Genomic DNA, 264404 nt, shown 5'->3' with positions numbered 1-264404 from the left:
TTTGGACATGGACATGGGGATCCATGTTCAAGAGAGTTAGCTATCTTCATTTGCTAATTTGCAGGCACTGTGATATCACTCATGTTAACGTTATGCCATTATACAGTGTAGTAATTCCCATGTATACTTGATGGTAAAGCAATACCACTAGAGCTTAGCAGTGTTTAACTCTTCTTTTTTTTTTTTTTTTTTTAGTGTTTAACTCTTGATTCATCATTTTGCTAGCTGAGTAACTTCACAAAAGTTGCTTCACTTCTAAGTGACTCAGAGAGTAGGGAAGGGGTTGTGAGGAATAAATGAAATAACCAAGTAACAGCCTTTAATGACATAGTCATGGCACATGACTGAATCAATACTGGTTATTACAAATGATGACGATAGTGCAGAAATGTTGACTCACTAGATTGTATACCTGAAACTAATATAACACGGTACGTTAGCTCTACCGGAATTAAAAATGAAAAAAGAATGATGATACAGCAATAATGATGTATTTTTCATTTACTTCTTCATTTATACAACAAACACTTGCCAAGCTCCTACTAGGTGTCAGAGCCCCTTCCAGGCCGCAACTTACAGAGGTATTAGACAAAGGCCTCACAGAGCTTCCATTTTAGTAAGAGAAATAAATAATAAGCACACAAATTAGTAAATACTACAGTGTCAGTTACTAATAAATGCAATAAAAATACGAAGCTAGACAAAAAATAAAGAGTTTGTGGTGGGCTTAGAGATGCAGGGATCACTCCAGAGCATGGCCAAGGAGCATCTCTTGGGGAAGAAGAATGGAGCAGAGACCTGGATAAGTCGAGGGTCTGAGTCATGGGAAGATCTGAGGAGTGTTTTGGGAAGAGGTCACAGAGCAAAAACCTGCATGGGAATATACTTGGCTTGTTAAAGAAATGGGAAGAATCCAGTGTGGCTACAGTGGAGTGAAGTGGGCTGGGAGTACAAGGAAATCAAGTCAGAGACTGTGGCATGGACCAAACCAGATCATAGGGAGCCAAAGAATCCACAGTGAGAAGCATGAGTTTTATTTACTCTGACTGTGATAGTAAAACAGTGTAGGGTCACAGTGACGCAGATGACAAATTGGAGTTACATTTTTGAAAGGATACTCTGCATGCCCATGGAGGGCACAAGAGTATCTCTGCAAATCGCTTCCTAGGGACAGCCCTGAGTATCACATAATCCCCAAAATCAGTGAGCAAACTAAACTTTAATAGTAAACATGGGTTACTCACTCATTCTCATAGCTATACTGTCATTCAGACAGTAAGAGTAAGGATCTGTAATATTTGCAAAGCGAGTCTACAGAGATGGTTTCTAATAGAAACATAAAGCTGCAGGTGTATCATCAGAGTATCTTTCATGTTTAGTTCTTTTTACTTTGCTGTTTTCCAGTCTGTAATTTTTCTGCCTTTTTGGAGTACCATTTCTCTCATCCAGATGCTCTAGGTTGATCTTATGCAACAAGACTGTCTGGTTTGCTAGAAGCAAAATTGCACACTTCAAAATTAATTTTTTGATACATTCCGTTTTACAGTATATCCCCCTATTCAGGCACCTCTGATGGCTCCTCACTGACTATAAATTGGAGTTCAGTCTTCAATGGAATGTTCCATACCTCCTCTTCCCTGGACCAGGCAGACCTCTCCATCGTGTCTTAGATAACTATTTTCTAACACACCTGCCAAAATACAACTCTACTCCACAGTTTCCCAAACACAATGCACACAGTTTTACTGCCACATCATTGTTTGCATGTTTTATTTGTCTCAGTGTTATACCTCTCTCATGGCCAAAATGAAGTCCCACCTCTTACTGTTGGAGCTTTCCTAACAACTGGTTATTTCTGCATCGGAACTTCTACAGTTGTTACCCTTAGCATATGATCTGTTGGATGGTTCCTGATCTTCTGAAGGACACATTTATCTCTATGGGCCATCTGTGATCTTCTTGAAGGTCAGGATCACGTTTTACACATCTTGTATGTCAGGCCTTCTGTGTGTATCACTTAACTTTCCCATCAAACTCATTATTTTTCAGTCATGCTAATTTCACACTTCTTCCCACCATCAGCACACCTATTTTTTTAAATTTTCCTTTTGTAGAATGTGTGCATCTCAGCCCAGAAACCTAAATGTATAAGAAATTAATTTTCCTTTATTGTTATTAAACCTTGACTTAATTTCTACTTTAAGCTCTCATTTGCCAATAGGGGAACAGACACCGTCGATTCTGGTTTTTTGCTTCCTTTGCCTGATGCTCAGTCTAAATTGCATTGGTGTGTACGTGTCTGTGTGGTGGGGGCTGCTCAGGTACATTCAGTCACTTGTCCAGTCAGATATTACTAAGGATTCCATGACCCCGTTTCGCCCCCACTCAACCATCCATGCGTGTTAATGATGAGAAGTTTCTCTCTGCCATGCCAATGTCCATCTCTGGCCTGCAGATGTCTCTATATCAGGCTTAGAAACATGGTCATCTCGCTCATGCTATTTAGGGCTCCACCTGCCAAGACAAACACCCATTATTCTAACCAAAGTCTTTGCTCTTGAAGTAGGAAGTCCATCTCCTTTCTTCAGGACCCACCAATGCCTATATTCTCATCTCTTTCACATCATTACCTAGGTCAAGGAAAGTCTCTCAAGGAAGATCAGTAGAATAGATACCTGAGTGAGTTGTAGCACTGAGCCACAGAAAGACCTGAGCAGTGGTGTGTTCTGGGTAGAAGCCATAGTAAGAGCAAAGGGTCTAGACGGGAACATACTCTTGCTCTCTCAGTGAAGAAAACCTCTGTGGTTTGAAGGAACCCAAATCTTATTGTTTTTCAAATATTTTCAAATATTTTGAGTTACCTTTAAGTATTTATAATCAAATCCAGGAAAACACTAGTGCATTGCTTTCTAATTCTACCTTGAAACATCTCTGTCACAAATCAACAAGACTAGAATTAGCTTTTATTTTGATTAGGATGGTTATAGATAAATTGCCAGGATAAAATAATGATCATGGACATAAATTGTTATGTTACCACAGTTATTTTAATAAGTAGCACCAACCTTTCTTCTCTTCCACTTAATCCATCAATTTGGGAGACAATTTAGACTTTTTTTTTCCTTACCCATCAATATTGGTCTTGTGTGCTTAAAACCAATACCAAAGATAGATCCGTAGTCTAAAATTTGGTCCAATGTTTTTTTAATTTTTTTTTTAAATTTATTTGAGAGAGAGAGAGAGAGAGCATGAGACGGGAGAAGAAGACTCCCCACGGAGCTGTGAGCCTGATGTGGGACTTAATCCGGGGACTCCCAGATCATGACCTGAAGGCAGTCGCTTAACCAACTGAGCCACCCAGGTGCCCCAATTTGGTCTAATATTAACACTAAGTCTCAGAACATTCTGCTTGAGAGAAATACATGAAAAAACTAATCCAAAAATTCAAAGTAGATAAGATAAACTATAAACAAAGAAGAGATAGTGTGATCTAGATATTCATATGAGGAGACATCAATTCCATTGTATGGTCTCTTGTCTTCCCTAAGGCTGACACAACTGTCTACATATTCTAGAAATTCTGTAGGCATTTGTTGTTGATGATGATAATGCCCTTTGTGTCCATTTGAAGATCAATTTTTAATTTTCTGTTTTTTCTTAAAGAAGGAATCTTATATTGTTTATATTAAAAAGTATACTGTCTTGCAAAAAGCCCACTGCATCTTAGAATAATGTAGATTGAGTGCTGAGCACAGGCACAGAATCTACAGTTGAGACCTTGACTATAGACATCATATACCTGTGAATTCCTTTTTTTTTTTAAGTTTTTTTTTGTTTTTTAAGTTTTTTTTTTTAAATAATTTATTTATTTATTTGACAGGCAGAGATCACAAGGAGGCAGAGAGGCAGGCAGAGAGAGAGAGAGCGAGAGGGAAGCAGGCTCCCTGCTGAGCAGAGAACCTGATGCAGGACTCGATCCCAGGACCCCGAGATCATGACCTGAGCCGAAAGCAGCGGCTTAGCCCACTGAGCCACCCAGGTGCCCTACCTGTGCATTTCTTAAAGAGAGACAGAGAGAGAGCATAATAAGGTGGGGAGCAGAGGGAAAGAGAGAGAGAAATTAGGAGTATACTACAGCCACCATTTTTCAGGGACCCCCTCACCTTTTCTCTTCTTCCACAATCATATATTAATGTATACAAACATGGTATTAGGTAACCACCCAAAAGGATCCAAAGTAAGATTATATAACTGCATCAGACCTTGTGTTCACCTTAGGAAGTTCATTATCTGATTTATGAAATAACCCAAAGATGTGAGGAGAGGAAGAACTGGTGCAAAGTGCCGAGGAAGCACCAGGAAAGAAGTGACTAGCTCTGCCTGAGGGGGAGGAAAAGCTTTGGTAAGGAAGCCACATTTGCCCTGGATATTGTGGAACAAGTGGGGACTTTCCAAGTGAGAAGAGAAGGGAATGCTTCCCAGAAAAAGAAAACAGCCTGTCTATCTCAGGGAAGTGAACGTTGCTGCTATAAAATATAACTGAGGCTGGACCTTGAGGTGCGTGGGTGTGGACAAGAGCGATGAAAGGCAAAGCTGGTAAAGCTGGTTGAAGGCTGCGAGGATCACCAAGGAGCCTGTCAGCCGGGACCGAGAAAGGGAGCGAGCAGAATATAATCCTGTAAAAGAGAAGCTTCTTTGGGAGCTGCTGGGGGAGTTAGGCACTCTGGGAGATGAGCTTGAGAAGTGTCTCTCTGACGGTCTTGTGGAGATGGAGCAGAGGAATAGAGAGGACTAGCAGACGTACTAGTCGAGGCGGGAGAGGGACGCACCTAACGTCAAGAACTTCCTAGGAACCTCTGTTCTTGCAGGACATGTTGGAAAAGCCCTCACTGTTTCGAGAACAAGAATTGAACTCTGACTTCTGTTCTGCCCACGGCATCAAGCAACTCAGGGATCTCATTTCCCATATGTCATTCTCTCCCGATACTCACAAACATTAGAGATATTTATTGACTATCCCTTTGTTACTGGCTTTTATGGAATTATGCTTTATTCTCCACAGCATTTTCCTCATATTTGGAATTATTGTTTCATATGTGTACTTATTTGACCACCATCTGATGTTCCTGACTAGACTCTAAACTCTGAAAAATCAGAAACTGTGACGGTCTTTTGTCATCCCTGTCTGTGGAGGCAAGCAGAGGGCCTGGCATATAGTAGAGGCTCAATAATTGTGGAAGGAATACTGACTGAAATCTTGAGAAACAGTTGAAGTGACATTGTTCGGCTTGGGAAACTGTTTAGTTTTCCTTGTTTCTCAAAATGTCAAATAACATATTCAGCCTGTGATTTAATTACTGTTTGATCAAGTTTTCTTCTTCGGAGCTCACATTTCCCTCCAACACTGTATGTGAGCACTAGCTCTGTACATTAAATTCCAGATCTGAAACACACTTGCAATGAGAAGTAAATTTGATGAAATTAATTGATTCTCTGGTCTTAAAATTCCCAAATAAAATAAATACCATTGGCTAAGCTTGACTTTGATTATTAGTAATTCTTTTCCTTTTTTAAATTTTGTTTTCTCCCATAACTAAAGAGGGCTTTTTTTTAACCTAAGGCAAGCAATTTTTCAATCATGACTTTAAATTTGATGAGGTTCCATTAAGAAACTCCATGCATGTCCTACATCTAACACATTTATACACATAAAGAGACAGTCAAAGCTCTTCATTAAAGGCATAAAGATTAAGGCAAAAGATTACACAACAAAACCACCCACATTCAGTTTTGCAAGGCTAACAGTCAGCTTGAATCATCACCCTACAGCAACCTGCATTCCGTTCCAACTCGTGGCTTCAGCTTAACATTCAAGACCCAAGAAAGTAAAATATTAGTATTGGTGACCAAAAAGGCAGGTGTGTTTCTCTTTCCTTGGTTACTCGTAGCCCTGGAGGCACCAATTGTTTCTTGTTTTTGATTTAGTGAGCACAGCTCTTGGGAGGTAATTAAAGAACTAGCACAAATCTTAAGATCACCAAAGAAAAACATGCAGTCCTATTCCAAGCAATAGAATTACTGGCTTAAGAATCTCAGAAACTAGTGTTTAAGTCAGCCTTACCCATCCCCCCCCAGCTCCCATTAACAGTGTCTCCCACATTATTCATCCCATCCTTTACCAGACTCTTCTCTCAAATATCAATTTTTTCTCTTCTACCTTTACTCATGTTGTTACCTTAGTAAGGTCCCTCTCTCTCCTGGTAATCCAACTCATTCTTCTCTTGCTTCTTCAAATGTGACCCTCATGGTCTCCATCATCATCCAGCAAACTGCCTTATTCCTTTGTCTTCTTTGCTACAGTACATGGCTTATATACTGTTAGCTAGTCTTTCTACCCTCACACATTCCACTCATCTGTTTCTTATTTTCCTGCTATTAAGATGGGAAGCCCCTTTAGGTCAGAAACTGTGGAATTCATATGCATGGACCTATCTAGAGCCCAGTTTATGCCCTTAGTAGTATAGACAGGTGATACTAAATGCTGAGTGAATAAATTCCAAAAAGGATTTCAGTATCTTTACATTAATACATAAAGGCACAATAAGAGAACTAAATTAAAAATATGAGAAATATTTATTCATAAGAGTTAAGGATAAAATACAGGGCAAGGTCAATATGGTTATTATACTTGAGCATTAAATTGAATGTGAGCTTCCTGGTGACAAACTGGAAAAGGAAAACTAACGTTTACATCTCTCACGTGACTTGCTTAGGAGTTGGGGGAAGCTGGAAATAGCCCAGACCTCACAAAGATTGAAAGTGAGCCTCAAGTTATCACAATCCCTTACAGAATTGAGATGATCTACCTGTCATCTCTCTATGAGCTAAAAGAAAATAAATACCAATCAGGAGAAAAAAAAATATACAGAGATGCAATATTTTTAATACACAATGTCAAAAAATCAATTCAAAATTACTAGTTAGGCTAGCAATATGATAAAATAATAAGAAGAGGGGAAAAAGCACTATAAAAAATTTACCAACAGGTGAATCACATTAAAAAACAAAAAGTATTTTCCAAAACTAACAAGAGAAGTTATCCACACATTCAAAAAGCTCTTTGTTTCTTAGTCAGGATAAGTATAAAACACAAACATCCTCAGACACATCAGAGGAAAACTACTAAAAAACAAACAAACAAAAATCAAAAAGAAAATTTTAAGAGCATTCAGAAAAATAGACACATTTCTTTCAAAGAAGGGAAAAACAGATAAGGTTGCTCTGCAAAGGAAATGATGAAAACCAAAAGACAAGAGAATAAGATTCTAAAAGTACTAAAAACAAATCTTGCAATCTAAAATTTTATACCAAACAAAAATATCTTGCAAAAGTACATTGAAAATAGAGAAAATTTCAAATAAATATTACAAAAATTCTTTGGCAGCATACATGTACTAAAAGATATACTAACAGGTGTCCTTCGGGCAGAAGGAAACAATCCTGAACTGAAATGCAAAAAGGAAATTATTCCAGACAGAAATGTAAATAGAAGAGAATAATGAAATGAATACCAATAATATGAAACAATACTGGTGATATAAGGCAGGGTTTAAAATATATCAAAATATTTGACAATAATATTAAAAAATGCTAAATAGGAAAAACAGAATTTAAGTGTCTTCAATTTCTTGCATTTTCTAGAAATGGATAAAACACAAATTTTGAGTAGGCACTAATAATTCAAAAGTTTATGTTGTAATTCCTAGGTTAAACAGTAAAAAAAGAGAAAAATAATGTACAACTCATAAGTCAATAGATGGGAAAATGGAATGATAACTTTAAAAAAGATTAATCAAAAAGAAGACAACTAAAGAGAAAAAAAAGAACAGATGGGGCAAACAAAAAACAAATAGCAAGATGGTAGATTTAAACTTAAAAATATCAGTGATAAATTGTCTGTAAACAAACTACATATTTCAGATCTGATAAAAATAAAAATGCACATTCAGTTTATGAGTCACACCTTAAACATAAATATGTAGAGAGGTTAAAAAATAAAAGAATGGAAAAAAATATAGTATGCAAATATTAGCCAAAATTTACCTACTCCTTTTCTATTACTATCAGATAAAGCAGACTTTAAGGAAACAAGCATTGTTAGAAATAATAAGAAATAATTTTTGTAACAATTATACATCTGTCTATACCCAATAGCAGTAAGACTATAAACTACAAATTATTGTCAATGTGAAAGATTTAAAACATTCCTTCAATAATTGGTAGAATAAGTAGACAAAGTCAGTACAAATGGAGAAATTTTGAACCATATTATTAACAAACTTTATTTAATATTTCAAAGTATTAATATAGCATATGTTCACTAGAAGAATAGACTACAAAAAAATTGCTGACTTTCTCACATAACTCATGTACTAAATGAATAAATCATGATGTAAATTATAAAATAATTTAATGGTATACAAAAATATGGCATATTAAAATTTATAGTATGCAGCTAAAACTGGCATAAAAGGACATTTGGCTTTACAAGCATATACTAGAAAAGATTTAAGTTTTCATTTTAGGATGCCAGGAAAATAACAGTAAAAGGGGTTTTCCCAGGAATGCAAGATTGGTTGAAGATTAGGTATTTAGTCAATCTAATTCATATTATACACAGAATAAATGAGAAAAAATTATCATTTAAACAGATGCAGAGATAATATTCGACAAATCCCACACGTATTCATGATAAAAACTGTCCTCATATTAGCAATAGAAGACAATTTCCTTAATTTGATGAAGGACATCCAAGGCAAATAGGAGGTAACTTTATGGTAAAAGAGAAACTGACAAAACTATACTGGTTATAAAAGATTTGAAGGGGTGCCTGTGTGCCTCAGTGGGTTAAAGCTTCTGTCTTTGGCTCAGGTCATGATCCTAGGGTCCTGGGATCAAGCCCCACATCTAGCTCTCTGATCAGCCCGGAGCCTGCTTCCACCTCTCTCTCTCTCTCTCTCTGCCTGCCTCTCTGTCTACTTGTGATCTCTGTCAAATAAATAAATAAAATCTTAAAAAAAAAAAAAAAAAGATTTGAAGAAAACTGTGGTGTTTTTGTTTTGTTTTGTTTTTAAGGCCAACTGAGTACTTTACTCACTCCGATGGGAATACAAGCTAGTATAGTCATTCGGGAAATTAGCAGAGCAAAATGTTCAAGGAAATTTAAAATGATCATACACTTTGACCAAGAATGTTCACATCCTAGAATCTACTACCAAATCTTATCATAGATGTAGGTAAATATTTATGTGTAAGAAAGTTCACTGAATAATTTGTTTTTATTCATAGAACCATATATTGAACCTGAACTTTAAAACTGTGGTAATTCAAGGTCCTTAACTTTCTCTTTAGAGAACACAATTTACCTCCAAAATTATTTAGGGGCTCAATTATTCCTCCTCCTCCCACGAAGAGAAAGAAAAGGTATACAACAATTCTTTTACCTGTATAAACTGACAAAGAAAGTTCCCAGTGAGTGACAAGACTGGTCGAGGGAGGCTCACAGCTCATCGGCGGATGGAAAACTACAACAAAAATATCTATACTTGTCAAAGAGTTTCAAAGAAGACCATCTTCTGTGAAAGCAGAAGTAACTTAGAGTAACTTGGTCGTTTTTGTCCATTCAGCTCAGTAAAGCATTGATGTGACAAGTGCCACCCAGAAGCTCAGCTCCATATTTTACCAGTTGGGTTTTCTCTGTTAACATTAGGGTCCTTTTCTTTCTACATGCTCTTGTGATCCCTTTGTCCCTCTTCTTTAGATTCTAGGCACTATGGTGGCTTACATTTTAACTAATGCTTTTCTCTCCACCATCTTAGGTTGCTTATAGATAGGCATTAACTAAAATAACTCTGTAATTTCATAATATCAAGCAATATATCACACACACACTAATTTTATAGCACTGCTCATTGCTCAATGTGAGGTGTAGGCTCAAAGAACCTAGAGAAGATCATCCTGGGTATGAGGATTTTTCTTGAGATCTTACTCTAAAATAGTAGCAACAACAAATTCTAGCAATCAAAATAGTCATTAAAGAGAGATTGGTCGAATTGCAGTATTATTATATAATAGAATATTTTTCATCCAACAGTTAAGAAAAGACTGGAGGAAATTTTCACTATTATGTATAGTAGGTGCTCAAAAATGTTTGTCAATTTTTATTTCATGTAGCTTATAATAATAATATCATATATACAGTTTATACGCTGTTTTTTCTCATTAATCATCTTGAGGATATCTGTAAACATTCTTTGAAAACATGACTGTTAAATGACTACATGATATTTCATTATATGTTAGTAAACAAATTAAGACTAACTAGAATAAAATATATCATGGTGGTTTCAAGATAAAAAATAGCTAACATTTTTCCAGATTCTACCATACTGATAAATATTTTTAAAAGAATTTTCTCCCAAGATTTACCCATCCATCTCTATAGAAAAAAAGAAAGGAAGAATAAAAAGGAGGAGGAGGAGGGGGAGGAGAGGAAGAAGAAAGGAGGGGGGAGGAAGCATAGAAGCGGGGAAGGAGCAGAGGAAGGAAGGCAGGCGGGCAGGCAGGTAGTCGGCCAGAAAGAAAGAAATCCACTGAGAAGCAAATTTCTAATTCTTCAAGGCCACCAAGGAAGACTCCATAGTGTCTACTATAAAATAATCATATTTGCACAAAAATAATTGTATAGAATTAATTAGCTTACAACACCCTTTTCTACGGAGTGTAACATTTGATATTTACAATAAGCTTGTTACGTTGGTGTGGCAGAAATTAATCCCATTTTAAAAATGAAATTACTGAAATCAGACTAATGATAAGTTAAATGACTCGCCTAAAATCATATGGATAATTAATGGTGAAAACATGACTCAATTCCTCTGATAATAAATTCAATGTTCTTTTAACTGTATCTTGTGATCTTCCATGGTAATGTTCTGTAATAAATAAAAAACATCAAATTGTTTTGCATAAGAAACATAGAGTATTTCTTGACTATATATAACCAGTACTTGTATATCAGTATGAAAATTTATTTTGGTTTTCTACAGTTCTGGTTTTTACCACATTTGTCTGTCTGATCGTCAGACATATTGAAACTCTAGGGGGAATATTTCTAATGCCTCAACTGTCAGATTTCGAGGAGTGTTCTAGGTTCTTGCTTTACAATAAGCTAAGAAAGCCTTAACAGATTGCTAAAACTTATTCTAAATCCCAGTGCAAGGAGTCAGTAGATTGCCATTGGGACAGTGGGCAACTCTGTTTGAAAATTATACTGTGCAATGTTTCTTTAGCTTCATTGAATATATGAATCACTGTAAAGAACCTTAAAATGAAGATTCAAATGTACCATCTCTGATTGACCATATCATATTCTCTTGGGTTTGGGTTTAGAATTTACATTTCTTTTAAAGATTTTATTTATTTATTTGAAAGCGAGTGAAACTGAGAGAGATAAAAGAGGGAGAGGGAGAAGCAGACTCACTGCTGAGCAGGAAGCCCGATGCCGGTCTTGATCCCGAGACCCTGAGATCATGACTTGAGCCGAAAGCAGCCATTTTACCAACAGAGCTACCTGCGCACCCCTAAAATCTACATTTTAATTAGAGCTTCTGATGGATTTAATACAGGTCATCATTAGAAACAATTCTCTGCTATATTTCTTTTTTGAATTTGGAAAATTTGACCAAACAGTAAAAAGGCTTCAGAGTTTGAGTATTCTCCCACAAAGAATAACTTTTACAAAATCGAGTCCTTTGAAGCATGAACACCGTTAACTCTTGTCCATCATTCTCCCCAAGGAGAGCATTATCTATTACATAGAAAAAGGTGTCAACTTAGAATGAGGACGTCGGCTGCTGATGAGCTGTGTGACCTTGAAACCTTTGGTAAAGCAAAGGGAATAATCTACCTGGACCAGTGCATGTAATAGTTACAGCAATGAGATTGGATAATAGACGTGAGAAAGCTTTGAAAACCAATTCTTTCAATGAAAGTGTATTCATTAAATTAGTTCTCAAACTTGACTTCATATTAGAACCTGAGGAATCTTTCAGTTCCTGTTGCCCAGGCATTAGTAATATTTTAAAACTCCACAGTTGATCTCAAAGTGCAGCCAAGGTAAAGAAGAGTGGATTAGACAAATCTTTGCATTTTTACATTCTTGAGTGGTTCAAATTCATTAAAAATTACCAAGCATTGATAAATTCCTGCTGTCAGATCAATTCATCAGATTCTTGGGATCAACTCCTCTCTCACCACAAATCAGCAATGTTTTATGATGGACATGAGCACAGCTGCCAAACAGGCCATTTTCTTATTGTCCTTCATCATCATTTTAGGTACTGGCTGAAGTTGGATTAAGGAAATTGGCAACCATGTCAGTAGAGTCTCAGGAAAACAACCGCCATACTGTATATTGCCACAGGGGAAAAGATCAACCCTTCATTTCTGGGAATGCTTAGTCACAAACCACATGTCATCAGACTTACCAACCACTCAATTCCATTTCCCTTTAGGTGAGACTGAGTCACTTTTCTAGAACGATGACAGCAGTAGAAGATGGCGGAAAGAAGAAATGTGTTACCAACACGGGGATAAGGATAGCTTATCTCACTTAATTTATTCAACGCTCATGCCTCTAGGTACAATTAGTTCAGAAAACCATTAAATTATTCAGGCACCAGCCTAGATAAGGTCCTTTACCTCATAAAAGATTCATTTAAGTTTAAGGGAGGCAATGGTTTGTTTCTGATAGAGATCAACACATGATCCCCAAACCTATCTGAAATTAAGAAGTGCCATGTGACTAAGGGAGCATGTCAAACCAGAATGACCTGGCAGAATTTATCACTCTCAGCCTTCTGATCACTTCAAAGAATTAGGACCTGCAACATTGCTCCAAGTTTCTCCATATTTACCTGCACCTGAGCCTCAAATTTACAATCCATTCCCTTCACTGTTCTGGCAACTTGGAAACATCCCCAAGCCCCAAAACCCCAAAACACCACCACTACCACCATCACCCCCACCACCATTAACTCTCATTGCAACATCACAAAATAGCTGCTCTCTTTTACAGAGTCTTCTCTTAAAATTTAATTCCAGCTGGGAATGCAAAGAACTACAGTTGAATGCAGTCTTAATCTGGCTATATAGTTGTTAGAAGTTTACATATCGTTTCTGAGCCTCATTTTCCTCATCTGTGAAATGGAGCTAGGAATTCTGATTCAATGAGGTGTTGGGAGCCTTCAATGTCAGGATAACATGAACGGAGCCACTTTCTACACTATAAACCCATTACAAATGAGATGATTATTATCATTATCGAGACACCCAGTGAGATGCCCAAAGACTTTCTCTCTTCATTTGGAATATTATCCTAACATCCTGTCTCCTAAAGGGGTCCCAGTGTATCAGGATCTGAAAAAGGATGCTTTCTGTGTTTGAAACTCTATGGTCCCTTTTGTGCAAGGTGAAGGCAGGATGACATAGAATAAGAATATTGGATAATTTCAGAAGATCTGTGGTTTACACTTTGTTGTTATTAGTAATTTAAGGTTTCTGACTTCCTGTTTTCTCACCTGTGAAATTGGGGAATAAGAGATCTACCCGAAAGACTTGTTTTAGGACTTACATGGGGAAATATACATGAAAGTGTTTATAAGTCATATTTTTAAACTATGTGAACATCGGATGATGATGGATGATAACGGTTCTTAAACATTCTGATCTGGTCTACAATGTCCAGACAATTTCTGAGATAATCATTTCAACTATTTGGGGTTGGGTGTTTATAATATTGGATTTTTAGGATCCAGAGATGGGGTGGTGTAGAGTCAAAGTGAATGATCCTTGAACAGTCCCAAACCCACCTTTACATATTCACATTCATGCCACTTACTTCACCACGAGTCTGGCTTGCTACTTCCTCCCCTGCCTCTAAGACACACCCAACATTCTCCAACATCTCTGCTAATCCCTTCTTCTCTGACATGACTTCGTCTCGCTCCCTGAAAGTAATTTTTAACACAGCTTTTGTCTTTAACCCTTTTTTTCTTCTCTTTCCACACTTCTTCTTCTTCTTTTTTTTTTTTAATTAGAGGTGCTTACTTAGTTTCATAGCTTTGACTAACATGCATTTTTCAGGAATGTATCAGCCAACCCTGGTGTTTACACAGGTAACTTCTAAATCTCCATCCTTAGTATTTTAATTTCTCTTCTTTTCTACTTTCATGGTTGAAACTCCATGGTAGACAACACAAATTCCCAAAAGCACTAAAACTAACACATAAATGGAAACATGAAACAACCTGTAGGATGCCTAACCTGAATCATCTCCCACAATGACTTTTTTTCACCTCCTGCTCTTCTTGTTAGTGGTCCCACAACTTTCCAGGTTGTAAATGCATTTTTAATTTAAGTGGTTGCAAAATTTTGACAACGTCTCCTCCCTGCTATTTCTCAGACACATTCTCTCTTCTGCATCCCCCTTGAAAAAAAAATTTAATTCATATCATCACTCCTTCTGCCCCAGATTACTGTATAGGTGCAGTTAGATCTCCATGATTTCAGAATCTTTTTTTTCTTATTCATCCTGCTCAGATGCTGTCAGACCACTGTTCTCAGCCAACTGCGGATGGAAGTATGATGATTCGATTTGCTGATATATTCCTGAAAATTTTTGCATCTGTGTTCATAACTGTTAACTACCTTTCGATACATAGATTTGAAACTGGAATTATTTCAAGTAGTGTGCAACTCAGTGTGGATGCATTTATCTAGCCTACAAACAACTCAGGAACATTAACTCTCATTTTCGTTTTTGTGTTATCCAGAATACAGCAAAGTGTGTGACAGATAGTCATACATTAATAAGTGTTCATGCAGTCCACTGACCAACTGAATGATTAATTGCATGATAACTAAATGTATTTAGCCCTCATGTACATTATGCCTGGAACTGGGTTGACTAGTGGGAACTGAAGGTAAATAACCCCGACTCTGTCCAAATGGGCATCGCTGGATATTAAATGAATCACAATAACTTAGAATTGTTATAAATACAGTAAGTACCCTAATTTCAGAGTATTGATAAATGTAAAAATGGGTCAATCTGCAAAATCCTTGTTTGAAAGCTAATTCTCTATAATGAAAAACCAGTTTTCCAGTAGATAATCAGGGTTTTCAAAGAGCATCATTTAAAAGTGAAATGTTTACCTAGCCCACAAATAAAAGGGTTAAAAAGGGCAGCTTGTGGGGATTTTTGTGAGTGTGAGTGTGGGACTTTTCTTTACTTCCGTAATCAGTCATTTTAATTTAGTTCTTTCCCCATGTCCCCATTTCACCACCAACATTGATCTAAACTCCATAGTAAACAATGACACGGATACTCAGAGTATGAGCAGAGGTCTGGTAAGAGGTGTTTGCGGTAACAAAGGGATGACAAATGTCTATTGTGGGTTTTACTATTCAAGGGCCACAAAGAGCCTTGTCACAGGAATCTGAAGCATAGAGGCAGATAGAAAGTAGTTATTTAAGAATTAAAAAGGTATTGGGTGGGGTTAGTTGTTTATAAAGATATTCCTTCATTCAGGATGTCATTCACTGAAAAAATGTTTACCAACTTCTTAGTATGTGCTGGCCTCTATGCTAAGCACATCAGAGATGAGTAAACCATGGTTTGTATGCCTTCAAGGAACACACAGTCCATGGGAGAAGGTAGGTATGCACATAGATAACTAGCAGCGTCTAGCATAACATGGGTGCTCTTCTTTTTTTTTTTTTTTAAGATTTTATTTATTTATTTGACAGAGAGAGAGATCACACGTAGGCAGAGAGGCAGGCAGAGAGAGAGGGGGAAACAGGCTCCCCACTGAGCAGAGAGCCTGATGTGGGCCTCGATCCCTGGGATCATGACCTGAGCCGAAGGCAGAGACTTTAACCCACTGAGCCACCCAGACGCCCCAACATGCTCTTGTAATTACTTACTTATTGACCAGCCATCTCTTGCCTATCGATACGGTTCTAGGTACTTGAGATATAGCGCTGAACCAAGAAAAGACAAAAGTGCCTGACCCCAGATTACTTTTATTCTAATAGGGTAAGAATTTAAAGGTTCTGAGAGAGAGAGAAATTCTAATACAGATAAAATGAGAAATGCAAGTAAAATGATACTAGCATCCCAGGAATGAGAGCGCTGTTACATGGGATTGGGGAGGGTCAAGGAAGGTGAGCCATAAGTTACAGTCCCAATTTATGTTGTTCTTTCGTTTCTTCTTTTTTTGGAGATTCAAAAGAAATGCAATTCAAGCAGAAAAGAACAGGTGAGTCATAGTCTTCAGTGAAGCAGGCGGGTGTGTGTGTACTGGATCATTAAGCTTTTATTGTGGCTGGATCGGTTGAGTATGTGGCTGGTAATATGGAGACACAAAGTTGGAGAGTTACAAGAGAGCCTAAGGACTTCAAGTGCATGATAGTGTAGCTTGGATTTTGTCTTAAAGGCAGAAGAAAACTAGCAGAGATTTTAAAACAGAAGAATGATGTTATTAGGGTGGTGTTTTCAGAACGATGGATATGGTAGTGTCACTGAGGACAAGAAGAAGGGATTCAAAGCCAAGACATCTTTCTGTTAATTTAAAATAGCAAATAAATGTGCATCTGGACCTATTTTAGTCTAAGAACTGAAGCTGACATTTGTCTCCATGGGCTATGCATCAAAGTCTGTGATCTTAGAGAAAGCACCAAGATATTAGAGAAGAATATTCTGGAAAGGCTTCACTGCCTCCTTTCACATTTATAAAGTTCCTGAGGAAGTTCTGCTTTCTCTAGGGAATAAATAACATTCAGGAGGAGGATTTCAAAGTCCTCACCACCTGCTGAGTCATGGGTGGCAATGGGTCCAAGCTCAAACAGTGTGTGAACCTGATGGCTTTACCTCGAAGCTCATATCTGCCTCTGTGAAAAGGGAAGACATTTTGGCTTCCCAAGTATCTCACTCCTTTTCATTTAAGAAGTTATTCCTGCCCCTTATTTTTTATCTCTTCGAGCTGAAATGATAAAATGGGGATAAAATGGGGAATGAATAGAAGATACCACGGCTTTGCTTGTCATACTTATTGTCAGGAGAGGGAGAAACTGAGGAGGAAACAATACAGACAAGGTAGTAACAGGCATTTAACTGTCTCCCAAGGGTGCCAAACAGGAAAGTTGACACCTTCATACATACCCAAGGCCAGGGTAAGTTGGGAAATAAGAAAAAACAAAATCAAAGCAAAAGATAAGACACAAGGAATGACAACATTAAAAAACACAAAAACACCCAGGTGGCTGTTAAGTTGTTCCCAGCCAGCTTAGTGTAAAAATGTATCAAGTAACTGAATTGACAGATGGAGGGGAAGAATCACCAGAAGCCTGCTTAGACTAGGTCTCTGGCACAGCATTGCAGGGAGAATATCCTGGAGCCTTGTGTGAAAGAGCTTGGCTTTTTCTTTTTTTTTCCTTTCTTTCTTTTTTTTTTTCTTTTTCTTTTTTTCTCTTTTTTAGGGTTCCTGATATTGCTCAACTCCCTTCCCCCGCCCTTCCTCTCTATTCACTGGACTACTTTGGGAGTACCAAACTTCCTGTGGGTTTTAGGTATGGAGAAACTTCCAAGACAACTTTATAGAATGATGTGGCTGTGGAGAGCTACAGAATAATTGGGAAATGATACTAATTTTCAAAAGCTGGATTATTTACTCTGCCTTAGTTGTTCCTATTTACTTAGGCACATTTGTTGCTCTGGCATGCTTTTCCCTGTGTGGTGAACTTCTGGTCATTCCTGAAGACCCAGTTGGGATTTAGGTCCCAGGTGAAGCTTTCATTTTCCTTCTCAGCCTAAAGCTACTCTTGATTTTGTAATTCCAAGGCTTTTGTATATATTTTCATTTCTAAACATTATAAGGCATTTAATATTTAATATCTGTCTTTCCCTCTAACTAGACCTGAGGGTTAGAGCTATCTGATTTAACTTTGTTTTCCCCATAGCAAATAACATAGCCCTTGATCCCATTAGGGTCTGACAAATAAAATAAACAAATGCGTAAATGAATTGATTGATCTCTTGCCTTCTCTTCCTGTCACTATACCTGTAACTAGTACTTTCTAGAGTACTTTGAGGACCTGCCCCTCCCATGCACCATCTTTGGGGCTCATCCCGTGGGAATTTGCCTGGCGTTTGCCATATAGGTCTTCTCTCTTTTTTTGGCTGGCAAGTGATCAGACCTGGGTGTTGGAAGTCAGGTTTACCACTGAGTCACAGTGCCTCTGGGCACTGTGGTTCTACTCCGTGTGAAAGGTCTTTCTGCAGCATTCTTGCAAGGTGAGCTTTCTAATTAGCTTTCCCTTATAAGGTGCCAGAGGGGACGATTGGTCAGCATTGGGGCCCACAGATGGGGAAACAGTGGCCAACAGACTTTGCCTAAGGCTCTTGGGTGGGCTGGAGGCTCACGGTTAACATGCGGTGAGAATGGAATGACTCAGTGTTCTATTTCCCACCCTGGGTGTCCTCACCCATCAGCTCTCTTCACTCCGCCAGGCCTAAACCTCAAGAACATGGAACAGAATGACATGAATCTATGACTGAGCTACTGACTACATTCTGCTTTGATACGAGGACACACAGGTTACGTGACTGTCTTTAAAGGGCTAGAAGAGTAGAGTGACTCCCTTAGATTTTTTGCTTGGGATTCTCCCCAGGCAAAGCATACCTGGAGGCCTAAGAATTTACAGAATCTTAGAGAAATGGAGTAATAACTGAATAGCACTAACACTCTCACACATTATGCCTTTTGACTATTAAAAAGACTTATATTCCACTGTATACAGCCTTATGAAATACAAAGTTTAAATGATACTACTTTAGGTTAAAATTAATATGATTAATTTTTAATTAATTAAATAATTTAATTTAATTTAATTTAATTAATAAAAGTAATTAAAATTACTTTTGTGTTAAAAATGGGAAAACATTAAAAGAAAAAAAAAGTTTACTTATAATCTTACCATTTAAAAATAACTACTGTTGGTTTTAAGGATTTCTACTCTATGTATTTTCAGCATAGTTCTGCATAGCATAAGGAAAGGATAATCATAATCCTTGACTAATGGGCTACAGGGGTTAAGACTATAAGGTGCCTAGAAGAGTGGTTTAAGAATGGAAGGATTAAGTAGTCTGATCATTTACAATGTGTTACTGGCTCCATCTTAAAATTTCTATTGATCCTCAGTTTTTCTCACCAAAGAAGGCAGGAGAACTCAAAGCCAATGTCAGCGCTATCTCAAAGCCATGAGATGAAAGCTGATCTTTAAATTCCAAGTATTAGTGTGATGGAAAATTCATGTACATTTAATGGGTAAAGACACCAGCTAAATTAACCTTTAACTTTAAAACATGCTTCCAGGATTCCTATGAAGTAAAGGGACTATTTAATGAATTATTTGCTTGATCCATATCCCTTTCCATTTGGCCCCAAATTTCACAGACTAAGAAGGGAAAGGCCAGGCTGGGAAGTGGGGAAGTAGCTCCAAAGACAGTGAACCGAGTGGATTGGCTATCATTTTGATCCAAAAATAGTCAATGAATGGATCATGACATCAACCAGTCGCGCACTAATAGTTAGCTGTAGCATAAAAGTTAGTTTTCTGCTTTCACGTCTCATGATTTGAACACCCATCTTCTGTGGGACTCACGTCCTCACCTCTGATGCTCAGACATTGTGACAAGGAACAAGGGAACTCCACCTGGAATAGGCAGAGTGTGAAGGAGCTGAGATGATGTCCACTCGTGGTCAGAGGGATGAATGGCCTCCACCTTCAGTACACTCACCTCCGGACTGGGAAAGTGGCTGAGATAAGTGGGTTCTCATCTTTTCATCTCTGGTTTGTGATCTCTTGAGATTTTTTTTTTTTTAATTACTATGTATTTATTTTGGTTAGAAGTTTCCTTCTATTTAGGAGGAACCTCTATTAGGTTGGGAGATGGGGGGCAGGCAGAGGAACCAGAGTAGGGCCTGGAAGAAAAAGGCCCAAGCCAACAGCACTGGCTTAGTCCTGGGCTCTGGGCTCAGGGAGAGAGAGAACTTTCCTATATCTACTACTTGGTGTAGAACCAAGTTTAAGGTGAAAACCAACAGGCTCGCAGGGCAGAAGTTCCATCCAGGAATAAACACGGGACATGAGCTGGGCCATTCTTCATAGTGTGTCATATTGTGGATTGGCAACAAATGACAGAAGACACCTCTGGTCTGTAATTTATACACATACCTGAACACTGTTGTTTAAACGGAACTCTGTGGAGGGACAGTGACAGAGATGATGGGAGTGACTCTAATTACTCCTAGCTTATGGGGTGTGTTCTCTCCGCCCCTTGACAGGCATCGTCTCCTCTACAACCCTGTAAGATCAGTCTCGTGTATTCACTTGTGTGGATGAGAAAGATGATGTTCACACTGAATGTGAACCAGTCGCCCAAGATCACCCAGCTCCTTTGTAACTGGGCCAGAAAATGGGGATTTCCCAGCCTGTGAACGGTCTTTCATTACTTGCTTTCCTGGTTCTAGGTGAGAGTCTTGCATTTGGTCCATTGTCTCTGCTACAGCCCCTCAGCAGAGAATGCAGGGTGCAAAGCCTGGGGTTTCTGGAGACTTCTGCACCTCAAGGGTCAGGGCTGCCGAGACCTCAGGAACAGATCCAGCTTCACCAGGTGGCAGAGCTGGGGGTGTAGTGCAGCACAGGCTGCAGCCCAAAGGAGAGCATGCGCCCTCTTCAATGGCAAATTATTTCCCGAGGTGTCCTTGAAGCAGAGGGGAGGTGGGGGGAGGTGAGGGAAGAAGGGCTGGGGGAGAGGGGCAGCAGGGCGGGGCCTGGGTGGGATGCAGGAGGCCTACAGCTATTTCCTGTCTATGTCAGGGCAGATCAGAGCTCACTTACCTGTCTTCAGCCCCAAACAAGTACTTGTGTTATTATTATTAGAAAAGAGATTACCTTTCAACAAAAGTGGCACCAATATCCCACCACCCTGAGTAAAAGCAGGATGAAGATGAAACGATTTTTCTCTCCCTTCTGTCCCACGAAGCCGACCCCCCCTCCCCCCCCGGAAATGGCCCTCTCCCAGCAGCACTCCAGGAAGGCAGTGGAGCTGAGACCAGGACTGGCTTCCCCATGGGGGGTGAGGAGGGGAACAAACATGACAGTTAGTTACATCAGCCCGATTAGTGACGGCACTCACCTTGGGACCTGCCTGCCTACCTCTGTCTGGAAAAGGGCCCCTGGGCCTTGGTGGGGAAGCTGGTGAATTGGGAGGTAAATGTCAGCAGTGACCTCCCCTCACAGCCCTCTAGCCTTGGAGATAAGAGAGCGAATTGGAATCGGACCAATCTGTTCCAGCACAGTCTGAGAAGCGGCCTGCCCATCCTAAAGGTTTTTAGATCATTCCATTGGGCAGGAACTACAGTCTTCCCTCAGCACCTGGTGAGGGATCAGAGGTGGTGCCTTATCAGATTCTGCCTTGGGTAATGAGGTTGTGTTTGCCCTATCTCCATGGAACAAGGACGAAGGACAGGGCCCTGTCTGTGGAGGTCGGAGGTGGGCCAGGGAACGGGCAGCTGTTTTCCTTGGCTCCACACTCTCACTTTCCACCCTCACAGGGAATCAGAAGTCTGGGCTCCAGGACAAAATCTAATGGCTCACTGAACACTTACCTTGAGTGAGCTGCTTTAATTCTCTGAGCTTCGGTTTTGTATTTGTTAAAAAATGTGATTCTGCAAACTTTAGTGATGGAGAACACCCCGTGCTTGGCAGGGCGGTGGGGGAAGGGGGGCGTGGTTACAAAGGGCAGCCTGTGGAGGGTACTCGGTCCGGTGGCAGCCACGGGGCCTGCTGCCATTGTCAAGACCCACAGAACTGTACCCCGAAAAGGGTGTGTACATTTACAACATAAATCACAAGAGAGTGATGAAAATAACTTTTCCCAAGTCAGTCACAAGGATAAAGATGATAAACATTTTGAGAGTACCTGGCACAGTGAAGGGCTCGTGTATGTCCCAAATATATAACATGTTTCTTTTTTTTTTCTTCTTTTCTTTCAGAAGTTTTTTTCCTCTTCTATAAAATGGGCATCAACATATTACTTCTTACAAACCGAACAAGTCTTCACTTCTTCACAAGCATGGTGAAATGATAATATGAGACTATGAATACAAATTCCTTATCAGGGCTCAAGAGGTAGCCGTTCAATCATTCAGGCATTTGTTCATTCCCATTTTTAAGTGCCTTTGCTGTGTTAGGTCCAGTTGGAAGCCCCACTGGATCAGCATAATGTGAGCCAGTTCCAGTCCTAACGCAGGTCCCAGTCCAGGAAGAGAGTTAGACATGAAAGCAGTATAGTGAATGCTACGTAGGTGAAGTCCCAGTGGCTTTGGAACATTTCTAAGGGCATATTCGGTAGCCCCTTACATAAATATGTTCTGAAATGAGGTTTGGAAGATAAGAAGGAGATGGCCCAAGAAGCAGCTGGGAAGAGGAATGGTACTGTAGGTTGAGGAAACTACATGTAGAAAGATCTGGAAGTGAAGAAGACCAAGGCTCATTCCAGAACAGAACATCTTACAGGCTCGTTGGGGTGGGGATGGATCGTTTTGAAGATTCAAGCCTTGGCCCTGGTCTGGACTACGTAACTATTGAGAAGTCTTCTAGTCCCATGAGTATATATTTCCATGACCACCCTTGGCTCCCTCTTGGCACCCACTTGGAGGCAACTGGAGCCTTAATCTTCTTTTCTCTTTAAGTATCTGGGGATAGTTAAGTGAGTATGACCTTGTAGATTCCTTGCATTGGCTTTTGTATATCACCCGGCCTCAGCCTGAGGTTTTCACCACCAGGTGGGAGGTAGCAGGAGTGATGGAAGGGATTCAAATCCTCTAAGGCTGCTAGATGATGTCAACCCAATTACCAGAGACAGCACTATCTGCCTGGTGATGGCCCTCAGGGATTTGCACCTGGGGGATCTGGGTGGAATTCTTTGATGTGACACTTGGCTGGCAGAAGTTCGGTTCCTCCCTGGCTCTTCTTTCCTCTCCTGGAAAGGAAGCAGCATCAGCAGTGGGACGAAGGCCCCATGACCTTAATAGAGTTGCAGCAATTCCAAGGAAATCCTGCAGATGTGGGTATTTTGCTGGATTCATGCTTAAAGGTGAGGACTCCTATTCTACCCTGATGTACCACGGTAGATAGACTAGCTACTAAAAGCTTCTGGGCTATTTATAAATGGCCCTTTCCCCAGCCTGGCCCCACAACCACCCCAAACCCTGCCACCCTAAGCACCTCAATCCCTTTTCTAGAACCTCTGGAATAGCCTCATAATACAGCAGCTGACGGGGTAAATCCTGCCATGAAGGACATCGCTCAGATCTTGCCCCAGCACTTTCTTTGCTCTGATGGTTAAAGGACAATTGTCAATATCACTTCTCTAAAAGACAGAGGACAGGGGCGCCTGGGTGGCTCAGTCTGTTAAGCATCTGCCTTTGCCTCAGGTCATGATGCTGGGGTCCTGGGATCGGATCCCCACTAATCGGGGAGTCTGATTCTCCCTCTGTCCCTCGTCCTACTCATGCTCACTCTCTCTCTCACTCTCCAATAACTAAATTTTTAAAAAATAAGTAAAAATAAAAGAGGACAACTGGTCAACTGACTTCCCTAGGCAAATCATTTCTTCTTTCTGGATTTCTATTAGTCTATAAAAATAAAAATTATTATCATTTTATTAGGGATGTGGGGTTTTTAGACTTGTTGATTTCACCTTTAACATGTAAATTTACGAAGAAATTCAGGATCCTATATCTGTGGTCTCGCTGGTTCCAGAACATGTTCCAGGGGAAGGCACTGATAGTCTGCACCTGATATTTGTAGGAACTTCTCAGAATCATAGATTCACAGCCCTTCAAGCTGGGAGCACCCTGGAGTCCACCCAGCAGGCTATTTGGAATGTTCTAGGGAGACCACGGAGGCAAATGAGTGGGGTGAGCAGACGGGGCTCCAAAGTCCAGACTCCTGCTTCAACCCAAGCAGCCTGATTTTTCCTAATTTATGCAGTAGTACTTGTCCAAAGATTTTCTTTAAAAATGTTTCTATGTCTAGGGAACAAATCCTAAAATCCTTAAATCGTGCCTTGGCAAGCTGTTTTCGCTATTGTTTTGACAAGATTATTTAACGTCTTGGAGCATCAATTTCCTTAGCTGTAAAATGGAACGAATGGTACTAAAAAAGCATTTAAAAGGTTTGGCGGCATGACAAAGCATTCTGTCATGAACTAGGGGTTTGTTATTTATTAGCTGGATCTAAATCCAATCCGTGTTTACTTCCTTGAGGTGGGATCTGAGTTCCCAGAGCTGCTCTGAGAAGACTCAGATGGATGGTAAATGTCCACATACGTAGGCACACACACACACACACACACACACACACACACACACACACACACAGGTACAACTTCAGGAACTGCCAAGAGCGCTTTTTAAATGTAAATTATATTTGCAACACTTGCTATTGCTGTGTTACCAAACAAGATGACAACAGCAAAAACTTATTCAACCGCAGCTGCAGAGGGCGATCACACCGATAAGCGCCACAACACAGGGGATTTGGTTACTGCAGAATAACTGGCTGGCATTCCCGGGCTCAGGTTTGTAGCCACACAGTAGCCATACAGGAGAAGCTGAATAACCGGTCCGGTGCCTCACACGCAGGGTGTGGTGGCTGCAGCACCCGAAGAGTCTGCTTTAAATGGACTCACCCAGCCCTTGCTCCCTCCTTCTATGTACCCTCTGCAAGACGGGGCTGCCTTGTTTCTCCCACCTGAGATAGCACGGTAATAGGTAAAAAGTGTGCGCATCTTAATTTCAATTACTTCCCATTTCTAAAGGGCTGATGCATTTCCAAAGGGAACAGCCTAGAACCTCCTAGAATCTCCCTCTATTAAACCCTCTGTTCTCATATGACTAATTCGAGAATCCACCCACTCTGGGAGCCATTTGGTGGGTGTGAAGAAAGATTTGCAAACAGCGTTCTAATCACAAATTGTATCAGTGCAGATCTTTGTAATCTGATGGGGATTGGCCCGCTCTTGGTGTCATTTTCCAGCCTCCTAAGACAATTTATCCCTGGGCTGAGGTTCAATGCTAGCGCTGTAATGAACTGTCTGTGTAAGCTCGGCTCAAGCATCTGCCCTCTTTGCATTTCCTCACGTACAGACTCCTCATGTCTCTTGTATGTATTGTATTTTTTTTTCCCCAGTTTTAACTTGCACAATGCTTCTTTGTCTGTTAATGTTTTCTGGCTTTCAAACCCAGTTTAAGAACTTCATAACTTTAATAACTTTAGATTCTGCTTCTTCCCTAACATTGACTGGTGGGCTTGGAGAATACCACTGCCTGTACCGTCCTTAAAGAACACTGAATCCAATGCCTTTACGCCATGGTTGGAGAAAATAAGAGCTGGAGGGCGAAAGAACCCAAATCCAGAGCAGCTAACCTAAAACTCGGATGCTGTGTCAGGTGTCCTGCCTACTATGTGCCTTCACTCCTTCACTTAATCATGTATGCTTGCCTTCAATAAGTATTTCTTGAGTTCTGCTCTGTACCATGTACAATTTTTAAAGTCTGGAAATAACAGTAATGCATAAAATTCCTGCCCTAGAAACTACATTTGGAGTGGAGGGAGACATGTAGACAAAATAATCTACGTGAACTGTAAAGAGGTGGTCAGTGTTGCGAAATACTATAGCAGAGAGGGGATGTCAACTGCAAGAGTTCAAGCATAAGGAGAGGTCCCAGAAGACCTCCCGAAGAAGGGGAGCTTTCCTCTGATTGCTGGATGACGGTGGGGGGTGGGGTGAGCTGTGTGAACAGCTGAGGGGAGAAAGATACAGGTGTAAACAGCAGTGCCTACAAAGTGCGTGCAAAGGCCCTGAGCCAAGAATATGCTGGGCATGTTCTAGGAGCAGTAAGGACTGTTTTCCAGTGGAAAACAGTAGAAAGCCAGGTGGAAAACCAGTGAAAGGTTTTGAGCAGAGGAGTGACATGGGCCGGCTTATGATTTGAAAGGATGACTGGCTTTTGTGTTGAGTGCACTGACCTGGGGCAGTGCATTCAACACAACTGAACAGTGCACTGAACAGTGGAAGCAGGGAGAGAAGTTAGGAGCCTGCTGCATTCATTCAGGGAGAGACAAAGGTTACTTGGACCTGCGTGGAGAAAGAGGAGGTGGCACTAAGACAGCTAATGTGGAAAAGCAGGGAAGATGGACTTGAAGTCAGTAATTAGGAAATCGAGAAATGTCCTGGAAGAGAACAAAAGCTGGAGCCCAACTACGCAGCAGGAAGACTGGACTTAGCTTAGTGCCATAGCAGGTCAGAGGAGGGTTCCTGGAGGAAGAAACATCCAAGACTAGAATGGACATGGGCTGTAGGGTGACCAGCTGTCCAGGTTTGCCCGGGGCCATCCTGGTTTTAACACTCTTAACTCTTCCCCCTCACCCCTTGGGACCTGGGACAGTTGGCTGCACTGCCTGCCTCAGTGAGCTAGTGGAGCCTGGAGAGCCGGAAGCCTGAGAGCTGAGCGTGCTCCAGACAGAGAGAACAGAGGGCAAACACCCGAAAGCCAAGAGAGAACAGAGTGTGGGGTGGATCACCGGGAGGAGAGGCTGTAGACAGGGGCCCCGATGCGTCTGGTTCTGTAAGCCTTGAAAATAAAACAGTCACAGAATTTGTTTTGATGTCAGCAGAGGGTTTTGTTTTTTGTTTGTTTGTTTTAAGATTTTATTTATTTATTTATTTGAGATTGAGAGAGAGAGAGAGAGAGCGCACGAGCTGAGCGGGGAGAGGCAGAAAAGAACAAGCAGGCTCTCTGCTGAGTGGGGAGCCTGACATGGGGCTCAATCCCAGGACCCTGAGCCGAAGGCAGAGGCTTAACTCCCGGAGCCACCCAGGTGCCCCAGCAGAAGGGTTTTAAACAAGGAGTGGTAACACTAATGATTCGGGAGTTCTCTCTCTCTCATTTTCTTACTTGTAAAAGAGCTATAAAAAGACCCATATCATTTATAAGTTTTTAATCCCAAGTGAAGAGTAAGAAATCCACAACCAGAGTAGGAAATAAATTTGTATTCCGGCCAAGTGTTCAACAGCAACCAGGAGTCCTCATGGCCCATCAGGACACCTTCTCTATGGGACCAGATTATCCCCCCCACCCTTTTCTCTGTTTGCTTTGATAACATTGTTTTTCCTAGGCTCAAAAATCTCAGACTCATGATTTTAATCTTCTTCTTGGTGGCTCTGTGAGCCACCAAGTCCTTATTTCTTTTTCTTCAACATGTCTCTCCTTAATCTTTTCCTCTTTTGGTCTCACGGCTGCCAGTTGGATTCAGGCTGTCCTCACGTTGTGTCTGGGCGATAATGGACTAAGGAGTGTGCATGTGTGTGTCACAGAGGACAGCGGGTGTGGGTGTGGTGGAGGGTAATGAGATTAGGCTTCTCTGGGTGCGGGCAATGAGGAAATGTGTAGTCTATAGGGAATTTATTTATTAATTTAAAGATTTTGTTTATTTATTTGAGAGAGAGCACAAGCAGGGGGAGTGGCAGTGGGAGAGAGTGAGTGTACAAGTGGAGGAGGGGGTACAGGGAGAGGGAGAAGCAGGCTCCCCTCTAAGCAGGGAGTCCTACTCTGGTAGATCAGGGGAGCCTGAGACAAAGGCAGACACTTAACTGAATGGGCCACCCAGGTGCCCCATCTATAGGGAATTTAAAAACCAGTCGTTTTAAAAGTCAGTCGGCTTTGTTTCATTCCTACGTGCCAAGAATTAATGACAAACATAAAATCTCCTCCCCACTGGCATAGAGCACTCCCATCTGCTCTCCACCCCTGGCCTTAATTTCTGTAACATTTTCTTCATTGGTCTCCCTGATTCCTGTCCCTATCCTTCCAATCCCTTGTAGGCAGCTGCAGCACCGACACCCATCGTTAGCTTCCCCAAACCTCAGACCCTCCCTGAGGTTTACAGGATCAGCTCCAACACCACAGTCCAGCCTAGCTCTTGGTCAGGCCCTTGGTAACCTGAAGCCCGCCTGACAGCTGAAACTGATACTGTCACTCTGCGTCCCAAGCTCTCTTCGCTGTGACAGCCTGTGTTGTAAGAGCCTCGGTTTCCTGCTTGCGTGAGCTGGGACGAGACTGAGTTCTGGATTCCAGCACTACCAGACACTGCTGGTGTGAACTTAAGCAAGTCCCTTTCCCTCTGAAGGTCTCGATGTTCTTATTTATCAAATTAGGACCATCATAGGAGTAAAGCCGACGTCACAGGATAGCGGTAAGGGCCAAATGAGGTCCTGGTTGTGCGACCAGCCACCCATGGGAGGCAGGAGGCTCACGCAAAGCAAGAGAGGTCAGACCCGTTGGAGCGGTGGCCGCCAGGAATCGTGTCCATGGCCACAGCCGTGGAGGCCTCTTTGCTTTCACAGTCCATTTTAAGTTCCCGCCTTGCCTTTTCGCCATTCCATATTCTACTCAGCTTTTAAAGGAACAGCTCCAGACCAACTTCATCAAAAATTCCTCCTTTGCTGTTTAAACCTGCCCCAATCTTGCTCTCTCCAAAGACCACCCGGACGGACATACCTCCTCTGCTGACACAGTTCCCCTGCGGGTCCTCGCATAGCAAGCCTCCTCCCAGCCGGCCCAAGTGCCACCTCTTCTGTTTAGCAACCCTCTCAATGCTGAACACACATTCTGTGTTAAATCGAGACTTATCAGAATGAATGAATGAATGAATGAATGAATGAATCTCTTTTTTTTTACCCCTTACTGCAAAGTATGCTGATAGTGCCATCTGCTGCTAAGCTCTGATTCTGTGTTTTCTGCACCCTGAAAAGAAAGTGAGGAACGCTCAGGAAAAGGAACAGGAAAAAAAAAAAATGTGCCTTCTAAAATGCTGGCTCAGAAAAGCCACTGAAATGTCCCAGTGCGGGAGGTGAGCAGGTCAGAAGGGCCCAGTGACGTGGCTGCAGGAAGGCCAGGATCTCCCTCCAGATTGGTGACAGGCAACTAAATTGGAATTAAAACACCTTTTCAAATTTGTAGAACAAGTTTCCCTTCTCCTGTGCCCCGGCCCCAGCACGAAGGGTGTGGTTTATGGCCAGATATCATTTTTAAATCTAACACTATGAAAATTAACTTTGAAGATTCCAAGATGTTTCAGGGGAGAAGGCATTAAAAGAAAAAAAAAAAAATCATGAGAGCTGAAAAAGCATTGCTGGAGAAATCATAGTCCTATCCGTTTTTCTTCTTTTTACACATTTTCATGTAGTAAAAATAACAATTGCCTTTTAATGATTCCCTGCTAGATGTTTGACATTTTCCTTCCTCTGGCTCAATTAAATCTTCAGATAACTCAACAGATAAGTATTACTTGCTCTTTTACAAAGACATTGAATATGAGGGGATAAGAAATGTGTCTGTAAGCAGAGAGCTGGGAAAAGGCTGCAGATATTCCCTGTCTGGGGTGCACAAAACCTGCCCTCTTCCTTGCTGCTCTACCCTAACTCTGTGATGGTGACCTGGACCAGGGGTCAGAGGACCTGGATTTAAGTCCAGATTCTACTAGTAACTTTTGTAGAAAGATGGGTCAATAAATTTTTTCCCTGGGCCTTCGTGTCCCCAACTCTAAATTCTGTAAGGGGTGTAGGACCAGATGCTCTCCAGACTCCTTCTGGCATGGGAGTCCGCTGTTTGCAGTGGTCTTGATTTGCTGAATTATAAAAACAGAACTTTACTGTGTCTGTGATTTTCCCTTGAGCTTCCAACACTGGCATCATCTTTCTAGTCTAAACAGCTCTGGACAGGTTAGTGAGGACTTCAGATAAACAATAACCAAAAGCACCCTATGCTGAGCTTTGAAGGCCACTCTATCTCTTTTCATTTAATTTCTAAATCATTCTGCATGTAAATTATGCACCCCCCCAACATTCAAAGCATGATGTATACTCTATGCTGATTCTGAAGGCTGTGTGGTTTGAAGATTTCCGTATGCCAGTTTGTCACCTTTGACATCTTTGACAACTGGCCTTTAGTTGTAAGTGCCTTGGTAGGCACTGTCCCCCAGGTTGATGGGCGCACCTCGACAGAGCAGAGTCCCCAGAGACAGAACCTCCACATGGTGCCGAGCTTTTGAAGTGGATCACTGGTGCTTCAAAGCCAAGTTCATGGTACAGAGAACAACATCTGATGTACTTTCATTACCCTTAGAGACAAAAATCATTACACAGATGCCAAATGGCTGAGAAAAAAATCTGTACCCTGTGCTCAGCCCTGCGGCCTGGAAGTTCAGAGGAGGCTCAAAGTGCTCCCCGGGAGGAGACCGGAGCGTGTTTGAACAGACCCATAATCTTACCTGGCACACTCAGAGTCCCAGAAGCAACCACCTTGCTGAAGACAGTAGTCTCCTTCTAGATTTCCACTGGGGTGTGCAGAGGGGTGAGTCCTGAGGTCACATAAGTCCGTATGGATTCCTCCTGCCTTCTAACGATTCCTAAAAACAAATGGTCAGAACTGCAGTGTCCTGACAGAGTCCAAACACTTAGTTTCCACTCAGGAAACTGACAGCTACTGTGACTTTGACCTAAGGCAAAGTATTCATCCTCTCCGGGCGTCTTCTTCCCTGTATGTGAATCACGACCTTGTCTACTGGGGGGCGGCAAAACACTTAGTGACCACCGTGCCATAAACAATGAAGGGAAATGGATTCCTGTTTCAGGAATCTTGACACTCCCCGGTCAAGAGAGGGCCAACAATGCCTTCATGACTGTTCTTCACTTGTATTAAGTAGCTAAAAGCAGGACACATTTCAAATTATGACTACTCAGAACTAAATTTGCTAGAAAACGTTGTGATAACTTTATCTTGGATACCGAGAGAAGAAAAAGCTTAACAGGTCTTACTTGCTTACCAATATTCACCTCAAAGAAGTGTAATTCTAACTCCTATTATCTTGTGAGAATAAAGGTCTTGACACTCTGAACTCGAAATCAAGTAGAAATACTGGTGTCTGTTCAGCAAATGTGTGAAACGCTGGAACATCACGAGAGCCCAGGATTCTACTCCAGTGACCAGAAGCCTTGAAGTTGGCTTCTAAGTCTCGGGGCTCTATCATTTATTCTAAATCTAAGCAGTGTAATTGCTTAAGACCTTCAAAGGCATTTAAAAATTTGAACAAACCAAAAACGGGTACAGGGACCAAACAGAGTAAGTGTGATTGTACACATGACATGACGTCCTATTCAGCCCTTTGGCTTGAAATGAGGCAAATGGACCCCATTAACTCCTGCTGGAGATGTTTACTTCCAAGGATTCCTAAAGCCTCTGAAACCCTATTCCCTGCACAACCTTAGAAGAGATGTCGTCCCTGAAAGTATTGCCTAGATTTCTGGTTTTACTAAAAGCTTGACTGATTTTACCAAATGATTTAGGCTTTTCAGACAATGCACCCAACTATCCTCAGGTGGGCTGGGAAACACTCATTATTCCCATTTCTGAGATGAAAGGTGAAGACTTTGAGAGAGTCGGCTGCCTCCACGGCAGGTGAGATAGGAATTTTCTCAGACTCGCCGGCAACGGATTAGGCCACTGGAAGAAGCCCCTGAAGGATGGCTTTCACGTCTGCTTCCCCTGACACTCGCGGCTCCTCTGCTTTTTAGTAAGAATCATGGTACTCGGCAGCTTCACCCCACCCACTTAAATATACCTCCTCCTGAGGAAATAAAATAAAACTTCCTTTTAAACTGGTATTTATTTGCATTTTCACAGCATTCATTAAAGTGCTTTCCCAGGGCGATCCGCAGTAAAAATCCCACCCCCCTTCCGGAACACCAGCTTTTATATGAACTCTCTCTTGGACAGCTTAACGTTTCAGAACCCTGGAAATCACCCAGGTCAAATGCCATGCTTTTTCAGTGGAGGACACTGTGGTGGAATGAGAGGTCACATGGTTCGTTTCTGCTTATCGGTTGCAAACCCAGGACTCGAGACCCCGCTGAAGGTCACCTTTTCTGTGACGCTTTCCCTCTTTGCAACCACTCCCTTCTCTCTCCCTTCCCGTGGCTTTTTTTTTTTTTTTTTTGGTCCCTGATTCTATTATAACCCTTTATCACAGCACTCACCTCATTTTGTATTGTTTCATTTGTTTATATGCATTTCTTTTTTTTTTTTTTTAAGAGTTAGCATTTTTATTTATTTTATTATTATGTTAGTCCCCACACAGGACATCATTAGTTTTTGATGTCGTGTTCCACGATTCCTTGTCTGCGTATAACACAAACAATCTTATTTCCTTTTCTACTTTGCTTTGAATTCTTCAAACAGGAGGATGGAACCTTGGTCATTTTCGAGTACCTCCTTAAACTCACTGCCGCGTAGCCACTCAAAAACCGTCTGATTAACGAATTCATGAGTGACCGGAGCTTCACCAGAACGCTCTGCTGTGACCATTCATTTTCCCTGTTTACAAAATGAAGATTGCTCTGATGTGTCTCTCAAGATAATTGTGCAGTTACGTATGATTGCCAAGTGCTTCGAGACCATAAAAAAGCTTTATAAATGCCAACCATGATTACAACCCTTTGAAACAATGGGATGTATGATTTACAAGTGGAAAAAGATGAGCCATGGCAGGTAATGCCTCTACCCTGGTTCTCATTTCTATCCCCGCCCACCATCAGGTCGTAATTCGGAGGCAGACACAGCAACGTGGGAGAAGAAGGGAGGGTTGAACTACAAGCTGGTTCAGGTTTCCAAGGCCTTTGCCATCACATTGCCATCAAGAGGGGAGAGCAACTAAATCTGTCAAGAGGGGCCAATGACAAGAGCTCCCAGATGGACGGATGACACCCAGGTCACTGCTGAAGTGGAGACAGCATGAAGAACGTAGGCGGGTGGCCCCTCCGAAACAGATGACTAAGGAGGGCCCATAGAGTGGAAAGGCTCTCAAACTCTGCTCTTGTCACCTTATGTTCCCCCTCCTCTCAGGTACATCCTATCAAGTGGCTAGAAGAGGTGTGTTGTATATTGAATGAAAGGACCATTCAGATTTTCCTCCTAGCAATGTGTGGCAGGAAAAGAGAGGGCAGGAACATCTTGTGTGGTTATTTTTCTTGGGAGCCCTTAACCACATTTTTGAAGGCAGAGGTGACTCGCCATGCCAATCTTTTACACGGTGGATGCCATCCACTGCAGAGCAAGCCAAGATGGATGATCAGATTGTTCCAGACTTGACGTTGTTTGGTCTCACAGGTCAGCAGGAGGTACAGAGAACGTGGTGATTTTCCAGGGGTGGAAGGTAAGGGCGAAGGTCTGACCCCATGAGTCTGCATCTCCAGCTCAGCAGTGAGCTCAAAGAGTGGTTGACATTACATGTCTCAATGTGTCTGAAGAAATCAACCAGGTCCCAAACAAAATAGCCTCTTGTCTCATGTTGAAAACATCAAATTACCTGGGAGTAGGGGATTTGCGGGTGGGCTGTGGGACTAGGTGGGGAGGTCACTTCACATCGTGGGCTTCTTGGCAGGAGGAAGAGGGATCGTAACCAAGGACCTGAATCTAACTTGTGGTTTAGAGTTTTTGCCAAATGGCTCCCGTACCCCTGGGGAGTTCTGGATGTGGGAACAGTTAAAGTCTTCTCCACTTCTCAGCCATACCACCGTCAGTCACCTCAGAATGTTTCATTACTTGGCATAAGGAATTGGTGAGGTGGCCCCCATTACCTCCTTCCTTGACGTCAGTGAGGGAGTTGTTCCCTGTGGCTGTCTCATGTGAAATATTTCAGCATTTGTACTTCAATTAAAACTCACAGGTATATATTATTAAATGGTAGTGACTCATTCCATGGCTTCTCCTCAACTGAATAAGTGCCAAAAAATGCTTTGTGCCCAGTAATGACGGAGACTGCATTAAAACTAAAATTTCTTGTCAAATAAACTATAATCAGGGCTCTGAAGAAATTACCCCACATATCCAAGAATATCACTCTGTCCCGCGTCGGTGTTTCCTCAAGAAGAAATTTATGCTCAAGATTCTCTCTGCTTTGAAGGAAGAGGAAAAAGACACCTAACTAGAACCCTCTTTCCTTCTGTGAGCTTCATGAAGGCAGAGTCTGGCACATGGGATTTTTTCCAAAGTGGGGCTGATCTCATTGAATTACACAACCCGTATTCAATACATCTCTGAGGAGAGAAGGGGAAATACGCCTTCACATATCACTCAGCAGGAAGAAGACAGAGGAGCAAAAGTTCAGATTTTATAAAAAAATTGTACTTTTCTCTTCACATTAATGTATTATTTTATATTTAATATGCTTGGAAGCATGGCCAAGGGAACAAACATCTCTGGTACTTTTTTCCTCCCTCCTGTTCAAAGGGCTATATTCCGATCTCACACAAAAACATTCCAAGCTGAGTGACCACAGGCCGCAACTTCCTTTCACTGCTGTCCATGTCCTCATCTGGAAAGCGGGCCTCAGGATCTGTACCCAGAACACCTCCCGAGTTCTAGTGCGTGAGCAAGCTCTGGCTTACAAGCACCCAGAGCAGTAAGAGGACAAAAATAAAAGCTTTGTGAAACTGCAGGCTTTTCACCCAATGGTCATCTGACAAGTGGAAGTCCCCCAAGTGGTTTAGCTGAAGAGGACTGGCCTTGAGGTCCTAGAAAGTGGGCCTTTAGGCCCGGGTGGTCTCCAGCACAGACAGTGCTGCCGAGTGAATGAGAAAAAGCCCCCTCTTCTGCACAGACCCACCTCTCCAGGTCCAGAGGCTGGGTAACAAGCACCTTCTCCAGCCAAATCAAAAAGGCACCCCTTCCTCTAGTGGCCACACCCTGGGCCAGACATTCTCACATAAACTTGACTTGGTAACCCTGGCTCAGATCGGCTTCAAGTCCTCCGATGACACTCCCTAACTCTCTGAACACAATTATGTCTGGTTGGATGGGGAGCTGATTGAAAAGTGCAGAGGGGCACCTGGGTGGCTCAGTTAGTTAAAGCCTCTGCCTTCGACTCAGGTCATGATCCCGGGGTCCTAGGATGGAGCTCCGCATTGGGCTCTCTGCTCAGCAGGGAGTCTGTTTCCCTCTGTCTCTGTCTCTCTCTCTCTGCCTGCCTCTCTGCCTACTTGTGATCGCTATCTGATAAATAAATAAAAATCTTAAAAAAAAAAAAGTGCAGTGGCACCTGGGTGGCTCAGTGGGTTAAAGCCTCTGCCTTTGCTCAGGTCATGATCTCAGGGTCCAGGGATCAAGCCCCATGTCAGGCTCTCTGCTCGGCAGGGAGCCTGTTTCCCCTCTCTCTCTGCCTGCTTGTAATCACTCTCTCTCCTCTGTCAAATAAATAAATAAAGTCTTTAAAAAAAGTGGATACACCACGTCCCAGGTGTACAACACCACGGGCGGCCTGAAAAACAGGAATCACCGCCCTGGGCAGTCAGCCCATGGCACGAGAGGAGACCCATAACACAGCTCTGGAGGCCGGCCTCCACTTTCTGTGGGGCAGAATCCCCACCTTAGTGCCGGAGTCCCAGCCTCTCCTGGAGCTCCCACGGCACCCAGGAAGCGGGAACGACAAGGAGCCAAAGACTGTTTTCTTTGTTGATGCCTCGTTGCCAGAAAACAGAAATTAGATCTTGCCCAGATTCTCCTATCAGCAGATCTGTGTGCCAGCAAACACTTCTCCGTGAGACGGCAAACAGAGATCCGCCTTCCCAAAGCTCGGGGAGTTTTAGCCCTAAAATTGGGTTTAAAGTTTTCAAATCACATAGACGCAGGAGGAACCTCTTCCCAAATCTCAAAATGTTTGCTCAAGTAAATTTGGTGGTATTGGTGCCTATTTCTAAAATCGGCTTTGTTTGTGTTTTTCATTGGCTCGGTGTTGTATTTAAAGCAAGAGGCTGAAGGGCTTGGGAAATAATTATAAGCTGGTATGTCATTTTCAGAAAAGGAAACTGAAACCCAGAAAGGAAAAGACAGTAGCTCCAGGTCACACAGCAGGGCATACTGGACCCAGCTGGGATTATAACCTAATGTTCCTTCCCTTCTCCCAACCGAAGGTTGAGTGGAAAACAGATGGCACATAACTCACTATGACTCAATTTTTCAGTCTCAAAGGATGAATGTGCTTAACCATCGACCAAGGTCATAAAAGGCAACCAATAAATGTGATTTTCCAGTGAACGTTTACATCTGATGGTTTTCTAAAGAACTACGACCTGTGCCAGTGCCCCTCCCAGAGGCAAGTAATCTCTGCCACCGGTTAGTAGCCTTCCCAAGACTGGAACCACCCCAGTCACCCTGAATAATGTCTTTGCAGGGTTTCCTTAGCGTTCTGGCCAGGAACCAGATGTTCTCTGGAGGAACACCTCTGTTAACCATTTCTGTGCCTTCAAAAGTTGTTTCCACTTTCCTTGTGGCCCTGAAACATCAGCAAAACGAGTCATAGCCAGGTGTTGTCCCTGGGCTGTCCCCAAAGCCACAAAACCATTACCTAAAGACACACCAAACATTTGGGAGAAGAAAACTAAATGCCAGGTGTTAGGATCAGCCTCCCTGTATTAAACAATCAGACACAAGCATGAGTCTGGGAACTGGAGAGCAGCCGAGACAAGGGACACCAAAATACATGCAGTTGAAGATGGGAATCAGTCTGAAATCCACTTGTCTTACAAAATGTCCCTTCTCACCAATGGGCCCCACACTCAGGCAACATGTCAATGGTGTCCCAATTCAGGCGGGATTGAAGATTTTCTTCCAAAGGTACAAGGGTGAGGAGTCATTCTACTTCAACCCTCCGAACAACCTTTTCTAAAGACACAAGTCTTAAGGCAGTCCTTCCTGGAGCACTGGGGAGGAGGAATCGAAGCTTCCAGTGTAAGTCTGCTCTCCGGGGAAAATACCAGGGCCAGTGACTCCACCAGGGCCCTGGTGATACTGGGCCTCTCCATCACCTACAGCACTCTTCCAAGAGGATCAGGGACACGGAGGCAGCACAAACCCCGCTGGGTGCTCCTTGGACTCCAGCTTGTGGCCTCCATACTGGAAGAGGGTGTTGCTGAAGGGCACGGGGTCCGAAAGCCTTCTGAGTCCAGTCACACGCTAACCTTAGAACTGGAGCACGCAGGACAGGTGTAGTGTTGCCAAGAACAGACTTATTCTTTCTGCCAGAGCTTTCGGATCTGCAGCAAAGGACGTGCCCGTGTGCGTGCGTCAGTGTGTGTGCGGAGGGCATGGGGACAGAAGACCCCATGAGAGATGGAGACGGACAGCCTGAGTGAGGCAAAGCGGGCGTCCGCAGGCACAGCAGGGGGATCTGGTGACTCGGATTGACCTGTTAATTTATATCACGGCTCTGTACAAAAATAAAGGGGTTCTCATAAGATTAACAATTTAAATAAATATCTGATAGAACTTTTCTTTCCCTCGTTTTTATAGCTCATCCCTGGGGTTGCTATTCAGTCCCTGCTTTCCTTGTTGTTCCTGATCCAGGATGGCGATCACTTCATCGGCCTGTATCCGCTCCTGCAAAACAGGTAACCAACACACTTCTGTTACAGGAACCATAGTCACTCCCAGCGGCAGGTGCTTCCCAAACACTTCCAGGCATCTTTGTGTGCAGAGATGGGAGCTAGGTACGGTTCAGGACCCTCATCTCCGTCCCCGCAGTGGTGCCTTCTCCTGACTTCCTTTTGTCTTAAGCAGTAACTTTTCCAAGATTTCTCTCTTGCCCGGAAGTCTTATGTAGTCAACCGACTAGTACCCTTTCTACACTGTGGTTCCACAGGCATCTCTGACTCAGGGCTCCAATCCAGCGTTCCAGCCAGAGTCAGTGTTTTCTCCCCCACACACCTATGCCCGTCCTGTTCACCAATTCTCTCTCTCAGTCAAGACCACCTCTGCTCACCCCTTTGCCCTCCAAGCCCAGCCATGACTCCTTGGACCAGATAAATCACCATGTCCTGTCTGTTCTCCCTTCTGTTTCCACCCCCTTTACAGTGCCCGCTATGGCTGCCTGAGTTTAGGGCAGGATTTCTCCACCTTGGCACTCCTGACATTTCCGGCCAGAGAATTCTTTGCTGTTGGGTGTGGTCCCAAACCTAGCAGAATGTTTAGCAACAGCCTTGACCTCTGCCCATTACAGGGACCTGGTAGCGCCGCCCTCCAAGTCTTGACAACCAAAAACGTCTCTAGCCCTTGCTGAATGCGCCCTAGGAGGCAAAATCAGTCCCACTAGAGAATGGCAGATTTGGGCTGTCACCACCCCTAAGCCCAACTGCTGCAGCTTCCAGATCGTACCCCCATTTAACACCCGGCTCGCACGTGCTTCTGAGGGGCCCCTAGCATTTCGGTCCCAACCACGCTACCGTCTGGTTCATGCTTTCAACCCTTGTACGGGTTCCTGTTGTTTGAGGTTCCAGGCTTCCGATATCACGCATTCTTCAGAGTCTACAATGCTAACTACTCTTTGAGAATTGATACCTTTAAAACAACCTACAACCAGCAGGGAAATCTGCCAGCTTTGCTGACTCCTTCATAGGCTTTCCTTGCTCAGGGATTCCATCTGAGAGGAGGTGCCCAACTCCGGACTCCCGAAGTTTGTTGAACATTCGAATTACCTGGGGAGTTTTTAAAGCTCTCCATGCCTGGGTCACACTCTCTATCAATTTAGCCAGAATGTTTGCGGATGGAGACAGATGTCAGTAGTCTGTAAAACTGCCCTGCTGATCACAATGTGGAGCCTGGGAATCCCATACGCTCATTTTTCCAGTAGTTGATGAGGTTCTGGTCATTCTCTCCTGTGACCACTAGATGCCGCTACTGCCCCGATTCTGGAGAAGTTTCCGAACCCTCTGAATTGGGAAGGAGCCAAGAGAATTTACTTTGTGTTAAGTTTATTCAATGGAAAATATCTTGGAAGAGAGTGTTGGGATACTGAGCAATGAAACGGACTCCATGTTTGCTGAATTGAACACTAGAGAGAGAAAAGAATGTGGTGATGTTCCAAGAGTTTGTCGTCTTCCCCATCTGCTCATTTGCCTATTCCCTGGTGCAGGAGCACAGTTGGGGGAGGGAGGTGCTGGTGTTTCCGAGTGGACAAGCACAAGGAAAGAAAGGAATCACAGTTGAGGAAGACTGTTCAGTGCCTCTTGAAGTTCTCAGAACTGAGTGTTCTGCCTGCCACCAGCCCCTCCAGTAAGGACCAGGACACTTGTCCCTTTGGGCACCTGGCTCTCATCTCCCCAGCAGGGAGTGAGCCTCTACAAGTCAGTCTTCCTTGATGCTCCTTACAAAATGTGCACTGCTGTCTTAGATCTACTTCCTTGCAGACCTCTCCAAGCCCCTCATGGTCAGGGACAGTGCTTGGTCACCATGGTACCCCCATGGCCTACTGAGCAGGGTTGCCCAGGCAAAGAGATCTTCCATAAACATCTGTGAAGTACGTAAAAGAATGCTTACAGAGTGTGACCTAAAATCTGTGTGAGTTAGATCGCATGGCAAAATGCATGAGACACAGGAATGAATTTTAAACAGTTTCTGACTAAATTGGATCCAATTTAGGTATCCAAAGAGAAAACTGGATCAAATGCTGTTTTAAAGACTAGATTTTCATAACTCATCAGTACCCGGGGCTGAAGGAGACAAAGACACCAGTTTAGCCCCTGCCGTGAGGTTTCAGTTTCAGTGTCAGTATCCCATGCCAAGCTGTTGCTGAGGCTTTGACTGGAGGGACGAGGAACTTGTTAATTCCAGGGCAGACAACTCCACCAAAGGGTAGCAACAATTTTTAAGTCATTTCTATGTTGAGCCGACATTTTCCTTCCACCCATTGGTCTTAACTCCTCCCTCTAAAGCCTCACAGAAAGAGACCATAAGCTCTGGTGGGGGGCATCCAGAAGGATGGGGTCCAGGTTAAGTGTCTACTTCCAGTATAATAAAAACTATATGTTAAATGCAATGTTTAAATTAACAATAGTAAATAAAAACAAACTTTTCAGGTTGACTCACCATCTCCTACATGTGTCTCATAAATTATTCAGTGCTCTTTTTATTTTTTATTTATTTTTGTAAAATATTTTATTATTTATTTATTTATTTATTTGATAGAGAGGGAGAGAGTCAGCACAAGCAGGGGGAGTGGCAGGCAAAGGGAGAGGGAGAAGCAGCCTCCTCACAAAGCAAGGAGCCCAATGTGGGACTCGATCACAGGATCCTGGGATCATGACCGGAGCAGAAGGCAGACACTTAACCGACTGAGCCACCCAGGAGCCCCTCAGTGCTCGTCTTAATGGTTTGTTGAGAAAATAGGTAAGTCTTCCTGGTGCCCAGCAGAAAGTGGTTCTTCTCTCTTGATGCCACAGTTTGGTAATAAGCTCAAGACTAACTAAGGACTGCCATCACTATTTCCTCAAACGTTTTCTTGTTAGAACCTCCCTGATCAAGAAATTACCTTCCCAGCCCCTCTTCTTTCTCTTAGACTCACACTACAACAACAGCTGTGTAATTGCTTCATCATAAAAAAATCTGTTCTTGCTTAGAAAACACAACCAGTTGTGGAAACCAGAAAGAAAGGACTCTATAATAGTTTGATTGATTTTATGATCTCTAAGATTCCTGAAGGGTTATGGAACAATTAATGGACTTTTCAGATAAATCAGTTCACAAAGCAGGTCTTTGGGACATCTGCTTGGCCTTCGGGGGGTGGGGGTTAGACACTCACCAATTCTCTGTAAAGTGGATCCAAGGTAAACCACAGAGCCACGGCACACCTCTGGCCCTTGGTGACTGCCTTCACTCCATGTGGGTTCTCTCCTCCGGAAGAGAAGCTGACCATACGGCCACACTTTGGTTTGATAGAGGCCTGAGGAAGAAGGTGAAAATGAGACTCTCCTTTCCATATCAGGAGCATCTCTACAACCCCTTTCTCCATCCTTCTATGGGATTATTTAGGTCAAGTTTTGAATCAAAGAATAATGGAATCCTGGGGCTGGAGTAGACATCGGTTGGTTCACTTTCCTCACCCGTGAAACCAAGGTATGCTCGGAATAAGGTGTGATTCAGACATTAAAGTGTTCAGGTAAAATGGCTGGCACAGTCAAGGGCACAAAGTCACTGCCCCACACAGGCAACCCTATGGCTGACAAACTCCATGGAGACAAAGGCTCCTTTTTATTTTATTTCTCGGCCTTTAGCTCTAGCTAATGGCCATATGCCAGAATCTGGCATATGGCAGCTGCCCATTTAATATCTGTGGAATGACAAAAACAAGTCAAGGAGTGCACAAGAATGCTGGTACCTTTTATTACTGATCTAGGTAGTGGCTCATGGGTGCACATTTTTCATGCCTCAGTTGTACGTGTCTGGTTTGTGAGCCTTTCATAACACGAAGATTTTTAAAAGTCAAGTCTAATGCCATATGATACTTTAGTTTCCACTATAGTATTCCTGTCCACTGGTCTCAGTGAATTCACTCTCCTCCTTGGAGGGACCTATTCCATGGCCTCCAGGCTCTGCAGTGATGAACACAGTCCTTCCAAGCTTGTGCTCAGGTGAAACTGCTCAGTAATGTTCAGGGGAAGAGGGCAGAGAGAGAAGAGGAGTGAGGGCAGTGACGGTGTCCGATCAAGTGAGCGGGTTCTTCAAACTGAGTGAACTGAGCAACAGAATATAAGGCGCCTGGCATCTGTATTTTAAGAAGTGTCTGATGTCATCCAAAATCTAAGAGAACTTATCAAACTCAAACCCAAAGAACAAAGAATCCAATCAAGAAATGGGCAGAACACATGAACAGACATTTCTGCAAAGAAGACATCCAGAGGGGCAACAGATACATAAAAAAGTGCTCCACATCACTCGGCATCAGGGAAATACAAATCAAAACCACACTGAGTTACCTCACACCAGTCAGAACAGCTAAAATTAACAAGTCAGGAAATGACAGATGTTGGCGAAGATGCAGAGAAAGGGGAACCCTCCTACACTGTTGGTGGGAATGCAAGCTGGTACAGTCACTCTGGAAAACAGCATGGAGGTTCCTCAACTATGACCCAGCAACTACACTACTAGGTACTTACCCCAAAGATGCAAATGTAGTGATCTGAAGGGGCATGTGCACCTGAATGTTTATAGTAGAAAAATGTCCGCAATAGCCAAACTATGGGAAGAGCCCAGATGTCCATCAAGAGATGAACGGATAAAGAAGATGTGGTGTGTGTATATATATATACACACACACATATACACAATGGAATATTATGCAGCCATCAACAATGAAATCCTGCCATTTGCAATGACATGGATGGAACTAGAGGGTAGAGGGACAATTATATAATCTCACTGATTTGAGAATTTTGGGAAATAAGATAGAAAATCATAGGCGAAGGGAGGGAAAAATGAAACAAGATAAAACTGGAGAAGGAGACAAACCATAAGAGACTCTTGGTCTCAGGAAACAAACTGAGGGTTGCTGGAGGGGAGGAAGCTGGAGGAATGGTATGGCTGGGTGATGGACACTGGAGAAAGTATGTGCTATGGAGAGTGCTGTGAACTGTGTAAGACTGATGAATCACAGACCTGTATCTCTGAAGCAAATAATACATTATAAGTTAATTTAAAAAAAATTTTTTTATATGATAGACAGAGATCACAAGTAGGCAGAGAGGCAGGCAGAGAAAGAGGAAGGGAAGCCGGCTCCCTGCTGAGCAGAGAGCCGGATGTGGGGCTCGATCCCAGGGACCTGGGATCATGACCTGAGTCGAAGGCAGAGGCTTCAACCCACTGAGACACCCAGGCGCCCCTATAAGTTAATTTTTAAAAAGGCTTAAAAAAAAAAAAAGCATTGAATGTCAGTAGAATTCAGTTTTCTGAGAAACACAGAAATAGTACTCATTCCATAGCAGAGCTTAGAAAAGTAGAGTAAAAGAAAAAAAAAAAAATCCTACCATTTGATGACATGGGCCCATTTTAAGGAGTTATTTTCTGCATTGACTTGGATTGATACCTGCCCATTAGAAGAACTTTTGGTTTCCTTCACCATAAAAGGGGATGGCTATGTGTTTTCACTGCTGGCTTCAAAGAGAAATATTTAGAAATTTCCTGAGGTCCTTGGATGCTATCTAACATAGGTACCCCTAGACTGTAAGATACACATGGGAGGTCAGAGGGAGGTGGAGAAGGCAAGAAGTCTGAAACCTGTGTGTGTGTGTGTGTGTGTGTGTGTGTGTGTGTGAGAGAGAGAGAGAGAGAGAGAGAGAGAGAGAGAGATGAGCAGAGAAAAGCAGTCAGCTTCCGGTTACTCTTCTATTCACAATAATTGAGAAATGATTTGTCTTTGCTGAAGAGAGTTGATTTACTTATGCTGCTTTGTCAAGATGACTTTTCGGATGCAAATCTGGAGTTCACTACTTACGGGTGCCTTTGGTATCAATCTGATTTCATTTCCCTGGAGAAGGAATTTGTTTTACGTTTCCAAGTAGAAACAACAGAAATAATGATACTTGAAACACATGAAATAGGATAGGAAAGCCTTCCCACATACACAGCTTTAAGATCTAGTTTCCGGTTTTCTGGGCGGCTCATTCCTGAGTGCTGGTCTGGGCCCTCTCTACCACATGTGGGCGCCATTGCTTCTATGTGACCATCAAGGGGCAACAGTAACATTTTACAGTATTAAAGATAGGATGTGGGGACTTGATGCCTTATCTCTGATGGAACAGGAGGAATTGAAAGAAGTTTTTACACAGAAGAACTTGGGAAAGTTTAGGAGAAGAGACCATCAGCTGCTGAAGTATTTGAAATCGATTAGAGGTAAATAAGTTCACAAAAGTCTCCGTGACCGATCTTATCAAATGGAGAGGGTCACCTGTTACACATTAGCCACGGAAAGGAATAAACAAGCTTCATTTATGACGTGACTTTTACAGGAAAATATGTCCTGAAGTTTAGATGATTGTAAACATACTTTTGGAACACAGTTTATATTGAATTTAATTTTTCGTGATGCAAATAGAACTTATTAAATCTCACCTCTCCCAAATTTGCACAGAGGAAACCCAAATCCCCAAATACTTATGTTTCACAAATATGCTGGCATTGAAAATGATCTACATATCTTCCAAGTATGATAAAGGAACATTCCTTTGCTTTCCATCTAACTGATGGTTCAAAGTCAGAGAAGCCTTTGTGCTGTATTCGTCTTGAATGAATGTAAATCTTTAGCCACCATTCAGTGAATTGTGTAATTCCCAGATTTTTCCAAAGTAAAGAACTTAGAAGACTATATTCCTTGCGTAGCTCCAAGTTGGGACATTTCTCTGCTTCATTTGTCCCTTGTGTCAAAGAAAGGAAAGCTGAAAAGTAAAGCTAATCATTTCTCTTTGTCATTAGGACTGATTACCTAAGAATTTTTATTATTTACAAAATGGTCTAAAAACTCCACCATATGAATGAATCTGAAATAGAGCTAAATTGGGAAAAATGAATCTTTCAACTTGGGGCTTTTCAATCAAAACACTGTTTAAATCAATTTTTCTTTTACTTTTTTAGGGGTGGTGGGGGTGAGATTCAGTACGTTTTAAAATACTTACACCTTTCTCTTGAAAGTATAGATATGTAGAAGATCAGGATTATATGCTTTCATATCTTTAAACAGCAGAATTACAGTTAATTTGCATTCAACAATTAATGAATTATTGGTTCTCACATGGTATCCCAAGCATCACTTGCTTTCAAACATTGGGCATTTCCAAATATGGCCACTAGATGGTGTAGAAGCAAATAAATCTTTCAACCTGTGATTTTTTTTTTTTTTCCCCCCTTCTAACTGTGTGAGCTGCAAGCATTTTAAAATCTGTTATAGTGTTGGAAGAGCTCAGAAATCAAACGCTTTCTCCAAAGAGACTTTTTTTTAAATGGTAATTTTGTGTTGGGATTAGAAGCAACCCAGATCATCAATCCTGATTTAATTTTCCAGATCATGAAGCATTAAAATAACGGTTGATACTTAAGCTTTCACAACAAACCAAGAGGCATCATAACTTTTTAGATACATATTATTGCAAGAATGGTATGAAATATTTTTCTTAATTATTCCAATGTTTCTGGACAATTTTAACCAGAATCTCTACAGAGTTCTCTTTCAAAGCCAGTAGTACAGAATTTTTTATGTCATCTGCTTATATCCCAGTGGTATGCCATGAATGATAGATGCGTATTTCACTATTAAGAAAAGGACACAAAATAGGAGAGGGAAAACATAATACTCAGTTTTGCTGTGAAAATAGTATGTATAACCCCAAATCTTTAAGGTTTATCAGATACATGCTTCAACTATTTAGATTCTCTATGGTTGGGGCGCCTGGGTGGCTCAGTGGGTTAAGCCGCTGTCTTCAGCTCAGGTCATGATCTCAGGGTCCTGGGATCGAGTCCCACATCAGGCTTTCTGCTCAGCGGGGGGCCTGCTTCCCTTCCTCTCTCTCTGTGATCTCTTCCCTTCCTCTCTCCTACTGTGATCTCTCTCTGTCAAATAAATAAATAAAATCTTAAAAAAAAATAGATTCTCTATGGAGGAAAGATGTACCTCATAATCCATTTATATTTCAGTTATATCCTCAATTGGAAAAGGTGTTTTCCCTACCCTGTTGTATTCTCTTTGACTTAAAGTCTAAAGGATGCTGGCTATATGGTCTATAACTCAGTAGACTGGTTTTCCAAAGACATTGGTTTACCTAGTTGAAATTAACTGTTGATTTTTTACTTATGGAGTTGTGTTTAGAATCTCATCTTTAGTGTGTGTATGTGTGTGTGTGTGTGTGTATGTGTGTGTGTAATGTGTATAAATCAATTTTCAGGTACAGGTTTACTTACAGTCACAAGCATATATATACATACACAGTAATTTCGATAACTAGTGGTCTAGAGTGCAATGCTCAATCCAAGCATGGAGAACACCAGATTGTTCAAAAGCTATCCCACTGAATCCATTTGTCTAGTCCTAGGCATGGGTAACTTAGAAATAGGTGTTCTTGTGTTTCCGTCAGACTACCTGACAAAGAATGAGAAGACCCAAGTTCTGATTTCAAGTCTAACACTAACTGGCCATGTAATCATAAGCAAATCCTTCATGTACCTATTCTTTAAATTACCTGTCTGTAAAATGGACTGGAAGGTTTCACTGATGAATCCACCCCTAACATTTTATGATGTATACGTTTGCTGGCCAGCTGTGCACCTCTTGAATTCTCAAGCTCAGATATTTGAAGTCCAACAGTCTGAATCCTCAGAAAAATAGCAAGATTGATATGAAGAAATGCAACAAAATTTTGCCTGTATAGTTTTACTTACCGTCACAGTCTTGGCATCCATCTCAGTGAAAATGAATTCTCCTCCTTCAAAGTCATCATTCATATACAGGAGAGCACTATAAGAAAAAAGAGAAAACCATTTGTACGATTATGTGCTCACAACAGCTTCATCAGAACATACTGGAGATGTAATAAACTGACCAACCTGATTGGTCAAGTTTCCTTTGAACTGGACATTGAAATAACCAACCCTCCCAACCCTAAAGAGTAAGATCAGATATAGTTCAGGTCATACCCCTGAATATTTACTTGTTTTACTTATGCTAACATTTTAATTGTATTTCCAATTTCATGTCCCATTTCACTTTTCCCCAAGAAAACCTAACTGTATTTAATCTACTCCTTTGAACTTGCCCATGCTACTTATAATTCTCTTCTTCCCTCTTAGGCTTGTAACTCTAAAGGATGTATCCCTCCCCACCTCCGTAGCTAAAAAGCTCCAAGAGCTGTAGTCTTGCCTTGCAGCTATGGGGTGTTCAATAAATGTTTTTGTGTGGCACAGTCTATGACAGTAATTAACCACAATTAAATACATGTTGACTTCTCTTTAGACACTAGAACATCATCCAATCTTTCCTCAGAGTTTCCAGTTTCTTATTTCTAGAAGGCAGACATAGCTGAGTGATATTGTAAGACCCCTATGCGCCCTGGGGCAGCAGACCCTTGGGTTCTCAGACCGAGATATATGTCCCACAAGGGATACATTTCAGTGAAAGCCAAATGATCAAATAAGAAAACTCTACTTTTTAATATGAAAACAAAATGGGCATTTTGTGGATTAAGGTATAACAAAACGTGCTTGGATTTTTAAGGTAAAAATCTGAGATGATCAAGTCCCTTCCTGGTTGTGGCTTCAGGAAGATTATTTGAGAATCTCTGCTTCATTGAGATGAATCTGATGACAAGCCAAACAGAGGAGTTTTTTAGTTTCCATGGAGAGTTGGTAACTGTTGAGCAAAATCTTCATCAGTGAAGGTGGTGATGCTTGTACCTATAGTCCCGGAACGTGTACGCAGGAGGCTCCTTCCAGCATTCATTGGCCTCAGGATCCAACAGGCAGTTGTCAGCGTGGATGGGGTGACTGAGGTCCGTTCTTCTCTCCTGCTGACCTGCCAGAAAAGGGAACAGGTGAGATGACAGGCGAGCAGGACCCTCCACCAGCAAGCTGACAACCTGTCTTCTCCCATCACTAGTGCCCTTTGAGAATTTAAGGAGACACAAGAGAGACCCACAGAGATGAACGAACCGACTAAGCTGTCAAGAGACAGGTCCTGCTTGGGTGCGAACTTGTAAAACTGCGGACAAATCACGCCTCCCTGTTCTCCTGTGAAAGTTTCTTGATATGAAGCTACAAAATAAAAATCCCATGCATTCCATGGGTCAGACTTCATGCAGCAAAGACGAAGGAGAGGGGTGAAATGAAAATGCAAAAAGAAAAGATTGATTCAGCTGAAAGTTCACATGTCCAAGTCTCCTCCCATGACATTCTTCCTCCCCTCCCACTCAGCAGGGGGTGGAAGAGAAGATCTAGAAGAGAAATCATGACAACCACAAGTGAGGCAGTCTCTGCCTTTTTAAGAACATTTCTTTGAAAAATGCCTTCATCATCTATGCAACCGCTTAGCGCTTCAGGGTGTGATGGGGGACTGTAATTTCCAGGTTCCTGGTTCCCTGCAAAGTGAAACCTAAAACAGGACAGTCCTTCTCTGTGTGCCTTTAAGCAAGGAGGGGAAATGGCTCTGAAAGGAAAGACAGGCAAAGCGATGGCCTTCTGGAATTTGGGGGGTCAAACAAGGAGAAACAGAGGGAAGGGGGAACAAAGAGGGAACAAGCTGCTTCTGTTTGGGGAATTTACAACTTTGCTAAACCATGAGTGTAACATGTAATAGAACTTTGTTTTACATTGTTTCCATTCTCATTTCACCATGGGTAGAAGGGAAAAAGTTCAGACTCTGGAATCTTACCAGATAGGGCTGTTCGGCAGACCATGTGTGTATAGGAAAAATACAGGGTTGAGTTCAGCATGAAATAGGATTCTACAATCTTTCGAGCCTTCTCGCTGATGTCATAAAACAGACGGGCACTCTTCAGGGGGACTCGGCCTTCGTAACCAAACTGAAGACAAAGAAGAGCATGAGATTGCGCTGGGGTGACCGGAAGGCGGGGGAAAAACAGGTACTAGGTTCCAGTAAGGCAGTGTAAAGAGGATCACATTTGCACTGACCAGTGGAAATACAGCCTCATGCTCTTGGATTTGGGTTAGGAAAATGAGCCACTGAAATTCATCCTTCCTCATCACAGTGGGAACACTGAAACCTAATCTCTTCCTCTTGTCTCTTCTCAGAGAACACTCCTTTCTCCCCAACAACACTTGGTGTGGGGCAGAATCCTCATGGGGTTCAGTACATTCTTGCCATTGCCCCAGGATCTCCTTGAGGATGGGGAGGAGAGGGGCTGTATATTATTTGTCAGATATGAATTTAGGATCTACAGTGTTTGATAAGTTGATGACCCAATGAAGGGAACCAAGGAGTGATTTAAAACCATGGAGATATCAATTCATGCTTTCTCCCTTCACTTTTCCTGACAGGTCTACCGTCTCGACTCTCCTGTTTCCTGTGTCTACATGCACAGAAGGTATTTGTGGACTCTTGGGAACCCAAACCCAAGCTATGACTTTACTTTGAGTGCTTTCAGGACAGTTGCACCTTCAAACTTCTCATTGGGTGTATGGGGTGAAGTTTTCCCTCTGTATCCATCACCAACAAGCATGATTCCCTGGAAGCAAAATACAAGAAGATGCTTTCTTAATGACAGTGATGACTTCATCAGCTCTCTCTTTTTGCCCTGACTGCCAGGAAACTAAGGACCACAGTCAATGCTCAGACCCAATCTTATTTTGTACCTGGATCCTGATATCATTAATTCTTCCCATCCAAAGAGGTATCTTCACTTTCCATGTTCATCATGAAATACTAGATTTGTAGAAACACATAGGCTCTCAATGATCAATATATGGGTTAATTATTGATTAAAATGTAGAGATTTCCCAGTGACTTTATATGGTAGCAGAACACATACTGAATGGCTATTGTCCTGGGTATAAAGTCACTAACTATTCCAGATCCATGAGTTGTGTCCAGATCTGGACAAAATTCAAATCCTCCCAATGCAGGCTATGGAAATGCCCCCACCACTGATGTCCTTGTCTTCAAGAAAGTGACATTTCAGGCCTGGTTTCCTAACTCCAAGTGAGACCAGGACCCGAGAGCTCCAGGGCTCCCAGCAGGTCAGCACCATCAGGCTCCCCTCCCACACGGGTCCTCACACTGGCCACGCTGTGGAGCTCCCGGCACTGTTCCTCTGACAGGACGTTATCCAGGAGAACCCGCTGAGTCCCGTTCAACTGTTCCGAGTTATAGACAAACGTGATGTTCTCATAGAGCAGAGGGCCACCTGAAGAGACAGAACATACAGTCTTCTCTGTTACCTCTGTTCCCAAGGTGGGGGAAGCACAGAACACCCATCAGTTTTCAATGTGAAATTCATGAGAATCAGTTTGCTCATGAATACTTAAGAATGAGGTGAGCCAAGAAAGACTATGGACTCTGAAAAACAATCTGAGGGTTTTGAAGGGGCGGGGGGTGGGAGGTTGGGGGAACCAACCAACCAACCTTGGTGGGAGGTTGGGGTATTAGAGGAGGCACGGATTGCATGGAGCACTGGGTGTGGTGCAAAAAACAATGAATACTGTTACTCTGAAAAGAAATTAAAAAAAAAAGGGGTGCCTGGGTGGCTCAGTGGGTTAAGGCCTCTGCCTTCGGCTCAGGTCATGATCCCAGGGTCCTGGGATCGAGCCCCACATCAGGCTCTCTGCTCCGTGGGGAGCCTGCTTCCTCCTCTATCTCTGCCTGCCTCTCTGCCTACTTGTGATTTCTCTCTCTCTGCCAAATAAATAAAATATTTTTAAGAAAAGAAATAAAAAATTAAAAAGAAAACACTGAAGAACTATGTCAACAAAAGAAAAATTTAAGTTTGTATTTTCATATCAGTTTTTCTACCCAAAAATAATGTACACTTTTCCACATATTTAATTCTAATTCAGTGAGATTGTGAAATTTACTTATTAAATTTATGATTTACCTTTCATTGCCAAGAAAGAAAAAAAAAAGAATGCAAAGACATGTTGGAATCTTGCTATGTACACTATGGATTCAGGAAAAAGACAGATGTCTGACAACCAGATTTCTCCATAATATCACAATAATGGTGTCACATTTGTACAGTATTGTGGGTTTACTACACTATCTTTTCATTTGATTCCAGCAATGATCCTGCAAAGCAGACTAGGAATCTCACAGGATGACGTTCAGAGAACTTCTAGAATTTTCTTCGTAACTGCACACATCTGTCCCCACAACACTTGGCTCCTCACTCTGTTACAACATCACATTACTTGATCACATGTTTGTGCCCCCATACGTGACATATATACCGCAGTCTCGCTGGTATGGAGAGAAATATCTTCACTCAAAAACTCAGCTGGTAAATGCACCATCAGGACAGCCACACCCAAGCCAGCCAACTCCTTCCTAGTCTCCTTCCTGCCACCTAACTGACTCTAAATGGTCTTGTTTGTAGAATATTTTTTTCTTTTTTTCTGTTCTCTGGGCAAATCTTTGTATTACTTTCTTTGCATGTGAAGGTTTCCTATAGGCCCTGGCTCTCTCCCTAGATAGGGCCCACAACTTCATGAAATTAGCCCATGTGGGCTTTTCAGAAGGAGATGATTTGGGGTCATGCTTTAGGTGGTTAATGACCAAAATCTAGACCTGATCAGGCTCTTTCCTCACAGAGAACAGAACCGAAGGATGAAGCTTCTGTTGGCAAGGAAATCTTCAGCTGTAACGCAGTGCAAGCAGCTTGAGCTAAAAAACTGAACAGAAAAGGAAAAAAAAATGTTCTGGTCTTTATAAACTCCTAAGGGACCTGACATGTGCCTGTCAATAACCACAGTCCACCTGGGAGGGAGGCACGGGAAGGGCTCAGCTGCTCCCTTCTTCTCCCGCAATGGTCCCCAACACATGGGCCTACAGCACATCAGGTGAAGAAGGAAGAAACCAATGGAAATGGATCTCCCCTCTAGTCCTTTAAAATTAATTGGTGAAACTGGGGAACAGCATCACGTTTATCAATATTCTACTTATGATGAAAGATTCATTACAGACCACAATTAGTGGAGTATTAAGATAAAAAGACAGTGTTTCCCAGTCTTTAATAATATATGGTTATCTGTTAAAGGAAAAGTTCCCTAAGGAGAGGCAGTGCTGACACATTATTTTATCGCAATTTTGCTTCCATACTTACAATTATAAAACTGTAAGTGCTGTATCTATTTATCTTTAGAGTTTCATATAACTGTAATACCAAAAGCAATTCACAAGATTAAATAAAAGCAAGACCATAAAACTAACTAAATTCAAGTTAACAACATTAATGAAATGGTTAATGTTATTTTGCAGGAACCAAAAAGCTACATTCCATAGGAATGTTCTACTCACTGATCTGGCCCAGATTCTTTGGAGCCAGCATCCTTTATAGTATTTCTGATGTGTAATGACTCATTGCACTGCAACTTTTCTCGATTGCAATTACTATGAAGTTGTAGTGTACCATGATAAATTTGGGCCTTCGTCTGCTCCTGATACATTATTTATACGTTTGTTGGGCTTCATATTTTGTTAGTGTTCAGTCACCGAAGTATCACCAACAGGTGCCAGTGGGTTAGTAGGCTCACCCTCCGCAGTGTGAAGTCTCATGGTGGGACTGGGCTATCAGGTGGTTATTTACATGACCCGCTAGTTGCCCTTATTAATTTTTTTAGATTGTCATAAAAAAATCTATAAATACAGAATTTCTCAGATTCCAGGAATATGATCACAAGGTATAGTTTCAGTACCAATCTTCTGGATGAAGAGAAAAAAATATATATACACATACATACACAATTCAATGTTTCTCAGCCTTTGTTCTGCAGAAAGCTTTTGATGAAAAAAGGAGTTTCTTGATCAAATATGTTTGGGAAGTACTAGGTTACATAAAATTTAAGAGGACTTCTTAGAACTTTTAATATGGAAATAGGCATGAATGTCTGGATATCAAGATAGCATGAAGCAGTTCTCTCCCTTCATTGAGCACAAAAACCAACCTTCCTTCCTCCCTTCCTTCTTCTCTCCTTCCTCCTTCCTCCCTCCGCAGAGAAACTGTAAGACGGCCCCCTGATGATCACTGCCTCCTGGGATTCATGGGCTTGTGTAATCTGCTTTCCTCGAGTATGCGTGGGGACTGGAACACACTTCCAACAACAGAGTATGGCAAAGGTGATGGGGCATCCCTTCTGTGACTGTATTACACGAGACTGCAACTTCCATCCTGCTGGCAGAGTCTGCTTATTGCCTTCTCAGCTTTCATTGTAGACAGACTCATGCAGCAAGGAATGAGGAGGCCTCCTCCAGCCAGTGATCAACTGGGAACTGAGGACCACTGTCCACTAAGACTTTAGGAACCAAATTCTGTCTTCTGAGCTTAGAAGAAGATAGTTCCCCAGTCAAGCGAGATCTCAGAGATGATCAACAATTTGAGGGAAGTCTGTGCCAGACTGGGAAGCAAGGGACCTTGCCAAGCTACCCCCAAATTTCTGACCCCCCAAAACGTGGGATAGTGAATGTATATTATTGTAAGCTGCTACATTTGTGATTTATTTATTCTTTTTTTTTTTTGGCAGCAATAAAAGACCAGGAGAACATTCCTCTCCCCAACAGGACCTTTTAACATAAAACACAGGTTGTTTAGGAAAAGTTACTCTAATCTATGTAGCTGTTTAAGATCCACAGCCAAATTAAGGCAGTTTCCCAAATATTTGGAAAAGTAAACTACATATTCCATTCCCACTTAGAAAGGTAAAAGAGGTGTTCCTTCAACAAGAAAGAAAAGCGACTTGCCAGTTCACTGAAAAGCACTTCTAATATAAAAGTCAAAAACAAATGGATGACAGATCAAGGGTTGAGTGAACCGGGTTGGTTTGTATTATATCATATTTTTTCCTTTCCTCTCTTGAGAGTATATGAACTTTAAATACAATGACCTGATTTTCAAGAGATGACTTTAATCATTTCTAAGTTCTGTAGAAGTATTTGCTATTACAGTGTTGATTATTTAGTATTATAGTAATATATGCCTGGTCTATTATGTTAAGTTCTAAGTGTGGCATCTTAATAAGAATAAAGGAGTATAATTTGAAAGGGCTACAGAGACATTGCCAGTTCTTCTAGTCATGCCACATGGAACACACAAAGATCAGGAGAAGGGACAGAGTGCAAAGGAGTCTTAACTACCCACCCACTCACAGCTTCAGGCAGAATCCATGCTAGAAAACTGCCTTTCATGTAGTTACCACAATCACCACTGAGCATAGACTTTTATACAGAAACTTCCCACACATGCATTTCACAAGACACAACCAACTACCCACCCACTAGCCAAAAGGGGGGGGAAATAAATAAATAAATAAAAAGAAGAAGAAGAAGGAAAAACAAACCGTGTCATTGAAACACATACATTCACCAGCCTGCAAATGACTCGTAGCACACCAGACAGAGGAAAACATTAAAATAAAAATAAAACTGTGGTCCAATAAGTTGTGGTTCCTGGGGCCTGATTTGATGGCTTCAGCCAACTCCTAACCACAGCTCAGGGAGATTTAGCTAAACAACTTAATTCTTCTCTCATTCATAAAGTATGTGCCTGGCTTGGATTCTCCAGTTGCAATAAAGAGGGATCATCTAGGAAAATACTCCTTTGTGCTCACCGCCTGTGGCTCACATGGCAAGAAGCAGCATTTTACCATAAATATTACAGCGTTCTACAAGTCACAACAGGGATGTGCTAAGTAACCAGACCTTATGTGAGCACAGCCCTTTACGGTCTACAGAAGACTTTTCACACCGTTCCTCAGCACAAAGTTGCTGTCCTTCTTTTACAGCTGAAGATCACAGAGCCCAAAGACCTCATGTCTCTAGGTGTCCATCATACCACAGCACAACAGACTAACCAGTCCTAGAAACTGGGATGCCTGATTCCAAGTTCAATGTTATTTCTACTATACTGACGGGGATGATTATGGAGCAGGACCTTTGGAAACTGGCACTTGGATGGAGAATGGGTAAGGGATGGGTGTTTTTAGTTTGATGATATGCATATTCCATGGACTGGAGTCTGTCTGGGACATGGTCCTGGGCCACTCCTGTAATGCTTCAGAGACGTCCAGTGCGAATACTACTAATTGCTGTCAGGCAACCAAGAGTAGATGACAGTCACTTTGTGGAGGAGGAGAAAAGCTGAAATATAGTCTACTCTGTGAAGCATGCAAGCTTTCTTACCTCCCTGACATGTGCTTGGAGCCAGACTAAGATAGGAAAGTGTTTTCTGGTTGGGAACTTTGCCTCTGTCTACCACTGTTCTTAATTTAGAAACTATTTAAATCTCTAGTGACTCCACAGAAGTCTTTCCAGTGGTTTCCCAGAGAACATCCTAAGATTCAGTAGCCCATTCAACTAAGCAAACTCTACAGAAGTGATAGATTTTGGTAGCCTGGACAGTCATGGTCTCTCCACCCCTGGGAATAGTCTCCTGATCTACTTTTCATGCTAGCCTTCCTAGACAGCTGCTGTACATCAGAGTCCTGGGGAGCCAGGGGACAAAACACACACACACACACACACACACACACACACACACACACACACACAAAAAAAAAAAATCCCACACACACACAAAAAAAAACCCCCACTTTGAAGTTTGGCAACCATCCTGGAGTTTCCCAAACCTTAACAGCAAAGTGCTCGCTTCCTGGCACATACTTCCTGGGTGATTTCTCAGCTGAAAAAGCAACACGAACTCTGGCTGACCATGGAACTCTCGGGCATTTGTAGAACAGCTTAGGCTTTGTGGCTACAAACTGAGGGCCAGGTCAGATTAGATGAGTGTTTTATCCTGTTTACTGCCTCAAACTGACTTGGAAGCTGAGGAAGGAAAGGGCTGGGAAATGTGAGAGCTGTGGAGAGCCAGACGTTTTCCAACCAGCTGGAGGAATGTGCTGTCACACTATCTCGTGGGGGAAAGAAGTTCTGTACTTCTCAACGCAGGTTTTTAAAACCTGCTTATCTTGCTGTTATTTAATCAATAAAGGATGCATTTTGGATCTCTAGACCCTTTTATGTTCCACCTCCAGCTAAGTAAGGGAAAATGGGATCTAGATCTGGATTCAAAAACCTGGGTTCGAATGCCTGCTCAACCCAGTATGAACTGTGAGACACTGGACATGCCACTGTATCTCCGTGGGCCTCAGTTTCTTGCCTGGAAAGTGGGGACAGTTGTCTTGTATGAGATGCTTCCAGTATTCAAATGAACTGTGTATAAATTTGCCTGAGAAATTATAAATTATGACAATGTTTAGCTTTATCTAAAAACTACTTTGACAACACTCTACATGTGTTTCTGTGAATTTTGATCTGACATAAGTATATTACGTTCTGCTCTCTCCATGTCTGTGCCTTTGTTCCATCGTTTTATCCATTAATATGGCTCCCTCCACACCGCTGTCAATGCAACCTAAATTCTACTCACCACTCAGAGTCCTGCTCGAATATATGTACTTCAAGTACTGTAGATGAACTCAGCTGATAGTCCTGTGACCTGTCTCTTCAAGTTCCTCTGATGTGCATTATACTCTGTACTCTCTGGCACTCACTCACTAGGTGACAGAAGCCCTGCGACCTCTCCAAGCCTCAGGTACTCAACTGATCATTCTGTCCCTGCCTAGTTCACAGGACTCCTGTGGGCAACAGATAAGGGAGTGAATCTGGAAACACTTTTGTTGGAAACCAAAGGTGATGACATACAAATCTGAGACACTGTTTTCAAGTCTTGCTTTCAGAATGTCATAAAATATAGTAGCTTAGTCCTATTCCTTAGTTTCCAGAGAAAGTGGACTCTTCCTTAATTTAAATAACAACGAGCCAAGTCCTACCTCTTCCTTTCCCTCCTGTAAGCAGAAGTGCACAGATACTTACCCTCTCTTAAGTCTCGATCTATCTTGGGCGATGACTTTTTCCCCATTGATAATCCATGAACTTCTGCCCCTTCCACGTTCACTCCTGAAGGGACCCTGCCCATTAAAAACAATTGAAATGGAATTTCCCACTAATTAAGGATGTTCGAAGACAAAGGGCACCTTACTCTTCTTAGCACTCTTTTTTTTTTTTTTGACAGTTAATTGTATCCATAACTTCACCCCTCTTGAGATTAGACATTAAGTCTCAAAAGAGCAGAAAAATATTAGCACATGCATCTTTGTGATGCTTGGGGCATTGTTATTTTTGTCCTGAGCATAGAGCACACCCCAAACAATAGCCGAACTGAAATAAAGCATGACCTCGTGCAGTGGTTCTCGACTATTCCAAAAAAGAAGACACGAGTTTCAGACTTGGCAAACATACAAATCACAGCATGATATCCTTTCAATATACACAGACTGAACAAATCCAATTGTGCATGTCCACTCTTGGAGCTCTTGTAATCAGAACCTTGATTTCTGAATTTGGAAAATGAACAGGCTAGATCAGGTCAGCTCAAACATGTAACTCCAACATTCTATGATTTCTCAAACTGCTCATAACATGTAAATTGACTTTTCACTTCTATCATTTCAAAAAATGAAGTTTCTTCATTTCTGATTGAGTTAATGACACCTAGTAGTTGAGCTTGCAGTGAAACTTTTTGGGCTTCCTGCTTTCAAATACAGTAAGGGAATTCAGCATTAACAAGAAAAAAACTAAGCTCTATTTTATTAATCAAAAACAGAATCCATAGAAGGTTTCACCTTCAGAGATCACCTGATCCAACCCCTTCCTTGGAGGGAACACAGAAGACTAGAAAGGAAAACAAAGCACCGAGGTCACATGACTGTAGAAAGAGCCGAGCTGGGACCAGAAGGCTGAGCTTCTAATTCCCAGTGTAGAATTCATTTAATTATATCTTTTTGCCTATTTCATTGAGCTAAGATCCTTATAATGGGTATGACTCTAAGTATTTCTTCTCATTAAAAGTAAACGGATCGTGTTCTGAATGAAGAACTCACCGATTCTCATCCTGTCGTCCACCATATCGGATCCAATAATTCTGTTTTAAATTAAAAAAAAAAATCAATAGCTTTGTCACTAAAATATAATGCATAAAAAGAAAATATAAATTTAAAACACTCAAAAGACCTAAAACATTGGGAAACTTGCATATTGTATTAAGATACAATATTTTTTTAATTAGTAAAAAGAAAACCTAAAGGCAATGAAACGTTGGCAAAGATAAAATGATGCACAAATGGATTTTTAAAAATAGCAGGGAATTAGCTTAAGTATTTATATTTTCTATCCAAGAAGTGGATAAAATTTGATGTCAGGAAGGCAATTAAGAGATCATTCAGTCCAACTCCCTTACGTTTCATGAATAAAACAAACAAGAAAGGCCAGCTTGATTAATTATCTGTGCAGGATCATAAAGTAACTTTTTCTGAAGTTTTCTGGGAGAATGCAATTAAAAAATAATAAGTAAGGTCGGGTATAAGCATACTTATAAACGTTATTTAGAATTAGTATACTTAAAAATTTTCCTAATTTTTAAAATATGCCAATAAAAACACAAGACAGTAATGAAAAGAATGTTACAAATAGGATATATTACAAATAGTGCTTTTTTATGAATATGTGACAGGTGTATATGTAAAGAACTTATATAGTTAACTAACAGATATATGAAAAAAGGCATGTCCAGATAATTCAGGTCACAGAAAAAGTAATTAATGACAATATGTGAAAAGTTAATTTTTGTTAGCCATCAAAGGAATACAAATGAAAACAATAGTGATATATCATTTTGTATATAAGAAATATAAATGATTTTTAATGTTATTTCTCATTGCTGAGATATTCATAGTAACCTGGTACTTTATGCATTTCTAGAACCAGTGAAGGTATCAGAAAATTCCCTTAGAAAAGCAATTTTAAGAACTTTAAAAATTCTCATGTCTTCTTATGGCAGAATAATCCCATTCCTGGTAATTTATTCATAGGGCATAGTTCAATACAGAGGGAAAATGCTTCATGCATTAAACATGGTAGAAAAAAATCAGAAACAAATCAGACTTCCAGTGTCAGGAAAACAGTTAATTTATTGCACATCAGTTCTATTTACATAGCTAAAAATCATCTTAAAAGCTGTAAAAATGTAGAAATTGCTTATGACAACTTAAATAAAAATCAGAACAGAAATCTCTCTGTACTGGCAAAGTTGTATCTTCACATGAAGAATGACTACAAGTCAACATGGACAAGTGGAGAAAAGTCAGCATGACGAATAGTACAGTTGACACTGATTTTGTTCTGTATGAAGTCTTTCTAGTTTTTAAAATGTGTAGGAGAAATACAAAAGCTTGCATCCAGAATTTAAGACATAAAACAATCCTGAGGCAAATTCATCAGGTGCAAAACACTTCTCTTCCCCCCAAATATATCTGCTTTTGACTTTGGATCTCAGTGATACGGAGATCTATTAAAGTCTTTTAATGTTTATCATACACTGAGTAAACACCCACCCCTGCCTCCCTGGGTTTTGTTAATACAAGACAGGAGATAAGACTCTTCAATAAACTATATGTTGGCTAACTGAACATAATTAAAACATTTAAATTAATAAATAAATAAAATTGGCAAATGGAATTTCAAAAAAAAAAATCTTCAGTAAATCAAGCTGGGAAATAAAATCATGAATAAGAAGTCCACTGAGGGGGTGCTTGGATGGCTCAGTGGGTTAAGTCTCTGCCTCTGGCTCAGGTCATGATCTCAGGGTCCTGGGATGGAGCCCCACATAGGGCTCCCTGCTCAACAGGCAGCCTGCTTCCTCCTCTCTCTCTGCCTGCCTCTCTGCCTACTTGGGATCTCTCTCTCTCTCTCTGTGTCAAATAAATAAATAAAATCTTAAAAAAAAAAAAAAAAAGAAGAAGAAGTCAATTGAGTATTCTTTTAAAACACATTTCCTCTTCCTTTTTTGCTCTTACCGGTTCTGTGTATGAAAATCCCAGGCCCTCTGCAGCTGATTTTATTAGTTCTGATTCCATTTTATGACGCTTCACAAACATTGCCAAATCCTAGAGGAAAAAAAAAAAAAAGAATGAAAAGTTTATATTTAAGTAACAGTTAAGGAATATGATAAATGTTCAAGTGGAAATATTTTTCAATAGACAGTGACAAGTGAGCTAAAAAAGTATTCACAGCTGCACAAAAAGTCTCCTTCTCAATAGATTTTCACAAGCTGTCACGTAGGAGAAAAATAAGCTTCTGGCATTAGTACTGAAGTACAAAAGAACTGCTTTCTAGAACCTTGACTCAATGGCTAGATATCTTCCAGAGCAGTGCTACATTTTTACCAATTCTGCCCAGAGCATCTAGTAGAATGCAGTTTCTTCTCAGGACCTTGGTCTCACCTCTCTGGCCTCAATGGATGCTGGGTCACTGCTGTCATCCAGGAGACTCTCATAGTAATCTACATTGTCTAGGACGTCCTCATCATCTGGATGGAGGAGAAGATAAGCCTTGGCACACTCCAAGGCTTTCACATATTCACCAACTGAAAGACCAAGGAGTTGTAGCATTAGAGTCAGGCTAGGTCCATTGAGGGGGGTTGTAAGAAATACTTCAACATACCTGTGAGAGGTCCGCAGTAAACACGAGTAAGAGGGAGGATAAGGTGAAGCTGAATAGCATATGCAGAAATGGTCACAGACCAAAACAGATTGTCAAATATGGAGAAACAACTGATGGCTGCCAGAGGGGAGGTGCGTGAGGGAATGGGGGAAATTAAGGGGATCGGGAAGTACAAACTTCTAGTTGTAAGATAAATAAGTCACAGAGCTGAAAAGTTTAGCATAGGGAATACAGTAAGACCGTAATAACGTTGTTTGGTGACAGATGGTGACCATGCTTATCATAATGAGCCCTGAGTGATTGTCAAATAATCATGCTGTCCACCTGAAACTAATACAACACTCAGTGCTAATCATACTTCAAAAGAGAGCCACAGACAAAAGGAAGGACATGATTTCAGGTGTTTAAAATGGTACTACCTTTGGACTACTTTGGTGCTAGATGTTTTACATCAATTATTACAAGTTTCCACCTGAAGATGTTTGTTGACAACTTCCATTAGTTAATACAAATAAGCAGAGCAGAATTTTGGCAGTTAATTCTGTTTTTGTCCTGAGTTCAACCACGTGACATCTAAAACTGATTTCAGCAATCCCAATTCTATTAATTGCTTATAAGCGTGAGGAAAGATGTTCAATCTCTCTTTCTCAATTAGAGAAATAGAAATTAAAACTATACTGAGATAAAAATTTTCACCTAGTGGGATTCGGTAATAATCTAAAATTTCACAATATATTCTGTTGATGAGCAATGAAAAATGTACTATACATGGAAGAAAATTTGGCAACATCTATCAAAATTTAAAATGAATGAATGATTCGACACAGGAATCGTACTTCCAGAAACCCATCCTATAGATATTCACTTGTGGATGTGAACTAACTTACATAAAATATTACACATTTGATCCTTGATTGAAATACCAGTTACTAACAACACAATACCCATTAGTAAGGGGAAGCATGAAATAAATTACAGTACAATGGTATGTGGATGTAAAGAAAAATTAATGAGGAAGATCTCCATGTATCAATACAATTAGGTTAGACCATATAAAATTGCCAAAATTTGGCTTTTACTGACCTAAGCAAATGGTAATTTCATAGATCCAACCTACTAAAAAATACTTTTTATGATTTTATTTTTAAGTAATCTGTACACCCAACAGGGGGCTCGAACCCACAACTCCGTGATCAAGAGTAGCATGCTCTACCAACTGAGCCAGCCAGGCACCCCTGGTACTATTATTATTATTATTATTTTTTTTTTTTTTTATTATTGAGAGAGAGAATCTTAAGTAGGCTCTTCGCCCAGCACAGAACCCAATGAGCTTCATCTCAGGACCTTGAGATCATGACCTAAACTGAAATCAAGAACCAGATGCTTAACCAACTGCACCACCCAGGCGCACCCTCCTTACTTATATACATTATTAAGTGAAGAAAGCAATGTAAAAAACAGTGTAAATAATATGCCACCTTCTGTGTATAACAGGGGGAAATAAGTTAGGGTGTGTGTGCATATGTGTTTAAAAAAAAACCATAAATCGGAAACTGTGTTGTAGGGCATGTAATTGGGCTGCAGAAAAAGGAAGAGAGGGAGGCTTTTATGATATTTGGTCTTTGAACTTGCAAATATATGACCCTTTAATATTAAATTGAAAATCATGTAAAATATCAGTCTAAGAAAATTTTCAGGACATCATCACAGCATTTGCCCACTTGTGGTATCACCTGCTCTCTTTGGCCTGAGTGGCGGTGATGTGAGATAAGAGAAAAAAAGCCGTTTTATTTTTTCCGCATTGCCTCAATGGTAAAGTGGGAAATACAGAGGAAAATTCAATGTAATGATGAACGACACCCCTTCCCCAAAGGTCTTCCGGGATGATCCACGCTTTACCTCGATAGTAGGCAAACTGTAGGTAGTCATAATGAAGGGGAAGAAAGTTCTCAATTGGAGAGAGGCGGCCAGGGCGAGTGGCAAGTTCCCTCACGCATTCGTGCTGACAGACCAGCACCTGCATATAGTGATCTGGAAGACAAGAGTGAGAGGTGGGTCCCTCCCGTTCACTGGCGTGCCATACACACACACACACACACACACACACACGTATATTTGTATGTGTATCTAGATGTTATATTGGGGTGTGGCCAATATTGATCAGGAACCTGTTCTACCCAGTTACAGAATAGTCCACCACCTGAGCATTGGAAATCCTAATACTGTAGGGACTGCTAAAATATGGAGGAAAGCTCAAGAATTTAGATACACATTCTGCCTCTTTCTCTTTGTTCTCCTTTCTGTGTCCTATCCTTCCTGCTGTAAACAGCTAAGGATTCTCAAGTGTAGGGTTGTCACACTCCCTTAAGCTCTGGGCTCTCACTCGTCCACACATGGGCTGAGGAAACGAAAGTAGCTAATGTCCCAGAGAAACAAACACTTCTTACATTTTGCCCCAACTTTGATTTTTACAATGAAGATGGAGGTCTTCTCCAGCAAGGAGATTTTATTCATGCTTGCACAGAGCAGGCTCTCTTGAGACTGATGATAAAATCGTCTGACTTCATGACTTCACATTTTAATTTACCACAACTGCCTCCTCTCAACAGAAAACCTCTCAAAGGTTCTCTGTTGGGCAGTTTGGCTTGTCTCCTGATGACTTGAAGAGGGACCCCAGCACACAACAGAAAGGGCGTGTGTCTCTTCTGGTGTGTAGGCAAATGGGCCAGTTCTTGCACGACCTAACTCAACCCAACACAGAACAGCTAACATAATCCCTACAATCCACTGGTTCTTAAATGCAGCAGGAGGATGGGAAGGGAAGAATAAGCTCTGTTTACTTGTGTAGTATGTGGAAATAAACAGCTATATAAAGAGCCAACAAATAGCTGTTTTATTTTTTATGAAAATGACAAACAACCTTCAACTGTTTTCTCCTGGTTAGCTGGCCACTGGAATTCCTCTTTACCTTCTAACACACACTCCTCCTAATTCCAAATGACAAGCAAAAGGAAGAGGTGGAAAACACACCCAGTAAGAACCCAAAATCTGAAGGAAGGTAATTTTTCAACACAACATACAAAGAAAAACAAAATGAGAGTCACAAAATTATATTCTTTAGGGCTTTAACAAGCATACCTGGAAATAAATAACTACATTGAGAAGCCATTTGTGTTTTTAATGTTCTTCTAACTCTAAAATTAAAATATTCTGGTTTCCTAAATATACCCCATATTTCATTTTTTATTATTTTTTTAAAGATTTTATTTATTTATTTGTCAGAGACAGAGAGAGAACACAAGTTAAAGGGAGTAGCAGGCAGAAGGAGAAGCAGGCTCCCTGCTGAGCAAGGGGCCTGATGCAAGACTCCATCCCAGGACCCTGGGATCATGACCTGAGCCCAAGACAGACACTTAATGACTGAACCACTTATGTACCCCTACCATTCTGTATTTTTTTTTTAAAGATTTTATTTATTTATTTGACAGACAGAGAGAGATCACAGTAGGCAGAGGGGCAGGCAGAGAGAGAAAGGAGGAAGCAGGCTCTCTGCTGAGCAGAGAACCCCATGTGGGGCTGGATCCCAGGGCCCTGGGATCACGACCTGAGCCGAAGGCAGAGGCTTAACCCACTGAGCCACCCAGGTGCCCCATCCATTCTGTATTTTAAAAGCCAGTTTCACTTTTAATTTAGAACAGTTTTTTTTTTTTTTAAAGAAGATTCTATTTATTTATTTGACAGAGCACAAGCAGGAGGAGGAGCAGAGGGAGAGGGAGAAGTAGGCTCCCTACTAAGCAGGGAGATGGCCTTGGGACTAGATCCCAGGACCCTGGGATCAAGACCTGAGCTCAAGGGCAGATGCTTAACTGCCTGAGCCACCCAGGTGCCCCTTAGAACAGTTTTGAACCAGACAAGAATTCACAGAGTTAGGATAACACATAAGTTGTGTTTCTTGTCTCCTTTCTATATCAAGTGCAATTACTATGATTTAATACGTTTGAGATCCAAGACACTTCTGTGGAAATACTGTTTAAAATTCCCTTCTCATAATAAATTGAACATGTGTTGAATTCTCAAGAAGACTTGCCATATTTCTGTAATATATAATATTTGACTGAGTGTCAAGAGCTGTGACATTTTAAAAATCACTTTTCTTTACTGGAAGCGGGGATAATGGTGGTGATAGTTGTATTAAGTATTAAGTATTAAGAGCCTGAGTTAAGAGATCTCTATTCTTTTCCAGCAACCAACATGTTATGATGACCTCATGCAAACCATTACACGTTGTTCTGTGGGACTCTGTCTGTCAGTTTTCCTAAATCAGATGTAGGACCTTTGCCAAAGCTGTTCAGTGGCCATTGATGGAGGCAAGTCTGGAGGAGGTGGAGACAGGGCACACATCCTTACACAGCTACAAGGTAATAAACTCTAATAAATGAAAAGCATTCCCAAATAAAAGAGTAAGTGTAAACAAATCCTTAACAATTGAAATGTGAAACACACATAAAACTGACATTCGAATGAGCAGAGCTCACAAAAATGCAAGGAAATGACTGTGCCAGAGGCTTAGCAAAACAAAACCTGGCGGGGGGGGAATCCTCAATAATTCAGACACTGGTACTGATTTTAGATGAACTGAGTTGGTTTTGGGTAATTGACTATGAGGCAAATAGTTCATCCAACAAACTGATTTTCAGTCTACTGTTTAATCTAAATTTTGAAAGATGTTTCCCAATTGTCCCTCTCAAAGACCCTGACAATTTAGGACCTACATTTTCAAAACATACAGTATTATTAATCCTTTTAATCTGAAATGTGATTGATGGTTATGTCATTTCCTTCCTCCTTCCTTTCTCCCTCCCTTCCTTCCTTCCATCCTTTCCTTTTTTTCCCTTCCACCCATTCATTTAATGAATATTTACTAAGCATCCACTGTTTGCCAGTCAATATACTAAGGGGCTGAGGATTAAGCACTTAACAAGAGAAGACATTAGGCAAGTGATAGAGGAAAACAACACCTTTCAAAGTCTGTGAGTGGAAATGAACATGGCATTTCCAGGAAATGCCACAGGAGTGGATCAAAGAGACAGGAAGAGAGGGGATGAAATTATACACAAGGGCACAATCATGAATATCTTCATTAAAGGTCTTGGTTTTAGTCCAAAATGGAAGGCTTTGGCTAGGGATGGTGGGGAGAGGTTCTGTGAACATATTTTCCTCTTTTTTTAGACTATTCTATCTGCCTATAGAGTAAAACCTCATCAGGACACAAGGACCAGCGAGGAGGCTATCACTGTGCCTTTGTTAAAAGATACTGTGGATATGAACCAGGGTGGTAGCAAAAGGAATGGAGAGAACCAGGGAATCTCCCACGCTTTTAGGAAGTACCACCTATCAGAGTTTGGTAACAAATAGAGGAGAATAGGAATTAGGAGGAATCTAAATAAGGAATTAAGGAAAATAACTTTTGGGGACTTGGTTTGAACTGCTATGTGAGGGGTGCTTTTCATGGAGATCAAAAACATAAGCATTTGGGAAGAGAAAACTCACTTCCTTAATTTGCCTTTTTACATGTATAGGTGAAGCTGAACATCCTTTTTAAAAATACATATTTATAACTTAGAACACAATATGTACTCAACAGATATTTGTTAAACATTAATTACTGAATAGGTTATCCTTTGTACATTTTTCATTTATGTAGACCTTAAAATATGTGCCCTAGACTGAGAAAAGCCTAGATTTGACTCCTAGCTTCCCCTTAATCACATTGCTCTGAGGTATAAGTTCCTCATTTAAAAAAGGGAGAAGATGATAGATACCACTACCATCTACCTCCCAGAAGTTGTTTAGAGGATTCAAAGATACATAAATATACAAAATGTTTTGCATATTGTAACTGCTATGTAAATGTTGCTTATTAATATGACTATCCATAAATCAGAAATAGATTACTACTAATAACAATAATTTACAGGTTCTGCTTAAATATTATAGATATTAACGTTTGCCTATAAATATTTTGCAACTTTTCTACTTGTCAATTGTAAGTTGGCTGGATTTATTGTATCTTTTGTATTTAAAATCTTATGTAAAGTCTATCTTTTTCTTCATATATCTTGTCTTTTGTCATGCTAAGAACTGGTTTTCCTCTCCTCCCATTATACACAGATTCTCTTGCATTTGCTTCTTTTTTTAAAGATTTATTCATTTATTTTAAAGACAGAGAGAAAGCATGAACTCAAGTGAATGCACGGGTAGGGAGAAGGGCAGAGGGACGGAGAGAATCCTCAAGCAGATTTCCTGCTGAGACCAAGCTCTGAGCCAAAATCACAAGTCAGACGCTTTACCAGCTGAGCCACACAGCCACCCCTCTTGCATTTTCTTCTAACAGTTTTATTTTCACACCTATATTATTAACATAAATAGAATTTATTTTTGTATGTTTTTCAAATGCTTTCCACCATAAATGGTTAACTAGCTAATCTCTGTAGTAAATGTATAATTCACATTACCTACTATTTTACATGCCGCTTTGTAATATATTACATTCTCATAGATAATAAAAACCTCTTTTAAGTAACTGAAGAAAACTATACAAAAGCATTCACTACTACATTGCTTATAATAATGAAAACCTATAACTTTCCAATATTCATCAGTAAGGGGACTGGTCAAATTAATTATGTTTTCCACATATATTGGAATATTGCACAATCATTCAAAAACATAAAGTAGATCCACACGTACTACTTACATGAGAAGAAGTCCACACTATATTGTTAAGCATAAAATAAAACGAAAACAAAAATATGCTCAAAATCAGTATTCACAGTATTGTCTCATTTAAAAAAAAATAATTATTATAAATAAATACAGAAACATTTACATATGCATCTGAACAAGTTTGGGAGTACAATCACCAAAATTTAAACGAGGTAGATTTATTTATAGGAGATAGGATAGGTTACTATATCTTTCATTTTTTACAATTTTTACTTCTGTATTGATGGGGTAGATTTACAGACTGCATTTCCTATAGTCAGGAAGTAAATAAGGGGGAAAAATAACCTTTACCTGCAATGGCTTCATAGAGACCAGCTTTGTACCCTAAGTACTCGTACTCTTCAAATCTCTGAGGCCCCTCGCACAGGGCTCTGCACTCCGTATCTTCACTGTAATATTCTCTTAGAGCTTGCTCAAAGTACTTGATAGCAAGCTCAAAGTCATCAGCCTCATAATGTTTAACTCCTGCACTGTAACTCTCCTGCAAAGAAGCAGAAAAAAAAAAAAATTACACACACACACACACGCACACACACATGCACACACACACATATTTATTTTTTCCAAAGAGCACCTGTGGAGCACTTGAATAACAGGATTCAGGGTCAATCAGGATCATTTGGGCAGGGGGACGCTGGGTTTTTGGGCTATGGAAGAATAATGTAGGGTTTTACTAGGAGACAAAAAGTAACTTCCTTGGTTTCAGGGAATTATAAATAAGAATGGTGTTATTGAGCAAGGTGAATGCTGTGGCACCAGTCAATTTCATATTCTTCCTGAGCACAAACATGCAAGACACCATTTTCTCCCATCCAAGTACTAACCAGGCCCGACCCTGCTTAGCTTCCGAGATCAGACGAGATCGGGCGCGTTCAGGGTGGTATGGCCATAGACAAGACACCATTTTCTAACTCCATCTGAATATAGCTATGGGCATGCAACAACATCCAGTAGATTGGTGTAGGTGACCATGACACACCCAATTTCCAGGCCTGGCCCAATTTAGTAATAATAATAATAGTAATAATGCTTCTATTGAAAATCTCTTATACTGTTCTTCAACCATCTTGGAAGTCACATGTCAGGAGTGGTGACATCTCCAATTGAAAAAAAAAAATAAAGCCTTCCCAACTTACTGTGATTTCAAGTAAGCTTTCATTTAAGAGAAAAATTATATAGCTTTAAAATACCAGAATTTGAAAAGTACAGGTACAATAGAAAATCAATGGGCAAGGAGCTGGGAAATCAGTGTGACCTGAGTAGTTCGTACTGGCTTCAACTCCCATGTGTAAAATTAAAGGTTGAAGGTGGCGCTGAGGTTTAGAGGGGGTGACAGATGTTTATATCATGTTTTAATTTTCACTATATCATACTATTTTCTAAGGGCATTTTCACCTTCTCTCAATTTTTTCAACCCCAGTAATAACAATATTTCATCTGAGAACTCTAAAAAATAAAACCATTACTGTATTAGGAATCGAGAATCAACCTGAGACACCCATTCACAGGATTCTGCTTGGAGTCCAGTGAAAATCAGGAACACCTAGCTCTTTCTGATTAGGGCAAGGATCCCCGGCGCTCACCAGATGTGGTTTGGCTTCCAGATCTACAAGCTGGAGTGCTTCCACGCCGGCCATTGTTCTGTAATTCTCAATGTTCTGCTGCATTTCCATGTGCTCGGGGTTGGCCATGAAAAATGTGTGGGCTGCTTCCACTGCCTTTTCCAACTGGTTAAGCTATGGAGAAAAGAAGAAGACCACATGAAGGCAAATATTTCTAACCCGGCTCAGTACCAGTCCAAGGGATAATGGCTAAAGCGGCAGGGCCAGCTTCCAGTTCATATTCACTGTATGCAATCTCTATACTATAAAGTGGGAGGTTAACGAACAGGGCTCCTAAAATGATATGTGGCTGTTCAGGCTTTGATGAAAATAGCTACATGTGCTCTACTCCAAGTTCATTCTTTACCCACTGTGACCTGAGCCACCTGCTTTTATGGCAAACTGAATCTTTGCACTTCGATTTGCTTCATGGTTGGTCACAATAAAAAGCTGCCAATGCTGTGCCATCTCTAATTCATGTTTTTGACATTTTTATCTTTTACTTTCTCTTTTCTTTTTGTTCCTTTTGCCTTTAGTCCTGACAATGGGGTACAAACAAACCCATGCATTTCCAAAGGACGGGATCAGTCTACCTCCCACTCCATCAAATTTACTGGGCTTTAGACTGTGAAGAATACAGAATTATGATTTTTAAAAATATTTTATCTATTTGACAGATAGAGAGAGATCACAAGTAGGCAGAGAGAGAAGGGGAAGTAGGCCCCCTGCTGAGCAGAGAACCCGATGTGGGACTCGATCCTGGGACTCCCGAGATCATGACCTGAGCCAAAGGCAGAGGCCTTAACCCACTGAGCTACACAGGCGCCCAAGAATACAGAATTAAAAGGAGTAAACTATTCCATTGTGTAAGAAATGCTGAATACGGCACATAAAATGCTTTACCACATTTTTTTGAAATACCTGATTCCAGCCTTACAACTTTGATTCTCAACAACACAAAAGGAAGAAATTTTAGTAACCACTACACAGACAGTACAAAATCTTCTCCTAAACCACACAATACATTGTCCTCTGTGTAAGGCAGCGATGCATTCTTTAACAAAATAGAATTGAATTTACCCAATTTAAGACATTTTTCTCTATGCTTTAGACATAGAGAATGTATATAGACAGATCTGTTTGCTCCATATCAAAAAAGTGAATATTCATATTGGCAATCTTTCTCATGGTAAATTCCAAATTATGTTTGATCTATTTTGCAGTATGAAGACATGAAAACTCATTGTCATTAAGAAGTAAACATAAAATCATGGAACAGCATATCTGACTCAATTGAGTCTATTTTTGACAGTCTTGCCAGTCAGGTATTAATAAGAAATAGAAGTACTAAGTGCCCAAGTCCCCAATTATTGCCATTTTGTGTTATATAAATAATCTTAACCCTCACCATACTGCCCTATTTTAAGACCTGAAATCCTTAACTTTGTTTAATAATAGTAAAACCTTCCCTTTGAACTTGTATACCCTTAGCTACTGGCCTTCCTTCCATTAAGTTTTTGTCTTGTCAACTGTCCCTGCCATTTTTACCTTTGTCCTCAATTCTATGCTCCCAGAATGATCTTGGCTGTCAAAATCATGAATTTTGGATGTGGTTTCTTTCTTAATTTACATTTTTCAACTTCTTAGTCACTAAATATGAACTGTGTGGACATCTATAGTGTTGAGTATATAGGTATAGAAGAAAAACAATAGGTTCTAAATTAGGTATGTGTCTATACTTATCAAATAAACCTGAAAAAATCATTTAAAAATTTATGACTCAGTTATCCTTTTTTTTAAAGATTTTTATTTATTTGACAAAGATCACAAGTAGGCAGAGAGGGGTAAGCAGGCTCCCCGCTGAGCAGAGACCCAATGTGGGGCCCGATCCCAGGACCCTGAGATCATGAACTGAGCAGAGGCTTAACCCACTGAGCCACCCAGGTGCCCCTGACTCAGTTATCATTAAAGGAAAAAAATGCTTGAAAAAACCCCACACTACTATCTACTATATAGGATTTCAGAAGGTTTTAATTGTGTAATATATATAAATGTGCTTCAGAAATCACTAAAATCCTTAAAAATAAACAACAGAATACAATTTGACCCATCCATTTCAAAGATGTAAATAATGATGGTATAAGATGAGTGGATAAGAAGATGTGGTATACACACACACACACACACACACACACACACACACACACACACACAGGAATATTACTCAGCCATCAAAAGGAATGAAATCTTGACATTTGCAACAATATAGATGAAACTAGAGGGTATTGTGCTAAGTGAAATAAGTCAGTCAGAGAAAGACAAATACCGTATAATTTCACCCATGTGGAACTTAAGAAGTAAAACATAGGGAAAGGGAAGGAGAAAATAAAATAACATGAAAACTGGAGAGGAAGGCAAACCACCAGAGACACTGAACTCTAGGAAAAACTGAGGGTTGCTGGAGGGGAAATGGTTGGGGGAAATGGATAATTGGGTGAGAGCATTAAAGAAGGCACTTGACATAACGAGCCCTGGATATTATAGGCAAATGGTGAATCAGTAAATTCCACCTATGTAACTAATTTTAAAAAAGGGGGAAAAATGATGATGGTGTAATCTATGTGTCCAGGGGAATTACTAATACACTCTGATATACTCTTGTTAATTAAAGTTGACAGAACATAAATTTATTTTTTCACTTTCCTACCTTCGTCTTTTGCTTAGGCTGTTCCACCTGTCTAAGAGCCTCTGTCCCTTGGTCTTTTCTTACTGAAATCTAACATATCCCATAAAGCCAACCCTAAATCCTGCCTCTCTAAGGGATCTTTTCTCAACATGATAGCCACAGTTACATACAACCATACCACCTTATCCTTATTCCTCTATGAGCACTTGTCCTACTCTGCTGTATATTGTACCTCCCTGAGTATATTCATTTTTTCTAGTAGAGCTCTCTGAGAATAGGGACCATATGACTTCTTTTTCTTGTTTGTTTTCCACCTACTTTACATATGGATTTTGTCTATGATATGTCTGGGGAAGAAAGAGGAAAAAAGAAATTCTAACAAATAAATCTTTTACACACAAATCAAAAAGTATATTACATGTGAGTGTGCTTCATAAGCTCTACTGGCTGAAAAGGATAGTCAGTTTAATAACAACATCTCCAAAGTCACCATTCACACTGAGATCTTGCAATAACGGTTACCAACAAAGAATGTTTCATAGCTCTTGAACACTGCCAGCCAGCACTGACAAGTTAGTTCCTTTTCTTAAATTTTATCATAGTTTTTAGTTTGTTTTGTTTTGTTTTGGCACATTTGATGTTTTCCCCATTCATTTTCTTTGTTTTCCCCATTTATAACCCAGTATTGAGCATCATATCATCTTCCCCAATATAAATAATAAGATTCCATGCTTCAAGTTAAACCGTAAAACTTATTCATGAACTGGCCATGGTTTTTAAATCATTGTAAACCAGTTCAGGAAACTGGAACTGGCTGCCACTGTCTATAAAAGAAGCCATTATTTTAACTAGAATCTTGATATCTTTGTACTCTATTTAAGAAATCAGATATACACATTTGAAGCAGTAGGAAAAGTCCGGGTGAACACATGTATGCTGCATATAATGCCATATTTTGGGATGGAGATTATTATAAGGCCTTGTAAGTACTAGTTTTCAGCTAACCCACCACTTCATTGGCACACAAAAAAGCAAACTGTCCTGGAAGGCTCCTCACTGGACTTTCTTTAAGACAAAAATAAAATAGGGGTGCCCAGGTGGCTCAGTGGGTTAAGCCTCTGCCTTCAGTTCAGATCATGCTCTCAGGGTCCTGGGACCGAGCCCACATCGAGTTCTCCGCTCATCAGGAAGCTTGCTTCCCCCTCTCTCTCTGCCTGCCTCTCTGCCTACTTGTGTCTTCTCTCTCTCTGTCAAATAAATAAAATCCTTAAAAAAAAAAAAAGGACCAAAATAAGATAAACCACAGGAGAGGGTAACTCTATACACTAGAAAAATGCATTGCACAATAAAGAGCAGCTGAGAAAAGGGGAATGATTTGACAAGATGGTATCAAATTTTGAAGGGAGCCAACTGAACCACCGGCATATGAGAAATACTGGCCAGAAATGCCTTCAAGAAGCACTGGGTGATTTCATCTCAGGCTGTGAAGAACTAAGGCGAACATTTTCTCCTGCCAAACCAGAAGCAGGACTGTACGTGGCAGTCAGACTGCATGGAAAAAGAAGTGAATGCTGATTAAATCAACACCCTGCTGACATTCCCATGTTACTCTGTCCACTGGTGAGTGAATGAAATTCTTCTGACGCCCTAGTGGTTTTCCATAGCAAGGAATAAAGAAGCATTTCACAAGGACACATGGACGATTTAGAAACCTTCAGTAGCTATCCATTGACCACAAAAGAGAGTCCAGAAACTATGTACTACGACATTCAAAACCTCCAGGATTTAGCCTCAACTCACCTTCTAGCATAACTTCCTCACCTGCCATTACGCAAATTTTTTCCCAAAAAGGTTCTAAAAGATTGTCTCTCTCTCTCTCTCTCTCTCTCTCTCTTTTTTAAGAGTTTACTTATTTTTTGAAAGAGAGAGCACTGTGGGGGTAGAGGACACACAGACTCCATGCTGGGCAGGGAGCCAGATACAGGGTGGGATCCCATGACCCTGAGATCATGACCTGAGCCAAAATCAAGAGTCAGATGCTTAATCGACAGAACCACTCATGTGTCCCTAGAAGAACTTCTAGATGTTTTTATAATTTACCACATTCCTGTTCAAGAAAATACACACGGTCTCCGTGCTCCAGTCATACCCAAATTCTTCATTTCGCTCATTCACTTATTCAGCAAGTATTTATTTTGTACTGAACTGGTGCCAAACCCTGTGATAGTTGATGAGAATACCTAAAATCAAAGACCCTGCTTTCTAGATACTTAGAGCCTCATCAAAGGGGACAAGTCTAAAGTATTTAAATCATTAATGAAATTAATTTCAGACTGTGTGGAATCTATAAAGAAATAAATGAAAACCCAACACTGTAAAATCTGGCTGGGCTGGGGATGGAAGCAGGACTCAATCAGGTAAATTAGTCAAAGAAGGTCCCTCTGTGAGGGTATTTTGCAGCTGAGACCTAAATGTTGAGAAGCCAGGCATGAGCAGAATGGGAGGGAGAACATTCCAGGCAAAAGAGAGTCAAGTGAAATGACCCTTTCTTGGCGAAAGAAAGTCAAGTGGAGAAAGTCTTGACATATTTTAAAAGCAGAGCAGAGACTAAAGAGAGATCTTTGAAAAGCTAGAGACAGACCAAGAGCTCATAGGCTATGGTAGAGTTTATTCTAAGTGCAAGAGGAAAACTTTAAAGAATTTTAAACAATATCTAATACACATTTCAAGATGACAGTTCACGGGCGCCTGGGTGGCTCAGTCGGTTAACCATCCAGCTCTTGATTTCGGGTTAGATCCTGGTCCCTGGGTCCTGGGACTCGCCTGTGTCCCAGCTTGCTTGGCATTCTGTCTCTCTCTCTCTCCCTCTGGCCCGAACCCATCTTGCATGTGCTTTCTCTCTGCATAAAATAAAATCAATAAATTTTTAAAATAAATGAATAGGGTTAAGCATCTGCCTTCGGCTCAGGTCATGATCTCTGCATCCTGGGATCGAGTCCCACGTTGGGGAATACCTGCTCAGCAAGGAATCTGCTTATCCCTCTGTCTTTCCCCCACCTCTCTCACGGTCTCTCTCTGTGTCAAATAAAACATTTAAATAAATAAATAAACAAACAAATAAATAAATAAATAAATAGAATTTAAAAATGATCATTCAGACTGCTATATGGGAAACAAATCTTTGGTAATAGGCAAGAAAACATGGCAGTAACTCAGTCAGGTAAAAGACGATGCTTTTACTTTTCAAAATAAAAACAGGACAAGCATGGGTCCATACACTGACTTTCTCCCCTCTCTCTTACATTCTTTTCTCTTTCTCCCAATTTTGCCTATTCTTGCTATAGTGACGTTCCTCAATACAGACACATAATATACAAGAAAACGGTTTTAAAATCTCCAAATGTATTTTAAGGGAAATATACAAGTTCCCTGTCTTCTGAAGTAAGAGAAATAGGAAGCTCAAATATTCTGAATACGAAATGTAGGACAGCCTGTAAGACATATGCAAGAAAGGAAATTCTAAAGCACATTTAAAAATAGAAAGAACACTGCACTTCTGAGATAGAGTATTTAAGATTACTTCCTAGCTTCTGAAGTCTTTTTATACAATCAGGGTAAAACATCAAGCCCCAAATAAGTAATTCCCATTCTCTTCTCCTCGAACATCCACATTTCCAATAATGAAGGGAATTCTCACTTTGCTTTCACCAGCCTAACTTACGGAATTCATCCGACCTCATGCATTATATTTTGATGAAGTGCTGTATTTTCTGGCCTTGGCTCTTTACTTAAATTTCACAATATAACAACTTCAGGGAAATTGTAACCCCATATGAAGTTTCTTACCAACTGACAAGCATGTAGACACTAAAGACATCCTGTTTCTAGGCCACAGCTGAATTTTTAAGTTTTAGTTAGTAGCATAAACACACTAGCTGGAGGAAAATTCACTAGACTATAACATGTACATCAGGCTTCAACACTGTAAATTCATGGGCTAAAAACTAAACGTTCTTTTATGGAACAGGAAGGATTTTTGTCTTTTGGTGGTTCTTTGTTTAGTAATGGTGACACCACCCATTTTAGTAGCATTTGCTAATGTCTCCAAATTTACCTCAAATGTTTGCCAACTCAGTTACTTTTTCTTTACAAAACCACATAAATAATTTAAAAAACTGAACAACATATTAAAAGAATATCCTTAAAATAAAGATCTATTAAGTTTTTGGGACTCCTGGGTGGCTCAGTCGGTTGAGCATCTGCTGTCAGTTCAGGGTCCTGGTATCGAGGGTCATGATCTCAGGGTCCTGGTATCGAGTCCTGCATCTGGCTATTTGCTCAGTGGGGAGGCTACGACTCCTTCTGCCTGCCTCTTCTCCAGCTTGTGTGCTCTCTCCCTGACAAGTAAATAAAATAATAAAATAAAATCTTTAAAAAAATCTAGTAAGTTTTGAAACAAAATTTGAAAGCAATTTTTAAACCATTGGATTAAAATAATCCTATGAATTAAAGTGTTTCAAATATAAAGACCAGGCTGCTAATGAGAATTCAATTTTATTTTAGAAAAGTCCTACACATTTCCATATAATGTAGTCAGATTTGGAGAGAGTAAAAAAATAGCTATATAAAAAACAACTTTGCATTCTCATTTCACAGTCTCTGGAGAGTTACTTTCCCTTAATGTTATTACTAAAGCTTGTAAAAAGACCCACGCATGGAATTATTTTTATAATTCTGTTATAGAAAGCAATCACTTGTTTCTCTTGACAGATTTATAGAATTAATTTTACCAGACACTGAGGACTGCATAATATAGTGCATTGCCCTTTTCATCTTGGCTACTAAGCAGCTCAGAGCTAAATTTTATTCTCATATACAGCAACTGTGTTATGCTGAGTTTCTAGCATACCAAACTGAAGCTGGTATATTTCCCTTTTTCTTTGACTTTCTTTGTTTTTTTATTCCATTTCAAAAATCTAATGATATAAATAATTGTTTTAGCTAAGTAATTCAAAGTCCTTCTGGACACAGGAGAGTTATAATTTATTCACAAAATAAACCCCTGTAGTAAGGGACATTTCTAGTAGTTAAATTCTTTCTTACTTCTTAATGTGGAGTGTTTAGAAGTTTCTAGCTTTAAAGAATAACATATTAATTCACAAGTTAGGTGCTCATGTTAATGGAGAAAATAAACTTATCTTTGCATGTATGGAAAGTTAGTCTAAAGTGTTGTCATGGATATAAGTAAATATTTATAGCTTTCAAAATGCTATTTGTTAAGGATTAGATGGGACATGACTTTTCTAAAGAGTAACGTTTTCTCTATGGGGTAAGCTGGAAAGGAAGAATATGTATTTTTAAAGCATTTTCTTCTGCCAAAGTGCTTATACTCTTTCCTTTAATTACTTACAGTTCTGGGACAGATTAATAGACTCTTGCTTGCTCTTTCTAAAAACTGGTAAGTTTCAAGTTGATGTTTACAACTTAATTGTAAATACTAATGATGAGTAGCCACTGTCAAATGAGGTTAACCTTATGAGCTCAGTGCAACAACAGATCCTATCAGCTAAGTCTGCTAGAAGGTTCTTATCTAAATAAAAACCATCTTCTGGGGTAAGGAAAACACTAACGTGAAGAAGCAGGACTTTGAGCATACCATGTCAGATTAGAGACTACTTAAAACAAAAAGGCCTTGAAGTTTCTGAAAAAGAAGAAAACCTCAGAATATTAGCCAAAAAATACGTGTGTACTTAACTGGACAAAATCACTCAAGCCATCTGTGGACTGTATTGTCTAACTTCCTAACAAGAGGACAGCCAAGACTTGGATGCTCGCTGGTAAGGAGAGAGAACTGTCTCGGTGATGGAATGTGGGCAAGTCATCTCTGCCCCAGAGCCAATGAAACTAGCGTGTGGGACTTACTGGTATGCTACTGTTGTTTTTGGTTCTAAACATTAGGACAGGGTAAGATTGAATATCTGGGCAGGCATCTTAACCTCTACAGTATTGTCCAGAAGTCTCCCTTGAGGTGTCAGAGGATGACTAATCGTTACCGAAAAGAAGGTTCAGGCCAAGATCTCTCTGACATTTGCTTCCTGCTACTGTTTTTGGAAACACAGCTTTAACCTCTTCAGAATTTTCTTTGAAAGGACGATGTCACTCATTTCATATTCTGGTTTTGCCAACATTGCACAACTATGGCAGGGATCATCCCTTTAGCTGGTAAAGAATGTTATTATTTATAATAAATACATAAAAATATTATAAATAATATAAATTATTATTTGTCTGATTATAAAAAATAAGCACAAATCCAATGTCCCCCTTCTGTGAGCTCAGAACTGTTCTCTCCTGCGTGGCCCCCATGTTGGCGAGCATGATCTTGTTCAAGAGGTTGTTGTTCAGAATTTACCCTGCACATTGTTGTATAGTTTGAAAAGCATTTCATAGTACAACTGATCAAAGTAAGAATAATAACAGTGATCATTTATTGAGTGACTACTCATTTCCTATTTGGAAATTCTTCAAAAAGTAGGAGATGAATCCCTTACCTCACCTCGGGCCCAGTACAGGAGGACTAGATCATTATTCCCAAGGGTTCCTTATGATACAAACAGTAGGATTATGTAGAAGCCAGTGCTGGGATAGACAGAGTAGCCCTTAATGAACTTTACCATATGAAAACAAGTTTTGTTGTTCTAACAGCTCACTCATGCTTTGCTTCTTTCTGGTTTTCATTATGATAAATGGAGATGAATTTTGTCTTTCCCTAGAGAGCCATTAAAAAAAGTTTTAGCTGGCCCTCACTTCTCAGGAGCCAACAGCCAGCTCCCTAATTGCTCACTACCACAGTGAGGTCTCTGCAGTCATCAGAAGACAGAGCAGGTTCCCCCCTCCCTGGAGTGTACAAAGTTGCAATGGTTTGACTGTATTTGTCAAATATGACTGCAACATGCAACTAACTACAGACTTGGGCTTTCTGTTTTAAGCTATTCTTCAAAAATCAACATGAAATAGCTTAATAAAGATTTGGTACTGAGTTTTCTACTCTTGAGAATATGAAAGAGAGAAAGAAGGGATTTCAAAGCCTTGTGTGCCTGCAACATTGTTTTGTGAAATAAAGTAATGGGCACAAAATGCTTGTCATGGGCAAGAAGGAGCAGGAGCCCCCAGGACTGAGATCCAAAGTGTGGTTTATTTCCTGTTTCTCTCCTAAGCACCTACGTTTCCTGAGTGGATTGCAGCTGGGGGCACACAGTCAGGGAAGAGAAGTAATACATTGGGCCTTGCTTGTTAAAACAATGGGTTCTGGAACACTAAAAAGAAATTTAAAAAACAGTTTTTTTTTTTTTTTAAAGTGTTAAGAGTGCTAGGGTGACATTGGTGATAGCCTGGCAAAACTGATGATCTGGGGAGAGCTTCAGAGGTTAGTGTCCATACAGAAAAACACTGTTGTTATAATTTCCAACGTCTCCCTTCTATGTTGTGCTTTTGAAAGAAATTTAACTTTCCACCCAAACCACTCCACTGTAAGCAATATAAGAAAAGCAAACAAGCAAATCAAAGGCTTTTCCACTTGTACCTTTTTGGTATAAATATGCCACATTCCTCTTTGAAGTACAAACTCTCTCTAGCCCCAATAAGGGTGGGGAGATTTACTTCAAAATGTATTTCAAAACATTTACTTCATCTCATGTAAAGGAATGAACCATGGCTGCAAGCCAAAGGGAGTTTCACTCCAAAGACCCTTCTCAGAGGGGACTTCAAGGAGAGCCTAAGGTCCCTTCAGGTATCCAACCCATCAAGCTGACTAATGGGTGTTCCTAACCTGACAGGCCACATGGTCTTATTAAAGAGGTGGTTTTGATGATGGAGTTCTTTCTGTGTTCCCCAAGCTCCTCTGGCATCACACCTGCCCTTCTTAAAGCATTCAGCCACAGCAATAACCTTCAGGCTATATTGTAAATTCAATATCCCCGCCATATACACAAGTTAAATATAAACACAAGAATTTTCTCTGTACCTCAGCCAACAGACTGTACTGGAAAGAAGTTCCAGTCCATCTGAATATCTGAGGAGATTAAAGCTTGGAGAAAATTCACTTATTTGTTGAACTTACCAGGTGGCATCAAACCTTGGGTTACTTTTGTGGCACGTGCATTGATCTGTGAACACTAATTTCCATTAGCCACGGATAACGAGGGCTAGAAAAAAACCCTTTCAATTATTTAGTCCCATGGCCTCAGGTGGAAAAAGGATGAACACAGAAAATTAATGGTAAGGTTGTGGCTAAAACCTAAGTCTTTTATTAAAATGTTAACACATAGACATTAGGGATTTTAATCCCCGTTATTTCAAAGTTGAGGTGAATTCAGGTATATCTGGTCCACGTGACGAGTGTTTGTTGATCACCTCTGTCATAAAAAGAACTATGATAGATGTTCTGTGAGGTTATAAAATATTTACAATATGGTCCTTGATCTTTTATTAAATACATTCCAGTAGGTCAAGGAGATGTACACAAATTATTAATATCGAGAACTAAGTTTCTGCAGGATTAGAGGGCAGAGTTAGTGGGTAGCAGGCAACACAATGCTACAGAAATTGAGAGAAATTTGAACCTGAGAGGTTCAGGAAGGCCTCATTGAGAAAGTGGGACTGAGGCTGAGTCATGAAGAATGAAAAACACGTGGATGTCTCGAATACAGAATTAGGTGAGCAGGGAGAAATAGAATGAGTCAAATCTTTATAGAAGAGTCATTTGGCTAACCTGGCTCACATGCAAGGTCTAGATTACAGAGTAATGGGGGAGAAGGATAAACAGGAATATACCGTGGGACTCTACGAACACTAAACCGAAGTGTTTTCATTCTCAGATAAAGAGAAACAGATACAGCTATGTGTGTATGTGTATGAGTGCAGTCAAGAAAATCTCTCCTGCCTCATTCCAAAAAGGACTGGAGAAATACAAATTTGAGTTAGCTATGGAAAACCTCTTTCTTCAGATTTTATTTATTTATTTGTTTGTTTAGGGTAAGTGTAGGTTCACAGCAAGATTGAAAGGAAAGAAGGGAGGCTTCCTGTAACTCCCTTACCCACATGGACACAATGTCTCCCATTATTAGACCACCAGAGTGGTCAAGTACATTGACCCGTCATAACCACCCAAATTCCACAGGTTTCACTCTTGGTATTGTACACTCTGCGGACTATATAATGTATAATGACAGGGATCTATCTGTATCATACAGAGCATTTTTGTGCCCTAAAACCTCTGTTCTCCATCTACTCCTTCCTCCCGCTCCAACCCCTGATTTATTTACTTTCTCCATAGTCTTGCTTTTTCTAGAACGTCATATAGTTGCAAGCCATACAGTAGTGTGTCTTTTCAGATTGGTGTCGTTCACTTAGTATTATACATTTAAAGTTCCTCCATGTCTTTGCACGGCTTGAAAGCTCATTTCTTTTCAGCATTAAATAACAGTCCATCATCTGGATGTACCACAGTTTATCCATTCATCTACCAAGAACATCTCAGTTACTTCAAAATTTCCATAATTGTGAATAAAGAGCTGCTATGTATAGCTTTTTGTGGGTACACAAGCTTTCAGCTCCTTTGGGTAAATATCAAGGAGCAAGACTGCTAGATGGGTATAGTAATAGCAGTGTAATTTTGTAATAAACTGCCAAATTGTCTTCTGGAATGGCCTTACCATTTTGCATTCTCACCAGCAATGAATGAGTATTATTGCTCCACGTCCTTGCCACCATTGATGTTCTCAGCATTCTGGATTTGGGTCATTTTAAAGGCGTGCTGCAGTGTTGTTTTAATTTTCATTTCCCTGATCACATAGGATGTGGAGGATTCTCTTCATATACTTGTCAACCGTACCTCTTCTTTGGTGATATGTCTGTTAAGATCTTTGGCCCATTTTAAAATTGGCTTGTTTTCTTAATTTTGAATTTTAATAGTTCTTTACATATTGGATAACAACTATTTATCTTAAATGTGCTGTTTCTAAATAATTTTTTCTTCGACTGTTGACATTGTCTTTTGCAGAACAAAAGTTTTTAATTTAGTCCAGCCTTCAATTCTTTCTTCCATGGATGGTACCTTTGATATTGTATCCAAAATCTACTGTCATACTCAAGTTCATCTACAAGTTTTACAGTTTTACATTTAGGTCCATGATCAATTTTGAGTTATTTTTTGTGAAGGACATACGTTTTCTGCGTAGGCTCATTTTTTGCATGTAGATGTCCATTTGTTCCTGCATCACTTGGAGACATTATTCCTTTGAACTATCTTTGGTCCTTTGTCAAATGTCAGTGGACTATTTGTATATGGATCGATTTCTGGGCTCTTTATTCTCTTCTGTGGATCTATATGTTTATTCCTTTGCCATACTGCACTGTTTTGAATACTGTAACTTTATAGTAAGTCTTAAAGTTGGATAATGTTAGTCTTCCAATTTTGTTCTTCTCTATCAATATTGTGTTGGCTCTTCTGAGTCTTTCCCCCCTCCCTATAAACTTCAGAACAGTTTGTGGGTATCTGTGAAAGAAACTAGTATTTTGATTGGGATTATCTTGAAGCTATAGAACTGACATCTTCCCAATGGACTGCCACCAGTGGGTCTTCCTTTCCTAAGAATATGGAATCTCTACTTATTTATTTCTTTGATTTCATTCATCAGAGTTTGGTACTTCCCCTCATCTATATCTTGTAAATATTTTGTTATAATTACACCAAGGTATTTTATTTTGTGAAATGCTAATGGAAATGTTTTTGTGTTTTTAATTTCATCTTTTTTAAAGATTTTTTAAAATTTTGTGTTTTTAATTTCAAATATCACTTATTTATTGCTAGTATACAGGATAGTGATTGACTTCTGTATATTAGCTTTGTATAAAAAGAAGTACTAACTTTGTATCCTATATACTTGCTATAATCATTTACAGTTCCAAGAAATTGTTTTCAAATCTTTCTTATTTTCTACATAGATTATCATATCATCTGTGAACAGTTTGATCTCTTCCTTCCCCATCATATACCTTTTATTTCCTTGCCTTGCCTTATTGCATTTGCAAGAACTTCCAGTAAAAAGTTAAAAATAAGTAGTGAGATGGGGCATCCGTGCCTGTGTACCTGATGTCGGTGGAGAAATTTCAAATTTTTCACTATTAAGAATAATATTAGCTGTTGGTTTTGGTAGATATACTTCAGCAAATCACAGAAATTCCTCTCTCTTCCTAATTTACTGAGAATTTTTATAATGAATTGGTGTTGGATCTTATCTAATATTTTTTTTGTATCTATTATATGATCATGTGATTTTTCTTTTTTAGCCTGTTAATGTGATAGATTACATTAATTGATTTTTGATTGCTGAGCTAGTTTTTCATACCTGAAGTAAATCCCACTTGGTTAAATGACTAAGGTATATTTTATGTCCCAGCATGTGGTCTATCTTGGTGAATCTTCCATAGAGCTTGAGAAGAATGTGGTTTAAAAAACTTGGGCTTTCCGAATTTGACTATGATCATCTCTCTCTTCAATTCTGCAGGCGGTGGTTTGCCCTGTGTCCTCACCTCCTTTATGGATCCTAGAAGCGTTGTTGATTTTTCAGTCTGTTCGGCTTTTTTGCTTATTGGAGGATATAATGGCAACATTCAAGCTCCTTATATGCAGAACAAGAAACCATAGGTCTGAGATACTTCTCATTTCTCAGAAGGAAAAAGGGTATGAGAATGGGGGTATATTATCAACTCGATACCTTCTCCCTTTTGGAAAGATTAATCTGGTTATTCCAGCATAAATGGGGACTAAGGGGAGAATGAAGAGGCAAAATTCTTGGGGAACATTATAATACTCTCTCAGATAAAGCAGCAGCATGTTGATTATTGTAGTCAGCATGGGTCACTAAAATGAAATAGCATAAAATGGGTACTACAGACTATCATATTTGTTTTCTCACAGTTGTGGAGGATGGATGTCTGTGGTCAGTGTGCCAGCATGGTCAGGTTTTCGTGAGAGCTCTCTTCCTGGTTGCAGATGACTGCTTTTTTCATTGTGTACTAATATGACAGAGAGAGTGTGCAAAATCTCTTGTGTCTCTTTATATAAGGGCACTAATTCTATCATGACAGCCCCACCCTCATGGCCTCATCTAAACCTAATTACATCCCAAAGTCCCTGTCTCCAAATGACATCACATTGGTACTTAAGGGCTCAACATATTAATTTGGGGGATATAATTCGATCTATAGCATTAATCAAGAAAACATATGATTTAATAATTATCTTTAAAACTTTAAATCTTTAAAATCTTTAGAATTTTAAATCTTTAAAATTTTGAAGTCAAGCGATTAGGAATATGATAGAAATAGCAATGGAATTCACTATTTCTTAAAGGTGGTTCTGAAATTTGGTTATGGGATAGAGAAAATAATTGGTTCATTTTGAACTAGGTTACATTTGATATAATGAGAAAGCTTGCAAAAGAGTACATTGTTTTAGCAGAGAAGAACCTTGACTGAAGAGCTGATGGATTGAGTATTGGGCAGAGTCTACACCTGAGGCACACTTGAGGTCTTTGGCCCATAGAAAGTAAGACTTCCAGACTTTCCAGAGTGAGAGTATGAACAATTATTATAATTGGCTCAGAATAATCCAGAGGGACAGGAAAAATGTTTTTATGTTTGTAAGTAACCCTTGCTAGGAAGAATATTAAAGACATGCTAAAAGGAAAAAAAAAAAAGTTCTTATAGTGAATTAAGTAAGATAAAAGTTAAACATATCTATTTAGAATAAGACTTTTGAGACTTTTAATTACTTTGATAGTTAATTCCCATGAATCGGATATTGTATTCTAAATTTTTCAAACTTTTAAAAAAAGGTTTTATTTATTTATTTGACAGAGAGAGATCACAAGTTGGTAGAGAGGCGGGCAGAGAGAGAGAGAGAGAGGGAAGCAGGCTCCCTGCTGAGCAGAGAGCCTGATGCGGAGCTCAATCCAGGACCTGAGATCATGACCTGAGCCAAAGGTAGAGGCTCAAACCACTGAGCCACCCAGGCGTCCCTCAAACTTTTTTGATCAAAGAACCATCCTTCTGCTTCAGAGTGGCTCAAGACTAACCAGATCTCTGAGACTCTACTTTGTTGTGTGTATACACATACACCCACACACACGCTTTGGGTAAATTTCATTAACTTTGATGGAAGAATGGCTTTAGTTGTAAAATCATCATCTAACTGATCTCAGAATCCCAAAATGCTAAGAGAGGAATTTCCCTTAGACATAATATGGTATAAGTCTCCCTCCTCTGTTACACTTATGTAAATAAGATATCTAAAACATAGAGTGAGAAATTTTTCTTAGGGCCACATGGATCCTAGCAGAAGTGCTGGACCCTACAACCTGGTCTTCTAATTCCAAAGTCACTGATTTTTCTAGTGAACCTCATTGTGTCTAAGACTAAGTGGCCAATCCTCCTCATTCGGCAGGAAAATAAAGAGTGGATCATTTTGGAGAAGTGCATATAAAAAACTCAGAACTGGAATAAGTCATAAAGGAAAACCTTTCTCCATGCCACCCAGAATAAGGCAACTTGATGTTGCAAAGTGGCTTCTAATGAGTATAGAAGAAAACTATGAGACTGTGTTCAAATGAAGAGACTGGTTTGAATTGAAACACAGCCTAGAAAAATCATGTCAAATAGACTGTAAAATTATATTCAGTGGTTTAAAAAACTCAGGCTTTCTGAATTTGACTTTACACATACTGTGAATTTACATTGGCTTCCTTCCCTTGGAAATGTTATATTGTAGTTTAGCAGCTGGATGTTTGGTCTGTACTAAGAAAAGAGTGCCACTATAATCTTCTATAAATGTAGTCCAATGTTCCCATTTTGTCTGCAGAGGGTACTGTAAGCCTTGTATATCTAGGAATTCTGAGGCTCAGGTTACTCTGACTTTCAGTTCAACCTGATCAACATTCAATAAGCGTCCTGTTCTGAGTATTGGGGAAGGAGGAATGGTAGAGAAAAAATGGAGACAATCCTTGCTTTTTAATAACTACTCTGTGGGACAGGGTGGGAAATCAGAAAAATACCTATAATTCAGGGTTGAGTAAGGGACCATAAAAGAAGTTAAAAACAAAACAAAATAAAACAAAACAAAACAAAACACAGTATAAAGATTCCAAGTAGGAAAGAACACTTCTAAATAGGCGGTTTGGGATCTAGAAAGTCTCTATGGAGATCTTACAAATATGGCATTTGTAATGGAGCATGAAGAATGGTTGGGATTTCAACAGGGACAGGTGCCAGGGACAGCATACCAAAGTGTCATCCATGGGAAGATCAGTTTGTTGGGAGTACAAGTGTTGAGAATGGGCTTTGGAGTAGTTGAGAATACTTAAAAAAGGAGGCTGATACCAGACTCATGTGGGTTTGGAGCTTAGCACATATTGTGTCATATTTGGGGGAGAATTGAAAATTTCAGAACACTGGGATAAGCTGAATCTTTTGAAACTGCCTTCCAGAAACATCACTGTGTCACTGTAGAGGAGTAAGTCTATGTTTCTAAGTTATACTAGTAACATAGGATGGTCTGGAGTGAGAGAGATAGATTAAATCAATCCTGCTTAGACACAGGTGCCAGCACCCCCTTACTCCCTGGGTCTAATTCCCAACTGGTCTTGGATCCAGAACACTATGGAAGCAGGCCACAGACTCACATACCCAGAGTAGTTGCTTGGGCATGCCAGTAAAATGCTAAACTGCCACATAGCCCATTTCTGGAAGACCCACTTCTGTTACTCTTAAGCCTTTTATGTTTTACAGATGCCATAGTAGGTTCAGTTTTCAACCAGAAAGAGATCTCAGCCAAGTCATTAAAATGAACACAGCCTTCCATCTGGGAATTGCCACCTCTACCCTTTCTACCCAGAGGAATACGTGGTCCCATTACAAAATAATCTAAGCAGCTTTCATCCTTTTCATTTGAAAGCACTCCCGTGAGGCACTAGAGGACTTCTCACTTGCCTCTACCTGCAGACAACAAGGCCGAGAGAATCTGTTATACATCCATTCATCTTTGCCTCCTCCCTCATGTGAGCAGGTAAATGAATGAGAATGATTGTATGAACTAATAATTATTAACCATGTGCTTTCCTATTTAGGAATTGAGGCTGCTGAGACCTATAAGAATAAAAGGAAGACTTGGGGTGCCCAAAGCAGCTGCCTTCGGCTTAGGTCATGATCCCAGCATCCTGGGATCAATACCCATTTTAGGCTCCCTGTTCAGTGGGGGGTCTCCTCCCTCTCCCTGCTCTTGTACCCTCACTCACTCTCTCTCTCTCCCTCTAAAAAAATTAATTCAATCTTTAAAAAAAAGAAGATGATGAAGAAGAAAAGGGAGCCAACGGGAGGCTAAATCTTACTTTCCTCTTTCCAGCTCTCTCGGAAAAAGAAGCTAAGAGCAAATGTCTACGTCCAATGTGCATATATTCTCAAAGGGAAGAAAGTAAATGTGTATGTGTGTGTGTATCTCAAACAAACAACAGTCCTCTACCAGTTACCTTACAAAGAAAATCATAAATTACCTCAGGCCGTCATCACATACAGATTGGGCAAATATTAATATCTCAATTTTATCATGATAGAAAGGAAGCTCAGAGAAACTAAATACTAATAGTTGGTACTATTATTGATCATATAGCCAGAGACCTGAAATAAATGTCTTACATAGATTACCACATGTTATGGGCTAATGTATTCCCTAAAGTTCAGGTGCTGAAAGCCAAACCCCAACTACCTCAGGATGAGACTATATTTGGAGATAGGGCCTTTCAAGAAGTAATTAAGTTAAAATGAGACCCTCAGTGTGGGCCCTAATCTAATCTGACTAATGTCTTTATAAGAGGGAATTAGGGCATAGAGAGAGACACCAGGATCACTGGCACAGGGAGGAAAAGACCATGTGAGGACACAGTCAGGAGGCAACCATCTGCAAGCCAAGGAGGAAAAAAAATAATCCTGCAGACTCATTGATCTCGAACTTCTAGCCTCCAGAACTGTGAAAAAAATAAATGCCTGTTGTTTAAGTCACCCGATCAGCAGTATTTTTTTTTTTAATAGCAGCCTTAGCAAATGAACACAGCACATTTTAAAAATAAAAGTAAGAGTAAGGTAGAAGTCAATAACTTCATTTACAATTGAGACAATTGAAAACCATAAGTAATTGAATCTGACTCTAAACCCAAAGGTGTCTTATACCAGAACTCAGGACCTTAATCTCTCTGCTGTATTCTCTCAAGTGATTAAGTAATCAAGACAGTGCTAGCAACTTAACTAGGGCACACTAACTTTTAATTCAGGTTCGCTCCACTAAACTATCATGACATTACCTCAGTAGGCACTTTGACATTAAAACAGGATGGGAAACAAGATCAAGAAAAAAGAGTTCCAAGTGAAAATTAAAATACCCTCTTTCCTTTTTATTATTTCTTAGGATAGGATTAAACATTTCAGGTCAAATGAATCTTCTCTTCTAAGCATTCTGGAGTGGCACATCTGTTTTTATTTATGGTATTTAAACCTCCCATTTTGGTTTATTACGAAAAGGAGTTTGATCAAGACTCTCTTCCTCTAAGCATCTCTTTTCATTTTATTTCAAGTAAAAAGTTTTCATAACATGAAAAACTCCCAAAGGGAAGATACTTTCCTAGTTTTATCTTAATTAGCTGGTAAAATTCCTGAAAACCCGTAATACCAGAGAAGTCTGCCTGGGAAATGTCATCTTAATTTTGCGAAACAGAATTTCTAAGATTCCACATACAATGATCAAATCAAATTAAAAGTGACGTTTCAAACAACAGGGATGGACTAAATTATAGCACAATCGTATAGTAGGATATTATATGCCAATGGAGAATAATAAGACATGCAAAGATGTTCATAATATACTCTTGAAAGAAAAAGGCAGACTACATACCACTATGTATGGTATAAATCCATTTATGCAACAGAAATTCACAAAAAAGGTTATGTGCCAAATATTCATATTAGCTGTGTTCAAGCACAGTCAGGGGACTTACTTTAGGACTTAATAATTGTTATTTTTTATCTTGTTTTCTAATTTTTAAAAACAAACATATGGTATGTGTGTGTTTTGAAGAAACAGAAATGGAAGCAGAATGAGAAAATAAGCAGAAGTCTAGGTTTACCATGATTTTTCGAATAAAGAAATACTCCCATCAGGGAAGGGCTTAATCTTGGAAGAAGATCTGCTAAAGACACCAGTGAATTTGATTTATATAATTTAAATGAGTGAAACTCTAAAAAAGCTCTGGGGTGGGTGTGTGTGTGTGTGTGTGTGTGTGTGTGTGTACGTACACGAATGTACACTAGTGTGCAAGCACACAGTATGCATGAAAGGTCTAACATCTAAATCCAAAAAGGAAAATAGCTGTGGGGAACTTTCTGGTGAACTCCTGCTCCCCTTAAGCTCTTTACCACACTGAAGCCAGAATGATCTTTCTAAAATACAAATCTGATCTTATCCCTCTCTGATTTAAACTTTCAAAGGTTCCCCCTCTGGTATGAGGAGAAAGTTCAAATTCCTTAAATGACTCACCAATTTCTGCCTGACTGGTCCTGGTTTACCTGCCCAGACTCACTTCTCACTATTCTCTGTTACTTTCTAAATATGCCCTGGTTACTTTTTGTCTAGTTCTATCCACTCTCTTCTCTTTGAGTTTATTATATTCATTTGCTTGGGAAATTCTCCTTAAAATCTCCGCCTGATTCTTTCTTATTTATCTTTAGTAGTTTGTCTAGACATTGTTTCCTCTATTGTGTCTGCCATGAACAACCAAATCTCACATGCCAGATAGATCCTGAACTTCTCACAGTACTTCCCTCACATTATTAATATCACCCATTGAGACACCTGAGTTCTCCACTGGTTCTCTGGAGATCTGAAGACTTTTTTTTTTTTTTTTTAAATCAGCATACAGAGGATTAAGAGATTTTGCAAAAGGAAGAGAAAGGGAAGGAAGGAAGGAAAGGAGAAGGAAGGAAGGAATTTGTAGAAAAACAAAAAAGAACCATCTTCTCTTTTTTAATTTCAAGGTACAGTCACCTCACAAAAAGCTGTGTTTCTGTGGCTCTGATTGGTTACTGTACTTGTGGTGATTAACCCTCCTGGGCACATTTTAGGTTCTCAATAAGAACTTGATGAAAAGCTGTTCATGTAGTTTTTCACTCAGGGAACACTGATTGTCACTGTGGGCTAGCCACGTGTACACAATGGGCACACAGGCCATGAGTGTGTCTCTCAATATACATCAATATCATAAGAGATTATAACATTGCGAGAGCTACAACAAGTAAATAAGCAGACAAAAATCAGACAGTGAATAACGTACAAAACAGAGTGATGTGATAATACACAGAAAGAACACTTAACTCAAAATGGATGATACTTATTAGGTCACCAAGTTATTAAAATTCTGGTAGCTGGTGAAAAAAATGCAGTACTCTCCAGACAACTGTTTTTCCAAAGAGTTTGGTTAAGTTGGAACTACTAGATCATTCTCAATCCTTTCTAAAAAATGAAAATAAACTAATGATAATGTTGAGGCAAACTTTATTTGCTGTTAGCAAATTTTATTAGCCAACTTCGATTAACTGAAAGACATCTACTTAAGTAGGCATACACTTAGCCAGCTACAGAAGGATGGCCTGAATGAGAGACCAGCAGATCTGTCTTCTAGCCACGTGGAATGGGGCAAGGGTGAGACATGTTAGAAGAGAAAAATAGACAAATAAAATCTGTAAATTCCAGAGAAAACAGATTCTCCCTGTAAATATTTCCCCTTAGGATTTCTGACATCCTTTAGGGAATTGATGGTTTTAACAACCCTGGCTTTGCATGCTGCTGCGTTTTCAAATATCTTTTCCAGAACCAGAGGGTAAATGGAATGGTTCTGGCTGCCAAACGCTGATGGCTTGAAATCCTTCATGAAGAAAAAAAAAAAAAAGTCAATTAAATCATCACCTCATAATTTTTGCTTATGAAATATTGCACCGAGACCAAGAATTTGGTGTTAGGTATCAGTAAATTTGATTTGATCCCATTTTTAAAAGGCAAAAAATTATATGTTATCTTTTCTTCATATTTTTCTCCAAGAAAAAAGACTACTCTGGTAATTTACATCTCTTGGGGTGGGGGTGTTTGGTGGCAAAATATAGACAATACACAGCAGATTTATGAGAAGCATTTATTACTTAAGGTGAAGAATTAGGGAGGAATTCATGAAGAATAAGATAGTTGTGCTGGTCTTTGAAAAAGATGTGACATGGATATGCGGAGTGGGTGCTCACTAAAGGAGGGGACACTTGGTATCAACCTTGACAGATGGATAAGGGTTGACAGCTGAGGGTGGATAGAAAAATATATTCCAGGTGAAGTAACTACAACTAAAAATAGCATGCTATGCATTGGAAAAGGAGTTTCAGTTGGCTGTAGCTGAGGCTGATGACAAGAAAATGGGAAACTGGGCCAAAGGAGAGGTTTACGTTGTGAACATATTTAAATGAACATCAACTTTGACCCACAACATTTTCCATGGCTTGAGTCAAAATAAGGGGCTCACTGTCTTCTCTGTCATTTCTTGGGGGTCTTGTGGCATCTCCAAGGCCTTGGACATAGTATGGGAGTCTTCTTATCTATCTCTCTGATCTATATCACGCTTTCCAATAGACAACATCGTGCCCTCAAGTCGATGTCTTCAGAGCTGTAGAAAATTCTTTTTTTAAAAAAATAAGATTTTATTTATTTATTTGAGAGAGAGAGAGAGAGAGAGAGAGAGAGAGTGAGCAGGAGCAGGGGAAGAGAAGAGGGAGAAGCAGGCTCCCCGCTGAACAGGGAGCCAGACGTGGGACTTGATCCCAGGACCCCGGGATCATGACCTGAGCTGAAGGCAGAAACTTAACCGACTGAGCCACCCAGGCGCTCCTAACAGTTGCAAAAAACTCTTTACTAAACGTATGAGGAAGGAGCCAGTCATGTAAGGAGGAAAATGGGAGGCAAGAGCCATAGATCCTAGTTCTGGCTCTGCTGGCAACTTGCTGAGTAACCTTAAGCAAGTCAATCAGTATCCCTGAATCTGCTACTGCTAATGATCTTTAAGAGGACTTCCAGCCTGCTACGTTTACATATCTAGATTATATAAATTCTAAGAATGAGAGGTATAAATAGTATAATCAAGTTAACCCATTTTAGATACTAAATTGAACAATTTTTCAAGGATGCGTCAGTATATAACAAGCCTTACCTAGAGACCCTGTGGCTGTCCCCAACTTGCTTCACTCACTGAAGAATAATTCACTCCCATCCCAGAATCTTCCTCCCATGTCAATAAGAGATTGTGTTCTAGAAATAGCAGTGATCCAGAAGTGAACGCTTCAGTCTTTTTTGGGTATTCTTGGAATGAGCTAAGATTCAACCAGTACCTTTAGAAATCCCTTTCGGCAAGACTATGATTGCTAATTCTTGCCCAGCCTGAAACTCTGCCCCAAGGATAGGGCTAAAGATAAAAAACCCATTCAAAGTAAGCAATTAGAAAAGTCTAGATGGAGAAGTTTGTGTGTATGTATGTGTGTGGTGAGGGGAGGAGGGGTATTTGCATTCTATTTCTTTTTTTTTTTTTTTTTTTTGCATTCTATTTCTTGACCGGATATTTTCCCTTAGCGTTCAGGTGTGATAGTAGGTCTCTGTGAAATGTCCTGCTCTTTAGTTTGCTGCCCTTTCAATCCTCCACCTCAATCACTGGTCACTACATCTATGGCTCATTTATCCTGAGGGGAGAAGAAATCCACAACAGATCACGGGGGAGACTTCCTATTCTACTGCTGGCTTGGGTATATGATAAATCCTAATCTGTCTTAATTTAATTACTTCATATATACAGTAGGAATAATAATGATTAATATTTGTATTTTATTTTTAAATCTGGAATGTACTTTGCGGAAAGAATGATAAGTTTGGAAATTATAAATATAAATAAATATTTATTATATTCCACTGCTTTTTCCATTGAATCTTAGAGACGAAAATGACCTTAAGAGTTATTTTGGCCAAACCTCCACCCTCTCTTCTGGTGCTTGAATCTTCTTCAAAGTCCCATCAATGGTCATGTGACTTCTTACTGACTACCTCAGTGGCAGGAAACTCACTATCTTCCAGAGCAGCCCATCCTGGCTTTGGGCAGTTCTAGCCTTTCCAGTGCCCCTTCTTATGCTGACTAGAACGTGTCTTAGAATTTGTAGCAACTGGTTTTCAATCCACTTGTCATGACCATTCCAAATAGGTCTAAGGTAGCCCTTCCAACATAGGTACACTGAATCAATGAGTCCTTTCAGTAGAAAATGTTGTTCCTTTAAGAATAGTTTTATCATGGGCCACAGTTATCATAGATCTGAAGGCAGATAAGGCGGCAACTCTCTCTGTCTCAGGGAAATCTGCCCCATCTTCTCTCCCTGTTCCCTTGCATTTGTTCTTCAAATCCTTTCCAGCTGTCCTGTCAGTCAGGAATGGCCTCTCCATCGTCTACAGGATTTTGTTCAAGGAAGCAGTGTATCATATGGCAATGTCATTTCTTGTTCCTTCATAAATCAGAGAGCCATGACTGAAGCAGTGAAATTCTACTTAGTAGTATAAATTTAAGCCACCTCAGCTGCTCTCTCAGGAAAGAAAAAAAAAATTTACTGTTGGTTCTTTAGTTACAAAAAGCCTGGGGATCATCCCAAAAAATATTTCAAAAGGAGGCATTATTTCCAGAGGCTAAATAGCACACACATGGGATGCGAAAGTTTTGTTGACTCCGCGGAGCCAGCAGAGGCATGGTAAATGTATCTGACTCCTGACAATAACCAAAACAAGTCCCTAAGACAGCTTGTATAACGGGAAATAGATTTTAAAATAAATTATTATCCTCTGGGTTTCTCCTTAGCACCTTCGCTGCCAGCAATACACAGTTCTGTGTTTGTCGTGGAGCCACACCTCTATGCCACGATGCATCGGGCACGTGGGGTCCCAGATGCTGAGTTCTGTCGGAGCTGCGGCCCCTGTCGGTCTTGGAGCAGAAGATGAGTTTTGTTTGTGGATTCACAAGCAAACAATTGAACATTATATCTCTTGACCGTCTACTTCCTGAAAGGTTTCTCTCTTTGACTTGAATGGTCTTGTCTTTGTGATTAAAGCCAAATGACTCAGGACATTAGAATGGTGCAGATTGGCCCCAAGAGAGCAGAAAAGTGCTTTAATGCCAGAGAAAACTTGCTAGTGCTGTAGACACATGCAACCCCATGCATACACACACACACACACACACACACACGCACAAATCTAAGGATAACAGATTAGGACAAATCAGTGAAATAAAATGTGTTCAGCTTATCTTTGCCATGAGCTGGCAGGTGTGTGAAGGTACAGTGGTCAATTCTACAGATATTTATGAACTGGTCCCCTTAGTGTGAAAGCTTCTAGGAATTATATGAATTATCCTATTCAGGAATTATAAAAAACTTCATGAGGAAGTGTTCTGCTCAGCAAAGAGAATTTCTAATAAAGGGGCTGCTACTTTAAATTATGCTCTTAGACATTGTGGTCTGTCTTACTGAATCAACTATTCACAATTTCTCAGTTCAAGATCACTTGCAAACATATGCACATTTCTGCAAAGTAACAATGATAATAATAGTGGTCATCATGTACTGTACCTCTGTGCTCAGCACTTTAAATATGTTGTCTTATTTAGTCTTCTTAACATCACACCAAGGCAGGTGTTAATAATCTCATTTTGGATGGGAAAAACAAAGCTTAGGTAAGTATTTCAGGCCTTTCTAACTATCCCTTCCCACTCCTAGTTTATTTCCATATAAGCATAAGGAGGGGATGAACTCTAAGTGGTTAAGGATGTATATCTGCCTGTATCACTTGGGATTGGATTTAAATTGTTCCTTATTTTAGGGCAGAGTAAATATTTTTAACTTTCCCTCTGAAATAGACATCTGCAAACTTCTTATGTGGTCATGGGCCAGACTACTATAAAAATAGATGCATAAAGCTTCGTGCTACTGTGACTTATGTAGGAAGAAACTACGGGATTCTATACCACTCATCTGGATCCAAAACACACAGGGGAGACTTGGAATCCAGTTTGACCAAGGCCTCCCTGAAGAAAGCCAAGATAGCTGCCATTCATTTCGATTCAGTCCGGTCACTCCTTCGACCTGGCATTTAAGGAAAGGCAAGTTAGACAAACAGAGGAGAGGAAACCCCAGGGGGACTGGCCCTCCCAGTGTCTATGAACAGAGACTCCTCTCAGGCAACGGAGATGAATGTTACTCGTAACCACATCTTCCCCTGGAAGAATCTTTATGCCAAAATACAAGGTATTTCTTTCCAGTCTACAAGGACAATGTGAGGATTTCATATTCAGAATACTTGGAGAGGTGAGGCTTCGTTTCCAGAACTGAAAAATTGTCCAAAAAATTATTCATCAGTACTGGTTCAACGATTTGTTCTGCTCCTCTTACAGGAGAATGTCCTTCTATCCCCACGTCCATACATGTCAGGATGCTTACTGTCATTTCCAGTACTTGTAATCTGGCACTTTGCAACAGTACGCAGACAGATGACCTGAGTCTGTCTTCCACTTGAAGAACCTCAGCCAAGTCACTGTGCTGGCCTCTTAGTTTTAGTAACCCCAGTGATGAAACAGTATCAAGGATGCCTGCATGGCCTACCTCAGGGAGTTTCTATGAGGAACACAAGGAAAAATCTACATGATATTATTTAGAGCAGGGGAGTGCACGTGTGCGCGCGCACACGCGTGCGCACACACACACACACACACACAACTGATGTTGGTATAATGATTTCTACTGAAGCCTGCCTTCACCCCTGTAATGACAAGAACCTGTCCTATCTTCCTTGTTATCCTGAGTGTTTGGGAAGGGTAGACATTGAGTGGATGTCAACAACAATGATGAAAATGGAATTTACCACACCTTGCCCCATGGACACAATTCTGCCATGAATCCCAATCACGACCTGAGGACTTTTGATCGGAAAGGTTTGCGGTTAGTCTACTTCTGTAACAGAGTAGAAAGCTACCAAATCAGTTCCAAGTCTTTTCCATTACCTGTGGTAGCAACCTCCAGAAAGGCTATGACATTATACACCAGGCTTCTGGTAAAAACAACGGGAGTGATTTAAGGAAAACTGCATCAGGTATCTTGACAGCCCTGGACACGAAATCAGCACACAAATGTGTTATCTTAATAATGTGAAAGTCAAAGAGATTGAGGAAAAAGTAAACTCGATTAAAATATTCTTAACGGGGAGAAGACCTGGAAAACTTTCTTAATTAAATGTGCCTCCTCCTCTTTATCTTAACCCAGCCCTTTTCTAAAAGCAGCTTCCTGGATTCCTAAATATAGTATCAGCGGGAACTCCAAAGCAGCCGGGTGAGTCCTTCAAGGACTTTCCCTCATAAGCCTCTTTTTCATGGCTGAACAGGCCTGACCTAAGGTCTCATCTTAAAAGTCAGAGCCTTCCCTTTTCATGAAAGCCTGCTCTGTCTGATCGGTCTCCGATACACAGCAAAGATAAATAAGGTCACAGTTAAGTATGGGTCTCTAGTGTGAAGCCCATCCAGGGGTGGGGTGATTTTTCCTCTGCGTGGTCTGGCTGGGCAGCTACTACAGACACATGCTGATTATTTAAAGCCTGCTGAAGTGCCTGAAGCCTAGCTGGCCTTTCAGAAAAGCCTTCTAAGTACTCATTTTCCAAGGAGGAGTGGACTGAGTCAAAAATGCAAAACAAAAAGGAAGCAATGCTACAAAATCCCAGTTAAAATGCTGGAGTGAAAACTGGCTTGTTATAAAGCTGCACAGGGTTTAGGGACATCATGGAGTCCAAATCTCTCAATGTTATAAATAGTATTGAAATGAACCTTAGACCCAGAAAGGAAGGATGATTTTCCTAACGTCACTTGGGAAACCTCAGTCCTCAAGACCCTATAACCAGCAATCCCTGCTTTACACCAGGCTGGAGTCCTCCAGATGGTTAGCCTAAAATAATGCTAAACTACAGGCATCTGGAAACCCATGCTTGCACAACACCCAATATGAAACGTTTCCAAATCATCAGAAATTTGAATTAGAAAGTTAACAGAACAAAAAAACATTTGGGTGATTTCAGAGATTTCACACCATTTTTGTAAATGCTTTAATCTGGTGGAGAAATAATCAGAAAGTACAAAAGCAGCTTCTTATTCATCTTTGTAGCTCATGAAATAATAATTTGCCTCTGTCTCCTTTTATTTTTTGGCCTTTCTTAAACCTGGAAAAATGAAATTAAATTGGCTTATTTCACTTTGTTTTTAAAGACTTCCTTTTAGAATTTTTTTTGTTTTGTAATAATTAGATTTTTAATACTATTTTAATGCATAAGTCCAAAAAAACACATTTTTCTTTCCTAATTACCTTTTTTTTAAGTAGCTTTCTCTTCTCTGTAAATGTGTTGTTTCTAGATCATGTAAACTCTTTCTCATCTAGTTTTTAAAAATAAAGTCCATTCTTAAAGTTCAAATTGTGCAAATCTGTAATATTCATTCCAACAAATGCCTATCCCCTGGCTGTCCATCTGTCTGCCCATCATCCATCCACGTATCCATTCATAAATCCAACTGTCATTGATTTCCTTTCACTTCGCTGATTTACTTAAAAATGAGATTTTCTTTTTTTTAAGAGTTTGTTTATTTATTTGACAGAGAGATAGAAAGTGAACACAAGTAGGCAGAGCAGCAGGCAGAGAGAAAAGGAGAAGCAGGATCTCCGGTGAGCACAGAGCCAGCCCAACGTGGGGCTCGATCCCAGGACCCTGCAATCATAACCTGAGCCAGAGGCAGAGGCTTAAACTACAGAGCCACCCGGCATCCCTTAAAAATAAGATTCTTACAATTCTTTCCTCATAGTATTGTACCGAAATGAGAAGAACTTTGTAAACTGCATGGATCCTATAGACATTAATTGTTCTCTTATCTGGGTATGGATTTGCAATGAAATGCATGTCCGTATCAGCTGAATGAATGTTCGCTGTGTATTGGGACCCGCAAAATGAGAAAGTTTAGGTAAGAAGAAGATGTCTATATTTTTATTTCAAACAACAGTACTTTCTACAAGCCAAGCAGAGTTTCAGGTGATTTATAAGCACTTACCCATTTAATCCACGTAACAGCCTCATAAGAGAGGTACCACTACCAGCAGCTGGTAAATATATATATCCTATCTATTATATATAGAGAGAGATAGATAGATATGGTCCTATCTATTTGTAAATATACAGTCTTATCTATTTGGGGAAACCGAGGTACTGAGCACTAAAAAGAAATTGTCCAAGCTAACGGGTATGGGGATTCACAGTGCCTGGATCGATCGAATCCGACTCCCTGGGTGAGACTAATTGAAAAGCAAAGGCGGAGTGTCGGAACCCTGGGCCTCCTTTGCAGTTTCTTGGCTGAAAGCTGCCCGATTCGTACTGTGGCTCAAGGTTCTTATCTAGGGAATAGATGTTTAAAATGCAGACACCTGTAGTGGTCACGTACATGAACTCCTTTCCTTGCACGTAGTGTATGGATTAAACTCACACTAAAAACAGAGACGGAGCTTGGCGTGAGGTCTTTGGTCACTAGAGCATCTGGTCCCCAGATCTCCTTTCTCCTACTAAGGGGTCAGGAATAATCCTTTCATTCATCGTCTCAGGGTTTGCTGGCCAAACCCAACAAATGGGGTTAGAAATAACGGAACACGACTCAAACACAGGCAGTCTGGCTTGGAGGCATGTGATTTTTAAGCTATGATACTTAACTAAGTCCTTGCTACTTAGCTCTGGAGAGAGAAACTTCCAAACAGATAATACCTTAACTATGAGCCGGGATGAAATAAACATGCCTCGTGGTATTATCCTTCTGTATTCTTCTACAAGGGCAACCAAAAATAGGGTATCTCAACCTTTTTATCACAGCTAATTCCACCCCTTTGTAAAATACCATAATCCTGGGTACCTGAAAAATATTAGAATAAAATAATTCATTCTGACCTTATACCTTAACATTAGGTTATAGGGAAGGTCAGTGGTTGGCCTGTAAAAGTGCTTGTAAGTATTAGTGATATTTTCACTAAAATAAAATAGATCTCTAAATATAGTAGATACAGTTACTCTTTCGTGAATCTTAAATGTATCATAGACCATCTACTATTAATCTCATTCATCATTCCTCTCTGGATCTCACGTTGCTGCTCTCCCCCGTCCCAGTCTGATTCCCACCCACCCCCATGCTGGTCCATGTGTTTTGCACACAAGATGTCTTCTGTGCTGGGTCTGGGCATCCACCCTCCCCTCTGTCCACATTGCTCCATGAGCCCTCTGTACTCTATTCTTTGGCTTTTCATTTGAGGTGGCTTTTCTATTCCTGTCATTAAGTTCCAACTGTCTGCACACACTTCTAGAAGCGTGATTCATGATTTTCACAATTTCTATGATCTGGAAGCCAAATTTAAAGCACCATACCTAATAAGAGACAAATGATAAATGTGACCCTTATCCTCAATGGGATAATTAGCATATTTAGTAAGAGGAATTGGAAAGCCCTCGCAGCCAGGATATCCCAAAGTGAAAACAGGTAGGACTGAAACTCCCTTTGAGTCCTATTCTTACAGAATGAAAAGTCAGAGTGAAGGACTTATTATAAAGTCAGGATTTGGAAGAACAGGGAAATTCACATCTGAAGAGCTTTTCCAGTACAGCTCTGGAATCCAGAAACCCTCCATTTCTTCTCTGCAGTTGACACACTTGAAGAGGAATGTTCCTTGTTACATGTTTCCATGTTGGGATGTTCTCACAGTGGTGCACCCCTGTGAGCAACCACAGCTCAGACCAAAGGTCTTTTTGACCTAATCTTCAGAGGTATCTTGAGCTCATCTTTGTGGGGCCCTGCATAGGATTTGCTACTGAGTGAATAATACTACCAGAATTAACTGAAATTCTATGATTCTTCTAATGGAACCTTGTGTTCTATTGTGATTTCATTGTTATGTTTATTTTTGTTTCATTTTCTTTTAGTTTCCTTACAAAGTCTATTTAAAAGCCCCAACAAATCTCTGCTGATATGAGAGAAGAAAATGATGCTGTATCTGGACCTCGACTTGGGGAAGGGGGGGGCAGGATACAGGGAGATATTTCCAGGAAGCCAAGATGGAGGCAGAAAGCCTGAAATTAACCACTGACTCCCAAAGTCATTCACAGGCCTTTTTAATTTTTCAGGCTCTTGCCAAGACCTGAAGTACTGCCCTGTGTTTTTTGATTAAATATTTGATTATCTCTTAAAAGCTGGAGTGGGGAGTAGTTAATATTTATTGAATATCTATGGTAAATGTGGATATCACAGGTACCTCTTGTACATTTTCTGGTTTAATGGGGCTCCCAATATCCGAATAGAAGTTCCTAATCCCCACAGATGGGATTCAATTCTCTATTAAGTTCTTAGATCAAGGTAGACCTGTTACTTAATCTCTAACTGATAATGACAAGAAATAAAGTCTTAGATCACAGAAATACAGGGATTTTTAGAAACTGCATATTGTTGCCTGTATTTATTCTTAAGTAACCCAACTTGACAATTTTATTTGGTGAGGTCTATATATTAATATGCCAAGTTGAGGTCAGTATCTCACAACTATAATCCTCTAGAAGTGCCAGAGGGCAAAAGGAAATTGGTGACTTCCCTTTTTTCTTTTTTTATTATTAAAGTATCTGTTCTATGCCTTACATTCAATATAGTTTCTGACTCAAATTCATAATGACAAATATTAGAGAAATCCTTATCCACAGAGTTATTTAAATCTGTTCTGGAAATAAATAAACTGGAAACTGTTCAAGAAATAAATAAACTGTTCTGACCAATAAAACAAGATGCAACAAAAAAATATAGAAAAGGAGAGATAAAATTCATCATTACTTGATAATACCAAGAAAATCTGCTGAATTATTAGACTTATTAAAAGTTCAATTAAATACCTGCAAAAATAGTTAATTATATAAAGTGTGTAGCATTCCTCTATTACTTTAATAAACATTTTAAATGTATAATGGGAAAATGTCTGCAGATTACATGGACAAACTTTAAAACTGACCATTATATATGTTATAGCTACATGAAGATAACTAAAAAATTTCACTAAGAGAAAAGATCTAAATAATTAGAAGAATAAGGTTCTCTTAGAATGTTACCGAATGATTCTGTTGTTCACATGGAAAAACGGAAAAGCAGAACAGAGTACATTTTGAAAATCAAAAGTAGGGCACCTGGGTGGCTCAGTGGGTTAAGCCTCTGCCTTCAGCTCAGGTCATGATCCCAGGGTCCTGGGATCAAGCCTCACATCGGGCTCCCTAGTCAGCAGGGAGCCTGCTTCCCCCTCTCTCTCTGCCTGCCTCTCTGCTTACTTGTGATCTTTCTCTGTCAAATAAGTAAATAAAATCTTTAAAAAATAAAAAAAAAGAAAATCAAAAGTAATGAGAATGAGTTTGCTATAATAAAACCAAAGTAATTAAAATAATCAATTCATGAGGGAAAACTGGACGGGATATCAGTGGAACAAACTGGATAGCCCATAAGCAGATCTTAGAATAGAAAGGACTTCATATTAGAAAGGTGATGTAAAAATGTTCTCAGAAAGTGAGAATAGCACATGAAATCAATAAATGATGTTAGAAAGGAATCAATAAATGATGTTAGAAAAAACTGGGTTTAGAAAATACCACTTTGATCTTAGCCCAGTATTATATTACTAATAAATTATAGATGGGTTAGAGTTACATGCCCGAATTTTTTTTTCAAATTATATATTTAAAAAAACTAGAATAAAATACATGTGAATATGTCTGATATTCTCAGGCTTAGAAGTGATGGAAGACACTACAAGTAAACTACAAATCAATTAAATTCTAAATGCCTTAAAATAATCAAACTATAAAACAACTAGAATTAAATATTTTTGATTTCTAGATAAAAGAGACTTTCTCACATCTAAAACGATGAGGACATCACAAGCAAAAAGTTTGTCAATGGAAACACACATAAACTAAGAAAATAAAATCAAATTAACCCTTATATACATCGAATGACATACTTATGATGGCAAAAGTATTCTTTAACAAGTATGATTTATGTTATTGTCTTAATATATAAGGGGATTTTGTAACTTTTAAGCCATAACTAATAGATATGATCAGATAATTCACAAAGGAACAAATGCAGACTGGTACGAACATTTACAGTTTCAGCTAAAATTTGCAACACAGATTTTATTATTTATTTATTTGAAAGCAAGAGAGAGCATGAGTAGGCAGATGGGCAGAGGGAGAAGCAAACTCCCCCCTGAGCAGGGACCTGGATATGAAACTCAGTCCCAGGATCCTGGGATCATGACCTGAGCAGAAGGCTTAATGGACTAAAGCACCCAGGCACCCCAGGATAAACAAATTTTAAAATTTCAACTAGAAATAACTGACTATTACTCATTACAAACGTCAAGGTCATTAAAGACCAAGTGTTGACTGAGAAACTGTCACAGAATTGAGGAGACTGAGGGGCACAACTAAATTCAATGTGAGATCCTACGGCCGAGAAAATGACAATAGTGGAAAAACGGGTGAAACTGGGATAAGTTCTGCAAGTTTAGTTAAAAGTATGGCACTGCGGGTTAACGCCTCGGTTAACATGGGATTTAGCTTCTGTGATTTAGCTTCAAGAGGCTCAGAATAAAAATTCAATATTAAATTTTAAGTAAAATTGCAAAACGGAAAAGAGGAAGGAAGGATGAAAGGAAACAAAGAGCTCCGGCTCAGTCACAGGCCGGAAGAGTGGGACACGGACTCAGAAGTCCCCGGAAGAGAGCGGCGTAACGTTAACATTGACACGGCACGTTTGCAGCTTTGGATTTGTAAGGTCAAAACTTTAGGCTTTCTTATTTCCTCCTGGAAACACCGTCTGTAATTACATTAATTGTCACTAGATTATAGAGGGCACCTTATTACCAAGACAGACTCTTAAGTTTTGGCCTTTTTTTGCAGATGTGACTTAACTGAGCTAGCAGTATTGTGGTGTTTGCCTTTTAATAATTAAAACAACCAAAATGTAAATCTTAAAGATTAATATTAAACTTACAAAGGCTTACAAAGGAATCCATTAAAGAAAGTAAATATCTGGTTCAATTTGGTACTTTTCTCATACTACTTGACATTAAATTACCTGTTTTTCTTGTTGTTGTTGTTGTTTTTCTTTTTTTTTTTTTTTTTTTTTTAGCTTTTTTGCTATTTATGACCACAAAGAGAAAATCTTAGATGCTTTATCTCACTAGTTGCTGTGGTGTTTTTAGTGTATGTCTACTGCATTGCCTACAGCCATTCTGTCTTGTTCTGGAAGGAACATTTCAATTTTCTTCTGTACACCATGACTTTTTCAATCCATGCTATTTGGATGTGGCATTTGGCTCTAATTCTTGAAATTTCCCAAGGAAGAAAAACTATCCTTATCGAATTACCTGCACCTGGTTTTTCTGCTTTTTAATCCCCGCAGTTTAAGCAATTTACCAAAGACTGCAGAAGCCATCTAGCCTGAAATCCCATGTTTTTGATTATTTGTCCAAGCAGAAAGGAGCAGTATTCACATTCTATCACTCCAGATGAAATTCTCTACCTCTCAATGGTTTTGTTAGCTTATAATCAAACACTCAATAAACATAAATTTGCATACAGTGCTTTGGCAAAGAGGAAGCTTATATTTTCTGCTTTTGGATTTACATTCATTTTCCTGATATAGGTATTCCTACAATTTTAAGCTCATGTTCCAAAACACTTTCTAAGACAATATTCAAACTGAACACGATGTTCTATAAAGCTTTAACGTGGTCTCCTATCAAGTGACGACACAAGACTCAACAAGATGTGAAGGCATTTAAAAGTAATTGCGCGGAACTCTTTTATAAATAAAATTGTGCAAAAGGCTGATGAGAGAGGGAGGTGATATACCAAATCACATATCAATAATTATCCTCATCATCTCCATTGAAAGCCACATTTGATAATGTTGGAGAGACACTCAGAGAAAGTGAGAGTCAGACTAGCATTCTCAGGGTTGGGTACAGGCTGCAAGTGGTGTAATTTGAATAATGATTCGTCTCCCAAATTTGGACATCCGGTTTCACCATAAACACAGGAGTTCAGCTGTTTTAAGGAGATGGTACAGTTCCAGGCATAAATTTTTAAAAAAGGAAAATAATCACATATCCTCCATGTGATTCCAATCACTCCCATAACATATTTTGAAAACAGAAAGAAGCCAGATTCCAAAAACTTCACACCGTTTGATTCCATTGATAGATACTCTGGAATTGGCAAAAACTGAGGAACAAGGAGGAGATCAATGGCTGTAAAGGGCTAAGGGGAGAGAGGTGTTCACTATAGAAGGGTAGCACAAGAAAATTTTGAGGGGGTGATGGAACTGCTCTGTATCTTAATTTTGGTGCTGATTATACAACTGGTTGTATTGGTCAAAAGTAATAGAACTCTACACCACAAGGTGCATATTGACTCCAGGCAAATTAAACATAAATAAGTACATCTGAAATATTTGAAAATACCTTGCAGAATGACTATTTTTTCCATTTTTTTTAATGTTTTTAAATTTTTTTTATTGTGTTATGTTAGTCACCATACAATACATCATTTTTTTAAATTTTTATTTTTTTAAAGATTTTATTTATTTGCCAGAGATAGAGAGAGAGAGAGTACACACAAGCAGGCAGAGAGGCAGGCAGAGGCAGCAAGAGAAGCTGGCTCCCTGCCGAGCAAGGAGCCCAATGCAGGACTCCATCCCAGGACCTTGGGATCATGACCTGAGCTGAAGGCAGTGGCTTAACCAACTGAGCCACCCAGGCGTCCCATACATCATTAATTTTTGATGTAGTGTTCCATGATTCATTGTTTGTATATAACATCCAGTGCTCCTTGTAATACGTGCCCCCCTTAATACCCATCACCGGGCTCCCTTATGCCCCCACCCACCTCCCTTCTAAAACTCTCCATTTGTTTCCCAGAGTCCAAAGTCTCTCATGGCTTGTCTCCCACTTCAATTTCTCGCCCTACATTTTTCCCTTCTCCTAATGTCCTCCATGCTATTCCTTTATGTTCCACAAATAAGTGGAACCATATGGTAATTAACTTTTTAATGCGATTCTTTGGCAATTAAGAATAATTGGTAAAACAAAGGACTTGGCACCAGAAGACCAGCATTTGAGCCCTGACTCCTATAGTATTTGTTGCATGGCTTAAGAAAACATTTTAGGGATACCTGGGTGGCAAAGTCAGTTAAATGTCCAACTCTGGTTTTGGTTCAGATCATGATCTCAGGGTTGTGAGATCAAGCCCCATGCCAGGCTTCTCAGTGCTGGGTATGCTTGAGACTCTCTCTCTCCCTCTGCCCCTGCCCCACTGGCACCCTCTCTCTCTCTCTCAAATGAATAAACAAATCTTAAAAAAAAAATGTTAACTTCTCTGGGTCATTATATATTAAATAGGTATGAGGATGACTGACACTCTACTCACCCTATTATTATTTGGGAATTGAATAAATTAATGTATATAACATCCAATCATATATAACATTAAAATTATCAAATATTATATGAACATAAGGTTTATTAAAGAGACATAAAAAGTTTTAATTCTCTAAAGACTACACAATCTTAAATCCTTAAAGAACTTGTTTTCTGTTTCGAACCCTTGATTCAATATGCAGGTTATTCATTCTATGGTCGTTCCCTTCTGATCCACCAGCTGTGATCTATATATCAAAATTCTCTGTCACCTGTCAAGGTTCCCATGGGTTTCCCTTTCGTTTCTGTTATTTTACTGATACTGTTATCATACCCTTTACCTCAATTCACACTAAAAGGCAGCAGGATGGGAGTACTGAGCTATTGATAACTCAAAGTTATCCCCTTCTGAACAGAAAGCAAATGACCAAGAACCATCTGTGGAGCTTGAAGGGATTTGGGGAATTAAAGCAAATCCAGATCTCACATTGGAATGTCTTACTGGACTTTTTCCCTCAACATGTGTTGCTAATTAGCAGTGAGATCTGGAGTGGGGGCAGGTACTGAGAGGTACAATCAGAAACCGTGCCCAACTGTTCAGGAGTTTTGCTCAAGTCATACATTGGAAACTGCGGTGAAGAGTCTACGAAGCTGGCAGTTGCATGAATGGTTCCTGTGAATAACTTTACTCTATCGTGATCACCGTCTGCACTGCTCTAATTCTGAATCCGTTGGCGTCCCATTTTTCCAAGTTCAGAAAAAAGTTACTTCTGGAAGGATTGGTGGCTGCCACCACCTCCCCTCTGCCGCTCTCCAGTACTCCCTGCTAGCTTCTGTCTTTTGACTACAGGACTCTTTTTCTTCCAAATTCTTTCTCACTTTTTATTTTGTCTGATTTCTCATTTGAGAAGTTTGTTCTTCACTAATGATGCATGGGTCCCCAAACAAATGGTAAATGATGCATACGGACCAGACTCCATTTACTGGAATAAATAAAATACCAGTGAAATACCATCTGAATAAACTCCAAGGGAGTGATCCAATTATTTTGCACTTTGGAACTGTATTGAAATGATTATTCCTTAATGAGTAATAACATTTAAAGTGGTGCATCACTTTAGTCAACAAGCTGCATCTCAGAGATACAAGTATTTCATGTTTAATATAATTTATGAGATTATTCTTCTTTATCTTCATTTTAAAAATGGAAACATTGAGTTTCAGAAAGAATATCAGCATGGTTGCATGGAGACAAGATAGAGAATTGAATTCATACTCTAATGTCAAATCACATTCATTTCTGTTCTTTTTTATTTCTCCCTCAATCTCACTCTCTAAACCTACATTTGAGCTTTAGTCAAAGAAAACAAAATCAGTTCTCTCAAATTACCTTTGTAGCCTCTGACACAGGCCAGGGACACCCTCTGCTCTGCCCCAGTGCAATGATCCATCTGCCCCCACCACCTCCACCATGTAGACCAGGCAATGACTATGGATTTTTAGAGACTTGCACTGATTCACTTTAAAAAAAGGCCTCCAAAGGCATCACAAATCTATGAACTGAATAACAACCTTAGAAAAACTAAGTTGACGACACTGGCAAGACAGGAAGGGTATATCACTTGGTAATATAATACAATTTTCAACTAACAAAGAAAAGTTATCAAAGATTAGCAGTTGCAGAAGCCCAAACAATTTAAGACAACAGTAATATCCCTGTAGCCCATATCATCCATCTGACTTTCAGAAGGGAAGGAAATATTCACCCATTTTAGAGATAAAGATATTGTAGGTTACACACATGTGGGGTCACACTGTTAGAATGGAAAGAATTAAGGGCTAAAATTTGTGCCCTTCTATCCCAGTTCTAGGATCCTTCCACCAAACACTGCCTTCCCTAAAAGGGAAGCAAATTATAACTCAAAATCTGCATTAGTGAATCTTAATATTACTGGATTATTACTTTCAGAACCTACTATAAGCTTTAGATTTCTCCCACATATGATGTTCATATATACACAATTTTGCATATAATTTTGAGGGCTACACAGACCCCTGGGCTACAACAAAAAATAGGGACTCCACGGAAGAATCACTCCTCTGAGTAGAAATTACAGAAAACAATAAGATACTACTTATACTAATACTACTTATACTAAGATTTTAGCAAATGGACTTTTTTACTCTCGATTAGTCTTTATCCCTCAGTCTCCCACAGCCATGCATCCTATTTGCATAATCCTGCTTTCTTCATGTAGCTATTAATCAGCATGCTTTTAAATTATTTTAGATGGCTGATGCACATTTGAATTACAAATGCGGATTTTACCCTCAGGCATTTTCATAAGACCACGTCCTAAACAATGGAACTATGAACACTATGTCTACACTTTTTTGTATCTATCTTAGTGTCACATGTTACAGACATTCAACGTTTGTTGAACACAATTGTAGTTTTTCTTAAAAATTTACACAGTGTGTGGTCTCCTGCGTGGCTCAGTGGATTAGGCCTCTGCAGTCGGCTCAGGTCATGATCTCAGGGTCCTGGGATCCAGTCCCGCATCTGGCTCTCTGCTTGGTGGGGGGTCTGCTTCCTTCTCTCTCTCTCTCTCTGTCTGCCTCTCTGCCTACTTGTGATCTCCCTCTGTCGAATGAACAAATAAAATCTTTAAAAAAAAAAAAAAAAAGATTAACACAGTGTGTTATTCCCATAACAGTGTGAGAGCATCAATGTGTGGGTTCAAATAATAAGGTCTATAAGTGGTTACCATTTATTTTCATGATGAAGCCATATTCCAGTCTGTGATAAACTTGTACTTCTCTGCGGATCTCAAAGACCTCCAATATAAAAACATGCCTGAGAATAGCTAGCTCACACTGATGATGGAAACTATCCTTTCGGGAAATAAAAATAAAACTGAATTAAAGTTGGTGTTGATGTATGTCTAAATCCAAGAACAAATTAGAGCAAACTTCTGTTGACCAACACTCCATATTATGAATTTTTAAATTCTGTATTTTCCTAAAGAAAGTAAGAGGAAAACTAAGGGGGAGACAAGCCAGACAAGACTCTTAACTATAAGAAACAAACGGAGGGCTGCTGGAGGGGAGGTGAGTACAGGGACAGGGTAATTGAGTGATGGGCATTAAGGAGGGCATGTGATGTAATCAGCCCTGGGCATTATATGCAAATGATAAACCACTGACCTCTACCTCTGAAACGAATAATATACTATATGTTAATTAAATTGAATTTAAATTTTAAAAAATCACATTTTCCTGCTGTTTCAACGTCACCACTAAGAGGATGTGAACACCTGCCCAGGTGTCCAGGTGCACCAGTGTGATAAGACTGCCTTTGCCTCAAATTCCCCTTCTTGCCTTCCCCCCTTTGTGATATAGTGACATTACAGTACAGCAATGAAATTCTTTCCTGCTCTCTGCTTTGTACTCCACCCTGACTCACAACAAATGCACTTGCCCATGGGTCCTCTCTCTCTCCTTCTCCTCTCCCCAGCTGCTTAGTGGAGCCAGCTCCCTTGTTGTTCCCTGCTAACGGTCCCCATTTCATGTGGCGACTCGCTCTCTCTAGGACCAGCGAATTAAACACTTTGTTTCCTTGAACCTCTTCCCCATCCCCTCTCCTGGCCGCACCTGACTAACCATCGCAGGGAAGAATACAAAACACGGAGTTTCCTAAGATGCTCATCCCCTCTACTGGCAAGACCCGGAACTAACATGGAGTCCTGACTGGCCCCAGGCCTCTTGGAGGCTATGCTGTGCTGTTCTGGTAAGACACCCAGAACCTGCTGCTGAGGCCTTTCACCTCCTGAGCATCCACTCCACCCCCAAATCCTAGGCATGGCCCTGGAGTATTTCAATCACCACTGGTGTCTTTCTGGATAAAAACCCAGATATGTACAAGAAGAACTCACTCTAGAAAGGGGGAAAAGAAAGAAAAAGAGAGAGAAAGAAAAATGTGAAAGACACAAGCAGGAACAGAAGAGGGAAAAGTCATCTAAAGTAAAATCTCAATGTTTTTCAGTTTACATTCCATCTGAAATGCCAAGGATGAAATAAGGATAGTAACTGGCATTGTAGCCTAAAAAAAAAAGTTGTTCCTCTAGGATGTGTTAATCACTGAAACCAGAAATGGAAATAGCTGAATAGGCCATTTGTTTTTTCCTCAAGACAAGCCAGAAACATACCTTATAGTTTCCTTCCCAAAGTACACACAGTATTTATCATACACTGAATAGAACCATATGCCACAATAATTCACACTTTATAGACAAGACAGAGGTTAAAATTTTTGAAAAATGAACGAGGCTTACTGTGCTTCATTAAAACTTATTTTTTAAGAAGTGATGCATTATAAGGAAGGAAAATTTTATGGGACATATTATGGTTGAGTTCTCCACTAATAACAAGGCCTCTCAGATTCCGTCAAACATTATTGTCAATTATAGTTCAATGACAACTCACAGTTAGAAGAAAGCACATACTTGATTTTAGTAAGAGTGCTTTTACATATTCCCATAGTGTTTCATAATTTGCAAAATTGGATGCATCTAATTTTGATATCATAAATTTATAAGACCTAGCATATATGATCCTCACTTCGATGAGGAAGCAGGACCCACAGATACTAGATTATTAGCTAAAAGTTAAAAGCTTTACAGTGGCAAAACCATTGGATCATTCATTCAGTTTAAAAATATGTCAAGCTCACAGTATGTACTAAGAACTACAATGGGAACAAGGGATACAAAGAAGACATAGTCTTTGCCTTCCAGATGTTCATAGTCTTTGCCTTCCAGATGTTCTAAGTAATACACATAAGACTCTTATATCATGTCAGGTAGACTGCAGTAAATCCCCGCAAAGACTTCCAAAATAGCATGGAACTTATAGGAAAGTGAAAATGATATAAGAAATTATTTGAGTTTTTTCTACTCATAGGGAACTTGTCAAGGATAGAAAATAGGACTTACTCATTCTTATTCCTCTCAGAGCCTAGAACAGTCTATAAGTATTCAGCACATGTCGATTGGAAAGAGTAAATAAAGTGAAGGAATTGAGTTGGCTGCCCCCTATATTCCATTTATATGATGCAGCTAAAACTATACACTCTATACACTCTAGAAATAAGGAACAGGGATGAAAACTCACTGAGAACTATTCAGAAATGAGAACAGTGACTATAGTTGCATTACATATTTCTGAAAGGGATATTCAGCCTTTCAGTTCTTTCCACATAATGATTCAACATGTGTGTCATAATGTCCACTGGAGCTGGCACTGCAGAAATTCATCTTACACTTTATGGGTAAGGAGACCACCAGTTACAGGACAACTTCACACTAGGCATAGATTTCCGGGGAGATTTGAAAGATCTGGGATAGGACTGTTTGCAAAGCATTGCCAGAACCTTGAAATCGTTTTTACTAGGTCTATCAATGATCATGTTGCTCAAACCTGTATGCATAAAGAAGTTACTTCAGTTACTTAAGGTTCCTTAATCTAGCACCTGCAAAATAATTTTGGAAAATCAGAGTTAAGACACAATGGGGATCATGTTTTCATAAGACACGGTAAAGATTCTGATTCCACTTCTTCTATGTGTGGTGGGGGGAATGAAAGGGTTTCTCCACACCAACAAGCAATATCTGACACCAGTGAATGTCCTACAAATCAAATGCATCCCACAAGTTAAAGGCTCAATCCCACAATACTGCCCTCACTGTCCCCCATTTGAGGCATCAAGTCCAGGTTGTTACCTTTGCCTCTGACCCACTGGCTACAGACCAGAGTTTCCAAAGACCCCCTGCCTGCTCAGGTTCAATTAATTTGTTAGAGTGGCTCATAGAACTCAGAAAAAAAAAATGTACTTGTTAGATTACCAGTTTATTATCAAAGGATAGAACTCAGGAACAGCCAGATGCGTAGGCTAAGGTGTGAAGCTTCCAAACTCTCTTGCTCTGTTCCACTCTCCCCAACTTTCCCTGTGTTCATCAACCCAGAAGATCTCCAAATTCCATTCTCTGGATTTTTATGGAGGCTTTATTACAAAGGCATGACTAATTAAGTCACTGGCCACTGATGACTGACTGATTAAACCTCCAGCCCTTCTGTCTTCCCAGAAATCAGGGGGTAGGACTTGTCCCAACCCTCTAATCAAGGCTGATTATCCTGGCAACTGGCCCCTGTCATTTCATTGACATAATTCCATTTTGGTGGGAAGGGGCTTGTTACGCAAAACAAGACATCCATTTCACCTTTATGGATCTGAAGTGATTATAGGAACTGAGGACAACACACAAAATATTCTTTTTTCTTTTTTTTTTTTTTAAGATTTTATTTATGTGATGGAGAGAGATCACAAGTGGGCAGAGAGGCAGGCAGAGAGAGAGAGAGGAGGAAGCAGACTCCCTACAAGCAGAGAGCCTGATGCGGGACTCCATCCCAGAACCCTGAGATCATGACCTGAGCCAAAGGCAGAGGCTTAACCCACTGAGCCACCCAGGCGCCCCCACACAAAATATTCTAATAAAAGATGCTCCCATTGCCTTTATCAGTCAGGAAATCCCAAGGGTTTGGGGAACTTTAAGACCAAATTTTTTTTTTTTTAAAGATTTTATTTATTTATTTGACAGAGAGAGAAATCACAAGTAGGCGGAGAGTCAGGCAGAGAGAGAGAGAGAAGCAGGCTCCCGCTGAGCAAAGAGCCCGATGCGGGGCTCGATCCCAGGACACTGAGATCATGACCTGAGCCGAAGGCAGCGGCTTAATCCACTGAGCCACCCAGGCACCCCCTAAATTTTTTTTTAAAGACTTTTTATTTATTCATTTGAGAGACAGAGATCACAAGTAGGCAGAGAGGCAGGCAGAGAGAGAGAGAGAGGAGGAAACAGGCACTCTGCAGAGAGCCTGATGTGGGATTTGATCCCAGGTCCCTAGGATCATGACCTGAGCCAAAGGCAGAGGCTTTAACCCCCTGAGCCACCCAGGTGCCCCAAGACCAAATATTTAAAAAATAGACATTTCTTATAAATCATAATATCAGAAGTGGAATCTGATCTGAATGGTCATCAGTGTGTGGACTAAAAAAAAGTCTTTCCATTGCTTATGAAGAGTCCAGGCTTTCATCTTTCTGAACATAAATATGTAAAGTAGGATTTTTCTAGGACTGGTGATGGTTTTGACTTAAGTCATCCACATTGTTTCATTTTTGTCCTTATATAAAGTGACCCTGATTTAGGACAAACTGGTTTATTATCTGTGGAAAGCTACTGGTCTTGTAGATAGACTGGATACATTTCTATTACACTCTACACAAAAACTAGGCTGACCAACATGGGGTCCATCCAACAAATATTTATTGAGCATCTACTACAAAGCTAATATGTAATAGTCATCAGTTAAACTCCATATGGTGGGTTGTGTGACCTTTAGGTAAGTACTAAAATCTGTGCTCAACACAAGTTCCTCATTTCTTATTTTCATATCCTGTTTCCTTTAAGCATTTTAAGAGTATATTTTCACAAAGAGGGTGGGAGTGAAGAGCAGAAAATCTTACTGCCTAATCAGCAAAATATTTAAAATCTCAGCCCAATAAGGGGTCCTGAGAGGCTCACAGCTGGCTTCAACTTTGTGCAATTACAGAATTAAAACCAGTACTTTTGTCAGAGCCTGCTTAAAAGTTTCCATGCCTGACTTACAAATGCTGAAAGCCAGTAATAGCTATCCTGCAACCCCAAAGACCCAGGTCAACAACTCAACATCTGGCCTGGCCATTGTTTGCCCTCCATTAACATTTTAAAACTTAAATAATTTCTCCCAATTGTTTTTATATGGCTTTAGATGTCCCCAAGGACTGGGAGAGGGACAAACTGCCTTTACTGGCTGCAAGGAAAATTTTTATTTGTTAAGTGGAAAACAGTACTGTAAGCAGAACTTAAAAATTCATGATCACAGGAAGTTCAACTTTTTGATATTTCCCAACATATAAGAAAGCAATTACTTCATTTTTCTTATCTAGTTTGTAATCACGCGTGCACACATGTGTACACACACACACACACACACACACAAACACACACACACATATTCCCCAGAGGGAAATACCTTAATGATGAAATTCTGTAATTGCCTGGATGTTATTTAGCAATTAGCTGCTTTAAATACCCTAAACTGGCCCCTACTGTCTGAATGCAATGGGAGAGGAGTAGAGCGGGGGATGAAGACATTTATTTATTTTGTTGAAGATCTATCTGGAGTAGGAACTCGTGGTGTACATACTACTAACCCGAGAGAAAGGAATAGGAACCTCAGGTTCTGCACTGTGTTGCTGGCTGGGGATCACTGGCACATTTGATGCTTTGTTTTTTAACTGATCCAGTCCATAGTCTGTTGTAAATTTCCATGAAATTGAAATTGCAATGTAGACAGCAGAAAGAGCATAGTATTTGAAATCAGATGACATGGTTACAAAAATTTTTCCCCGTTCATTCTGTATGTCCTTGGTTGGGAAGCCCAGCAAATTTCATTTTCTGGTAAGATACACACACACACACATATGCATATATATATATATATACACACACACACACATATGCATATACACACACACACATACACACATATATGTATATGTATATATAAAACTACATATATATATGATATATATATATAGTTATGAACTGTAACTCTGCTGGCCATCTATCTCATAGGACTAACGTGAGATAAATCAATATATCAAAGTAGTCTACCAACTTTGAAGCTACTGTCAAAGTAAGAGAAGATTAGATCTGTGAGAGAAGATTTTAAAAATGACAAACCATAACTGACTCTTAATCTCACAAAACAAACTGAGGGTTGCTGGGGGGAGGGGGGTTGGGAGAAGGGGGGTGGGGTTATGGACATTGGGGAGGGTATGTGCTTTGGTGAGTGCTGTGAAGTGTGTAAAGCTGGCGATTCAAGACCTGTACCCCTGGGGATAAAAATATATGTTTATAAAAAATAAAAAATTTAAAAAAAATGAACATCTTCCTTCAGAACAACAGTATGGATAAAAATGCTGGATTTTCTATTTTGTACCATTTGCAGTCCCTACACTAAACCTTTTGGCCCAAATTCAAAGGAATGGTTCTTATTTTACACTGGTGCAGTTACTGTTCCCTTTTAAGGGTAAGTGGGATTCCAGCACGCCGACTGTCTTAGTAACAAGAAGCTGTGAAAATGTGTCCCCAGAGCTCCACATTCTGGAGAAAGTTGGTGAACCCCTGTGTTTGTTTTTCACTCAAGTACAATAGCACTTTGGTAGGAAGCCAGAGTAGGAAAGAAGGCTGATCCATTTTAGCACTGACGATGAAGGAAGATAGGTATGTTCATTTGAAATATAACCATTAGAGATGGTCATTTTATTTGTCTTCCTAAAATAATCTCTAGTAAGAGAGCACAGCTGGATGGATGGCCTGTGAGCGAAAGGCGGTGAGAAAGTAAGCATAAGAAAGTCCTTGGAAATATACAGAATGAAACAGAATTCCAAAAGCATTTTTATTTATTTGTTTATTTGCAAAAAAGACAAGTGAGTGGGGAGAAAGGCAGAGAGGTAGAGAAAGAGAAAGAAAAAGTGTCTCAAGTAGAATCTGCAAGCCCAAAGCGGGGCTCCCTGAGACTCTGAGCTCATGACCTGAGCTGAAATCAAGAGTTGGGTACTTAACGGACTGAGCCATCCAGGTGCCCCTCCAGAACTATTTTTATGTCATCACTATGGTAAAAGAATAAAAATGTGTGTGGGGTGTGTGTGTGTGTGTGTGTGTGTGTGTGTGTGTATGTGTGTGCATATGCATTATATGTGTGTTAAGATGCAGTATGGCATTTAGCACATTTCTATTACCGATAGTAAAATCTCATCTGAGGCTTTTTGCAGGCCTTCATGGAAATGCAGGTGGTTTTTCTCCTCTACAAAGTAAAGCAGCAAATCAAAATGAAGGAAGCAGCCTCTCTACCATCCAGAAGGCCATGTGGAACACACTGATGAATGGAGGGGATGAGGATGCTGATCTGCTATGGGCAATTCACCGTTGTGAGCATCTTCTTACTCTCCTTGAGTTAATACTGGAGTTGGTGGAAGGGAAGGGGGCAGGGGGCAGGAAACCTGCGAGAGCTTGGCACAATTTCATTATGCAGGAATTACCTATTGATATTATTAGGAAAATAGAATGCTTCTCTCAAGCCCTCATCCTGTTCTTGGTATCAAGCAGGTGCTTATATACCATGATTCCGAATGATAATGAGAATAATGTTAATTAATCAGGACAGGCTTGCACAAATTGTCAGCTAGCCATGTCTCCCTGAGGTGGGTGGAGGATACTGGAGTGGCAGGAGGCCCAGTACCTGGGCTGAAAGGTGGCCCAGAGGCCACAGAAGCCCAGACTTCTCAGGGGGACACCACAGCTCAGGGATGAATGGTGTGAGCGTAGGAAGTTTGTTCAAGGTTCTTGAGGACAGATAGCAGAATTAGAGCTAAAACTCAGGGTTAAATGTTTAGGAAAACTTTCTTTCCTCTGCTCTCACAGTCCCCTTTTAGATCTCTAGAAACTGCAGAAGAGGAAGGAGTTAAGAAAATCTAATTAGCTAGATGGCTAAGTCAGCAAGGTCACTTTGAAGGAAGAGGCAATAATTAAAAGAAACAAAACAAGCTTTGAAGCCAACAAGATCTCACCTCGTATCCCAGTTCTATCAACTATTGGGCAAAATACTAAGCCTCTATAATCCTTACTTGCTCATCTAAAGTTTAACTAAAATATAACATATGTATGTGTTCTGTTCCTAGTTTCTTGGATATTTTGCTTTGGTAAATATTCCAGAAATAACAGTGACTGGAGAAGATGTGAAGCCTTAAATCTATGGCTTTAGAAATAGTCCCATCAATTTCCTCATGTCTGTATCTCTACTGTCACAGGCCTTTCCAGACTCTCTGGGAACTCCACCAGGGTTGAGGGGCTCATGGAGGAGATCGAACTGTGTGACACTGTGAACCTATAAAATCTTCTCATTTATACTTGTTCTGACTTCCCCAGCCACTTCTAAGAAATCCCATCTCATTTCTACCTTACAGTCACTCGAGAAATCAAAGACAGTTCTCAAACCACACCACCATCCATCTGAGTTCAATTTTCCCATTCCTTACAGCAAAATGAATTTCCCCTTGGCAATCATTATGGTCTGTGTACTGTTTAGTGTACCTGCCACCGATTAATACAAAGCCAATTCAGCATCCCGTCTGACCAATGAGATGGGATACTTGGCAAGTAGTCATTAGATGACAATTTTTTTTTTATCCTGTCCAAAAGTAATCTAAAAATTTGTATAAATAACATACTTGGATTTGGACCTCCATTTGCAGCATTCCTCTCCTTTACTATTTTAGGTTTATGTTGACTAAACTAACTTCAGCTAGAGAAGACATTCCTTTTGTAATTTATGAGCATTAGCAAAGCTACTGACTGTGGGTCAAGGTCAACCACTTAAATAGTAAGCATATGTAAATAAACATGAATTGCCTGCCTTTATCCATGCCAGTGAAATTTTCCAGAAAGAAACAGAACTCAGTCACCTGAATTATTTCATAATTCAAGTAATACTGACAATGTAGGTGGTCTTACTGCATTGAGATACAGACAGAAAATTATATTCTTAGAAGAGTGACTTCATAAAAGCAAATGAGATTTGGGGAAACTTTCTCCTCTGAACTAGAACATGCACATCTGCAGAAGAGAAATCATAGATCACAAGCATTATTTTTTGATCATCATGGAAAATATGATGAGTTTTGTGTTGTTGTTGTTTTTTTTTATTTCTGTTGTGCTTGGTACCACTGTCTGGCTTGTTGTACATCTTTTTATGTCTATCAACATAGAGTTGGTGAAGTCTTATGCAGTGCATTTCCAATTCAGAAATATTCTTAGAGAGGACATAATCATTAATCCATTATCAAAAACTACCCTAATGATATCTCAACAATCCAAGGTAAGTTCATGTTCCTCCAGTTCCTCTTAGTGGAGAACAATATAGGGAATAGAGAAAATAAAGTGAAAAATTTTTCATAAAATATCTGCTAGCTCTGGTACTCAAATTTTGAAATTATTAGCTGCTCATAAAATAGTGTTACATTTGGAATACACACATAGTGGAGTAAAAAACACATCTTAATTTTTTTTTTCCCCTAGTAAATCTGCCTTAAAATCAGGTCTTTCCTACTAAAATAGGACTTTTGGAATGTTATCTGGATGAATTCCAGGGAGAAATCAAATTAGAACAACAGAAATATCTTGCTTTACTGGACTTCCCTGTTAATAGTAAACACTTTGTAAATAAGCATAAAATAAAAAAAAATATTGTTTATATTTTATTTTATTTTTAGTTAGCATTTGCACATCTGTTAAAAGATATGCAGGGTCAAACAAGTGTTTACAAAATAAAAGTAGAACAAAAGTATCAACAAAGGAATGAATAGGTGCCCAGCTCCATTCTCAAGATTTTGAAAATAATCAGTTAATATTTCTTCAGAATTAGACAGAAGTAGAATTTATTCCCCTGATACCCACGGCTTGCTCACTGCACTTCATAATCCTAACATATGACATATTAGTTTCAGCCCAACCAGATGCCAAAAGAGAGATATTTTACATAATAAGTACAGAAAAGTCAGGATGGTGGAATGATACAGAAAATTTCAGCCAAGGCACATTTTCTCGGCTCCCAATTCCCTAACAGCTGCCACACCTCTTCTTAGAACTCATCACACACAGACTATGGTTTTGACATTTGTCTCCCTTGTGGTCCCTATAAGAATTCTCAGGCATTGGTATATTAGTTTCTACTCAGGACTGGAGCACAAGACACTTCACCAAGGACACTTGATTAATTCTGTAAAATCACGTCTTTATCAACAGATCATATACATACAACTTCCAAAAATAATATCACAAGGTAGCTTCCAATAAATATATATATAATGAGAAAATTCAGTGTCAGAAGGAAAGACAAAGAAAAATATACAGGGACAAGGGAATAATTATATCTGGAAAGGAAACTGGGATTCATCCATTCCTTCTATATGTATGGTATAAAGCCTAACTAAATGTCACGTGAGGCACAAGTCACTATGATTTAGAAGAAAACAAAAAGAGAGTCTCTGTTTTCAAAAAGATGCAGAAAGAGCACAGTTATGTAGAAACGAAGAAAAGTGTGAAATCACTTAGATTATTATAGATAAAACTCATCAAAATAAAAATCAAAATTGGATAGTGAGATAGAGTAATTTGGGGAAGAGGGAACTCCTTGGGATGGCCAGGAAAGTCTCTGAGAGGAGGTACTATTTGATGTGGAACCTCCGTAACAAGGCCTGGAGAAAGAAGACTTGGAGAAAGCAGTCAAGGCAAGAGTAAAACAAGTTCTTGGACATCTTTGAGGAAGAAAAAAAAAAAAACCTTGCTGGTTTTTCTGGAACCCGGTAATATATGGTAAGCTTACATAAGCCCTAGATCAGCGAAGCCATGTAAGCCAAGGTAAGAAACTTGAATTTATTTCTAAATGATAAGAAAATTAATGCAACTGGGCTTCACAATTAGATCTGAGCCTCCTGGAAGTCAAAATCTCTCAACTTGCTTCTACTTCAACAAGGAAAAATAAGGCTGTCACTGTAAGAAAAGGCATCTGGAGGGGGGGAAAAAAATCAACTCAAATTTTCTTCTTCCCAGTATCTTGCTTTCTTGTTTACTGGATTTTATCTTTCCCTCACCCTATCCCCAAATTCCTTTATACATTCTAGTTCTAATTACAGTGGATGAAAGGGAGACAGAGAGATCATAAAAATTAAAGGCAAAGGTGTGATGGTCAGTTTCATGTGTAAACTTAGTGAGGCTACAGTCCCCAGTCCAACAGTCACCTGGATGTAGCCATGAAGGTATTCTGTAAATGTGATAAAAGTCCATAAAAGTTTAAGTAAATTATCCTAGATAATCCAACTGTGCCTGATTCAATCACTTGCAAGGCCTTAAGAAGATAATTTCTTCTAAGGAAGAATTATTTTCTAAGGAAAAATAAATTCCTTCTGTAGATAGCAGCTCCACCTCATGGCCAAGAATTCAAGTCTGCCCTTCCTGATGGTCTGTCCTAAGGATTTCAGTATTGTCAAGACAGCGCCCTAATCATGGAAGCTGCTTCTTTGCAATAAAGATCTCTTTATATGTGTATAGATAGATAGATATAAATACAGATTTTTATATCTATATCTATTCCTATATCTATATATATCTGGTTCTGTTTTTCTGGTTGAACCTGACTACACAAGAGGTCACACTTATTTTGAAGTAGTATCTTAAAGATAATCTGTGCCAACACAAAAGGTAATGAGATAATGATAAATATAACTCCTTCACTTCTGTAACCACAACATATGGATTTAATTATCTGGAAGATGGGGAAATGAAGAGTCAGATCAGGTATAATGCAGCCAAATTCCATTCTTCTGGACAAGGCAACCCACGGTAGATGAAGGTAGCAAAAGGATCAGAACTCCAGAGCCCTTTTCCATTTTAGATGACTGGGCTACTATACTTATAGATGCTATTACTGGAATAGCTTACCAAAGTCACAAGCAATGGCAAATAATTCAATATAAACATTTCAACATAATAACTGCACAGATTAGAACTCACAGAAACAGTAAGTATGAATATAAAAATTGATATAAAGGGATTTCCCTCAATAAAATTTATAATTAAATAAAAATAAACTAATCAATTTTCCAACATTAGGATGGATTAAAGAAATATTTGGTAATTGGGGCACCTGTGTGGCTCAGTGGGTTAAGCCTCTGTCTTTGGCTCAGGTCATGATTCCAGGGTCCTGGGATTGAGCACCCATCGGGCTCCCTGCTCAGCAGGGAGCTTGCTTCCTCCTCTCTCTCTGCCTGCCTCTCTCCCTACTTGTGATCTCTCTCTCTGTGTGTCAAATAAATAAAAAAAATCTTAAAAAAAAGAAATATTTGGTAATTTATATCATGAAACTATATTAAGCCACTCTAAATTAGTAATATAGAATATATTTAAGAATATTGAAAAACTTTATGATATATTGGAAGTACAAAACATAGGTTACAAATAATTGTAGGAGAGTGATACCAGTTTTGAAACATATGCTCCTAAGCATGGGAAAAAAAAAAGATTGAAAAGACACCTCATCGCTGCTATCAGTTATTATCCTTGGGCTTAAGATTATCTAATGATTTCATTTTTTTCATTTTACTTATCTCTGTCATAGTTTTCCCTCTCCCTTTGGCAATGAATGCATATTATTCCTTAAAAAAAACAAAAACTGCTCAAGTTATTTTAAGAAACAAAGAGTCAAAATATATATCTTTCATTTTAAAACAGATACACATTCTTTGAAGTTAAAAATCATTGTGGCTAAGAGTAAGTCATTATGTCATTATCATACATCCAGCCATGTCCTTGCCCATCAAAACGATCAGGCCAAACCCCTGCCTACCATACACTTCCTCATACCCATAGCATCTTCAGTCTTCCCATATTGCCACAATGTCACCAAACCAAGGTCAGTGGAGTGTCCTCATGTCAACTGCATCTACTCTTCATGTTCCCAGACTCCTTCAGCATGAATACAAATCATCCTCCTGTCTAACACAGCCACATCCCATTCATGTTCTTTGCTTATCAGTATACCATCATTCCCAAACATTCACCATCTCCACACGGTGCTTCTGCCCGAGACTTTCAAGAAGTACCCAAACTTGACCCCTTGACAGTCACTCTTAAGGATCCTCTCTGCTTCTTCTGGAACTTGAGCTACACCAGCCTACTCATCACCCTCCTAGCACGTGACAAACCTCTGTCCATATTCTAGGCTTCCTCTGCTGTAGACTTCATTCTATATTCACCCCCTTTGACACAGCAAAAAAAGAATCTACTCATTCCAAGAACTCAGTTTTCACTTACCCCATGTTCATGTAATACTTTTAGACACAGTCAGTCCACCCCACTGAGTTCGCATAGAGTTGTATTTTCCCTCTACTATGGTACTTATGATAGCCTGCTTTTTGTTCTAGAGAGATGAATACATCTTCCTCTTTAGAGCAAGATTTTGCCTTATTCATTTTTTTAATCTTGTATTTTTTCTTATAATAGAAGCACTGGACACTAGAGCACTGACAGCATCAAGAATGTGAAAAAAATATATAGACATTAGGAATAAAATGGTGGACTAGACCTTCAATCTTTACTCTTTAATATCAGCATCATGCTTTTAATCAAAAGTATTATTTCAGACTAAAGATCCAGTGACTGTACAATTCTGTCTTTTGATGGGGAGGGGATAAAAGGCAACCATGAGCAGTAGTGTCTAAACCCAGCAGTACAAAATACTCACCTCCAGGGGTGAGTTAATTAATGAATTAATTTTAAGTTTTTGGATGCAGATGCCAATCCCCCTTGAGAGCTACCAGTTCAGAATGTCTGGGACTGAGCCAGAAACCTGTGTTTTAAAAAGCTCTAGATTATCCTGAGTCATAGCACTGCTTGGGAAATCTAGGCTAAGAATACATGTTTACATTTCACTGGTTAGGGTTGTAATAATATTAAGAAAAACAAAATATAAACTAGGCCATATTATTCAAAAACAAGAGGTAATTTTTTTGGTTCTTGATCGAGATTCGCCTTATACTTCATCACGTAGAACCCATTTCATCCTTCCTAATGCATATAAGCCTTCTGATTGCCCATATTCCAGAGCAGTGGTTTCCACAGCAAGCTCCTGGAGGTGCCTCAGAGGTGAATCTAGGACTACAGACACAGTAGAGGCAGAAGTTTAACTCCACAGCTCTCTCCATTTATGGCTCTTCTCTTTTTTCTCTTTTCTTTCTCTCCCTGTCTCTTCCCTTCCTTCCTTCCTTCCTTTTTAAAAATCACAATCATTCCTCTTTCTCTCTCAAATAAAGAATTAAGTATTAAAAAAAAAAAAATGGGTGGTGGTGGTGTGTATGCCTGGCTGCCACAGTTGGTTAAGGGTCAGACTCTTGGTTTGGTTCAGATCTTGATCTCAGATGCATTCGAGTCCGGCTCCCCACTCAACGAGGAGTCTGCTTGCGTTTCTCTCTCCCTGGCCCTCTGCCCCTCCCCACCCTGCCCGCACTCTTTCTCTTTCCCTCTCTCTTTGAAATAATTAAATCTTAAAAAATCACAATCACTCAAATGATTTCATTTGAAAAATGGATTCTGTTAATTTAAGAAAAATGGCTTGAAAATAACATTAGATTTTGTTTAATTTTATTAGAGATCCTTTTTACATGGTAGATTATTGATGGACTCTGACACTAATGCCTAAGTATGTTTAAAAAAAAAAAAAAGACAGACAGAGACAGGAAAAGCTAAAATTTCAGCTTGATATCGTGTTTTTGGCCTATTTTAAAGCTATTAATTTTCATCTCTTTGGCTAACTCTATTGAGGTATTACATGTAATATTCACAGAAAATATTCACATAAATATTCTGCTGGAGCAGCTTATCAGACTTGGAGATTTACAGTGTCTAACTGGGCTATGGGGATAAGAGCTGGAAATCACTGCAATGTGTTCTGTATTCTGGAAACAATGTTTCTTCTTGATCAGCATCATATCACTCACAAGTAAAAGCAAACAAAAATTCTGTAGAGAGAGCAAAGGGATTCTCCTGGTTGCTTCATATCTACATGTCCTCCCAGTCCTAGAAGCTTCCAAAGGAATTAAAAAAGATAGCTTTGCAGGTATGTGCATATGTGAATGGACAGCATTTCAAGAGCCCAACGGCTGCCTGTCACAGATGTACTGGAATTTACTTCAGATTCTGGCTTCAAATTACAGAAGACATAAGGGCACGTCCATGACTCAGTCCTTGACCCTTGCCAAAGTAGTAGTTTCTAGAAAGAAAACTACAGGAAAAGAAGGACAGAAAGTCAGAAAAGAGAAGAGGAAAAGAAAGTGCTATGCACGTTCATAATTTCTGCTCCTAACTAAAACCTGATGGGGTGATGAGGAGCACAGGACCAGAGCTCTTAGGAAAGAGAAGCACACATACACAAGGTCTACCGAATGCTTCAACAAACACACGGTTATTTTCAGTCACATTAATTAAGTTCTGTGCCTGGTGCTTGCACAAAAATAAAACCAGATGTTTAAGAAGTGATTCAACCCTGTATTCTCTCATATCCATTCCTGCCCTCCCTCACCAATTTCAAGAAATTGGCTTTTTGCCTAAACAGCAGGGGAGGGAAGGGGAGAAGAAAAAAAAAATAGTTCTGGGGTTATGGCCTTACTTTTCTGTTGATGAGCAGTTGATGATGTGTGGTGAATATATTTGGCTTTCATGACCTCTCTGAGGGAAAGTTAAGAATTGTAGTTTTCTTGAGGCATTTGGGATCCTTGAAGGATATTTATTCATCATGCCATTAATTTATCAACCCTGATGAAAACTATGTTTCAGAATTGTCAGTTATATATAAACATGCCTTAAAATCCACGCTCTGATACATGGACACACATATACATATTAATGAACACACAAATGTGTTAGTAAGTATGAAGAAAATGGTTTCATGGAATCAAAGCCACCAGATAGACCTGCTTTAATTATATTCCTCAGTGTGTTTTCTGAAGTCTATGACATGTGGACATTCTCAGGACTTAAACAAATTTGAGACACACTGGGTTATACCAAGTTAAATAAGGTGTCTTTATCGTGGGAATTTTAGAACCTCTGATATGCTGACATACATTATGAATATTTGTGTGGGCAATATTCCGTGCCGTATCTCTCAGCTAGTTGACTCAGTCTTGTGGAATATGTCACAAGGGTAATGATCTACAGGACATGCTGTGAGAAATGCTAATCTAAATGAACCCAAAGTGTTTGTACAGTCTCTGGTTGGATTTTTCTGGGATGAAGAAAATCACTGCTTTCCAAAGAAGTCCGTTTTGTACTACAAAAGATCTAAGTCAACGCAATTTTCCTAACATTGAACCATCATCTACTTCCCTATCACTATCACCATGATTTCTGGTTGTGTACTCTGGAAGAATAAAAAAGAGTAACGTAACCTCTTTTTCCTGTGATAGTTCTTCAAGTATTTGAAGGCAACAATTACATTCCCACACAGTCTTCTGTTTTGCAGGAAAAAAACACAAAACTGCATTCTTAAATGAATCTGTCAAATTACATGTTCTAATCCTATTTGTAGGTCTTCTTTAAGAGACGGTACCCAGGAGGGTGTCTGGCTGACTCGTTCATAGATCATGTGACTCTTGATCTCTAGGTTGTAAGTTCAAGCCCCATGTTGGGTATAGAGAGTACTTTAAAATAACATATATACTTATTATTACATATATATTTATTATTACATATGTACTTACTTTAAAATAACATATATACTTACTATATAATTATAAATTATATATATTAAATATATAATATATTATAAATTATATCTATATATATGTGTGTGTGTGTATATATATATATATATATATAAATAAATTTTTTTAAAGAGAAGGTACCCAGAAATGAACACAGAAATTCTGATATGCTTCTTCAAACACGGTCCTAGATCTCATTAGTTTTTGTCTGGCAGATATGTCTTGTCATTGATTCCCCCCATTACGTTACTAAAACTTTTGAGTCTTTCTCTGAAGTTGTGTAGCTCCCTGTGGTGTATGTGTGAGTTTTCTGAAAAATGTTAGGAGAATAAATCCAGAGTTTCATTTGCCCTCCATCACAGAGATTCTTCTGTACAATTGGTTGGATCTCTCTCCTGTTATCTTACAAAGTTATCTCAGTCTTATGCAAATGTTAACACTTTAAGCTACCAGCAAGCCTACCACAGAAGTCCTTCTTCCTGTTTAGTACTGATTCATTTCTTGACTCCTTTCAAGCAGTTACAAACCCAGGAAACATCAATTAGAAACCATTTCTCTAGCTGGCCATGAATCTTAGAATCTAATGAAAAACACTGTCAAATGTCTTTTGAAATTTAGATTATTAATCAGCAGCAGTTTTGATCTGCAGACCCAAGTAGGCAATCTCATAGTTGTGGGTAACACCATTACGTTAACCCACCAACTATGGCATCAGTAATAGTACCATCACGTGATGTGAGATATGATGAATGCTGCAGGTATAGGACAAGGTTAATCAAAACTGATGGAGGTGCAATTTGGGATCTGAAGTAGGCTGCCAGTAGCTCAGGTCACTCTGAATGATAGAAGATCAAGGACTGAACCAAAGAAAACAATTACCATAGTCTCAATGATAGGCAACCAGTACACAGTAAGGTTTCTGTTTTCTTTCTCTGTAACAGAATGGGAATGGGGGGGGGGAAGGACATACCGTTTTATGGCATTAAAATAAACAATGCCAGTTCAGTCTTTGCTCAAATAATGAAAAATTTAATATAAAATAGGTTAAATAACTTGTTAGACAGACCTTCTGTAACTAGATTAAAATAAAAATAGATATTAACCCTGAACATTTAGTAGCTGCAATAATAAGATGTCAAAGAACTGATTTTGGAAAGTTACAGCTTAGTCTATTTTCCTTCAAAAAATTAAAAGAAGTAAAAGAAATCTGCCATTTGGTAAATCCAAGTGTCTAATTGTCACTGATAGGCAAAATCCCCAACAATTTAATTGGAACATAGAAAATAACAAAAATGTGCAATAGTTGTTTGTCATTTTAAGAACAAATACTACTTTCAAATCACTTTCCTTCCCAGGATTAAAATCTGCTAGGTTTCAGCCCACAGTGAATTCTTTCAGCTGGGTTAGGATCCCTCAAGAAAGGGTGTTCAAAACAGAAATGCTGAGGGAAGCATTTCAGCCAAGGGAGGCATTTCAGCTGTGGAGGAGGCTGGAAAGTATCTGAACACAGGGTTTTCCCTTCTCAGGCCTGTGAATGGCATTTCAAAGGCTTCCTCACCCATTTGTTCTATTCAGGCTCCCATAAGAGTCAGGTTTTGCAAACAAACAAAAACCAAATAAGTAAATGAAAAACTCCAGAAAACAGTTCTTGAAGAAGTACAATCTTGTTTCTCGGTAACTGATGCTCTCAAAAATAAAGTAAAAACAGAGAGGCAGAATAAAATCAGTAAGCTTAAAATAACCACCACTGGGTAATAGTTTTAGCTAATGTTTATTGAGCTCTTGCTCTGTGCTCAGCACTGCTGTTCTCCACGAGGAAAGTTAACGTATCACCTTTTTACACAAAATCCAGCTGAGGGCAGAGAAGTTATTAACTTGATGAAGAACACATGGGTGTGCGTGTGTGAGTGTTTATTTGTAATGTGGGTATATATGTGTATATGTGTGCATATGCATGCATACATAGAAGTCTTTTCACTAAGATATAATTGATGACCGATAAGCTGCACAAATTAAAGAGTACAATTTGATGAGTTTTGACAGCTGTATTCATTTATGAAAGCACACCACAGTCAAGATAGTGAGTCCATCAAGATAACGAATCCATCTCCACTAAAAGCTTCCTTGCTCCTCTTTGTAATCCCTCTCTTTCCCTTGTTCATTCAGGGGCAACCACAAATCTGCTTCCTATCATTTTATGTTTGAGTATTTTCCAAGAACTATGTAAAGTGAATTAAACAATGTACACTTTTTTATCTGTCTTCTTTCACTCAGCAAATACAGTCTGAGAGTCACCCATGTTGTTCCACGCATCAGTAGTTCATTCCTTTATATTGCTGAGTAGTATTCCATTGTACGTCAATACTATGATTTGTATCACCATGTACTTGTTAATGAGCATTTGTGTCTAATTTTTAGCAATTACAATTAAAACTGCTAAAAACATTCATATAAAAGTCATTAATTTCTCTGAGAACAGCAAACATCGTCTCATATACTTGTCATCTATACATCATCTCTGGTGAAGTGTCAATTCAAAACTTTTCTTATTTTTTTAAATTGGGTTGTATTTTTACTGCCTTGTAAGCATTCTTTATATGCTGTAAATACATGTCCTTTGTCAGATAATATTTTGCAAATATTTTCCTTCAGTCCATGCTGACTTTTTACTTTTATAAGTATTTTTTTAAAGATTTTATTTATTTATTTGACAGACAGAGATCACAAGTAGGCAGAGAGGCAGGCGGGGGAGGGGGGAGCAGGCTCCCTGCTGAGCAGAGAGCCCAATGTGGGGCTCCATCCCAGGACCCTGAGATCATGACCTGAGCTGAAGGCAGAGACTTAAACCACTGAGCCACCCAGGTGCCCCTATAAGTATATTTTGAAGAGAAATCCTTCTAAATTTTGATGGGGTCCAATTTCTTGATATTTTTTCTTTTATAGTTTGTGCCTTTCATTCCCTATTTAGTAATAATCACCAAATCCAACATTACTAAGATTTTGCTCCTATATTTTCTTAGAGAAATTTCACACTTGTGATTCTTACACTTCGGTCCATAATCCATTTGTATTAATTTCTATATATGATATGAGATAAATTTTGAGCCTCATTTTTCTTTTGCATATGGCTATCTAACCTATCACCATTTGCTGAAAAAATTACCCCTTCTCCACTGAATTGCCATGATACCTTAACTGAAAATCAACTGACCATGTATGTAGAAGGCTATAAGTGGACTTTATTATGACCTTAACCACTGGTACTACAGGACACTCTGAGGTCACTGGTGTGACAGTGAGGTCACTGAAATAATGCCTAATAAAAGTCCCTCATCCTCATCCACACTTTAGTTTCTAAATGCCTAATTTATTACCAATAAAGCAATTTAGGCAATGAAAGGATCTGGCTTATGAAATTATGGTGGTCTACAGAAATCATAGTCAGAAGAACCTACATCATGAACAATCTTCAAGTAGGCTGGCCTGGTCTCTGAGAATCTGGTGAAATCATCACCTGCTACTCAGACTGACCTGAGAGCTCATCTCAGAAGGGACATCTGGCTGGTTTTGTCTTATTGTTGGGGTGTCTGTACAAGGGTGGAGGAAAAATCATGAAAATCTCAGCACTGGGAGAGATATGACTCCCAGTTACAGTTCAGCTGTTGCACTAGGATCTTCTTATTATGTATACTATCTCCCCTCCTCATCAGGCTTTGATTGGGACCCTGACAGAGAGGCCACTATCACGCCTTCCTCTACCCAAAACTGCCCATTCGTCTATGAACAATTCTTTCTGCTTCAAAGCTCTCTCTCACATTGTGAAATTTCTATGATCCTGAAATTTTCACCTATTAATCCAAGTTTTGTGTTGCCACAAGGATTCTACTTGGCCACCAGTCGTGTGGAGATACTCTCTGGTACTGTTCTAATTTCCCCATCCCTCCCAGCATTATGGGTGAGAACCAGGGGAACTAAGCTTAATAGTCTCCCTTTTTCACACTACAGAGTTGTATACTCCCGTACTATCTCATTCTCCATCCCTGAATAGTTCTCCACCTTCAATACCTACCTTAAATGGTTATCCAAGAACTGAACACAAGTCTCTAAGAATGGTCTCCTGAAAAGTACAGTAGGAAAGTCAAGTCTTATGTTCTTTAGGCTTCCCCAAGCTCTCTCCCCTTCCTCAGTGGTGGGGGTGGGATTCATACCTTTCCTGTTCTCTGAAAGAGGGGCCTCAATCAATCTGGGGACTTCCGTGTTTCCCAACAGAAACAGATGTATGACCTGCGCATTGCATGGTTAAAAAGAACACCGACCTCTGTGTTTGTAAACAAGCCTTGGTAGTGCATTCTAGGGTTAGGAATAATAACAAGGTGCACATAATATACAGTCTTATGTTCAGTAGTCTCCTTACTCATCTAAGTTTGTTTGGGTTTGGATAAAAACTAGAAATTTCTCAAGTTGATTTTTCTTTGGCCAAAAAGCGATGTTATATTTAATTTTTGTATAACTAAGTCTGAAAAATTGAAATTCACATTAATGTGTTTTTAATTTTACCTTTTTATTTGGATAACATGGTTACTTGGATAACCGTGATAACCAAAAGGTTTTTAATTCATATAACCAGGGCCTTTAGATGCTAAGCAAAAAGCAACATTTTGGGACAGGAACTCTTACCAGATATGAAATGTCATTTTTCCCTTTCCTGAGTTTCACTAAATACTAAAATGCCCAGTACTTGGATATGTAAGACACTATTAATTATATTCCAAGAGTCAGGCAATGGTCATAGTTATATTTCACAAAATAATCATATTCTCTTAAAAGAAGACAAAAATTATTATGTGGACATTTAAGCAAGTATGAATAAAACATACTCTAGGTTTCCAAGAATTAATCCAAAATATACTACCATTCTCAATTTTGTCCTTCTAGGTTTACTTATTTATATTTATATTTTGGGAGGATAAAAGCTTCTTTTTCCTTCTTGGCATATGCCGTAGTTTGTAATTAGGTAGTATTATTTGTGGGTTTATATTATGGACTGAATGTTTGTGTACACCACAAAATGCATATGTCGAGGCCCTAACCCCAGTGTGGTGGCTGAATATAGAGATAGGGCCTCTAAGAAAGGAATATTAGTTAAATGAGATCATGAAAGTAGGATCTGATCCATAGGATCCTCTTTTTCTTGCTCTCCGCCCACCTCCTTCTCTCTCTCTCTCTGGTACCTCTATCTTTATCTTCATTTCCATCTCTCCCTTTCTACATGCACTGAGGAAAGCTGTAATGAGAACCAAGGCAAGATATTTGCAAGCTAGGGAGAGGGTTCTCATCAGAAAGTGAATGAGCTGAAACCTTGATCTCTGACTTCTATGATCCAGAACTATGAGAAAACAAATGTCCACTGTTTAAGCCACCAGTCTATGGTATTTTGTTATGACAGCCCCCCACACCCAAACAGACTACTCTGAATTGTTCCTTGGCTGTCTCCACAACTAAACTATAAGCAGTCCCATGAGGGCTGCTACCACCTCATTTGGTTAACACCTGTATTGCCAAGTACTGAACACAAATTCCACAAAACAATGTTCTGTAAATATCTACAAAAAAATTATGTAATTTTTTAAAAGACTTTATTTATTTATTTGACAGAGAGAGACATGGCAAGAGAGGGAACACAAGCAGGGAGAGTAGGAGAGGGAGAAACAAGCTTCCCACAAAGCAGGAAACCCAATATAGGGCTTGATCCCAGGATCCTTGGACCAGGACCAGAGCCAAAGGCAGACGCTTAATGACTGAGCCACCCAGGCATGCCCCCATCCCACATAAAAGTTATGTACTTTTAACTAGATTCTTCTCAAATGAATTTTGGGAAATTCTTAAATACTCTCATTGTATTGAGAATATGTGGTATTGAGACTCAAGTTGCTCTATTGGTTTTGAGACCAACTCTGACATTGAGCTGGGGGGCTCCTGCATACCAACAAGCAATTCTTTGGACACCAACAATTCAACTCAGTTCTGACAGTATCTACCCAAAGATAGCATCAGATTCCACAGGTTAAGGGCTTAGTCCCACAAAACCCCACCACCACCACGTCCCTCCCACCTCAAGCACCAGTCTCAGGTCCAGGTTTACCTGTGCCTCTGACCTACTAGCACTGGATTGGAGGGTCCAACAATCCCCTTCTTGAGTATGATTAACTAGCTAGAGTAGCTCATAGTCAGTAAGCTTGTTTACTTGCTAGATTGCCAATTTCTTATATAAAAGGATATGACTCAAGTATAGCCAGATGGAAGAGAAGCAAGAAAGTTATGTGGAAATGGGCCCAGACCTTATATGCTCCCCCCAGGTATGATGCTCACCCCACATATCCATGTGTTAACCAACCCAGAAGCTCTGGAAAGCCAGTCCATTTTGGGTCTGTATGTAGGCTTCATTATATACGCATGACTGATTAAATCCTTGCCCTTGGCAATTGAACTCAGTCTGCAGTCCCTCTCCCCTCCCAGGGAGCTAAGATTCGAAGTTCCAACCCTCTAATCACTTGGTGGATTCTCCTGGCAACCAGTCCCCATCCTTAGGTTACCTAAGGGCTTCCAAAAGTCATCTCATTAACATAACAGAAGACCTTTTTGGCTCTTATCACAGCATATTCCAAAGTTTTAGGAGCTGTGAGCCAGGAACCTTAGACAAAGACAAAATATATAAGAGAAATATATTTTGGCTTTCAGAATGACCAAATATGTATTTCTTATAAATCACAGTATTACACTCTGAAAGGCCATATCTATTGGGAGCATTAATTTCAAGAAGGTGTGGGTGAAAATCTGGCTAATTCATCTCTCTCTAAGAAACTTAAACTCTAAGCCTATAGGTGCCAATTGAAAAGACAGAGACTTTCTTCTAGCGGCAGACCACTGGGATGCCTGAAACGTGCCAGCACAGAGTCTTTATTTGCACAAGTCCAGGAGATTGGATTAGAAAAGCCCATGCAGCTGCTCAGGCCCCCCACTTTCTCTGCCTGGGGAATGTCCTCAAATCCAAGCTCTCCCCAGACTCTGCTCTGTCTTACACAGGCTACACTTCCCAGGCCTCAACTGCTCAGACAGAACACCACCCCCCCTCCATCCTTCACCACAGACTAGAAACATGTCTTTGGAAAATGTGACCTCATCTCAGGGTAACTTGGGTTCATTTATAGCCAGAGAGGCCTGATGGAGCTGCTGCCAACCTTCAGACATGGGGGGGGTGGGGAGGGAACTGGAGCAGAAAGAGATGGAATTCGGCACCACCTATAAATCAATTTTTTGAAAAGTCTGGATGGCTTGACTTTAAATATCTTCTTATCCTGCTTCCTTTTACATACTGAAGGGTATGTCCCAGTCTGGCTACTCAGAGTGTGAAGTGATCCTTAGAACAGAATCAAAAACATCACCTGGGACCGTGTTAGAAATGCCAGTGTCAGGCTTCACCCCAGAGCTCCTGAATTGAAACCACATTCAAACACAATTACCCAGATGATTTGCATGCACAGGAAAGTTTAAGAAGCACGGGTTTTCAGGGTTCAGACACAGCTAGAGGAGGCTAAGTCCCTGGGGACATATCTGAAACCCCAGGAGTCAGGCCCTGAGGAGGCCTTTGCTCCCTCTCTCAGCTCTCTCCTGAGGTCCCCCTCCCTCTGAGCTGCTCCTTCCCTTTCCCCTGGGGAACCCTGCTGCATCCTTCCTTCCTCTGAAGAGAGCACTTGCTCCCTTAGGGGTTTCTTATAGGTGTCCATCTAGACTAATGATGTGGACACCGAGGAGAAGAAAGAAGTTGCCACACTTAACCTCGCAGGCCTCTCCTGCAGGAGACAAAACTCAACGTTGCAGAAAGCGGGGGACAACTAGATGTGGTGCAGTATGAGGTCTTCGTTTTAGGCAGAATTTTTAACTCATCTACATTTCAGTGAAAAAAACAAACTGTGAGGAGCATTTTTCCCTTAGAAACTTGAGAGTGAAGAGGAGATGAACCAGGAAAGTACTGGGGGATACAGATGTAGTTTCAGAGTGTGAGGACGATGGTGAGTCCTCTTTCTCAGTCACTCCCAACACTAACACACAGCTGATCTTCAAGCTGAAATACTCACAAATGAGAAAAGAATTTGGGATCTGGCTGTGAAGGATGGGGGTAGCAGAGACAGAGAAGCAGCTGGGGCAGGTCAAATACAGCCTCCTTTCTACCCCCTCACCACGACCCCCCCCCCAAAAAAAAGAGTACAGGAGAAAACACAGAAATTTCCAACATCACCTCAGTAGTTCCTGACTTAATATCATTCAGAAGAATGCGTATACTTCTACACACACCATTACGGGGCCAGCATAATGTCTGGAACATAGATTTTAGCCCATGTCAGTCAGTCAGCTTGTTGAAGACCTACTCCTTTTCCATTAATAAGAAATTAAGCAATATTCTTCTGTGTACAAGTAGCATGTATCAAATTTCTTAGGGATTTTATTTTTAACCTCACAGTGAAGATCATGGGATACTGATGGCCTACCGTCTGGAAGGTAAGAGTATATCCTGAACAGAGGAAAAACTGCAGGGATCCACAGGCAGTGTAGGAAATAGACTTTTGGAGTTCCACACTTGGATCCAAGTTCTGAGGTGGAATGGGGAGTCAATAACCCCGAAGGATATTACAAACAACTTGGCAACAGAGTAGGAATGAGGGGAAGACGGGAATGGCCAGGAATGGAAAGGGTGATATGTTTACATCAACTTAAAAGAGCAAAAGAGACTTTAATTGCCTTGACAGCTTCAACAACATGCTGGAAGCTGGGAGAAGTGCCCTCCACCATCCCCCGCCGTACCCACCCCCCTTTGCTGATACAGATATAGGGAGGATGTGAAAAGATCAGCAAAATCCAGCTTTCATTTGAGCTACTTCTGTTATTTTAACCCTGTGCAGGGGGTCATAGTGTTCTTCACTGACAGTAAAAGGATGTTGGGAAAAGACTAGAGAAGGCACACATACAGAGAAAACCGGCCAAAGGCAGTCTTTTGCAAGTCTTTGTAGGGACATACTGTGGCTTTCTTTTCCTGCTGTGTTATTAGCTTAATGAATTTGGGAAAGAGGGCATTCTGATTAGCTTCCAACCAGGCACATCCACTTCTGGAATTTCTGCTTTGATAACCACCTTTCTGGATTGCCTCTTGGCACCCACCCCTTCTCTGGGACGAAGGCTGGTCCGGAGAGGAAGCAGGCCCTGGCAGGTAGTACCTGCTTCCCGGCCACTGGCAGGGTTGCAGTGGCTTCCTACCCCGAACTTCTGGAGACATTCCTCTATTACACTCCAGTGCACCACAATAGCATAATTTCCTATCTTCCTGTCAGCCCTTCCCACTCACTGTGTGTCCTTTGAGCAGCAGGCCTGTGTCCTCTACACTTTAACAAAGCTGGTACACAGAGTAAGTGCTCAGTATGTATTTGGTAAGTGTATCACGTAAGGATGATCTCCATGGGTCAGGGACTCCCCACACACCTGTACCAGGCAGCACCAAAAGCATGTACCATCATCCAACGCTGGAGAATGGAAAATTGAAAAGGTCACTGTTTTTAGTCATGAAGGTCATTTCCTCCCCTTGTATCTCCAGCCATGGTGTCATCACGAAAGTAGCACAGATTACCAAAAGTGGAAAAAGTGACATTTCCTTACTCATTTTTCTATCCTTCCTTCACTGCTCCCCTGCGCTCCCAGGGGAGGTCACCTACACCAGATCCCGCCCTCCGATGACTACACTGTGGCCCACGCTCCTCTGGGGCCACTAGTATGGGCCTCCTCGACCGGCTGGCACTGTAGGATGTGAAAGACAAACTAAGAAGTCAGGACAAATATATTCTTGAGCTTCCTTGAGTATCTTGCAAGAGGCCTAACCTTGCTCTCTTTGTCACACACCCTAGTTCACATGCCTAACTGGTTTCTTGTTTTTCACACCACAAAAGTGAAGGTTTCTACTCATAATCAGATTTTGTAATGCCATGGAATACCATCATGATTCTAAGTAAGTTACACTGGGGAACCCAAAGAGACATGGTTCCATTATTTTTAAAAGATGTATTGATTCAAAAGAGAAAGAAAGAGAGAGTGGGGGGAGGGACAAAGGGAGAGAAGCTTTAAGCAGATCCCCCCACTGAGTGAGGAGTCTGAGGCAGCACACTCCATCTTATGCCCTTGATCCTGACCAGAGCTGCAATCAAAAGCTGGATGTGCAACCAACTGAGCCACCCAAGCGCCCCAGCGTGGCATGGGTCCATTTTTAAGAGCAAAGATAAAAATATTTGCTTACCAGTTATGACGGATTAATGAAGAAAAAAATCAAAGTAATAATCTTGGACTACTCAGATATTAAGGCTTCCACCAAAATCAAAGAATTTTCTTTTAAAAACTGGCTATATATAATATGTTTACCTTAAGAGTTATATACAGTTTATTGTGCTTAAATAAAATCCAATGCCTGAGAAATATCTGGGGTTTACAATGAATAGCTGGAAATGTTTGCCCTTAAGCAGTCTTTGGAGAGAGGTCCCAAATTCACGGACATTCACTGTTTTAGAGGTTCCCAAAATGCCTGTAGGTTAAGGGAAAGAAGTAGCTTTTTTAAAAGTATAGTTAACTCCCACCACTAATGAACTACATAGCTAAATCCTAACCTAAGGCATCTATTTTTTAATTAGGCTTAGGATGTATAAGGAAGTTCAGATCAAACGTGTAAGTCATTCAACAGCCCAAACTGCCAAGTTTCTGGAAGTTACTAGTGAACACAAAACGTATTCGAGCTCACACATGAATTTTGTGGGAATTAGAGGTACCATGAATGCCAAATCAGACTTAACAGAAAAATTTCCTGGATATTTTAAATAGCCAGTGAGTCATGGACGTATTTCCCTCTTACTTGCTCTAATTCCAGCTAGTATTTTTTTTTTTTTTTTTTTTTTTTTTTTTGGTAGCTGTGCGTGCTTTTGGTCAAGTCATCATTTCTCTGTTGTTAAGTAACTGAATGATAGGCAGTGCCTTAGTCACCCTAGCCTAATTTAGGCTATGACCTCTACTTCCTGAGATGAAATATATCCCCGAGGAGCAAAGCAAAGATTTCACATCGAACTATAACTTGTACTATTTTGTTCCATGGTCTCATAAATCGATGAATCCCATTATGAAAACTTAGTGTTTTTTATTCTGAGTGGATTAGAAACCAAAACCCACCTACTAACACGCTAGCAATGCAGGGAAGGGGAGAGTAGGGATGGCAAGAAAGATGACCTCGCTTGCATTAAATATCGATTACCTGATGCTACGATGAGAGCAGGCTGCATTCTTCATGATAGGACTCTTGGCTCATCCAGTGCCATTGTTTCTGACCAGGGGGTTTTCATAAAAGAATTTTTTTTTTCTTAAAGATTTTATTTATTTATTTGACAGACAGAGATCACATGTAGGCAGAGAGGCAGGCAGAGAGAGAGGAGGAAGCAGGCTCCCCAATGAGCAGAGAGCCCGATGCGGGGCTCGATCCCAGGACCCTGAGATCATGACCTGAGCCGAAGGCAGAGGCTTTAACCCACTGAGCCACCCAGGCGCCCCTTCATAAAAGAATTGAGCTAGAATCAAAAACAAAACTACAACATCTTCTTCCCCTGTCCTTTCTCCTTCCTTCTTACTTCCCTCACAACTGCCCGACAGTCCCTTATCCAGTTTCTTTTCCCTGGGCCTCAGGACAACACTCACATAGTATGCTGTGTCAGGGACTTTATTGTGTAATAATTTAAACTGAGGAAGAACTGATGTCCCATGAGGACACATATCCCATATGTGATATCCCATAGAACACAATCCACAGAAAGGTCGATGCAAGGAGCTAAGGGGCAGGTTTTATCTAGTGCAATGTGGCTCTATTTTTTTGTTTGTTTGTTTTGTTTTAAAATTTTATTTATTTATTTGCCAGAGAGAGAGAGAGAGTGAGCACAGGCAGGCAGAGTGGCAGCAGAGGCAGAGGGAGAAGCAGGCTCCCCGCCGAGCAAGGAGCCCGAACTGGGATTCAATCCCAGGACCCTGGGATCATGACCTGAGCCCAAGGCAGCCGCTTAACCAACTGAGCCACCCAGGCGTCCCTATGGCTCTATTTTTTTAATAAAATGCTCTGGGGATAAGCTGGAAGGACAGGCAATGGCTCAAGGAAAGGTCAGGAATTACAAAGATCAACAGCAGGAGGGTAAGAATGTAGGTTCAACCACAGAACTCAGAGACAGAAATAGTTTTCACCCAGTTTATGTTCACCAAGCCCTATATGTAAGCAATACCAAGTCTTGCAGAGTTTAATTCCACCATGCCCAGCAGACCAATTTTTAGTCCCTGTGCTTCTACTTGAAGCCACCACTACTTCTTAGTTTTGCCTCCTTCCCAATCAGTAGGTAAATTAGTGCCTAGGGAGTAAATATACTGATGTATTCTCCTCTTAAGAAATAGTTAAGGATTCTTCATGGCTTTCAGAAGAAACAGAATACGATGGAATGAAAACGACATGTGTTAAAATTCAGGCAAGCCTGGATTTGAATCCTAGCATAATACTAATTGACCTTGAGCAAGATTCTTGGTCTCTCCAGGTTTCAATTCCCCCCCCCCCCACCCTTGGCAGAATACAGAGAACAACAGCTATTCATGGTTGTTGTGAGGATTACATGACAAAGAAACACGTCAAATGTCTGGCGTAAATTAAGTTCTCAATAAATGGCAGATGGACTTTCTTTTTCCTCAAGGTCTTTCGCCATATGCCAATTTGCTTTTCCAGTCTCAGCATACTTTCACTTTCCAATGTGCAGAGTTAAAATGATGTTCTTTCCCCCAAAATGTTCCCCCAGTTGCCTGGAATGCCCTCCGTCCCTTTTCACAGACATCCTGTATCAATTGTGTTCAGATGTTGTCCATCCTTCAGAATTCAACTGAAATACGTTCTCTTTACTCTAGAATCCTTATTTTCTTCAGTCCTAATCTTTCCCTGTGAATCTCCCAGTTTCTTAGGTTTATCTGCCTCTTGGCACTTCCTAATTCTGTGCTAGCTCTAGAACTAGCTCTAGCTTTGCATGGAATAACCCATTTAACAAATTCAAATGAATACATAAAGTGATTTCTCAAGAACTAGCACTAGTAACTGAAACCCCATAAACCATATATCACTCATTGCTTTTATCACTCTATGTGGGGTATACATCTATACTTGTATGTTAAGGATTTAATAGGTTTCCAATTAATATGTATTGATTAATAATAACCATGGTACTAGTATCATGTGTGAGCATTCCAATTTAAAGCAAAGCTAGACCCTCTGTGTTGAAATCTCAGTTCTTCTGCTAATTAGCTATGTGACCTTGGACGAGTTACTTAATCACTCCATACCCTGGTTTTAAAATTCGTAAATGGGGCTAATAATAATATCTTGCTTCCAGGTGAGTCCTTATTGCAATTATTAATACAAACATCTCTTCTGTCTGCTAATCCCACCCTCTACCCCAGCCATCACCAAAGACTTCAGTAGGGACAAGACCCAGACGTCATGAAATGATGAGAAGAGGACACTAGCATGGGGGAATACCAGAAGTAGAAGCAAGAATAGAAGTGTGAAGGCAGGGGCCCCTGGGTGGCTCAGTGGGTTAAAGCCTCTGCCTTCGACTCAGGTCATGATCCCAGGATCCTGGGATCGAGCCCCACATCGTGCTCTCTGCTCAATGGGGAGCCTGCTTCCCCCTCTCTCTCTGCCTGTCTCTCTGTCTACTTGTGGTCTCTGTCCATCAAATAAATAAATAAAATCTTAAAAAAAAAAAGAAGTGTGAAGGCAGGGAGTGGTTGAAAACCATGTACAGATCCTATTGTACAGTTTTAAGTTTTGTTCTGAGCTTCCATTACCAAGATCTTTATTTGTTTAAAGAAGTAATGTCAAGCTATTCTATTAAGGTTATTATTGGGACCAAACCACATTCTCCAATAAATAGGTCCCGAGATGCCTTACTTTAAAGCTAAGAGCACTACATTTACAAATTGGTTCATTACCTATGAAAAATGTGCCAAGTGTGGAACGCAGCTACTGGTAAAGGACAGGCTGCATCTAGTTAGTCAGTGATGGATAGTCTACAGATACCATGAGCTGTGGATTATTAAAATGTCAAACAGTAATCCTGACATGAGAAACTCAGAATTAATCATTTCCATGCGTGAGCCCAGGATCCTACTTCCCAGGATGCCAAAGGCAAAAGCAAATGTTTTGGGGATAAAGGCATTTTGCTAAATGCTTACTGTGGTCAGTGCATTTGGCTATTACATTAAGGATAGACTGTAGTATTAATGGCTGTCTTTAAATAAGACAACTGTACCAGACACTGCTACGCATAAATAAATAAATAAATGAATAGTTATTTTTAGAAGTCATATCTACAGTTGCTTCCAGACTTCTGTTTTGCATTTTTAACCTTGAAAGCCTCTGATTAAAAATTTAATGTTCTGTTAAATACCAGGTATATGTTTTATTAGAAAGAGATTCAAATAATATTCTAGTAAGGTTTCCAATTTTGGCCTTCAGTGATATATAAATATGTCCAAGTCTCATCTCACCCATTGTCATGATTATTTTTAGAGTCAGTATTATCCTTAGCATGAACAAAGCTTGTGTTGAGACCAGCAGAGACCCTCTGAGTTGCCCCTGAAACTCAAACTGTCACTCGAGGATACTGTAAGCAAAGTACTGGAGAGAGAGAGGCAGAGGTCTTAAAGAAAGTTTAACTATTTCCTGCAAGGAAGGAAATTGACGAGCCTCCATTCTTTTTCTGTGATGAGTTAGATTTGAGACTGCTTATACTCAACAACCTATAGGAACAGTTAAGTTTAAACCAACCCGAAGTAAACATTAAAACAAAATAATTTGGGAATAAACATTCTCAATAAAAAAAATATTCTGAAACACAGGGCATTTTGTTTCTGATTCCATCTGAGGAGTGAGTCAGGGGACAAGACAATACTGACTGGGCAAGTGAATCATGTCAGGATACGGAGACTCGAGACTGGAATGGATGGTTTCAAGCAGGGACCTATTTGGTAGATTGATATAAATACAATGAACAGCTCCTGAATATGTGTTGTCTTTGTACATTCACATTTGTATTTATCTGGCCTCTTCTTACTAAGATTCAGAGTGTCTGAGGCATTCTGACAGGCACTGAGAATAGGCACAGTGCAAAAACTGGCCCAGCCCCAGGCTTCACTGAGGTGACCGTCCTAACGTATAGACTTAAGAAACACAAAGACTGTCCGCAGTTTAAAAAGATGAAACTCTGTACAGTTTTGGAAATCTACACCCCCACAAATTAAATGGTATCTGGAGCATGTTCCTGGCAGGAAGAAGTAACAGGATGTCTGTGCTTCAAAAGCCCTTGCCCCAGAATGCAAGATGGCCAGGGTCACCAGAAGAGTTTTATGGCCTCCATTACAGAATCCAGTTTCTCCCAGGGTCAGTGCAGGCCCTGTCAGTAATTCTGAGATTATCCAGTTGTTCGCTCAACTTGCTTTCTTTTGATCTGGACACAGAGCTAGAGTATAATTCTCATCCCCGTCGTATTAATTGTGGCTGCAAGACTAAGTTAGATAATGAAATAGGGATCCAGGTGTTGTATGCCATTTCCAGACCTGACCCAGAAAAGCCTCCCATGTAATCCTGAACTCTTTTTCCTCTCTTTTCTACCAAATGGCCAAGAGACGTCATAACACCCAAGAAGATCCTGAAAGCCCTTCGTTTAAGATGGCAGAGAACGGAACTCCCCACCACCACCCACCACCACTTGGGGACTTTATATGTGAGAATAATTCTTACTGTTTTAAACCACTAAAACTTAGGAGTTTCTCTTTTACAAAAGCCAGAGTTATAGTAATAAAGACAGAGAGATTTTTTTTTTTCCTGTACCTATGCCATTCTAATCGATGGCTTCCTCATTCTTGCACTCTCTTTCTTCCTCTCTCTTCAGCCAAAATGTTGGTCAATATAACATTTGAAAAGAAACATTATGTGGTTTGTGGTGCTACTTCCTTAATTTTACATAAAGTACAATATTAGGCTGTCATATCTGCCTTTGTCACCGTGATGTGAGAAAGCCTTTCTGGGCTACTACGAAAGCCTCTCTGTCCTCCTGCAATGTGTTGTCTACATAGTTTTATGAAACAAATCTGACAATGAAATTCCTCTGCTTAAAATCATTTAAGACTTGCCATCTACAGTATAAATTTCTTTTTTTTTTTTTTTAAAGATTTTATTTATTTATTTGACAGAGAACACAAGTAGGCAGAGAGGCAGGCAGAGAGAGAGGAGGAAGCAGGCTCCTTGCTGAGCAGAGAGCCCGATGCGGGACTCGATCCCAGGACCCCGAGATCATGACCTGAGCCGAAGGCAGCGGCTTAACCCACTGAGCCACCCAGGCGCCCCTACAGTATAAATTTCTTAATATGCCATTCAAGCTCAGTCCCAATCTGGTTCCAATCTGGTTTTGTCTATGCAGAGCTTCTTTATTAAAAAAAAAAAAAAAAAAAAAAAGCTAGAGAGCCCCTCATCTCCCACCTCTGCTTTTGTTCCTGGTACTCCTCCTGTGTACACTGTCTTCTGAATGCTTTCCTTCTTACCTTTGGTTCACATGTCACTTTCTGGATAAAGCACTCTGACAGTCGCTAGCTGAATAATAAGTCTTTCCACAATATTCACAAGTGGTTTATCTTTACATTTAGCAATAGTGTGTGTGTGTGTGTGTGTGTGTGTGTGTGTGTGTGTGTATGTTTGTAGATAGCTCCACTACCAGATTCTTAGCTCTTAGTAGATATGATTGAAATGTGATCCATCTTTTTACCTAGTCCAATGCCTAACAAATGGCATTTAAGAAATATTTGTTGAACAAAATATAAAGGAAGAGAAAAGAGAAGGAGGAAGAAGAAATATGAATTATTGTGAGATTCTCTTCCACACTCTGGAAACTTGAGCTCCATGTCTCTTCCTTAGAAGCAAAGACAAAAATCCTTGTGTGAATTCCATATCCCTTTCACTAATCATTTCCCTCACCTGTGCAAATAAATAAAAAAGAAATAGTGACACAAAAACTCCCAATGACAGACCCTCAGGCCCTTCCTACCATTCTCTGCCATCTCAATTTCTCTTGGTTTTTCCTTTTGGATAAATCATGGTTTTGTGTTGCTCGCCGGTACTTAATTTTAGTTTACATATGGGACTGACACATTCACCTATATTAGCATATACTTAAGATTCTTTCTACCCATAAGTATCTGATAAAGAGATTTTTTTAAAGATTATTTATGAAAGCAAAGATAAATTCTGTAAATCACTTATAAAATCCTTCCTCAAAGCTTTAAAGAGAATACATGGTCAGAAAACATTCTGAAACAACTTTAAGAAGAAAATTAACCTAGTGGAACTGCAACAAACAATGAAAACTAAAACAACAGCTAAATAATGAAACTGGAAAGGAAAACGACAACCATATCCCATCCTCTGAAATATTATAAAACTCCAGATACCGCAACCAACCCCACCGGTGACTCTGTAGGTTCCCCAGTAGTCTGGCCACAGTGGTGTGGGCTGGCCCTGCTGGACACACACAGAGGTTGGTGGGAAGTTAGCCCCATCTTTTTCTCTCACAAAAGCTGAGTCTTAAAAATGCCACATTTCATAGACTGGGCTTACTCTAAACTCTAACTGATGTCAAATCTGAACTGGCTCCTATTTTTTAACATTCTCAAAACCTGGCAAAGCCACATAGAGTAACACTATGTAGGAGACTCTTTTCTTTGGAAAGCTATTACTTGATCAATGCATTATTCCTGGAAGATGGTGCAGGCACAGCAGGGCAGTTTTATAAAAGCCAAAATTGCAATTACCTGAATGGGAAGGCTTATCTGTTAAAAGGATCACCTACTTTGCTCAGTCTGATACTTACTGATCTGAAAAATGTATATTTTTTTCTTAGGCAATAATGTTCAGTTTTCCTACTTATCGATGTTTTCACATCTAAAAATTGAAATTAAAGTATAATTTCTAGGACTTTTATCAAGAAAGAAGTGGCAAATATATATATTTTTTAAATCCACTGATGAAATCCCCTATTATGACTTCTAAACTCTTTCTATCCCATGCCCAGTAGTATCCTGAGAAGCCATGAAAAAAGGTATTTGATAGTAAAGAGTTCAGTATTTTCATAGGTAGAACTTTAATTATAATTCCAACAAAAATTATATTCTCTGGTATATTTATCTAAGACAGAATCACCCATCAGTGCCTTCCACATAACAGAAGCTCAACAAATATTTGACGAATTAAGAAATGAATATCAGCTGCCATGTGGATAGGCCCCAGATCCTAGAATAGTATCCTCTGGAGAAAGTATACCAAAAAGAACAAGAAAGTCTATGGTGACACATTCTTGGCTTCTCTTCTGGGACACTGCTAAGACTTTGGTTTCCAATAAAAGGAAATTGCTACCTTCAATATGGGGCCTAATTAGTTCACCAACCTCCTGAGTTAGCACCCTCTGACTTGTCACTGATGTCAAGGCTAGAAAAAATTGAGGGGTCATAGTCCTAGAAATCTGTTCTTAATCTCAATATAGATATTATATACTTGAGGGGACATTTTGAGCTCTTTTCATAAATAAATCTCTTCACCGGACAGAACTTCTTCCCTGTAAAATTTGTAATCAGTCCTCCTTTCGTGCTTCCCCGGTCTTTATCCCTGTGTGTTCTCTCTTCAGTGACTGAAATGGTGTGGTGCAGCACTCAGGGGTCAGTGAAAAAGGAAGAGACCACAAAGGAAATAAAAAACACCCTGTTAAAAGAAGGAAATCTAGCAAGAATAAGAGAAGGGAAGCCTGGAGAAGGAAGGGTTCCAGATACAATGTCAGGAAACTGATACATGGCTGAGAGGTCAAGAAAGTTGGAGGCAGATAACTGAGCATTGGCTCTAGCAGGCTGTCGACCATGGAGGACTTTTGTGAGCGCCATTGCAGTGCAGAGGTAGAGACAAGAACACAGTTAGCATGAGTTGTGGAGAAAATGAAGGGAGAGGAGGAAAAGACAGCAAGTCTGGACAAGTTTTTGGAGAAATAGCGAGGTCAAAGGAGGCTTATTTGTTTTAAGAGAGGTGTTTAACATAGGTTTTTGTGAGCCAATGGAATCATCCAGTAGCTATAAAGACACTGATGATGCACAAGTAAAAAAAAAAGAAGATGAAGAAGAAGAGAAAAAGAATTGCAACCATGAACTTCTTTGGAAAGCTATAGGAGATAAGCTAGACCCAAAGTACTAGTCAAAAATTTTAATATCATATTGATCTTTACATAGTTTTGTTTAATTTTATTGTATTATTTCACATTATTATTGATGTTGTTGAGGTAGAAGAGAAAGAGCAGCATATCTATAGGTCTTCAGAAGCTGGTGGGCTGGAGGAATTGATGGTGAGAATATGAGTGTTCTCATCTGATGACATCGATCCCATTTTCTTGGAAGTCATAATACATGACAAGGTACGGAAGGGTATCTAGAAGTAATGTGGTTCAACATTTTTCGTCTTATGTCACTAAGTTCTAGGAATGTCAAGGAAGTTCCTGAAGGCACACACACTGAATGTGTTCTCTAGAGGAATATGCAGGACTTGCCTTACTCACGCTGCCTTCCCTTTTCCTCTCTGGCGTAATCAAGAGCTGTAAGCAAGGAGGCAAGAGTTTATAGGACAGTAAATCTTGATTATATACGTAGCCAATCTGCTTCCCACATTAAACACTCTTAGTTCTAACAAGCCATACCAACAGCCAGACTTCGCAGAAAGCTATCTTTAGTAAAAACACATTGTCTGCCTGAAGTGGGGTTTTCCATTACCTCAGACTTGCCTCAAATTCCACCTTTTTTGTTATAGCTTTATGTTTCTCGCTTACATGTTGCCCTCACTTCTTTAACTTCTGTTAGTTACGTCTGAAATGCTCATCGTTAATTTGGCCAGAGCAGAACATCACAATCAAATTAAGTATAGACTGCACAAGGTTTTTTAAAGTGATTTAAAGGCAGAATAAATTAAATCAAGGAAAATAATTTATAGAGAAATTTTAGAAAGTAAGATCGTTTGGCTTTCATTCCAGATTCTAGAACATTTTTTCCACTAGCTTCCAAGAGATACATCAAATCTAAGTACCTAATTTCCTCAGTAAATTCCAACGTGTTCCAGAATGACATACTTGTACTGAAACTCATGAACTTAGCAAAATCCCATGACACTGACTCTAGCTATCATGCTTATTTTAGGCATCCAGACAGAATCCAAATGTTTACTAGGTAAATGCTGAAATAAGAATCCTTTAAAAGGCTTATATTAATTTTGAAGTTTCCTATTCTAAACCACACACACACACACACACACACACACACACACACACACACAAACAGGTATCAGTCCCTAAAAGGAATCTGACACCTAGAATTATCGAATTAAACTTAAAATATTCAGTAAGTTTTTTTTCCTGGCAAACCAGTTAAATCTGCTTGTAGTTCTAGGGACATGCAAGTCCAGTCTACTTCTATAATTCCTAATTAATCCTGCATCGCACTAATCAATGGGCAAATGTTGGTTTATAGCTACTATAAATTTTTATTAGAAAATTCAAATGTAGAACAATTTAATTTATTCCAAATTATCCCAGTGAAAATTTTAAAAGCACTGTTGGGCTATTTCACTACTTTCCGTTCCAGGAAAAATTACATTCATTATCTTCTTGTAGTATTCATGGGTCTTTCTAGGCACACACATGTTGAAACAAACAAACCAGCAAAAAGTCGTAAACTTGAAAAAGTCATCTGAGAGTGATTAAAAAGATAACTTACTTTTCTATTATTTAAGATTTGTTTCAGATTAGTTCTGGATAGATCTTCTGATCTCAGGTCAGAGTTTGAAAAATAATTCAAGGAACAATGATGAATTAGGAAAAACATGTAAATGATTAATATCCTTAACCATAAAATAAATCCTATATAGCAATAAGAAAAACAATACCTCAATAAAGTGGACAAAAGACATAAACAATGATCAATAAATATATTTTTAAAGAAATTTTCATACTGATAACCAATAAAAATGCATGTTGAGACACAATGAATTTTGTACCCATCAAATTATGAGTTTCCTTTACTTGAGTATAATCTAGAAAGCTGGCAGTGATTCTAGAAAACGCATTTGGTTCTCAGCTTCATCTGTTTGAGTATTAAGCAGTGCCAACTTTCTCAAGGATGATGTGGTCATATATTTCAAATATCTTAAAGTGTGCACTGTTTGATTTAGCAAGTCTACTCCAGGAATGCCTTAAGAAAATGAGGGGAAACAGGTATCATAAAGTGATAGCATCCAGTCATCTCTAAGAGAGCACAAAACTGTACCCAGTAAAAAGCAGGAGAGCATTTTGTTTGTTAAATAGATTATAATATATCCATAGGATAGTTACACTATTGCCATCTGAAATGTAAAAGATTTCATTTTATACATTCTTAATAAAAATTACAGAACAATATATACCGTATGATTCAAGTTTTGTTTATTATTATTATTTTTTAAAGATTTTATTTACCCATTTGACAGTCAGAGATCACAAGTAGGCAGAAAGGCAGGCAGACTGGAGGGGGTGGGGAGAAGCAGGCTCCCCATCAAGCAGAGAGCCCGATGCGGGACTCGATCCCAGGATCCTGGGATCACCACTGAGCCGAAGGCAGCAGCTTAACCTGGGCCCAGATTCAAGTTTTATTTAAATGGACATATATGGGGTGCCTGGGTGGCTTAGTCGTTAAGCGCCAGCCTTCAGCTCAGGTCATGATCCCAGGGTCCTGGGATCAAACCCGCATCAGGCTCCCTGCTCAGCAGGGAGCCTGCTTCTCCCTCTCCCACTCCCGCTCTTTATGTTCCCTCTCTTGCTGTGTCTCTGTCAAATAAATAAATAAAATCTAAAAAAAAATAAAAATAATATTAAATAAATAAATAAATAGACATGTATACCTAGTGGGGTATATCTAGCTATATTTATAAAAATATTTATATATTTTATTTATATAAATAAATAAATAGACATGTATACCTAGCAGGGGTGTATCTGAAAAGGTGCACATTAAATTTTGAAAGGTTAGGTCTGGGAGAGGATGTTGAATGAGCACCAGTTGCTTAATTTCCCGTCTGTACTTTGCTTCTCTGTAGTTGGCAAATGGTCTGCAACGAACATGTATTATCTCAGAAAAAGTAAATATTATTCCTAAACCACTATTGTAACAGTCTCTCTCATATCAGAGTTACTGTTTTCCTGTACTATTTTTAAACTGCACTTCTATCACTCTGCAAATAGCAAAAACGAAACCACATAAAAAACATGGAGATAATATAAACAGTAGCTTGTAATCAGCCCTGTGAAAGCACTGATGATCAGAATTTGGCACTAATGGGCCAAGAGATCTAATCTAGAGTTCGGAATGGACAGCGAGTGATGGCAAGCGGTCCTGGTTAAATAGAAGCATCCACTGCAGCCTAGGAGCTGTGTGCTTCTCTGTGTGTACGTGAGGCTTCAGTGAAAAAAGATGAGAGAGATCTGCACCCATCGAATGCTGGCTTTCTCAGTGCAGACTTGCAGCAGAGCTAGAAGGAAGCCCAGGGGGTCATTGGCTTTAACCTCTCCTGCCCACTCCAGGGCTAAACAGAGAAGAGAGGCCTCGAGGACTTGGATGCCATTCCACTGTCAAACAGTTTTGATAAAACCTTGTTTTTCAAAAGGAACCAAAAACAATCTGCCTTTTTTCAACTTCCAGACAAGTTTGAGCTAATGAACTACAGGCATGCAAGTATAGCTGGTGAGAGGATCGTCAACCACCGCAAGCCCACATGCCCTCCTTCATCGGCCCCAGGACCGCAGGTCTGGTGGCCAGGACTGAAGGATGATGGCAGCAGCACTGTTCCCCGCCACGGCAGGGTGGTCAACAGAAGGAGGACAAATGCAAAGAGTGGGGGCAGAGGGCCTACAGCTGGGCTGATAACAGGCAAGCTGAATCCCTGTTTCAAAGCCGGTGGTGCATAGATGTCCCGCAAATGAGAGCCGAAGGAGAGATGTTTGTGACAATGGAAACAGACCATTTAAGCACAACCAAAAGCTTTGCTCTATTTGAACTAAGCCCATACCTCACATGAGCTACAAATAAGACCGGGCGGTCAATTGTGTCTGCAGCTGTATGAACCTTATCTGAAGTTTTAACACGACACACACAACTTATGAAGAATACTTTCGAGCACAGTTGACTTTCTGTGGAAAGTAAACAGACTATTGAAACAGACTATAAAATTAATGACATCAATAAATTAAGAAATACTACTGCACAAACAGAAGACAGGACACTGAACCTTCAAGTCTGGACACTTGGGTTTACTCCTGAATCTCCATAAAAAAAGCTATGTGACTCTAACTAGAACATTCCACTTTGTACTATTTTAATCTATTCATTCAACTGTAATTGGACTGCTTCATCTTAAACCATCATTTATCCAGTGAATCCAACTCTACATCTAAGCACTATGACTCTAAATGCGGAATCTCACAGTGAAGACTTCTCTGTAAAGAGAAAAGAGGCCTCTCACTTTTCCAAACACGATTTCACTCCCACAATTACAAAAGCTGTGTTTCTAGTATTGTAGAAATAATCCCAAATCCTTACAGTCACAGGGGGAAGAGAACAAGACAGAGAGGGTGGGGCACCAGTGAAGCCAAGCCAGTGTCTCCTTACCCAGCATCTCTTTCAATTGTCAACTACTGTTTCCTGTCTTTTTCTCTCCCTTTCTCATGCACCCTCCGAGGACCCCTCGAAAATGAAAGGGAAAACCTGGGAAGCACAACAGACAGGAATGTACACAGAGACTCCAACTCTTGGACAATCAGAACAGTTCTGACTACCATCACTTCTTTCTAAAACTCTCCTCTAGCTCTGCGCAAGCTGCTCTCCACTCCTCCCCAAGGAGGACACCTGGCAAACAGACCTTCTTCCAGACAGCGCTCACCCACTCTACTATCACTTATTAGTACCTAATGTGGGCGATCCTTTCACCAATGCAAAGGGAGAAGAGAGAGGATCTCGGTTCTCAAGGAGTTCCCAGCCTTGGAGTGACAACCAGAATGTGAAACAAGTTATGGTCCTCCAGGGTAGGAAAAGATAAAGGCACTGGGAGGAACACACAGAGGGAAAGCATCCTTCCAAACTGCAGGGGTCAGGAAAAGCTTCCTGAAAGGCTCCGAAGAAAGGCTAGGATGGACACATGTGGAGGTAAAAGGGAAAGGTACCAAGAAAGAGATAAGTAGGAGTGAGTTATGGTCCCTGAAAAGAAGTAGTGGAAGATCGGGCTGAATGATGGGATAGATCAGACAAACCTCGAGAGTCCAGAATTAAGGCTAAGGCAGGCAGGCTCTTCATCCTATAGAGGGATTGTTACAGATTTTATATCAGAGGGACAATACAATCGAATCTATACTTTGTGATGATTTATAGTTAAATGTTCTAAAACGAAGGTATTTCTTCTGAAGTTGTATCAGGTACGTTTCAGAGAAAATCCCCCACGAATATTTAATCCCAGCTTGGTCTTGCACTGCTTGTGGTCACATTAACTTCTGCTCTGCATGGTATTAGATGAGAACCAAGCAGATTTCATTTCATCTATTCAGTTCATATTTCTTGAATAACCTTGGGCTTATTCTTCCTGGGCTTAACCTTCAGTGCCAGCAGTGGCAGCATCTAGCCATTTTAAGATGTGGTATTATGTAGGGGCGACTAGGTGGCTCAGTTGGTTAAGTGGCTGCCTTAGGCTCAGGTCATGATTCTAGAGCTTTCTGCTCAGCAGGGAGTCTGGTTCTCCTGACTCTTTCCCCTCTGATGCTCTCTCTCTCTCATTCCCTCTCTCAAATAAATATATAAATCTTTTGTTTGTTTGTTTGTTTGTTTAAAGATGTGGAAGGATACCTGGGTGCCTCAGTGGGTTAAACATCAGGCTTTGGCTCAGGTCATGATCCCAGGGTCCTGGGATCAAACCCCCTGTTGGGCTCCCTGCTCAGTGGGAAGCCTGCTTCTCCCACTGCCCCTCCCCCCAACTCGTTTTCTGTCTGTCTGTCTGTCTCTCTCTCACTTGCTCCCTTTCAAATAAATAAATAAATAATATTTTTTTTAAAAGATGTGGAGATATATATGTGTATATATATATATATATGCATATAGATAGATAGATAGATAGATAGATAGATAGATATAAACAGAAGTAATTAAGGGCAAGTGTCCTTAATTTTGAGATATTTATGTGCTTTGGCAGGAACACACTCTGGATTTCAAGAGCCAAGTGCTCCCTGCTTCCTGGAATCTTGACAAAAAAGAAGATGTGTTTGACAAAAAACTATCAAAAGCCAGAACATTCCCGGCTGTAGGAAATGAAATGCTGGGCAATTCTAAAATATAGTGACATGTTCCCTTAATTGCAGCTATCATAGTTTCAGCAACACGAACAAGAACATGAAAGAAGCCACTGGCATAGAAGGCAGAAAAGAGTAAATGCACTATAAGTGATAAACTCTTACAAAGTAAGTGTTTTCTCACAGATCCACATAACCTCCTGTTCCAAGTTGAACTTTTGATCCCGGTACATGGGATGAATGTAAGTTGTTCCGAGTGGCTGACATGTGTCTGTGGTCCTGCTATCAAGAAAAGCTGAATATTTCATAAGGTGCCCGTCAGGCACAATCCCGTCCTCATTTATCTGAGGAGAAAAGAAAGCCACAGAAGAAAGACGACAAGTTCAGGGCTGCACCAGCTGCTTGGTGCGAGCACAGAAATCAGCAATGAGGCCTTCCAAGGACAGGTAAGGACACACCGTGTTGGTCTTCTCCTGTAAACAGTATGAGCAGTCTTAACTTTAACTCAGACATGATGATTCACTTGATCAATAATTCCAACTACCTCAAAGAAGCTCTGAAGAGACGCAAGCTAAAACGCCTATTTGTCTTACTATTTTTGGAGAAAAGTTGTCTCATTCTGAATGGTGGCTTGAAACACAGTACCATCTCCCTCAGAGAGGCACTAACATTTTCTAAGCATCCCGTAGCCACTGTGGAATCTTTAACCGGGAGTCTGTATCTGAAAAATAAACAAATATAAAGAAGAGAAAACAAAAAAGAGGTAGGAAAACGTTCTTGACTGTTTTAAGCCCTGGTTGATTCTGACTCAGTCCCATCGGCATGCGTGATTGAACGTTTTGTGTATAACACAAATTCCAGCCCAGTGCCCTCCATCCGACATGTTCTCATTCCTGAGCCTGACAGCACAACTGGTCTCCTAGCAACTCTCAACATTTTCTCTGCCTAGTCATCTGTAGCAATTGGCTCTTGTTCATGGTTGTCCTTCTCTCATCCCCCCGTCCAGACAGAGGAAAAGCCTTCTCTGCCAGCCAAGGGGTCTGAGGTCTGAATCCAGATCTGGAAAATCAGTTGAGCTTGAGTTTCTTCTCTCTCATCCCAGGTCTCTCGATCGTACGCTCTTCCTTCACCACTCTCTTCTTTCTCTTTTCTGTATGTCTCCCTCTCTCTCTCTCTCTCTCACACACACACACATACACACACACACCAGCAAACAGAACGGTCTTGAAATCTATCCTGAGTGATGGCAGTGTTGTCCAGTACAAAAAACACAGAATGTTCCTTGCCTACTGGTGAACTTGGGAATACAGCTTCACTTTTTTGGATACCTGATCACGTAAAGAGGGACGGCAAGTATCCGCCTCACATCATTATTGTGAGGCTCAAAAGAGGTAATGAAAGGTAAACGGTTTTGAAACAATAAAGATTTTAGTTATTACCTTCACGGTATTAATTTTAACAGTAAATAGAGGAAATACCCTTTAGACACACATTTAGAAAGAAAAACAAAGAGGAAACCTGGAAAAACCAGTGATTATTCACTTAAGACCAAACTCTAGTCATAACAGGATTAGAATTTATCCTCTGTTCATCCAAATTTCAAGTACCAACTGCAACTTAGGGAAATATGAGACCAGGAAAACTGAAATGTCATTAAATCTAACAATTTTCAGATGACTCAAAAAACTGCTCCTGTTGGCCTAAGGCAAATCAGTCGGGGCCTTTCCAACTGCCTCCGACATGGCTTAAGGCATCATGTAAGGATGGACAGGGAGCTCCTCTAAACCCTTCCAATCCTCTTCCTGAAGACATAATAAAGTATAGCTGGGTTTTGGAGGTAGGCAGAGTAGACAAACACTTAAAGGAGAGAAGAACTTAGCTCTCAAAGCCCCAGGACTGTAAGCTAGCTCCATGAATCCACAGATCACAGCTTCTTTTGTTTGTTTATGTATTTTAGTTTTTTGGTGTTTTTGTTTTTTTCTTTTAGTTATCATTTTGTCTTCTCTGCTTAGAACAGGCTTGAGTATTTGGTAACCTTTCAATAAACATTTTTTGAAACATAGAAAAAGTCTATGATAGTTTGATAGTCAGGGCTATCAAACGGCTCACTTTGGCAGTTTTGATTACATTTATGTTTGACTAAAACTAATATGATTACTACAAATATGAAAACCAGGAAATATGTGTCAATCGTTTGGCCCTCATGAGATCTCAGTAAATAGAAGGTAGTGTTTGCTCTTCCACTACCCAGTGCAACCATCATTCATTATCACCTATTAAAGGCAAGTGGTTTGGGAGAATTGTATACAAGGAGCTTTACAATCTAGCAAAGGGAAGAGACAAGCAGTAATAACCCCACTAACAGGGAGACATAGTTTAAGACCAAATGACATGTGTTTTTTCACAAAAACGTAGAAAGGGCTATATCAATTTCAAGTGTTACTCTTACTACTCTTAACTTCATAGAAAGGAAAAAGAAATAGACTCAATTCCCTCCACTCTGAGTGCATGTCCAAACTTTTCATTTATTTTTTTTTCTTTATTTATTTATTCTTGATAAGATCATCACTTTCTTCCCACAAACCAAGACTCTGCTCTTCTAGGCAAGCTGCAAAGAAACCAGTAGGCGTGATTTACTTTTATTTTTATTTTTTTTTGTCAAAAGGTACAAGAGTGGTCAGACATGGGCACTTTGCTGGGAGGCACGGGGGTGGGAGGGCTGCCTGCATGGAAGCTCTATGCACAGTGGTGGGAGGACCTGAATGTCCACCATGCTCCAGTCCTAGCTCAGCCACTCACTATCCACGTAACCACGGACATCACCTTAACCCCTCTGTGTCTCAATAATCAGCATCTGTAAAGCGGGACATGATAGTACCTACCACAGGGGATCATTTTGAGAACTGAGTTAATACATAAACAGTAAACCATAAATTGAATGGTAAATAAGCAACTAATGAGGCAATAAACACATTTAAATTTTATTTTTAGTAGAACATGATCTGGCAGCATCCCTTTAGATCCATGTCCACAGCTCATAATACCTTACTTTCTTAATAACGGACATTCCTGAGATTGAGGGTCCACTAATGTTCCAAAGATAAAGACTCAGAACACCTGGGTAGTTCTGTCAGTTAACCCACTGACTCTTGATTTTGGCTCTGGTCATGGGTTCAGGGTCGTGAGACTGAGCCCCACGTCAGGCTCCACGCTAGATGTGGAGTCTGTTTAAGGTTCTCTCTTTCCCTCTGCCTCTTCCTGCTTGCACGAACACTCTCTCTGGCGGTGGGGGGGGGGGGACACAGAAAGATGCTCCCCAGTTTGCATCACACTTTCCGCCTGTTTAACTGATGATCCATCAGCCCATACATGGGGCTAGGAACTGGTACACAGAAGTGTATAAGACATTGAACTTCTTTAATTCACTGACTCAAGGGAGTATATTTTAATGGTAAAAAGCCTTGGCTTTAAAGCAGATAGATCTAAATTCAAAATACTGTTTGTTATTTACTAAATGTGTGACCTACAGAGCCAACTTGCCAGTGCTCAGTTTTCTCATCTATGGCAGAAGGTGTTAATAACAATTTCAGAGATATACGCGAGGCCATTAAATGATGCATAACAAAGTAATTAGGACACTGCTTAGACTATAAAACTATTCAGTAAACAACTTCACAGTGATTGTGACATAGTAGGGAAAAGCAGTTTATATATTACGCTTATAATAAAAGCAGACAAAACAAATAGATTATTCGCAGGCACAGATGGGTCAGGAAAATGACTCTACAGTCTGGCAAATAAGTTCAGTGGGACCTGCCAGGCAAAAAATAAAATAAAATAAAATAAAATAAAAAAGAAACACATAAATAAAATCATAGGTACGTAAGGGAGCAGAATGAATTCAGACAATGCCAATATTTTGATTAAAGCTGTAGAAGAAGATACAGGGTGTAAATAGTGGGCAATGTGGCTACAAGTAAGCAAGGCTGCATTGCATGAAGACCCTTGGGTATCAATGATAAGACTTTCAGTCTTTATCTCTTGGTTCCCAGATGATCTTATTGGCAAAGCTGAAAGAGATTGAGATTTGGGCAATTTTTCTAATCCGACTCTAGATGATCTCTGTAAAACTTAAGGGCAAAGCCATTAAAAAAAAAAATGCACTTATCTAGGCAACTTCTGTGATACAATAAAAATAATGGCCTTCCCATCTGTTGAATTCACAGACACCTTCTAGTACCTCTTAATTAAGTAAAAAGAAACATGCTGATGTTTCATCCCCACACAAACAATAATTTGCTTCAAAAGAAATTTAGGGTTTAGATTACCAAGCTCACAGCTCTGGCTAACATTTATACCCAGTTAGACAATCCACTGTTTTCAGTGTCTCCAAACAAACAATTGGCACTTCTGTGTCTCAGTTTCTCCACCTGCATAACAGGAAATCCTAAGTATTCCTATCTTTTTCTATAGAAAACTATCAAATAATATGATGAATAAGAAACCATCTGTAAATTATAAAACATTTGTATGTTTTATAGTATCATTTATTATTATTAAGTTCATGTCTGTAAGTGCTTTGACACATAAAAGGCTAAAAATAGAGATTACAGTGATACACACTTCAACAGCAGTCTTTAAGATTTTACCTGCCCTATTTTTTCTTACTTTAGTATGTAATTAATATGTAAAAAACATGTAGCTATTCAGGCTACCACTGACCCCAAAATAAGTGGCTATAATATAAGGGCTTCTACACTAAGCTGTATATCTTTACAAAATTGAAATTGAACACAAATGGAATAAAAGGAATGATTGGAAGAAAGGGAAAAGGCCTCAATTTTTTTCAGGAAAATGACTGTGACTGCAAAAGTGAACTGTCACCCAGTTTCACCATTTTCTCTTTTTCTGGCCTCCAAGAACAAGGGGCCCCTTCCCCAGCCCATGAGTCTAGTCGGGAGGAGAGGCACATTGGCCATATGCCTGGCTTAGGATATCTTGCCCTGGGCTGTTTGCCTCAAAATCTTAAAAGGACAAATTTAAGCCAACTCTATCTTAGAATATAAACTGAGTTATAATATGAAATGCAGAAAAGCTGAAGTGACTCAAAAGAGTTAATGACAGGACCAGGGCAGCAGCAAGAATAATATGACAATACTCAGCCACTTACTCATTCTAACAAAATTACGATTCATGGGATATAAAAATGTTCTGAATTGCCAAGGCTTTCAAGACATCCAATTCAAGAAATTCAGCTGCAAGGCCAAACATATTAATAGTTGAAGCGTTGACCTTGTGCGATGAACCTGGATATAAATCTTAAATTTGCCTTCTCCTAACTATACAAATATGCAGAAGGTAGGCTTGGTTTCCTCATCTCTTAAAAGATTATATTAAGAATAATAATGCCACCATCAGGATTTTTTTTTTTTTAAGATTTTATTTATTTACTTAACAGAGAGAGATCACAAGCAGGAGGAGAGAGAGGAGGAAGCAGTTTCCCCGCTGAACAGAGAGCCCAACGTAGGGCTTGATCCCAGAACCCTGGGATCATGACCCGAGCTGAAGGCAGAGGCTTTAACCCACTGAGCCACTCAGGCGCCCCCACTATCAGGATTTTTATGAGGGACAAATGAGTTTATACAGGAGATGTGCTTGACAGAGTGCTTTGTATAGAATAAATAATACTCTAGAGTAATTAATTACCACTACTAATATCAACACATCATTAGGATAAATGAAGAATCACTTTTGAGGAAAGATTACATGCACACGCATATTTTTGACAAAAACCGAAGTTTTACTGCCATCATATTTTGGTAAAGGACATAATATTCCAAGTTCAAGTAAGTGAATATGTATATATAACCAGAATCTCATAGCACAGAGAATCATGGAACCTGCAATCACCTGAAGTTATAAAAACTAACTAGTGAATAAGGACATCCAGGTCTTTCTCTTAGGATAAAACTTTTTTCTGAAAATGTGAAAACCCAATTATGAAAATAATTTTGCAGACTTGCTTCTTCAGCGTCATTTTTCAGAGATGGTAAATGCCATAAGTCATACAAAACACCTTCCGTATTTTAAGGGAAAGACAGGAAGAAAAGATGGGATGCTCAGAGTGAAGTCCCAGCAGCAGGAAACACTAAAATCATCAGAAGTGTTAGGGAGGAGGTGTGCTTTGTCCACATCAAAGGAAGAAAACCCACACCCTTTCTATTTTGGATAAGGAAAGGATTCAACTCCCTGGTGTGTCCTTTTCAACTAAAAACTACAGCCTACATAAATCTCCTCAAGACTGGAGGAGAAAAAAAAAAATCTGCATGTGCAAAAAGGATCAAACCATTTTTCAAAGGATTTTTAAATGGTTATCTTTCAACTGGGGAAAAGTGAGGGGGTAGAAATTATATCTGTCATCAAAGGATCCACCCTTCTAAAAATGTGTAATTGTGGTGTGGCCTGCGCCATCACAGGCATAAAAGCAGCTCTCAATAAAAGTTCTTTCTAAAATTAACGGAGTATAAAAATTCCCTAGGCATCCATAGAGATCTAATCCATTCTCAAACCATGTATAGCCTTTCAGAAACATTTTGGATTAACATCAAACCTTTCCTCCCCTTTCCCAATTGCACCCAAGAGCAACTCTGGGCTCTGCACAGAGGCCTGCCTTGTGGCTCCCACGGGGCCTTTACAACGTTCAGACAAAATAGCTAACTAGCTTGTTTAAAAATGAACAAATACACAATAACCACAAACTTGGCTGGGTTTTTACAATGAAAATGTGCATGTTTTTGTTAGAGTAACAATTGATAGCTTAAGGGCCTATTTAATGTGCTCCATGCTCATTATTTTAAAAAAAGAATTTCTCTCCAATTCTCCAATTCAATAGGTAGTTATTTGTCAAAGCAACTTGAATTGTTAATGAAAAGGAGATTTAGAGAGTGTTGTGTTCCCTCAATGACTTAGCCCAGGTCAAACAGCTCTTAAAAAGCAGAATTGGCATTTGAATCAACCCAAGACAAGGTCAGGACTGGAATGAGCTGATTATGTATACTATGGCATACTGGGTATCAGGCTAGAATTCCTGAATAATCCCTCACCATTCCCCTCCTTCATCTTGCGCCAAGGCCTCTCTACCAGGTGTTTGTAGCCAGCAAGCTTCAGAATAGGAAGAGGACATAAATAAGAAATCTCTGCCACCCAAAGGGAATCTGGATGGCAATTAATCTCATGAGTTTTTAACCAAACTTCCCCATCATCTAAAAGAGTGTTTAGGGGCGCCTGCGTGGCTCAGTGGGTTAAAGCCTCTGCCTTCAGCTCAGGTCATGATCCTGGGGGCCTGGGATAGGGCCCCGAGTCAGGCTTTCTGCTCAGCGAAGAGCCTGCTTCCCCCCTCTCTCTGCCTGCCTCTCTGCCTACTTGTGATTTGTGTCAAATAAATAAAATCATTAAAAAAAAAAGTGTTTGAACTACATTTCACAAATTCTATGTCTAAATTATTTTATGTCTAAGTCATTCAGAAAGCTGTCTTAATTTTCTCCATCTCTTGGCCAGAAGACCTACCTAGAGTCCTAGTCACAGTATTTGTTAAGTCCTAAAAGCATACTGGAAAGGGTGAAAAGCCCCACTGTGAGGACGCCATAAAATCCAAATATCAACCAAATAAATGAATAGTTACAGATGCTAAAAGTAAAACTGCCATTATGACCCGTGGCGTGCAGCTTCAAAATCTCATGAAGTGTTAAAAAAATATGAATATATAAAAATATGCCAACGCCATGAAATGCCTTTATTCCATTTCTTTATTTTTCTTTCTATGAGACAATATGAAGCAACGCAAAGCACACGAGCTTTGGGATCAGACGAACCTCAGCTCTGATCTTCTCTCAGTTGGACTCTGAGTCACAGTCTCCTCCATTCTAGAACAGAAGTAATACCTCTCACAGTTTTAACTGAGGTTAAAACAACAACAGCAGCAACAACAACATAATTTTTGGAGAAAAAAGTAGCATTACATTAACCCTAAAGGTTGAATTAGAGAGTATATGTGGACTTGGCTTAAAGTCTTGTTCTTTGGGGTGTCTGGGTGGCTCAGTCGGTGAAACACCTGCCTTTCACTCAGGTCATGATCTTGGAGTCCTGGGACTGAGGTCTGCTTCTGCTCCCTGCTCAGTGAGGAGTCTGCGTCTACCTCTCTGCCTTTCCTCCACTCTCACAGCTCCAGCATGCATCCCTGAGTGTGCGTTTTCTCTCGCTCAAATAAATAAATAAATTAAATATTTAAAAAAAAAAGAGAGAGAGAGAGAGAGAGACTTGCTGTTGGAGTAGATGCTGGATTATTCTTATACTGCACCTGGTGAAATCCCCTCATTTCACAGTTGTAACAACTGAGGCCCAGAGAACGGTGCTTTTTGCTGGGTCACAGTAAGTCAGGGGGAAGAGAGAGAGCTAGAACCCCGTGCTCTGTCTGCTGCACAGCACTATCTGAAGATGTGGTCATTGTGCTGTCTGTTGTTTTGATTGAGGGTTTTTAGTATAATCTTGACGTTAATCAAGAGGGTCAACATGAGGACATACTCATGTTTGTTGATACAAACATCCGTAGAGATAGCTAACACCCCGAGATGCTATAGATCTCTGGATATATGTAGTTAAATACCCAGGCTTTGGAATGGAAAACACAAGTGCTGCCGCAGAAGGAAGATGATTAATTTCCCAACTGCTAGACAGGTGCTTGCACAATTATCTAATCATTTGTAGCTTCACACAGATTATACATCTAACAGATTATACATGCCCCTTGTCAATGAATGCCTCTGTAGAATTATCACTCTTACTGGAGCAGACTATGTTTTTACCTGTTGTAGCAGATTCTTAATTGTGTAAGGGCAATTACTTTTAACCATTTGTTTGAAAACAGGTTAGAAACCTAGATGGAGAAAATAATAAAAAAAATTATTTGCAAAATTAACTTTTGAATTACTGGCATAGTTGACGTTTTGTGAATGTCCCCCTGCATTCATTCCTATAGATGACAGAAAAGCAGTGTACTTTTACTTTGCTAATAACTTCCTCTTTACCTTACTTTCATCTTAAATTTAAAAATCCAGACTTTTATATATTCCCAGTATCTGTTGAACACAGCAAAGTATACTGAAAATATTTGAATAAAAATTGTTATTCATTACTGCTCACTTTTTAAAAAGACCTTATTTATTTATTTGAGAGAGAGAGAAAGAAAGAACACAAGCAGAGGGAGTGGCAGGCCTAAGGAGAAGCAGTCTTCCCTCTGAGTAAAGAGTCCAACAAAGGGTTCAATCCGAGGACCCTTGGGATCATGACCTGAGCTGAAGGCGTCAATGTTTAACTGATTGAGCCACGCACGTGCCCCTTAAAAATAAGAGTCTCATAATACTTCCCACATAGTTCTGTTGTACTGAAATGAGAAGAACTTTATAAACTGAACGGATCATCACTGCTTAGTCTTAATGTTTGTGCCCCTTCCTGGAAAAAAAAAAATCCCTGCAGTGAAACCTAATTACCAATATCATGATACTTGGAAGTAGGACCTTTGGAAGGTGATTAGGTCTTAACAGTAGAGTCCCTCATCAACAGGATTAGTGGCTTATAAAAGAGACCCCAGAAAGCTCCCTTGTTGTTTCTACCATGTGAGGACACAGCAAGAAGACCAGCATCAAAGAACCAGGAAGTAGGCTCTCACCAGATTCGTAATAGGTCTGTGCCTTGACCTTCGACTTTCCCATCCTCCAAAACTGTCAGAAATAAATGTCTGTTGTTTATAAGCCACTCAATCTATAGCATTCTGTTAGAAAAGCCAAACAGATTAAGACAATTACCAAAACTAGCCTCCCTAAATTAACTCTCAAACTCGTTACAGTATAATGATCATTTTGACCAATGGCAACACTAACGACACCATCACCCAAACAACAAATGTTGAGGTCATCTTGAACCACTCACCCTCCAAATTCAAACAAAATCTATTTGACTCTAACCTTAATGCATCTTGAACTCACTGTTTCCTTTTATTCCTCAAAATCCCTGTCTTATTTTAGTACTTCATTATCTCTGACACAGTGTCAAAATCCTTGAGGAGAGCACAGGTAGCAACCTCTTTGACCCTGGCCACAGAAAATTCTTCCTGGACATACCACCAAACGCAAGGGAAGCAAGAGCAAAAAAGGAACTATTGGACCTTCATAAAGATAAAAAGCTTTTGCACAGCAAAGGAAACAGTCAACGAAACCAAAAGACAAGACAGAATGGGAGAAGATATTTGCAAATGACACATCAGATAATGGGCTGGTACCCAAAATACATAAAAAACTTGTCAAACTCAACACCCGAAGAACAAATAATCCAATCAAGAAATGGGCAGAAGACATATACAGACACTTCTGCAAAGAAGACATCCAAATGGCCAACAGACACATGAAGAAGTGCTCAATATCATTCAGCATCAGGGAAACATAAATCAAAACCACAATAAGATACCACCTCACACCAGTCAGAATCACTAAAAGTAGCAAGTCCTAAAACAACAGATGTTGGCAAGGATGAGGAGAAAGGGGAACCCTCCTACACTGCTGGCGGGAATGCAAGCTGGTGTAGCCACTCTGGAAAACAGTATGGAGGTTTCTCAAAAAGTTGAAAATAGGGCGCCTAGGCGGCTCAGTGGGTTAAGCCGCTGCCTTTGGCTCAGGTCATGATCTCAGGGTCCTGGGATCGAGTCCCGCATCGGGCTCTCTGCTCAGCAGGGAGCCTGCTTCCATCTCTCTCTCTCTCTCTCTGCCTGCCTCTCCGTCTACTTATGATCTCTCTCTATCAAATAAATAAATAAAATCTAAAAAAAAAAAAAAAAAGTTGAAAATAGACCTACCCTGTGACCCACGATTTGTGCTACTGGGGTAAAGATACATAAGATACAAAGATATCCTATAAGATATCTTATAAGATACCTTACAAGGTATTTGTATCTTAAAGATACAAATGTAGTGATCCAAAGGGGAACCTTCTCCCCAATGTTTATAGCAGCAGTGTTCACAATAGCCAAGCTATGGAAAGAGCCCAGATGTCCACTGATGGATAAATGGATAAAGAAGACATAATATATATAATGGAATATTATGCAGCCATCAAAAATGAAATCTTACCATTTGCAATGACGTGGATGGAACTAGAGGGTATTATTATGCTAAGCAAAATAAATCAATCAGAGAAAGACAATTATCATATGATCTTACTGATATGTAGAATTTGAGAAACAAATTTAGGATCATAGGGGAAGAGAGGAAAAAACGAAACAAGAAGAAACCAGATAGGGAGACAAACCACGAGAGACTTACTTAATCTCCGGAAACAAACTGAGGGTTGCCGGAGGTGGGAGTGGATTGCAACAAATGGTGTTGCAGGATGATGGACACTGGGGAGGGTATATGTTGTGGTGAGCACTGTGTATTGTGTAAGACTGATGAATCACAGACCTGTACCCCTGAAACAAATAATACATTATATGTTAATTTTTTTAAAAGGGAAAGAAAAGTCTGTGCTTCTGTGCACACTGCTATCTAAAAAAAAAAAAAAAAAGTGGGTCCCCCTTGTGCCTGGATTGTAAACAAAATGAGTCAGAGTTGGAATGGAAGTATAAAAATTATGTCTAATAACATATCTTTATCTTGGCTCATATTTGGTATGCAGTTTGGGGGTAAAAATAAACACAACGTATGAGATCAGATCAGAAGAGAGGTAAAGGGAAATTGGTTTTTCTTCCCTGAATAACATCTATGGACCTGTAAGAACATCAGATTCTGACCTAAAGAAAAATCTCTGGGTTTAGATATCTTCTAACTTTACAAAAAAAATAAGAAACTTAAAAAAATATTAATGAGACTCATTTTTATTAAAATGAAAAATTTCATATAGCATTTTTACATAGATGACTGCCATGACAATGGTCCCTGTAATACTTGGGAACGTTCAGGAACGAACCTCCTTCCACCCGTGGAATGTGCGATATTTGGCTCTCACCCCTACCACCCTTCAGGTCCTCTACATACAATACCCTGAGTATTCAGCCCACACGAGAGCCAGAAGGATCAAGAATTAGACCTAATTTAGTTAGAATTCTTCCCCACCGCCCTGGCATTGTTCCTAGGCAGATAATGGGAGCCCCCAAATCACAGCACATGCTCTGTCTCTTTAACTTCCAGGACCCCTGCCACCACCATACATCCGGAATGACCAGGTTAGCTTCCAACATGGTGAGCCAGAGGTTGAAGTTCATTAAAAGTTCCAAAGTAGCCATTTGAAACATGATCAATACAGGATGGGCCTCCAAGTCCTGAGACCAGATTAAAGAGCTGCCTAATCTCTCCTTCCTTGTGACCTTCTGCTTCTGTCCTCCTAACCAGAGGCAGGACAAGGTGAATGGTCTCTCCTGACTCTAGAATACTGTCTCAAATTCTCACCTCAGTCCCCATCCTCTACCTGCCTTCTTTCTGCATCTTACCAGTACAGGGACCCAGCACTTACAGGAATAATCCCTGGAGGCTCTGAGACATGTGAGGGGAAGCACGTCAGAAGCTGGGAGACAAGTGCTGGTTGTCATGCTGGGCCTTCCCAGCCCATGGAGTCATAATCATCTGGGCTGAACAAGATGGGTGTCCAATTCGTGAGGTCTGTTAAAAAAGACTTGGAAACCACAAAGCTACCACCCTAGTGCAATTTGGGTTTTCAATCCCATATTTAGCACCAGCATTGCCTGATACCACATCACACTTCAATCACAGAGTGAAGAAATGATGAATGGGGGCCTTTGTGGGGAAGGCTTTCTGGGCCTGGCAGAGTCTCAATGGTTGGTGAGGTAAAGGTTGTGGTCTGGTGTCTGTGCCATAAAATGGAAAGAATGTGAAGTCATGAATCCTCTCTGTAGGTAGATGGTCTGGGGCCCTGTGCTAAGTTTTGAGAACTGCTGCCTCCTCTGCCTAACAGCATCTTTTCATTTCTCATTATACATCAGGTCAAACAAGTTTTTCACTTAAATAAGCATGGCTATGTCCTCAAATGACTGGGCACTTTTTTTGAGGAGATAGCATGTATTTCCTTTTCTTTTCCCTTGGGGGGTCTACTAGGTCATAGGCAATAAAAAAAAAAAAAAGTTGAATAAAGGGGTACCTGGGTGGCTCAGTTGGTTAAGCCTCCAGCTCTTGATTTTGGCTCAGGTCATGATCTCAGGGTCCCAGGATCCAGCTCCTGGACTGGCTCCCAGCTCAGTGCAGAGTCTGCTGAAGATCATCTCCTTCTCCCTCCCCCCACCCTGTTGCTTCCGTTGCTTGCTCTCTCTCTGTCTAAAATAAATACATAGAGTCTTTAAAAAATACATGTTGGGTTAAGTGCTTGCTTAAAGTGATATACTGATCTGGTAAACAGGCAAACATTTTATTATAGATTAGTTTCTACAATTCACTGAACAGATTATAAACTCAAAAAACCTTTACGAACTATTACCTTAGAAAACGAACTTTACAGCCAGTAGAATTTCCTCACCAAGCACTTAACCAACTACCAAGTCTTTAACCAGGTTACTCATGATTTGGAGGACCTGGCCCTGCTTCCTCTGGGTGATTTTTGAAAGGCATGATTTCCAATGCCAACCTCCTGGGGAAGTTTTCCTTGACTCACCCTGAGTTGCTCTCTCTCTCGTCAGTGTTTTCATGGTTTTTTTTCACAGACTATATTTAAAACTTGGCCTATGTGTCTGCCTACGCTCTCCCAAAACTATGAACCTTGAAGACAGGGATTCTGTCACGTTTCCTACATGATGTTTGTTCCATAAATGAATGAACATTGAAGCAAGTTTTTATAATACAAGTAAAGAGGAATACTGGCAGCAAATAAATTAAAAAAATGGGTGATCCAAAAATTATGCCTGATGGCTTACATTTAATTCTGATTTGAAGACACAAATTTACTTCCTAGGTAAATCAGAGACAACATAAGCTTAAGTTTGCTGAATGCCTTCTGGTTTGAAATAAAGTTTTCAGGTCAATGGAAGTGGTTCTAGGAGTCACAGGTAGCTTGTGGAAACACAAAGTGAATATAACTGTGATTTAACTTAACAAAAACATACTCTCAATTCACGCTTCTCCCTAATTCATAGTTAATGCAATAACATAATAGGCTGTCCCAGACTGATTCCTACTTTAAGAAAAGAAAGGAAATGTGATTATAACGTGTGTGCATCTCCACTGACAACTTGGTTAGGGAACGATGCACAATTACACAGGTATTTGGCACTGGTTAGTATATGTACCTTATGTTTCCTGATGCCAGAAAGTTTGTTTGTTTTTTTAATATCAATCTATAAAAGCTTTAAAGGAACAATGGTAGAAGCCAGACCCCTAACAAACAGACTTGGATAGCACTGAAAACAAAGATGCCAAATGAAGTTTTTAGAGAATGGACAGGCTGGCAGAGGAAAACAGCATTCTGAAAGCATGAGAGTAAAGAGACGGTGGAAACTCAGTATCTATTTCTACTCTGTGAAGTGGAGAAGATGAGATACAAAGAGGCTGGAATATTAAGGCGGGGGGGGGGGGGGGGGGGGAAACACAGAAAGGGAGGAAAGAACCAAACCTGAGCTTTATGGTAGGAACCACCCAGATCCCTTGGGCTCCTAATTTATCACCGAGGACGTGCAGTCACGTTTTCCAGGAGGTCTTTGCCAAACTGTATTTCTATCCAAGAGGAAACATTTCAGCTGAAATCCTACACAAGGGCCATGTAGATATTCTGGTCAAGCTGCTATGAACCACGTGTCACTTCCTCACCAACTCTGTCAATCTCTGTCTTGCTAAAAAACAAAACCTCATAGGAGATAGTCAGCTTAGCAAAACAGCCTGTACTTAAGACAAGATAGAAAATCTAGAAAGCAGTCTCATTAACAGGTGTTATCTCACTTCCATGTTTTTTTTGGTTTGGGTTTTTTGAGTTTGTTTTTTTTTGGGGGGGGAGTTTAGGGGTTTTTTTTTGTCTTTCAGTTTTTGTTTTTGGGTTTTGGTTTTTTTGAGGAAGGGCAAAGGACTTATGGCATTTTTCCAATCCTAGTTATTTAACATTAGTGGGCTTAAACCTTACTTATTAAGAGGATTATTCTTTCTGGCCTGTTTGCTATTTGGCTTCTGGTATGTGCCCTTTTATTTTGAAAGCTCATTCATTTCAAGTAATATTTTTTTCTGTTTTATTTAAGGTAATTAAACACATATAATTCGACTTTTTAAAGGACAAAGAGGAACAGAAATGGCAAAGAAAATCACATCCTTCCCCTCACTTTTTTTCCTGTATTTCTTATTTTTGTTCATGAATCACAAGCCATCCATCACCTGGGTTCCAAACTGTTGGGTCTATTTTGATCTTGCTCTTTTACCTTTACTTTCTTATCCATAAAAAGATACAAACCTGTATTAATTTCACCTTCTTAGGGACTCATACTCATGCTTTCTCTTCTCCTTTCCCATCATACCATCCTAAATTCTGTCCCTTATTAAAACTTGCCTTAATAATGTAGGAAATAAAGTCACACAGAGAACAAAGAATTGCAGATTCAAGGACTCAAAATGATTCTGAACATCAACTTTGAGAAAAAATATTGGGGAACGGCAGAAAGCTCCCAAACAACCCTGAACCCCTCTCAATGAGTACATGGTGACAATAAGTGATAGATCCCAAAGGCATGGCTTTGTGACCCTGGTCTGTAATGTTCAGGGCTTAACTACTTCAAAGCTTGATAGGAGAGCGGATTAAGGAAAAGAGAGACACTCAATCTTTATTGCAATGCCAATGTGCACCTGCCTCTATATCAGTGAATAGTTAAAGAGGCTGAGCAGGGAGATGGTTTGGACAGAATGGTAAATGAAGACAGGAGGTGAAGGTATCAAGAGAAGTTCTGAAATACTAGATAACTAGTAAGGGTAAAAATCAGATAAAGAAATTTGAGCAGACTAAAGGAAACCTATCAAAGCAATGTCCTCATGGTTGTTGAATTACAGGTTGGGAGTTGGAGAGCTGACACAAAGCCAGGATCATGCTGAAGCTGAAGTCTCAGGAGCCAGAAGCTGAAGTTTTCAAGGAAGGTGTCTGGTGGCCAGGAGGGGGATCAGGAGTGGCACTGGGGAGATGTGACGGGGGATGGGAGTCGGAGTAAGTGGCTGTACAAAAAGGAGTGTTTGTCTGCTTTGGTTTGGTTTGGTTTGAGAGCATTGTCTCCAGGATTAACAGTAGATATGTTGGAAATGATTGAAAAGCTTACGGCCTTTGTTTAAGTTTGGCAAAACTTACCATAATAATCTTTAATGAAAATTCCAGAAAAATTGAACATCAAATGTTGTAAGTTTATATATTGTTTACCAAACGATTCCAAAGAAGTTATTTATGTTTCCTTTTCCATGACAAAAAATGCACATCCTTTCTCCATTTTCAGCTCTACTTCTGAGAAGACAAATGGTACTGGGTAGCACAAGCCAAAATAATTTCGATGCATTCTGAGAATTTCACAAACATTGATACAGAGCAATGGCTAACAATCTGGTATGTTTTATAACCAGACTTGAGAAGGAGCTGATCTGGAAAATTAATCTCTGTTGTACTGCCTGCAACTGTGGGGCTACATTCATTGCAAAAACTGCTAATCAGCAACCTAATACTGATGCTATTCCTTCCACCCAGGAAGGAAAATCAGGGACCACATCCTCATGTCTGTTTCCACATCCGTTTTGAGTTACAAGCAGGAAATCTCAAGCCTCAGGCTACATTTCCTATTTAGCTCTCATCAGCATTGCCACTAGCCTTGGGATTCTTACAAAAAGCATTATTTGAGAAGTTATTTTCCATTTCTCTTGCATATCTGATGTCCTTCAATTCTATGACCCTGGTTGCTGGTGGCAACAAGAGCCATTCTAGACAGATATGTCCTAATTTATGAAACAGTAAACCAAATTTAGCAGCCAAGCAAAACAGCCTACTGATTCACATTTTCCCTGCAATATCCCTGGGATCCAGGCACAGTTCCATACGCATTGGGACAATGGTGGCCTCGGAAAGGCTGACTCAAGGTCACCAGCCCTGATGTAACAAACAGTCTGGCTGCACTTGAGTACAATACACCCACCGCAATTGCTTGGTTGTATCAGAACAATTCTACCAGCTGGCCCAAACCTAATCCGTATCACAAGTTTGAAAACTTACTAAGAGAATAAAATCAGTATTTCCCAAAGTGTGATCTATTAGTTTTTAACATAAAAGTTAATGTGTACTTCATGCTTATGACTCACTGGACATATTTAAGTACATGAATTAAATGAATAATGAATAAACTCGCTTAATGTTCATACTACTTCTAGAAGCTGCTCATTTTACAGACAAGGCAACCCAGATTTATTATTATGCTCATTTTCCGGGTGACAAAACTGACTCATAAAAACATTAAATAACTTGCCCCAAACTACAAAGATATACATAGAAGCCTAAAGTTGAACTGTGTCTCAGGGCACCTGGCTGGCTCAGTTGGTAGAGCATGAGACGCTTGATCTTGGGGTTGTGAGTTTAAGTCCTTACACTGAGTGTAAAGATTACTTAAATAATACCAATAATAATAAATAAAAAATAATAATGAACTGTGTCTCAAAGCCAAACTCAATCAAAGTCCATAAAATATGAAGAATTATTCCTCAAAAGGATACATTTTGCACATAATTCCTCAATATGAAAGAACAAATTCCATCCAAAAGTTTAAGAGCAGAGATTTAAGTTGAAGTTTCTCTTGGGCCACATAGTAGGAACAAGAAAGGGCTACTAAGTCCATGAAGATATGTCAACTTAGGGGAAAACTGAAAAGCAAAAACAAATCGTAATTCTAACTCTGCAAGTCAAGGGGAAACATGTAAATATAGAATAAAATGCAAAAACCAAAACAACAACAAAAATGTATAATTGTAAATCATCTCTTTCAATGAACTACCTTAGATTCTGAAAACCCTATAGACCTTTAGCTGATCAGAGAAGGAGACAGCACTGTCTATCAGTGCTTATTCCAAACACAAATAGAATGTTTAGTTCGATTTTAAAAAGGGAACACAAACATACCCCAAGAACTACTCTCATAATCTAGGTCTATGTAAAGGTCATTTCATTTATGTGAAATGGACAACTGGGCGTCTTGGCCAAAGGGCTCTAGCGAGCAAGAGAGCTGTATGGATTCCAGAACCGATGGGAAAAACTTTTGGTGATCCCACGTTCATTTGTGCCATCATGCTAGCTCCTGGCTGGAAATAGCATTCTCACACCCAGCCCCTCTCATGCTGTCATAGATCAGTGAGCACAGACACCCAATGGGGCGAAAAGCTCCCATATGTTCAGGAGAAAGACGATTGAATTACAGTCTCTTTAGCTTGGAAACACCACATATCAGAAAAGATAAAGACACAGAAAAATGGCATCATGAGAGCCTTGAAATGGAAACTTTAATTAGAGTTTATAGCTTTGTGGCTACAAAGAATGCTTCCAATCTGAACAGAGAGCAGCTGTGATATGTTGGCAGGAACACTGGCGTAGGAGCGAGACAACCTCCACTGAGTCACACCACCATTCTCTCAGCGTCTGGACAAACCCAAGAATCTCAGCTTTCTCATAGGGCTCCCACGAGGAAGTGAAGACGTGTGTGTGAATGTACTTCACAAATTTCCAGGCATGATGCAAACGTGAGACGTGATTCTCTTCATTTCCATGGTAATTCACACCACTCAAAGGCAATGACAACCAGTTCAGGAAGCTGAGCCCTGGGACCTGTCATGCATGTCCTGACTCTGTCACAGATAGGCTGCATGCCTTCAAGGAAGGAGGAATCGCTCTGCTAATGGCGCTTGGTTCTCACATACAGACTCAAAAACCAAACAAGCTATGGAAAAAAAAAAAAAACCAAAAGCAAGCAAAAAGCCCTAGGAAAGCACAGCACTGACATAACCTCAGCTCAAGGATCAGGCCAGTTATGACTTGAAAATTAATGAGGCAACCCCCCCAAACACACCCTTACTAGACCGTTCTCACTAGTCCACATTCTTTCCTTTCTTTCCACCTCATGCCTCCTATCTAGAAGTCTAACATGAAGGCCCAATTTTTATTGCTGCTGGATCTCCCACCAATTTCCAGATAATCTTTGGGAGCTGATGTTATCATAGGAATTCAAAACAAGAAGCTGCAAATATTCTAACCACTAGCTTTATCAAACAATTCCTGCTCCAAGTATTGTTTTAAGCAAAAGCGTCCACTGCCCACTCCCCACCCCCCCAGGGATAAAGGCATGCATGATTCTGGAATGTATTAAAGGAAGTCAGAGATCTTAAAAATTTCGAGGACAAAAAAAAAAAAAATCTCTACATTTGCTCTCTTATAGTTCTCCTATCCATATTTGATTTATGTAAGCTTGAAAGCATTTGGAAAAATACTTTTAGGCCATATTATTAAGCTTTATTGGCCAGGATGGATATTCTCATTTTCCATGTAAAAATGAGCAATTTCGTGTGGTTAAAAAATAATGTAAAACTTTTATTAATATAGCAATAGCAATTTTACAAGGTAAAACAATTTTATAAACTGTACATTGTCTCTTAAAAATAAAAGATGACCATGCTTGTACATCTGTATAGAATTTGAACATTTTCAAAATACTTTCTTCAACGTTAACAGTAAATCTGTTCCACAGACAGAATATTAGTAGCATCCCCAATTTATAGAAAAGGAAACTGAGATTCAAAGAAGTTAAAGTCTTTTTCAGGAATCTATGGAATTAATCTATTTATAATCAGACTGTGTGCCTTTTAAGGTTTTAAATGATATGGGTCGAGTTAATCTTGGGCTACTAATCATCTGAAAACTTTAAATAAAATTGAATCTTAACTATTAGCTTATAGAATTTCAGGTTCTGTATAGAACTGTATAGCAAATAAATAACATTGTTTCTAGTACTGGAGTTAGAGAAGAGAGATACAGTTTCTGACTTGAGTGATAAGGTCAAAATATTTCTTCAGGATGCTGATGCTACTACAAAAACTTTTTTTTCTATGATTCCAAAGAGTCTTCCCACTTGACTTTACTCTCTAATGTATTCAGTATTCTATATTGCCTAAGCCTACCATCCATTTCAGTGACTAAACATTGAAGTTTTTCATGCTGAGAGTAAGATGCTAGGATTTATTAATACCAAATCAAGGAGCAAACAACTAATTGCTGGAAGTTTCACAGTCTAGAGACATTTAATGACTTTTTTTCAATCAGAGGAAATATCTAAATATACTAAAGCTGGCAGAGATTTCAAGGTTATACATTTCAATCACCTCATTTTATAAATGAAGAAACTGAGAGGAAGAAATGGGACGTTCACCATCATATAGCCACGCGGCATCTTATAATTAGAGCCACAGCATTCCAAATCCTTCCTCTACTACTGTTTCCAAAGCATCACACACAGCTTCATGTTATCATCTTTTTTTTACGTCATTAATCTTAAATTGACATATAAAGTTGGACGAAGTACAAAGAATCAAGCAGTGATATCAACTATGCATCAATGTCTAGGTCAGAGACTTCCGTGTAACAATATATAGAATGAGGGTGGTATTAATTATGGTAGTGTAATATTTACTCTGGGACAATGGGAATAAGAAGAGGGGATCATCACTTAGGAGCATTTTTTTTTTCCTTATTTTAAGTCCTCTGTAAATTTGTTTCACATATATAATATAGTAGACAATCTTTATTATGCATCCCATTGGGAGAATAGACCAGGATGATCAAATATTTACATATTTGTGGAGAGTAAAATCAGAGGGGTCTCCTCTAGGGACCTATAAATAAGTGAAAGGGCAGGCTAGTGGCAACTCCCCAATAGTGCTGGGACTTCTTTATGAGCAGCACTGCTGAAAGCAGGAGTAGGAAGGAATTCTAACAATGAACAGTGTCACAGTCCAGTTGATTTACTTCGGTTTGATGCACTGTTGGTAGAAGAAAGTTGACTGAAGCCTTTGGTCAGACATCAGGAAGACTGTTCTGTAGCTTCCTGCAGTAAAGCGCTGGTAACAGCTCTGCCAGAGCCTTGGAATCAGGCCCACTCCAAACTGTGCTCACCATCATCATGACAATTTAAAGATCCCTTAAAGAGTCTGCATGGAGACTTCTGACTCTGAGCAAGATGGAATAAACTCTTTTCTCCATAGGTATCCCCTTATTTTCCCCTAAAAACTCTGGACGTATTATAAAGAACCCACAAGGGAAGACTGAAAGGTGGGACAAAGAAGGTGGACTGTCTAGGGACCCAGCACTTGAACCTAATAGTGAATTTTCTGGATTTTCTTTTTGTCTCCCAAATATCCCAGATTGGATTTGGGAAAGGCCTACAACCGGGAAATGCCAATGGGGGTGGACAAAAAGGTCCCCCAAATCATGCTCCATCAAATTGTAGGACCAGAAGGTTAGGCATAACAGAATTGAAGTGTTTGTGACAACAGAATCCTACTTGAGCAAACACAAGGGGAAAGACACCATGCCCTCGTCCTCACTGGCCAGCTGGCTCAGCAGAGGAGCTTGGGCTTCCACTCCCTTCTTCCTCCAGGAATAGCAGGCACGACTTCCCATCCCATCTAGAGAGTAAGGAAGACATTTCAGAGAGGAAGAAGGCAGATTAAAGGGATTCTATAAATATTTAAGAATATTTAACATATCTTTAAGTATTAAGTGGGCAGTCCTGGGCAGACCCCTCTAGCAACGGACATAGGAAACTGATGAGAATAAACTTTGGCAAAGGTTTGGGAACTGAAAGTACAGTGTGGAATATGGCCAGGTTTTCAGACAGGCCTCTGGAATGCATGGAACTGAAGCAAATTAGAATAGCACTGCAGAGTCTCTGTAAATGAAATGGGGTTTTCTGAGTATACTGTGACACATGTGCAAAGACAGGGGTACCCACCTTTACTTCTTATGCATGGACGTTCTGATCCACTGTTATACATCCAATTAAAAACTTCCACGGTACTTGGAAACTGCCACCTCAACCCTCTTCAGATGTTACCTCACAGACACTTGAGCCAGAAACCAGAGAACTGATGTGGAATATACATGTGGATATCGTTACAGCTAAATATCACACAAGTGTGTGTTCCCATGGGTGTTTTAAGGCTTGGTACCGTTTTGTTTTGTTTTGTTTTGTTTCTCTTCCTTTATACACATTAGGTATGTTATTCATAGGGAATGCGCTGGCAACCCTGGTCTAAGATTTCATTAACCAGAACGAAGGAGGAGGACAGAAAAGGGGATGTAGGACTTTTCTAATGAAAGAAGTATTTAGGGGCTCCTGGGTGGCTCAGTGGGTCAAGCCTCTGCCTTCGGCTCAGGTCATGATCTCAGGGTCCTGGGATTGAGCCCCACATCGGGATCTCTGCTCATCTGAGAGCCTGATTCCCCTCCCCCCGCCAGCTTCTCTGCCTACTTGTGATCTCTGTCTGTCAAATAAATAAATTTTATATATATATATATATATATATATATATATACATATATATGTATATATATATATATATATTTTTAAAGTATTTAGGAGCGCCTGCATGGCTCAGTTGGTTGAGCGACTGCCTTCAGCTCAGGTCATGATCCCAGACTTCCAGGATCGAGTCCCACATCCGGCTCCCAGCTCCTTGGGGAGTCTGCTTGTCCCTCTGACTTTCTCCTCTCTCATGCTCTCTCTCTCTAATTCTCTCTCAAATAAATAAATAAAATCTTTTAAAAATTTTTTCTAAAAAAAAAAGTATTTAATGATCACCCATCTGTGGGTATAAGACAAATTTTCATTTCATAAGATCACAGAGTCTTATTAACTCTGGATGGGGAAAAAGAAAACACACACACACTAAATCTTATCTACCTCAATATCACTTCTGTGCTTGTTTACCCTTAAAGGCAGCTGCTCTTTGAAGCATTTGTCAGATTCTTGTTCAGACACCTTCTCCTGGGGCTCTCGATTATATCTGAGTAGCTCTTAGTGTTAGGAAAATCTTCCGTATTTGAGCCAAGATCTGGTTCTCTGTAACTTCTGTTATATGGACCTAGTTCTTCAGTTCCTTGGTGCCATGAAGATCAACAATAACGGTCTCAAATAATGATCTTTTTAAAACCATTTTTCTTAAGTCTTTTCATTCCTATTTCAACTTTTCTCTTATAAAACATAGTTTGAGTTTTTTATCTATCTCTGTCCTTCCTGAACATACCCAAGTTTGTCTAATACCTCTTAAAGTCCCACCAAATTAATACTAGCGTGATCTTCTTCCAGGTTCTGCTTTGCGGTGACTGTCCATCTAAAGATGAGAACTAGTATCAGACACACCGGAAGGACTTCCTTTCCTGTGACCTTTCAAACTCATGGTATCTCATTCTACTAGATTCCACTAGAATCTCATCACTTTCTTCTTTTCCGTGGGTAGATGGCATCACACTGCCAGTCCACTGAAGCATTTTAGAATCTCCGGCTGGCAGAGAGAAACCGGCTCTTAAAGCCATCTGATGCAATGCTGCTCTTTCCTAAAGGACACCTCAAGACCTAGAGAGAAACATTAGTGATAAAACCAGAGATTAGGAACCAGGGCACCTGGGTTGCTCAGTCATCTGAGCATCTAACTTTGGCTCAGGTCGTGATTTCGGGTCCTGGGACCTGAGCCCACAGCAGTCTACTGCTCAGTGGGTAGTCCTCTGCCTCTCCTCCTGCTTGTGCGCTCGCTCTCTCTCTCTCTCTCTCACCCTCTCACCACTTCACTTAAATTTTGAGATTTTAAATAAAATTAAAAAAAAAGAAAAAAACTAGAGATAGAGCCTGAATCGCTTAATGCTAGACTAATCATCCCTCCCATTGTTGAGTACTCAACCACCTACCTGACTGGTACAGAAGAGGCAGTCATATTTTTAGTGTCTGTGATAAAGAGATGTTTTTTTGGATTCCCAAACCTAGGCCATCCCCCAAGGGTACTCAAGATCAGGGTGGAGAAGAGGCTTACAGGGGCTTAAAATTCCCAAAATGTGTTGGTCTGTGGGAAGAGATTTTATCTACTAATAAGAAACAGAGAAGGTTTGGAATGTGTTTGAACAGAGTCAATTTTTTTTTTTTTTTTGGAAAAATACAAAGAAGAGGCCACAGTCTCAAGGAAATTGTGAAATAGAAGGGTCAGAAAATGTAGTGGGGAAGAGAGCAAAAGGACTTTTTGCAACACAGTCCCAAGTGTCCAGTCACAGGATCATTATTGTTTTAGCTCAGTGATGAGAGGAGGCTGTGCTCCATTGTGTAGAGAAGTGAACTTGAAGCCAGTAGCTCGGACAGAGTCGGTCAGGTTCTGGTATTTTGGGCCTCAGAGTTTTCAGAACCTACTACATTGTAATTATTCCCTCAGTTTATCATGATATATTGGCTTAACTTTTCTTTCTTCTTTCACCGTCCCTCACAAGCTTGCCTTCTGCCCAGACGCCAAGAAGCAAAGAATAAGTATTTTTGCGTCACCGCCAACCTAGGTGAGCCGACAAACTTTTCATTAATAGATTCTCATAAGAACCCACTGAAGTAGGTATGACTATCCCATTTTCCAGATAAGAAACTAAGGTTCATATAGGTGAGCTTTCCCATGGTGACCCAACGCATAAGAGGCAGGACTTTTTGAATATACGTCCATTTGATGCCAAAATGCCAGCCATGAGAAGTACGTGAGAACTCAGATTTTGTCACCAGAAAAACCTGTGCTCAGATTCTAACTCTGTTATGTTGTACTAAGTGTATGTTCTCAGACATATTATTTAAACTTCTACCTTCAATGTTCTGTAGCAAAATGAAAATTATACACTTAACCACTGAACAACATAGGTTTGAGTTGTGCAGATCCACTTATACTAAGATTTTTTCCCCAGTAAATATAGCACAGTGCTATAAATGTATTTTCTCTTCCTTATTATTTTTGTTTCTAAGATTTATTTATCCGAGAGAGAGCGATAGAGAGCATGAACACGCATGTCAGGCAGGGGGCAGAGGGAGAGGGAGAATCCTGAGTAGACTCCTCATTCAGCAGGAAGCCCCACACGGGCTCAATTTCTGGACCCTGAGATCATGACCTGAGCTGAAACCAAGAGTCAGACGCTTAACCCACTGAGCTACCCTTAACCCACCCCTCCTCCATATGATTTTAAGAACATTCTCTCTAGCTTACTTTGTTCTAAGAATACAGTATATAATATATGTAAACACAAAATATGTGTTTATTGATTATTAAGCTATTAGTAAGTCTTCAGGACAATAGTAAACTACTAGTAGTTAAGTTGTTGGGGGGTTGTTAAAAGTTGTATGAGGATTTTCAACCATGTGGGGGTTGGCACACTTAACCCCCATGTTGCTCAAAGGTCAACTGACCTAAGATCTGTAGTAGGGTTATTATGAGAATTGGGTGGGGAAAATTTTGTAAAGCTTTTAGCATAATACCTGAAACAAAGTAACAAAATAAATAATATCTATGATTACTACAAATTATAGTTATAAATTGTACTGCCTCAGAACTAAGTCTGATGTTTGGTTTTGGTGGGGTTTTTAGAGATGATTTATTAGCTTTCCACAGAGATAGGCATGGAATCATAAAGACCGTGAGTAACTTAGCATAACGTTAAACGGAAGGTTGAACTACTCCTAGGAATTCACAGAAACCTCAAGTGGCAAAGTGACACTGCCCTTAACAAACTTAAAAAGTCAACTGAAGTCACAATCTACTTGGACTTAGCTTCGAGGCAGTATATTTATAACTAATTATTAGTAAAATTTCCTAAAAGGCAGCATTTCATATATTACCACAGCTGATTTTTTTCAAGCTTCAGACCAGTACACATTCTTTTAAAACTTACAATCACTCCAATGTACACTTAAAACAACCTGTACTCCGGATTCAATGAATTATCCAGCTTTTCCACCATCTCTGCTTCCAGTAGTCTTTCTTTTGTAGTCCTGTTTTCCTATCTTCAAGTTTAAAATTACCAGTGTTTTCTAAATGGTATTCCTCACATGCCACAAATCTTGAAGTTCTGTCTTTCTTCCCATCTAATTCTATCACTCTGATACAGAACATCTCTGACCGCCCACATAATCACGTAGGAGTATTGGGTTTCTCCAGTGATGGATTCATATTATAACTGGATACACACTTACTCCCCTCAATGAACTATGACCCACTTGAAGGTAGAGAAAATGTCTTCTTCATCTTCACGTCTGGTAACAGAGCTTGGAAAATTCTTTAACAGCTGCATTGAGAAAGCAGTGTAGTTTTCATGTAATTAAAAGTGAGCATTTTTACTAAGACTCTATCTCTTTTTTGTTTGGTTTCCTGTAGCATTTCTTTCTTTCTTTTCTTTCTTTTCTTTCTTTCTTTCTTTCTTTCTTTCTTTAAGGTGGGGGGTCATATCATTTGGCGATTTTTCAGGGCTGTGCATGTAGAACCTCCCCCAAAGGGACACCTTCCTTCTCTGTGTCACTGAGGAAATGGAATGGCCCTGCTACCCTAGGCTTTCTCAAAGCAGAAACATCTGTACTGTGAATGGGGCCGACAGTATTATATCACTGAAGAATGACCAACATTTGCTTCCAAAGGAATGGCTCTAGGACAGGCATGGATGTCAGCGTGTGATGCCCACATGTTACTTCCGGCAGCATCCTTTTACATGGGGGAACCGGCTCTTTTGATTTCCTTGCTCTTATTTTCCTGTACTTAATTGTTTCTATCCTCTCTCCATCTTTCTCCCTTTATCTTCCTATTTCCCTTTGGTGGGGTGTGAATGTTTGTGTCCTCCTGAAATTCCTGTCTTGAAACCTAGTCCCCAAGGGGATGGGATCAGGAGGTGGGCATTTGGGAGGTGATTAAGTCATGAAGGCAGAGTCCTCATGCATGGGATTTGTGACCTTATATTGCATTAGTGACCCCAGCAAGCTTCATAGCCACTTTCGCCATGTGAAGTCATAGCAAAGCAGGACTCTCACTAGGCACTGAATCCACTGGTGCCAGGATCTTGGCCTCACTGCCTCCAGAACTGGGAGAGGGAAATGTTTGCTGTTTATAAGCCACCCAGCTTGGGGTGTTCTGTGATAGTAGCCCAAAAAGACTGAGACACCTTCTGACTCTCTCTCTGTCTCAATCTCTATGCCATTTCTTCTTTCCTCTGACACCCTCCTATTTATGGTCCCCACTTTTCAGACTTCTGTTTAGGGTTAGGTCAAGTTGTTTTCTAAGATTACACGTGACACAGAGCTAACCCCCCAAAAACTAAGAGTTGCAGTGAATTAGTTTTAAACGACTGAGTTTGGGTACACTCTGAATTGAAAGAGACCTAAGTTAATTCTGGAGTTTAGCACTAAAAACCATTAGTTTGTATTGCTACAGCAACCTGTCCTATCACATTCAGCTGAAAAGTGTAAGTAGAGTGAAGCCAAAGCCTCTGCTCTTTCCCGAAAGCCGAATTAGTGCACCCGCAGGGGAGGACCAGCTATAGGATATAAGCCCCGGGATTTGCATCTTGGAAAAAACAGCTCTATTTCCAATGAGTTTCCCCCTCATAAAAGGTGTCAAATTATAGTTCAACATTTTCGTTTTCATAAATATCATAATTAGCGAACACGTTGCTATCTAGCATTCATTGTCCAAGACTTAATTTGTACTTGTCTCACCTTAATGTCCAGTTACCTCAAATACGGCCAAATATTTAAATCAGTGGTTCTCTATGTGAAATGATTTTGAACCTGAAGAGACATTATTGCAATGTATGAAGACTTTTTTTTGGGGGGGGGGGGTCACAGCTGGGAGAGGTCTTGAATGTGTAGCTACCACTATCTAGTAGGCAAAGACCAGGGGCGCTGCCAACCATCCCCAAATGTACAGGACAGCCCATCACAACAAAGAATTATTCATCCCAAAATATCAATAAGCCAAGACTTGGACACTCCAGCTGAAATGCCTGCTGAAACTGTGCAGACTCCACGGCATAAGTGAGTCTGTGGCAATCCTATAGAAACAATGATTGACTGTGAAGGTCTCTGTCCCTGGTGCCATTTTTAAATGCCACGTACTAAAATCAGATGCTGACTGTTGATTCTGGATTCAATCTAAGAAATATTATTAAGAAATAACTCTTGCTTCAGTGGGGAAATAATTAGTATGGTCTTTTGGGTTAGTCTTTGATACTATAATTTGAGGTCATTCTTTTAAAAACAGCCAAATCTGGTTTTAAGGTAATTCACTGTATCTGGAGTCCTAATTATGTGTTGATTTCTTCATGCAAGCCTATTGATCTTGGCAGAGTAAGAGCTAAAAATTTAGCATTCAAGCAGGAAAAACAAATCAAAATTGGCTCACTTAACGTTTCTGTGATTGAAGGTTTGTTAACAGTTTCTCTGTTTTGCTTTGGATTTATTTATTTCATTATATTTCTTGTTTTCGCCAGTCCCTTCCTGAGTTCCAGTCTAATTACACTGCAGTCCTCAGCAGTATCCCATTACTTGAACAAAAACCGAATCTACTTTTTGCAGATAATGAATTCCAGTAGGATCATTCTGATACCCCTGAGCTCCTGGAAAATCTGACATCTTGGGTCTCTCTCTCTCTCTCTCTCTCTGGCTCTATTCCTTCACTTCCCTTCCAAAGAAGAGTCTTTGCCTTGTTCATTTGCATTAGGCTTACCGGGGAAGAGCACTAACCCAGGTTCCTATACCTGAGTTTTTCTCAGAAGTGGGCAGCATAGTAGTTCAGGAAATAACATTGCATAAGGGAGCTTTTATTTTCTGGGCTTATTCCAACTAACAAATGATGTGTTTCACTTTAATTTGGTTGAGTTTTTGTTTTCAGTGTGAATCTTACAAATAGTAGTCATCAGCAATGTCACGGATGGGGAACTCAGGGTTCTTGGATTCTAATCCTGGCTCTTCCATTAAATTGCTGGATAAATTTGGACAACGTGATATTCCCTCAGGCTCTATTTTCTCATCTGTAAAATGGGATGGTTAGAACACTGATGTTCCATGAATGTGGCAGTGAGCAGCTGCAGAAAGATGGGATCCTGGAAGGGGAGGGGAACATCTCCCCAACATATGCCCAAGCCATGCACAGGGCATCCAGGGGAAAGAACATTAAAAAGTTTCACAGAAGTAGATGCCAATGTCTGTGTATCCAATTAAACAAGAGGCTCTGTGGCCTTCAGTTCATTAGAGCTGGAGACTTGACATGCCTCTACCACTACCTGCTTTCCTCTCTCCCCTATAAACCCCCTCAACCCTCTCCTTTTCAGATGTGATTGCACTGTGTGGACCACGGACAGGACAAGTGATCAGGGAGGAAAAGCAGAAAGAGAGAAGTACAGAAAACAAAGTAAAGCAGAAAGGGGTGGGGCCAAGTGAAACCAGCTTCTTCTGACAAGAGTCTGCAACCCTCTTCAGCCCTGAAAATCAAAAATCATACACTCAGCACTAAAGCGTACCAAATCATTTTTTTTTTTTTTAAAGATGTGTTTGGGCCATTTGGCAAATGAGGGTTAGCTCTCATGGAAATTACATAGCTAAGAAGTCAGACAGCAGGAAAGGAGGGATGGATAAAAGGACAGAAAAAGAATTATAGGAGAAAAGCTGAATGGAAAAAAAGACAGGAGAAATTATTTTTCCTAATGAGAAATGCAAAATTTTCCACCAGACAACTATGACTCTTGGCTGAGTGGCCTACGTATCATGCGAATGAAAATGCAGGGTGGGCAGACCAGTCTGGGGTCTGTTCTGTCTCCGAAGGCACCGAGTCCACTGCAGGTCTCAGCTGCACCCAATTCACCAGAGCGCCCTTCAGGAGGTACCCATGCCCACGGCACAGAGTCTGGAAAGAGCACAGGCCGTAAATTAGAATATCTACCTTCTGTCCTCAGCTTACTGACTCTTCTTGATTTGTCATGGAAACTGTGAGGCCAGTGTCATCAGCTATTAAGGAACAGGGACAGACTTCAAGATCAATGAGGGTCCTTCACGCTGTAGCATTGCATAGTTCTAATCAATAGTACTTGTCGCCCTTGCTTTCCCACACTTCTTGAGCAAAATACTGATCCCTCTCTCCCAGCTCGAAGATCTGTAAGGGATTCTAGGAAACCCAGTTTGTTCAATTCCTTGGCAGTAGAAAGAAACCACCATTACAGCAAATTCAAATTTTAGGTGAACCCACCCACCTTTCAGAATGTGTCAACTGCCCCCCCACCCCCGCCCCCGTGAAGCACGTTGACATTTTATCAGACATTCCCAAAAGAATTCCACCCAGCTATCCCTTTGGAGTTTAGCAGGGGACAACTGATATTAGTGACAGAACACACTAGGTTCTCAGAGATGGGATCTAGGAAGAGAGACAAGCAGTTCACTGGTTTCCTTTATTAAAACCTGCAAAGGAATCCCTGATTCACTAGACTAAGGAGGAGGTAAGTAAGCAGTTGCTACTCTCATCGAACTGAATTTTAAAGCCTTGGTGGCACTAACTATTTGCAATCTCGAGGGAAGACTGATAAAGAGCTAACAGAGCCTCCAAATGGCCTGCCCCCTCTAGGAGATGACTAGGATTCCAATTCCTTGGCTCAGGACCTAAAAGCTGCTAGACAAACAATCTCCCGTGTTTCCTTCCCAAGAAACGGGACAGAAAGATGGTACTAGTGGATTTTGATGACTCGAGCATAAAAAAAGTCTCAGTTGTGAGACCAGAAAAAAAAAAAAAAAAAAAAAGGCCTCACCGCACCCCCCCTCCCCCAGAGTAAATAATCCCTAGGACAATTTCAGAACAGCTATTTCAAGAAGATATAAGTCAACTTCCCTATTTGAAATAATTTGGGACAAAATGTACATAGTCTACATATACGTTTAAAAAAAAGAGAGAGATTTGAAAATGGGATACACAAAAGGTTTTTCTTCTGAACTAACAGTTGAGACCTAGGGTTTCCATTTTGTGCTTGTGAAGGCATTCATCTAGAAAGAAAAAGAAGTTGATAAAACAGATGAAAAGTGAGAAAGTTCCTTGAGTTTACTCTTCTTTTCTAGAAACCACTAATAAAAGAGATTATGGTCAAGAAAAAGGGAGTTTAGGGAGAGGACTTCAGGAGGGAGATAGGATTGCCTAACTTAATTGCTATTTCCTTTTCTCCCCCCCTTCAATCCTGAGAAGAAAAACAAAGGTCAAATGGCTCAAAGCACCAACTCAGAAACAAAACAGGCAGGGGCAAGCTTGTTTTAAGTAAAAAAAAATAAAATAAGCGCCACTAGTTTTTTGCTTTTTGTTTTTTTTTTTTTTTTTGCTTTTTTGTTTTTATTGAGTGGCTGGGAACAGTGAGAGAAAAACAGTCCCTGTCAAAACTATTCCTGGTGATCAAGCCCAAAGATAAGGGGAAAAAAACATCTTTCTTACATTTTTTTAACTCAACAAATGTATGTAAAGCAGGCACAATGTGTCAAGGGTTTCCTAAAGCACAGTTTTAAGTAATAATTAAATTGGGAAGAAAGATGGAGGGGAAAGGAACAGAGTTCTACAACATTAGCCAGAACTTACAAGTAGGAAAAGAGTGAGAAGTCAAGGAATCTAGTCTTTCCGTGACTTTGTCCCGCATCTGACCAGCCAGGACACCGAGTAACCAGTGTGGGAAAACCCCCTGCCACCACTCAGAGATCTTTCTCCACGATATTTCATACATAAAAAACCAAGCTATTATTCATTCCACAAACATACACTGAGCATTTACATACATCTATGTTCATATATCTATTTGTATGTAAATCTATATACATTATAGATGTTTGGGGAGTATAGATGCTGAGGACCAACTTCCAGACCTACAGTACCTAAATCCCTCATTTTACATCATATTTTTCATGCCCAGATGATTAATAATAATCCTTTACCTAATAATCATCCCAATCTGGAAACTCCCTCTTTGGGAGATACAAAAGTGACTAAGATAGTTCTCTGATGTCAAGTTCACATCACTGATAGGCAAATACATAAATTCTGAAAGAACAAAGTTCAGAATGAAACATGAGAGGAAGAGATTCCTCGCTGTGGACATTCAAAGGAGGCAGAAAGGGTGTTCTTTTTTTTTAAAAAAAAAAAACATATTATTTTTTTGACAGAGAGAGATCAGAAGTAGGCAGAGCAGCAGGCAGAGAGATTGGAGGAAGCAGGCTCCCTGCTGAGCAGAGAGCCTGATGTGGGGCTCAGTCCCAGGGCACTGGGATCATGACCTGAGCCAAAGGCAGAGGCTTCACCCACTGAGCCACCCAGGCACCCCAAAGGGTGTTCTTGTGAGAGTTGCAAGAACAACTGTGAAGGAGAGCCTCACAGAAACAGGTATATTTGTGTCACGACAGTTACAATTTGAACATGTACAGAAGGAGCAGGAAAAGATCTACTATCAAATTAATAATAAGAAGAAACAGGTCTCCATTGTTTTTTGAGAAACAGGCCCTGTCCTGAGTATGTTACATAAATCTTCTCTTAAATCAAACTAAATCAATCAGGTAAGTCCTATTATCTCCATGTTACACATGGAGAAAGCGAACCTCAGAAAGTGTATGTCATTTGTTCACGGTCAGCCAGAGACTGAAGAGGTAAATTTCAGTTCTAGATCTATCCCAAGCCAGAGCCCGCCTGCCTCCTAAAGAATAAACAAAACCCAGGTATGCAAAAGTAGCAGATAGAGAAGACCAAGCAGCCATCCTTCCATCTGGCGGGAGGGGGTTGAGCGGGGGAGATATCCCCAGGAAGGGTACAGGGGAGGCAGGATCTGGATGCTGCATTCAACTATATGGGCTTCATAAGGTAGCATGGAGAAAACACTGAAGATTTCTGAGCAAAGCATACCATGATGAAAGTTCTATCTTGGGCTTTGGGCTATGAATCATGAGTTATGTCTTACAATCTGAAATGATAAAAATCGAGGTTTGAAGAGTCTCACCCTGCATTTAAACAGAAAGGCGTGTCTAGGAACCTGGTGGAACTACTGCCTCATCGCTGTCCAGACAAATTCCCAACATGCCTATTCTCAAGGAATATTCTACAGAGCAGAGTTTAAGATAAATGCAATGAGTCTCTGTTATGCCCACAGGACAAGGACCTACTCATCCCTGGAGCTGTCCAAATCTGGCAGAGGGAGAGCCCTGGGGATTGCAGCATGCCCTGGGATTTGAGGTGAGCCGGCGGGGCAGTGGGCACAGCACAGACATGGGCATCAGTTATTGGCAAAGGCCAGACTCCCGAATATTAGTCCTGGGCTCCTTTCATCAAATCATGTTGGCTCCGCCATTAAATATGTAACACTGAATAAGCCCCCTTCCCTCACCGGCTCCCTTTCCTCATCAGTGAAATGAGAAATTGAACTTGTCGGGACTCAGATTTCATAATTCTCAATACGTTTTCCTCTCCGACACACCAGGAGAAAGGATCTGCTTCCATCGGTGGCTCAGTAACTGGGGTCCGGTGGAGGAGCAGCAGCTTCCAAGAGCTTCTACAGCTGGGAGATCCTAACACAGGAATAACTGTGCTTCCTTATCTCTAGGAAGCCCACTAGTTCTGACCATATTACAGGATTCATAGTTTTCAAACTCTGGCTACAAACTCCTCACTGAATTCAACGTGGCCCAGGAGCATCCTTTTCAAGTGTAAACTGGATCACAGAGGTTCAAGATTATTCAACAACATGAGGGGCCGTGCTCATATCTGAGCACATCTGGGGAACTCCACATTCTATCACTGGGGAGTAAACACTTCTGAATTCAGACTTGTCAGAGCCTGACAGCACTTTGTTGTTATTTGAGAGCTTTGTTTTACTCTCAAAGGATGGTGTCTGCGCGTATGGGTGCGTGCACACATGCATGTGTTTATGATTAAGATTCCCAGGAAGCCAAGAAGAGACTGAAATTGTGGAGCTCTTAGGAGAGGGGAGGGGAAGTAGCATGGTACACCTTATTACACGTTCACAGAGACACTCCTACAAACTCAACCATCAAAAGTGAGTTTCCAAAGAAATACAAGTATCTCCTTTTTAAGAGATTATCAATTATATAGATGCAAGAAGCTTTGCTACTAGAGATACTCTGTTCTTAGGAACACTGCTGGTCAAACAGAAATTAGGACATGGGTTCACATATTTTGGGGAGAACTTGTTAAAACTATGTTGCTTCTTCATCAGATCACACCCAACAGTTCACCCACAAAGGTGCCCATGAGTAACTAATTCCTATAACCAATTCACTGCAAAAATTTGAGGCATCTCAAACCTAGAGCTTTACCTTCTTTGACCTCTGATCAGGGGACTGAAGCAGAATGACTGATCTATGTAACATTAACAGTGATGTAAGCTTAATTACAGAACTAGAGAAACCCACATTTTGAGAGTTACCTCATGGTTATTTTGTTTTTTATAGGACTGGAGAAGAATATTCATTTCTTCTCCAGACATGAGAAAGGAAAATCTCCCCAAAATGTGTGACAGAACTATGAGCAGGAGTGCCAACCTTACATCGGAGACTCTTGGGAAGACCATGCTAACAGGACCAAACTCAACTACCCACATTCTATCCTGGGAACTGGCTCAGGATGTCTTCTGCTGTCAGATACTTAAGGTCTCCTCCATCTCTGCCACTGACTGATTCTCTAAGACCACCGAAAATTAGGCCATTCATCCAAAAATGATCAGATTTATACCTAATGCATGGTTTAGCAAATTCATCAAGAAGCAAAAAATATCAGAAGACAAATCCTTGAAAGATTCAGGCTTGATCCTGATTTCCTACCCAAGATATTAGTCTAGCGTACCTTGGACCCTTGGCCCTAGCACTGAGCCTTCAGAGTTTGTCTCAGTTGTAATTTCCTGAACTCCACAAACAACTGCACATGTCCATGGTGTCCTTCCCACAGGAGCACAGACCATGTGGGACGGTGTGCAGGTGGATCTGTACGTGGTGTGTATATCCGCCACCCTAGAAATGCAGCCTGGCCTATTGGCTAATGCTAGTGGAGGCCAATCCACAAAGCTGCCACTTTAGCAGGTGTGGAGGAGACACTGACCCATTGGCATAAAACCCAGAAAGTAGAGAGTATGAGAGAAAGTATAAGTTCAGAGCAACATGGATTGAGAGAGGGGTGTTTCCAGAAGCACAGACTGAATTCTCTCTGCTGAAGCATCCAGATAGATCTTCAAAATTGTAAATGTGGGTAAAATACCAATATACACAGAATACCTCCTGACACTAACTTCAGGTGGGCTGAACACACACACACACACACACACACACACACACAAAGGAGAATATTGGGCATGTGATGTCAACTAACTCACTCCAATGCTTACCTCCGGGAATTGGAAGTTGCCTAGTAAAGGAGGCACAGTCAGCACTTTGGGTACTTTTACGGAGACTGACTCATAGAGATCCACTTCTCCCACCACACCTTCCGTTTAACTTTTGATCTTTACTGCTTTGTAGGCTCAGGGGAGAGTAGAGGATAACAAATTTGTTCCAGAGCAAAGTCAACTTTTAATTCTGCTTTATGAGGATGTTTCTTGTAAACTTCAGAGAAAAGGTGCAGAGTGGAGTGTAGGAGGGATGGGGGAGTGAAGAAGGAAGAGAACCTGGGGTGAGGTTAGATCGAGAATGAAGCGAAATGAGACCTTACACTAAACCCAGCTCTGCCCACATCTCAGGAATTAGTGCTGAATGGGTACTTTAAGCATCATTTTATCAATGCAGGCCCCTTTTCAAGAGGCAAGTTGATGCCCAAGGAGCTACAGGCTTGCGCAGGTTCCACCTAGTGTTTGTTACCGAGCCTGGGCCACCAGATACCCAGAAGCACAAACTGCGGGGACAGGCAGGTCCGAGGAGACCCACCCTGAAAGGTTAATGAGCAGAGCGCGGGCTCCGGGACTGGGGCGGTGGGGAGGGCTCTAGAGAGTGGTCCCAGAGTCGCAGGGGTTAGCGGTGCGCTCTGCGTACCTTGATGTAGGCCCGCTGCAGGTAGTTGTAGGGCACTCTGCGCTGGAAGTCGCTGCGCACATCCTCGCTGACGCGGTGGCGGGACACGGGGCCCCCGAGGCGCTGGCTCTGGCAGCTGCGGTAGCAGCGCGCCCGCTCCAGCAGCGCGCGGAAGAACGGCAGCTCGGCCGCGGGGCCGGCGCCTGGGGGCGCGAGCGGGCGGCGCGCGGCGCAGTGGCGGGCGCAGCGCGCATCGGACCTCCCGCAGGCGCCGGTGGCTGCGCAGCGCCGCTTCCAAGTCGCGCACCGCCAGCTCGTAGTCCTCGCTGTAGTAGGCGGCCACGCCGCTGGCGTAGAGCAGGTCGAAGGGCTGCAGAGGCCCGGGCTCACGCTGCTGCTCGGGGCGCGGGCTGTCAGGGGGGCCGCCCCACAGCGGCGGCGGGAGCAGCAGCAGCAGCAGCAGCGGCAGTAGCGGCGGCGGCGGCAGCGGCGCCCAGATGCGCTCCCGCATCCTCCGGCGCGGAGAGGCGCGGGACGGCCACGCTCCCAGACGGCTCCCGGCACCTGGCGTCAGGGTCGCCTCTCCCAGCTCCGCGGTGAGAGCGCCGGCCCCGCCGCGATCCGGCTGCCCCGCGAGCCCCAGGTGACCGGCAGCGCTCAGCGGACTGAGAGGCGGAGGCCGGGTCGGCCGGCCGCTCTTAAAGGGACGCCCACAGCTCGCACGCTCCTCCTGCTGCCCGAGCCTCCGCGAGCCGCTCGCCGGCGCTCAGCGCGCCCTGCAGGCCCGGACCGCGCCGCCCGCACGCCGGGCGCAGCACCGCCCCGTGCCAGCCGGAGAGCGGGCGCTGCTTGAGGCCAGCCCAGGGCGAGAGGTTTCCACGTGCCCTCCCTTGCGCGTGGCAGAATGGACGGAAATACTCCCTTTATAAAACCCGGCTCAGCGAGGTTAGGAGTCTCGTTAGGACTCTCGTTAGGACTCATACATTTTCTGGAATTGGTGCATGACCTCGCAGTTAGCAAAGCCCTTCACCTTTAGGGGAAGCACTGAAGCTCCATCTCGGGCTGGGAGGAGGGCACCAGGGGCGGAGGCTTGGGGAGAAAGGCAGGCGATGAGTTCAGTGTATAGAACTGTAAAAAGGCGAAAGAAACTACTCAAACCTGGGCCTGTGGAATCAAAAGCTTGCCGCTCCTTCCCTTAGCAAGGGTCCCTCCCTTGCCTTCGCACCCCATTTTGCAGGGGTGTATGTGTCTGCATTGGAGCAGGGGTAGGGGCGTAGACCTGGGCATAGACCCTATCACAGGACCTGGGGAACCTTTGGAAGACGGCGAGACTGTCCTTACAGTCTGCCTGTTAGTGTACCAACTGTGTGCCTTTGTGCAGTGAGTCTCCGTTTCCTCATCCCCTATGAGACAAATACCTCAACACATCAAATGGTTTTCAGATAGAAATTCTTAATCTAAGAGTTAAAGAGGCAATTCAAAATCCCAGTACCCCTGGATGTAAACAATGAGCATCAATCTAGGGATGAGAATGCTGAAAGAAACGCTTGCCAAGACTTCAACACAACTTTCGCTGGAGGCTTTCATGTTCTTCTGCTTCTCCTCTCCCATAAATACCATCTGAGCCACGGTGTTCCCCTCTTTCCTGTCCCTTGGCTCCAGACTCTCACAGAGATTCCGGAGAGCTTACTCACTGGACCCTTGACTCCTCCAACCTGCCTCCTGAAGGCATTCCTGTGTTCTAGTGCCTGTGGCAATTTCCCCAAAGTCTCCTTGGCCACTGGGATGGTGAGCAAAAGGGAGGGGGATGGGAAAGAGCCACACATATCAAGTAGTTGGTGTGAATGTTCAAAAAAAGTCTTTCCTGTGGAATCCCTATTATACTAAGGAGGGTTGCTGGGGTTTTATGCACATGCTTTCATTCATTTTTTTGGGTTGACCACTCTGACCATGAACAGCCTTGGCTTTGCAATTTCAAGGGACACCAAAGAATCATGCTGTTATTATTTTTCTCCACCAAACCTCACTCATTCTGGCTCATCTCACTGATGGAATAGCTCCAGTTTGGAGCTGAGCATGTACTGAAAGTTTTGAATGTTCAGTATGCCAGAATTTGTACTTGGGTCATCCGCCCAGACTTTTCCTCTAGAGATTCTCTCTCTTTTCAGATAAGACTCAGAGTCCGGAGTTATCAGTGCACTTGTGGAAGGTTTTGGAGCACACTAGTCTAGGAAGTCTTTCTGTGTGACTGGAGATAAAGTGCCAGGAGGCTTTGCTATATGATATCCCTACATTTGGTGTCATGTCCACATCATTTTATAAAACGTCAGTTAAATTCCTATCTTTGGATGCCTACTCTCAATTAGATATTCTAGGGGAAGGGAGAGATGACTAAGCCAGGGTTCTTTCCCCTGAAAGCTCATAGTGTTGCATAGGAAGGAGACAAATTGCATATATGTGACTATAGCACAAGGTAATGAGTAAGGGACAGGCAAGGCTAGGTAAGGAGAGACAGGTAAGGGGCTACATGAACAGCAGGGAACTACTTAAGGAGACTCACAGAAATCCCAGATATGAAGAAATGTTATACATAAGATATTAACCAGAGAGAAGGGAATACCTTGTTTGTTCTCATGACAGTTTCAAGTTCACTATGTTGGTTTTAAATAAAGGTAAGAAGTTTTCATGATATTTATAAATGTGACATGATATTGATAAGAAATTTACCAGATTCCTTGGTCAGTTTTCTACACAAGACTGACCATAAAAGACCCCAGTGCCAACACTTTCAGGAGCCCTCTCACTCAAGAGGTTTTTTTTTTCTTTTTTTCTTTCCTTTCTGTCTTCACTTAAGAAACTTTCACTTCGGGACGCCTGGGTGGCTCAGTTGGTTGGACGACTGCCTTCGGCTCAGGTCACGATCCCGGAGTCCCAGGATCGAGTCCCGCATCGGGCTCCCAGCTCCATGGGGAGTCTGCTTCTCCCTCTGACCTTCTCCTCGCTCATGCTCTCTCTCACTGTCTCTCTCTCTCAAATAAATAAATAAAGTCTTTAAAAAAAAAAAAGAAACTTTCACTTCACTTTTTTCCCTTCGTGTTCATGAGATTCATTTTTCATATTGGTGAGACAAGAACAGTGCAACCTTCTAACAGTAGAATGTGGTACATGTTAGATTCGATTCAAAGTAGTATGGAAATGCAGAAACTGCAAAGATAGCTTCTAATGGAAGAATTTAGGAAAATTGGGGGAAGTTCTAGTATTGGCACAGAGTCAAAAGCTTAAGAGTCTGTAGCCATACCAGACATCCTACTGATCCCCCAAACTGGCCATTTTCAAACTTTTTACATATCTTTCTTCTTTATTTCCCTCTATAAAAATCCTACACGACTTTATAGGAAGCATTTCATTGACATCTCAATATTGCTTGAACACTGGAATCACCTGCAAAGGGCAGAAATACTGCTATCTGGCTCTCAGATTCTGACTTAATTGGTCTGGGGTATAGTCTCAGCATTATATTTTGGGGTTTTTTGTTTGTTTGTTTTAAATTCCCTCAGTGACTCTAAGATGAAACCAAGATTCAAAACCACGAATCTAGTGTAAATACCATAGCCCAAAGAGTAAGCCTATGGGTCAGGACCTCAGGTGCCATGGAGGATTGATGTGTCTGAGACATGCCGCCCCTCAGATACCTCCTCCCCAAGGAGGACAATCTGATCTGCCTTGTAAGGCTGGGTCAGAATAAGTGTTCATGACCGTAAGGCAATAAGAGCCACGAAGGATGGAGAAGTTGATTCCAAGCAGTGCTCTGCCCAGTGGCATCAACCTGTATTTGAAAGGCAGTCCTCCCTGGGTCTCTCATACTTCTACACATCTATACGTCTTGTGTGGTGTACCAAGAATGTAGTTTCTCTTTACCTGGGCCATTTCTTAGACAACTGAGTTGCACCTCAGCATTTCTGACTCACTAAGTCTGGGATGGATCCTAAATATGTGTGTTTCTAACAAATCCCTTGATGACTGGTTCTTTCCTTCCTTCCTTGAACTCTGAAAAGTTCCTGAGGCACTTTGCGCAAAATCCTAGTCACTTCATCAGTACGATTCCTCATGAACAGTGGTTCTCAAATTTTGTTGTGTATCTAAAAACTAGTAAAAGGCACAGAGGCCCTGGCTTCTTAAAGTAGAATCATGTATGGCCCTTCATGTTTCTACCACATTCCCCAGGGCTCCTATAGTCACCCAGATTTGAGAAGCACTGCTTTAGTTAGCAATTCTTCCCTCTACCCTCCAGGAAACCCTATTGGTTGCCACAGCTAGGGAAGAGGAGTACAGGTGTACTAATGGCAGCTAATGGATAAAAGCCAGGCATGATGCTAACCATCCCACAATGAACAGGAGTGTCCCCTACAATAATTATCCAGCCTCAAGTATCAACAGTGCTCAAGTTGAGAAACACTGTGGTAGAATATAGCGTAAGCACTGCAAATCTTAATCAGTTTCCTTATATTACAAATGAGGAAGCTTAGGCCCATGGGTCACACAGATTGACAGTGGCAGGAGGAGATGAATCATTTTACATACTGAAATGTCAAACATGCATGCTTCACGGGCATACACGGAGCACTGGATGATGGTAGCTTTGTGAGATTTTTAGAAAGAGAAAAGAAAGAAAAATGCAGGAAAGTAATAAAAAAGACAATGTGGAAAAGGGAGCCATTGGAAGTGGCAGATGTTGGAGTGTTTGCTAAGATGGATATGAGCAGGGAGAGTGCAATTTTGCTTTTGTTCCTCATTCCTTACAAAGTCAGAGAACAGCCAAAGCACAAGAGAATCCATCCAAAAGCTTTAAAAGGATTCAATCACTTCCTTTTTTTATTATATTTGGAATGAATCTTGACAGAAGCTTGAATTTCCTTTCAACTTCTGTTTGCAAGTCAACAGCATCATAGTACCCACTTGCTTTAGGGAACCTCCAGCAGGAAGGAATTCAGAAAAGAGGAGATCCTCGGGAGTTTCTTATTTTCTCTAAATTTTGCATAGTTTTCAAAGCTGACTTCTCTCCTTCCTTCAAAATTTTTGTGGAACAATAAAAAGTGTCCTCAGACTTTAGCAGTAGACTTAATCAACACTTTCCATAAGCAAATCTAATATTTTCTTATTTTGATCATGTGTAACCAGGGGTCTTGTTTTCCCCAAACATTTTTGATTCCTTTAAAATGAAAAGAATAATTCTCACTGTGCAACAACCGAACCCTGTTCAGCTGCTGTTGATGCTGGCGACAAGGGAGCTGTTTGGAAGACTTTTTTCTTAGGCAAATAGGATCATCTGAAGACTTTCTTTTCCCCTCCAAATAAATTAGTGTGAGAGGCAAGCCACCAACAATCTATCAGTGTAAGAAAAAAAAGGGGAGGGGGTACACCTGGGTGGCTCAGTGGGTTAAAGCCTCTGCCTTCAGCTCAGGTCATGATCCCAGGGTCCTGGGATGGAGCCTGCATGGGGCTCTCTGCTCAGCAGGGAACCTACTTCCTTCCCTTCCTCTCTCTCTGCCTACTTGTGATCTCTGTCTGTCAAATAAATAAAATCTTAAAAAAAAAAAAAAAGAAGGGGGTGCTCTGTGGGACTTTTTTTTAAGAAAAATTAATATTTAACTTACATTTAAAATCAAACAGGAGTTGCCACATTCCAGGACTGTCTGTTCCCTTCCAATTCCCTTAATAGCTCTGTCCCTATGCTTACCTTAATTCCTAATTGAGCTCTGCAATTCCAAATCAAACAAAACACTGCAAACACTCAGTCCCCACACTGCTGTCATGGAGGCATTCTAAATTCCTTCCTCTGGAGTCTAGCATTTTAGTTGAACAAGAAAAAAGGGAAATAAGAATGCTAATTATTCTCAAAATAATTTAAGCTAAAAACACAATTCAGACTGAAATCAAGAGAGTTGGGTATATCCTGTGTGCTGAGTGTTATGCCAGTTCTTTTCACAAACATTTTGACATGTCACTTTCAAGGCTCTTTTTGAGTAAGACATTAGTATTATAATTTTACCAGTGAGAAAAATAAGACTTATAAAAGAAGAATGGCTTGCCAAAGACTGCCAGCTCACAAGTTACAGCACCAGGACCGAAGCCCATTTACTGTCTTTCCTGCTGTATATTGTGTTGCCTCTCCCTACTCCTCAAAAATCTTCATAGTTCCTGTCAAAAATCTGCTTTGGTTAAACTTGTACAAAGCACATTTTTTCTTTAGTCACCAACTTTATTGTGTTACTCATTCACCTAGAGTCACAGACTCATACAATTTTTTTTTTTTTTTTTTGCAAAATAAATATGGACATAGATGTGTGTGTTTGTGTAAAATCTAATATATTAGACAGAGGCCGAGTATGACCCTGATGACACAATGCATCTAGTAATAGTCATGACTGTTAAAGTAAATAGGTCATAATTCATTCCTATGGAAGGGTTCCCAGATCACTGTGTGGCACCCCAAGAAAACCCTACTCATGAGAAATTCTGGGAGAGATTACTCTGTATGTATGGGTGATCCATTATTCTGAGATTATCCTCATGTCTTCCTTTCTTTGAGAACCTCTTCCCATCTCCTTCTCTGAGTTCTCCGTAGAAGGGGCTCCCTGATTCCTCATTTCAGGCTCTGGTCTGCTGTAAACTCTTGAGACTAAGTCTGGGCCCAGTCATGCCTAATCCAGGGGAGGTTTTCTTCTCCAGTGAAAAGTCAGCTCCACTTTCTCCTACTGTCCTGCTGTGCCCTTGAAATCTAGTTTAGAAACTGAATCTATGTCTTCTGCTGTTGGGATATTAGGATTGATGATTAGTCAATTCTCCAACTTCAGTTTTAGAACCACTTGAGTAGATGCAGAAATGGAAGCAAAAAAATATCCAAATATTACCTTGATCGCTGAAACGCAGGTTTGGAGAATATGGGTTTAATGTGCAACAAATGGTCTATTACTTTTGCCACCACACCCTTAAATCAAATTTACCTGCCTACCCTCAGCTAGGGAACTTCTGAAGCATACCCTAAAAGTGTCTGCTACAAGACAGGTGAGGAAAATAGGGGCTCACCTCCAACATTCTACTTACCTAATTAGAACAATGATAAGCCAACATCTCCAACCTTATGGTAGCCTCTGGATCATCTTTGACTGGGATCACAGGGAAAAAAAAAGAGCCAAATATTAAGGCAATAAAGCCTGAGCTATATAGAGCCCCTAATTCTAGAGTTAGGTGCCTGCCTCTCTCATTATTTTAGTCTGTTTTATCTATATGACCATTTACTTCCTTTAGGACATTTCTAACTGGTCTAACCATTATGACTGGTCAGACCTGTGGTACCTTGCATGCTAGCATCCCCACTTCTCTGAATAGCATCTAGATGTGCCTCTACAAGGACTGTTGAGCCGCTTCTGTTCTGTTCTCTAGTATCTGGTTATCTGGTTAAGTACAAGCAGCTCATCTGCCCTGCTGTAGGAAAAGGCCTCTCCAAATCTCAAGAAGACATATAGTTCTTCCCTGCCTTAGGCCCAGAAATCTCAGCACCTCATTAACAGCCTTGCCGTGGCACATCTAGGATAAATTGCTTGTGAGATAATAAAAGATATCATATATACATTTTTTAGTGTGTGTGTGTGTGTGTGTGTGTATTAAAATCAGTGCCTCATCTTTTACCAAAATCTCTTTTGTAGACACAGAGATTAACAACCCATCTGATTCATTATCAACTATAGAGTAAAAGGAAATTAGATGGAAAGAAAACTGCATATATATATATATATATATATATATATATATACACACACACACAAACATATATATGTATATATGTGCATATGTGTATATTTTCTCATATTTATATGTATATGACAAAAAGGTTGGAAAGAAAGAAAAATCGTTTTTCTTTATTTTTGGATAAAGAAATTGTTCTCCACAGAAATTTTCAAACTGGTCCAAAAAATACTTGGTAGTCAAAATAAAATTATCAAAGCTGAAATACCAAAAGTATATCTTAAAATTGATTTTTTTTTTTTTTTGCTTATCATCATGATTTTAAGGGGTTCCTTCAAAAACATTGGCAGTACCCTTATAAAATCAACAATGTGTCTCTGCTGGAGAACATGTCACTCATGATGCCTGAATACTTTAGATTCTGACTTCACTACTCATTTTAACTCCCTTGAAAATAGATTCCAGCTTCCTGATTACCTGACCACCTGTTCCTCCTCACCAGCCTGGCTGGGTTCCTGCCTGTGGTTTCTTTCATCATGCTGTCCTATCTCCAGCCCACTCCTGCTGTGTTCACTTCCAAATTACCTTTCATTTGCAGTAGCTGACCATGTTCAGATTGTCCAAATGGAAACGTACTCAAAGAGATATCTCATGATCATCATTCTCTTAGTCTCCTGGGAAGAAAGAGATTTACTAGATCTCAACACCAAGTCTGTGTTTTAGAAAATGCTATTTGGATGAGTGAACAAAATGAATGAACTTGAATTTCAAAACAGACATGCACATAAAATAAGCTGGCACAGGAAATCAGAATATCCTCCATCTCCTTATGACTCTGCCATGAACTAATTGTGCTATTGTGGGCCTCTTTTACCCCCATCAGTGAAGGAAAGTATAGAGCGAGAGCTATGAAATCCCAGAGCTCTAAGTACGCTCTGCTTCTTTCATTGTAAAAATACAATGTCATCACATTTCTCATAGTCCCCCAAAGCATTCCTTCCCATCTCCCCACATCTATTTCTGGGAGAAAGTTAAACTTCGGTTCCCAAGCAAATTTCCAAGCTCCCTGGGGGTCATTAAAAGTCTCAGCTTACTGAGAGCTTGTTGATTTTGCCTAGAAATATCAGCCAGCCTCAGCCAGTAGAGCAGGAGACTGGCGTTATTGTTTTGAGACAACCCGTAGCATAGTAACAACTCCAGGCACTGCAGAGTTGATCCATATGCCCCAGCCCCCTGCGCAACCTCCCGCTCCGTCTGTCTCGCACGTGTATTCCCCTTCTGTCCTCTGTTTTCACCCATAGGAAGGAATCATGAAGATATTGAGGAAAAATAAGGAGTAGAGGGAGAGCTACCTTGCATTCCCACCACACTTGGTAAATGCAGAAGGTAAGAAATAGATGCAGCGATAAAGTGGCTCAAGTGGAAAAAAAAAACAAAACAGAACAAAACAATAAATAATTAGTCAAATTGATATCTTAAATCATCTTTTCCACTGAATCTGACTCCTTTACCATGGCGCAGAGTTCAGATTATACGTAGTTAAGTGACCTGGATTTATGATTTATTTTCATCAGAGGACAGGACAATTTATATTTAAAAATTAATATTATCTTCAAACCACTTTCAAACTTTTAATAATTACTTTTAAGGTACAGTAAAAAAACACACATCTATGCTTAAAAACTTTTTGGATAACTCTCCCCTCTTACTTAATGATGGAAGTTGTATAAATAAAATCTATCTATTTTATAAATATATAAAATTTTATATAAATATAAAAATTTACAAATAAAATCTCCATTCCCCCTCCACTTCAATCTCAATATACCCACAAGAAAACTTTTTGGATAACTCTCTCCTCTTACTTGATGATGGAAATTGTATAAATAAAATAAATAAAATCTATAAATAAATAAATAAATAAAACCTATTTATTTTATAAATATATAAAATTTATTTATTTTATAAATATATAAAATTTTATATAAATATAAAAATTTATAAATAAAATCTCCATTTTCTCCCCACTTCAATCTCAATATACCCACAAGAAAACATGGATTGCTAACTTGCATTTGGCGTCTGAAAGACTGCCAGACCTTAGGCTCTACCACACAAACTGTAATCCTAGGCTGATTTGTTAAAATAAACATGAAAGAAATTGTATAGTCAACTTCCTTCAAAGGAGACACCCTGGGATGCCACACGCTGATCCATTTTGACACCAGTGTTTTGGGAAGAACTTGCAAAGATATTTTGCAAATTGTTTTATAATAATTTTTAACAAAAAAGAACCTTCCTTAACCTATTTCCCAGAATCAACTTCACGTGGCATAGATGTTTCCTGAAGTCAAGTGTACACTCAAAAGATAAAGAATTCCCCTCATTAAAAATATTGCAGTGACTGAAGTCGATCTTCTAAGGAGGCAGAGGTGTTACTTTTGATTCAAGAGTGGTCATTTCAGGATTGCCTGGGTGGCTCAGTCAGTTAAGTGGCTGCCTTTGGCTCAGGTCATGATCCCACTGACATCCAGTCCCACATTGGGTTCCTTGCTCAGCAGGGAGCCTGCTTCTCTTTCTGCCTCTGCCACTGGGCCTGCTTGTGCATTCGCTTTCTCATTCTCCCTCTCTCTCTCTGACAAATAAATAAATAAAATCTTTAAAAAAAAAAAAGTGATCATTTCAGGGCTGTCTGTGTGGCTCAGTCAGCTAAACGTCTGCCTTTGGCTCAGGTCATGATCCCAGGGTGCTGATGATGAGGGAGCAGGAGGATGGCTGAGGAAAAAGCAAAAGCTGGCACCTTGCACCACCTCCACCTGCTCCTCTTGGTAATATGTGTGACATTCCTCAGGCACCCCTGACTGCCCTAAAAGAAAAACAAATAGTTAACTTGCAGAGATCACAATCCTGCAAGACAGGAGTCTCCCTTGGTTTACCAATGTCCTAGAGATTTATAACAAAGAAGCTATCTTAACAATAGCTCAATTTCCAGAGGCAAATAACTCAGTTCCTCAAGGCCTAAATAAATTAAATTTCTTTTAAACCCAAATCTCACTAACAAGGACACTTGATAGGAGAAATATGAAACTTTATCTCTAGATCTCCAAGATAGTGTCAAGAATCATTTCCAAGCATATGGCCCACTGATATATATCTAAAGGGTCTCAAAAGAAGATTTTTACTACTAGTAATAAATAACCTTTCTCCCAACAATAGCTAGCCCCTCAAGGTCCTGGAGACCTTGCTTCCAAAATTCCTTAGAGACTAACATCACCCCCCCTTGTTCTCACCTACCCAACTCCTGTGTATATAATCAGCCACTCCTTAGGATAACAGGGCAGCAGCTCTTCCTGCCCATGGGTCCTGTCCCCATGCTTTAATAAACCACCATTTTGCACCAAAGATGTCTCAAGAATTCTTTCTTGGTCATTGGCTCCAGACTTGACCCCACCGAACCTCACCTATGTTCTAGAATTTCATCACTGAGATGAGTCCCACATCTTTCTCCTTGCTCAGTGGGGAGTCTGCTTCTCCCTCTGCCTGCCATTCCCCCTACTTGTGCTCTCTCTCTCTGACAAATAAATAAAATCTTTAAAAAAAGTCCTTAAAAAAGTGGTCATTTCATAGACAATAATAATCACTGTTTTTCAGAAAATAACATCACTTCAATTTTTGTAGCACTTCATCATTTTAAAAGCCCTTCCACACATCTAGGATGACAGATATTATCTCCCCACCTGGTCTGGACTCTTGGGTATTCCCTGTGTAAGGACTTTGGCTTATACTGCCAAGTGGAAGATTCAAGATCTCACTCATCCACAGAACAGATTTTGGCAAACCAACAACAACTTGCTCATCCATACCCAGGGACTAGATATTTCAAACTTACTGGTCCTTACCCCTTTTCCACAATTCCATCTGAAATCCCTCCGTATTGAAAACTTTAGCTAGGAAGGAAACAATCTGATTAAAGCAATGCATTTAACTTTCTAGAGGTATTGTTGCACATTGAGAAATAAACTTAACCAAAACATTTCTCAAATTTCAGGATATATGAAAGAATTTCTGTTGAATGTCCCTTTCCTCTATTTTCCCCCTCATTTCATTCCTCATATACCCACAGGAAAGCAATACCAACAAACTTCTACACTCTCCGTGGAAAAGACTGCCAGACCTCAGAGTCTATCACACAAAATTTGAAATTCTCTAGAGATCTGCTTCTGTATCATTGTAGGCTAACAGATGAAAACAGGAGTTAATCCTTGTATTACATTTGCTGCCGCATTTAATTGGTAAAACCTACATCCCTTTCCTGGGAAATTATATCATATAATACAAAGGCTTTCTGACAAGTCTTGAAGATACTAAGGGCCAGGGTTAATATTTTTTTTCTACAGTGGCATCTTCTTAGGAGGGCTTCTTATCTGACATTGTAAGGACAGAAAAATGGGGACAAATTATGTATTTACCCATAATCTCTGTTCTTTTTCCCATGAATGTAGATCAAATCTTCTCAAATTATACTGATAATGAAACAGATCAGAGCCAAGGATTTTCCTTATCCTCAATCCCACAGTTAACCCGGAACTAAGTCAATGAATGAGATTCAGTGCTTAGCTTTCTGATGTTGTGAACCAAATCACACAGCCTCCCACTACCATGCATATACAAACTAAACACAATGGAAATTCAAAAAAGGTTCAGGGATGGACTCTGAACAATAGTTTTATACCCAGATGGCAAATTGGAGAAACTTGAGACAACAAAGACAGAGCCACTGGATAGATCTGACTGAATTGTTTTTGAAACCCCAGAGATAAGAGGAAGTATCTCTTTATCTCAAGCCTCTCCCCTCAATCTCCTTTGACTTCTCTCATCTTCTATCATTAAATCCACCAATATCCACCTAATTGCTCAAACCAAAAAACTTAAAATTATTCTTGAGATCTACTTTTCTCGGTCTATTCAAAATTAAAAATGTGTCTTTAATTCACCCCTTTGCTCTTTAGTCCAGGTCACCACTCAAGAGCAAACCACCATCATCTCTCATTTGGTAAATTGCAGTGGTCTTCTTTCTGGTCTCCAGCTTTCATGATCGTACACTACCAATTTGTTCTTCATACAACAGCTAAAATGATCTATTAAAATAATGTAAATATGATCATGGCATTCCCCAGCTTAATATTCTTCCATGATGTCCCACTGTAGTTGAGATAAAATACAAAATCCTTGATTTTTCTACAGATCAATGCATGATCTAGCCAACCCCAAACTTAGCCCTAATGCTCACAATTTTTTTCCTACTTATTGTTCTATTTTTACAGAACACGTTTTACTTTCTTAACTCTGTCCAGATTTCAGATGTCTTCCCTATAATTCTCTCTTTCAAATTCTCCTCCATTCCTAAGTTATTAACTTAAATGTTTCATTCTTAGATGGATTTTTGCTTCCTTTTTCCCCCATTGCCAGAATGTATTCTTTTTTCTTCACAATAAAATTTATCTTAATTTTTTTTTAATTTAAATTAAATTAGTCAACCTATAGCACATCATTAGTGTTTGGTGTAGTGTTCAATGGTTCATCAGTTGGGCACAATATTCAGTGCTTATCACTTTATGTGCTCTCCTCAGTACCCATCATCATGAATTGGGTATTCATCCTTTCTGATGGCTGAGTACATTATTATTCCATTGTATATATGAACACATCTTCTTTATCCATTTGTCTGTTGAAGGGCATCTTGGCTCTTTCTACTGTCTGGTTATTGTGGACGTTGCTGCTATGAAGACTGGGGTGCATATGGCCCTTTTTTTCACTACATCTATATCTTTGGGGTATATACCCAGTAGAGCAATTGCCAGATCAAAGGGTAGCTTTATTTTTAATTTTTTGAGAAATCTCCACACTTTTCCAAAGTGGTTGGATGAACACCCAACTTTTGCATCAACATGGATGGGACTGGAGGAGATTACGCTGAGTGAAAAAAGTGAAGCAGAGAAAGTCTATTGTTATATGGTTTCATTTACTTGTGGAACATAAGGAATAATATGAAAGACATTAGGAAAAGGAAAGGAAAAGTGAATTGTGGAAAATCGGAGGGGGAGACAAACCATGAGAGACTGTGGACTCTGAGGGATGTTGGGGGAAGGGTGAGCCTGGTGGTGGCATGTAGTGCATGGAACACTGGGTATTGTACATAAACAATGAATCTTGGAACATTGCATTGAAAACTAATGATGTATTCTATGGTGATAAAAATAACACAATTTTTAAAAAGATTTTATTTATTTATTGGACAGAGAGATCACAGTAGACAGAGAGGCAGACAGCAGGGGAGGGGGGTAGTAGTGTCCCCGCTGAGCAGAGAGCCCAATGCAGGGCTTGATCCCAGGATGCTGAGATCCTGACCTGAGCCTAAGGCAGAGGCTTATCCCACTGAGCCACCCAGGTGCCCCAAGAAATAACACAATTTTTTTTTAAAAGCCCCTTTTTCAATATACATGACCCCTGCAACTTCCATCATTTTTTTAAAATCATCCTTATGACTAAAGAAAAAAGTTAAATCCATTTGCTTGACATCTCTGATGATATTTGAAAACAGTTCTCATTGTTTCTGTGTCGTTTTGTCTTTAGTAAGAGTCATAGTAATTACATGGGTTTAATACATACCTCTTATGTGTCTATTGTGCTCAAGGGACTTTCTTGACTTAATGGAGAATGAAAGAATAAATAATAGACCCTGTCCCCCAAAAAAGACAACCTATGAGCATAAAAGCAAACAACTCAAAGTAAAAGATGACTTGTGTTTTTATAAATTCCAAAGAATATTATTATTTCTAGCTTAGGAGTGCCAGAGAACTTTCGGAAAGAGGGAATGTTTGAGCTGAACCGTGTAGGATAGATTAGGATTGTGAGGGAGAGATAACAGCGTTTTTAGAGAGAGAAAAGAATATGACAAGATGTACATTTTTAGAAAACATGGAGTATACTTTGGAAATAGAAAGTAGCCCAGTTTTCTTGGACCATATGTTATAAAAAGCATTAAGATCAAGCCAAAAAAGAGACAACAGTAGTTTTTGGAGGCCATTGATTCTCAGGGTTTATATTCTATTTATAGAGAATGGCCATCAACTGAAGCCCTTGCACATTGCAGTTGTTCATTTAAAAGATTAGACTGGAGCATGAAAAACAATTGTATTAAGTAGGGAGACCCTTGACCCCTGGAAGAGGAGATATTACTGAGATAGTGACTGCAATTGCTTAGAAAATGGTACTACAGTAGAATGTGGTGAAGGGAAGGAAAGAAGAGCAAAATTAGCTCTTGGTTGTGCTAAAACTCAGGTACATTCTCCATTCTGTGAGATATTTTCAGAAGAACTGAGCCTCAACGGGCCACCAAAGTAATGTGCCCCAGAACACATCCTTCACTGGCTTCCTTCCCTTTACTATTTCCCTTCCTGACTCCCCTTCCAGTTCTTCCTGGAGTCACCTCTCAAATATGCTCCTTGTACTCACATCTTTGACTCAGAGCCTACTTTTGGAAAAAAAATCAATCTAAGTCAGATGATATTAATAATAATAGAAAACACAAAAATTAGGGCAAGCTGAGGGTAGGAACTGGAAGGAAAGGCTCAACACTGATTTTTGACATTTTGTGTGGACTTAGAATTTGTATTATTATCCATACTTAGTTGAATCAAATCCATGCAAAACATAAAGTACAATTTGAATTAAGACACACAAATATTTGTAAATAATACCAAATTGTAAGAATTTTGTATCTGCAAATATTTTATATCTGTGCATTCAGGTTTTGTTGTTGAACATTCTTTTTCCATTTAACAGATTAAAAATCAAGCACCTGAAGACTCTGGTTTACACACATACCAATACAGCCTGAGATTGAATTCCAAAGATCTTCTGAAATAGCTCTACTTTTAATAAGAATATAAAATCCTTCCCTTTTATCAAACATATACCAAATAAAATTTCAACAGAACCAAAGTTAAAAATAAAATCTATAGCCATCAGGGAAACAAGCAAAAATAAAAGTCAATATTTGATCTATAAGTGGGGATGAATTTCAGAAACATAAAAGCAACTAAGTTACAAAGTAAGAGATTAGTAGATTTAATTACATACTTTTAAATATTAAAATTAAATATAAATAATCAACTGTGAAAAAATTTCAATGTCTATCACATACAAATATTATCTTTAATGTAAAGAGTTCTTGTAAATCAATAAGATGAATGCTTCAACTGTAAAAGAACAAAAGACATAATAGGGATACCAAAAGAAAGACAACGCAAATGAATAGCATTTTAAAAAGTGTTGAAGTGTTTAAAATATTCTGTTTTGCTTATCAAATTGTAAATTTAAATATAATAGTCACTAAAAATTATGTTACTTACTCTTCTCATCCACATTGAAAAGGAGTATAAATTGGTATGGATCTGCAATCGTTTACACTTCCAAAGTTTGAAAGTTTTCATAGCTTTTCATTAGCAGAGCAGATGGAACTGATAAGAGGCTACTTATAGTTTTTATTTTTTCAACTTAATGAGAATAAATGCATTTTGCTTGACTGGATATTGTTATCTATACCTGAGGAAGGATGTTACCTAACATATGATTAAAGCAACCTATTATCATTCTAAAATCCCCAAATTTCTAAATTCCAAAACATATAAAACTCCATGGATAAGTGTTATGGACCTGGGCTTTAATTTTTGGGAGAAGAACAATTTGTCAGATATCTCCACAATCTTAGAAAGGTTTTACATTTCCTTAATGATAATACACTTATGAGCTTATTCGAAGGAAAAGTGGCCAATAACATGCAAAACTATTTATAAGTAAGGATATTCATTGGAACGTTATATCTAATATTGAGAAATTGAAAATAACCTGTCTGTTCATCAAGAGAGTGTTAGATAAATGACGGTGGCAACATTCACCGGAATATTATAGTAAGAGCATGCTTTCAAGGAAATGAAATGAGAGGTATCAGAGCTGAGTCAAGAACAAAACACATAAACGTGTCTGAAACACTAATACCAACTGTATGTTTACAGAAAAAATACTTGAAGGAAATGAATATCTCTGAAAAGTGAATTATGGGTTGTTTTAATTTTTTAAAACTTTACTCTTGTATTTTATGAATCATCCACAAATTGTATGTTACTTTTACTAACAGAAGAAAGGGCATGCTATTTAATTATAACACTTGAAATTTTTTTCATGATTTGAGCTCAGAAGAGCCTTCAAAAATAGAGGTCCATGCTTAGACATTTGGACTAATATTTGCATGGCACAGACTCCCAGACTTGATTAAATTACAGATGCTATATTAGCTTTGCAATTAAAAGAAAATACTTTTCACTCAAATTGTCAACTTGTTCCTTAAGCATGTATTTCAGGGTTTTTCCTCTTCTTTGTTATTTCTTATAATGGAATGTAAAAAGAGCCTTAGACACCATTTAATTCTCAAAATTAAAACTTATGATATGGAGATGAAAAGCACAGCACAAGGAATACAGTCAATGATATTGTAATAACATTACATGATGACAGATGGTGACTATACTTATCATGATTGTACCTACCATGTGTGTATCACTGTGTACCATATAGAATTATGGGATCACAGTACTGTGCACCTGAAACTAATATAACATTGTATGTCAACTATTCTTATATAAACAACAAAAATGTTTTTTTTTTTTTTTAAGTTGCAATATATTTGGAGCATTACTTTAGGCTTTTAAAGCTTTTTATAGTTTGCCCACTATGTCACATCTGCTTCCTAATTCATTCTTCATGTGTATTTTTGTGGATTTTATTTTAAAAAAAAAGTTTCCAAAAAATGCAAAAAAAGTACAAAGGGAAACAGAAATTTCTGAGTTCTTGCAGCCTGGTATTAATAACTGTTAACCTTTTGTCATTTTTATAAAAAGAAATAAATAGCCTCTTGCTAAAATTAAGTCCTCTCTGACTATTTTCCCTATCCACATTTGCCCATGTACCTTGAATACACCGTTCATGTACCATGAATACACATTTATGTATATGCACATATCTCTCCATGAACAATATATAGACAGTGTTCTTTGTGTCAGGGGGTATTTTAATTTATTTACAATTTTATATTCTACATATTGTTCTACTCTTTATATATATTTCAAATTCTGTTTTAAGTTTTATCCACATGGGTGTACACACACATCACTGCATTGTGTAAATACCGAATTTTGTCATTTTCTGTTCAAAATAACCCTATGAGGTAGGCAAGACAGCAATTTTTGGCCTACTTTACAGATGAGATGTTAAGTGAGTTACCAAGATGTACAACGAGGCTTAACTGAAATTCCTATAATCCTCGTTCAGTGTTCAGTATTCCTTCTCTGATAAAAATAATTTTTAGATAGAAAAGCCAGATTCACAGAAATATGGAAATTAATCAAAAGTTGCCATTTGATCTTGCCCTTATAAACATCTGGAGATCTGTCTCTTTTTCAGGGACCAGGACAGTTGGAAACAATAACTTTAACTTTTACTAGTATCTCTTGTTTGTCGAGCTCATGACATCAATGAACTGTAACTATATGTGTGTCTCCCACGAGTTTTTAAATTAAAATCAGTGGAGTAAGTCTTCCCAGATCTTGGATAAACGTCCATAGGCCCCATGGCTTTAATTCTTAGGTTATAATTTTATGGTTATTTTCAGTATAAACACAGTCTGACTTCAGACACTATAATGTCTGTCCGAGGTACTAGCCAAATTCTTGCACCTGATAGAGCAGCTGATTGCTCTCCTAGCCAAGTTCTGGTCTACTTCAGAGGTCTGGAGGTTTGTAGTGGGAAAGGGGATGAGGGTGACAAGGTCCTTCTGCTCTGGCTTCTTCTCTTACTAGCTGTTTTCAGGTTTTGTTTCCTACTGGAGTCTAAGCCAGAAAAAAAGGAAAAGCGACAAGTAGGACTTTTTTTTTTTTTTCCTTTACTTAGTTGGGTGTTTGCCTGCTCTCTGGGTATGAATGATAAGATTCAAATCCGTTGATGAAGTTTGTGTGAGTTCTGTTGTGATTCTTTGCTGGATTGCTCTCCTAAATTCCCTGGACATCTTCATTCCAGGTGGTTGTCTGTAATTCTTTTTTCTGCACCTGGTTATCCAGGGTCACACAGGCAATCTTTTTGGACAGGATCTTTTGGACAGACTCCTTGCTGGCTTTCTTTCACATGACCCTTATCTGACCCTTGGAAACATTCAAGCATCCCTTAGCCATTGGGCAGTGATGGATCACAGTGCAGAAGCCCTCTCCAGGCCCTAGCCCCAAAGCCAGGCCTGTTTTTGTTCTATAGAACTCCTAGTTTACAGCCTAATTAAGCTTTCTCAGGAGAGAGACAGTCACAGTGCTTTGTAATGCCCATTTTCTGAGAACACATTCTAAAGCTCTTTTAGTTATTGTCTTGAAATCCCTCTCCTTTGGTTTTCAGTAAGACTCTCAAAGCCTCCCTACACAAAACAGATGGGATAAAGATTTAGAGCATATCAACATATTTCCAAAGAAAATTCTCTGCAAATCCCAGGATCACACCTTCTCTTCCAGTATTTTTATTTTTGTTCTGTCCACAAGATTTCAGAGCCTAGGTATCATTTCACGTACAAATAAAATGAATTGATAGGAAGGGGCTTGTTTTGTACTTCGGTAACTAATATGTCTTATTGGCCCCTCTGTCAAAATGAAGTAGGGAAAACCCCATTCTAATTTCCTATGCTGACTGACCAAGTGACATGAGGCTAATTGTTTAACTACTGTGTGATCTCCCTACATTTAAAATAAAGAGTACATTAGGTAATGGGACAATACTACTACTTAAATCATAGTCTTGTTGAGATGATTAAATGAGTTAGTGTATGTTAAGTCTTTTTCTTTTTTAAAGATTTTATTTATCTATTTGAAAGAGACCAAATGAGAGAGAGAGCACGAGAGGGGGGAGGGTCAGAGGGAGAAGCAGACCCCCTGTTAAGCAGGGAGCCCAATGTTAGACTTGAACCCGGGACACCAGGATCATCACCTGGACAACAGGCAGTTGCGCTTAACCAACTGAACCACCGAGGTGCCCAGTACATGTTAAGTCTTAAAACATATCTGGCTTGTCCTAAGAACTCGGTAAATGTTACCTATTATTGCTCTTTCCAAGTTCCAGCTAGAAAATAAATAAGTCATGGGGAAATAATGTATAGCATGGTGATAGATATTTGCAAGACTTACTCTGCTGATCATTTTGCAATATATACAAATATCAAATCATTAGGTTGTAAACATGAAACTAATACAATGTTACATGCTAATTATACCTCAGTAAAAAAAAAAAAAGAAGACACTAGAAAATAAAACAAAAATTCAACTTGACTAACATTCCCCTAATAAGTTTTTCTTGATTTATCCTGATAGTATTAAGCATGTCTTCCCCAGTATTTCCAAAATACTGTAGGTGAATTCTGTCTCTTTGTGTTCTCAAATTCATGTATCATGTTCCTATAAATAGCTGTTTATGTGCATGTCTTCCCCTTTAATTCTTCAAGGCAGGGACTTTGCTGTATTTATTCTTGTTTCCCAAGCACGTTTGATGGATGAACAAGTGGCCAGGACAGATAGGATGGCTAGACACTCAAAAATAAATAATGTCAGTAGATGATCAACTTTGCTGAGGTAGATGAATGGATGGATAAAGCCTGAATAGCAAAGAAGTCTCTGAAAGTTCTAAGAGGACAGAAATATGCACAGTTTACACATGACTGTGCCAATATTTTCCTATTAAAGCCATAAGAATTTGTAACAAAAACAGACTAAGGAAACATTGGATTCTACTAGATGTTTAATGATACCAGGCTGTGTTCAGAAAGAAAAGCAAATATCTTTATAATCATTCCATGTGGGTAATTTATTGAAACAATATCAGTGTAGAAAATGGAGGTAACCAGGGCCCCCATTGCTGTTAGATAATTCTAGCCAATCATTATGGTTTAAATCTCAAAGAAAGAAAATGGAAATTCACTATGGATCATATTAGCTAGATGATGAAACAGTTGAGTATTAACATTGAAAAGTAAAAAATTAGATATAGTCTCTAATTATAGTTACCTTTTAGTACTTATAATGACTATGGGTAAAAGACTATAATAGAGTTGAATGTAGTGTAATTACATTTTTTTTCTTTTGATTCATAAAGAAGTCTTAGTATTACATTAATTCTTTTAAAAGAAGGTAATTCATTATATTAACATAGTTAACTGGGACTGAAAGGCACCCTAACAGAAAAAAAATAAAATTGCTTTCCTTGACATTCAAAAATAACTGAATTATTTTTTCAAATGGAGACTTTCTGCAGTTGTAGAGACAGCTGCTAAAAACATTAGTAATCATTAAGAGAAAGTAATAGTGAAGAAGTTTTTCGCTTTTTTATTTTATTTTTTTCTTTTTAAGCCAAATATTCCATTTATTTAGTTTCATCAGATCTGAAACTTTCAGGGTGTTTTAAGCCATGAAAAATAAAGTTCTATTAACCCTCATAATTCTCCGTGAATTCCTCTCCATAGCACAGCTTTACAAACTACTCTGGAAAGCATGATGGAACTTTGGATATAACCTTTTGTGGAAATGCTATTCTGCCCACCTCAGTCTAGTGAAATGAGCAAAGCTACAAAGGTGTGAATGATAACATGGGGACTGGGGAACCGGTTAGAGTTACTGTACCTTCACCTTGCTATCTGACTTCAAGCAAGTTATTCAAGTTATAAAATGGGACATCCATTTAGTTATTGGTAAATTAGAGACAATTACATTTACTTCCTAGGGTTATTTTTAAGCTTAAGATCAATCTTTATTAAGTGCCTTAGAAATTTCTGTACCCCATAACAGTGAGATTATTATACTAATAATAGATTTTGATTGCAAGGAACAAAAACTAGTTCAAATCAAGTGGTAGGTGGGCAATAGTCTTCATGGTGGAAGGGGTGGTTCCTTTCTTCCCTTTCTGAGCAAGAGATATACTAATGTATTCAGTCCAGCTCAGAGGTACTTACCCATTGACTCAGCAGATATAGGCACACTTGGTTGATATACGAAAACTTGTAACTCTTTGTCATCTGTGAGGAAGGGAGAGGGATCTTTTTTTTTTCCTTTTTGTTACTTCAATAACTGACAATTAGGGCTTCTTGGTAAAGCAGGAAAGATCAGTAAATACATGCATGAGTAGTTAACTGTCTTGCCATTATACCACAAGCACTTAACTAGATTTCCAAGCGAGGAACTGAAGTGTTATAGTCATGCCTCGCATATAGCAGCATGCCAGATACTGAGAAGACCACCTCTCAGGGGCCACACTCTTCTTCCCATTGCTTTTGCTATCTGCATATTTTCGTTCAATACTCCTCTTTATGACCAGCTTCCTTGGCATATTCATCTTACACATAATCTGTTGTGACCATGATCCTTGGCTATACCTCCTAGGTCTAGCACCTACCTGCAGCTGACCAGATCCTCTGGATCTCTTAGACTGGAGAAAGTGATCTATCTACTGTCCACTGCTTGGAAATACCACCAAGACAACCTGTTGACCACCGAAGTAACCTCTTGGAAAAAGAAATCAGTGTTTATTGCTTAACACGTAAGGGGGACCCCATATTTTGGCAGTCTCAGTAGCATCTCATAGAGAAAGAAGGCAAGGGTGGGATATATATGAGGATTTAGAGGTCTAGTTTAAGGTAAGTCTTTCAATGATGGAGCTAACTTGAGACTGGTTGAGTTTGTGACATAACAGTTTAGGGTTTGTAGACATAGAGGGGCAAGGGTTTCTAAGAGTCTTGAATAAACAATCTTCTCATACTTTTGATGATGTTACCTATTGTCTTAAGAAGGAGTAAGGAGAGCTAGTTGAGTAATCTGTTCAAATAAATGGATTTGGGGGATAGTTCTTAAAACAAACAATAAAATAATCTAGAACTTCATCTTCCTGGGCTGAACTTCTCTAAAGTTATGTTAATTTAGATGTTAAAGTGTGTGTTCAACTTTTTGTTCTCAGTTCTCAGTACTGGTTGCTTTTAGAATCACTTGGAAGAGGGACGTTATTAAATATATATATTTATCCCACATTGGGACATTAAACATTGATCTTTAGGAATGGTATTGGGGCATTGGTAAATTTTTCTTGAAGATTTTATTTATTTATTTGACAGACAGAGATCACAAATAGGCAGAGAGGCAGGCGGCGGGGAGGGGAGCAGATTCCCTGCCAAGCAGGGAGCCTGATGTGGGGCTCCATCCCAGGACCCTGGGATCATGACCTGAGCTGAAGGCAGAGGCTCTAACCCACTGAGCCACCCAGAGGCCCCGGGGCACTGGTAAATTTTATAAAGTTTCCCAGATGATTCTAATGTTCAGCCAGGATAACAAACCAATGATCTAGATAATCTTTTGAAACCAGGCCACAGAAATCACATGTATCTGGTCACTGGGGGTGGGGGGTGAAGGGAAGAGAGGGGGAAGAAGCTGGGATATGTGAAATGGAAGACTGCTCCTTCTAGAGACTGTGGGTGGGTCAGGTAACTGGAGTCTTCTAGAAGTATTTGTCATCCCTAGGGAATGCCTGGTCTGAGATGAACCACAGTATGTGCACTCCACCCACATTACATTTTTTATCCAGGTGTTAAAAGGCCAACACCCCTGGAAGTCATAGGGGGTTAAACTGGCAAGACATGAGTGTCAGGAGCCCGTGTAGGCTGGATACACCAAGAGCCATGGTTGCTGTTGATGACTAAAAGTGGGTGGAGGCAGCAGAGGAAAGCTTGTTGTTCCTGGGCCATGGCCCAGAGGCTCCAAAAAACAGACACTGAAAAGATTATGAATCAGCTAGTCATTGTGGGAGTGCCAGATTATGGTCAGGAAGAGGCTATGGGAAACATCAGGGGAATGGAGAAGTGAGAGAATGGCTAGCAACCTGTTAGGGCACAGAAGAAGTGTGACAGGAATGTAGATAGGTATCCAATGGTACTCTTGTGGGGAGAGCAAGCAGAGCAGGAGCTGGAGATGAGGCACCAGGGAGAGCATCTGATAGAATCTGCTCACATTTTAGCAGGGAAGAAAAAGAATTTAGTCCAAGGATAGCTGTGGGTGATGTTTGATCTCGGACTACTCAATGGAAGTAGAACTATAAGGGTTATATATGATGACCAACCATGACTAGCCTGGAACAGAGGAGTAATAGCAGCAAATGGGAAAGGATAATTCTTCAGAGTTACCAAGACGAAAAAACAAAAACAAAAACAAAACTTGTTGAAACCAAGTGAATAAAGAATACCTCAGAGAGTCACTGTTCTCAGGGAGGGATCTGATGGCATCAGATCCATGGAGTTACTGCTTAGGAGCCAGGAAAGTCTGAAGGGAAGATAAGCAATAATACTGACCAAAAATAAACAAAACAACAATAAAGAAAATACTGATGTGGAAAATTATAGCAATATGACTATGCCATAACAAATTGCTAGTTCATAAAATTCCCTTGAGGAGCAAATGGGCATCAGAAATGACCTAAGAATTCCATTTCCAGGTAAAACTCCTAGAGAAATCCTTACATAAGTCCACAAGAAGACATTTATAAGGATGTTCATTAAAATGTTGATTGTAAAAGCAAAAAGTTAGAACTAGTCCCAATGTCTCAAGAACTACCAAATTAATTATGGTACATTTGTGTGATGAAATACTGTATGTCAAAAATAAACAACTTAGACTCTAAGAAGGCATTTACAGGTAATTGAAAAATCAAGTTGAAAGATGATATATGCAATATGGTAGTATTTATATATGCTTCTAAAAACATGCAGAAGAGTAATATATTTCATTCATTGATACAAGTATGTATTTAGAAAAGATATGAAAAAGTAAATTATGTGTGCACCAAATCCATAAGACAACTGCCTCTGGAGAGAGACTTGAGGTTTGGGATGGTATTACAACTTGATGTGTAATATTTTATTTTTAAAAATCCTAAGCATATAGGATACATTATTATCAGTTTGGTAGGCTCATGGGTGTTGTTTATTTTTTCTTCTGCTTTACTGATCTTAAACCAACCAAAAATAAATACGCAAACAAAAAGATCAACCACAAGGTTCTCTTCACAATAGTTGGTGAATTCTATTAATTCATTTTATCTAATACCATATAGGACATTGAGGATATCAAAAACAACAAGATTTTTGATTTCCCAAGGAATCCACAGTATCTAAAGAACACACACATTCATACTTATAAAGGTAACCATAAACACTTAAGGAAACACATATGAAAGAAATACTAATTTTGCTAAGGAAAATGAGTAAAAATACTACTATATAGATAGAACATTTTATTTTTTTAAAGGTTTTATTTATTTATTTGGCAGACAAGGATCACAAGTAGGCAGAGAGGCAGGCAGAAAGAGAGGGGGAAGCAGGCTCCCTGCTGAGCAGGGAGACTGATGTGGGTCTTAATCCCAGAACCCCAAGATCATGACCCAAGCTGAAGGCAGCGACTTAAACCGCTGAGCCACCCAGGCGCCCCTAGATAGAACATTCTAGATTGGCCGCTAAGTAAAGTAGTTTTTATAGCAGACAAAAGAAGGAATGTGTGAATCAAAAGCCATAGGGGTCTAAAACATGAAGTCATTTTTAGTAACAATGCTTAGTATTGTGTTATTGAATCATATAGCTTGCAGAAAGAAAAGGCAGGAAGTAGACCTAGAAATTAGGGTTACTTAATAAAGAGTCCAGAATATCTTACTAAGAATTGTGGGGCACAAGGGTATATTTCAGTAAAATAATATTGGTGATATGAAAGGTAGATTGAACTGACGTTGATCTGGAGGAAAGATTGTAAGAATCCAAATAGATACTCACTATACACTACTGGATGATGGACAGTATTTAGATATATCCACTGCCATGTCAGACACTATAAATATAGCCTCAAAATTTAAAAGGTGAACTGAAGGTCAGAAATAGGAAGATCCGCCTGCTCATGGCAACCCCAGAGAGAGGTCAAGATAGAGGCTTAAAATGACCAGAAAATTAGAGCACAAAGTTGCTCTTCACTCAGTAGAGAAAACTTTCTGTTGACTATTTCTAATTTATAACGAATAAATAAATAAATATTTAATCCACACTCTCTCGGGAAAAAAGTTTTATTTGTTTGTGAAAGTAAAACCAGATTTCTTGAATGGTTCTACTATAAACAGGAGCCCTTTGTAACTGCACCCTTAGGATTCTGGTGAACCTGCCAAAGGGCGGGTCACCTTGGCTGGAGTAGTAACACAGATTGGCTCCTTCACAGGAAAACTGAGGATTTGCAATAAACAATCAAGGACCCTGAAAGCACTTGTTTGAGTGATATTAGTACTTGTTGGAGTGACATTTTGGCTAAGACAGATTTTTTTCTTTGGCCCCTACCCTACTCTCCCCACACTGTAGAAAGAACACTACTCTGGGTGTAGGGGTCTTTGAACTTGCCTTAGTGACATTTTTTAATCCCATGAATTATTTATAAACGTGTTTCACCTCTCTGGATTCTGGGGCCCTCATCTAAAAATAAGTTTTATTTCTCTAATTGTAACTTGGTCTGGGAGCATGGATTATGGTAAACCTATTTCTTAGCAGCTTGGCTCAACTTATTGATTCAGTGTCCTTCAAATCCCTTCCATTAATTCAAGCGAAGAGAGTTCCATGTTTTTGAGGTGGTCTCAAAAACATTCCTGTATGCCTTCTAGCCTTTGAGGAGAATGACGATCAAAATGTGGTCTCCCATCTTTACAGGAATTAGCAGAGAGCAGTCATTCAAGGCCCCATTAGATGAAGATGGTTGCAGCTAGACTGATGCCGGTGGATCTGAGAGCATGATGCCAGCAGTGTGTGGTGGACTCTCTGGCCTTTTCAGTCCTCCTGGAATATTCCAGGGACAAGTTATGTGCTTTGCTGTCACCTGTTCTGACATCTGTTTGAATGTATTTCTCCTACAAGAATGGGCACTCAGGGGCATCTGGGTGACTCAGCTGGTTGAGTGATACGTGATTTTAGCTCAGGTCGTGATTTCAGGTTGTGGGATCAAGCCCCATGTCTGGCTCCCTGCTCAGGGGGGAGCCTGCTTCTTTCTTTCCCTCTGCCCCTCCCTCTAGTCACACACTCTCTCTTGTTCTTTCTCTCTCTAAAAATAAATCAATAAATCTTAAAAAAAAAAAAAGAAGAAGAAGAGCCTGCAACCCATGAGCAATAGTAACATCATCATTAATTACAAAAAATGGTCTGCTTTATTTTTATTTGGGGCTTCAGTTCAGAAACAATTAAAAATAGAATGATTAAGCTATTATTTGTTGTTGCATTAATTGCTTATTTTCAAATGGCATGGGTCAATTACTTGTTAATTCCTACTAAAAAGTTAGGATAAAATGTCCCCTTTGAGAAATAGAAAATAAGAATTTTGGAACACAGATCATTAGAAATGGAGGCATTTTAGATTGACCTGTTTAATTCCCCATTTAACATATGTTTCCTCTATATCCTAGAGAGGTAAATGATTAAGTATCCATTGACATAAATGGAGCCTGAATTGGTTTTCTAAATTTCAGTCTGATGTTTTTTCTGTTAAGTAATACCTATGCCAACTAGAAGTCTACACATTATTTACACACTAGAATAAGATTGTTTTGTATGGAATTCAGCGTAGGCACCATAAAGGTATAAATATCCATACATTTTTAATTTCTTGAATGCTAGAGCATGTGAGCAACTTGGTCTCTTACGTTGAGTCAAGAATATCTTTTCACAATTTTTGCATTAAACACTAACGAGCAGATCCCTTTGGAAATTTGGCATTGCTTCTTGAATTAGAATTAAAGAAAGTTTTCTCCTGAAATAACTGGAAACATAGCATGTGCTCTATTCATTGCTTCGTGCTAAAACCAGCTTCATAATTCCTTTTATGATTTTGTCTGGACAGGTCCAAATTAGCTACTACATGACTAGAGCCCAGACGGCTTTTCATAATCAAAATTGGCTGGCAAACGGCAAGAGCTTTGGCAAAAGTTGTGTTTTCCTGTGCACCTAAAAATTGCTTCATTGAGAGGGAAGCGAGAGTTGGACAATTGCTGTTTTTATAATGAAGCTTCTTAGAATCACAAAGTGGTAGAATATGTTAAAACAAAAATGACTTTTGGGGGGACTATTTGGCCCTGTGTTTCTATGGAAAGAACCATATTTTTGGTTGTTTCAACCTACCACCCATTTGTCAAACACTGATACTTTTAGAAAACAAAATCAAAATGAATTTCCAGAAAAAAAATAAAAAATATAGGTTCCATGCTTTATCATACTTCCAGAAGAAATGAAATACTCAGGCAAAATGCTATGCAATGCCTTTAAACATTTGCTCTCAATTCTTGTACTCATTGTACAGCATTTTGACAAAATAACAATAGCAAAACCCACAATTCTGAAGGCTGTAGACAGCAAAGAGATAGACATCTTAGCCAGGCACCCTAGGTCTTAAACTACTTAATTCCAATTAGCTATAGTTATTTAACAATTGTTCAAAGCTCTGCTTGGTCCCAAAGCCTATGCTCTTGACATCATAAACATCATAAAATATATTTTTCATAATAGAGTTGATATGAAATAATATCAAGATTTTATTTTCTCTTAGCAATTTTTGAACATGCAAGAGTCAATAAAGCACTGGATGAAAAGTAATCCATTAGAAAAAGATAAGATGGTGAACCAGTAAGAAGGCTGCTCAAGAGCTTAGAGCAATCAACAGATTTGGAATAAAAATTCTTCACAAAACTCCATTGGTGATCTAATTTTATGGATTTTTTCAAGCCTTCTTATTTTGACACCTTCCTTCCCTATGTAATAAGGGACAAAATCAACTTTTCAGCAGATCAAGACAGATTTACCATGAAACTTATGAAGGTAAACTTTCTATAGACTCTTTCTGAAGCTTGGGAGGAGGCCATGCATTGTAACCCTATGGTCTTACGATGCTATAAAGTTTGCAAAATTTTATTTTCACTCTATTTCCTTCTAGTACACAGTTGAATTTGAGTTGGAGATACATTTAGATTGGGTTCCGTGGAATATACTTAGGTATCATGCAATTACTTCTGTTAAAGTGTTTAAGTGCTACACACCATTAGCAATGAGCGCACCCAGCACACAGACCTTGGCCTTTAATAACCATTTCCACTGGTAGGAATAGGGGCTGTCAAAATTATGGATGGACCATAAGTCAAAGTGAGCTGGATGAACAATTTGCTAGTCCTGAAAATAAAGTGCTAAAAAAAAGCATAGGGGCATATACAAGGACACAGGAATGTGGAATCAAAAAAATTCATGAGTTCACATGATAATAAATAAGTAAATAATTGGGGAAAAAGAGAGAAAACCTGAAAAACAAAGTAACAGAGGTAAGATATTAACAATAAGGGAATTTGGGAATAGGGTAAATACATTTGGTCTTTTACAAATTTCATTTTTGAAACTTTTCTGTAAATTTAAAGTTGTTTCCAAATTAAAAGTTTTAAAAGAAAAAGTAAGCAAGTGCTAATATTTCCCTTGGAATTATTTTCAGGCATACTCCTACAACCACTATGTCCACCCATCCAACAATAAAGAATAAAGATGCAGAACCAGAACTCATATTGTCATAAAAATGCATCCTGTAATGCCCAGCACATGACATATAGGTTAGTGGAAGGCAAAACAAGGTTTGGAATGCATTGACTCAGAAGAGAGTGAGTAGAAAATTCTTCCAGACATCAGATATGTAAAATGAAACAGATATTTAAGTTCTCATTAACACTGGAACAAAAGGAAATTTCTCCTTACAGAAATATACCTAATATAAAAATATATATAAATATATCTAATATTAGAGGATATGTGATTATATACACCATCTTTCTTTAAAAATTTGGTTAGGAACTGTGCAAAAATAGAATGTGTCATATAATATCTGTGTATGGTGGGGTAAATCTCTAGCAGTACCACATTAGTGAGTACATCTGTGAGTGAATATTCATGTGATATATCCCAACATATGGGATCATGTCTTAGCATTTCTGGTTCACTTTGCCCTGACAAGTCTGGAGCTTCCAGATGAAACAGAATGCAAAATTGCCTTTGACCCAGAAAAATGGCTTGAAGCAAAAAGTGTTCCTCTGACAAATCTACATTTTTCCATCAGTAAGTCAGTATATTAATATAGTACTTATTTTATCACACAATTTTGTAACCTAGTGCAACATATCAAGCAATTTCAAATGCCTGATATGTCCTTGAATTGTTCCTCTGTATTGAAGTATCCAATACTGTGTTATAAAGTTGAAAGAAATTTCTTAAAACCCAATTAATTAAAACAAAGTTTGATCAATCACACTAGAGCAAAGCTTGCATTCTGCCTCTGGCAATTGTAGTTACAAAGACTAAAATTTCTTTTCTTCCCTCTACCACATACATCTGAATTAACTAAACATCTGGACAAAATGACAAAAAAAAAAATGTGAAATGATTGCGTTCAACACCCTGGACTTTAGGCAACAAGGAGCAGCAATCATTGAGAGGGAAGCAAATAAGTATTACAATTGCCCTAGCTTACTGCTTTGAGAGAGTGGGTTTCCTGACACAGGAACCCACAGACTCAATAACTGGGAAGACCAAGCTGAAAGTCTGGGAAGACATTGTCAGTAGAGTTTGCATGGCAGAGAGCCAGAAAGCTGACAGCTATACACAGAGATAACCCCAGAGATCTGCAAAGAGTCTCCCTCAAGTATTCAGCAGAGTACTAATGAATGGTTATGTGAAATGGCCTGAGGCCAGGGAAGCAGCCACCTGAAAAGATTAGCAATAATAGTACTTGGAGCACACAGAAGGCAAGAAGAGTGCCATTTTCCACATAGCCAGACTAAGAAAACTCCTAATTTATGGGGCACTGGGTGGAGTGCTCAGAAGACAGGTCTTATCTCAGTAGTAGGGTAAAATTAGCTCTCAAATAAATACTACTCTACTCTCAGAAAAGCTTAAAAGCAAGACTCAAAAAAAAGGTTTAACTATTTCCAAGTAACTTAGCATACTGGAACAAAGCTCAAGAGACACAAAATATTGAGCACTATATTCATTCCTAGAGCTTCCATAACAAAGTGCCAAAGTGTGTGGCTTAAAACAATAGAAATTTATTGTCTCACATTTCTAGGAGCTAGAAGCTGAAATCAAGGTACCAGCAGGATGTGCACTCTCTGAAGGTGATGGAGAAGAAATTATTCTCTGCCTCTCTTTTCACTTCTGGTAGCCTTGGGTGTTCTTTGGCTTGAAGATGCATCACTTCAGATCATTGTCTTCATAGTGTTCTCCCTGCATGTCTTCACCTTCTTTCTGTGTATCTCTGTCTCTGTGTTCAATTCTTCTTTTTCTAAGGACATCAGTCATACTGTATTAAGTTTCATCCCAAAGATCTCATTTTAATTTGATGCCTCTTAAATATTTTTCTAATAAAATCACAACCTGAGTTACTGGGGATTAGAACATAAAGGTATCTTTTTAGAGGAACACAAACTCATAACACATACTCAACAGTGTAAAATTATAAAATTTATATTGTGATCCAATAAAAAATTACCTGACATGCAAAACAAAACAAAATAAGATAAAAAAGATATGATCTGTAAAGAAGAGAAAAACTCACCAGTCAAAACCAAACAAGAACTGACACAGTTTATAAAATTATTAAAAAGGACATTAAAATAATTATAATTGTGTTTTATGTGTTCTAAACCTAGAGGAAATCCTGGTTTTATTAGGTAGAGTCATGCAACTTATTTGTAAAAGACCCAAATTGAATTTCTAGAGATAAAATTAAAATGTTTGAGATGAAAAATACATTATACAGATTAATGACAGATTAGACAAAGCAGACGAAATAATAGTGAATCCAACTCCTAAGAATGGACACTATCAAAATGAAATGTAAAAAAGAAAAAAAAATTAAAGACACAACATCAGGGGTCTGTAAGATAATGTCAGGCTACTGAATTTACATATAACTCAAGGCCCTGAAAGAGGGAAAAGGTTGGACAAAAAAGAATATTTGCAGACATAATAACCAAACTTTTTCAAATTCGATGAAAGCTATAAATTTACATATTCAATAAGCTCAGTAAACCTCAAATATAAGAATCATGAAGATAGCTACACCAAGACACATAATAATCAAATTGCTTCAAACCAATAACAAAAGAAAATCTTAAAATCCAGAGGAAAAGGGACACTTGGGTGGCTCAGTTGGTTTAGCATCTGATTTTGAGATAGGTCATGATCCTGGGGTCTTGGGATAGAGTCTCACATGGGGGTCCTTGCTCGGGAGGGATCTGGCATTTCCTTCTGCCTGCCACCCCCCTGCTTGTGCTCTGTTTCTCTCTCTGACAAATAAGTAAAACTTTTTAAAAATCCAGAGGAAAAGGACAGGTTATGTACAAAGGAAAAAAAGAAGGATAACAGAAGATTTCTTGTAGGGAACAATGTAAAGAGGACAACAATGTTGTAGCATCTTGAATGTATTCAGAGAAAAATCTGTGAACCTAAAATTTTATAACTAATGAAAATATCCTTCAAAATTAAGGCAAAATTAAGGCTTTTTGAAACATACAAAACCTTAAAGAATTTATTGTCAGTAGAAATGGACAAGAAATGTTAAAGTAAGTTCTTAAGAAGAAAAAAAAGATACTAGATAAAAAGAAAGGAATTAAGAAGCCTGGAAATGGTAACTATTTGAGTTAAATACATGTGATTTTGTGAAATTATCTCTTAATTCTAGTTAAAAGATAATTAGCTGTTTAAACAAAAATATCATCAATGTAGACTGCTGTTTATAATATATATATAAACAATGTGTATGACAGCAATAACATAAATGTCAGGAGAAATGGAAGTATATGTTTATAAAGTGCTCGTCTACAAAATGGTATAATATCACTGGGAGGTATAGATTGTGATAAGGTAAAGAAACTGTTGAAGAGGTGACAAATAGAGAACAAAAAGCGAGATGAAAACTGAAGCCTAAAAATATTAACAATCTCATTAAGTGTAAATAGTCTAAACACACCAACTAAAAGGCAGAGATTGTCAAATTGTATAAAAAATAAGTGCCACCTATATGCTGCTTAAAAGAAACTAATTTTAATATGAAGACAAAATGACAGAGATATATATATATAACTAGCTAATACCAAATCTGAAGAAAGTTGTAATGTCTATATTAACACCAGACGAAGATTTTAGAGCAAAGAATATTACCAGGGAAAATGAAGGCCATTTCATAATGACAAAGGGTTTAATTAATCAAACAGACGTAATCATCCTATACTTTTATGTGCCTAAAAATATGGCTTTAAAAGGAAAGAAGAAAAAAAGCTGATACAAAGGTAAGGAGAAATCAACAAATTTCATATTTAGTAGAATATTTTATTTCTCCTCTTTCAATAATTGATGGAATAAGTAGACACAAATTCAGTAAACATATATAAAACTCAAAGAACACTATTAACCAACTTAATCTGACATTTACAGAACACTCTACTAAAAAGGGAAGAATGCTTTAAGTGTTGTACATAAAAAACTTGACAAGATAGACTATATTCTGGGTCATAAAACAAATATGAACAAATTCATATATGTATATATATATGTATATGCAAATTCATATATGTATATGTATATATACATATGCATATATGTGTATATACATATGCATATATGTGTATATATATACATATACTTATAGTATATATTAATATGGAATAAAATTAAATTTAATATGGAATTAAATTAGATATTGATCAGCAAAAGATATCCGCAAAAGTCTCTTGTATTTAGAAACCAAATTCTATACTTCTAAATAGTCTATAGGAGTCAAAGATTTCAAAAAGGAAATTAGGAAGTATTTTGAATTGAATAAAAATGAAAACATCCTCAACATTTGTGGGATGCCACTAAAGTAGTATTTAAGAAGGGAATTTTATAGCACTAAACATCTAGTTAAAAGGATATATAAACATATAAGTTAGTGATACTAGACAGCCTTGGACAAATTACTAAAAAGATCGCCTACCTTCATACACCATCAGCAATGAGAAGACCACATTGAAATTATCTAGGTGGACATTGATTTTTCTTTTTTAAAATTTTTAAGGTTTTATTTATTTATTTGTCAGAGAGAGAGAGAGAACACACACAAGCAGGGAGAGCAGCAAGAAGAAGAAGCAAACTCCTGCTGAGCAAGGAGCCCGATGTGGGACTCTATCTCATGACCCTGGGATCATGACCTAAGCCGAAGGCAGACGCTTAACCTACTGAGCCACCCAGTCATCCCAGACATTGACTTTTCTTAGTAAATGTTTAAATACATGACAGTTTCAAAACTTCCCAAGTGTAGCACATACATACATTTCTTCCAACATGTTTGTAGTGAATCACTGAGATATTACTGTTTCCTTTAACATATGAAAAAATGAACTCAGAGTATTTTTGAGGCCACACATTGTGTGAGTAGTGACCAACGTCTCTGACTTTGGAATTATAAACCAGTGTTTTTTCTTCTCTTAGATATAAGAAGCTCTGTATTACTGTGAAGCATATACATAAGCACAGCATTGCACAGGTGGAGAACTGCAAATGGTAGGAACCTGGAAAATTTCCCCTCGGGAATTCCAGGACTACTGTTCCCTTCCTCTTTATTCTTTCCGGAACCTACATGGCGAGAGAGGGCAGTACATTTACTGAGGGGCTTGACTGGGGATGTGGACGGCGACATTCACAACAGAGGCGTTTTACAAGGCTTGGCCAAGAGACTCCAGCGCATTCTCCATGTGACACATATTTGCACTGAAGATGTGGCTTGAAAATTTAATATCCCTCAGCAGTTTTTGCTCGTTAAACCACTTTATTTTCTCCGTTTGAAGTGCTTGTGGAATTAAGTTGCAGTGTCTTGTAGTGAAATACAGGGCAGAGAAAAACAAACCACTCAAAGTGGGATACAGATTGGAGAAAAACACATTTTATTGTTTTAGTCACGAGCGCCATTGGCTGGAAGCAGATGACTTAAATGAGTTGCTGTCTGCCAGACCACAGCATGGGGCAGACAAACAGAAAACAATGAGGTCATGCAGGAGTAACTCATTATCCCGGATATAGTATCAATTTTAATAGAAGCCCGATTGATGCGTGGTGTGATACGTAAAATCACTGGACTAGAAGTCAAGACATGTGGGTTCTAGTCCTGCTTTTACTGGTAACCAGATGTTTGATTTCAGTCGATCCCTCTTTTTTGGTCTCAGTTTTGCTCTTTGTGAACAACTAATACATGGGTGAGTTTAGGTGACACCAGGACCTTTTCCAGCTTGGCAATAAGTCAGCATATATTTAGCGGTAGTATGCTCCAGGAACTTTATTTTTTTTTATTTTATTTTTTTTAAGATTTTATTTATTTGCCAGAGAGAGAGAAAGAGAGTACACACAAGCAGGCAGAGAGGCAGGCAGAGGCAGTGAGAGAAGCAGGCTCCCTGCTGAGCAAGGAGCCCGATGCGGGGCTCCATTCCAGGACTCTGGGATCATGACCTGAGCCGAAGGCAGTGGCTTAATCAACTGAGCCACCCAGGCGTCCCTCCAGGATCTCTATTATGTACTGGGAATATGTTAATAAACAAAATGGATTTGATGTCTCCCTTTATTTCAGCTAGAAGAAAGAGCCAACAGATTGGTTTATAAGGCCTTCGTAGGGCCTGAAATATTCTTAAGGAATGAGAAAACTCCAGGATTTCTATCACTGGCCTGAAGGGGGCTATATATTTGTATTCAGATGGCAATTTTACAACCATCCCCCACTTTATGTTTTTATTACTTCTTGCTGGAGTAATAGCAATCCTTTCCTCACTAGTCTCTGCCTCTATCCTCAGTTCGTCCATATAACCATGCAGATAGATTGCTATTAGAAATTACTGTCAGTGTTCCAGGAAGCTATTAATATTATTCGTCTTTAAAAAAAAAAAAAAAAGATCTTGTTTCCCCTATGGCAAAAAAAATCATGAACATGTTTCTTAAGACGAGATTTGAAGCCCTTCCTGCTCTGGTCTGAAATTTCCTTTTCTATTTTTGCTCATCATATACATTAGCCCATGCTCTACTGAAGGCAAACTACATATCTCAACAGCCATAGCCTGTATCAGACTCTTATTAACCTGTATCAGTTTCTCTTGCTACCTTGAAGGCCTTGGAGAGTAGAGATGGCTTCTTATTTATGTCTGAATCCCAGTGTGTAAGCCAGTACTTGGTGGCACGGTAGAAAATAAATATTTGTGGAATTGATTGCATACCCTTTTGGCAGGATCTTGTCCTACTAGATGTGTCTCTCACACTGTAAACCCTCAATAAATAACTGTTGATTGTTGCCTAACCAGTTCTAGGCAATGATCTGTGAATTGCTAGCATCTGCTCCCCTTGAGAGCTTGTTAGAAATAAAAATTCATAAGACATAATCCAAGTACCTTTGAGTGTGGGGACTAGGGAATCTCTAGGCTTCTCCAGAATTCTCATGCCTGATAAAGTTGGAAAAGCATGTCCCTAAACCATTACCAGAAACTCATTTATAGCCTCTGACTCATTTTTCATATAATAAAAATGTGGTTATTTAACTAATGCCAAAACACTTTGGCCTTGGGTTCCACTGGTTGATAACATCTAAAGACAAAGTCAGAGTAAAACCTGAGCATTGGTAAAATTGAGAAAATGCTAAGAATTATTATTATTTTTTAAGATTTTTATTTTATTTATTTATTTGACACAGAGAGAGAGAGAGAGCACAAGCAGACAGAGCAGCAGGCAGAGAGGGAGGGGGAAGCAGTCTCCCTGCTGAGTAGAGAGCCTGATGCGGGGCTCAATCCCAGAACCCTGAGACCATGACCTGAGCCGAAGGCAGAGGCTTAACCCATTGAGCCACCCAGGCGCCCTAAGAATTATTTTTAAGCTGCTTTGTTCTTCAGAGTTCCACTGTGGTCTTCATCTCTACTCCCAATGAAAAACAGCAAAAACAAACATTTGCAAAGGTTCTATAATGATGTGGTCAAATTCCCCTATCCTGTGATACTTGTATGTCCCAGGTGAGAGGTAGGGAGGTGTTAGTCTTTCTAGGTATGTGAATTCTCATAGATGATATACATAACTTTAATATAACTTCAATTTACTGAGACCTCTTTGATATCAATCCTTTACTCATGGGTTAGATCCTTTATTTTTTCAGCTAATATATATTGAAGGTGTACTACATACAATCATGCTAACTATTGTGGACTTACCCAAAGAAAAGGCACAGTCTTTGGACTCAGATTGCTGAGAGTATAATAGAAGAAACAACGTACAACTTTAAGACCACGCCATTTGTATTAATTAGGAATAAGCATCAGTTGTCAACCAGCCCAGCACTTGAGCCCTAACTCAGCTTCCAGGGCGTAGCAGGCTTTCTGAAGAAATTGGTACATTAGCTAAGGGCAGAAGCACAAGTAGGAGTCATTCAGGCTAAAGGTACAAGGAGAAGGGATGGGGAGTAAAATAAAAGGGTGTTCCTAGTAGAGGATGTTGCATTTACGCGGGTCAGAGAACAGGACAGGAGAGAGGCAAGTTGCTTGCATGGGATTGTAAGTTGTTGGGTCTGGATGGAGCACAGAATACACAAAGGACTGAGGAAAAAGGAAGGTGGTGAGACACAGGGACAAATCATCGAGGCCTCCTGAGCCACATTAAGGTGTCTGAAATTTATCCTGGAGGAGAGGTGAAAGAAATTCCAGTGAGGTAGAAGGAGAAGAGGTGAGCGCCAGCCAGAAAGAGCTGAAGAGGTTTAGAGCATGGCTGTGGGGGGTCAGGAGTGGACAGCGGTAGGTGAGAGATCAGTGACAGAGCTTTAATCTCAATGAGGGTGTGTTGTTTGAAGGCTGGGGTCTGTCGCTCTTCAAAGGCATGCCTTGAGAGCACCAGCTCCACTCTGAATGTTGCACAGACATTTCTAAATGAATATGCTCCATTGCACAGAATAAGAGCCTGCAAAGCACTGTGGAGTAAAGAGGAGGCGGAGTCATAAAACAGCTCTTTGTCCCATTATCCAGTTCAGTGAGCCAAGAAAAGGTCGGAACATGAGGACTCTGTCCCTGAGTTGCTCTATAACCTCTGCATTTTTTCCTTAATTTGTGAAGGGGGAGAAATATTAGATTAACCTTCTTTGTACAACTTCCCTAAGGAATTTCCATTTAAAATACAGACAAAATATTATACACACTGAACATAGCCATAAATGCATACCAATAGACTTGCAAAACTTAACAACAACAACAAGATTCTTAATCTGTGAATCTTTTCACTAGTCTGGAACTTCTTTGAAGCCACAAGTCCTGAGTTTTACAAACTGAGTGTTTACTACCTCATCCCTCAGCACAAGCTCAGGGGAGAATATACTATTTCCTCATATGTAATTAAAAGGAAGTAAAATGTTAACCTTAGAAACATTTGCTTTGCGGGGGGGAACCTGGGTGGCTCAGAGGGTTAAGCCTCTGCCTTTGGCTCAGGTCATGGTCTCAGGGTCCTGGGATAGAGCCCTGCATTGGGCTCTCTGCTCAGCAGGGAGCAGGGAGCCTGCTTCTCTTCCTCTCTCTGTCTACTTGTGATCTCTGCCTGTCAAATAAATAAATAAAATTAAAAAAAAAAAAAAAAAGAAAAGAAACATTTGCTTTGGGAACAGAAACACAGTGTTTCTGTTCATGCCCTGGTTCAGCATGTCTAAGCTTTTGACCACTAGTTCTTTAGGGCTTCGCTGTTTAAGCATTCTACTATTCCATTTCAATTTGAAGATTGTATTGTGAGGGGAAAAAGGTTGCCAAGATGAGTTTCAGAGACTCTGGACTTGAGTCTAAGATTTGATGTTGCCCTTGGGCAGCCCTCTGTGTCTCTTACATGTCAATACTTCATCCACTCTGTGGAATTAAGGTGATAGTTCTTGTTTTGTTTTCGTCACCAGCATCGCCCAGCATTTATGTAGGAAGGATTTACCTAGGGCTTATGATATGCAGGGCAGTTTGCTGGGTTTGGTGAAGCAGAAGGAATTCGTAGTATTGCTGTGGGGAGGCATATTTAATTGGAAACATTACAAACTAACACGGCACTAACTATTCACTTCTTTAAACAACTGTAGAAGGGCAAAGAGGAGAGTAACTAACAGCCTGAGTGAATCAAGGAAGCCTTCATAAAGGAGGTAGTATTCTAGCTATACCTTGAAGGACCTAGGTGAGTAAACGTGGAGTTGAAGGACTTTGTTTGCATTTGGAATCCCATGTGATGAAGATACAGAGTCATGCTTAGGGATTATGAGAGATAATTACTACTACTAAGAGTCATTGTGAGCTATATGTTTGTGTACCGATGAAGAAAAAATGCAAGGCTCAGGTAATCCTTTCCATCAGCAAGGCCTATATCTTTACCTGTCACTACCTCCTTTGCCCAAACTATCCAGATATACCCTTGCAGCAGCCCAGTGTGACTGCTGCCCATGAACTTGGTGGTCTAAAATAAAGGCAAAGCTATTATGACCCAAAGAATATTATCCAAGGAATCCAAGAGCATGGAATTGGAAAGGTGGGTATGAGTCAAAGTCTTCATTGTTCAACAAAGTTCAAAGCCAAGGAATCCAAGTTCCCATGCCAAGTCCAAAGGGCAGAAGAGAGGTCACAAGATGGAAACAAAATCAAGGGTTAAATGCAGAATGGAAAGTGGCAGAACACCAGATCATGAAAGGAGAAAAGGTCCTGGAATCTAGTACTGGAATATAGTACCTTTCTTTTATTGGTCATCGGGTACATGGAACAAATTATAGACAGTTCATTTTAGAGTTTTTCCTAATTCTACTTTTGTATTTCCTTAATTCTGCTTCTTGTATTACTTTATCATCTGTATGATCTATATCTTGGTTTAATTGAACATAATAATAAAAAAGCAACAAAAAATTTACTCTAAGAATATTAAAAATGTAGAATGATAATAATAAAAAAAATCTGACTTTTAAATTCACTCCAAATTCCTGTCTTTATTTACCTTCGTTCTACTCTCCCAGGAATGAATTTATTCTGCAGATAGGCGAATCCTTTCCCTTTTTATTTCTCATAAGTTAACCTTTAGAAATGTTTATCTCAATTTCATTCAAATAATTTCTTTCCTACTAAGGAAAGAAACTGAATCTTTTTTTTAATTATTTTTATTAACATATAATGTATTATGTGCCCAAGGGGTCCAGGTCTGTGAATCATCAGGCTTATACATTCCACAGCATTCACCATAGCACATACCCTGCCCAGTGTTCACAAACCATTTTTTTCTTATAAGATTTTCTCTTTAACATTTGAGGTGAATATTGAAAAACATAATACTCAGGTTGCATGAAAACAGACATTTTCACATTATTTGCAAAAGAATGAGAAAAGATTTGTAAATATCTTAGAAGTAAACAATGTGAATACCTACTGACCAAGTAGTTTTATTCACAACATTGAGCAAAATTCTTAAGAATAAAACTCCACTAATTTTCAAAGAAATGGGAAATACAATAGTAAGAATAGTTTACCTTCTCATAGAATTTTAAAGTTTAAGAAAAGATTTGTAATGTTCCGTGTTGGCAAGGCAGTGAAGAAATGGACATTCTCTAGGACTCAAAAGACTTTTTAAAATAGTCAAGGCCTTCTAGTGAGCACTATGACTATGCATGTAAAACTCTAATAAATGTCTCATACTATATGTCTCAGAAGATTCACTTGCAGACATCTAGCTTCTTGATGGAAAATATTATGGGCCGAGGTTCTGCTTATCCCAGAAACCTATTTCACATTGAAGGAGGTACACTGAGTGTACATCCCTGAAATTGAAATGTCTGTTAGAGATAGTTTTAAATACTTTCTGGACTTTAGGCTCTTCCTCTCTCTCTTATTAGAAAAAGGATTCTAAATTCAAACCACACTTTGTGCAAGGACCATACGTTGGGTATTTTTAACCCTGCATTTGACTTAATATGTAGTGTGAGCCATCAATTCATGCTCCTCTTTTTTTAATTACTAAATTACATTTTTATTTGTGATTTATTATATTGTTCAAATGGCAATTTTCTTTTAATTTTATTGGGAAGAAATTATAGGTGTTTATAACAAAATTTGGGTAGCTTAGAGCCTAAGAAGTTAATGTGCTCCAAATACCAAAAATACATATATACTATTTAAAAAGTTAAAATGAAATCAGTCATTTCTTGTTTCTAATAACATTGTTTATTGAGTTCTCTGGTCTGCAACTTATATTTTATATAATACCTCAAATACACAGAAGTCTTTGAGGATGTAATATTATTCTCTCTCACAACAAGATTGTAGATAAAACTCTAATTTTGTTCCATTTTAAAGATGGTGAAAATAAGTCCCAGGGTGATGAAATGACTTGTGGAAAACTATAGCTCATAGTTACTAGCTGGGCCTCAGAAGTATGTGTTCTGCCTGTAGGACCAAGGTTCTTTTTTTTTTTTTTAATATTTCATTTATTTATTTGACAGACCGAGATCACAAATAGGCAGAGAAGCAGGCAGAGAGAGAGGGGGAAGCAGTCTCCCTGCCCAGCAGACAGCCTGATGTGGGGCTTGATCTCAGGACCCTGGGCCAAAGACAGAGACTTTAACCCACTAAGCCACCCAGGCACCCCAAGACCCAGGTTCTTTATACAACACTAGATGCATTTCTGGTCTCCTGTAACTTCTCAAAACTCCCCCGAGAATGTGTGACAATGCCTCTCTACTGGACTATACATTTTTTTAAGAGGTTTTCCAATCAGATCCTCTCTCTGTGTCTAAGACCAGAATATTCTATAGCCTCTAGGTGTCCCCTCTCTGGGGACTCTTGATTCACAACTGCTTTCTCCATATCTTCATCTATGCTCACCTCAGCGTCCTCCATTATATCAGTGCAAATTCATTGAGGCCATATCCTTGGTCCTTGAGTCTCTGGTTGTTGTGACCGTCTCACCCCCAATCCCCCCACCCACCGAAGTGCACACAAGTGGCTTAGCTGGACAACTACATGTCACAGTCTGGAAAATCTTAAAATATTTCTCAATTAACCTATCATTTATATTTCTCTTCCTGCACCCTAGAAATATTATTTCATCTGATAGTTTTCTAGAGCCCAACTTCCAATTAAGCATACTCGGAAACTGAAGAAATATTTATACTGCTTCTGAATCAGCTGTGAAAATGACAGCATATTATATATTGTTATTTATAAAAGCTTTATAGATACTGCTAGACGCAGTAAAGTTCCCCAGAGAACATTGGCTTTTGCTTCGGTGTCAAAGCCATAAAGGGTATCATCTACAAGGGATAAATTGCCCATTAAATTTAGTAAGCCCTCTGATATTTAAGACCCACAACCAGCCTGACTAAACTTGCTTTTCAGTCTTTTCTTGCATCAAATCTCAAGGTTCCAGCTACTATGAATTATTTGCTTTTACTCAAGCATGACTTTTTTGTTCCCATTTCATGACTTTCCTCATGTTGATCCTTCGACCTGGTAGAATAATAGTCCAGTTATTAATAAAAGCCTACATTTGCAAAAGTATTTCCATGTATATTATTTTATATGGTCTTTACTATAGCCTGTTGTCATTTTATAAGTGAAAATTTCTGAGGCAAATGTCTTACTGAATGCCTCGATGTTACAAATTCTGAGATGTGAATCTAGGCTTCAAAGCTTCATCACGCTGTACTGCTTTTCCTGTTATTATTTATTTATTTATTTATTTATTTATTTTTAAAGATTTTATTTATTTATTTGACAGACAGAGATCACAAGTAGGCAGAGAGGCAGGCAGAGAGAGAGAGAGAGAGAGAGAGAGGGAAGCAGGCTTCCTGCAGAGCAGGGAGCCTGATGCGGGGCTCGATCCCAGGACCCTGAGATCATGACCCGAGCCGAAGGCAGCAGCCCAAACCACTGAGCCACCCAGGCGCCCCTTTCCTGTTATAATTTAAAGGAAATTCAGAGGAAGGTACTTTCAATAAATACAACCACATATATTAACAAAATGCAATTAATGTCATTAGGTTAAAAGATTAAACAAAATAGAAGAATTGAGACTTAAAAAGAATAGCAAAAATAAAGACACAATATTCAGTCAGATTCAAATATTAATTCCCCTCCCCTTTTTCTGATTTTTACTCATCATTAAGATTTTATCTTAAACATCACTTCCTATACAGAAGCTTTGCTGACCATGTTCCCTTTGGAGACTGGACAAAGTGGTCTTACCACACATTCCTATGGCCCTGTGATTTCTCAATGGCAATTAACACACTTTAGTATCTCTTGTTTAATTTTCTACCTTTGCTGTTAGACTGAAAACTCCATAAAGGACAAAGACTGTATCTTTCCATTATCCTAGTGTATACCAGAAGCATACATATCTTCTGGAACATGGCCGTCATTTTTATTTGGTGAATAAAAGAAAGAAGAGAGTGAGGAAAGAAAGAGGTTATAGAGAGTCTTAGGATTCCAGAGTCAGACTTACGAGTTTTTTACTTAAATAGTTACTCAATTTCTCTTAATCACAGTTTCTCATCAGTAGAAGGGCCACACTAGCTAGACCTCTTATTTATAAAGAGGTCTTACAAAGTGCCTGGAACATAAGAAACAAATGAAAAGAATTTCTTTTTTTATACCCAATCACAGGATGTTCTCTGAAAGTTACATTGTGACTCTGGAGAACCTCTGTTCCTAGTCTTTTGGGAGCAGTTCCTTTGATAATTCTGTTCACATTCTAACCATGCAGAGAGAGCCCTTAGATATTTCAAAACCAGTACCACGAACTTGAATTTGTTGTTTTTCTTCTCAAGACATTTCTTCCCCTTTTATTCCCTATTTCAGTTCAAGGTTCTACGATTCACATAGATGACAACATCAGAGTCCAGAGCCTTGACTCCTACCCTTACCCGCCCCCAACCCCACCACATCGTTTTTCTTAGTCTATGCAGTGCTTCTTAGTTAAGCATAATATTGCCATCCAGGGGACATACGGTGATGTCTGGAGACATTTTTTGTTATTACAATAGGGAAATGATGGGTGAGGCCAAGGATGCTGCTAAACATTCCATAATACATAGGGCAGCCCCCAACAGCGAAGAATTTTTTGACTCAAAATATCAACAGCACTGGAGTTGAGAAAACTTTCTGTACAATGAGGGATTAGTACGGTTGCAAAACTGACATTCTAATCATTGGTCTTTGAGACTGCTGGCAGTACTGTGTAATTTGCTGGTGGAAAAAGGGGCTGGCTTCCTCCAGAAAATACTGTAATTGCCCCAGATTTCAGTAGAATTGTGGCAAGTTTGCTGATGAGATCCAAGTTGACTGTTTGGAACTAGTTATACAGATTGTCTCTACAAGAGATATCTCACAGTGTCATCCCGGGAACTCTGGAAATCTCAAAGACATTTTCAGGGAGTGTTCAAGATTAAAACCATTTTTACAATAATATTAAGGTGTTATTTGTCTTTTCTCATTCATTATTCTATGGGAGTAGAGTACAGTTTTTCAGAGTCTACATAATGTACAATATTGCCACATATTAAATTCAGAAGCAAGTAGCCAGTACAAGCATCCAGCTGTTTTCTATTAAACCAGACATTAAAGAGATTTGCAAAGATGTATAACAATGCTACTCTACTCACAAGTTTTTGATTTTCAAAAAATATGGTTAGTTTTCATTAAAATGTGTTGTTTATGTTAACATATAATAGGTTGTTATTTAAAACTCATGAATAAATAGGTAATTTCAAAAATACTCAGTATTCATTTCTAGTATAGGAAATATCAATACACATAACTATATAAACAAAAGTACTTTGAGTTCTACAATAATTTTTAAGAGTGTAAAGCAGTCAATGGAAAAAATTGAGAATTGTTATTAAAGTGCAGTGTTTTACATATTTCATTTGTGCATTATCTGTATGCATATGCATAATCTGTTAAAAAAAACACACTCTGATTCAGTAGATGTGATGGTTAATTTTATGTGGCAACTTGGGGTCAAGGGGTGGACAGGTATTTGATCAAATATAATACTAGGGGTTTCTATGAGGTGTTTCTGGATATAATTAGTACTGGAATTCCTAGACTAGGTAAAGCAGATTGCTCTCCCTTAATGTGGGTGGCCCTCATCCAATCATTTTAAAGTTTGAATAGATCCAAAAGACTGATCCTCCCTAGAATAAGAGGGAATTCTTCCAGTCTCGACTGCCTTGAGCTGGGACATTGGTTTTTCCTGCCTTCGGAGTCGAACTGAAACATTTTCCTCCAACACTTGGAATGCTGGTCTTTAGACTAGAACTATACCATTAGCCTTCCTGTTCTTAGACCTTCAGACCCAGACTGGAACATCATTTGCTCTCCTAGGTCTTGGGAACTCTCAGCCTCTGAAATCACATGAGCTAATTTCTTACGAAGAAATCTCTTTATCTGTATATTTCTCCTGTTGGTTCTGTTTCTTTGGTTAATGCTAATACAGTCGATCTGGGATGGGTCCTGAGATTGTGCATTCTAACATCTTCTAGATAATGCTAATGCTACTGGTCCATGGACCACACTTCTAGTGGTAAGGGTCAAAGCATCAACATAACCTGGGAATTTATTAGAAATATAGAATCCCAGGGGTGCCTGGGTGGCTCGGTGGGTAAAGCCTCTGCCTTCAGCTCAGGTCATGATCCCAAGGTCCTGGGATCGAGCCCCACATCAGGCTCTCTGCTCAGCAGGGAGCCTGCTTCCTCCTCTCTCTGACTGCCTCTCTGCATACTTGTAATCTCTGTCTGTCAAATAAATAAATAAAATCTTTTTAAAAAAATGAAATATAGAATCCCAGACACTGCCTCATACCTATAGAATCAGAATATTCACTTGACCAAGGTTCCTACATGATTTATTTGTACATTAAAATTTAAGAGACTCTGTTCTAGTGTAGGACTCAACACTGACTACATAGTAGAATCTCTTGAATAATTTTTTTTAAATGCCTGGACTCTACTCTGATTAAATCAGACCAATTAAATCTAGTCTCACAGAATAGGCCACAAATCCTTCTTCTTTTGTTTAAATTTTTTTATTTGAGAGAGAGAGAGAGAGAGAGAGAGAGATAGCACATACATGATATGGGGCAGAATAAGGAGGGTAGAGGAAGAGGGAGAGAGAATCCCAAGCAGACTCTATATGAGCAAGGAGCCTGATGCAGGGCTTGTCTCAGGACCCTGAGACCATGACCTAAGCCAAAATCAGGAGTCTCAAACAACTGCACCACCCAGATGGCCCCCATCCCCGCTAAATCCTTCTGTTTTAAAGCTGTATAACATTAACGTGCAATCATGAGTGAAAACCACTGGTCTAGAGAGAAAGGTCTGAAGATCAACAATCACAGTCTTTGAGTCTTCTAATAAAATTTAATAATTAATTATCCATTGAAAATAATAATAATTAGTTATTAATGATAATTAACAAAATTGATTACTCAGGGTGTGAAATGAAAGCAAAAGACGTCAACCTGCTACTTAAGAGTTTCTGGATAAGGAGTCAATAGTTAACCAAATGCTTGAATAAGACACCAAAGGAAATGATAACAGTATACTGTCAGGCGACACTCTACAACTTCTTGTGTGTTTGATGTCTCTTCCTGGAGTGGGGACTTAGCTTTGAGCGTTTACTGAATACTCAAGGTCTAGGGTTGAACGTTATGTGTTGCAGTGGAGGAGTAGAATCACAGAGCTACAAGTGATCTTCAGAGCTGGATACAGAATAGGTTACCTAGATTCATTTATAGATGGGGACTTTGAAGTTCAGAGAGGGTAATTCACTCACCACAGGGGCAGCACAGCATTGTGGAGGTAACCAGCTGGAAATCAACTCATGGCTCTTATGCCTTCTCTGGAGTCCTCCCCTTATTTCAAAACCAAGTCATATACTACAGCCAGAGCTACCAGAAATTTAGAAGTACAGAGATCAGAATGCTTGCATTGAAATTTTGTTCACTGGTTACTGATTATTTTACATTATTATATATATTTTTTCATCATTCAACACTGCTTGTTAAGCTTCTGTGAAGAGGTGTCAGGCACTTATCAGACCTCATTAAAAGTAGTTATTTTGTCATACTATAGTTGTTTGTAGAATTATGCAATAAAGCCAGCTCTCCTGATTTCTACTTCAGTATTTATTTAACGGCATGTCATACTGACCTTCTTGGCAGATGAAGAGGGCTGAAAAATTGAACTATTCACCCAGCTGGGAAAGTGGGCCAAGGGCCTTGATTCTGGATCCACTACAATGATCCCTCTGCAAAGTGTGGGGCCCTAAGAGCAGAATTTGACATTGGAAATCATTAGCCACCAGAACCCCTCCCAGCTAGTCCTCCTTTCTCTGAAAATAGTGCTTAAAAAGAGAAAGAAATAAAGTGAAGAAAAGAAAAGGCACTCTGTTTGATGCACTGTATGTCGGAGGGTTCTGGAAAAATTTATAATGTGTTCTGAGCTCAGAGACAAAATTTTCCGAAAGGACATTTATACTATTTTCTTCCAAGAGTCTGCATCCTGTTATATTCTGGAAGAAGTGACCTCATGGTGTTTGTATTTGTCTCTCACACAAAACCTCTTTTATAGTATTAATGCATGTGCAGATCTTAGGATATGTAATACATGAAGCCCTGACTTGGGCAGGTCATTCAAAGAACAGGCTGCTGCTTTCATAATGGCGTCATCTTGTTTTATAGCGGCAGAGCGGCTGGGAGGGGGAGAATTGGATAGGAGGAAGTTCCATGCCAAGTTACTTGAAACATATATATGCCACAGCAATCGAAGGAACTTAATAAAAGTGAGAGAATATTAACTAGTGATACATGTTATTAGTCTCAGAGGAACTGACAGTAATCACTATAATCCTTTACAGCCTATTAGAATTATAAGGTGATTGCTTGCACATTACCTCATTTGTATAATACTTTACAGCTTATAAAGTACTTCCTCATAGTTCATCTTGGTTGTTTCTTCCAACGTCCATGTGAGATATGCAGCACCGGTATTATCCCAAATTTATAAGTAAGAAGACTGAGGCTTTGAAAGAAATTTAAGATGTATGAATTTTTTTTACATAGCACTTGACAAGAAACATCAAATCTCTTTTATATACATGAATTCCATTGATTTCCATAAGAAGCATCTGTGGTAAATAAAATTATTATTAATCCCATTTTGCATGTAGGGAAGCCAAGAGAGAGTAAATGGCTTAACCCAGATTTCACAACAAATTAACTGTCAGAAGGAGAGGTTAGATCCAGACTGACTCTGTAAAAAGTGCTCTTTCCACTATGTAAAACTGCCTCTTTATTTACAGAGGCTGGGCTTTGGAATCAGCCAGACTCAAGTCTAAATCCTTGCTCTTACACAGGCAGACTGTAGGGTGAAGCCTGAGAAACCACTTAACTTCTCAAAGCACGGCTCCCTAATCAGCAAACTAGGAAAAGTAATACCTACCTTATGGAATTACTGTGAGGGAAAAAAAAAATGACCTCATGTTTGTAAAATGTTTAGCGTAGTGCTTAACACATAGAAAGGGCTGTTACTGCAATAAATTTTATCTCTGGCTCTTGCTGGTGTACAAGCCCATTCTGTCCCAAATGTAGCCCCACCAGTGCTGCTCAAAAGCTTTGGAAAATGTTATTTTTCCAACTGAAGCTGTGGACTGCTTTCGGAGCAGTGAAGGAAGATCAGCACTGGTATCTGGAACGGAAGTCAAGATTTAAAGAGCCAACGTTTTCATCTCCCTCCTTTCATGGCTCCTAGAACTCCTGCAAGCCCCTTCACTTCCAGCCTCTGTTCCCAGATAAAGTGAGAACTATGGTCAGAAGGAAAACAAACCAGAGCTCTGCCGGAACATCTGGTTAACATTCCAGAGCCCAAGACCCCACACTAAGAGGACCCTGCTCTCTCTCTCTCTCATGCACACACACACACACACACACACACACACACACACACTCTCAGGGTCATCTCATCAACCTCAGCTGTCTCGGTTGCCTGTGCCTCCAAGAAATCACCTGAAACTCAAGACGGGTTTGAAGAAAAACAGTGCTTACTGTCAGGGAATAATGAAGACTTATAGAGATCAGCCCTGATCACTTATTTGTTCAACATATTGATAATTCTCATGGGAAACAGGTATTTCTCAAAGCTTCTCCCTCTTCCAGAAGCTCAGTACTGTATTAAGGCAGAGTGATTAGCATGACTGGTCCCGGCCTGACTTTACAGCTTCACGTGCATCTTGCCGCCCCCAGCCCGGCGCTGTGTTCAGTTCCACAATCACATCTTGCCACTCACATTCAGTGCTTTGGCACAAGTTGTTCTTTTTAAAAAAAAAAAAAAGTTAATTAATTAATTTTTTAGAGAGAGAGAGGGAGAGAGCACAAAGAGGGGGAGCAGCAGACAGAGGGAGAAGCAGGCTCCCCAGTGAGCAAGAGGCCTGATGTGGGACTCGATTCCAGGACCCTGAGATCATGACTTGAGCTGTAGGCAGACCCTTAACCAACTGAGCCACCCAGGCATCCAAGTTGATCTTTTTACCAAGATTTCTCATTCATTGCCTGATTGTTGCTGCAACGTGAGTTGCTATTATTCTCAAAGATGTAGCTCAGAAAATCTTTTTTTTTTTTTTAAGATTTTATTAATTTATTTGACAGACCGAGATCACAAGTAGGCAGAGAGGCAGGCAGAGAGAGAGGAAGAAGCAGGTTCCCCGCTGAGCAGAGAGCCTGATGCGGGGCTCAATCACTGGACCCAGAGATCATGACCTGAGCTTTTTGAGATCTTATTTCAGATTGTTATAATGCCTAGCTCTGCGGAGGTGGTGTGACAAAGACAGAGGATACCTACAATGTTATCTAGCACACAGCCACTGATTTAAAAAGGACTGAAAGTTTTTAGTTGCTTGAGACTTCATGGAACAATGAAAGAAGCCCCAAATACCCTGGATTTGAATCTTACCCTGCCTCTCATTAATCATGTGATTTGGGCCTCTTACAGTTTACTCATCTGGAATATGGAGCCAAAAATACCTACTATGAAGCCTTTTTTTTTTTTTTAAGATTTTATTTATTTACTTGACAGACGGAGATCACAAATAGGCAGAGAGGCAGGCAGAGAGAGATGGGGAAGCAGACTCCCTGAAAGCAGAGAGCCTGATGTAAGGCTCCATCCCAGGACCCTGAGATCATGACCTGAGCCGAAGGCAGAGGTTTTAACCCACTGAGCCACCTCTATGAAGCCTTTTATTAACAAGTGATACAGTAACAGATGCACTAGCATGGGCCTGGAAAATAGGAAATGCTCAATAAACAGTAGAGTGATTAAATGATTGATATTTTAAAATATAATTAATTCCACTTTTGTAGTCAAATTTCAGTGTCTACAGAAATTAAAAATTCTCAAATGATGGTACTGATTTTACCTACTTATTAGTTATTAAAGTTAATGATAATTTATTGATTTTTAAAATAGAAAAGTTAAAATTTAAAGATGATATCACCTATTTTTTTTTTTACAAACACCTTTTTTACAGAAGCCCGTGATTTTTTAAAAAATCTGAAGAAGGGAGATGGTTGAATAAGCAAAGCATATTTCAGTTAAAAGATCAATGCAATTATACAAAGATAAAGTTTTAAATGAGCAGAAATCATTCCTTCTTAGAAAATAATTTTAGGACTCAAAATATTTTTAACACATAATATAGTTAGTTAAAATAATGGACATACATACAAGTCAATAAATATTTTGAACAAGAAACCCAGCTAATGAAATATCTAAACACTTCATGAATGCAAGGACTAAAGATTTATTGAACACAGGTGCCAGCAACATATGGAGAAGCCCTTTGATTAACTGTTTGCCATTGCATCTTCCCGTAGTTTCCCATCCGTGCTCCAGAGTCTCAAAGGCCAGGGTGGATGGCAGATGTTGCACGTGAGCTGCGGAATTCCGGCCACCCCAGAGAGCTCTTCCTGAATTTCTAGCTGATGTTTAACATGAGAATAAAACATTAACAGATGCTGTGTCTTAACTTTGCCTGCTTTTCTGGTGGGTCCCTCTTGGGCGATGATCATCTGACACCAACATTGGAAAGCCGTCTGGTGAAGGGAGGGATGGGGCAATGAAAGAGAGACAGAAACAGAGAAAGAAAGAAAAGAGTGGGGGAGAGAGTGAGAGGGAGGGACGGAGAGAGGGAGAGAGAGATTGAGGGAAGAGTATCTTGTGTTGTCCTGGAATCAAGGTATCTGGAATGTCATTCCCTTGAAGTTCTTAACTTACTGTGGGATTTTGGGAAAGAGATACATACCCCCACCGATCTGTGCCTCAGTTCCCTCATCTATGAAATAAGCAGTAGGATTAGATGGCCTGAAATCCTTTCTAGAGCTAGCAGTCATATTCAGTGTTTAAACTGCAGTCTTGAATTCCTGTTGATCCTACACATTTATAGTCTTACCCAAACAATAAAACCTCTATTAATAAGACTAACCTGGGGGCACCTGGGTGGCTCAGTGGTTTGGGCTGCTGCCTTCGGCTCGGGTCATGATCTCAGGGTCCTGGGATCGAGCCCCACATCAGGCTCCCTGCTCCGCAGGAAGCCTGCTTCCCTCTCTCTCTCTCTCTCTCTCTCTCTGCCTGCCTCTCTGCCTACTTGTGATCTCTGTCTGTCAAATAAATAAAATCTTTAAAAAAAATAATAAGACTAACCTGGCCATTAATTTGATCATTCCATCAATAAAAGGAGGAGGAGACTAATGATACGTTTACTATCTGTCATGATGCTAGATAGTAAGGTAGTTACTATCTACGTGATGCTAGACCTGTAAGGTAGTCTTTCCCCATTTTAAGAGAAGTGGAATTACATTCGAGAGGTTAATAACTTGACTGCTGTCAGTATGTTAACTAGAAAGTTTAGGATGTCATTACTTTTATTTATTAACTCATTCCTTCAGTAAATATTGTTGAGCACCATGCCAGGAGCTGGTTTAGATGTAGGAATGTCATAGGGAACAAAGTGTCTCCAAAGATCTTATTTCTTTTTTTATGACAATGAAGACGTATTCTTGTCAGAATATCTTGAGAATGTCAAGGAACCAGATGATTTAAGTTTTTCATAATACATCAAGTATTTGGAGAAAAAAAAGACTTCTAAGTCACTTGAGAATAGTTTTCCAACATTTAGGCTCTGACACGTCTCATTTTACATTTAAAACATGAACTTCATCATGAGAAATAGTGGATTTTATTAATCTCATCTCTATAAACACAAGGAGATATGTATTTCCCCCCTTCTTTTAAAAGGAACAACACCACTACCTCACAAGTTTTACTACAAAATTGTGGAATATAAACAGCACTTTTAGAAAAAAAAATCATTCTCCAATATAAAAGGCACAAATATGTACTTGAGAAAGATACTATTAAAAGATTAGTTAAAATAAATAGAGATTATTAAAATAAAAAATGCATCATGGGCGCACCTTATTACTGAATGCATTCCATGTAGTAGACATTAAGCTACATACTACGCAGGATCAAAAACTCAAAAGAATTCAGATTTTTAAAAAAGGGAATTCAGATCATACCAAAGCAAATGAAAGATTCTGTTTAGATTTTTCAGGATTGCTGCTGCTACTGTCATTACTACTACTATTAGAAACAATAATTCACATTTACTCTGTTCTCACTATTTGCCAGACACAGTGTTAAGAGCTTTGAATGCATTATAACATTGGTCTTCTCAACACCCCTATAACAAACACCATCATCGTCGCCAGTGCATCAATGAGGGTGTGGGAGAATTCGGGATGCTGAAAAACTTGCAAACAGACACGCAGAGGAAAAAGTGGTAAGCTGATAGTCAAAGGCAGATTCTTTAAAGATTTATTTATTTGGAGGGGGCTGAGGGAGGCAGAGATAATCTCAAGAGGACTCCATTTGGAGCTCGGAGCACTAAGTCGGAGGCGGGGCTGGATCCCACCACCTGAAAGAGAGCGTGACCTGAGCTGAAATCAATCATGACCAATCGCTGAGCTGGCTGAGCCAGTCAGGTGCCCCAAAGACAGATTCTTCTGAGTCCACAGATAATGCTCTTAACATCTAACCGAATAGTCATTTTAAGATCTCAAGCCTAAGAGAGCACCAGATAGATGAAGCTATTAATACTGTGAAAATTAAGATAAGAGCTGATATGGGACAATAAAATGAGTGAAGATTCAATTGTGTTCATTTTTAAGTGACAGGACAGACAAGTGGATGTCTAATGGAATTGCAGCATGAATAGGGTTTAGACCTACTTTTGCAAAACAGTCAGGCAAGGAGATAACCTAGGGCAGCACTTAGAGGACAGCCTGGGGGAGCTCTGAAGCTAATTATGGCAGGACAGATGGGGGAACTTGACAGACCTGAGCACCTATGGAAAGGGGAGGACATCTAAGACTTTTAGAAGGACTTCTAGGTAGATTTCATGGTCTGGTGCACCAGGAGGCATAGTATAGGAGTTTAATATTTGTGCCAAGACTGAGTGGCTAGACATGAAGCGACCTGTTAAAATCCAGAAACTGGATCCTTGACTTCCTCATCAGGTAAGGTAAAGTCTGAGAAATTATAGTAGGGTTTCTTTTTTTTTTTTTCTTCAAACATTTTTGACCATGACCCACAGTAAAAAATGCATTTTTTATCATCACCCAGTACACATAACTCATATAACATGCACTCAGCTGACATAAGTATCTGATCTGATAGAAGGAACATTTTCCCTTATTATGGTCATTACACTCTAATATTTTTCCACTATATTTCATTTTTTTGTATTGCTAGATACAGTTAACTTAATTAATTTTCCAACCTACTAATGGGATACAACATACTGCCTAAAAAGTATTAGCCAAGTGATGACTGGGGGAAGAGAAATAGTAGCAACCTATCTGCCTTACAGGAGGAGAAAAACCCAGGTAGCCTAGAAGACATGTTGGTCCATTATTAAAACTATGACACGTGAGGATGGAAGTGTATCCAATGTCATGAACGCAGTTTGGGAGTTCTGGGTACAGAGATGATGGTTGAGACTCCGCAGTAGTTATTTGGAGGAGAAAAAACACCAGAATGAAGCAGAAAGTAAAAAAAAAAAAAACTAAACTCTACAGAATACCCACAATTCTGCAGTGGAGTGAGGAAGATGAATTCAATGATTAAAAAAACCGCACCGCCACACAATGTTGATTTGAGGAATTTAATAAAGTATAATTTACGGCAATTGTTTTGGAGTCCAGGATCATTGATCTATTTTATATTGGGTTTTTAATAAATCACTAGTGTATGTTGGTGCATTGTGGAATATGAAGTAATTTATACTCAGTGGAATTGTGAATCCATTTCTTGTCTAAAAGATTTACACAAATCCGGGAAAGACGGCTTATTCTGCCATCTAGTGGTCTCTTTTCTTCCTGTCGGCTGTAAATTGACAACGACAGGACTGGAAAAACCAGAAAATTTACCCTAAGACACATTTTAATTGTTGTAAATGTTAAGTGAATATTGACGGCCAAACAACAGGGCTTGACATATGAAAACCTGAGGTGACTTTCCTCTTACAGTGGGTATTGGGCACCTTTTCAAAATATTCTTCCTCATAAAATTCCAGGAGAACCTACACACTAAGAATAAGCCTAACATTCAATAAATAAGACAATCATGAAGAAAATTCGAGAACCCTAGACATGGGACATGGAAAAATGAAAAGGTATGCTGTGCTTATTGAAGGAAGATCCATGATTATAAATATGCACGCTTTTCCCAAATTTAGCTACAAATCAAACAAAATCCCAGAAAAATCCCAAAAGATTTTTATTTGTTTGTATATTGGAATGTTCCAAATTGGTTCTAATGTTTAAATGAAAGGGAAAATGTGAAACAATAACCCCAAAAGGTAAAGAACTTGTTTAAAATGTAAAGACACTATATGTTAATTAATTGAATTTAAATTAAAAAAATAAAAATTTTAGGGATGCCTGGGTGGCTCAGTTGGTTAAGCAGCTGCCTTCGGCTCAGGTCATGATCCCAGCGTCCTGGGATCGAGTCCCACATCGGGCTCCTTGCTCAGCGGGGAGCCTGCTTCTCCCTCTGCCTCTGCCTGCCATTCTGTCTGCCTGTGCTTGCTCTCTCCCCCTCTCTCTCTCTGATAAATAAATAAAATCTTTAAAAATAAAAATAAAAATAAAAATAAAAAATAAAAATAAAAATTTTAAACGATCACAAAAGTATCATAAAATAATAGTTATTAAAAGATATAAAATTATGCAGAAATAGATCTATAGGACAATTGAAGAGCACACAGAGGCCAGAAACAGAATCATGAAAAATATTGAAATTAAACTGATGATTAAAGTGACATTTTGAATCGGAAGGAAAAAGAGAGCAAGTGTTCAATGAATGGTGTTGCCAAAATGTGTTGTGCATTTGGAAAAAGAAAGTAGTTATTTTCAACTTCAACCCATATATCGGCATAAATTCCTTATGGCTTAGAGAGGTAAATGTAAAAAGCAAAACTATAAAAGTGTTAGGGAGAAAATGCAGGGTAATTTTTATAACCAGATGGTGGGGGGAAATCCAAGCAAAACACTACCCTGGAGCCATAAGAAAAGGTTTGACACACTTAACTACATAAAAATTTTCAATTTCTCTGTGATGACAGACACCATAAACAAAGTTAAACAACAAGTGACAGACTGGAAATTACATTCGGGATATAAAAGTGCTTCTACGTGTACACATCAATAAGAAAACAAGCCAATAAAAAAAGGCTCACATGATTTGGACCGGGATTCACTGAAGAAATACAAAGGGACAATAGACTGGTAAAAAGATGCTCATGCTTGAAGTGGATCAGAAAAAAGCAAATCAAAATCAGGTATTTTTACTTGTTTTTAAAGTCTGGAAAGACTAAGAACGTGTAATAACACGCGGAAATGAGCGCTCTCAAACGCTCGGGAAGAGTAAGCAACTGGTGAAGCCGATTTGGAAGGCAGTTTGGCAGAATCTATAGAATTTCTAAATGTCCATATTTTTGACATAGCAGTTCTACTTCTGGAATGGATCCTCAGGAAATAGTCACATATGTTCGCAAAGATTTATGTTCATTGCTTCATTTTTTTAAAATAGTAATGACAAATGGGAAACATGGTAAATCAAACGAATTTCTTTTGCTTTCCAAAACCTGTTGCTCTCCTGAATGTCTTCCTTCCTCCTTGCCCCTGAGATTTCATCCTTTTCATCTCCTCCCCCTCCTTGGGTCACAGTTCCCAGGATTGTGTTCTAAGTCTTCCCTTCCATCTATCTTCATTTCCTTGGTGACCTCCTCTGGCCTCTTGGTTCTGATTCAATATCTGCTACTCTCTACTTGGCAATTTATGCTTCTATCCCATATACTTCTCTGACCTCCAGATGCCTGCTCACATCTCCCTTTCTGTATCTTGTATGTATCCCACACATAACTTGAAAAACAAACTCTTGATCTTCTCTTCCAAACCTCTTCTTGCCTCCATCTCCTAGATCTCAATAAATAGAAATTTCATCATTCCAGGAGCTCAGGCCAAAATTCTAGAAGCCATATTTGAAACACTTTCTTCATATTCAGTTTGCCAGAAATTCATACAGTCTGACTTTGTAGTCTAAAGATATACGAAGATTCCAAACACTGCTCACCAATTCCATTCTGAAGACTCCGGTTTGAGCCACTACCATCTCCCACCTGAATGACAGAAAAAGCCTCTGAACTGGTCTCCAGAGTACCATGCCTCGCTGTGGTCTACTTTTAACAGAGCAGATAGCATGATTTTTAAATGAAAAGCAGATCCTGTTTCTCTTCTGATTAGAAGTCTCCACTGGCTTCCCACCTCACTCACAGTAAAAGCCAGCATTTTTGCCAAGTCTTACTAACCTTACCTCAACATCACTTCCTCTCCTCCCAGCACACCCCTTCCTTGACTTTTTCCCCTCTCTGTGAACCCCCACCAACACTGTTTCCTGATTCACCCTACTCAAGACACTCTGCCCTCCTTCCCAATCTTTCAACTCCAGATGTAACCTTGGCATAGGGCCCACCCACTTCCTGTTCCCTCTGCCTGTATTTCTTTACTTAGTCCCTGACCTATTTCAGCCTTTACTCAAATATCACGTTCTCACTGAGCCTCTCCTGACCACTCTATTTAAAATTGCACACTTCCGTTTTTACCATCTGACGTAGCGTATATTTTATGCTTTACAAATTTGTGTATTTATTTTCTGTCTCCTCCAATATTGTTTTTAACTGTTTTTTTTTTGTTGTTGTTGTTGTTGTTGTTGTTTGGTTCCTTGGATAATTCTGTTTATTATTATTCACTCATATACCTCCAGATCTTAAAATAGTTGTTGGGCACGCAGTAGGTGTTCCATAAGGATCTGCTGATTGAAGGAATTATGGACGTCTACCGATAGGAGAGTATCATAAGACACTGATCTTTAAAATTTGTTCATCTGTTCCTCAAACGGCCTTTGAGAAACAATGACATTGACTTTATTTTAATAATGATGTTTTATTGTGGGGGCACCTGGGTAGCTCAGTCGGGTAAGCATCTGACTCTTGGTTTCATCTCAGGTCATGATGTCAGGGTCCTGAGGCTGAGTCCCGGGTTGGTGCTCAGAGTAGAGTCTGCTGGTGATTCTTTTTTCCTCTCCATCTAAATGAATGAAGAATGGTCTAAAAACAAATGAACAAATACATAAAATCTTTAAAAAAATAATGTTTTATTGCAAAATATATGATTTCTGATGTTTTCAAAGTGATGTACATGCTTTAAATATATTTTCATCAAAATCTAGGTGCTAAAAATTTACTCATTCAACTTATGAAAAATATCTGCCATCTAATCCAAATAGCAATGACAGTTCTTATATTTGTGTCACAAATATTATGTTTCATTTTCAATTCAAACAGTATATAAAACCTGGGACAACAATCTCATTTCCAATTCTAAGCTCTTCCAATTGCACGATAAAATTGATATTATCTCCCAATATGATAAAACATTTTGTGCCTTGTTCCTCCTGACCCATTCCCCCCAGAAGCTAAGCATTCTCCAACTGTCTTTTGATTTGTACCCCAAATCATTTCTATCTTGAAGCAATTGCATCATAGTGAATGATAAGGATTGGTGAGAGTGTGATTCTCTGCTGTTAAACAGGTGAATGGTGATTGATTGATTGATCACAAAAGTGCAGACAGAAGAGGAAGACTTTCAGACAATAGAAGCATTCTCAGGCAAATCAATTTTAGGGAAAAGTTCATTTGAAAGTCAAAGATCTGGAAATAGTTTACTTTCTCCATTCCCATACGTTCTTGGAAAATCTGTGCGCAACCCTGGGTACTCAGACACCCATATTATTCTAAAGATAAATCATATTGTGGAATTCTATGCAATAGTTATTTTAAAAAATGATGAACGTATCCAGAAATTTCCAAGAAATCATCATAATTAAACACACACACACACACACACACACACACACTCAAGTTACTTAGCAATGCTTCTCATTGATCTTTTAAAAATGTATTTGACATATTTGTGTATGCACATCAACTTATAGAGGGGGACCACAGAATTTGCACAAAGCCATCCACAGTGGGTACCTGTGAGGGGGGATGGCGGAGTAGTGGCTGGGGGCCATGGAATAAGATTCACACTCTGCTCAGCTAGTTTTACATTCTTAAAATATTGGTTAAATTTCATACATGAGTTAAGGAAAACTAATTGAAATTAATAAAAATTAAGAGAAATACTAGGAGACCCTGATATTGTAGTGCTGGTATCATCTTTTAATTTTTTTTCTTAGAGCAGTTTATAAATATTATAGAATATTCCCAATAGCTTTACATAATAAAAATCAGTTGCAACAAACTCCTACTTCCCTTTTCTCTTTTATAGCTGCTATTTTCCTACCCCATACTGCTGATAGTCACTTTCAATCTCATCATGTCATGAGTTTTGTTACAGCTCTTTGTACCTATATCAGTTCCTCCCACTAGATGGTTCCATAAAAGACTATGCCATTTTCAACTTTGCAATCCTTACACACTGCCTGGGATAGAGTAGGCTCTCAGTGACATTTTTGAATAAATTAATAAATGAATAAATGAATGGAAGTAAATGCTCTGTTCTCTTGTTCTCCCCTTTGTCTCATTGATTAAAAACCAATTTTTTAAAAATTTTATCTTGCATGCCTAATGATCTTCTATACTTATTGGAGAGTGAGTTCTAGACATTTAACACACTTACAGACATTATCTCATTTTTCTTCCCCTTTTGTGGTGAAGAGCCATGGGTAGACCTAGACTCAGCTTACACACAGAGAAGTAGAATCCCACAGACTGAAAGTATCTTTCTAAATGCACTGCCACAGCCACTGTGACCATTAGGTTATAAGTGTTGATCTGGCAACATGAAGAGCCATGGGTGACTTTACTACATGACCAGTAGCTCTTTTAATAGAATATCATGATATTTGGTATTTCATAGTTATTCTAAAATAAGTCTGACACTGGCCATTCCTTCTTTAGTAACTTAGATGTCATTTATTAAATCATATGTTAGAAAGTTTCTTAAAGATTACACAAAAAAACCCATACCTGGGGTGCCTCAGTGGCTCAGTGGGTTAAGCTTCTGCCTTTGGCTCAGGTCATGATCCCAGGGTTCTGGACTCGAGCCCTGTATATGGCTCTCTGCTCAGCAGGGAGCCTGCTTCCTCTTCTCTCTCTCTGCCTGCCTCTCTGCCTACTTGTGATCTCTGTCTGACAAATAAATAAAATTAAAAAAAAAAAAAGATACCCATAGCTAGTTTTTGAAATCTTTTTTTTTTTTTTAATACCGAAGAGATGGGAGCCTGGGTGGCTCAGTCCGTTAAGCATCAGACTCTTTATTTCAGTCAGGTCATGATCTCAACATTGTGAGATCAGCCCCACATTAGGCTCTGTGCTCAGCTGGGAGTCTGCTTGGGATTCTCTTTCTCTTTCTCCCTTGGCAGTCTCCCCTGCCCTTCACTGCCACACCACCCCCCCCCAAGTAGATAAATAAATATCCCAACAGATATTATTTGTCAAAGGGCAAAGGAGAATGGCTATTTTTATGATATGATATCTGTTTGTGTGTGCACATTTATTAAAGTACAAAGCAAGATGGAAATTTACAAAAACAGTAAATTTTTATTTGTGTTTGAATTCTGTAGTGATTTTGGTATTGAATATTAAGAGCAGCAGCAGTTAAAACGATGTCAATAAAACAAAATAACAAAGTCAAGGAAGAAAATGGTAAGAAATTTCAGTACCTTTCTCCTTGTGTCCCTGGAGATAGAGAACTTCTGTGGCTTAAAAGCAATAAAGTTGCTTCTGGTTATAAAGAAATCGCTACAAAGTTCTGTGAGGTGCAGTGTTAGGACAGTGTTCCAGGCCCCTAATTGGTACCGTGTTTTCCACATTTATTTCAAGCTGACCCAAATAGAAATGTAGTATTTTCAGAGACAGAAATGAATAGAAGGTAGATTGTTATAACTACAGTATAGAACCCCTGAACTAACAGGTGTGGTCCAGCTCAAAAGCAGTATTATAGTTTTTCTTAAAAGGAGACTGCCTTACTCAACTGAAGCATAATTAATTTCACATTTTCCAGGAATATATATCCACTGCACAAATGGAAATGACGCAACAGAAGAAGCCAGAAAATTTGGGGAAAAAAACTTGATAAATGACAATTCCAAACCAGAAATTATACCTCCTTCCACATCAGTCAGATCTTCAGACTAAGTGATATATTAAGGTCTTATAAAAACATCATACTACTCTAATCACTGTAACCTTAAAATGCATCTTAAAAATTATCTTTACTCCTCTTTAACAATTACTTCTGCCTTTACTCTTACAGGATAGAGGAGGTTCTACTAAATATGAAAGTAATACATTGTATCGCCATGTAAAAGTATGACAGACAATTTGGACAGACAATTGAAAGACTGGTAGCAAAACTTCATAGATGACATTAAAAAAGAAAAACAGGTGAGGAATGAATATTTGCAATACATATGACAGGTGAAATGTCCATATAATCAACACACAAAAAGGTCATTTTTATCAATCTCACTCAATCTCATGACCTTGAGACCATGACCTAAATGGAAATCAAGAGTCAGTCCTGTAACTGACTGAGCCACCCAGGCACCCCAACCACAGAGAAAGCTTTTTTTTTTTTTTTTTTAAAGATTTTATTTATTTATTTGACAGAGAGAGAGAGTATACAAGCAGGGAGAGCAGCAGGGAAAGGGGGAAGTAGGCTCCCACTGAGCAGAGAGAAAGGAAAGCAGGCTCCATGCTGAGCAGAGAGCCCAATGTGGGGCTCCATCCCAAGACCCTGGGATCATGACCTGAGCCAAAAGCAGAAGCTTAATGACTGAGCCACCCAGGCATCTCCCTGAGAAAGCTCTAAATAAGAGCAATCGTTGTGAAGTTTTCCGAATGCTACACACTTGATTTAATCTCTCTTTTTCTGAAAAATAATCTGGACTAATTCCAATGTATCTCACATTCTCAACTCTTTTTTTTTTTTTAAAGATTTTATTTATTTATTTGACAGAGATCACAAGTAGGCAGAGAGGCAGGCAGAGAGAGAGAGGAGGAAGCAGACTCCCTGCTGAGCAGAGAGCCCGATGCGGGACTCGATCCCAGGACCCTGAGATCATGACCCGAGCCGAAGGCAGCGGCTTAACCCACTGAGCCACCCAGGCACCCTCACATTCTCAACTCTTAAGTGTTTCCTGGGTATGTCTTCTAGGAAACTCAGGTGAAGACAAGTGTTTTCCCTGCCTCCTCCTAAGAACCCTAACTGAAAGATTTTTCTTCTTTCTTCAGGAGTTCAGCTCCTCTCAGGCTCATACCATCTGTCTGTGCCTTTCACAAGTCCTCCACAAAACTATCATTTTCTGGCCTTACTCACACAAAACTCCATCTACAGAATTACTCTCTCCCCCTGCTGATGGTCATCACCACCCTCGCATCATGCTCATTTTTATCATTACTGTCACAGATAACACCTGTAACACTTAGTACATAGCAGACACTGTTGTAAGCATTTTACATATTTTAATGCAGTTCCCACAAAACCCAGTGAGGCAGACATCCTTAATATCCCCATTTTTAAAAGGAAAAAAAAAAATTCAGATAGAAGGTAACCACTTGCTTTAAGTCTCATAGCGTATAAGAGGCACACTGGCATTTGAGCTCTGGTAGTCCAGCTCCAGAGCCTATGCTCTACACTGTGCATCCTGCCCTCAATATGAAGATTTATTCTCGAGGCCTTCAATGTCCAAGGAGATATTCAGAAGCTCTCATCTGCCAGTTCTTTGACCTTCTATTACTGGAAAAAAACCATGTTAACTCAAGATAATGGGTTTCTTTTTATATTAATTTCCACATTCTGAGCATGGGTCCTTCTAAAACCAGAGTCTGAGAAAAGCTAGATATGATGGCTAATTTTATGTGCCAATTAGGCTAGGCTGTTGTGCCAATTATTGGTCAAAAACTTGTGTGGATGTTGCTTTTTTTTTTTTTTTTAAAGAGTTCATTTATTTATTTGACAGGCAGAGATCACAAGTAGGCAGAGAGGCAGGCGGGGGTGGGGGAAGCAGACTCCCCTGCTGAGCAGAGAGCCCCACATGGGGCTCCATCCCAGGACCCTGAGATCACGACCAGAGCCGAAGGCAGAGACTTAACCCACTGAGCCACCCAGGCACCCCATGGATATTGCTCTTAAGGTATTTTGTTGATGTGGTTAATTTTATGGTCAGTGACCGGTGGGTGGGTCTGATCCAATCAGTCGAAGGCCTTGGGAGCAAAAGCTGAGATTTCTGAAGAATTCTGCCTGAGCGTATATAATGTAGAAATCCCGCCTAAGTTTCCAGCCTTCTGGACTATTCTACAAATTTCAAATTTCCCAACCCCAACAATTACATAAGTGAATCCTTTAAATCTCTACTCCTTTCCCCTTATCCTCCCCCAACTCCACTATGTATGTACAAACACACACACACACACACACACACACACACACACATTTCACTGGCTGTGTTTCTCTCGAGAACATTTATACAGTAGATAGGAAAAAAAATGTAAAACGTGAGTTTATTATCAAGTTGGTTAACCATGTAACAAAGACTTGAAAGATGAAACAGAGGAGAGACAGCTACTATGCAGTGCTTTGTAAATAAAGTAATTAACCTATAATTAATGATACTCCTTTTCATCCCAGTGAAAATTTGGGACAGCTGACAAATAAGAATGTGTGCCCCTTGCCCACTAGGTAATCACAGAATAAATATAAAGTCAATAACCATCACATATAAATATTAAATGGATAATAAAAGAGGTAGAAGGAAAACGTGATAGAAATAAAGAATTAAAAAAAAAAAAGTGTTACTTCCTGAGTCTGAAAATCAGGGGGATATGATGGAAAGGCTGTAATTGATCTGACCCTTGACGTATCATTGTAATTTTCAGAGACAGAAATGGGAGGAGGACCTTTACGCTACTTTCCTGTAGCTAAGGGGACTGATTCTTCAGCAGAGAGTTCTTCAGCTCTGTGTCACGTTAATACTTGAACCTCAGCCACTAATTTGCATCCAAATTAGTGTAATGGTCTCTCCTTGTGTCATGGTGTTGACATTTATTCATTTGAAAGCATGGCAATGTTGTAATTCTGCCCTATTCAAAGGATTAACTAATAAAAAAATGACTTCATAAAAATATTCATTCTATAAAAGATGTTATTTTGTTATAAATATTTATGGTTATTGGTTATTTCCAGCACGGCTGAAAATGGACTCCAAAGAAATCATAACAAGAATTGTATTTTAATACGGCCTCTAGAGTGTGTGGTCTTGTTACATTTTTATTACAATGTCTCAGTAATACAAGGTCTCTTAATGTAGCTCTTAAAAATAAAATCAGTAGTGATTTCACAGATCTCCAATATTTATAAGCTGAGTAGTTCATCTCATTATTCAGAGCCCTGTGCAACACATTTTCCTGGGACAACAGAACCCCCTCAGCTCCGCTTCAAGGCTTAAACTGACAGCAATCAACTGTCACTTGAAAGGCCACTGTGACTAAGGATGGGAAAGACAATCTTCACGCCTATAGGTGGAGCCACGTGAACATAACTTCTAGAATTACTTGATTTAATTATTTATTTAACTTTAAATCATCCTCAGGCAGATACATTTCTCTCTCCCCCTCTCTCCCTCTCATTCTTTTTTCTCTCTCTCACTTTCTTTTTTTCTTAAGATTTTATTTATCTGTTTGACAGATGGAGATCACGAGTAGGCAGAGAGGGAGACAGAGAGAGAAGAGGAAGCAGGCTCCCCGCTGAAAAGAGAGTCTGATGCAGGGCTCGATTCCAGGACCCTGGGATCATGACCTGAGCCTAAAGGCAGAGGCTTTAACCCACTGAGCCACCCAGGCGTCCCTGATTCTTTTTTTTTTTTTTTTTTTTTTTAACAGAGAGACCAATTTCTCTTTACCAATCTTTAATTATTTCTTTCTTTCAGTTTTTTTCTTTCCTTGTTTCTTTTTCCAAATGTTCCTTCTTTCTCCCTTCTTCCTTCATAATAATAAAAGAAATTACTGAAATATATTTCTTATGCTAAAATACAAATTTGAAGGGATCCTTGTGATAGTCTACTCTGGTCTCTCCTGCCTGGATTTTGAGGACTGAAGTGTTAGGGATTTCAGGGTTCATCAGAAATCTTACTATCCCAGTTGACTAGGCATGTAACAGGAGCCTGAGAAAAATGTTCATTTCTTTCCTTTACAGCTTTCCTGCTTCTTGCCCTCTCGAGAGAGAGTGCTTTTCTCTTTATATTCAATATCCTAAACCTAGTTTACCTCTCAATGCCATTACACAAGGCTCATCTTTCCTCAAAAAATGTTGAAGGGGGTTGTTTTGGGTGGGGTGCTGGTGATGGCAATTCAGTTCTTTGCTCAGCAAATACTTCCTAAGCACCTTCAAGGTACTATTATTTTGATTAAATACTTCTCCTATTTTCGCCACTAACAGCTACTAAACCAGTAGGAAGGGGAAAAAAGGAACAAAGGGGACTAAAGTAATGAGATAGGATCAAATAAATTTCCACATTTAAAGTAAAAAAAGAGATAAAGTAAGAAAATGACCTTTCCCATAGAAACTGTCCAGACATCAAACCCCCAACATCCCTTCTACCCTGGTCTTAGTTACATGGAAATTTGTCACTTAGGTTTCCTGGAGAAGTCATAGATTTCTTCAGATCTCCAAAGAGGAAAACAAACATTTCTGAATTTATACCTCCTGAGGGCTCACACTGCAAAATATGCTGCATTTGATTTTGTGGCAAAGTCTTAAGGAAGTGGGAAGCATCATTTTTGTTCTTGCGGAATTTGAAACTAAAATGAAGGTGGAACTGACCCCTTTGGAAAAACAAAGAAGGGAGAGGTTGTCATAGAAACATCCTTAGGCATCCTGACCACAAGGAGACAGGCGCAGCCCATAGTATGCCGTGGAAACCCTTCATGGAAGACACAGTCTTTAGCAGTCTTCAGAAGAAAAGTGATTCCACTCATAGGCCAGGAATGTGGGCAGCGTGCCACACAAGAGAGAAAGACTATGTGTACGCTCTAGAGACAAATCAACTGCTTCATCTGCGTAGGAAGGTAAATAAGTTTTCTGGTCAGAATAAAGGATAGGAGTTGGAACAAAGCAAGCTCTTTTGGAGATAGTTGGAGGTAAGAGGCTTGAGAAACACTTGCGGTTTTAGAGGATTCAAGTGGTAATTTAGAATTCTATAACAGAAAATCATTCTTTTACATGTTACTAGGAAAATTTTGAAACCTCCACCGGAGTACACTGATATCATGATTTCTGTGCACCCATTGTATTCTTGCTGATAAATATTCACATTTTGCCAAATGTTGTTATGCTGAATGGATGTTACCACTACAGGACACGTAAATTATTTTATCCCCTGTGAGTTGTAGTATGCACTTGAATAGGTTATCAGAAAGGAATTATGGATTTTTAAGCCAGAAAGGGCTAAAACATTCATGGTAATAAATTCTCCTTTTAAATTAGCTGCCTACAGACCAAAAAACAGGGAAAAAAATGACAAGTTCTTCAGAAGTCAGGGATTTAGCATGAAGGTCTGGCCAAGGAAGCTGATATAATGTAGAGAGGTCTTCATGGGAACAGTGCCTCTCCAGGAGCATAGAAAAAAAAATACAGTTTAAATGTAACCAAAGAAGACAAGCATTCTTGAAGCGTGGAATCAGCAACCATAGGCAGAGAGTAACTATGTTTCAGATACTCAAAGTGGAAATGACATTTGATAAAAAACTCAACCAAATGCTATGGAAGGTGTTTTACCTATGTTATTCCATTTAAATATCACAAACACCTCTTGCAAAAATTGTTTCCCCATTTTACCTGTAAATAACTGGGGCATAGAGCTGTGAAATCACTTGTTCGTGACACAGGACCACTTAGTGGTAGGACTAGGACTGCAGCCAGCTCAGTATTTGTTCCCTCACAACCAAACAACCAGAAAGAGGAAATGAGGTCTGCCTAGAGACCCAAGGCCAGAATGACGTCAGTGACTTCTGAGAGTGAACCATTTAGGGTGTTCTGACATCCCCGAGAAGACTATGTAGTCCACTTAAGAAAGTATCTTCTTGGAGCCTCTGAGTGGCTCGGTTGGTTAGGCATCTACCTTTGGCTCAGGTCATGATTCTGGAATCCTGGCGTTGAACCCAGCATTGGTGGGCTCTCTACTCAGTAGGGAGCCTGCCTCTCCCTCTTTCTGCCACTCTACCTAATCGTGTTCTCTCTCTGTGTGTGTCTAATAAATAAATCTTAAAAAAAAAAAAAAAAGAAAAGAAAATATCTTCTTCAAGTAGACTATGGCCAACTAAACCTTTATGCTTTTAGAAGTTACTACCCCCCCCCAAAATAAAAACCCAAAATAAATAAAGTTACTACTTCATGTGATTTTCTGTCTTTGATGTGTTTAGGCATGAAAGGGAATTGTCCATACACAGAACACAGAAAAGGATTCTGAAAGGTGAGGCTAGATGGTGGCGGAAATTTCCAGAGTGGAGTAGATGGTTGGAGCTGATGAGTTGGAGAGGTGTTGAAAGGAACTCAGAAGGTGGAGAGTGAAGACAGACAGGGCGTGGGCTTCATCCTCCCTGGACTTTCCCTCACAGGTTGCCTATGTCTTCTTGTTTATAAGGACAGGTGTGCTTGTAGGGCACCAACAGTCTTTGGAAAATGTGTTTCTCAAAGTGTGATTTGTAAACAGTTGATGATACATAAAATTTGGGGTATAGGGATAAGCATGTTTAAGTTATATTGTAAGTTTCATGAGTATTAGGGAAAAAAATGGCCCTAAATTTGTGAATTCATGGATATAGTGAAAATTAGAACAAGGACAAAGTATCACAGGGATCTGGTCCTACCTGATCCATGAAGGACTACAAGTGAGGTACTTGATTCTTGGGACCTTGATTTCTACAAGACTGGAACAATGAAAACCTTATTGCAAGATTTATTAGACGATTTCAGATATGAAGGTATCAGTGTAACTCATGACATCTAGTAGGTATTCAGTAGGCAGCAACTGTTACTACATGAGAGGTGGGATAAGAGAGGAGAGGGAATGCTATGGAATGATCTCGGCCCCAGAAACAGGAACCATTTTGATACTAACAGTAAGTGCATAAGTAGGAAGGGAAGATCGGGTTTGGGTTTTTAGAATCACTTCAGAGTGGCTGGCAGGTATATGTATATGTTTATATTAGCATATATTATATTATGTATAATATGCTTATATTAACATCCTCATTCTGAGAGTGAACCATTTTTATCCCCTTAGAGGTTTTCACAGTTATGCCATTTCTCTTAATATCCCCACAGAACACTAGGAATCTAAAAGGGAATTTCCAGGGGACTTTGGGTGGCTTAGTCAGTTAAGTGTCTGACTCTCGATTTGGCTCAGGTCATGATTTCATGCGCCTGAGATTGAGCCCCACATCAGGCACCATGCTTATCGGGGTATCTGCTTGAGGTTCTCTCTCCCCTCTCCTACTGCCCCTCCCCTCACTCATGAACTCTCTCTCTCTAATAAATAAATAAATCTTTAAAAAATAAAATAAAATAAAATAAAATGGAATTTCCTAAGTGAAAGCTGAACTTCTAGGATCTGGGTTCCATGAAGCGACAATGTTGACAGCTCTTAATGAACATTCTTGGTATCTAGATGGTATCAGCTTTCTTTGAATCATAGATCTTTTATCTTTCTCACTTTTGCAAAAGCAAATTAATGGTATTGTTTCCATGTGGCTGTATTTCTTTACATAGCAGGACGTAAAAATGTAAAGTCCTCTGGGAGGAAACATACGTACACTGTGCATGACTGCCGGTGCCAACAGACTGCTTCTATTTAATGCACATTTTTCTAAAGAGAAGCACAAACACATTCTTTTTTTTTTTTTTAAGATTTTATTTATTTATTTGACACAGAGAGAAATCACAACTAGGCAGAAAGGAGGCAGGCCGAGGGACAGGGGGAAGCAGACTCCCTGCTGAGCAGAGAGCCCAATGTGGGGCTCGATCCCAGGACCCTGAGATCATGACATGAGCCGAAGGCAGAGGTTTAACCCACTGAGTCACCCAGGCGCCCCACAAACACATTCTTTACATTTGTACAGTTCCTAATGACATTATGAAGTACTTTCGCACAGATAATTTCACTTACTTTTCATGACAGTAGTATGAAATAGGTACTAATATTCTCATATTCTACAAGAGGCAGCAAAAGCTCAGATTTTGGTGTCACTTTCAGCATTTCATAGTTAATGAGCAGTTGACCTAGATGATCTGACTCCACATCCAATACAACTTTCACGATGTATCTCCATTTCCTATTTCCATTATTCAGTATAAGATGAACGTGAAAAACATCTGTCCCTGCTCTTAAAGAACTCCCAGTTTCATTTGGCAAGGAAATAGAAACACACACACACACACACACACCCATGAGTAAAATATCACCACAGGCAGAATACCAGCATACGATGCCAAGTGCCCTGTAGGTGTTACTCACCCCAGAGTTCATATGAACAGGGAAAAAGAGTTTGAGATCACTATGAGCTGGAGTGGTCAGGGCCACATCATAGAGGAAGTAAGAAGAATATTCTGGAAGAGTAGAAAACCAGGCACCATTTGAGATGATTGTAATAATCAAGCTGTCCTCCACCCCCAGGCTCTAACTCTCATCTGTAAACATTCCAAAACGAAAAGGACATTGCATTCTTGGCTGGAAATGAAACAAGCAAATGAATCATCTGAAAATGCAGGGTTGGAATAGGTTCTCATGTGATTTGCATGCAAGGTATCCACGTTCCCGGGCTCCCTGCTGAAGGTGTACATGCGGTAACCAAATCTGTGATGTCCCGCATCTTTCATGTTCCCTCCCCAGAGCCTGACTCATAAACAGGGTTCAACAAACCAAGCTATAACTTTCCTGGGTCAGGGCGCTAAGTGCTGTGGACAGGGACACAAAGGAGAGAGACGTGGATTCAGGATCAGAAGAATGGAACTTTGTCCTAGTGTTGGAGCAACTGAGTATAACCTTGAACAAAGCACTTCATTTCTCTGACTTCTAGTTTCGTCATCTGTAAAATGGGCCTAATGATACCCTCCTATCTTACCATTTTGTGAAGAATACAGGAGGCCACATATGAGAAGGTGTCCTGAAAATGGTAAAATTTTATACTTTTACAGTTACTAAATTATACAATTACAAAATTTTACAATTTTACAAATGTATAGACTGTACAAATATATATGATATACAAATAATACAGAATGATTTCTAAGGGATCCTTTTCATAAAATTCCCTCTAAGTCTCCTTGGCAACTTAGCAAGGACTTGTTAAAAAGCATTTTTGTCAGGGTGCCTGGGTGGCTCAGTGGGTTAAAGCCTCTGCCTTCGGCTCAAGTCATGGTCTCAGGGTCCTGGGATTGAGCCCTGCACTGGGCTCTCTGCTCAGCGGGGAGCCCCTCTGTCTGCCTGCCTCTCTGCCTACTTGTGATCTCTGTCTGCTAAATAAATAAATAAAATCTTAAAAAAAAAATGTTTTGTCCTCATCGTAATTCTCGTCAATACCTTGCCCTTCCCAAACTCCATTTTCCAGTGAAACCCTTGAGAAATTAAGCCAGAATCATACAACTAGGTGTGGTGGCTGAGGGATTTCAACATCAACTTTCTGATTCTAAAGCCTGTGCTGCTTCTGTCACAGACCTCCTCTGTTCCATCTGAGGGTTCCTGAATATTTTGTATGAGGACCTATGGTGAAACCTGATCTGACCTCTGGCAATCCTTTCTGACTCAAAGACCTACTAATAAATCTAAGGTGCCCCACTCACAGAACCCTGCCTGATGAGGGAAGCATTACAGAATTAGAGGAAGAGCTGCTTCCTTTTGTGGCACATTCAGATCTTTGGGGTCTGTGCCAAGGAGCTGATGGGGGAAATTCCCACTTCACATTCTTCTTCTTTTACTTGGATAATTGAGATCTTAAATGACATCAGACTTTCTGGGATCTTTCAGGGAGTTCATTCTGGGCTGATTCCATCATCAGAATACCTCGGTTGGAGGGCTCCTCCCCTGGGATTGCTCAAACCTGGGGCTGACTAGGCTCACTTTCGGTTACCTCAGGGTGGCTACGTGGAACGCAGAGTCTGCTTACGTTGAAGGCCTAATTCAATTGCTTACTAAAGGTTCTTGAAAAATATGACCGGATGTCCTCCTGCTTTATCTTTTATCTTTCTGATCAGATTCCCAGTCCTGTCACAGAAAACACACTTGGGATAGAAGGCAATAGGCAGCGGTTTGAAAAGTTTCAGCAATGGGGGATTTATTTACAGCTGAGAACCCAGGGATTAGCTATATTCCACTTAATGTAATATGCATATGGGAGCAAAAGATTTAAAGAAGAAAACAATCCCCAAGGGAAAAATCCAGCGAATAATGAAGACAGTTACGGCTGCCTTACAAGTATGCAAAATGCAGTCCTACCCAGAGATGAGGCTTTAACTGTGTTCCTTAAGAGTTTCCTCTTAAGGAACTTTGTTCCTCGGTTTCCAGGACGGAGAGACCCAGCCCTGCCATATCTCACCCCCTTCCTGTCTACCCTAGGGAAGCAGCACAACAGTTTCTAGAGACGCTTAAACCAACATACCCACCAAGATCCTTATTATGTAGCCAGACTCTGAGCTGTTCTTAAAATGAGCACTAATAGCCAGATGACTACTTCTGTTCAGTTCATGTCAGTGGGAATATCCACTAAGCCTCTGTATCTGTCACTGGAGCCCCAGCAGCTGTTCAAGATGCATTTAACGCCTGCACTGTCTTCAGATACCCAAAGATCTTTGCTCAAGAGTGTTCATTCAGCCTCAAGTGTCCTTCACCAGCTCTACCTTTTCAAATCCCAGCACCATTAAGGCAATTCCTTCGTGAAGCCTCCTCTGATTACTCAAATAAAATATAACCACAGGTCATAACCTGCGTCTACTTGAGTCCTTGGTTTTTCTGTCTGTTTCAGAGTTCTTTGTATAATGGTCAGTCTCTCCTACTGGGCACCTGTAGGTCTGCTTCACCGGATGGTGTTTTTCTTGGTGTGATTTTACAAGCTCTTATAATACCTACTTTTCCTCATTCTGAAAAGTGCAACAATAAATCAGCATTAACAGTAAATCAGAACAATAGTAAACAATAATAAATCATCATAATAAATCATAAATAATAAATCAAGGTTAAAATAAGGAATGTCAGGCCTCACTCCTGCACTTTGGAGTAGGCAGATCATGATTATAACCCTCAAGCCCTGTGGTCCTTTGAGGTTACCTGTACACCCCAGAGGCTGTCCTCAAACCTGCAAGACTGGTTCTTCCGCCTCTGTGAAAAGAGCTCTTCACTTCAAAAAGAGGTTCCACCCTTTCTCATTTTATGAAACCTAATATCATGCTCTAACCTAACATAGATATGTGCACCAGACTTTAAGAAGATTCTTTATCTTTAAGAAATCAGTATTTTGGCCTAAGTGGTATATGAAAAAAAAAAAAAAAAGAAAAGTAAAAAAAAAATACAATTATAAATACAATTTATTGTCTCCAAATAACTATATTTTAAGTTCTTTTTTATACTGCTATATAGATGAAAGCACTCCAAACACTTCTGAGCAAAACTAACAATTATTTCATGACCAGGACTTATAAGGGAGAGATGGCTTTCAAGAAAACACAAATCTGTTCACACATAAGAGCTCTGTAAAGGATTCCAAAAAGGAAGTAGTGGAGGAGTATTCTTTGAAGAGGTCTCCAATAGCCTGAGACTTAAAGGGTAGATGAAAAAAAAATTAGAAGGGGGAGCTTGAAGTGACAAAATATTGCCGGGAAATGACAAAATATTGTGGGAAATAACAAAATATTGTTGGTGGAGTAGCTGATAATGGAGGGGTATGCATGTGAGGGGCACGGGTACCGAGAAAAATCTCTACCTTCTATGCAGTTTTGTTGTGAACCTAAAACTGCTCAAAAAAATTAAGTCTTAAAAAAAAAAATGGCTTCAGTTACTGCCAGATGTCCCCCTGGAAAGCAAAAACCTGGCTGGGAACCACTTCCTTAAATTTGTTAGAAATGCAGACTGTGGGCTCCACCCAAGATCCACTGAATCAGAAGCTAGAGGAGATGAACCATGAAAGACTGTGGACTCTGAAAAACAATCTGAGGGTTTTGAAGGGATGGGGGGTGGGAGGTTGGGGAAGCCAGGTGGTGGGTATTAAGGAGGGCACAGATTGCATGGAGCACGGGGTGTGGTGCAAAAACAATGAATTCTGTTATACTGAAAAAAAAATGTTTAAAAAATTGTAGTATTAAAAAAAAGAAGAAGAAGAAGAAGAAGCAGTAGCTAGAGGAGAGGGTAGGGGAGAGGGGTGTGTTTCAACATGCCTTACAATTCCTTCTGAGGCAGCTTAAGTTTGAGAACAACACTGGTCTTACCTATACTCTTCCAAGCAAGTGTATCCCAGATGATACAGACTAGTATTCCTTAGTGCGTGGACCATGGATTACCTGCATCAGAATCACCTTTATTGTGTGCCAGAGTAGCATCTGGGGACCCACCCTAGTGAATGGGGAAGATGAGAGTGATGTGGAAAGCAAGGATCCAGTTTTCCTGGGTTTTTTGTTTGTTTGATTGTTTTTAATGTAAGCACATTCCAATGGCTCTCATGGGCACAGAGGTTGAAGTACCACTGACTGGTATTGTCTTTTCAGACTTTCTTTATTCATATCCCTAACATCCCAAATTCTACTTTAATGTTTCCAAAACAACTTTCTGATAACAATTTGGCTTCTGCTTAGACCTACCTACAGCAGTGTTTCCCAGCACTGGTAACATTGTTGAACTACCTTGGGAGGTTTTAAAAAATATCAATGCCCCGTCTTCCAAGTCTAATTAAATCCGAATCTATGGTGGTAGTATTTTTTGAAGAGTCCTGATGATTCCGATATGCAAGTAGGCTCTGAAACCACTGCCAAGAGGGGGAAATGCACTAGTCTTACCGGTGGTAATATTCCAGGAGGTTTCATGCTTACGCATCTCGGTATAAATCATAAAGGTAACATTCTGGTTTGCATTTCATTCCCTTTGTGTGTCTCTTTAAATCCATTCAAGTTCTGAGGACCACAGCTAAATGCCAAATCCTGGAACGCGGTGTATGTATAACGGGATATTCTCTTCCTTCCCTCCCCACCTGCTGGCTTTTCCTGTTATTCTCTGTAAGTCAATTTCAGGGTTTTGTTCAATTGATTACAATAGAGAAGTGACAGCTAATGTGTATCTTCAAAAATAGAGGCACTTTGATGTTCATGTAATGAAGTCTTTAGATGAGCGTTCCAATTCATTAGAAATATGGAGGACAGAAGAACAAATCAAACACCAATAAGGGAGAATTTATATCAACTGAGAGGGTGGACATTTAAATTTTTTTTTTTAATTTTTAGAAGATTTTATTTATTTACTTGAAAGAGAGAGCAAGTGAAAGAAGAGCATGAGCAGAGAGGAGGTGCAGAGGGAGAGAGAGAAGCAGGTTCCGTGCTGAGGAAGGAGCCCATGTGGGATCAATCCCAGGACCCCAAGATCATGACCTGAGCCAAAAGCTGATGCTTAACGGACTGAGCCACTTGAGGGTGGACATTTTATAGAGTAATTTGTCTGTCTTTTCAACAAGTCAGTATTTTTGAAAATCAAAATAATAAAATGAAATCATATGACATTTAAGAGGGAGACTATTTTAAACTATAAAAGAGTTGAGAAACAGCTATCAGAGACAATGCCTTGTTTGGATCCCAGTTAGACAAACCAGTTATAAGTGAAGCTATGGCAGCACTTGGAAGAATTTGAATATCATTTGGGTATTAGATGATGTTAAGGAACTATCCTGAATTTTGTTTGGTAGGACAATGATATTGTGGTTACATAAGAAAACTTGCTGATTTTTAGAAATGTGTCACAGAGACAAAATGTTATGCTATGGATAATTTACTTGAAACCACTTCAGTCAAAAAAAATTGATGATGTATATATAGCAAAATATTAACAATTGTCCAGTCTAGATTATGGACATAAAAATATTCATTATACTGTTCTTGTTCCTTTTTTCATTTGCTTGAAATTTTTTATACTAAAAAATGGGGAGTCAAAAGGAAAAAAAAAGAATATGTACATTCAGTTTAGATAGTGGAGAAACTTCTAGAATGGGAACAAAACCACTTGAGTCTGGTCTTGACTCTGAGTAGTATCCTCTCCGGGCCTCATTTGCACCTATGCTAAATAAGGTTTTAGATCAACATCCTTCCTGTTGTAATCCTGTTTACTCTCCTCATACACAACATTATTAGAACCAGATACAGTAACTGTCACTTTTAAAAGCAAGATACTGCCTCGAATACAATTTAAAACATCTCTGGGTAGTAGCAATTATGGATGGAGAGGTTTTATTTGGCGAAGATTTTCTATTACTAATATTTTAATGAAGAATCATATAGCATTTCTCTTTGAACTCTATGGAAAACTAGAGTTCCGTAACCTAAAATGGGAAAGCCCAAGAACAAATTTCTTATGTAAAAATTCATAGCATTAAATACTTGCAGTGCAATTGTGTCTAATGTGTGAAAAAGCTTAGCATTTTGTTTTGTCCCAGACTTGACTATGGAAAGAGGGATAAAATTCTAATGGGGTGATGGTGCTTTATTAGAAAATCAAGAACAGGCTGTTCTAAAGTTCTGAAGGTGTCAGTTTCCTAAGTGGGAAAGCATGCTAAGAAGTATTTCAGTGCCATTCATTTCAGCAAATCCTTATTAAGCACCCTTGCATGTCAGTGATGCTGGGGGGACACCACAACATATCTTCGCCAGCACCCACCATGTGTCAGGCATTCTTGTTAATATGGCGGCATTTCAAATTCAGGTGTTCCAGGTGCTTATCAAAATAGAATCCCTGGGTACCTGGCTGGCTATGTCTCTGGATGCAGCTCTTGATTTCAGGGTTTTGAGTTTGAGCCTCATATAGGGTGTAGAAATTACATAAAAATAACATTAAAAAAAAAGAGAGAGAGAACCCCTGTCCTCTTGGAGCATACACACATTCTAATGGGGAGAGATGTTCTATAAACATGCAGATACATAAGTAAATAAGAAAATGTCAGCTACTTTGAGGAGGTGTTATTTTCATTGAGACCTGAGTAAGAGGAAGTCAGTGAGTGATGCAGAGATAATATCTGAAGATAAGCCTGCTGCTGCCCGGTGTGTGCTAGGACTGTGAGCACTCCACTTTTATTGGCTAACTTAAGCTTCATGGCAGTCCTTACAAGGGAGGTACTATTATTTATTATCTCCATATTACCCACATGAACATACTGAAGCACAGAGACATGAAACACTGGCAACATGTGACAGAGCTGGAATTTGAGCTAGGGAGCCTAGCCTCAGAGCCTCTACTTTTCTGCTATAGCACCGCTCAGTAAGCTGGGCCAGTAGTATGTTCTAGAGAGAAGAAATAAAGTAGCGAAGGTCTTCACAGACAGTGAGTGTGTGTTTGAGAGACCAAAGAACGTCAGAGTGGCTGATGGGGAGCAATCAAAGGGGAGAGAAGAAGCAGCAAAAGAGCTAGGGTCGGGGCGCCTGGGTGGTTGGGCCACTTAAGTGTCTGCCTTCAGCTCAGGTCATGATCCCAGGGTCTGGGGATTGAGACCCGCATGGAGCTCCCTGCTCAGTGGGGAGCCTGCTTCTCCCTCTCCCTCTCCCTCTGCCTGACTGTGCTTTGTCTGTCAAATAAATAAAATAAAGCCTTAAAAAAGAAGAGCTAGGCTGGAACCTGGTGAAGTAGGTCTGCATAAGGTAAGACTTTATTCTGCTTGCAATAGGAAGACTTGAAGAGGTTTTGAGCAAAGGTGGGTGTGATATTATCGGCTTTTCGTTTTTAAATGGTGGCTTTGCTGTGCAGAGGATGGAATCTTGGGGGCAAGTGAGGCAGGGTGAGCTGTTAGAATGTTGCTGTCACAGGACAAGTGGAACTAGGTGTAGCTGGAGTGTAGTTCACAGCGGTATCATGACAAGACAGAGTTGGACCAGGCCTTAGCTCCAGAGACCAGTCACAGAACATTCTGGTACGTTGCATGTGGGACGTGAGGGTAGGACAGAAATAAGGAACGATTCTTGGGGTCTCCATGTGAGGAACTGGGTGGACGGTAGGATCATTCAGAGGACTACAGAGGGCTATGTTCAGTTTGACTTGGTTGTTAGACATCTGAGTCTAGGATTTGAGTTTAGAAAAAGTTGACTTAGCTTGTTCTAGCCTGAGAGAAAAAGAAACATTTCGATAAGCATAATCTCTTCTGAAATAAATTCAGTCTGGGCAGGAGAAAGAGGCATATGTGGCCAGGAATTTGTAAGTCTACATCAAGATTTGCATTCAGGTGGCCCAAGGATATGTTTTATTTGGAATTCAAAATGTTGTAAAAATTGGATCTCACATAAAAATATTCTGGCTTCTCTTTAAAAATTGGAAGGCCAGGGAATATTGAGCCAACAGTTCCGTATTTGGAGCTCCCTGCTTTTCCACAGACTTCACTATTCCCAGTTGTATTGCTCACATCCAGATTTCATGGGAATTTTAGTTCTTGGCCCTCGAACTAGATTCCATCCCTCTGCCACTTACGATGGTTTGAGACTTTGCCGTTGTTTAGCTTTTCTGGACCTCAGGTCTTCAACCATCATATGTGTGCTGTATGATGTTCACAAGGTTCTTTTGACAATCACATTACATAATGTATATGAATGCATCGTATCTTGTAATGTACTCTAAAACAGCAGAATATTATTCTCTTCAAAAAAAAAAAAAAGTTCAGATTATCAATTTATAACGGTGCAATGAAAGCTGGCAATACCTAGGTTTCATTATTTAGATATTTAGAAAAGTTTATATTACTTCTAAAATAAAGTCTACTTTTAAAATAAAATGGAAATGGGGGGTATTGGGTGCCCCAAATTGAGGGAAGAAACTCTCTGAGGGAAGACATACCCACACACTACTGAGAATCCAAAACATTTCAGTGGAACAAAGATGAAAAGGACAAGCAGAATGGAAGGGAAGAGAAACTGGAGTCAAAAACCGAAGATTCTGAGGTGCCTGGGTAACTCAGTCATTAAGCGTCTGCCTTTGGCTCATGTCATGGTCCCAGGTTCCTGGGATTGAGCTTTGCATTGGGCTCCCTGCTCAGCAGGGAGCCTGCTTTTTCCTCTCCCGCTCTTCCTGCTTGTGTTCTTTCTCTCACTGCATCTCTCTCTCAAATAAATAAATAAAATCTTAAAAAAAAAAAAAAAACACAGGTTGGGGCACCTGGGTGGCTCAGTGGGTTAAGCCTCTGCCCTCGGCTCAGGTTATGATCCCAGGGTTCTGGGATCAAGCCCCACGTCTGTCTCTCCAATCAGCAGGGA

At 39.6% G+C, this 264404-nt stretch overlaps 1 protein-coding gene and 2 long non-coding RNA genes across 3 annotated transcripts; 1 reads left to right on the top strand and 2 right to left on the bottom strand.

Moving 5' to 3' along the window:
* Positions 1-36701: 36701 nt before the first annotated feature.
* Positions 36702-187028, bottom strand: P3H2 (prolyl 3-hydroxylase 2). The gene is given in 16 exon segments (XM_032337934.1): positions 36702-37685; positions 40882-41022; positions 46503-46578; positions 47514-47631; positions 48487-48637; positions 49205-49300; positions 49851-49978; positions 56653-56747; positions 57720-57760; positions 59691-59780; positions 60117-60259; positions 62236-62367; positions 67414-67603; positions 68706-68858; positions 186269-186499; positions 186501-187028. Coding segments are annotated over 16 exon segments (2136 nt in total). The 5' UTR covers positions 186759-187028; the 3' UTR covers positions 36702-37592.
* On the bottom strand, positions 95020-111516 carry LOC116587236. The gene is made up of 3 exons (XR_004284356.1): positions 110650-111516; positions 106711-106713; positions 95020-95030 (listed from the first exon to the last, which is right to left on the bottom strand). It is a non-coding gene; the product is annotated as an uncharacterized LOC116587236 (long non-coding RNA).
* Positions 187029-223777: 36749 nt separating the features above from the next.
* Positions 223778-237246, top strand: LOC116600944. Its single transcript, XR_004289865.1, has 3 exons — positions 223778-223928; positions 235207-235380; positions 237123-237246. It is a non-coding gene; the product is annotated as an uncharacterized LOC116600944 (long non-coding RNA).
* Positions 237247-264404: the final 27158 nt, after the last annotated feature.

The sequence above is a fragment of the Mustela erminea genome, chromosome 1 (genome assembly GCF_009829155.1).
Source record: "Mustela erminea isolate mMusErm1 chromosome 1, mMusErm1.Pri, whole genome shotgun sequence".
In the NCBI taxonomy this organism is placed as follows: Eukaryota; Metazoa; Chordata; class Mammalia; order Carnivora; family Mustelidae; genus Mustela; species Mustela erminea.
The sequence above is the reverse complement of the archived record's forward strand: the minus strand, read 5'-3'. Positions and strand labels throughout refer to the sequence as shown.